The sequence below is a fragment of the Bos mutus genome, chromosome 9 (assembly GCF_027580195.1).
Source record: "Bos mutus isolate GX-2022 chromosome 9, NWIPB_WYAK_1.1, whole genome shotgun sequence".
Classification (NCBI taxonomy): domain Eukaryota; kingdom Metazoa; phylum Chordata; class Mammalia; order Artiodactyla; family Bovidae; genus Bos; species Bos mutus.
In genome coordinates, this window is record NC_091625.1 from 41,989,406 (window position 1) to 42,233,198 (window position 243,793).

General features: G+C 40.8%; 3 protein-coding genes, 2 non-coding genes and 2 pseudogenes across 7 annotated transcripts; 3 read left to right on the top strand and 4 right to left on the bottom strand.

Moving 5' to 3' along the window:
• The first annotated feature begins 421 nt into the window (after nt 1-421).
• SNX3 (sorting nexin 3) lies at nt 422-48,906 on the top strand. The gene is made up of 4 exons (XM_005898188.3): nt 422-757; nt 37,848-37,943; nt 46,560-46,684; nt 48,144-48,906. The coding sequence occupies exons 1-4, from the start codon at nt 596-598 to the stop codon at nt 48,247-48,249; spliced, it is 489 nt and encodes a 162-aa protein (XP_005898250.1). The 5' UTR covers nt 422-595; the 3' UTR covers nt 48,250-48,906.
• A 13,338-nt stretch (nt 48,907-62,244) lies between these two features.
• On the bottom strand, nt 62,245-62,316 carry TRNAE-UUC (transfer RNA glutamic acid (anticodon UUC)). Its single transcript has one exon. It is a non-coding gene; the product is annotated as a tRNA-Glu (tRNA).
• A 4,306-nt stretch (nt 62,317-66,622) lies between these two features.
• Nucleotides 66,623-182,840, bottom strand: NR2E1 (nuclear receptor subfamily 2 group E member 1). Of its 3 annotated transcripts, XM_070376508.1 has the most exons (9): nt 182,580-182,839; nt 82,336-82,481; nt 79,034-79,121; nt 77,060-77,295; nt 75,660-75,806; nt 73,500-73,596; nt 72,963-73,112; nt 71,670-71,775; nt 66,623-67,608 (listed from the first exon to the last, which is right to left on the bottom strand). In XM_070376508.1, the coding sequence occupies exons 3-9, from the start codon at nt 79,044-79,046 to the stop codon at nt 67,446-67,448; spliced, it is 912 nt and encodes a 303-aa protein (XP_070232609.1). In that variant the 5' UTR covers nt 79,047-79,121; nt 82,336-82,481; nt 182,580-182,839; the 3' UTR covers nt 66,623-67,445. The 3 variants fall into 3 exon arrangements, with proteins under 3 accessions (XP_070232609.1, XP_070232611.1, XP_070232610.1); XM_070376510.1 differs by lacking the exons at nt 66,623-67,608; nt 71,670-71,775; nt 72,963-73,112; ... (3 more) ...; nt 79,034-79,121; nt 82,336-82,481 and adding an exon at nt 177,372-182,384 and having other exon boundaries at nt 182,580-182,840; XM_070376509.1 differs by lacking the exons at nt 66,623-67,608; nt 71,670-71,775; nt 72,963-73,112; ... (3 more) ...; nt 79,034-79,121; nt 82,336-82,481 and adding an exon at nt 177,372-182,397 and having other exon boundaries at nt 182,580-182,840.
• Nucleotides 122,791-124,537, bottom strand: LOC102278337 (protein Mis18-beta pseudogene; annotated as a pseudogene).
• Nucleotides 171,201-171,282, top strand: TRNAL-CAA (transfer RNA leucine (anticodon CAA)). Its single transcript has one exon. It is a non-coding gene; the product is annotated as a tRNA-Leu (tRNA).
• Nucleotides 182,841-182,972: 132 nt separating the features above from the next.
• On the top strand, nt 182,973-223,998 carry OSTM1 (osteoclastogenesis associated transmembrane protein 1). The gene is made up of 6 exons (XM_005898192.3): nt 182,973-183,457; nt 190,267-190,381; nt 203,969-204,066; nt 210,855-211,019; nt 213,949-214,114; nt 223,793-223,998. The coding sequence occupies exons 1-6, from the start codon at nt 183,053-183,055 to the stop codon at nt 223,846-223,848; spliced, it is 1,005 nt and encodes a 334-aa protein (XP_005898254.2). The 5' UTR covers nt 182,973-183,052; the 3' UTR covers nt 223,849-223,998.
• Nucleotides 200,047-200,595, bottom strand: LOC102278898 (small ribosomal subunit protein eS19 pseudogene; annotated as a pseudogene).
• Nucleotides 223,999-243,793: the final 19,795 nt, after the last annotated feature.

Consider the following 243,793-nt stretch of genomic DNA (forward strand, 5'->3'; position numbering starts at 1 on the left):
ACAGCGAGACGGTGGATAGGTTGGCATTGAATTAGCGTAGGCAATTTTGCTCGGACTGTGGGCAAACCTCCCCTAGCTCGCCATTTAACTTTTGTCCCCGCGTCTTCCAAGGCCGCGAAGATCTCGTATAGTGCTCTTTCCACTGCTCCAGGCCGAGGCCGACACGGAAACTGAGCCCGAAGCAGCTCTGCCTCGGCCCGGCGGGGGCGCGCTCGCCCGGTGCATTGTGGGCTCTGTAGTCCGGCCGGAACCTGTCCGCACCTACAAGTTCCAAGCCTGCTCTTCCCCTCCTCTGCCTAGACCCAGTCCCCTTCCGCGGCTTCCGCTGGGTCTCCCGGGTCTCGGGCGCGAAGTTCCGACAGGTCAGCTGTTTCCCTCCAGGGCACAGGAGGCGGAAGCCGGAGGGACGCGGGGAGGAGCTACGCGCGTGGGGGTGAACGCCCGCTCTACGTGCTCGTTCGCCTTGCGACCGCTGCGCGCGAGCCCGGTGTCCCCGCGGCGGGCAGCAGCAGCAGCGGCGGCGGAGGTGTCGGTAGAACGCGGAGGGGGCGGAGGGAGTCCGCGGCGCGGCGGCGGCGGCGGCTGCAGCAGCGAAATGGCGGAGACCGTGGCGGACACCCGGCGGCTGATCACCAAGCCGCAGAACCTGAATGACGCCTACGGGCCTCCCAGCAACTTCCTCGAGATAGATGTGAGCAACCCGCAGACAGTGGGGGTCGGCCGGGGCCGCTTCACCACCTACGAGATCAGGGTCAAGGTGAGGCCGTCTTTTCCCACTACGGAGAGACTCCTGTGGTCCTGGCTGTCCGCCGCGGACCCTGGAGCGCAGACCCTCAAACGGCCACGGCCGCCCAGGCGGGGCCCCCTGCTGTGATGGTGGGGCAGACTTTTCCACGGGCGGGGTCCGGGCCAGGGCCAGTCTTCGTGTAGGGCTTTCGTGCAGGGCTTGGATGGGAGCTTGTAGGGTGAGCTGAGGCCAGCTCTGGCACTTGAAGAAGGTACTCGGAGAAGAGGGCGTGGGTTGAGCGCCGCTGGCCCCTCAAGCAGCTGATCTGGGAATGACATTTGAGTTGGAAAGGGGTAGATCTTTCGAGAACACAGCCCTTCATCGGGAATGGAGCTATCTGTGACTGAGAAAGAGGGTTTGCGCAAAGTTGAAGCCAATCCGGTTTTCTTTTCCTGGAGACTATTCCCCCCCCCCCAACCCCCGAGTTGGCCGAGCCAAGCTGATTCCTCTCAGGCCCTTCCGTGCTACCAAACTCACCTAGATTGCACGCTTTTCTGAACAGAACCTTAAGAAAGTTTACAAAAGCCTGTCAAATTTGGTAGGGCTGAGCCAGGTGAGAAAACGGTGATGGAAAATGATTGACCTTAGTATTTTGGGCCACAACTGTGCTAAAGGCTGAGGAGTGGGAAGTGTTGCCTGCCTCACAATCAAGACTACCACTGCTTTAAGAAAAGCCTGTTCATTTAGGGATCTTGCTCTCCTAATTTCGAAATTTGCACTTCACTGAATGAAAGAATCAGCTGAAGTAGAACCACATTTATAATTTCATAACCAGTATTTGTTGGCAGTAAGTAATTCAGATGATTTGAAAGATGCTAATTGAGTATAGTGCTTTCACTCACACACTACTTTAAAATTAAAAAATTTCCTCATGTATGGAAGTATCTTTAAAAAGTAGTTACAGTGAAACGAATCCAGCTGCTAATGACAGTAACAAATTACTAAAAATTAAGCCTAAGAATTTGGTTTATGAGTAATCAAATTTTATGTAACAAATTACTATTAACATTTAAGTGGAATAATTTCTGATTAACGTTCTCATTTTTTGTGTGGTAAGATATAACAGAATATACCATCTTAACCATTTTTAACTGTACAGTTTAGTAATGTTCAGTTTATTCACTGTTGTGAAACTTAGACACTTAAAAATAATTTACTTATGTGTTGCTATAAAAAATGTAATAATCATCCAACTTAAAATAGAAACTAACCTGTTAAATGTTACAAGTCACCCTTGTCTCTCTAAGGATGTGTAAAACATGAGTCACAAGCAGTCTTGTTACAGCGAAACTGCAGAATCTGAATTCCAGTGTACCTAAGGAAGCACATTGTCACCTAAGCCTAGTGGAAAAAAACGAGGCATTTTTTTCCCCTTAACTTTTGGAATGGTTTTGGGTTGCCTTTAATATATCGCAGGTTGTAACTGAAAAGAACTTCTTTTACTCTCATTCATCAGCATATTTTCCTTTATTTCTTGTGCTACAGCAGAGCTTGGTATTCCTGTTTCTAAACTTCCAGAGCTAGTACTTCCTGTCACACAACTGAAGTGGAATCTCCTGCCTCCATTTCCTCATTTAATAACTTTGTGTTTGTCATGCTGAGTTCTTACATAGTAAATGGACTTTAAGTATAATAACAGTTTTTAAAAAAAATTCATCTGATTTTTATTACCAAATAGCATATGTGACACTTTAAATTGTGCTTATGGTATTGTCATTTGTATTTTGAAGAAAGCAATCCTTTTTAAGAGTGATTAATAAGTTAAGGAATTAACAGAGTATACACACCTACACTGGTTTGTTAGATTATGTACACCAGATTGTTGTGTGTTAGTAACTGTTAAGTCATAAGTGCTTGTGCCTTCTAAGAAAATATAATTGAGTTTCTAGTCCTTATGAAATGTCATTGGGGATTCTCTTAATAATGTAATGTGTTAACTTAAAATGCAGGACACCGTATAGTAAGATATTAGAACTTATTTTAGCAGCATGTGATTTTTGAGAGTAATTAAGGTACAGCTGCCAGTGAGATGAATAGGTAAGTCATTTTGTCATTTATTACTACTTTTCTAAACTGTTCCTTCTCTCCCTAGCCCCTGCTGCTTGCCTTCTGCTGTTGAATTTGACACGTGTCAGACCATTTTATGTTCCAAAGTTTGGGCCCTTAAACTATCCTATGGTTACACTCTAATTTTAGTCTTGAGAAAAATGTTCCATTTTATAGAATCTGATTGAAATTACTCTAATTCACAGAGTAATTTTATCTGGATGATGGCACTTTAGAATGCAAGTTTCCCAATCTCCATTTATCTTTTGGTTTGAGGATAGTGTTTAAGACTATTAGGATCTCTTGATTATCTCTGTGCTTTTAAAAATAATTGATACAGTATTAATGTTTTTTAAAATCATTCTAATGGTAGGCATAGCAGAGAGCACCATAAATGATTAAAGGATTTGGAAAGCTCAGGTTCTAGAATTATTTTGGCATATTAAAGAGAAAACTGAAGGGGAAATTCAGTCACTGTTTATGAAGTTTGTGCTATAATGTGGCTTTAATTTTCTGAAGATTCTAAGTTAATTAAGGTGTATTGTACCTAGAGAAAACTGCTTTGAACCAGAGTTAATTTAAGGATTTTTCTTGAGCTCTGAGTTCAAAGAATAACTGAGTAAGGTACAAAATCTAAGGTCCACTTCCCTTCTGTAAAATAGGTGTGCTAATAATAGTACAGTTGGTTCTTTGTATTTGAGGATGCCGGTTCTGCATATGAGTATTCAACCAACCACAGACCTAAAGTAGTAGGAAAAAAATCCAGAAAGTCCCAAGAAGCAAAACTTGAATTTGCTGCATACCCGCAGCTATATATATATAACATATGCATTGTGTGTTAGGTATTATAAGTAACCTAGAGATAGTTTAAAGTGAAAGAGAGGATGTGCGTAGGTTGTATGCAAATACTAAACCATTTTATATAAGGAACTTGAGCATCTGCAGATTTTAATATGGGGGTGTGTGCGTCCTGGAACCAGATCCCCCATGGATACTGAGAGATGACTGTACCTACCTCAGAGGACTAAATGACATAATACACATAATTCTCTTTAGCACAGTGATTGGTATATAATAGGCACTCAAAAGTTGCTTCTTTCTAAATACAGCTACTTCTAAATTAAAAGTCATTGATCAGCTGACTACATTCTCTACATTAATGTGCAGGGGTGAGTTACTAAAATAATTTGATTTCCTTATCAAGAACTCTATTTGTGTCATTCCATGTGGGAAGCTGTGATGCCATTCAGAATGTAGTAAAATTTCACACTTAAGACCAAAAATATTTAATAGAAGTCTCCATATTTTAAGGTGGGGGCTTCCCACATGGTTCTAGTGGTAAAGAATCTGCCTGCCAGTGTGGGAGACCCAAGAGACTCAGGTTCAATTCCTGGGCCCGGAAGATCCCTTGGAGTAGGAAATGGCACCCCACTCCAGTATTCTTCCCTAGAAATTCCATGAGCAGAGGAGTCTGGTGGGCTATAGTCCATGGGATCACAAAGAGTGAGACACAACTGAGCAACTAAGCACCTAAGCACACACAGACATATTTTTAACATTATCACCTGACATGCTTCTAAAAGTAGCTTTTTTAAGTTGAGGCATATTGAAACATAAAACTGAATAGTAAAGTTTTCTAATAAACCTTGTACCAGGAAAGATAATGAAAATAGCATCTTGACAATATTTGCCATTCTAATCTTGTATTGGTAATTCTTCTCTGGATGAGTCCTCTCATTTTAAATTGAGTCATTAATATTCTCTTCAGAAATAAATTAATTTTTAGACTTGTTTTTAGGGTTTATGTGAATTAATTCTTAAAGGGCTAAAATAGTATTTAAAAGAATCAAAGCATTTTGGAGCCGAAGGACATCTGCAGAATCTAGGTAGCTTTATCAATTGACCATGAAAAGTCTGATATACATCTTTGCTGCCAGCTATGGCTGACCTCCAGGATCTCTATCAGGGAAAGATAGCTTTAAGAGTCTGTTCTTACCTAACCCATCCCTTAATGTGGGGGGAGTGAGGCAGTGGCAGTTAAAAAGTAGCACTGTTATATTGTGTTAAGGGATCCTGTTTTATATTGTTCGTTTTGGCACATAAGGGAACCAAGACACAGAAAGATGTCTCTTACCCAACGTAAATCATTAATATCTAACTCAAGTCAAAGTCAGGGCCCCTGATGGCTCAGACAGTAAAGAATTTGCGTGCAATGAAGGAGACCTGGATTTGATCCCTGGGTCTGAAAGATCCCCTGGAAAAGAAAATGGCTACTGACTCCAGTATTCTTGCCTGGAGAATCCCATGGACAGAGGAGCCTGGCGGGCTGCAGTCCATGGGGTTGTAAAGAGTCAGACACCACTGAGTGACTAAGCACGAAGCTCGTGTGAGTATCAGAGTCAGGGTTGGATTTGAAGTATTGTGGTCCACATTCTGTATTGCTTCACAGCTTCAGTTCATTTAAACAATATATTAAAACCTTTTTTATCTACAGCCTGGTGTTGGAGAACCCTCAAGTGTCTGAACCTTTAGAAGGAAGTCTCAATGTTAGTGTCCTTGAGACCTAGGAGTTGACTGTTCATTAATCCACAGTAGATAAGATGCACCCCAGAAAAACAAAATAGCTGAAAAGAACTTACTGTTGAATTCTGTGCTATGATGAAATCATCTGAAGAAAAAGTGTGTTGTTGATTGGCTCAAAAGAAAAAGTGTGTTGTTGATTGGAAATGCTTATAAAAGGCAAGCTTCTTCTCATGTGAAAGGTGGGGGAATTTATCACCTGCGTACCTGTTGTGTTCAAGACAGTTTGCTATATATGTAATTTGATCTTTGAGTAACCAAGCAGAGCAAATAATATCTTTGTTTTGCAAATGTGGAAGCTGAAGTCATTGTTGATCCTCATCTCTTGTTCCTCCCTCATTCTTATTTTAGTTTTGCTGAACTACTTATATCTCCCAAATAAGCTGACTACTATCCAGGCCTTTGCATACACTTCCTCCTCTATCTTGCTTTAGCAGCCTTATCTGGCTATCATTACTTGTCCTGCAGAACTCAGCCTTGCTTTTACCTTTTTAGAGATTTTGCTGATCCCTGGAATCTAGACTGGATTTCCTCCTTGTGTGTCTTTGTAGCCCTTTTAGGATTACATTTGTTTGCTTGTATGGGCTTCCCTGATGGCTCAGATGGTAATCCTGCAATGCAGGAGACTCAGGTTCAATCCCTGGGTCTGGAAGATGCCCTGCGGAAGGGAATGGCTACCCACTCCAGTATTCTTGCTTGGAGAATTCCATGGACAAAGGAGCGTGGTGAGCTTCAGCCCATGGGGGTTGCAAAGAATTGGACATGACTGAGCGACTTTCACTTTTTTTCCCTTTAATTCCTGTTTCTTCTGTAACCTTCTAGAGGACAGGGACTGTCATGATCACCCTAACTCAACATCTGACATTGTGCTTGACATGTAGTGGATACTTTAGGAATAAATGGAGTTTAGGAAGGTTGAGTAACTTGTCCAAAATCACAGCTATTAAATGGCAAAACTGGGATTTGAATATAGATTTTCTGATCTTCAGAGGCCATATTTTTTCTTTCACCCTCACTGAACATTCATTATCACCTGGGGAGCTTTTGAAATCCTTTAGATTCTTTTTTAATTGGGTTAGGGTGGGATTTGGGAAGTGGTAAATTAAAAAGCACCCCAGCAAGGGCACCTTACTGATGTGCAGCAAGGATTATACCTGGTGGCACCAGGCTCTCTGTCTTTTGAGTTATGACAGGCAACAGAGAAGAAAAAAAAAAAAAATGGAGCTGCAGTGGTTAGTAGCCTCAATGGGATTTTTAAAAAGGCCAATTCTAGGGTGGTAGGGGGAGGGAAGGGAGAAAAAGAAGCAGATCCTTACATGTAGCAGAGAGGAAAACCAGTGATATTGGCCAAAGATGAAAACTATTTTTAAAGGGGAGACAATTTAGATACTATCAAAGCATGCCAACAACTTAGCTTTGGGGGAAGGAGAAGCATTTACTACATTCAGCCAAGCCTGATCTTTTCACCCCTGTCTTATGCCATCCATGTCTGTATCCCTGTGTAATAATCATGAAAGTAAGCCAGAAATCAGGAAGAGACAAATTTATATACATTTAAGAAATCTTTGTATTTTAGTAGTATTGCCACCCTATACCTTTAAAGTGTAAAATCTACTAGTGCCTAATTTTCAGGTATTTTGGTGATTCCATGAGATTTTTCATCTCACTTTCACAATCATACTTATCAAAAAAAAGGAGTGAAATGTTATTTTTAGATACTTTTATGTTTGTATTATAATATGGTGCTACTTTGCCAACAAAGGTTCGTCTAGTGAAGGCTATGGTTTTTCCCGTGGTCATGTATGGATGTGAGAGTTGGACTGTGAAGAAGGCTGAGCACCGAAGAATTAATGCTTTTGAACTGTGGTGTCGGAGAAGACTCTTCAGAGTCCCTTGGACTGCAAGGAGATCCAACCAGTCCATTCTTCAGGAGATCAGCCCTGGGATTTCTTTGGAAGGAATGATGCTAAAGCTGAAACTCCAGTACTTTGGCCACCTCATGTGAAGAGTTGCCTCATTGGAAAAGACTCTGATGCTGGGAGGGATTGGGGGCAGGAGGAGAAGGGGACGACAGAGGATGAGATGGCTGGATGGCATCACTGACTCTATGGACGTGAGTCTCCGTGAACTCCGGGAGGCCTGGCGTGCTTCGATTCATGAGGTCGCAAAGAGTCGGACACGACTGAGCGACTGATCTGATCTGATCTGATCTGATGCTGCTTCCATGTAAGCAGAGCCAGCAGTTTTTTGACTATCATATAAGAAAGATGGTATCTGAGAAAATCAATACTGTAATCCTGGTACTGCTGTTTATGGATTGCTTAGTTAAATGATTTAAAGCTTTCAGCCAAATAAGGTGTTCTTTTAAAGAAATATTTAACTTAGAACCTATTAGGACAGCATAGTAAAATATGACATATGGTCAGTTAAGGTATAGTTTGGACTGTTCTCACAGAGACCTCAAAAACTGAGTTTATTTTTTCATGTGAAGAAGTCTTGAGCAGTCCAGGGCTGGCATTGTGACCTGACTGTGAGCTTCCTGGTATCACATCCACATTCTAGGCAAGGTGAAGGCACATTTCTGGCCCATTGCCACATTTGGCTATAAAGGAAGCTGCGGAATTTAATCTAGCTGGGCAGCCATGTGAAGAAAGGAGGAACAGACACTGTTCTCTGCTTCCACACAGTGGTAAAGAAGTAATCGGGTCTGTCTTCTAGGCTGTGGCACTGGCAACATTCTCATCTTGTCTTTTTTTTCCTTTGTTTGCTGATGACTGAGATTTCAAAGTTTAGAGAAAGTTTATTTGATTTGTAAGAAATAAAATTTGAGCTCCTTTTAGTTTTGACATCCTTGAATGTAAGTTGGGTTTTGTTTGTTTGTTTTGATGTAAATAAATTTGATCCCTTCCAGAGAAAATTTTGGTGAGTAGAAAAAGGAGGCAGACATGAAGACATGGCATGTTCGATAGAAGTATGTCATGGGGTCGAGTTTGGGTTAGAAGTATGGAAAATACATGATTAACTTTTTTTTTTTGCCTTCAGTGACTGTTTAAAGCTATGTAGGAGGTTTTACTTGGGACCAGCGTTTTAGTTGATGACAGTGAGTAATGGAGTATATTGTTTGAGCCATCTAACTGAGTGAGGTCAGTGTCTCTTACCAGGGAATCCTAGGAAGACAAGATCACTTTAATAAAATTACTTAGTGCCTAACAATACTGGAATGATCACTTTCTAATTCTTTGCTCTCTAGACTTTTATAAATGATGTAGCATCTCTGTTTCCTTGGCTTTCCTAAAATTATTCCACACCTGCCACCTATAGCTTGTTTACTTTCCGTTTTTCCCCTTCCTGTCCTTACGGGATGAGCTTCTCTGTTCTATAGTAAGTTTGGAAATTCTAATTCATTTAGAGGAACAAAGGAGCCTCAAAGTTCGTTTTTTTATGTCTAGTTCTCAATATCTCCTCTTTGCCATGATATTACGGATCATTTTCATGTGGAAACAAAGATAAAAGTCTTGTTGGCTAGGCATACTTCTGTGTATCACCAGACCTTTGTTTAAATTTACACTCAAAGATTTCCACCATGTTATATAACAGAAAACAGTCTTAAAACACTGATCACTATAGAACAGGGATCAGCAGCTATGGGCTTACCTATTTAATGTTTTATTAGAACACAGCATATCTTTTAATATTTTGTTTACATAGTATTTACAACCACTTTTGCACTGAAAGGACAGAGTTGAGTAGTTTCAAATAACTGTCTTGCCATTTGGGAAAAAGTTGGCCAGTCACTGGTCTATATTTTATGTAGCTTTGGAATAGTGGAAAACAAAGCACTTGGAGAATCTTATTTGATTGTAAAGCGTGGTCCTATTCTTGGGTACTGAATGAAATAGTAGGCGCCATTTTTTCCTTCTAAAGGTCGAGTTTTTGCAAAGACACAATCTAACCTTGTGAGTCATTACATCTACTATTCATATTAAGGCCAACCACAAAGAGTTTCAGTTTGTAAAACTAGTTTTCTCGCTTGAAGCCTTTTGTAAACTCCTTTGAATATCTAGAGAGAGAGAGTTGGGGCTGATAGAAACTGTTAGGTAGCTAGTTCATGGTGGTTTAGTTTCAGTTGATAAACCAGTGACAAAACTGAAGGTGGTGCCTGACAAAACTAGAGTCTGTTCTAGCCAGGATTGGGGTTTAGATATTTTCTAGCTCAGAATTAGTTGTTTAATACCATATCATCATTTAATGTTTTGTGTTCTTACATGGTAATTGTTTACATGTTATAGCAGTATGCCATTATTAAATGATTAAATTGGTATTAGTTGGACTACTGATGTGGGTAAGTTTAATGTGTGAATTGTAGAAAGGGGTTAAGTTGAAAATTGAGGAACTGTGATATTCTCAAAATGGAACAATATAGTAAATTGATAGAATTTTTCTCTTAGTTTAAAAGGGCAGATGATGTTGATATACTTAAGCTGAAATAAATTGTAGACATTTTCACTTAGATGTTAGATATGGTTCTTATCTGTAATCTGTGTATTTGCCCAGTTTTATTTTCTTAAGACTCTAATCAGTTTTTTCCTAACTACATTTCTTTTTAGATTCAACTTAACATTTGAGTGGCTCCTGTGGGCCAGTTGTTTTATTGAGCACTTGGAATGCTATGGTTGGATGGTATCACCAACTCAATGGACATGGGTTTGGGTGGACTTGGGGAGTTGGTGATGGACAGGGAGGCCTGGTGTGCTGCGGTTCATGGGGTTGCAAAGAGTCGGACCCGACTGAGCGACTGAACTGAACTGGAATGCCAAGTTTAAAAAAATGTGGTTGCTGCATTTAGAAGTTCACACCAACCTGAAACAGGACTGGATGTTTTCTTTGATCAGTTTTCCCTAAAACTGTCCAATAAATGAACATTTATGAACCACCTAGTACATGCCAGTCACTGTGTTAATGTATGGCTTGCTCTTAAAGGCAGGAAGCTTATAGACTGGAACGTAGGGAGGTAGGTCAGTTTGATTCTATTCAGTTCAATTTAATGATACTACTTGGTGAAAACAGTCATAATGTTCAGTAGGAACCCAAGCCTGCATGCAGGACCAGGGGTGTAAGGGCAGAGAGAATAGCTGTCTTTTCCATTGTCAATGACCTGCCAAAGTCACACAGTATTAATACTGGATTTTGACCACTTTATGCCCTGGGACCTGTTGTTACTGTCTGGCTCAAATGTCTTTCCCTACCTCTTTATTTATGGTTTGTTTTATTTTAAGCATGTTTTGGGCAGTTGCTGTGTCTCAAGCTGGTATGGTAGGCACTTTATGTTTTCTTTGATATAGTTTTAGTTATCTGCCTCTTCTTAGAAACTGTAATGGCTTTTATTTCCACTTAGAACAGATCATAAAAATAGCCAGGGTCATTCTTATTTAACAGTCATTTCCTGTATCAGCCTGATCATGCTTTGTGATACAGCCATGAAAGTCTACCTGCTGTTCTCCTCTCCCATCTAACCCAAATGACCTTCTTTATTCCTCCTGCCAAAAGCTCATCCAGATACGTACACATTGTAGACTGGTTTTTCCCAGTAACCAATATTATGTCAGTTGCATAACTAACCACCCCAACTTAATGACATGCAACAGTGATTTATTTCCTACCATTCTGTGGTCTGGCTGGGCAGTTTCTGTGTGCTCATTTGTGCAACTGTTTTGAGCTGGAGAGCTGGCATGTCTGGCTGTCTGTCTCCTGGGGTGCCTCATTCTCTTCCAGATGGCCTCTCATTCTCCAGTAGGCTCTACTGATTTTTTTATTTGGCAGTCTTAGAATAGCATTCCCAGAGAATGAAGATAGAAAGTTGCAAGACCTCTGAGTTTTAGGCTTAGAAAACTGCTTGTCACTTCTACCACATTCTCTTGCTCAAAGCAAGTCATAGGCTAGTCTAGATTCAGAGGTGGGGAAATAAACTCCACCTCTCAGATGAAAGTAGCTTCAAAGAATTTGTGGCAACATTATCTACCATACGTTACTTGTTAGGAATCTTCAAATGTCATAATTGGTGGCACCTGTGGCTTGGGTTATTGTGGGTGCAGAAATAACTCCCCAAAGATTTCTGCTTCCTAATAACTAGAATCTGAATGTGTTAACATATGAGAATGTTACCTTTGGAGATATAATCAAATTAAGGATCATGAGATGGAGAGGTTGTCCCGGATTATCTGGGTGGGTCTAGTATAATCACAAGGGCCCTTATAAGTGAAACAGGTGGGAGAGTTAGTCATAAAAGACGTGACAGTGGACGTAGAGGTTGGAGTGATCTAATCGCTGACTTTGAAGATGGAAGAAAGGACCATGGGCTGAAGAATGCGAGTAGCCTCCAGAGGCTAGGTAAGACAAGGAAGCATATCCCCTAGACCCTCCAGAAGGAATGCAGCCCTAGTGACATCTTGATTTGTCCCAGTGAGACTCATTTCAAGCTTCTGACCTCCAAAACCATAAGATAATAAATATGTGTTGTTTTAAGCTACTAAACTAGTGGTAATTTGTTAAAGCAGCAATAGGAAACGAATAATAGTGACATGGCCCTGTCTTAAAGATAATTTCCAACAGAAGGAAACACAATAGACTCACTCCAAGAGAATGAGAGTCAGTGGGGACTGGGCTCAGCCTGATTCTGAGCCTTGGTTATAGGCCACACAGCCTTATCTTTCTTATCTCCATCAGAATCTAGCACCATCAGCTCTCATTATCCCTTGCCTTCTAGTCTGCCAAGATGTTTTACCAAAGGCATAGAAAAACACTTTTTCTCATGGAAAAAATTGAATGTGTTACTTTAATCACCTGTAGAGGATTATTTTTCCAAACTATAGAGAAAATTACTAAAAGACTGTTGCTTTGGCTGTTCATGTGTAAGTCAAAATTAACAATGCTGCATGACTAGTGTATTTTTTAAAAAGATTGCGTATAAGAGAAAGAACCGCATAATCTTTGATTCAGTCGATTTGCCCTTGCTGTTGTGATCTAGTGCCTTTGTGTAAGAGAGTGCTAACTTCTGAGACTAGACAAGTAATGTTCTGGGTGATGAATATCTTAGCTTATTAGCTCTTGATTAAAATTTAACTTAGAAAAAATTTCCTACTCTATTGTAAGGTCTTTGACCCTCCATAATTTCAAGCCTAGTCTTAAAAACACTAGTATCTTCCGTTCACTGCACACCTTAAGAGAAAAGTATTTTGACCTTTGCAACTTGTGATTCTAGGCCTCAAAGTCTAAAATATATTTAAGGATTTCAAGCAGTGAATGTATAACTATACAATTTCTTCAAATGTCACATATTTTTTTTGTTGTTTTTGTTTTGAGAAGAAACCTGAATCTTGATAAGGCATTCATTCAAAATGAACAAAAACAATCTTTTGAAAACTCCTACGTTGATTTGTGACAGAATAAATTTTTAAATATCCAATTATGAAGCCCATAAAAATATGTATCAAACATATGGTACCCAGAGTTTCAAGAATGTCAAAGCTAACAGTATTTTAGAAGGATTGTAATTATATAGAATCTGATCAAACAAATAAAATTAAGAAAAATTTTATAGGTTGAAGTAGGACATCAGTTACGAATATACTTCAATATATTAGAATGAGTATGTTCTTCAATTTACTTTTCTCTAGAACTTCTGATATTTTTGTCTAAAACAACTTTAATACAATAGCCATTCACTATATTGGGGTATTTAAAGTTTAAGATTCAAATTATCAGACATCTCTTTGTCCAGTTTTCTTGGCATTGACATTGACTTGTATGATTTGTCTAGTTGACTATAGTTGATACTGGCCTCAGATATACAGGATGGCTCGTATATGAAGGGGCCAGTGCACTCAGCGCTTTTTAACCTGTGATTTTGTTTTGCTTTTTAACCTGAGATTTTGTTTTGCTTTTTTACCTTTTTGTCCTATCTCACTGTTTCTGGTTAGTGGTCACTCACAATCTGGTCACTGTTAGCCCTGTGCCAAACTCTAGGTGTAACTGACTTCATACACATCCCATTCTTCATTAAGAATAGATAGATTTTCTTAATCCAACCAAACAAAGGTTAGAGACTTACTTTCTTGATAGGACCTTTTTATTAACTATCATCTGGTTTCAGAGATATCTTAGCAGTTTTTTGATATCAGTATTGCTAGAAAATTAGAAATTTTGATATCAGTATTCTCTGCCGGAGTCCGCAGAGACATTTTGTTGTTTAGTTCATAGTTGCTGTTATTTACTATTGTTATCTCCTACTCTTGCCCTGACATTACATTTGTTTCTCTCTCTCCATCAGTCTCTGTATCGGGCTCACTACTGCTAATCCACCATCTCATTTTCTTTTTGAGCTTTAACTAATAGGTCTGGCATAGTGTTTTAAGTATGCTTCTCAAGGAAGCTAGATTTCTCTCCCATTTGATCTAAACATCTGGGACAGTCTTTCCCAGCCTAGTGTTGGTAGAAGGGAACAGGAGGCAGACTGGAGCAGAGGACGTTGTGGCAGAAGAACAAAACAACCTACTACTGAGGCGCTACTTATGTAGCACCTTATGTACATTTTTCTAGAGCTTCTACTAATTTTGGGGGAGATACTGTTTAATGTATTCTGAGAGCACTTGAACTATGAACACGAATTCATGCCTGGTTTTACACTACCTACTAATTGAGTGTCCTTGGGCAGTTAACCTCTCTGAACCTTTTGTCCATCCTAAGATGAAAGTGTTAGGATCTTCCTAAAATTAAATGATGTGTGTTACGGACTTTTAAGTACTGTCTTGTTTATTTAATACTAGCTGCTGCTGTCATTATCTGAGAATTGGCTCTAGGTTTTTATTGCACTGTCAGAAAAAAGAAGAGTGCTGATTTCAGTAAAAGATTAGTTTTGTAACAAATATATTACCGGATCTGCATTTTTTTCCCCCCAAGCACTCTGATTTACCCTTGGAGTTGCTTAATGAAAGGTCAAAACTCTTAAGAATCCAGTTACTCATTATTATTTTTTTGAGATTTATTTACTTTTTTTCCCCCTGCTGTGCTGGGTCTTTGTTGCTGCACCAGGCTTTCTCTAGTTGGAATGCGCGGGGGCTGCTCTTTGTTGCGGTGCCTGGGCTTCTTACTGCAGTGGCCACACTTGATGTGGAGCGTGGGCTCTAACCACATGGGCTTCAGTAGTTGCGGCATGTGGGCTCAGTAGTTACAGCTCCAGGGCTTTGTTGCTCCACGTCATGTGGGATCTTCCCCGACCAGGGATTGAACCTGTGTCCCCTGCACTGGCAGGTTTATTTTTAACACTAGACCACCAGAGAAGGCCAGGTACTCATATTCTTATAGAATGTATTCTTTTAAACATGGGAGTTTTGTCAGCGGATGGTAGTGAGGGTTGCACAACAATGAATGTACTTAACGGTGCAGAACTCCATACACATAAAATGGTAATTTTTATGTTATGTACATTTTACCACAATAAAAAAAGCATAGAAATGGATAATAGAGGAGATGGTTGTTGTTTAGTTGCTAAGTCATGTCTGACCTTTTTGTGACTCCATACACAGTAGTAGCCTGTCAGGCTCCTCTGTCCATGGGATTTCCCAGCTAAGAAAACAGGAGTGGGTTGCCATTTCCTTCTCCTGTGGGGGAGGGACAGTTATTAAATGTGTATCTTCTTTCCTTTCAAGTTACCAAAGCCAAGGAGGAAAACATTTCTTTAAAACTTTTTGCCAAGAATCTCAGTTCTTTGGTCTTAAAATCAGTTTTATCTGATACTTACACAGTTACTCCAGCTTTCTTATGGTTAGTTGTAAGCTGTATATCATTTCCCATCCTTCCACTTTTAACCTGTTTTTGTTTTTGAATCTTAAGTGCGTCTCTTGTAGAGAGGATATAAGTTTTTTATTCAGTTTGATAATCTGAATAATCTGCCTTTTGATTGGTGTATATAATCCATTTTGTTTTACAATTGTTAAAATTTTTTAATTGAGGTACAGTTCATGTATATTATATAAGTTTGAAGAGTACAGCATAGTGATTTACAATTTTTAAGGGCCATACTCCATTTATAGTTATTAAAAAGTACTGGCTGCACTCCATGTGTTGTACAGTATACCCTTGTAGCTTATTTATTTTATGCACGGTAGTTTGTACCTCTTAATCCCCATCCCTATTTTGCCCTTCCTTTCTTTTCTCTTCCTACTGGTAACTGCTAGTTTGTTCTCTATCTGTGAGTCTGTTCATTAGTTTTATTTTTTAGATTCTACATATAAATGGTATCATACAGTATTTGTCTTTGTGTGTCTGACTTAACATAATACACTCCGAGTCCATTGTTGTCGAAACTGGCAAACTTTCATTATTTTTAAATGGCTGAGTAGTATTCCACTGTAATAAACACTTACACACGCATACATGTATACTAAAAACCGTATCTTCTTTATCCATTCATCTCTTGATGGACACTTACGTTGCTTCCATAATATGGGAATTGAAAATAACGCTGCTATGAACATTGGAGAGCTTACCAGGTGGCTCAGAGTAAAGAATCAATCTACCAATGCAAGAGACTCCAGAAATGCAGGTTTGTTCCTTGGGTTGGGAAGATCCCCAGAGTAGGAAATGGCAGCCCGCTCCAGTATTCTTGCCTGGTAAATTCCATGGACAGAGGAGCCTGGCAGGCTACAGTCCACAGGGTCTCAATGAATCAGATACAATTGAGCCCACTCACCCACATGAACATTGGGGTTGCACACATCTTTTCAAATTAGTGTGTTCTTTTTTATCTGATATTTACCCAGGAGTGGAATTGCTGGGTCTTACTGTTTTCCACAGCGGCTGCACCAATGTATATCCTCACCAACAGTGTACAAGGGTTCCCTTTTCTTCACATCTTTCCCACCATTTGTTATTTGTGGTCTTTTTGACAATAGCCATTCTGACAGGTGTAGGTGATATCTCATTGTGGTTTTAATTTGTGTTACTCTGATAATTAATAGTGTTGGGCATCTTTTCCTGTGCCTTTTGGCCTCCTGTGTGTGTCTTTGGGAAAATGTCTGATCAGTTCTTGTTTTTTAATCAGCTTGTTTGCTTTTTTGCTGTCAAGTTGTGTGAGCTTTTTATGTGTTTTTGAGATTAACCCCTTATTGGTCATTTCATTTGAAAATATTTTCTCCCTAAATCCGTTTATTAAAAAAAAAAAATTATTTATTTGGTTGTGCCAGGTCTTAGTTGCAGTATGTGGGATCTTCTGTCTTCCTTGCAGTACATGAGTACTTTTAGTTTAGCAACTCTTAGTTGTTGCATATGGGATCTAGTTCCCTCATCAGGGATCAAACCTGGGGCTCCTGCCTTAGGATTGTTGAGTCTTAGCCACTAGACCAGTAGGGAAGTCCCTGCATTTATTGTTAATGAAATCACCAGTATGATGGGTTTATTTCTGCCATTTTGATACTTGTTTTCTATGTCTCATGTTTTTCTCTGTTCCTCCTTTACTGCTTTCTGTGTTAGATATTTTCTGTTTTACTGTTTAAATGCCCGAGATTCTTTTTACTTCTTAAAAATTATTGTTAGTGTTTGATATTGAAATTACAGTATGCCTCAGCTTTTCTCAATGTACTTCAGATTAATACCAACTTAATTCCAGTGAAATAGGAACCTTGGTCCAATACACTTTCTCCTTCCTTTGTGCATTATTGTTGTATATGTTACATTTGTATATGTTAGAATAGTACAGTTTTATAATTGTTTTAGGCAGTTGTTTTTTTAATCAGCTAAGAGAAAATTTTATTTTTTATTGTCTTACATGTTTACATATGTAGTTGCCTTTATTTGTTGTTGTTTCGTCGCTAAGTCATGTCCAACTCTTTGTGACCCCATGGACTGCAGCACAACAGGCTTCCCTGTCCTTCACCATCTCCTGGAGTTTGCTCAAATTCACGTCCATTGAGTCAGTGATACTATCTAATAACCATCTCATCCTCTGCCGCCCTCTCCTTTTGCCTTCAATCTTTCCCAGCATCAGGGTCTTTTCCACTGAGTTGGCTCTTTGCCTGAGGTAGCCAAAGTATTAGAGCTTTAGCTTGAGCATCAGTCCTTCCAATGAAGATTCAGGATTGATTTTCTTTAGGATTGACTGGTTTGATCTTGCTGTCCAGGGGACTCTCAAGAGTCTTCTCCAACACCACAGTTCAAAATCATCAATTCTTCGGTGCTCTGCTTTCTTTATGGTCCAACTCTTACATCCGTATATGACTACTGGAAAAACCATAGCTTTGACTATATGGACCTTTGTTGGCAAAGTGATGTCTCTGCTTTTTAATATGCTTTCTAGGTTTGTCATAGGTTTCCTTCCAAGGAGCAAGTGTCCTTTAATTTCATGGCTGCAGTTACCATCCACAGTGATTTTGGAACCCAAGAAAATAAAGTCTGTTACTGCTTCCACTTTTTCTTCTTCTAATTGCCATTAAGTGATAGGACTGATACCATGATCTCATTTTTTGAATGTTGAGTTTTAACGCAGGTTTTTCACTCTCCTGTTTCATCTTGATCAAGAGGATCTTTAGTTCCCCTTCACTTTGTGCCATCAGGGTGGTGTCATCTGCATATATGAGGTTATTGGTACTTCTGGCAATCTTGATTCCAACTTGTGATTCATCCAGCCTGGCATTTTGCATGATGTACTCTGCATGTAAGTTAACAAGATGACAATACATAGCCTTGATGTACTCCTTTCCCAATTTTGAACCAGTCTGTTGTTCCATGTAAGGTTCTACCTGTTGCTTCTTATCCTGCATACAGATTTCTCAGGAGACAAGTGGTCTGTTATTCCCATCTCTTTAAGAATTTTCCACAGTTTGTTGTGATGACTTTAGCATTTTCAGTGAAGTAAATGTTTTTCTGAAATTCCCTTGTTTGCTCTGTGGTCCAACAAATGTTGGTGGTTTGATCTCTGGTTCCTCTGCCTTTTCTAAATCCATCTTGTACATCTGGAAGTTCTCAGTTCATGTATTGGTGAAGCCTAGCTTTAAAGATTTTGAGCATAACCTTCAGATCAGATCAGTTCAGATCAGTCGCTCAGCCGTGTCCGACTCTTTGCGACCCCATGAATCGCAGCACGCCAGGCCTCCCTGTCCATCACCAACTCCCGGAGTTCACTGAGACTCATGTCCATAGAGTCAGTGATGCCATCCAGCCATCTCATCCTCTGTCGTCCCCTTCTCCTCCTGCCCCCAATCCCTCCCAGCATCAGAGTCTTTTCCAATGAGGCAACTCTTCACATGAGGTGGCCAAAGTACTGGAGTTTCAGTTTTAGCATCATTCCTTCCAAAGAAATCCCAGGGCTGATCTCCTTCAGAATGGACTGGTTGGATCTCCTTGCAGTCCAAGGGACTCTCAAGAGTCTTCTCCAACACCACACAGTCAAAAGCATTAATTCGTCGGCGCTCGGCCTTCTTCACAGTCCAACTCTCACATCCATACATGACCACAGGAAGTAGCCTTGACTAGACGAACCTTTGTTGGCAAAGTAATGTCTCTGCTTTTGAATATGCTATCTAGGTTGGTCATAACTTTCCTTCCAAGGAGTAAGCGTCTTTTAATTTCATGGCTGCAGTCACCACCTGCAGTGACTTTGGAGCCCAGAAAAATAAAAGTCTGACGCTGTTTCCACTGTTTCCCCATCTATTTCCCATGAAGTGATGGGACCGGATGCCATGATCTTCGTTTTCTGAATGTTGAGCTTTAAGCCAACTTTTTCACTCTCCACTTTCACTTTCATCAAGAGGCTTTTGAGTTCCTCTTCACTTTCTGCCGTAAGGGTGGTGTCATCTGCATATCTGAGGTTATTGATATTTCTCCCGGCAATCTTGATTCCGGCTTGTGCTTCTTCCAGTCCAGCGTTTCTCATGATGTACTCTGCATAGAAGTTAAATAAGCAGGGTGACAATATACAGCCTTGACGTACTCCTTTTCCTATTTGGACCCAGTCTGTTGTTCCATATCCAGTTCTAACTGTTGCTTCCTGACCTGCATACAGGTTTCTCAAGAGGCAGGTCAGGTGGTCTGGTATTCCCATCTCTTGCAGAATTTTCCACAGTTTATTGTGATCCACCCAGTCAAAGGCTTTGGCATAGTCAAGAAAGCAGAAATAGATGTTTTTCTGGAACTCTCTTGCTTTTTCCATGATCCAGCGGATGTTGGCAATTTGATCTCTGGTTCCTCTGCCTTTTCTAAAACCAGCTTGAACTCTCTTGCTTTTTCCATGATCCAGCGGATGTTGGCAATTTGATCTCTGGTTCCTCTGCCTTTTCTAAAACCAGCTTGAACATCAGGAAGTTCACAGTTTACATACTGCTGAAGCCTGGCTTGGAGAATTTTGAGCATTACTTTACTAGTGTGTGAGATGAGTGCAATTGTGCGGTAGTTTGAGCATTCTTTGGCATTGCCTTTCTTTGGGATTGGAATGAAAACTGACCTTTTCCAGTCCTGTGGCCACTGCTGAGTTTTCCAAATTTGCTGGCATATTGAGTGCAGCACTTTCACAGCATCATCTTTCAGGATTTGGAATAGCTCCACTGGAATTCCATCACCTCCACTAGCTTTGTTCATAGTGATGCTTTCTAAGGCCCACTTGACTTCACATTCCAGGATGTCTGGCTCTAGGTCAGTGACCACACCATCGTGATTATCTGGGTCATTTTGTACAGTTCTTCTGTGTATTCTTGCCATCTCTTCTTAATATCTTCTGCTTCTGTTAGGTCCATACCATTTCAGTCCTTTATCTAGTCCATCTTTGCATGAAATGTTCCTTTGGTATCTCTGATTTTCTTCAAGAGGTCTCTAGTCTTTCCCATTCTGTTGTTTTCCTCTATTTCTTTGCATTGATCGCTGAAGAAGGCTTTCTTATCTCTTCTTGCTACTTGCATGCTAAATGAGCGTGACCATACTGTAGTTTGAACATTCTTTGGCATTGCCCTTCTTTGGTATTAAAATGAAAACTGATCTTTTCCAGTCCTGTGGCCACTGCTGAATTTTCAAAATTGGCTGACATATTCAGTACAGCGCTTTAATTCTTTCCACCACACTAAGTACAGAATTATTTGTTCTTGTGTTTGCTTTTAGCATTCTGAATATTCCACTGCTTCCTGGTCCTCATTGTTTCAGGGGAAAGTCAGCTGTTAATCTTTATTAGGGGAGGTTGGAGGGATATGATGAGTCATTTTTCTTTTGTTACTTTCCAAATTTTCTGCTCATTTTTGTCTTTCAATATGTTATTTATTTATTTAGAACTGTGCTGGGTCTTTGCTGCACTCAGGCTTTTTCTAGTTGCAGAGAGTGGGGGCTACTCTCTGGTTGTGGTTTTCAGGCTTCTCATTGCAGTGGCTTTTCTTGTTGTAGTGCATGGGCTCTAGCCTTGTGGGCTTCAGTAATTGTTGCACATGGGCTCAGTAGTTGTGGCACAAAGGCTTAGTTGCTCCTCCGAGGTTTGTGGGATCTTCCTGAACCAGGGTTCGAACCCATGGCCCCTGCATTGGCAGGTGGATTCTTAACCACTAGACTACTAGGCAGTCTTGTCTTTCAACATTTTTGCCAGTATGTCTGTAAGGTCTCTTTATGTTTCTGCTACTTGGAATTCATTGAGCTTCTTGAATGTCAGATTAAAGATTTTAGTCCAGTTTGGGGAGCCGTCAGCCATTATTTTGGAGAAGGCAATGGCACCCCACTCCAGTACTCTTGCCTGGAGAATCCCATGGACAGAGAAGCCTGGTAGGCTGCAGTCCATGGGGTCTCAAAGAGTCGGACACAACTGAGCGACATCACTTTCACTTTTCACTTTCCTGCATTGGAGAAGGAAATGGCAACCCACTCCAGTGTTCTTGCCTGGAGAATCCCAGGGACGGCGGAACCTGGTGGGCTGCCATCTATGGGGTCACATAGAGTCGGACACGACTGAAGCGACTTAGCAGCAGCAGCCATTATTTATTCTTTCTTTTTTTTTTTTGTGAGATTCCTATTTTACCTGTGTTGGTATGCTTTATGGAGTCTCACAATAGAAAATCTGGTTGATCTGTCTTCACATTTGTTATTCTTTTGTCTGCCGGCTCAGATCTGCTGTTGAGCCCCGTCAGTGAAATTTTCGTTTCAGTTATTGTACTTTTCAGTTCCAGAATTCCAATTTGATTTTTCTTTATAATCTCTTTTTGTTGAGATTCTCTATTTCATTGAGTCATTGTCATCATACTTTGAATTCTGTAAGTATGATTTCCTTTGGTTCTTTAAACGTGTTTGTGATAGCTGCTTTGAAATCCTTGTCAGCCTAGTCCAAGAACTGAATTCCCTCAGAAACAGTTTCTGTTGACTGTTTTTAACCCCATGTGAGTTATACTTTCTTATTTCTTTGCATGTTTTATCATTTTTTGTTAAACCAAGCATTTTAGATAATGTATTTTCAAGACTATCGAGTTAGATCACCTCTTGTCTTTCTTCCCAGGGGAGCTTTGTTGCAGTATCTTTTTTTTTTTTTTTAAAGGACTCGCATGCACTAAGTCTGTAGTCTTTGCTGTTGCTGATATTTTTCTTGTATGTGCTTTTTTTTTTTAAGCCTGGTTTCCTAGGGGGTCACCCTTGGATCAGGACAGCTTTAGTGGTCAGCCAGTGACTGGTCAGAGGTTCTGCATAAACACTTAGAGCTAGTAAGGCTTCTGCCCTTTGATAGTGGATTTGTATGTAGGTTGGGGAATGAATTGAATGTTTAGGCAAGTAACAGGTTTGTTTCAGCTTTTACTTTGTGCCAAGTCTTCTCATGTCCATATCGCTCCTATATCTCTGAAAGATCTCATATTGGGTCACAGATACATAGATAACTATGGATCCTCACCAGTTTTTTCTGAGCCTGCATACAGCTTTGTGCAAGCACACAGCCTTTCAGACCTCCAGGGATAAGAGAACTATTAAGGCCTGTCGTTACTGTGCCATTCTCAGGATATCCCTCCTAAATTTCTGGCAAGTCTGCTGATTTGTTTCTTGCCCCAGTCAGTATTGCAACCTTGGGCTGCTGCAGTATTGTTCTTCACCAGAATCACTGTTGTTTGCAACATCACTCCTGTATATGGAACTTATATGCTTTTTACATTCTACTTTTAGTCAGTGATCTTCCTTTAGCAGCAGTGGTGCTGGTTCGCACAGCTTGCCTCACAGCGGTAGAACTACCATTATGGAGCTAGTGGCCTAAAACACCACCGATTTCCACTGTTCTTACTTGACTTTCAGTAGTTTTTCTTCAGTAAATGCTTTTTGATTTGTTGCATGTCTTCAGCCAATTTCCAGAGTTCTGATAGGCATGTTTGTTTGTTTGTTTTCCTGAGACGGTTATTTTGACATGTTTGTCTAATTTTATATTTGATTTTGGGGGTAAAGGGTTTACCAAGCTCATCACCCTAGCATTTCAGCAGTTCCACCCTTATCTTTTTACATTTTTTGACTGAAAAATAAAAAGCACAGCCTGAAAAAGTTGAGAATCATGTTTCATTCAGCAGACCTGCTGAAGACATAAGCCTGGGAGGCAAATTCTCGGATAGCTTTGAGAGACTGTTCTAAAGAGGCAAGGGAAATACATAGGAGTTTCTGCAACAAATAACCGGGTGCTGGGAATATCAAAATATTACTGTTAATTAAAGAAAAACAGACATCAAATTAATTAATTTAGTACTTTCTATTATGGGAAGTTGTAAGAGTCTGGGCTCAATGAAATCGTATCTTTGATATGTACCTTAACTATCTAGGATCAGTAAGTATCCTGCTGTTCTCTGTCCTGAATACCCTCAGGGTGCACAGTGGGGAGGGGGCAGCTTCTGTGACTAATGGCTTGATGGACTCGGTGTCCTTTATTTCTGATACGGCAGGAGACATTTATAGTCCCCACTCATTATTACAGGTTCTTTTCCCTTTAGTTTGGCATTTTAATTTTTATTTTATATTGTAATATGCACCCCACTCCAGTACTGTTGCCCGGAAAATCCCATGGATGGAGGAGCCTGGTAGGCTGCAGTCCATGGGGTCGCTAAGAGTCAGACACGACTGAGCGACTTCACTTTCATTTTCCACTTTCATGCATTGGAGAAGGAAATGGCAACCCACTCCAGTGTTCTTGCCTGGAGAATCCCAGGGACAGGGGAGCCTGGTGGGCTGCAGTCCATGGGGTTGCACAGAGTCGGACACGACTAAAGCGACTTAACAGCAGCAGCAGCATAGTTGATTTACAATGTTGTATTAGTTCATATTATGTTTTAATGTTAATTTATGGGTGCTCAGAAGCACTTTTTGTTGCTGTTCAGTCAGTCATGTCCAACTCTTTGCAACCCCATGGACTGTAGCACAACAGGCTTCCCTGTCCTTCAGCATCTTCTGGAGCTTGTTCAACTCATGTCCAGTGAGTTGGTGATGCCATCCAACCATCTCATCCTCTGTTGTCCCCTTATCGTCCTGCTGTCAATCTTTCCCAGTACCAGGGTCTTGTCTTGTCTTTCCTAAATTTATTTTTTAATTGAAGGATAATTACTTTACAGAATTTTGTTGTTTTCTGTCAAACCTCAGCATGAGTCAGCCATAGGTATACATATATCCCCTCCCTCTTGAACCTCCCTCCCATCTCCCTCCCCATCCCACCCCTCTAGGATGATACAGAGTCCCTGTTTGAGTTTCCTGAGGCATTCAGCAAGTTCCCATTGTCTATCTGTTTTACATACGGTAATGTAAGTTTCGATGTTACTCTCTCCATACATCTCACCCTCTCCTCCCCTCTCCCCATGTCCATAAGTCTGTTCTCTATGTCTGTTTGTCCACTGCTGCCCTGCAAATTCTTTGGTACCATCTTTCTAGGTGCCATATGTATGCGTTAGTATACGATATAAATTTATCTTTCTCTGAGTTACTTCACTCTATATAATAGGCTCTAGGTTCATCTACCTCATTAGAACTGACTCAAATGTGTTCCTTTTTATGGCTGAGTAATAGTCCATTGTGTATATGTACCACAATTTCTTTATCCTTTCATCTGTTGAACTATGAACCATTGTAAATAGTTCAGCATTAGGGTCTTTTCTAATGAGTCAGTTCTTCACATCAGGTAGCCTAAGTATTGGAGCTTCAGCCTCAGTGTCAGTCCTTCTAGTGAATATTCAGGATTGATTTCCCTTTGGGTTGACTGGTTTGATCCCATTATAGTCCAAGGCACTCTCAAGAGTCTTCTAACACCACAGTTCAAAAGCATCAATTCAATGCTCAGCCTTCTTTATAGTCCAGTTCTCCCATCCATACATGACTGCGAAGCATCATAGCTTTGACTAGACAGACCTTTGTCAGCCAAGTAATGTTTCTGCTTTTTAATATGCTGTCTAGGTTGGTCATAGCTTTTCTTCCAAGGACCAAGCATCTTTTAATTTCATGGCTGCAGTCACCATCTACAGTGATTTTGGAGCCCAAGGAAATAAAGTCTGTCACTATTTTCCACGAAGTGATGGGTTCAGATGCTGTGATCTTTGTTTTTTGAATGTTGAATTTTAAGCCAGCTTTCACTCTCCTCTTTCACCTTCATCAGGAGGCTCTTTAGTTCCTCTTCGCTTTCTGGCATAAGGGTCATGTTATCTGCATATCTGAGGTTATTGGTATTTCTCCCAGCAATCTTGATTCCAGCTTGTGCTTCTTTCAGCCCAGCATTTCACGTGATGTACTCTGCATAGAAGTTAAATAAGCAGGGTGACAATATAGCAGTCCGTTGTTCCGTGTCCAGTTCTAACTGTTGCTTCTTGACCTGCATACAGGTTTCACAGGAGGCAGGTAAGGTGGTCTGGCATTCCCATCTCTTGAAGAACTTTCCACAGTTTGTTGTCATCCACACAATCATAGGCTTTAGCACAGTCAATGAAGCAGAAGTAGATGTTTTTCTGGAGTTCTCTTGTTTTTTCTGTGATCTAGCAGATGTTGGCAATTTGATCTCTGGTTCCTTTGCCTTTTCTAAATCCAGCCTGAACATCTGGAAGTTCTCAGTTCACATACTGTTGAAGCCTAGCTTGGAGAATTTTGAGCATTACTTTGCTAGCATGTGAAATGAAGCACTTTTTATGCAATGCTTAAATATTTTTAAAAGCCTCTTAACCAGGTATTACTTAGCTCCTTGCACAGTACTTGTTGAAATATTTATCTCTTTGCCTACTAATAGACATGTGACCCTGAACAAGTTTCATAACTCCTCTTTTTAAGTTTATTCAGCCGTGAAGTGAAACACCAAAGGATTAAATGTGACATGTGAAATAGTATTTGCACTACACTAAGTAGTGATGATATGTGTGAAGTAGTAATAGTTTCTGTTTAACTGAGCTAAGTGGCAGTATCTTTTTTTTAAAGATGCTGCTGCTGCTGCTGCTAAGTCACTTCAGTCGTGTCTGACTCTGTGTGACCCCATGGACTGCAGCCTACCAGGCTCCTCCATCCATAGGATTTTCCAGGCAAGAGTACTGGAGTGGGTTGCCATTGCCTTCTCTGAAGGCACCTCTGCTGCACCTCAGATTTATAGGAGGAAAGTAACTTAACATGGTCACATGGTCATACTGTTGAGTTTCAGAGGCGGGCTTGAGCCCGGGTCTGCTTGATTAATTTATCTGGTTTTGGGTGTGGTGTTTTGTTTTGTTTTTTTTGGCTGCTTCCGAGAATCAGAAATTGTGTTACAAATTTGTGATTAGCTTCTATTAAGTCTACAGTCATACAACGGAAATAACGATTGCATGTATATTCATATATATGTGCTTCCTTCCATTTGGTTCCCCCAGCATGTATCATGTCAGGAACTTCCACAACAAAAAGTATCACAACAGTTATTTAGACTTTAAGTCTTTGAGATAACAACCTTAATGACTCTAGCCTTGAATACCTTAAGTGAATGGGAAAAACCGGGGACCTTACACTTTTCATCCACATCTAAACTTGAAAACTTCTGTCATGTAATAATATAAGCAGTCATGAAAGTATAGATAGAAAAAGTTTCTATTAGCTTTAAGGCCTTTAAGCCTAACAGGGTGTACATACATGTCTTTAGCGTAATAGTGTACTCCCCAGATTGAATACTGTTTTATAGAAACTCCCCCATGGTATCTACTCTTTTTTTTTTTTTTTTTTTAATTTTATTTTATTTTTAAACTTTACATAATTGTTACTCTTCTTAATGTCTACCTCTTAACCCTGACTTATCTTTCTCTGTATAAAATCTGCTAAGTCAGGGACCATGTCCATATATGTAGTCAACATTCATAATTCTCAGTAAATGCTTTGTATTCTTTGTACTTATTAGCATTCAAGGTAACATCAGTTTAATGATTTATGAGACTTCATAGTCATAATTAATATTTATAAATGTCATGACTTAAAATATATTTGCCATACTTTCAAGTAGGGTTTGGAGGTTAAAGATGAAAGATCTGGAATGATTTCCTTTTTTTGGAAACTTTACAACACAGCTTGGAGGAGAGGTCAAGGAATGGAAACTGTATGAAAAAAAGGGTACTCTGAAATGAACCTAAATTATAAGGAAAAGAACCAGAATGCCCTGCTCTCCAGTGCTACCTGAGAAACACTGATTACACCTAACAGTTAACGAGGACCTGTTGGCCAGAAATTTTTTTAAATTATACCAATGTAATTATTAATGTATTGAAACTTTTGATAACAGGTTACAAATTCTTTTGTGACTGTGCCCTTAGCTGTGGTTTATTATGAGGATTCTTCAGTTCAGTTCAGTTGCTCAGAATCTCAGCACGCCAGGCCTCCCTGTCCATCACCAACTCCCAGAGTTCACTCCAACTCATGTCCATCGAGTCCGTGATACCATCCAGCCATCTCATCCTCTGTTGTTCCCTTCTCCTCCTGCCCCCAATCCCTCCCAGCATCAGGGTCTTTTCCAGTGAGTCAGCTCTTCGCATGAGGTGGCCAAAGTATTGGAGTTTCAGCTTTAGCGTCAGTCCTTCCAAAGAACACCCAGGACTGATCTCCTTTAGGATAGACTGGGACTCTCAAGAGTCTTCTCCAACACCACAGTTCAAAAGCATCAATTCTTTGGTGCTCAGCTTTCTTCACAGTCCAACTCTCCCATCCATACATGACCACTGGAAAAACCATAGCCTTGACTAGACGAACCTTTGTTGGCAAAGTCATGTCTCTGCTTTTGAATATGCTATCTAGGTTGGTCATAACTTTCCTTCCAAGGAGTAAGCGTCTTTTAATTTCATGGCTGCAGTCACCATCTGCAGTGATTATTCTTAGTTATTTACTATTTCTAATAAAAAGATCTTGCATTGATGATTTGAGTACTTTCAGGTTATTAGAACAATAATCATTCTTTGGGGCCTTATGAAAGGAATAAAATATTGTAACGGCACTGCTGTCAGTTTGTAAATGTAAAACACGTGTGTATAGTGTTTAGTATCATTGTCTAGCTGCTCTTATTACAACTAATTACTCTCCTCTGAATAGAGGAGAAAGGAGTCTATTACTATGGGGATCAGTCATGTCATAAAGAATTAGGACTCATTAAATACCCTTTTACATTTTTTTAAATAGTTTTCCAGGTAATTTTTTGAAGAAACACCTCAGCTTCATTTTTTATAAGTGGCAGACTCTTTTGTACTATCTGTTCCTAGAAGTTTATCAAATTACTGTAGAGAAAGCAACTCAATCTTAAATTACAACTGTTATTTTAGAATATTGCCTTGGGAAATCTTTAGGTTCAGCTCATTGGATCAGCTTAAGTTATGGAGGAACACTTCCTTTGTTGAATAATCCACAATCAGTGGATTTTCTGGAAACTTCAGCTACTCAGAAAATAGTCAAGAACTGATAAGGAAGTAAAAAAGTATAAACAGCAAAGAGTTTTTTAAAAATTAAAGTCTATTCACTTTTTAGGTATCACATGTTTTTGTATGTGAAATACTATGCTCTCAATCTCTTCATGTTTAGCATGATTCTGCCAAAGTCAGGTTACTGAATCAGTTATCTGTTGCTTTGTAATAAAAACTGTGAACAGTTGATGTCTTAAAACAACATTCATTTTATCACAGTTCTACAATTTTGTCAGACCTTAGAAGGAATAGCTCCTCTCTGTTCTTGATATCCGCTGGAACAGCTTGATTGGGGCTGGAGGATTTATTTCTAAGATGACTCAAGTCATTTGACTAGCCGGCACATTGTTGCTGGCTACCATTTGAGAGATAAGCTGAGGCTATTGGTCAAGTCCTGAGTTTTCTTCCATGTGGATAGTTAGATTTCTAATAGAAAAATGGTGGCTGGGTTCCAAGAGATAGTATCTTTATGAAGAAGTATTCCAAGAGGATGAGTCTTACTGTAATTAATAAATATTTGCTAATATACCATTGACCGGAGGCAGTCACATGGCTAAGGTGATATGGGAAGGAAATGGCAATTCACTCCAGTATTCTTGCCTGGAAAACCCCATGGACAGAGGGGCCTGGCGGGCTACCGTCCATGGGTTCACAAGAGTCAGACATGACTTAGCTACTTCACCACCACCATAGGAAGATATGGAGGATGCAGAAAGAAAGATACCGAGAGGCATTGTTTATTGTAAGCCACCAAAGTAATAGCTTACTCCTGTTGTATACCTTCTTTGTCTATAGCAAAGTAGCCTCTCTGAAGGACATTTGGAAACCTTAACATTCATAGCTTTTGACCCAGTAATTTTACCGTTTGGGGTTTGTTCTAAGGAAAGTGTCAGTTCTATCGATCTATACTAAAGCTTCATCTAGCTTTCACCCAGTACATTTTACCCCGGGTCAGATAACTGGTTGATGCCGGAGTTGGGATTTAAAACCAGGTTGTCTGGTTCCAGAGCTGTGTGCTTTAACCATGTCCTATATCTCTCAGGTAGATGATATCTGTATACAATCATGTTAATAATATCAAATGAGAAGCTAGTATTTTTAATAAGAATAAAATCTGTATATATAAAATCTGAAAGGATATTCAGTTGTCCCTTAAACAACATGGGTTTGAACTGCATGGGTCCTCTTATTTATGGATTTTTTTCAATAGTAAATACTACAGGACTACACAATCCATGGTCAGTTGAATCTGTGGATGCAGAACTGCAAATATGGAGGAACCATGTATACAGAGGACCAGCTATAAATTATACTTGGATTTTCAACTCTCAGAAGGGTCGGTGTCCCTAACCTCCAGCATTGTTCAAGGGTCAATCATGTATCAGAATGACATATCTGCAAATGAGCATGTACCACTGTTCTTCTTCTTTTATTGGTATGGATACTTCCTATGAGCCTGCCATGCAAACTTAACCTAATACATTCATCTGTATATGCTTTATGTCTGTTTCATTTCTACCCTGATTACTTTAGTGTGGGTTTCCACCCTTTCATCTAAACAGTAATAAGTCTACAATGAATTATAACTGATAAAGGTTTTAAGTCTTGGAAGATTACTTTGCTCTCCTCTATCCAGCCCCCCAGTTTTATGCTGTAAATATCTCTTGAGGAGGATTTTTTTTTTAGATCTTTGTAATCCATATGTGCCTGGTAATGCATACATAGAAGTTTAGAATAGACTTACTGAAAAGGACTTATTTTGTTTTTATTTATTATATTTACTTTTGGCTATGCTAGGTCTTCATAGTTGTGCAGGCTTCTGTAGGTGTGGTGAGCAGGGGCTTTGTTTTGGTGTGTGGGCTCCTCACTGCTGTGGCTTCTCACTGTGGAGCACCGGCTCCAGGGTACCCAGGCTTCAGTAGTTGTGGTGCAAGGGCTTGCTTGCCTTGTGGCATGTGGAATCTTCCTGGATCAAACCCTGTCCCTTGCATTGCCAGGTGGATTCTCGACCACCAGACCACCAGGGAAGTCCAGAGCTTCTTAACTAGTATTCTTTCACTGATTTCTACATTATAGTTTTATTTTTGGTGACTTTGCATCCCATTTCCATTGTTCTCATAGTGTCAGTTCCAAATCCTTGAGGATGTAAAGTATTGCCCGTATCTGTCCTGGCTGAACTAGAATCTCTGGGAATCATACAGATTTCCTAAGCACTCAGTATTCTGTTTCACTTTTAATAAGTCTAGGGCAGTGGTTCTTGACCATGGTTGTATCTTAGAATCACCTAAAAATACTGATGTTTGGAGTCCAACCTATACTAATTTGAATGAGAGTTTCTAGATGAGGGCATTTAAGAGTGTGGGGTTGGGAGTGTGTTTAAAACCTCTTGAAGTGATTCTTACAATTAGGCAAGTCGGAAAGAGATGGAAAATAATTTTGCACTTTAAAAATTGTTCAAAATAGGTCTTATGCTATTAATAGGCAGTTTTCTTTCAGCAGAAGCTTGTAGGATTATGTAAGTGTTCAAGAACAAATTTTCCTTTACAGTAGAATTATTACTGCACAGTTTCATTAAAGGTTGCTCATTGAAGATCTTGCTTGAGCTCACAAATAAATCTTGTCATTCACAAATGAATATGGACAAAGTAGAAAACATATATGAAATTACTTGGTTTATACATTAAACTAGTCTCAGTAATGTCTTCTCTACTATTTCAGAAATTACACCATAAAGGATACTTCTTTTGAAATAACAGGAAATTGTATCACTGGAAGGCCACGTCCTTATTTAAAAAAAAGAAACTAAACACAATACCTTGGCTTAATGACAATCTACATTTCAAAGGTTCTCCAGACTAAAAGCTTATTCTTTGCTTAAATGACTTCTCCCAAGCCATATTTAGAGTTCATCTAGGTTATAAACCATATCTCCAGTTATTCATGCTGTTCCAGATTGGGTAAAACAAGTATCAAAAGTACTGAAGGGCGAGGTAATAGCTTAAGCACTTCTCAGCTTATCCTTTATCTCTAGATGTAGATATTTGAAGAAATACAGCCTTTTAATGAGAACTGAAGTGAGGCATCCATTTACATCTCTTAGGATTGGTTGAATAGAGTATGGCCTATTGAGTATACTTTTGATGTCGTTGCCAGTCTCTTTTTTCAAATGTACACAAGACACTATCTGAAGAAATGCTAGAAACACCTCGTAAACGTTTTTCGAATATCTATTGTTAAGCTATATTCAGGTGACCACATTTTGAGGCTTGGTTTTCTGCTTGGCTATCAGTGATAATCAGGTTACATATTGGGTATCTGTGAGCTGCTGACTTTGATAGGTCAGCCTCTGTAAGTGTGTAAGAGCTAGCTTTTTGGAGACCAGTAATGTGGCCATTTCCTGTGTTTGAACGTGAAGGGAGCACTTGTTTTAGAGCTCTGTACCATGGTTTCGAAATCTGTTCTGTAGTGTATAATGTCCATTTGAATTCCTGATGGTTTTACCCTATGTGGTTAGTAACACCTTGTGGAAAATGACTAGTAGTTTCTCTTTTATGTAAATAGCAGTTTAAGAGTATCAGGCATAGAGGCATCTCTCATAACATTTTACCCCTTTGGAGTTTTGTTTTTGGTATGTTATCAGGAAAAGTAAAGAGCAACAGAATAATTTTGAACAGCGTTATGTGCGTTAGTATGTGTTAGTCACTCAGTGGGGCTGACTCTGTGCCTGCATGGACTATAGCCCGCCAGGCTCCTCTGTCTGTGGAGTTCTCCAGAAAGAATACCGGAGTGGGTAATCATTCCCTTCTCCAGGGGATCTTCCTGACTGAGGGATCGAACCCAGGTCTCCTGCATTGCAGGTGGATTCTTTACCTTCTGAGCCACCAGGGAAGCCCTGAATAGGGTTACTCTTGTTCTTTCCTAGTTTTCTGAATATCCCAGGTTTCTTATATAATGATTAGTCCATCACCTTTTCATAAGCTACACAGAAGCTTGAGAATTGCCCTGAATTTTGCATAGGGTAAGTAACAAATATCTATGGCTTCATTCTAGCCAAGTAGACTATAAGTGTTAATTTTTCTGAGTCAACAAATTGCAAACATAATGTACTTACACATCTGTGTGTTCACACTGTATCTGGCAGAATGAGGTTTTCCTGCAGTAAGCCAGTCTCTGTCCTGATGGTTAAAGTCAAGCAGATAACTTCCCCTAAAAGTGAATCTCTAAGAATTCATTCTGTGCTTTGCCCATTCCATAGGTTTTAAATTTAACTGGGTAAATTCCAAATGGCACTAAATTATTTTATGAAAAGTAAGTGCAAGGGGAAAAAAACCTCAGCATAAGAGGGAAAAAACCTCAATGTAAGACGAAAAAAAGTAACTTTACATGGGAGAAATCTCACTGACCTCACCTTCACCAAGTGATCAAACAGCAGGACAAGCTGACACTGTGTTCTTTCTGATGTGGGGTACTGAGGAGGCTTCAAATTCCTGCCAATAGGAACATTGCTGACAAAGATGAACGACATGGAACTCATCATGAGGAAAAGGACAAACTCAGGGGTATAATATCTCTCAAATATCTGGCCTGCACTCTTTAAAATTGTCACTGTCTTAAATGGCGAAAGGGCAGGAGGATTGCTCTAGATTGAAGAAGACTTAAAGAGATAACAAGGCATATATAATATACGTAAGCTACAGGGATATATTGTATAGCACAAGGAATATAGCCAGTATTTTATAATGACTTTAAAGGGGGTATAATACCTAAAAAATCTTGCATCACTATGTTGTACATAGTTATAATTAAAACTGTGTTATAGTTAGGGCTTTCCAGGTGGCTCAGTGATAAAGAATCCACCTGCAGTGCAGGAGACATAGGAGATGTAGGTTGGATCCCTGGGTTGGGAAGATCGCTTGGAGAAGGAAATGGCAACCCTGTTTAGTATTCTTGCCTGGGGAATCCCATGGACAGAGCAGCCTGGTGGGCTATATTTCCTGGGGTCTCAAATGAGTTGGACACGACTTAGTGATTGAGCACACATACCTAGTTAAAACCTAGTTAAGACTGTGTTACAGTTTTCCCCAAAAATGTTATTAAGTAGTGGTGACATTTAACTAGGATTTGGCTTATAATGATTAACAGAAGAATATTTTTAATGTAGAATAAAATAGTTTTTATAGACTTTATGGATTCCAAGCAGCGAATTTAACTTTTTGGGGGGCAAATGATTATAATTCTCTGCTTTTTAAATGTTAGTTTGGGCCACAGCCCTGACATAACTTTAAATTATTGTTAATTTGCAGTTTCTTATATATATGACAGTGGTTAATGTAAATATTTATAGGTACCTCTGTCTTTGCTTTGCCAGACAGTCATAACTCCATGAATGGAATTGAGAAGTCTAAAATGGACCAAGGTTACTCAAACTCACTTTCAGCATTCACTAATATCACATACCTACACAAATAGCTGCCAGGTGTTTTTGGTTTTTGCCTAATGATTGGCTTTAGTTTTGCCTGTCTTAGGTCCTGTTCCTCATATGCTGTTATTTCATACAAATGGCTGAGTTCGACACTTTTACCTCTTAGTTAAAATGACCTATAGATGGAGGAACATAGTAGTTTCTAGTTTATGCTCAGCTTGAGAAACTAGAGCAGCTTTTCTTAAAATTCGAATGTAAGGATGAGAAAATACTAAATCTTGCCTTTTAAGTTTCAAAAGTTTTAGTCATCTTAACATCTTTAAGTCTGATTTACGTTTAATTTCAGAATTCAGCACTTATTTCTCTCTGGATAAACCAGAAGCATTTTAAATGATATCCAAAAGAAAAACTTTAAAGAATTTTTGCTATAATTTGCCTCAGTCTATCTCTCTCCCATACTCTTCAAGCAGATAAAACTAGCTAGAACGAGCCCTTTTTCTTTCTAAGGAATAATTGACATATTAGTTTCAGGTGTACACCATAATGATTTGATATTTGTATACATTGTAAAAATAAGTCAAGTTAATATCTAGCATTATACATAGTTACTAAAAAAAATAAATAATGCTTTTGTGTGTAATAAGAATGAGCCAACTTTTCATGCTGCCCTTTAGTGTATATGTAGCTAACCTGTTGAATTTGTAGTAACTTCTCTGTAATTTTTTTTTTAAGATATATTCCTGTTCAGAGATGTTTATTAACTCCTGGTGCTCACAGGGAGATACCTTAGCCAGATATTCAGGCTTTCAGTTTTATTTCCCACCATCTCCTATGGTTTAGAATGTACAAGAATTACTTCCTGAATACGCTGTTTTCTTCTCTGCATGTAGTTCATGGTATTTTCATCACTCTCAACTGTCTTCTTGTAGTATGCCTGACTCCAGATGTTAAAAGAATACTGACCAGATCAATTATCAGTTCCTTTATGCTTTTTAAAAAAATTGTACAAATGGTATCATACTATAGATGCTCTTCTGAAACTTCCTATACTTAACACATCTCAAGGAAGCTTCCTGATCAGTCTTTGGCTGAGTTACATTTTGTAAAAGCTGTATAATATTTCATTTTATATTTGTAGCAGTTTAATAAGATTTTCAGTTTCTGGGCTTTTTTTTTTTTTTGCTCTTATATAAATGATGTTCAAGTGAATTTCTATGCACTGATACCTTTTTGCATATGTGGAAATATTCATAGGATAATTCTTGATGGAATCGTTGGCTCAAAAGATAATATGCCTTTAAAAGAGTGATAGATGTCACCAAAACGCCCTTCTTTAAGGTTGTTTTCTCTATTAGCAGTAAGCTTTTTAGATGCCTATCTATCTTCACCATCATTGGGTATTAAAATTGAATACCTGCCTGTCTGATAAATGAAAATGGGATGTTACTGTTTTGACTGTCATTTCTTGTGTGAGTGAAGTTGAACGTTATTGACATAGTTTTTCTAAAATCTGTCAGTTTATTCATCTTTATCTTTCACTAGTTTTTAAGTTCTTTACATTTTAATGAAATTATCTCTTTGTTTTATATTGCAGATAGTTGTCTACAGTTTATGGTCTTTCAACTTTGTTTTTGTTTATGGTGTATAGTATTTTTATACTATTTGCTTTTAACCAAATTATTATAAGCTTCATAAGGGCCAAGACTGCATCTTACTCATCATTGTGTTCCCCGTCTTATCTAGCACTATGCCCTTTTGTGGATGTTCTTAGACTTTAATAATAGTTGAATCCTTCCAAAACTGTAGTCTCTAGAAAACTAAAATACAATATTTTATACGGGTTAAATAAGTTGAAAGTTACCAATCATGAGCGTTTGTAATTAAAAGTGATAGTTCAATGGCTTAAACAAAAAATCCTCAGCATCTTTTATTTGTATGCTGATCAATTTGAATTGAAAGTCCTTGTGATGATCAAGGTGAAGTTAACAGGCACACTTACCACTCTAAATGTAATGGACATATAATAAAATTACTTGATATGACTTTATCAAAACTCTAAAGCAGTCTTCATATAAAGAGAAATAGCCAGCTGAGAAAACTAAAGTTAACAGGCACACTTACCACTCTAAATGTAATGGACAAATAATAAAATTACTTGATATGACTTTATCAAAACTCTAAAGCAGTCTTCATATAAAGAGAAATAGCCAGCTGAGAAAACTATAGAATTTTCTTAAACTAAGCATGATCCTTTTTTAATGTATAATCTTTAATCTATTACCTAGTCTTAGAAAGGAGTGGACTTTTTCTCCCTCCCACTACCCATCTATTAAAGTGAATCAGATATAATCATGATTGTGTCAAAAGTTCAAAAGGGAAAATGGAGGTAAAATGAGCTGAATTGGCATTCTTCCCTCAACATTGTACCTGTAAGCTTGATATGTTGTTTCAGAGATTAACTTTATAGACTTCCGTACCCAGAAGTATGAAAATTCTTAGGGAACTCTTTTCACAAGCTTGATCTTAACATACTGAATAAAGAGAGCAGCTAATCCCTTTTGTAAGGTAATTTGAGAGGAGGGAATTCAAAATGTAAAATCTCACCTGCAGAAAACACTCTATTCTGTAAAGGCCTTTCTATCTTTAGACACTTACAAAGACTTCATATTTTAGTGTGGAAGGGTGAACTTGGTTAAAAAGCCAGTGGGTGAAATTAGAGAGAAATAATCCAGTGCTTTCTTTCTGGGAATTACCATCTTGCTCTCCAGGGGACCTAATTTTATTCCCTGTGGGTAATGAGAATACCCTTCTTGTACAGCAAGCCAGCATCTCTAAATATAAGCTTGACTTTTAGTATAATAAGAGTCTTGTTAGGTGCAATTTTGCTCTTAGTCATTAATACAATGAACAAATGTTGTGGTTACCTGGGAAAGAAAATTCAAGTGCTTTTAAACCTCTTGTGAGATTGGGTTTCATGCTTGAAATCTATACAGTGTTATGCCCAATAGCATCTGTAGAAGATTCCAAGCTATAAGGTGTACAACATAGAGAAGTTAATATATGTTGGAAAAAATTGAAACCACTACAAAACGGGTTTAAGGTCCTGAATAAAAAGCTTTTCTTTTACTAAATGACACTTACTAAGGCATTAAGTTTAACAAGTGATTGGAATTTTCTTAAGGGGAATTTTACGTGATGATGATGATGTCTCTGTTAAGAAGTCAGTCTTTGCTTCCAGTGGCACTTTTTCTTTGCAGCTTTAATACAGTTTGCGGTTCTATGAGTGCAAAGACCAGATAAAGAACAAAATATAATCTGACAGTATATAGTATTAAATAGCATTTTCAGTATATTATGGCATTAATTATGTTAGGTCATTTGCACCAACTTTGTGATATGTGCAATTAAAATCTGTTCTTGATTCTTTAAGTTTAGAATTTGACAGAAGTGGTCTTTCTTGTAAAGAACAGTATTCCATTCCGATGCAACCTTAAAGTACTGGGCCTTATGTTTTCAGTTCCTAAAGTTGCCCTCAGTCTGAAAGCTCTGGACCTTATGTGTATGACTCCTGATTTCCTGTTGATAGTAAGAGCACACTGCACTTTTTCTCTCCTGTTTTTTGGCTTTTTTAAGAAGACCATTAAAAATAATCGTCCTTTATTCTTTTCTTTCATTATGAAACTTCTAGTCATAATAACAAAATATTTTGTATTTCATTTCAAACTAGTAAAGCTCTGTTTCCCCTGTAAGCATTGTATACTAAACTGTATAGCAATCAGAGCTGGCTTCATCTCACTCCTGACATTTTTACCACTTACTGAAAATAGAAAAAATGACCTGTATTTATGTAACTGACCTCAGGAAGAATGACATCCAAAAGCATATGTACAAATGTGCATTTAAAAAATTGTATTCTGGTATATGTAACATACTTTTTAACAGCTAAGCTTTATTAAAGGTAAAATGTCATCTTAATAACTTTTATGATTTTCTTAAGGTAACTGAGTTTGTCATTTTATCAGTTTGACAACAGACTCCCCCCTTCCCCCAGCTTGTTTGAAATCCCTGTATCATGCTTCAATTTAGGAGTGATTTTTTTTATTTGTTTCAGACAAATCTGCCTATTTTCAAGCTAAAGGAATCTACCGTTAGAAGAAGATACAGCGACTTTGAATGGCTGCGAAGTGAACTAGAAAGAGAGAGCAAGGTAAGAATTATTTGTAGTGTTACCTTAAAGCAAAACATTCCAAATTTTAATGTTTAAGACCTCTCAGGAAAATAATCTTGAATAAAATGAGTAAAAGCAATTTTCCCCCCAAATAGTTTAATTTCATTTTATTTCCTAGGAGATGGGGAAGTGTGTAGTTTTTCCTTAGAACTCTTCCTTCTCGTGCCTACTTCAGTGGCCCACAGAGGCCTTTGCTGACTCACACTTACACGACACTTCTTAGAACTTTCTTGCTATTGCTTCCTTCCTTTTTCTCGTCTTCCTGTTCATTTTCTCTTCCCACCCTTGGTAAGTTTCTCTTCTCAGTACATCTGCTATTGCATTGTATTTGCAGCTTTGTTTTTTTTTTTAACTGACTCTACATTTTTTTTTTATCATCATACATTTATATATAACAGAAATATCATAAACCAGCACTTATCTTAATCTGTATGATAGGTGCTGATAATCCTCAGATTCACTTTTTAAATGACGGCCATGATCTACCTTTAGGTTGCTACCTGCAGTTTTAGAACACTGTTACATATCCTGGTAAGAACTGTCTTCTCTTAGAAGAAAATTTGGTGGCTTTGGCTGCAAAATAGAGAAAACAAAGTCTCATTCTAATGTCTCTTACTTCAGCCCTATGTCAGAATGACATACATAGCGTGGAGTCTTGCAAAGTACCCTCAGAATGATGAAAAGTACACTCAAAAGACTAGCTTGTGCTTCCTTCTGAAGCATACTAAGATAGAAAAAGAAGGAAATCTTTCCTAACCAGATAAATGTGGCTGGATACAAGAGCAACATATACAAGTCATAGCATTCCATCAAAAATGGAAAAATAGTTTTACTCTAAAGAATATCCAAGTATAAAATGTTTCCAAGTAAAACTGAAAGTATAAGGCCCATGTAAAGAAAACCTTAAAACTTCATTGAAAGGCAAAAAGAAGACCTTATAAACAGAAATACTACATTCCTGGTTTGGAATATTCACTTCAGAAGATTCATGTACTCTATAAATATTTGTGAGTTCATTCTATATGTTATGTGAGTTGCAGATAGAGCTGTGAACAAATGAAGGTCCTCACTTTTTTGGCACTTTATTGGGTAAGTCGGGGTGGTGGTGAAAAGGAAACCAGAAAAAAAATAGAAAGATTATATGTCAGGTGGTAATATGCTCTAAAAAAAATCTAAGGAAAATAGAGAGTGCCAGTCTCATATAGGATGGTCAAGGGAAGGCCTCACTTAGAGCTGGCATTTTAGCAGTAGACCCAACAGAAATAAAGCAGTATCTCCTAACTTATTTATAAACTTGTGAAATTCTAATAGGAATCTTAATGGAGTTCTTTATAAGCTTGAAGATAAGACTTTTAGTATCAGAGAAAGTGCAAGAATAGCCAAAAATTATTTTTACCAGTGATTTAGCACCTGCAGACATCAGCATATGTTAAGGCTGTAGTAATTAAAACAGTATAGTATTGCTTTGTTGTTGTTGTTTAGTCACCGAGTCATGTCTGACTCTGCAACCCCACAAAATGCAGCACGCCAGGCTTCCCTGTCCTTCACTATCTCCCTAAGTTTGCTCAAACTTCTGTCCATTGAGTCAGTGATGCCATCCAGCCATCTCATCCTCTGTCACCTTCTTCTTCTCTTGCCCTGTCTTTCCCAGCATCAGGGTCTTTTCCAGTGAGTTGGCTCTTCTCCAGTGAGTTGGCTCTTCACATCAGGTAGCCAAAGTATTGGAGCTTAAGCTTTGGTATCAGTCCTTCCAGTGAATATTCAGGGTTGATTTCCTTTAGAATTGACTGGTTGGATCTCCTTGTTGTGCAGGGGACTCTCAAGAGTCTTCTTCCAGCACCACAATTTGAAAGCATCAGTTCTTCAGCATTCAGCCTTCTTTATGGTCCACTCTCACATCCATACATGACTACTGGAAAAAGCATAGTTTTGACTATATGGACCTTTGTTGGCAAAGTATTGCTTTAGGGATGAGCAAATAGATTAGCAGAATGTCAGAGAATTGAGAAGCTAACCATGTGTTTATTGGAAATTTAGTTCATAACAAAAATAACTTTGTCAATTAGTATAGAATAGGAATTTATATTCAGCAAATAGGGTTGAAACATGTGGCTGTTTGGGAATAAAGCTGTATAATTTGCTGTATATAAATTACAGATGGTTTGAATATCTAAATGTACAAAACAAGTTAAGGAAGTTTTAAGTTACAAAGAAGAAATGTTTTATGACCATAGGGAGAAGTGTCTTTTTTCCCCCCACCTTTATTGGAGATATAATTGACAGATAACATTGTATAAGTTTAAGTTGTATAACACAATGATTTGATACATGTATATCTTATAAAATGATTACCATAATAAGGTTAGTTAATACATCTATCACGTCATTGTTTTGTTGGTGGTGGTGGTAACATTCAAACTCTGTTTCTGTTAGCGGATTTTAAGACTATAATACAATCTTGTTAACTGTAGTTACAATGCTATAATAGATCTCTAGAAGACCCCTTGAAGAAGGGCATGGCAGCCCACTCCAGTATTCTTGCCTGGAGAATCCCATGGAGAGAGGAGCCTTCTGGGCTATAGTCCATGGGGTCACAGAGTTGGACGTGACTGAAACAACTTACGACAGCACAGCACACAGATCTCCAGAACTTACTCATTCTTTAACTGAAAGTTTGTACCATTCGACCAATATCTCCCTATTTCCCCTACCCTCCAACCCGTGAAAACAACTAATTTATTAATACTACTCTCTGTTTCTATGAGTTCAACTCTTCTAGATTCCACACAAAAGTGGGATCATATAATATTTGTCTTTTTCTGTCTGATTTATGATAAGAAGTATCTTGATAGGCTTTTGACTTTGCTTAACATAGTACCTGGCCTACTGGAGTGTTTAATAAGCATTCCATAAATGTATATGTCACTTTTTTTCATGACAGCTTTATTGACATAACTTACATGCCATACAATTCACCAGTTTTTACATTCATTTATTTTTGGCCCTGGGTCTTCATTGCAGCGCATGGGTTTCTCTAATTGCAGCGAACGGGGGCTGCTCTTTGTTGCCACGTGTGGGCTTCTCATTGAGGTGGCTTCTCTTGTTGTGGAGCACAGGCTTTAGGCTCTCAGGCTGTAGAGGATGGGTTTAGTTATTGTGGTGCACAGCCTTAGTGCTCTGTGGCATGTGAAATCTTCCCCAGACTAGGGATTGAACCCGTGTTCCCCACACCAGCAGACAGGTTCCTGTCCACTGTGCCACAAAGGAAGTCCACAACTCACCAGTTTAAAGTGTATTAATTCTTAATTCTTACCATTAAGTATAATGGTTCTTAGTATATTCAGAGTTGTGCAACCATTACTACAGTCAGTTTTAGGACATTGTAATCTCTCTCTAAGAGAAACACCATACCCATTAGTGATCATTACTGATTTCTCCTCACCCAGCCTTTCACAACCACTAATTTTCTTTCATTATGGATTTTCCTGTTCTGGGCATTTTGTATAAATAGAAGCATAGAATATGTAGTCTTTTCTGTCTGGCTTTTTTCACTGAGTGTGTTTTCAGGGTTCATCCTGTTGTATTGTTAATCACTACTTCATTTATTTATTCTTTTGTATGGATATATCATTTTTTATTTACACATTTATCATTGGCAGACATTTGAGTTTTTCCTGCTTTCTGACTATTGTGAATAATGCTGCTGTGAACATTCATGGACAGGTTTTTGCATGGACATGTGTTTGTATATCTTAGCTATATAACTCTTATATCTCTTGGGTATGCTCAAAATTCTCCAAGCCAGGCTTCAGCAGTATGTGAACCGTGAACTTCCAGATGTTCAAGCTAGATTTAGAAAAGGCAGAGGAACCAGAGATCAAATTGCCAACATCCGCTAGATCATTGAAAAAGCAAAAGAGTTCCAGAAAAACATCTACTTCTGTTTTATTGACTACGCCAAAGCCTTTGACTGTGTGGATCACAACAAACTGTGGAAGATTCTTCCAGAGATGGGAATACCAGACCATGTGACCTGCCTCCTGAGAAATCTGTAGGCAGGTCAAGAAGCAACAGTTAGAACTGGACATGGAACAACAGACTGGTTCCAAATCGGGAAAGGAGTACATCAAGGCTGTATATTGTCACCCTGCTTATTTAACTTCTATGCAGAGTACATCATGAGAAATGCTGGGCTGGATGAAGCACAAGCTGGAATCAGGATTGCTGGGAGAAATATCAATAACCTTAGATATGCAGATGACACCACCCTTATGGCAGAAACCAAAGAATTAAAGAGCCTCTTGATAAAAGTGAAAGAGAAGAGTGAAAAAGCTGGCTTAAAACACAACATTCAGAAAACTAAGATCATGGCATCTGGTCCCATTACTTCATGGCAAATAGATGAGGAAACAATGGAAACAGTGAGAGACTATTTTCTTGGGCTCCAAAATCACTGCAGATGGTGACTGCAGCCATAAAATGAAAAGATGCTTGCTCTTTGGAAGAAAAGCTATGACCAGCCTAGACAGCATATTAAAAAGCAGAGACATTACTTTACCAACAAAGGTCTAGTCAAAGCTATGGTTTCTCCAGTAGTCATGTATGGATGTGAGACTTGGATTATAAAGAAAGCTGAGCGCCAAAGAATTGATGCTTTTGAACTGTGGTGTTTGAGAAGACTCTTGGACTGCAAGGAAATCCAGCCTGTCAATCCTAAAAGAAATCAGTCCTGAATATTCATTGGAAGGACTGATGCTGAAGCTGAAACTCCAATACTTTGGCCACCTGATGTGAAAAACTGACTCATTACAAAAGACCCTGATGCTGGGAAAGGTTGAAGGTGGAGAAGAAGGGGTCGACAGAGGATGAGATGGTTGGATAGCATCACCGACTCAATGGACATGAGTTTGAGTGAGCTCCGGGAGTTGGTGATGGACAGGGAAACCTGGTGTGCTGCAGTCCATGGGGTCGCAAAGAGTCGGACATGCCTGAGCGACTGAACTGATATACCTAGGAGTGGATTTATGGCCATATGATAACTGTTTAACTTTTTGAGGCATTCCCAGACTGTTTTCCAAAGTAGCTACATTTTCCCCAACAGTGTCTTAAGGTTCCACTTTTCTCCATGTCCTCACTAACACTTAGTGTTAGTAATTTCTTTATTATAGCTTTCTTAGCATGTATGAAATGGTGTCTCCTTGTGGTTTTCATTTTCCTGATGCCTAATGATGATCATCTTTTCAGGTACTTATGGTATCAGCCATTATTTTGGTGGAGAAATTTTTTTTTCAGATCCTTTGCCCATTTAATTGAGTTTCTTTTATTATTGAGTTGTATATAGAATATATTAAAAAGAAGCTCTTAGAAGTCTCCTATTATATTTACAATTTGCAAAAATCTTATCCCATCCTGTGGATTGTTTTCACTTGATGATGTCCTTTGAAGCATAGTACTTCACTTTTAACATTAAATCAGTTTTTTATTTTGGGCATTTAACCTGTGTGAAAGTTGTATTTTCATTAGCATATTCTTGAAAGTCCCTTGGACTGCAAGGAGATCAATCCAGTCAATCTTAAGGGAAATCAACCCTGAATATTCATTAGGACTGATGCCGAAGCTGAAGCTCCAATACTTTGGCCACCTGATGCGAAGAGCTGACTCATTACAAAAGACCCTGATGCTGGGAAAGATTGAAGGCAGGAGGAAAAGGGGATGACAGAGGATGAGATGGTTGAATCGCATCACCAACTCAGTGGACTCATTGAGTCCATTGGACTCAATAGGTTTGAGCAAGCTCCAGGAGATAGTGAAGGACAGGGAGGCCTGGCGTGCTGCAGTCCATGGTGTCACAAAGAGTTGGACACAACTGAGCAACTGAACAACAAAATTGCTAAGAACAGTTAATCAAGTTGTTTTGTTTATATATTACTACTTCTACTTAAGATCTGTTATACTAGATGAGAAAGTTGGTGACATTTATTGTGTTTATTAGTCATTATGGTTTAATTTTTCAGCTTTTATTTCAGTATGTTTTCACTATATTATGCTGGCCAGATATCCTCCTGTCCTCATCTTGACCACATATACATACATATCATCAGACTCCTGACTTTTTAAATTGGTGTGAGAATTCTAAGTAGATCTTTTCAGACTGCTTAAGCAAAAATAGTTTGGTGTTGAAGATCTTTGTTAACAAACCACTTATGATTTTTGTAGGTGATTAATCCTGTTGCCTACAACATCACCATCCAATTCAATGAGTATTTTGAGTATTAGTAAAAGTATGTCTCTGTTGATGATAATACACAGTAATCTTTAAATTCCATGCTAAATTCTTCCCTGAATTAACGGTGGTCATTTCTTTAATGCACTAGTTCTAGATTCCTTTTTTTAATAATAGCTTTATAGATATAGATGTTTTTCCCTGCCCATCATATAGCTATTCTGTTGGAGCACAGCTAGTGGTCATAATCCGGTTTTCAGTTGTAGTTACCTGCAGGTTTCAAATCTTCAACTTGACAAATGCTTTTATAATATAAGGGGGAGACTTAAGATTGCTAAAGCAAACTTATGATGACAAATCTTTAGATGTCTTAATCACTGGCACCTGGGAAGAGTAGATCTAGGAAGGAATTACAAAGTTTATGTAGGGCATTGGTTTTGTGTTTCTTTTTTACTCTTTGTTTTTTGTGCATGTGTAAGAAGTTGTGTAATCTTTCCCTTTTTTACCTTGTTGAATTATTGTTTTAGGATAGAAACTCTCCATCAAGGGTTTTAGATTTTACCTCTTGAATATGTATAATTTTATTACTGGTGTTTACTGTTTATATTTTTTCTTGTGTGAATTGTTTGCCTACACCTTTTCTCTGTTTTAATGTAAGATAAGGATTCACCTAAGTGGTTAGTCATTTAACAGATATTTGAACTTCTCTGTATGCCCAGCTTTCCTTAAAATAACCATAAGAAGCCTGAGACAAGGGTCCGTGGTTTGAAGGCATTAATAGGATAGATTGGTGGCTCTCCAGGAGGGGTAGTTTTCTCCCCCAGGAAGACATTTGACAGTGTCTGGAGACCACTGTGATAGTCACACCTATCTGTGTCGAGTGCCTACTGGTGACAATCTAGTGGGTAGAGGTCCGGGATGCTGTTGAATAGGTATTCTACAGTGTACAAGAAACCCTTCCCCCCAGTACATTATGTAGTTCAACATGTTAATAGTGCCATGGTTGAGAAATTCTGGGATAGAGAACCTGACAAACCTGTGAAATAAATAGCTAGGTACTATTTAATTCAGGGGCATCCCAGGTGACTCAGTGATAAAGAATCCGCCTGCCAAGCAGGACACACAGGTTCAATCCTTGCGTTGGGAAGATCCCCCAGAGAAGGAAATGGCAACCCAGTCCAGTATTCTTACCTGGGAAATCCCACAGACAGAGGAGGGTTACCATCCATGGAGTTGCAAAGTGTCAGACATAACTTAGTGACTAAAGAAACAGCAGCAGCATTTAAACAAATATTTGAGGTCCAGATAATTCCTAGAAGAGGGAGATCAGTCATAAGTTGTCCCTCAAGGAAAGCTAGACTTTGACAGGGAAAATTTGGGATGTTCCTTTATTGTAGAAGAAGAAATGACAGGTCTTTGGGGAAAGGTAGGATAATGGGTTTGTGAGAAAGTTGATTGTTTCTTAGCCTAGTAATGCTGCTGCTAAGTCGCTTCAGTCGTGTCTGACTCTGTGCCACCCCATAGACGGCAGCCTACCAGGCTCCTCCATCCCTGGGATTCTCCAGGTAAGAACCTGGAGTAGGTTGCCATCTCCTTTTCCAATGCATGAAAGTGAAAAGTGAAGTCGCTCCGTCGTGTCAGACTCTTAGCGACCCCATGGACTGCAGCCTACCAGGTTCCTCCGTCCATGGGATTTTCCAGGCAAGAGTACTGGAGTGGGGTGCCATTGCCTTCTCCGTAGAAGAGTGGCAACAAGTAGTAATTATTGGTTATTTTGTCATTACCTCAAACACAGGCAGGAAAGATTATATGCAGATAGTGTGAAGTGGAAGAAATTGACCACAGAATTCTTATCTGCCCATGCCAGAAAGAACATTGTTAATATTTTACTTCCTCATTTAATTGGGAGTTCAGATCGATCTCTACAATTACCATTGTAATAAAGCAGTGTTCTCGCCAAGCAACATCAAAACTGTTTGAGGGGCATGGTAGCCTTTATTTCAGTGTTGCTTATTCCCTTTGTATACTTGTGCTTTGGTAAGTCCAGGAAAAATGAAAATTAAGCCATTGAGGAGCTTTGGTCTGATGGACTATTCTGGCATTTTGTTTATCTTGCCTCCAAAACACTAAATCATTTTTCAGTGTATTTTTATTGAGTCCCTTTTATATTATTAATTAATTATAAATTATTTATAATTTACATTATAATTATAATATAAATACATTATATATATTTATATTATGTATATTTAAACTAGTTTGACAGTAGGATAGCTCTCATAGTGAAGATATACTTTGTCTTCGTGTTGTGCTCTACAAATTTTCCCATTTCAGCCATCATGTTGTTCAAGAACTTTCTTACCATGTTTTAGGTTGTAGTCCCCCCACTCCCTGGGAAGGCATTTTTGCGTCAACTTCCTTTTAGAGGGGATGATGGCATATTTGATGACAATTTCATTGAAGAAAGGAAGCAAGGGTTGGAGCAGTTTATAAACAAGTAAGTGCTTTCTGTTCCTCAAGGTCTAAGAATGAATAGTGTTCTGAGATTCTTTAGGTGACTGCTAGTAATTTTTTTTTTTTTTGCTAGTAATCTACTTTTTCCTTTTGGTCATCTTCTAACTTTTTTGTATCATTTAAACAAAGTAAAAATATATAACAAATTGAATATTATGTGCTAAATATTAAACTTAGGAGTGATATGAGTATCTTTTTGTTGATCTGAGTTTTGTATGTTTTTCTTGGTTAATTTATGCCAATTACATATAAAATTACAGCATTTAAAAAATAGTTTTACTTATGATTCTTTTTGATTTAAGGTATGTTCTAGCATGAACAATACACTTGCAGTCATTTTGTTTGCAGATGGAAGGTATTATCAGCATGTCTTGTGTAAAAGCTGCACATTTTACATTTTCATGGCAAAATATATACTTTTGAAAATGTAAAAGATTGTATCATTTATCTTTTACTTTAGAAACTTCTAATAAAATCAACCTCTAGCTTTTTTTGTTCCTATTTAAGATACAGTGTTTTGTTTTGTTTTGTTTTGACTGCACTTCTCAACTTGCTCAATCTTAGTTCCCCAGCGAGGGATTGAACTATTAGTTTCCCCAGCAGTGAAAGCACAGAGTCCTAACCACTGGACCACCAGAGAGTTCTCTAAATATAGCCGTTTTTTAAAAGCCAAAATTATAGGAAGAGTTATGCCTGCAAAGGGCTCACTGTAATTGTGCATTTGGCCTTAAGTTTGGCCACATAAAGTCAAATCCTAGAGAATACTGTTGTGTGAGCTTATTTATTAGCAGTACTTTTTTATCTAGTAATTTGAAGATCTGTGAGTGGTAAACAGGGAAAGTTACACAAAGCCCTTAACTTTTAGTTATCTGATATAGCACACAACCTTCATTGTCTACTTTCTTTTTGGAAAAGGCAGTGCTAGCTTGGAAGTTTTTAAATTCTGAAATAAAGTCTGGTTGCCCAGTCTGGTTTTATATTTGTTCTGATAGAAACCTTGAAAAGCAAGCAAAAAAAAAAAAAACCCTAAAATTGCACATTTGTGCTTGTTTCTTAGTATATGGGGATTTTATTGAACTTGTGATCCTATATCTTTTTCTTCTTTAAAATGTATTCTTTGAATCAATGACATTGTTTCACTTTTAACATTAAAATTCATTTAGGTTTCTTACGAATTCACCAACTAATATATAAAGAAGCTATCTGGGTACATATTGCCAGAGACAGTGTAAAGCTAGTGATTAAATGTTTTCTAAATTACCCTTACAGACAGAAGGAAAGCAAATATATAGTTACTCACTAGATAGACCATAGCTCTATGGGCTGTCCAGAGTAACACTGTTACTAAATTGTTCATGTTTCCTAATCTTAAAATGTGTATGTTTGGTCCCCCTGCCCTGCTTTTATAAAAATTGGACTGAACTTGTATTTTTTATTTCTAGGGTCGCTGGTCACCCTCTGGCACAGAATGAACGTTGTCTTCACATGTTTTTACAGGATGAAATTATAGATAAAAGCTATACTCCATCTAAAATAAGACATGCCTGAAATTTCACAAGAAGGGGCGGGAAAAAAAAAAAAACTTTCCATGACTTAATGATTCATATGCACCAGTGAAGAAGTTCTAACTAACTTTAGCATGCTGCACAAAAAACTGGTATAATATGCCTTCAGTATACTAACACTCATACGCTCAATTTTGTTTTGTTTTGTTTTGGCAGTTGACAAGAAGTTAATTTGCTTTAGTGAAAAATCCCTCATTCCAACCTTTCTATATAAATAGCTCTTTCTTGCTGTTTTAATGTGGTATATACTCTAGCTTCACAAACCTGTTGCTCCAGTATAACCTGCAGTGTCCTAACTAAACTTACTCACTTGGTCTTACCTGCAGTTTTTTGTGTCTTGTTTGCTTCTTGAATCCAATTAATAGAATATTTCTCTTACCCCTTTTTAATATGTGGTGTCATTTGACCTAATTTATGTGTGGAAGCACTACACATTGGTTTCCAGTACCCTACACGTAAGATACATGCTTGTATGCAGAGAGTATCTCCCTTCAGGCTTGTAATACCCTTCACATGGAAGATCAATGAGGGAAATCTTTATATTCTGTATAAAAACAAAATCAAATTTATATACTAAAATCATTTGTCTAAAAATTTAAGTTGTTTTCAAATAAAAATAAAAATGCATTTCTGATATGCACTGATTGTGTTGCCTCTGGTTTTTCTTTTCTCTCTTCAGAAGGCTTTCCTACTTAACTCACTTGCTGAGAGGGATTATTTACTAATTATATACTTCTCATTCCTGTAACTCCATTCCTCTTTAAACAGTGGTGATATCAAATATTCTACTACCCTTTGAATGGAGGTATTTTATTTTACACAACAACAACAAAAATGTGATGTACTAGAAAAAGCATTCCTTAAAGCTTATTGAGTCATTATGAAGCACTTTGTGTATTTGGAAAATGCTCTTATAATCTGAAGTCATTCTATTCAGAAATCCTTTTAAGATAAGTCAGTAGCATGCCTCCTATTTTTCAGAAGAATTTTCTTCCTAGCTCATCTGAGTGACTTATTTAAACAAACTTAGCAAGAGTGTAATAACATTTTCTTAGCAGATCCATGCTTTCTAATTTGGTTTAGGAAGTGGCACATTTTCTCCTCTTCTCCTCTAACCAAGGGAGAGGGCCTCAAACAGTGTTCTAGCCTGACTTGTATAACCAGAAAATGCAGGAAGGATTCCTTGCTGCCTAACTTGTGTTGCAGCCAGAATGTGGTCTCTAATTTGAATCTGTACTATATCTGGTGGTTTGGAGACCCATTGTGACCTAGAGTTAAACTCCAAGGTAAGGAAGGTTTTCCCTCACACTCCAGATGTGTCTCCTATAGAGACAGATCAGTCCATTTCAGAGAAAACCAGCTTAGGCCTTGACCTAATACCCAGGATGTCCCCCAAAGCAGATCGCTGTCATAGGAAGAAGTCAGAGCTGCCCTAGTATGTTTTATTGCTTATATATGTCACAGTTGCATAATACTGGACATTTCAATTACTGTAAATTAAGGTACAGAATAAATAGCATGTGAATTGTGTTTCACTGAGAGCAGTAAAAGGTGGTCAGTAACATCAAAAGTTTTCGGTATATAGTAAAATTGAAAGTTTTTGGCATGCAGAACAGAGTTAACAGTAGCTTTGCTAAACTCAGTAATTCCTCCAAAGTATGGGTGATTTTGCCTCCTGGGGAACATTTGGCAATATAGCAAGACTTTTTTGGCTGTCACAACCGGGAAATGCTACTGGAATCTAGCAGGCAGAAGGTTAAAGATGCTACTCAACTCCATACAATGTACACAGGACTGCTTCCCACAACAGAAAAATGTCAACAGTGCTAACGTTTCTACTCAGTGTGGAATTCTTTTTATTTTAATCATTTATAGACAAGAGAACAGTGTGATTTAGGATTGGTTGTACTGGCCTTGCTTACTTTCATTTATTTATTTATTGGCCTTGCTTACTTTTAATCTCTACAATTTCCTTAGGGCAGGCATGCTTTTAGAAAGTTGAAGGTTTAAAGTCAGATGAAAGGTGATTTATTCTAGGTAACGTGTTTTTACCTAATGTAGGAGGATATATCTCACTGTTGTTTCTTAAAGAACTGAAACCATGGTCTGCATTAAAACAATATCTTTGGACTTCTATAGTGGTACAGTGGTAAGAATCTACCTGCCAATGCAGAAGACACGGGTTCAATCCCTGTTCCCAGAAGATCCCACATGTCGCAGAGCAGCTAAGCCTGTGAACCACAACTGTTGAAGCTTGTGTGCCTAGAGACTGTGATCCACAACAAGAGAAGCCACCACCACCACAAGCCCACACACTGCAACCAAGAGTAGCCCCCACTCACCACAACTAGAGAAAGCCCACTCAACAGCAATTAAGACCCAGCACAGCCAAAAATAAAAATTTTTTAAAAGCTCCAAAAAAACTACACCACCTTTAACCCTATGAACTAAAAGTGCAGGTGCTGTCAACTCAGGTAACAGACGTTTCTAGAAGCCCGTAAAGAGTCTTCCTAAAAGAAGGTGAATTGGCAGTGAGTTATGCAGCAAGAGTCTCCAGCTCTGTCCTCTCAGTAAATTATCACCTTGTCCCAATTTCTGCCAGATGTAAAATTTCAACAGCAGTGGTACTATTGGTAACTTAACAATTGTTGAAGACCAAATGTAAAATCCACAGAACAGCAGTTCCTGAGACATATAAAGGCTTAATGATAGTTAGCTAATGGCAGTGGGAATCACAGATGAAGCATTAGCCACAGCAAATGATACCACTAAGCCCCTGGCAGTTCCTGAATAGGTTTATCTGGTATTTGGTTTCCTGCTGGGCGGTTCTGCTGTGGTGACCCTCAGTAGTGAAGATGACCTCTGGGCTGGATACCGGAGAGCATCTTCTTTTTATTACATCCTTTTTTTTTAACTCAGCCCTCTCATTAAGGGCCATTCCTGTGCTTCAGCTTGCTTTGCCCGTTTTGGATGAATATAGCCAATGAAAGGAGAAGGCTCCTCGCCCGTAAGTCTTTACAGATAAAATTTGTTTAAGGTGTGGATGGACAGAGAGCTTAGCACACTGCCTGGTTTATAGGTTAACTGCTCTGAGTGCTCAGTTCAGTCGCTCAGTCATGTCCGACTCTTTGTGACCCCATGAATCACAGCACGCCAGGCCTCCCTGTCCATCACCAACTCCCGGAGTTTACCCAAACTCCTGTGCATCAAGTTGGTGATGCCATCCAGCCATCCCATTCTCTGTCGTCCCCTTCTCCTGCCCCCAATCCCTCCCAGCATCAGGGTCTTTTCCAGTGAGTGAACTCTTCACATGAGGTGGCCAAAGTATTGGAGTTTCAGCTTCTGCATCAGTCCTTCCAGTGAACACCCAGGACTGATCTCCTTTAGGATGGACTGGTTGGATCTTATTTACAGTCTTCTCCAACACCACAGTTCAAAAGCATCAGTTCTTCGGCATTCAGCTTTCTTCACAGTCCAACTCTCACATCCATACATGACTACTGGAAAAACCATAGCCTTGACTAGACGGACCTTTGTTGGCAAAGTAATGTCTCTGCTTTTGAACATGCTATGTAGGTTGGTCATAACTTTCCTTCCAAGGAGCAAGCAAGCATCTTTTAATTTCATTGCTGCAATCACCATCTGCAGTGACTTTGGAGCCCCCCAAAATAAAGTCTGACACTGTTTCCACTGTTTCCCCACCTATTTCCCATAAAGTGATGGGACTAGATGCCATGATCTTAGTTTTCTGAATGTTGAGCTTTAAGCCAACTTTTTCACTCTCCTCATTCACTTTCATCAAGAGGCTTTTTAGTTCCCCTTCACTTTCTGCCATAAGGTGGTGTCATCTGCATATCTGAGGTTATTGATATTTCTCCCAGCAATCTTGATTCAGTTTGTGCTTCTTCCAGTCCAGCGTTTCTCATGATGTACTCTGCATGTAAGTTAAATAAGCAGGGTGACAATATACAGCCTTGATGTACTCCTTTTCCTATTTGGACCCAGTCTGTTGTTCCATGTCCAGTTCTAACTGTTGCTTCCTGACCTGCATATAGGTTTCTCAAGAGGCAGGTCAGGTGGTCTGTATTCCCATCTCTTTCAGAATTTTCCACAGTTTATTGTGATTCACACAGTCAAAGGCTTTGGCATAGTCAGTAAAACAGAAATAGATGTTTTTCTGGAACTCTCTTGCTTTTTCGATGATCCAGCAGATGTTGGCAATTTGATTTCTGGTTCCTCTGCCTTTTCTAAAACCAGCTTGAACATCTGGAAGTTCTAGCTGTGATTATTAGAATATACAAGTGTTTGGACTGGGAAACAAGTTAGAAACTATTTTAGGAGGATAGAGTATGTCTTCCTTGATAGTTCCTTTATGATCTCTGTCATACAATTCCTTATAAAGTAAATAATATTCTCCTTTACAGATGAGAAGACTGATGCTCTGCAAGCTTAAGTGATATGCCCAAAGTTACCCAGGATGTTATGGCTCTAGATTAACACTAGAAAGATGTCTGCCTCTAAAAGCCATGCCTTGGTGCACTTCTTAGGACCAGGCCTGTGACTTGGTACCTACCCAGCCTTTATTTAATGCTCAATAGATGTACTGATTGAGTGACAGGGTGAATTTCCAGTAACATTTCCAGGGTCCTCTAGGATAAGCATGAGTGAATGTGAATTGATTTTGTTTTTTAGTGTGATTGTAATTGTAAGTATAAAAAGTGCTTTGGGGCATGCAGAGGTAACTGATCAGAAGTATCTTACACTCCTAAACTTAGCTGTGTACCACAATTACTGTTTAAGACTATCCAGGTTTTTGTTTTGTTTTTTTTTAAAGCTTCGCAGGTAATTCTGAAATAGCCATGTTTGGGCACTTAGCTAGAAGGCCCTTTGATTTCCTGGAATTTGGTTCGATTTGATCTTAACCTGACTAGATCATTATGAAAAGAAATCAGGAAATTAAGAAAAAGTCAGGACTTATTTTGAGAAATTACTTTTGTAAATCTTGATTTATAGTAAATGAAGTTTGCCTTATTCTGACCTTGCTAAGAAAATAAGACCTTGATTTTGGAGACCAGGACAATTTGTTTAAAAGCCCAAAAGGAAGTTTTCAGGGTGCTGGGTACCACCTCACCACAGATGCCTTTTAGAATGAGTGACATAAATGGAAGTGACTCAGCAAAATCAAACAGCAACACTAAGCATTTTACATGAGCAAAGTGTAAACATACACAAGAGGTTAACAAAGGCCCTTTCTCAAGAAACTCAGTCTTGCTAGGACACTGTCATGAAAAGACTCACAAGGTACAGACAGAAGACATGGCAAATGTGAGGAGGGAAGGGACACATGAGTTCAAGTGGAGGGAGGGAAATGGTCATTTAAAATAAATGCCACTTGAGTTTCAGCCCCAAAGTGTAAAAAGCTTGAAAGTTGGCATCCTTGGCTTCACAACAAGGAAAAGCTCGACAAAGTGAAAAAATCAGTGACCCACCTTATCTTAGGCCCCCCCATCAGAGAATGGAGGTTGCAAAGCAAACCTCCACCCTCAAATCTGGAATGACATGCTCATCTAGACAGACATGGTCAAAATCTGTTTACCTCTGAGCAGGAACTGCTAGTCACAAACTGGTAGGATCACACATACTGTGATACCGAATTTGTGGAGGTTGAGTGTGACCTTCCCAGGTGGCACTGGTGGTAAAGAACCCACCTACCAATGCAGGAGGCATAGAGACATGGATTTGATCCCTGGGTTGGAAAGATCCCCTAGAGAATTAAATGGCAACCAACTCCTGTATTCTTGCCTGGAGAATCCCATGGACAGAGGAGCTTGGCGGGCTACAGTCCATAGGGTCGAAAAGAGTTGGACACAACTGAAGCGACTGAACGTGCACACACAAGTATGGTCTAGCATGAGAGTAACTCCTGGAGACCACAGTCTTAGAGGGGCCCCCACATGTACCTAGGCTGTACCTCCAGGAACCCCACCAGATTTCCACAGGGAAGATCAAGACAGATCCCTTATGTCTCTGACAGGAAGAGGAGATGAATAATCAGTGTGAAATACCAGAATCTGCTTTGTTACAAAGGCCCGTGCGTGTGTGTGCTCAGTCGCTTCAGTTGTGTCCAACTCTTCGGAGCCCGCCAGGCTCCTCTGTCCATGAGATTCTCCAGGCAAGAATACTGGAGTGGGTTGCCATGCCTTCCTCCAAGGATCTTCCTGACCCAGGGATTGAACCTGTGTCTCCTGCATTGCAGGCATTACCGCTGACCAACCAGGAAAGCCCGTTACAAAGGCCTATCCTCCAGGATAAGCCTTTGCCAGAGCCTTATCCCTCCCTGATGAGGGAAGGGCATTCCTCCCACACCTCTAGCCTTCCTATCTTACCTAAAGGAAAAATAAAACATGGTCAACAGAGGTCAAGACTTTAAGGAAATGCTGCAGCCAGAGAAGGGAGGAAACGGGGAAGGGGGAAGCTGTGCCACTGGAGACACCTGTGAAGGCCACAGGCCCACTGGACCCTGGACATCTAGGAACTATAGAATGTGCTCTTGCCTCCCACTGTAGCACCACACCACACCAGGGCTCCAGTATAACAGTGGATTATAGCTGAAAGCTGCCAGACAGACTCTGAGGAGGAAGGAAACCTAGAGTTAAGAAAGAGAAAAGCATAGAAACGAGTAATTTGAAGCCTCTGGTACCTAAAATCAGAGCAAACATTAAACAAGTCCACTCCCTAGCCAGATAATCATAAATCTTAAACAGAGAAGGCCCATTTATTTTAGTTTCTATTATCTAGTGCAACATATGTGGCTTTCAACAAAAAATTCCAAGGTATGCCAAAAAACAAGAAAAAACATTCAGAAGAAAGAAAGCAATCATCAGAACCAAAGTCATATATGCTACCAGAGTCAAATACGACATTGGAATTATCAAACAAAGAATTTAAAATAACTGATTAATATGTTAAAAGTTTTAATGGGGGGGGAAACATTCAAGAACAGAAGGGTAATGTAATTAGAGAAGTAGAAACTTTAAGACTCAAGGAAATACTAGAGATCAAAATCACTGTCATAAAAATGAAGAATGCCTTTTAATGGGCTCATCAGTAGACTCAACATAAAATAAGTGCATCTTAAGATATGGCTCAGATGGTAAAGCGTCTGCCTACAATGCGGAGACTGGGGTTCAATCCCTCGGTCGGGAAGATCCCCTGGAGAAGGAAATGGCAACCCACTCCAGTATTCTTGCCTGGAAAATCCCATGGACGGAAGAGCCTGGTAGGCTACAGTCCATGGGATCGCAAAGAGTCGGACACGACTGAGCGACTTTCTTTCTTTCTTTCTTTAAGATATATCAGTAGAAACTGCCCAAACTGAAACACAAAAAGTAAACAACAGATAAACAACAAAACTTCCAAAAACTGTGAGATCATTGCAAAAGGTATAACACATGTGTAACTGGAATACCAGAAAGGACAGAGCAAAATAAATATTTTAAGTTCTAAATGGCTGAGAACTTACCAAACTTAAAGACAACAAACCACAGATCCAAAAAGCTGAGAAAATACCAAGATAAATTCAAAACAAAACAGCACAGGCATATCATACTCTAACTGCAAAAAGTCAGTATGAAAGTGAAAGTCAGACATGTCTGACACTTTGGGACCCTGTAGACTGTATAGTACTGGAATGGGTAGCTGGTCCCTTCTCCAGGGGATCTTCCCAACCCAGGAATCAAGCCCAGGTCTCCTGCATTGCAGGTGGATTCTTTACCAGCTAAGCCACAAGGGAAGCCCAAAAACACTGGAGTAGGTAGCCTATCCCTTCTCCAGGGGATCTTCCTGACCCAGGAATTGAACCTGGATCTCTCGCATCACAGGTGGATTCTTTACCAAATGAGCTATCAGGGAAGCCTGCAGAAAACCAAAGACCAAAAGAAAATCTTGAATGAAGCCAGAGGGAAAGATTAAGATAAAGGAGCGCTGGTTTGACAGCTTTTGATTGACAAAATTATCGAGGCCAGAGGTGGTGATATTTGATCAAAGCTGAGTTCTTAACCTGATGTCTGAATTTGGATAGGAAGAAAAGTTGCATCTTTATATTTAGTTTTCTCTAACTGAAACGTAGCATTTTTTCATTATGAAAATAGGAGCAAACCAGAGTAGCAGTTAAGCATAACTTGTGATTGTCACCAATTTAAAAATGCAGATAGGTTATATCACATACAATGCTGCAGATCTTGAAATATTCTGTTTGAAAACTACTGTAGTGATTAGACCCATACCGAGATCTTATTTAATGTGTTAAAGAAAGGCACATATTTTTCACAGGTTAAAAAAAATACTTGAATAAATGTATTTCAACAAGTGGGTTTCTTTTTGTATTCCTATGTGTTTTATGCTTTTATCAACATCTGAGTAGGGATCTTTGGCACAAAAAGGTTAGGAACCCTCGGTATAAAAAATTTGGAACCCTCCTGTCACAGAACATGATTTCGATGTGCTTAAGACTGCATGGCATGGGATGGGTTCACCTGGTGGTCATACATGAGAGGGAGACTGGGAAACAACCAACCATTGATTGAGAGCTTAGGTTTCAGCCTGGGCTTTTCACATCTATCACCTCACTTAAACCTCAAAATGTTATCCTCGTTTTACCAAAAGAAGAGCTGAGACAGTATAAGTAATTTGTCCAAGGTCACAGAGCCAGAAAAAAGTAACACTGGGATACATATCCAGGTCTTTCTGATTTTAAAGCTTGTGCCTGTGCAATGCTGTCTCCCATATAGATTGCACAGACTGTTGGCAGTCAGGCCAGGGCCCAGACCAGAACATCCTCCCCGACAGCTGGAGCCTCCGGCCTCCTGGGCAGCATTGTCCCTTGTGCTCACACGGTTGCCTTGATGCCAGTGTTGTTATCAAAGAGGCCAGTGCAGGCAGAGACTCATTACTGTGATCTAAAAGAAAGCTAAACATTTTAAGAAAATTTGGTTATAAAACTGGAATGGTCATCCCTTCTTGGCACACGTAGACACTGCTGCTTTGTCATTACTTAGCTTTCTCGGTACATTTCCTTTCCTTTCTGGCTAGATTATACTTTAATCCAGTTGTTTTCATGTTCAGTAAATCCAAACCATGTTTAACCGGTTTATTCATGTGAAGAGTCTCTGAGGTGAAGAAAGTTTTGTCTTTTCAACCACACTGGGGATTTGCTGTCTTCTTTCTGCAAAGGGATTTTCCTGGACCTGTAATCTGAACGCTTTGACCTGCTGGGGTTTTTTTTTTCCCCCCACTATGAGCAAATTTGTTAGGCTTGACCCTTTGTGTGCTGGGGAGCAGAAACAATGGCCTTCTGTGAATATCCTCTCCTGAGGACAGTAGTGACTGAAGTTAGGAATGTTATTCATTTGCTATCACTTCTTCAGGGCCTTGCTGCTTCTGCCCATAGCAGCCACCCCATGTGCCTTGGCTGTACCCTTCAGAATGGACCCACATTCTGTTGGCAGCATTCTAGAGAAGTTTGTTCATGAATATTTTGGAAGTTGACAGTCTGACTTAAACTGAAGTAAACCGGTCTCTCAGACAACAGTCTGTGTTGGTGAAATGACAGGCCCTCATACGCAGTGTCTGGCAGGAGGCTAAATTGGCACACCCTTCACGGAAGGCAATTTGGCAATAAGTATCAAAACTATATGCCCAGGAATTTCACTTCCAGGAATTTATCTCACAGACATACTTTGTGTTTTGAGAAATGATATTTATACAATATAGATATTTTCTCTGTTTATTAATTAAATATCTCAAAACAAGCAACATTAGTTGCCTGGTTGGGTGGACTGGGTGGATGCCCCAAGGATGAGGAGGTGAGAGGAAAAGCTTTTCTATTTTGGAATAATTTCAGATCTACAGAAAAGCTGCAAAGGTAATACAAAGAGTTCCTATGTACCCCATCACTCAGTTTCCCCTTATCTTATATGACCAAAATGTTTTGTCAAAATTAAGAAGCCAACCTTGGTACATTACTATTAACTAAACTCCAAACTGCCTTCCACCAGCTTTTCTACTAACATGCTTTCTGCCCCAGTATCCCACCCAGAACACCCAGTACATTTATTTGTCATGTCTCTCTAATCTCTTGTGCTCTGTGACATGTATACATACCCTTTAGAACTTTTTGGATCTGTATCATATGACTATTAACTATTCAAGAATAAGTAAAATTTTTAAATGAACTAGACTCATAAACTCATATGACATTAGAATTATAAGGAATCTTAGAAGCAATTCCATCCAAGCCTCTCATTTCTCAGATGCAGGAAGGGACTTGGCCAAGGCCTCCCCTAACAGCAGACCCAGAGCCCAGGCTAAAAACCAAGAGGTGAGCTGAGGACTAGTAGAAAGGGGATAAGCTTTAAAGTCACTCAGACTTGGCTTCAAATCCCAGCTCTGTATCCTTGGGCCAGCGCTCTCTTTTGTCTGGATTCTTTTGTTCAACATAACATTTTAAAATTCAATCATGTTGTGCATGTGTCAGTAATTTGCTTAAAAGACCAAACAAAGGAAAAAACAGTTCTTTAAGGGAGCAGTCATGATTTCTAAGAATTTGTTGAGAAAATGTGTTGGGACTTCCCTGATGGTAAGAGTCCACCTTCCAATGGGATGCAGGTTCAATCCCTGTTCAGGGAGCTAGGTTCCCACGTGTTTTGGGCCAACCCAGGTGCCGCAGCTAAGACTCAATGCAGCCAAATCAATAACTTTTTTTTTTAAAGAAAATGTGTTTTCCATCCTTGATCTCTGTTTTGCTGTTTGTTTTGTTTTGACCACACTATGCAGCTTACAGGATGTCAGTTCCCTAATCAGGCTCTGAATCTGGGCCATGGCAGTGACAGCCCAGAATCCGAACCACTAGGCAACCACCAAACTAGAGCTCTAGTTCTTATGCAGAAATATGACACCACTGGCAAGACTTTCTTCCCTTCCTGGGAGCATGCAAGCACATTGAGCCTTGGGGTCCCAGTACTGCCAAGAGGGCAGCACTTGGAAGGAGCCCTGGGAGATGAGTGAGAAGAAAAGTATCCTGATAAACACACTAACTCAGTAGACACATTCCAAAGCAGGGGACTGGTCTTTTATGTGGACTGCAAAACTCAGTTGTAGAATCTGGGGAACTTCTGGGTTCAGAGCAGCGGTGTGATCTGACTATTTTAGGCAGATGCAGCACCTGCCTAAGCCTATGGTGCTGGGACCACCTGCGTCAGGATTGTCAAAATGCAGATGCCCAGGCCCCACCTCACACTTGCTGAATCCCAATCTCAAGAAGTGGGAACCAGGAAACTACATTTTAACATTTTCCATGGGTAATGTTAAACATTTTAACAATATTTCCATGTCATTCCATATAATATAAATTTATTTTATTAAACATTTGGGTTAATAATTATCCAAAACAGTGAAAGAGGAAAACTATGGCATACTCCAAGTATCAGAATTATTATGCAAGCACCAAAAGGAATTCTGAAGTTTCACAGATACTCTAAGAATGCAATTGATAGAATGTTAAGAGTAGTGTCAGAATGGAAAATATGTTCACTGATTATGTTAAAATATATAGGTGTATATGTAAGAACTAGAAAAAAAAGGTAAAAATAAAAATGGTATAAGGGAGGTGGAATTATAGATAATTTTCCCCTCCAAATTTCTTGTATTACTATCAAATGAAAGTTACTTTTAATGTTATATTTAATTCAAAAATTACTACTCCTTCACCTCTGGCCCACCTACATGTATGTATGAGATATTCCACTAGACACTGTGTGTAGCAGAAACTGAATCAGCCCCCTAATCCTCCCAAGAGGGAAAAGAGTCTCAGGGCCACCCTGATCACCAGCTTCCAGTATGCAGGAGGAAGCCTGGAGGCAATCTGGGTGGGGTGATGGGGCACAGAGTATGACTGCTCCATGCTCAGCTGCTACTTATGGGGTTCCAAGTTATCTCTAAGGCTTCCCAGGTGGCACAGTGGTAAAGAATCCACCTTTACCCAGAGGCCCGGGTAAGCAGGAGACGTGGGTTCAATCCCTGGATTGGGAAGATCCCTGGAGGCAACCTACTTTAGTATTCTTGCTTGGAGAATCCCATGGACAGAGGAGCTTGGTGGGCTACAGTCCATAGGGTTGCAAAGAGTCAGATACGACTGAGTGACCAAGCACACACAAAAGGTATCTCTAAGCAAGGGTTTTACAGAGGAGGAATGTGTCAGTCCCTCAGGCTTGACAGCCTTAACCTCACTTCTGAACTACAGATAATCCTGACCGACTGCTCCTCCCCGACAAGACTCAAGTTGCCCAGTGTATAAAGAATCCACTGATCTTTCCTATTCCTCTCTTCAGAACCTGAAGACACCTTCCTTTCAACTGCAGAGAGCCTAGGGTAGGCAAGGGGTAGCCTGAAGCACTGCTAGCAAAGAACTGGTTTCCTCCCTTTGATATTCAGGGCAGATGACGCTGGGAGATTACTGACCCCTGGGGAGCTGGTCACAAAGAGCTGAAGGAGTCAGTTCAAGGAGGCATAGCCCTTCCCTGAACACCAGCTCTCCCCTCCTCCAGCCTGCTCACCGCCCCTGGATGCCCTGCTCCGAATCACAGGCTGCTGCCAATTACAAAAGCACTCTTAACTCTGTTTCACAGCCCCTTGATTGATAGCACTGGTGAGTGAAATTATAAGCCTTAATGATCACGTTAATTTCTGGGGAAAGGGAAGCGGTCAGAAGAGGTTCTCAATCATAAGCACCACAATCAGCTGGGTGAGTTCAATGACAGGCCAGAGCAGGGATAAAGGGGAAAGAATTAACTTTTTTAAAGGTCACCAGTGTGTAGGGGGAGCGCAACCAGGCATGAGGAACGAGGGACACAGATGATCCGGGAGCCTGAACGTGACTCCAGCCTCAGGTCTCCCAACCAAAGACCACATCAGGGCTTTTCATCCTTAGCTCCACACGGGAATCATTGGGGAGTTTTCAAATACCTGGACCTCGCCTCAGAGATTCCAGTGTACTTGCTCTGGTGTGGATGCAGCCTAGGCCCTGGGCATTTAAAAGCTACCAAAGTGATTCTATGTGCAGCCAAGATTGAAAACTACTTGTCCAAATGAAAGGATTTGGTGAGCAAGTAGTCAAGGTTGAGCACCTTTGGAAATCCAATCAATCTCATTAGTTGGTGCCCCCAAAGAGGAAGGGAAATTAGGTATCATTAAGTCTAGTGCTCCTTTGCACAGATGAAAACACTGATGTGCAGAGAGGTTAACTGACTTGCCCGAGATCACATTGGTCATAACTAGAACCCAAGTCTCCTCACCCTGGCCAGCCCTGCTTCCACCAGGCTCATGGCTGGGTCAGTGTGAAGATACCCTGGATAACACCTGTGGGACAAGAGCTGGGAGTTGTTCTCCAGCCTTCACAGTGGAGGACCCCAGGCCTCCACTGCCACTTGCTCAGCATCCTGGGACATAACCACTGAAGGACTTTAGAGATACTAGGGCCACAGACAAAGCCTGACTCCTTGAGGATCAAACCTATGACTTTGGCTTCCTCAATACTTGACCCTACTCACAGTTTCCCAGCAGAACATTGCAACACTTCGGTACATCAGAAAGATGCCCAGGCTATGTGACAACATCCTGGTTTCTCCATTGGAGAGAAGGCCCTCTGCACATTGCTGACAAGCCCAGCTCAGCAGTGGCAGAAAACTCTAACCACCCTCCCTAATGGTTTATATGCAAGTCAGAAGTATTCAGAAAAAAAAAAAACACTTCATGTTCCAAAATGAGCTTCAAAAATCTAAAATCGTGATTTAAAAAACAGACTACATTAAAAAAAATAATAAGCCATTGTCATAAAGGTACTGAAACTACTCACAGAGAGTTATTATTATTCTTCAGTTTCCATAAATGATCTTTTTTTTCTTTTTTTTTTACACAATCTCAGTTCCCTGACCAGGGATTGAACCTAGGCCACTGTAGTGAAAACCCAGAATCCTAACCACTAGACCATCAGGGATCTCCCTCCATAAGCGATTATAAAAAGTTATTGTAAAATGAATGATTTGAAAGTCTTAGAGCAGCTTCTTCGCAGCACAAAGTGTCTGCCAAGTTCTTTCTATATTTTCATTTATCCAATGTCTCTCAGCCTTCATCATGATATGGGTACTGTCAAAAGTTCATATAAGTGGCCTGGACTGCAAAATTTAGGGAACCAAACTCTAACCATGGGTGCAAAGTGAAACCTACTTCATCAGTCCAGTAGCAGAGGCATATTCATAATTGAAACATATGCATTCTCTGTATTTTTCTAACAGCTTCTGAAGTGTTCATCAAGCCTGTCTGATTAAGCACTTTTAAATTCTGAGCAATGCAATGGGCTCTCTCACACCCTCTTGGCAGGAGTGCAAATTGATGCAACGCTTTTGGAGAGCCATTTGGTTGTATGTATCAAAATTAAAAATGCATACAATCTTTTTGACCCAGAAATACCACTTCTAAGAATTTATCCTACAGAAAAACCCCAAAAGTTCACAGAAGTGTACATAGAAGGATGGCACTTTGTAGTTTAATTTGTAGTTTAATTGCAGTAAAAAAACTGCAAGCAACCTAAGTCTACCAATAAGGAATTTGTTGGGTAAACTATAGTGCATACAATGAAGTACTAGGCAGATGGTAACACGAATGAGGTAGAACCGTATGTACCATCGGGAGAGAGAGCCACACATACACAAGTAACTTGCAGAAAAGTAGACAGTTTCCTTTTTTTTTCCTGCTCTCTACCTTGTTTGTTTTTCCCCCAGTTATATTTAGAAATAATTGACATACATCACTGTATAAGTTTAAGTTGCACAGCATGATGGTTTGATTTACATATACTATGAAATGATTACCACAATAGGTTTAGTTTAGTTAATATCTATCATCTCATAAATAAAAGAAAAAAGCAATTTTTTAATTTATAAATATTATGAGATGAAGACTTAGTACCTCCACCACTCCTCCTTCTTTTCCCCAAAATTTTATCATACTTTTAATTAGACCAATAATTAGCTTTTGTATCATTATAACAATGTGAATATTGTTCCTTGTACAACCTATTAGAATACTGTGATTTTATGTCCTTTCTTTTTATAAAACTGAGATATAATTGAGATATAAACAACACTATGTTAGATACAAGTGCAGAACACAGTGATTTGATATTTCCTTACATTACTAAACAATCTCCACAGAAGCTTTCTATTTTTATATAAATGATTAAAGACAGCAACCCCCATGCTGTTCTCTAGCCAGTGGGTTCAGTTCTTGTGCCCCTAAATTGTACTGAAACCTTGAACTGTAAGTGGTAAACTGGGAATCTCAATTCAGTTTCTAAACATCCTCCATTCTCTCTCTTTTCCAGAGTCAAAGAACAACTAAAAGTAATTCAAACACAAATGTGAGACTCCATGTGTAATTGTCATTGTATGCAAACACTACTTTAAGATGCTGCTGCTGCTGCTGCTAAGTCGCTTCAGTCGAGTCCGACTCTGTGCGACCCCATAGACAGCAGCCCACCAGGCTCTGCCATCCCTGGGATTCTCCAGGCAAGAACACTGGAGTGGGTTGCCATTTCCTCCTCCAATGCATGAAAATGAAAAGTGAAAGTGAAGTCGCTCAGTCGTGTCCGACTCTTAGTGACCCCGTGGACTGCAGCCTACCAGGCTCCTCCGTCCATGGGATTTTCCAGGCAAGATGACCCTCCTAGATTTAGAAAAAAAAGTTGTCAAAGGAGAAGCACTGAAGACTATTCTTTGACTGCTGTCATCACTTGACTGGGTTCATCTTCTCTTGCTTGTATATTCAAATTGCATATATTGAAATTGCATATCTGGAATTTGTATATTCCAAGACAACTGTGGCACCTCCCCCACAATACCAACCCTAGAGAATGTCTGCCTTAAAATCCAAGCAAGCAGTTCTTAAAGTATCCAGGCTGTATACAGCAGAGATTCCAAAATCCCAAAAGACATTGCTACTGGATTTTTAATTCTGGGCTTTGTCAAATATTGAAAGCGAGGGTTTTGTTCTGTTTTTAAACTATAGTTGATTTATGACAGCCAGGTTTGATTCTTCTTTGTAATGGCAGAGATGCCCCCAAACAAAGGCAATTCCATTGGGAAATCAGTATTTTGTGGCATGTCACAGGAAACTTACTCCCTTTTAACTTTGCTGAGAATATTTCAAACAGATTAAAGCAGATTAGGACTGTAATAGCTTTTATTACAGGTCAGTGATTCCCTCCTCTTCCATGAGAAGCATACACTCCCGGCCCTCATGAGGTTGGGTTTGGCCACGTGTTTGTGTTTGGCTTTGACCTGTGGAAAGTGAATACATGTGATGGGAGCAGCAGCTTTAAATGTTTGCATGGTTTGGCTCAGCCCCTTGCACTTTCACACTCTGCCACACAAATAAGTTGCTCTAGAGAAGATGCTAGTCCAGAATGAAGAAACACTGGATCCCATTTGCACCCAAACTGTAGCCAGGTGCCCAGCCCAGCAGTCCCATGAACAAGAAATACAGGTTTGTTGTTGGAAGTAATTCAGCATTATTGAAGTAAAAATTGACTATTACATGGATAAACAGCCTTGAATCCATTGCTATTCTTTATCAAATCCTGTCATTGATCTTATATTTGTTCCCAAGTCTCTTTTGTCTTACGAAATAGACCATTTCAGAAACATTTGAGGGAGGGTCATCTTGGTACCCTTCACCAATCCCACCCATTCCCAAAGGACACCACTATCATACCATCCTCATGTTTGTTTTTAACATATGCTATACATTTGTATATCTATAAACATGGTGGAGTATTGTTCTATAGGTTGCAAAACTTTATATAAAAACCAATCTGCATGTATCCTCTGGGATTCACATACCACCACTCCCAACATCATATTCCAGATTTACCCATGTTATACATCAGCTCTAGTCCATTCACTTTAACTATTGTAACACCATCTGTATTTACTGCAATGTGTCTATTCTCTACAATGTTGAAAAGAACATTCTTAAAAAAAAAATTTTTTTAAAAAGAAAAGAACATTCTTGTACACATTTTTTAGTATCTTGCTTTCCTTTAAGAGGAACTTCTCTTTCTCAGTGGAATCAGTGGACTAGGAATTGATGGCTGACTGAACTTCCACACATGCTATCTACCAGGTCAGTTTAATCAAGAGATGCAAGTATCTCTGCTCCAGACTCTTGCTGGAGATGCTGCCCAGGAGGAGCCCACAGTGCCCATGGTCTTCAGCACCTCAGATTTCCATCACTGGCTTCTGGCTGTGGGACCAGTGCCCTGAGATTTGCTGAGAACATCTCAATTCACTTTCTACTGCTCCTTGCACGTCTTACTCACCAATATGGTTCTTCACACTTTATCTTTTTTATCATTAAATAATTCTTAAGTTCCTGGTCAGGACTGAAATGTTGGCAAGAGAGTTAGAAACAGAGGAGCAAGTGAATGAAGACTCTGTTAATCGGCCTCTTTCTTCCTCACACAGCAATTTTTCTAACAGATGCAATTACATTTGAAAGCGGCAGAGAATGGAATCTTATGTTTTATTTCTTTATTCATCGTTTTACAAATGGGATTCACTGTAACAAGGAAATTGCCTTTGTGGTTCAGTTCTTCAGGCTGCAGTGCTCTGAGCTTCAGTTTTTACACCAGCTGCCACTGCTACCTTGTCTCTAGTGAATGAGGACCAGCCAGGGATGGAGAGTAAGAAACCAGGCAGAGTTCATTTAAATTCAATATATTTTTTATTCTTTGTAAATACAATGAGTACAACCTTTTAACTTCACAAATCAGTTAATTCCACTTTGTACAAGGAAAGTTTTACTCATCCTATAATAGTCCAAGTGCTGAATATTTTCCCTCAGTGCTAGTACCTAATAAATCAAAATGTGAAAAGTACAGCAGCTATTTTTAAATGTTTGTTTCTACACTTCCATAAGTAGAGATTCATACCAAAGGAGCAGCTTACAGTGTAGGACGAAGTGTGTGTGTGTGCATGTGCAGGCATTCAAAGCTTTACTAGAAACCAGTTTTCTGAAAGGCATTGAAGAGTCTCAGGCTGTTAGCAATGGATCAAGAAGACTTTTAGCATCCATCTCCTTGAAATTCCTTCTGGTCTCATGTCTCTGTTCATTTACTATCTGGTGTGACTCACTGAAACATGAGTTTGGAACCCCACTGCCTTTGGTTTCAGCACTATGTTAATGGGACAGCGGTCTGCCTCACTCTATCACTCATCTCCACTTTATTTGGTTTTGCTGTTTTTATTCATCCTCCCGCGACTTGGGTTCTTTTAGTAAAGCTCTTCTAGTTTTGAGATGTTATCCAACCTGAAGTCGTGGTGAGAATCTCATTTTCGTCCACCAATTCCTTTGACAAGGTTGCCTGGCCTATGGTACTGAGAAGAAGGAGGAGGAGGAGAGTGGGGGAAGGGGAGAAGGAACGGGAGAGAGAAGGGAAGGGGGAGGAGGAGGAAGCAAGAAAGAGAAAGGAAAAAGATAGAGAAAAAGCAAATCTCACAGCATAAGCTACCCTTCACATATTAATTCAGTTCTGAAGGCCACTTTATGATGCAGTACAATAGAAGGGAAACTTTTGATAAAACTTTTGATTTAAAACCTAAGCATTATTTTTAAAATAAATTCTTCAACATAAAATAGTTCTGAAGGCTGCTGTATGATGTTATACACAGAGCTATATTTGGTTACCCAACTTTATATGCTAAAAGGGAAAAGAAAGTTCTACTTATGTTTCAGCTATTGGTAGTTCAGCCTGATCTTCCAGGTAAGAGGCAGAATGGCACGGCCTGTGGCAACCCCAAATTCGGCCCCTTCCCAGGGCATGGCAGCAGTGAGTCCTCTCTGCTCAGGCGGTCCTTCTATACCCTTTTCCTTCCAGGCCGCCCTACCCTGGGTGAGGCAGCAGGTCAGAGCTACTGAAATCGTTTCGTGTCAGTTGACATTTCTTTTCTGAAGGCTACATATTCCCAGATTTATTCTTCCTGAAGGGTTTGTTAGTTGAGGTTTGTTCTCCATGGGTAGAAGTTCATCAGATACTGTCCCATCCTGAAAAGTGGGGACTTGGAGAGCTTAGATATCACTGGATTTGTACATATCTGAAAGCAGTCTTGTAATTGGCACATTGCCGATGGTTTTTTTGAAAAACACTTCCTCTATGGTTGATGGGCTAATAGAACGTAAAGCTGGCAAAAGTAACAGGAGTTTTCCAAAGCGACAAGGTTGAGTGGGGTATCTGGAATAGGAGAAGCCATGAAAGCAAGGTAAGATCCATCACGAACAGGCTTAATATCTGTCCTTGAACACACATCATCTTCAGCATAACTTCCTGACTGAGCCTCTTTAATAACATACTACAGGGTCCTATCCAGGCAGTACTGTCCCTATTCGGCAGGTGGAATAACAGGCACAGAGAACATAATGACGCTGCCAAAAGCACATGGTGACAGTCTCATCATTAGCACAGGGGTTGCATTTTATTTGGGAAAAAAAATTTTTTTAAGAAATACGGTACTCAATTTAGACCAAATAATAAACTTAAGGTTGCTAGTATAGACACCAACCACTAGTACTGATGTAAAAACTAGTGATAACATCCACATTTTCTGATTCTCAAGACTCCTTCACCAGGCTATTTCCCTCAAATGAAATGGATTCTTTTTCCGAGCAATTATCCAAATTATTATTCAGGCACTATACTTAGTCACTCTCAGGAATAATTCCATCTTTATTACACTGCAAATTAAAGACTAAGCTCTGTTGCATGGCAGTGCCACCCAACTTTCATGTCAATGAAATTGGCATATAATTAAAGATGTGAGAAATTGCTGAACAATTTCCTCTCTTGATGTCCAACATATATCTGTACTCAGATGTACAAGTTCAATCTTCTGCTGCTTTTAGATGCCTGTAAGCCACCTCCTCACTGCAGCTCAGATGCTTCTTCAGTCTATAGCTTGGAATCAGGTTATCAATTCAGGAGGGCTCCATGCACTGACACAAACCACCCAAAAGACTGACTCAGCCAGGTTCAACTCATGGCTGGCCACAAGTGCTAGAAACTGACAGATATCATATCCTACACAGGAGTTAGGTAACCGAACATTGAGTTTAAATGCCCAATAACCCCACTGTGCAAACAGAGACCAGGGGAACAACTTTCATGCTTGTCTCTAAGTTTTGAGCACAAGAGAGTCCCTCTCTTGAACCTGATTCTAGGCTGACAATTCATTCTGGGCCTCTGAGGATCTCGTTTGGCTCTTTCACTGCCCAGCCAGACTACATTTAATGATCTGGAATGGACATGGTGGAGCCTCCCCACAGGAGAAAAACAACAACAACAACAACACATAAATCGCATTTGCTCTCCTTGCTGAAAGCATCTCCTATGTTTTCTGGAAAGTAGAGGAAGACCCATGTTTCCCTTTCACCTTGGCCACTTACTCTCTTCAACAACTCTGTTTCCTTTCCCAGGCAGGCAGAGGAGAGAAGCCCCCTGCAGTGGGTGGGAAGCAGTGATGGCCTAGACAAGCCCCCATCTTGTCTGCAGCAACCACTCCATGTGCTGACGTTTCCCCCAGTGAGAAAACACTGGGAAATAATGACAGAAAGGATGGCTTTTGGAGACTTCATAGACAATTAACTCTTGATTTTCTGTGAGTAGATTATCCACTCACCTACTCACCCACTTCTTTTATCTTCTAATTAGGAAGGGGCTGGTTAGTCAGTCAACACAAATTAAGTGTTTATTATATGTGGAGTACTGTACTACCCAGAAACAACAACCATGTGTATGTGTGTGTGAGACAGAGACAGAGAGAGAAAGAAAGAGGCTCTCTGACTGCTCAAAATTATTTTGTAGAATATCTAGGCCCCTGACTCCATCCATCAGCATACATAACTGGAAGTTTTCTTGTTTCAAGTGTAACTGTTCTGTGTCTGTCACAGATCCATGTATTTGATTGTCAGCTATATAGTTTATTATATATAACTAAATTGTTCATTATTATATATGGTTATTACACATAGTTATGTATAGTTTGTGTGAAATGCCAATTTCTAGCCCTCTCCTTATGTCCTAGATTATTAGAGAAATCACTTACAGAGCTGTAACAATTAGGTCAGTTTGCAGGTTTAACAATTAATGCACAATTAGCTCAGTTTGCAACACTAACTTTTCATTTAGATTTCAGATTCTTCTAAACAGAAAAGTGCTAGAGGAGAATGTTCACTGACTTGAAGGAGCTAAGAAGTAAGGTATAGTTAGTTTTGTCACATTTATGACTCTAGACATTAATATTAAATTATAGCTCTAGCTGATATCATGAAATACAAAGCTCATGTCAAAGTAGATGTGTTCCTTCCCTTAATAATTTCTTTGTTTTGAGGGTAAGGGAGAAGTAGTATACTCATCATTTTTCCAAAATAGACTTCTGTTAATTTGTGGTTTAATGCTCTCGTGCGTGCTAAGTCACTTCAGTCATGTCTGACTCTGTGCGACTCTATAGACTGACTATAGCCCCCCAGGCTCCTCTGTAATGGGATTCTCTAGGCAAGTATACTGGAGCAGATTGCCATGCCCTCCATGAGGGGGTCTTCCCGACATAGGGATAGAACCTACTTCTGTTATATCTCCTGAATTGGCAGGCAGGTTCTTTACCACTAGTACCACCTGGAAAGCCCTTAACTCTCTCAAGTCATCCTAAAAGCAGCTCTCGAAATGTCAGGTTCTCTCAGACTCTCCTTACTCCCTCTCTGGCACCTCCCCTGGCACCTCTACCAGCCCTTTCTCTGGCTCCTGTTGGTCACCTTCTCCCCTGCTGGAATCCAAGGACCAGCTCACCTGTCTTCTCCACCCACCAGACTTTCCAGATTTTTTTCCTACTCCATCCAACTAGAATTCATCTCTCAGTCCCCACTTTGCTTTTTCTCTTCCCTGGTCTGATGAACACTTCTGCTTACTTCCTGCAATGATAATGGATAGTCCTTTCTCGTGTCCCACAGTGTTCATGAGCCACCCTACAAAAAGCAAGGGCTCAGCAAGGGCTGAATCAATACCTAGTGTCATATTCTTCCGGGGTGATGTTCTTTATGCCTTAAAGACTCTAAGTCAGAGGTCAGTTAGGTTATACAAGTGAGTTTTTTTTTTTTACAAGTTAGTTTTTAATGGGGAAAAAAGTGCCCAAATTATGTACTGCTCCATTTTATAATTCTGAACAAGTCTTAGGTGCTTACTATATACATTCTAAAATTTAATGTGGATTTTAAATTTAAAAGCCATGGGACTTTAGTTTGGAAAAACATATACATGCACTATCACACATCACAGTTTCAGTGATATTCCATGGACAGGGAACAGTTGTTGTTGTTTTTAAACTCACATTTTACAAATTTATTTGTTTATATACTCCCTCTACTTTCAGGGAAAATCACAACATGCTGGGTTGTAAGGTACATGGTAAGCGCTCAATAGATACTGGTTGCTGTCAGCTACTAAAGATCTGCTATGAACCCTAAAGCTTTCAGGAATAGGAGTTCTGAATGTGACCTTCAACGACTCTGGGACAGGGAACAGTTTTACTTATTAGTATTCAAAAGGGGATTTATAAAGAAATAAGGTGATCTTTCCAGAAGTGGTATCATCCCAAATGAATACAGGTGACTCAGGGTTTAGTAACGAAAGTATTAGTGCCCTCTACCCATTTGATATAGTTACTCCCAGCAGAGTGTCTGTGGGTGATGCTGAGATGATAGAGACAGGTTCCCATGGGCTTCCCTTCAAGATCAATCTAGAGAATAAAAAAGAATAGCAACTGTATTCTAACCTCAGATCTACTGCAGTCCTAACTTAGTAAACTAGCAAGGTTCCATTGCTCTTTTAAAAGCCTTGCTTTTTTCATATGAAAATGGAAACAGAAGGTCTACAGACCTTGTGGTGGATTTGCTTGTTTGGTGGGCCAGGAGGAGCACTGCCGAACCCCAGTGACTGAGAGTTTCTACAGACAGCCGATGGGTGATACACATTCACTTAGATGTGTTCAGCTATATTGATGGATCAACTTGTTCATCTGGGACAAGAGTAAGGTGTCTGGCAGTGCTTTCACTTTGATAACCTAATTTGATTTGCTTCTCTCCCCTACCCTTAGATATAGATGAGGGTGTAGATTCTAACTAAATTAACTAGCTTGGCAACAGGATAATTAGTCGCAGTGTTTGAACTGGCTTTCTACTGCCTGCTCACGCATTCACAATGGAAACAATTTTCTTAAGTACATGTTCAAGGCAAACAAGGGTCACCTGGTATGGATGTAGCTGTTGAGAGTTAGCTGAGCCTCGTCTTGAAGAGCGGCGATGGCGGCAGCATTCCGGAAACTTCTCAGTTCAGAACCACTGTGTGTAGGAACTAGAAATGAAGACCATGAAATTGTGAGAAGCAGCACAGGAATGCAGATGGGAAAAACACTCTCTGGAAGTGGATAGTCAACAAGCAGAAAAACATGCAGGTCCAATGGAGTCAGACTAAGAGTATCAGCTCTCTTGAAAGCCATCACCTCTCTTTTGGACTTGGAGATGGATGAGAGTCAGTACATCATGAAAAGCACTGGACTGGATGAAACACAAGCTGGAATCAAGATTGCCAGGAGAAATATCAATAGCCTCAGATATGCAGATGACACCACCCTTATGGCAGAAAGTGAAGAAGAACTAAAGAGCTTCATGATGAAAGTGAAAGAGGAGAGTGAAAAAGCTGGCTTAAAACTCAACATTCAGGCCTGGCCCGGTGCAGTGGCTGGCGGGCGGGCGGGCGGGGGGAGGTGGGGTGGCGCGAAAAAAAAAAAAACAAAACTCAACATTCAGAAAACTAAGATCATGGCATTTGGCCCCATCACTTCATGGCAAATAGATGGGGAAGCAGTGGAAACAGTGAGAGACTTTATTTTGGGGGGCTCCAAAATCACTGGAGATGGTGACTGCAGCCATGAAATTAAAAGATGTTTACAACTTGGAAGAAAAGTTATGATCAACCTAGACAGCATATTAAAAAGCAGAGACATTACTTTGCCAACAAAGGTCCATCTAGTCAAAGCTATGGTTTTTCCAGTAGTCATGTATAGATGTGAGAGTTGGACTATGAAGAAAGCTGAGCGCCAAAGAATTGATGCTTTTGAACTGTATAGAGAAGACTCTTGAGAATCTCATGGACTGCAAGAAGATCCAGCTAGATCCAGCTAGACTGATTTCCAAAGAAATCAGTCCTGAATATTCATTGGAAGGACTGATGCTAAAGCTGAAACTCTAATACTTTGGCCACCTGATGTGAAGAACTGACTCATTTGAAAAGACCCTGATGCTGGGAAAGATTGAAGGTGGGAGGAGAAGGGGACGACAGGGGATGAGATGGTTGGATGGCATCACTGACTCAATGGACATGAGTTTGAGTGAGCTCTGGGAGTTGGTGATAGACAGGGAGACCTGGTGTACTGCAGTCCATGGGGTCACAAGGGTTCGGACACAACTGAGCAACTGAACTGAATTGAGTTAGTGAGATGGCAAAACTGGAAGAAGAGACAGCAGTTTGTGTCTGCTTACCAGCTTTGAAAGTGACGATGCATTTTAGACAGGCAAATTCGGTAGCATCTAACCGGAGTTGTCTAAACCGCGCCACCACCTCTTGTAAAGCCTGTATTTCAGATATGATCTTGTTCAGCTTCTGGGAATCTGTGTTGTCACCATTCATGCCTAGAATAAAAATATGCAATAAATGCTCTAACATGAAGGCATTTTCATGATTTAATATTGATTTTTGACAAAATCCTGCATATCAATATCTATTCAATTGTCACTCTAAGATATCTGATTCTATGTAAACTGGCTATATTGTATGAAAGTTAATATAAAATCTTCTCTTGGATAATAACAAACACAGTAATTTGCATTTAAATAACAATGCAAGCAGTCATGAATACAACAAAACAACATTATTTGCATTTAAATATAGATTTATAAATGACAGGTATACTCTATTGTTCAGCAGGAATTTGTTATTCTTTACATGTTGTTCTTTTTTCAGTAATGTATTTTTATGGTAATTTCTACAACAAAGTCATTAAATTGTGCAATTCTTACCAGATACAGCCAGTAGAGTGTTAGCATCAACCGGAATGGCCCATTGTGCTATTCCTAGAACAAACAGTTCTCTCCAAGCATCTTCCAAAAGCATCAGCTGTCATACAATAGATGTATAATATAATATAGTGTGTAATTTATAAATTTATAAACAATTTCAATATGTAAATTTCTATCATTTTAAAAAGTGTTTTAAATGCCTGGTAGTTTTTCCTCTGAATATTTTAGCTTTCCCTTATTTTCTCATATTTTCCTTTTTAAAAGGTGTCTATACTTGCACATGCACTCGAGAGTCAGTCACTCCAATTTCCCCAATTTTGCTTCCCTTGGAAAAGGGTTTACCCTTCTTGTCCTTGCATCCATTTGTTCCTGACTACCTAGAAACTTCATGGGTGACCCAGGCCCTATGAAATGCCAACAACAGGTCAGCAGGCAGATTCCTCGCATAGAAAATGTTGATATTATCAGGGTTGAGGATTCCAGACTAAGCATGCTGATGTGGGCCCCCATCTCCCTGGAGGGTTGAGGGGGCTGGGCTGGGAGAGCGATCACTAATTCCCAAGAGGCATGCAGGGAAATCAGGGTGTAATTATGTTAATTGGGTTTTGCTGAGTTTACCTCATCTCACTGCCTGATTTTTCTGAGACTCATAAGTGGACAGCATCAAGGTGCTTGTCATTTTCATTCTATTGAAATGTGCTACTGAATATTTAAAATGAAAATCTGGCTCCTTTTCCAAATTAATATACTGGATTCCACTTCACTGCAGTTTGCTTGTTGAAGGGTTTCCACTGAAGGGCTAAGTGGCAGATAGTAAGTAAATTTTGTTTGGATTAAGGAGTCTACAAATACTTGTTTTGAGGAAAAATAGCCAACTTACAGACAGACAGACACACACACACAGAGCAAATGGTCAGAGTCTACAAGTAAATCTGGTCAAAGATAAAAACTAACCATCTTGAAAAATCTGTTTTTGAAAAATCTCTCCAAAACCAGTAATCCTGGATGATTTATGTGAGAGGATTTCCTTCTGAATGCTAAGAGCTGAATTGTGAAGGCTTGTAACCAAAATCACAATTAGACCGAAGGGTTTAATTTTCAAAATGCTTTATTTTCAGCTTTATTGCATTAAGTACAGAAAATAATACTTTCAAAATGCAAGGTAAACAATGTCTAATTCTAACCATGTCTGAAAGTCCAGGCCACAAAAGAAAGCATATCCCATGCTAGAAGATTAAATGTTTTGAGCACATTGCCAGGTCTCTCTGTAGGAAACATACTTCATATTAAGGGGCACTATTATGCTTTAATTAGGTATAAAATGAATTAAAGAAACAAATCCTTTGCTTTTGGAACTACTTATTAGCCTTTTGGGAAATTTGTCATTAATTTCCATGAATGTACTGGTAACAGCCAATTTTTGTGAATACTTCATTTTCTTTCTTTCCCTTAAGGATAGAAAATTATGGCAGAGGCCATTTATGATATTTCTAACAATAAAACTTCTGAGTTTTGGTATGACACAATTTTAACAGCACATAATTTTTTTCTCCCTCTTACTGTCATTTACAATCACAGGATTATGCACCAGACCTATTTGTTCACAAAATCTCTAAAAGCATTTAAAGAATCAAGGGAGCTGTGCAACACACCCTTTAATCCTTCATGCTGATACATCAGTGGCCAAAACTATGAGCATCATAATGAAAAATAAAAGCTGCAAATATAAAATGAGACTAGTTCTCAAAATCTAACCAGGGAATACTCTCATCACCTTCTATTTCTCTCAGTTCCAGTGTTCTTAAGAAAACACTGCTTTATTAACAATTTAAAAAATCATTAAGATTTATGATTTTTAAAATTTGTGATTAAATTTGATGTTCCAATTAAACTAAAAAAGAAAATGATCTTGTATATTTGTTTCTTGCAGATCGTATCCAACTTTCCTGAAATAACACAATTACACTTCTTAGTAAGGATTCCATAGCTAGATATTTTGAAGCCATAGCAAGAAGCTAAGAAAAATCACTTTCTCACTGCTGTTAAGAATGGATGCCTGGCTCTGATTTATCCAAGTAGCATTTAGTTTCATAAGCCTAACAACTGTTGCTTCTTTCCCAACCCTCTTCCCCCAAGAGCTCAGTGCCCTTTTGGTCCTACCTGGTCTTGCAAAGATAGCGTGGAGAAAGCTGGCACACTCTTAGCCCACTTGATGCTCATAAATAGAAGCCTGGCAGCTGATTCACACACTGATTCTGTGGCCACTTCATAGAGATACATTGGGGTCCCATTCACTTCATGGGGATACTGGGTAGGGAAGAAAGAGAAAAATCAGGGAGTAAGGAAACAACAGCTCTGCAAGAAGAGCCACTGTTAAAGTTTTCTAATTAGACCAAGGAAGGAGACAGGAACACCTATAGAGTCTGGGAAATAATAATTATTGGGAGAGGCTCATTCCACTCTTTGGCGGCCTTTTCCATAAAGAGGGGCATGTGGCTTTTCTATCCTCTTCAGCAAATTTTCCTCAGGCTGAGCCTAGTGCCAGGCCTGTCTCCCAGTTTAGAGAAGAGCTTCTTGCATTTGAGTAAATAAAAATAGATGTGGAAAAAAGTATAAATTAATAGGCATCCCAAACACAAATATGCATATGAGTATTTTTAGAAAAGATTAGTATATTATGGAAATATTTCAATTAGACATCTTAATCATTCACAGAGCATTCCCATTCATAACTGACAACATATTCATAACACTACTTTCCCAAGCTTATTATACACATCAAGGGTAAGAAAGCAATATTAAATATTGTGCATGCGCCCAGGTGTTTGGCTTCCCTGCAGTGTGGGGCTGCAGCTGGCCTTTGTCTGGGGGAGATCTGGAGGCCTCTTGGCCTGGAGTGGGGAATCTGTGTAGGTAAGAGCTGGAAGTCTGGAAGGTAGTCCCTAGGGGTACCTTTTGAGGTGGTTCTGGCTGTGGCCCTGCTAGGAGAGGCTCAGTCCTTGTATAAATTCATGTGACTCAGAAGTGGAGTGGGAAATGAAGCCAGGTTCTTCATACTGTCCTAACAGGGTGAGCTCCACATTTCTCTCTTGCATTAAGGACCTTGTCCAAGAGATTAGATCCCTGCAGTTGCAATTCAAGGTGCTCTTCTGCCAGCTGCAGGCAACTTCTTTCTTCTAAAAACAACTCAGCTCTTCTGTCCTTCAGGAACACTTTAGGCTGCTCTTTTAGTTCAGACAGGCTTTGACACTAGAGGTGTTTTCTAAAGGTGGAGGTTCCTGGGATCCACCTCAAATTTGCTCTAAGGGGGAATGGCCCTAGAAGTCCCCAGTTGTAGTCAGCTCAGAGAGTGACTTTACTACACACTGAAGCTTGAGCACCCCAGCTCAACAGGGGAGAGCGGGAGGTCGAGTGCTCCCCGCAGAGCTCGGCCAAGCATTGAGGACCCCTTCAGGTCTCTCTCCCTAAGTGTTGCTTGAGCTATCCCAGCTGAGAAAGAATGGGCGTGCCCCTCTCCGCCCTCCACTCAGAACGGCCTCGGGCCCAGCAAGGCCACTGACCTTGGGCGTGGGCTGAGCCAGGCTCACAAGTGTCTGGCGCTCCGGGGTGGCTGACACGGCGGCTAGCTCCAGGCCGTGGGGATCCAGCTGCGTGACCGCGGTGAAGAACGCCGGCGCGGGCAGTGCGGCGGAGGGGAAGTGCGCGGCTGCTCCGTTCTCTTCCTTGTGTCCACGGAAGTAGAGGGCCACCTGCTTGCGGATGGTGGACGTCCGAGGGCCCCGCTCGTGCTGCACGGCTGCAGAGACACAAAGACCGGCGCGCGCCCGAGATCAGAGACGTGGTCATCACACAGACGCTGCCGCGCTCTCCGGCCAACCGGGGCGTCTAGGCAGGCAAGGGCACCCGGGAGGTGAAGAGAAGCAGGGAGAAGGAACGTGAGGGTGGAGGGCGCTCTGAGACCGTCTAACCCGTACACTGTTTGCATAAGGAAGCTGAAGCCGAGAAAAGCATCCCGGCCCAAAGTGTCACACTAATGGCCAAGCCTCAGGCAAGACTACGTGTGTTCTATCTGTTCAGGGCTCCTCCGCGCCCAGGCAGGTTGCAGGGAGACCAGCGATCCTCTGGGCAGGAGTGGCTAGGTCTCGACCTCAATAGAGTGTAGAGGAAGCATTGCAGGAGACTAGCGTTAGATCCCTGGGTCGGGAACCCACTCCAGTATTCTTGCCTGGGAGATCCCATGGATAGAGGAGCCTGGCAGGACTACAGTCAATCCATGGCGTCGCAAAGAGTAAGATAGGATTGAGCCACTGGGCGCGCGTCTGTGCGCGCACACACACACACACATGCGCGCACACACAGCGTCTCTGCACAGACTTTCCTCAATCAGTCCGACGACCACTCCGCCCACCTCCATCCCCCTCCCTACTTGGAAATACCACTTGGTCTTGGAGGGCCCGGGAGAAAAGAACCCGACCCCGGGCCCGCCGGGGGATGGGATGAGGGAAAGCCCTCTCAGAATGTGCTGGAGGAAGGCAAGGGAGATGTGACAATTACCACCAACAGTTTAAACAAACAAATTAATTCGGGGCAATCTTCCGCTCCACGAGCTTGACAACTTGTCAATACACAAGTTCAACAGGTTGGACGCTCCCTCCTGCTTCCTGCGCCGCGGAGGAAGTAACTTCCCCAGTGGGAGCTGTATGTACCTCAGGGGGATGCCACCCCACCCAGGCCTCCTTCACGGCAAAGCCCACTCCGCACCCAGTCCTGAGGCCCCGTTCCTCCCTCCTGGCCATGAGTCCCGCCTCCTTCCGGCTCCCTTCCCGGCCTGGGGCGCCCTGGCCAGGCCACCGCCGGCCACGCCCTTGGATTGCACTCTAAGCCCAAGAAGCACCCTGACTACCTAGTTCTTGCTGAGACTTCTGGGAGCTGAAGTCTAGCCTGGGACACCCACTAGTGTTACCTTTTCACTACAGCCCCTTTCTTTAGAACTGAGAGAAGCCCAGATCACCACAACATCCGTCCTGATTTTGTGATCTTGGTGAGTCTACAAACAAGGGCTAGACATTCTGCCTGTTCATGTCTCTGCCCTTCCTCCTTCAACCAGTCTCCTAGTCCATAGGATATTCTCTTCCAGAGACATCCAGACAGCAAGACCCTGTGGGAGGCTAACAGGCTTAAAACTGGCCACAAAAGGGCTGCCAGGAGACGTGAGAAGAGAAATCTGGATGGGAGATCAGAAACGTCACAAGTGTGTCCCCAGCAGAGTGGGGGCCTCAGGAACGCTAGCTTCGTGGGGATGGTTGTGAGGTGCAAGGGCCCCATGAAGGCATTGGCCTTACCCTGGGGAGTTCAGTGGGGTGGGGCTGGGACTCAAGCCGGGAGATGACTAAAGATGACTAAGGCCAATTCCCAGAGTCTGGAAAGAAACGCTCAGGAGATGATTTACATGCATAGGAGTGCCATTATTTTCTGTATACATAATTTACTTACTACTCAACCAACATAAGATGAACTAAGAATAAGTAGATTACCATCTTTGTTCATGTTGACTTCCAAACACTTCTTCAGCCGACACGCCCTGCACTGGTTTCTGTGAGTCTTGTCCACCGGGCAGCCTCCCTGAAACAAAGCGCAGGTGGTCAGCGGCCCCAAGGGCCTTTAGAGTGGGGACTAGAAGCCGGCGCTGGGCGGAGGAAAACGCGTGGAAGCCGAGTACGGACCCGGCCAAAGACCGCGAAGCGGCAAGCCTGGGTCCGCAAATCGCGAGGGCCTTGGGCACCCGCAGGGCCAGGGGGAGAAAGGGCTAGGATTCTCAGAGCTACTTCAACAAAACCAGTCCCTGACCCTATGAAGGAAAGTCCTGCTCCAAGCAGGTGAAGAGTCAGAGCGACTAGACTGCCAGACCCCGCTGTGCGGGGAGGAGCTCACGAGGGGGAACTTCCGCCAGGCGCAGTGGTGGTGGAGCAGGGGCGAGACTTTTCAGGACCGAAGACAGCGACCTGCCCGGGTGGAGTGAGGCTTCAGAGCTGTGTACCGAGCCGGCTTGCCTGCCCGGATCCCTGCCACATCCCTCTCCCGCGAACTATTCTTTCCGCTTTCAGCTCTTGAGTCTACCTCTTTCTGTCACTCTCTGGGTGAGCCCATTTATCTGTCAGATAAATATTTCATTATTCTCCACTCTCCTGTTTCCTCTCTTGTCTACGTGTTCGAAGCCATCCTTATAACCAGCAGGTTGAGAGTTGTTTTATAGACTACCTTCATCCCAGATTCATAGAAACACAGCCAATCCTGGAAGGTGAGGCAGAAGCCAGAGTGGTTAGGAGTGTAAGGCTTACAGATGTGAGGGTGGGAAGGGAAGAGCCCAAGGCCTGGACAAATTCTAGAAATGTCCACAATGTAAATATGGCCTGGAAGATACTGTGATGGACTGTCTGAAAAAATGATAATATGGACTGAGAATATTAGCATGATATCTGAAAAAATAGAGGTAACTGCTGCCTTAGAAATATTTATCTGAGACACATGAGAAAATAAATGTTTTATCCAGTGAAATTTTCTGGGAAAATATTGGCCATTAAAAGAGGAAAGTACAGAGAAAATTTCTAATGAAATTTATTCAATGTTAGGTGTTATTACTTAGGGAACATATATATAGATACATAAAGAGTCATATCTACACAGTAAATACATAAGAAGTTTTGGTGCTCTCCTCTGTTTTTATTACATGCTACTGTTACATTTACAGTGGGAAGAAAGATAATAAAATAAATGTATTTTTATTTTGTTCCATAACCTTAAAATTCATATACTCTGAATTTGGAGTAAGCATATTTTTCTGAAATACCCCTTAGGAAAAAATTACACACTCAAACCACAGTTTTATGAGATCATACCCCTCTGATTTGAAATATGTTGATTTATTCAAAATAAAGGTAGAGCAGAAGTTCATAACAATTTCTAAACATTCTCATTACTGTTAATGATGAATTGGAATGCTCTTTACCTAATCTTAGAATAAAAGAGAAAACGGAAATAATTTTTTTTCCTAACTGAATTCTTCTGGGCATCTTTGCTGGCTAGTAGCTCAATGTAAAGAAGTTTAAATAGGTCAGTGTAATTAAATGCAATCATATGTCTATCCTCAAATGTTATCCTTCTAGTATTCTGATAAACATACTAATGCAAAATAGAAGCTTACGTTAGTTCTTACGAGTGCCTTCAAATCAGATCAACTGTATATAAATATCTGGAGCCTGAGAGAAAGATGCATACCTCAGTTTGGGCCATTTAATTTCTGTGCAAGAAGAGGACCACTATGCCTGATGAGTCTATTATCACTCCTTTACAAGCACTTGGACTGACATCAATATGTTTGAGTTGACAGCCAACCCCTTTGAAAATATCAAGCATAACATCTGAGATTTTGATTCCCCAATTCTGTGCGTTGCATAAAAGATAAAGTAGAGGCCTGCTCAAATCTGATGACCCACAGTAATCCCATATTCCTGTGGAGCTACTGGTATACAGTCCTGGGTATATATAACATGATGTTCAAATGGTGACATGAGAAACTGATACAGAATTATGGACTTAATTAAACAGGTAATAGGGCTGGAGAGTTCAAAATAACTTATACAAATGCAGTATCTGCTTGTTCTTGTTTCTGTTGATAATCCAAATCTATCAGAACTTGGCATGAGCAGACTTAGCTTTCAGAAAAAGATAAACAATTCACTAGCAGCAAGCAATATATGTGTAAGTATATCATAGACATTAATACATATACTAATTAGTGAAAATGTTTTTACCATTTTGGTAACCAAAGGATGACTTCTGACCACTGTACTCTCCAGGATCTTCTTGGGAGTGGAGATGGTCATTCTATACTTAGGATCTGTATGCCTGGCCAAGGAGAAGGCCAAGAAAGTGTGGGACCAAAAGGCTGATCTTCTGAGCTGGAAACTGACTCAGGGGGAGGGGTCTGCTCACTCTTTCTGGGAGTTTTAGCTCACACTTAGCCCATGCCCCTACTCCTATGTCTCTTTGAGACAGTTCCTGCTCAAGACCAAAACAGAATCAACCAGGCACCCCTTCTAAGCAGAGAAGGAGAAGATATGGGAACCATGGAAAGGCCGCCAGTTACTCCTTCCTTGGGCACCTTCTCTTCTTGCTCACTCTGTCCTTTTCTGACAAGGCTCAACTAACTTTACAAGGGTGCTGAAGGCCCACTGCCCACTGCCAAGCAGCCCTGCTTCTTTGAGACTGAAAGGGCACAGTTCTTCATTCAGCACATCCTGTCTGTCCCAACTGGCCAATACTCACTTTGCATCTCAACCTTGACTGAGATGCCCTGTGCGATTCACTTCTGCCCTGAGACCCAGGTCACAGCATTGAGCTTGAGTGCTGCTAAAAATGGCGGTGGGGTGGTAGGCAACATAAAACAGCCCTTTCACCTGCCTGCACTTGTGGTTTAGATTCTAAATTTCCTTAGATCCCCTGGGCTGGCTTTATAGTCAGAGTATGGGCCTTATCCAGTGTAGGAATGTGTCAGAGGATTTAGAAAAAAAGGGCGGGGTAGGGGATTGACAGAGGACAGAAAGAGGCCCTGGGATTTCAGCTTCCTCCTTCAAACTCAGCTCTCTTCCCTTACCTCTTCCCACCTTTCCCAAGCAGAAGCACCACTGAGAGTTGAGGCAGGAAGGAGGGGAGAGGGCAGGAGTGGTCAGGGCCTGGTCTCTCCCTAGCAGTTTGGAAACTCAGAGGAGGCCTTGGCACAAACAAAGGAAGGGGAGGTGGCAGAGGGGAGCCGGGCAGCTCAGCCCTGCTAAGGTACCTGGTTTCCAGATTTGCAGACATACGTCCTATTCCTTCGGATACTTCGTTTGAAAAACCCCGAGCAGCCGTCGCAGGCGTAGACCCCGTAGTGTTTCCCCGAGCTTCGGTCGCCACACACTTTACAAGGAATATCTAAAATACGGCCTGAAATCGCAGGAAAGACAAGGAAGGGGTGGGGGTGTGTGTGGAAGGGGTGAGAGAGAGAGGAGGGCGGAGAAGAAGGAGGAAAGGGGAGAGGGAGAGAGAGATGCTAAGCAATCTGACCTCCGAAGGGATTAGCACCGAAGCTGCGGTAAAAGCAAATAATGAAGTGATTTTATAGCCAAACTTTTTTTCCTTGAGCAAGTGTCAGTTTCCTACAATGAGCATTATTCATGCACCGCTACATGTATTTGGGTCTCCTCTAATCGCCGAGACCCATTTTGGAATAAAAGATTACAGCAGGCCGGGGCGGCAGCGCGGCCCGCTGCTGCCTTTCTGCTCCGCGGAAAGTTTGGCCGCCTCCCTCCCTTGCTCTTGCATTTAACAGAGAAAGTTGTTAGTGAGCGCGCGAGGAGACAAACTTGAAATGTAAAAGGGAAAAGAAGAAAAACAAACACGGCTGGAACCAGGGATGGCAGCTGGAAGGCAATCGAGGTTTCGCTGAGCTGCCGGGCGGTGGTTATTATTAGGATTATTATTGTAATGCTAATACTAGGATTATTAATGATAATAAGGGTAGTGGTAATTGCCCAACTTTCACTTTACCTATTTAAAATAATGCTTGATGGATCGCTATTGACAATTTCTTTCAGGAAAAAAAAAAATTTTTTTTTTCTCCTCAAAGTAACTAGTACCGAGCTAGGCAAGTAGGGGGAGAGTGTTGTAAGTATGTTGATTTCCTGGCAAGTTAGGGTGGGACAGCACCCCCTCCACTCCCCAGGGTCTTCCTACTTGAAGTCCTATCTCCTCACATTAGATCCTGCATGGGGTCCCTTACTCCTGCTTTTTCACCGCTGTCTGAGGCTGATTTTTAAAAGCCATCTGACTGGTTTCTCTTGACTGCCCTCCAGCCCCAATGGCCTTGACAGTCGCTTGACTCAAGGGAAATCTTCTTGGAATCCCCTCAAGTCTAGGATGACCGCGGAGCCCCGAGGACTGTTCTGGAGACGGTAAAATTCAAAAACTCAGAAGGAAAGAGACTATATTTCCATAGGGCTCAAGGGTCCAGCAAGACTGAAGCGGTTCATAGAGACTTAGAAATCCTTCCTCCCACAAACAAAAGGAGTAAATAAAAGGTTAACTTAATTAATACTCTGATAATGATGATGGTGATAGTCAACAATACTACTTAATAATTAACTTCTTTACATTTAATTTTTCCTTTGCTACCGCTTTGAAGGCCTCTAGTCTGGGCCCGGGCGGCCTCCGGCTTGGTCTGGGTGAAGCTGGCAGCTGGTACCGGGAGCACTCGGGTTGGGGACCACTGGGGTGATGGGAGGCGAGGGCGAGGACAACTGGGCCAGGGGAGTAAAGGAAGCGTGGGCGCAGTGCGGGGAAGACACGAGGCCTCAGGGTGGAAACTTGCTAGTGGATTCCAAGGCGTCCAGTGGGCGAGCACCTCGGAGCGCGGCCTTGGAGGAGCTGCAGGGGGTGGGGGCGGGGAGAACGCGGGCGGCAGGGTTGGGGAGGGGGGTTTGGTAACCACCAGGCTCGGCCCGGGCAATTACAACCCCGCCATAGCACCTGCCTATAGAGCCACCAGTGACCCGTCAAAAAGAGTAGCATGGGAATTCGGATGGCGACAAAGGCCGGCGGGGGAGGCGCGCGGCGCGGTGACCACCGCCTCGGCGCCCCCTCTCCCACAGGGTGGGAGGAGAGGTTGTCCTGGGGGGGAGGAAGGAGTTGGAGAGAGCCAGGGGAGGTCACCTCGGGTCTTGTCCCTCACCCCTTCGGGCCTGTCACTGCGCCCAAGGGAACTCAACAGCCGCCCAGCAGCCGCCCTCACTCTGGAAAGCAGTAAACTTGGTCTCCATGTTTTGCAGCCATACTCCTCTGCACAACACACTGCCTCTGGCTAAGCTGGGGTCCGTATTTGGGGGTCCAGTCATCTTGTCACCCTCTCTACCCTCCTCTTCCCGGCGGCACTTTTGATGATGCCAAGATAAGCGCGAGGGAGGAGCCGCGGTGAGGGTTCTCTTTCCCGCTTCCCATCCAGAAAGGAGGCCAGGGACAGGCATCTCTGGAGAACCCTGATGCGGTGGAGGAAGGACCAGAGGTGCGGGCCACACCTTCGGCCTCTGGGGGCGGGGCTCCTCGCTCCTCTGCCCCCGGGGCCAGCCGGCGCGCCAGGTCGGCCCTGTCCCTGCGCAGACCTCCAGGCCGCGGCTCCCGGGGCACAGCAGAAGCCGGCCCACCAGTCTGGGGCGGAGCACAGGAGGGAGGACGAGAAAATTCCGAGGCAGAGCGGGTGTGCGCCTCAGACTCCGCCACCCAGCCACGTTAAGGTGACTTGGGTCACGAGACAAGCTGGTTAACCCCGTTGCAAAGCTCCTCTCATTTAGCAAGTCGAGCGAGCTCCGACGTGAGGCAGGCGGGAGTTTCCTGAGGCTGGAAAACCGTTCTTAACTTCCCTCGCCAGGGGGTCCCCTCGGGGCTTTTTGTGTGTCATAATTGCCTAAAGATATATGGCAGCTTCGATTACTGTAATTACCATCAGAGGCTGTTGAAAGAAGTTAGTCTGGGCTGCAGGGGTGACTGGCCGGGGTCTTGTTACCACCCAGGCGGGGCTCCCGGGTGACATCGCTCTGCTCTCCAGCTGTGAGAATCCGAGCGAGGCTGGGGTTGCAGACCTCGCAGCCTGGCTCGGGTCTGACCTCGCCCGCTGCGAGCCGACCTCCTCGCTCCCGGGGCTCGAGGGCTGCAAGCCTTGGTCTGGCTGCCGCCACCGGTCTGGAGAAGGCCTGCATGCCGCGGCGCCGCGGGCGGGGGCTGCTGTCCTGCGGCCCTGAGAAACCTCTGCGGAGACGTCCGGACCAGTGTCGGCCTCGAGGTTTAGGAGGCCCAGCTTAGGCTCTTGGGAAGCTGGAAAACTCCAAAGTTTCCCCAGTGGCCCTCTGCCTTTTCCCCTAAAAGTCCGAAGGGTCCGCCTGCATCCTAGGCCATCTGCTGCCATGCGGGCGCGGTCCCCAGCGAACCCAGTTCGCGCCCGCCCCTTCTCTCACTTTCGAGGCCTCACTTTTCAAGGCCCCTCAACCCCGGCGACCCTGCACCCTAAGTGGGCAAGGCGCCTTACTTCCAGGGAAAGAGCCAAGGGCCTGTCACAGGGCCAAGCAAGCACACCGAGGGGCCTGTCACAGGGCAAGCAAGCACACCGAGGCCTGCCTAGGACTGTCGGCTTCGGTTTTTGCAATGGAGGCTCGGAATGCACCAGGAAAGCTTTCCTCCTGAGCCTCCTGGGAAGGACAGTCATACGCCAGAACATGGGCCACACAAAAAATATGCGAGTTCGCCTCCTTTCTCAGAAGAGTCGGACAGCCAGGGTCAGGTAGGCCCGAGGCAAACTGGAAACGTCAGTCCTCCACCAGGGTCGGCTCTGATTCCGGCGGCATCTAAGATTCCTTCTCTCCTCTCTCTGCCTTAGTTCCAAACATTTCTCATTTTTTTCTTTTAGTTCACGTTCATTTTAATCTTTAAAATGGCAGCGCCCAAAACCAAAACAAACGGACAAAGTGAAAACACAACTCACTTCTTGGGAGGGCGGGGAAGAATTGCATCCCACTCAAGTGGGACTTCATTATCAGTCCTCAGAAGTATCTCGGACTCTCCCAACTTTCAAAGACTCGGGACAATAAGGGAGAGTGAGGGGAGGGAGTGTTTGAGGAAATCACAAGCGCCATAAATGCTATAAGCGAAAACCAATGCTATAGGCGAGAGCACTTCGGGATGTGGGGACTTCGGCAGCGGCCACCTCCAGCCGTGGGGCCCTGAAAACCGCAGCGCCAGGCAACCGGATGGCGGGAACTGAAACGCCCCCACAGAGATCCAGCATTTCGGCCGCGCCGGCCCAGCGCCTGCTCTGCCCTGCGCATTCTCGGGTTCCGCAAACACGGTGGACGCAAAAACCCTTGTACATACACTCAGCCCTGCACTTGAGCGTCTAGGGGCGATTAGAGATCGGCGGCGACTTGGTATCCCAAGGGAGAGCCTCCAGCTAAGCAAGTTTAAGGAAGGAGAGAAGCGCGCGAAGGGAACAGGCCGCACTCTCCTGCCTCTGCCGAACTCCCGCTCGAAAAGTCCTTGGGATTAGGGATTTGGTCCTCGCCTTGCTAGAGCGGTTCGCCATACTTTAAATTCCCCAGTTATGACCTACGCGGATTTAGGATTAAGGAAAATGTGACTTTTAAATTGTTTCTGCTTCCCAATTTACAGGATTATTTGAAATAGCTAGAAACGGGGTGCAAAGCATTCCATTCAAAATCCGCTTTGCGCAGAGTTGCTTTTGCGCCCTGGAGCTCGGAGTTTGGAGTGAGCGTGTTATTGTGCTGCCGCCTGGGGCTGCGGCCTAGTTCCCGCCCCCGCCGACTCCCCCTACACCCCCACTTCCCACCTGGCGGCTAAGTGGAGGCAACTCGAGAGGGACTGGTGGGCTGCCTGGGTCGCAACCTTCCCACCATACCAGAGAGAAGTGGGGGGTGGGGGTGGGGGGGTCAAGCAATGCAGAGGTAACGAAATTGTTCATCCCTCCCCACGAAAGGCACTGACTCATAGTATACAGGGAGCTGGGCCAAAGCGCACACACCTCTGGAATCCCTCTCCCGGGCTCGGAGCCTCGGAGAGCCGGGCTGGACCTCCCTGGCCACCCCGCGCGCCCGCCCCAGCCTGCGCGCCGGAGCCCCGCTGCGGCCCGATAGGTACCCACTTGTTGATCCGGCCGGCTTGCTCATGCTGGCGGTGCCGGGGCGGAGCGGTTGGTGGGCGCTGCCCGAGTCCCGGCCGGCAACGCCCGCTTCGCCGCCGGGCGCCGCCGCTCTCCAGCCGCCCTCCAGCCTGGGAGGCTCCGGGGCCGGACAGGTGGGTGTCGGTTGCGCGCTGCGCTGCTCTCTGGGCGCTCAGAATTCGTTCCACAGTGGAAATTTAAGCATCCTTAAGTTTCTTCCCGTCTCTTGCAAAACCGCAGCCGCTGGGAATGTTGCTTGGTATGAACACGCGCATGTACGGACAAATGGATAGACGGACAGGCAGACCGAGGGAGAAGGGAGGACAGGCAAGAGAGGGCTATTGAAGAACAGAGATGGAGACACGAAAATGGTCTTTCTACGGAGCAAAAAAAGGGCAAACCCCTCTCTTTCACCGTTCCTGTCTCTCAGTCTTCAATTTCTCCCTCTATATTAGGCATATGCAGAGTGTGGGCAGATCGCTACAGACCGCTGCTCTTTTACAGAAAGAAGGGAAACGCACAACCGTAGTCTCAGGCAGATGGGCTCCGCGCTCCCCAAATCCGAGCGCGGAGTGGGAAAACTAGATTGCTGGGAAGTCTTCCGAGGGAAAAGGCGGCCAGCTCCCGTTATCAGGGGAGAGCCGAGCACGCAGCGTCAGAGGGTCCCCGAAGTTCATTACCCCGTGACTTTGTGCCTGTCGCTGCGGACTGGGTCCCCTGTAATATCTCCAGAAGCGCTCTGACAGGCAGCCGCGGGGAGGGGAATAGGGCGTCCCTGGCCCACTTAGCTTTTCCCCCAACTCCTGGCGGGGTCTGACGTCAGCCATGTGCGGGGAGGGGATGGAAAGAGGGAGGGGGTTAAATGCTAATGATATTAATGAACCTCCAAGCGGCTCCCAAAGAAAATGCAGGCGCTCTCGGAGCTGAGGAGTTAAGTGTGAATACGGAAGTGTGGCTCTATGCGGGTGCTTCGGTGAAGATGGTGCTGCTCTTGTAGTAAAAAATGAATTATTATTATATTCATGGTAAGGGGGAAGGGGAGGGGAGCCGGAGCTTTCTCAAAACGCTTTCCTCCTTCTCTCCAGAGGGCCAGACAGATTCGTGGAAGAACTGGGTGGCTGTGTGTTTGTGTGTGATTATGCACGCCGGATATGGCCATGTGAGTTGGTTCATTCTTGGTCCCGTGCCCCTTCTGTTGGGTAAAACTTGGATCTGGTCCGAGGTGAGTAATTATTCATTTTGCAACTATCTACGAAAAGTTATCTGCGAGGACGCTGTGTGCGGACTTGGGGCCTGGGATGGGGTTTGCTGGAGGCTCCGAGTTCCCGTGGCCTTCGCATTGTCTATTTGGGCACCAGCCGCCGGGAGGGTGCTGCCGGCTTGCAGAAGTAAAGCCCATCCCGAGCAGGGCGAAGCTATTTCGCCCCCATTATTTCTGCATTTGCACGGCGGGAGGGTAGAGCTGCTTCCCTCCCTCAGCTAGTCCCCAGCGGACTTCGCTGGCCGGCCCCTCCCCTCAGGGTTCGGGGATTCTGGAGAGCTCCCTCCCCCGCCTTAGTCCCCCACTCCTCCTGCCTGCCTTCCCGCGATTCTTGTGCTCTCTCGTGCCCTGGTTCCTGTTCTGCGCCGGGAGAGCGCACGCCTAGAGAGTGATCCCCGAGCTCTAAGAGATTAATTCTTATTTAAGCTCTCCCAGCAGCTTGAACTTGTCGAACAAGAGTTTGCCAGCCTCACCTCCTGGCGTGGGCTTGGCCGAAGGTCAAGGGTCACACCTTCTGTTCTCTGGCCCTCAGCGCACGCTCTGGGGGAGATGAACAGATACTAGCACTCCGCAATTCTATCCGCCCGCTCCGGATCCCACTTTCTCCAGGCTTTCGATCTGAGTATGTGTGTGCAAGTGTTTGCGTCCCGTCCTCTCCTCCCTTCCCCGCCCCGCCCCCGGCCTCTGGAGGGAGCAGCAGTTCCTCGGCCCCGGAGGCTCAGGGGCGCTGGCTGTGCGCCCCTGTTTGCTGCCACAGCACGTGACCGCAACTTTCCGCAGAGGCCTGGGCTGGGCCTGGAGCCCCCGCCCGTGTACGCCTCGCGGTGCTAGTGCTGCGCAGCAAGCAGGACCCGGGTCTGGGGATCCCCAGAAAGAGCAAGAATTATACCTCCTCTGTTTTTCGAAGTGGAAGATCAGGGAAATGAGATACAAAACCATAATCCTGAGGGTGGTTTAGGAGACAGGACAGTAAGTCAACATTTTTGACAATCAAGTTGGGCAGACTTGTGCTCAGCTGGCCCTGCCCGAGTAGTACAAACTCAAACTCCGCGCCTAGAAAAAGAAATGATTTCCCGGCGGCGTTTCAGAAACGCAGTTACTATCCCAGGCTCTATTTTGGACACTGGGATTATGACTTTCAGAAATACACTTGCCACCATCGCTACCACAAGCGCCATCACCACCAAAACACCTGCCATGTGGATGCAAAGAGGGGAACTTAGTTAAAGCTAAAGAACTTTAAAGAGTCCAAACTATTTCGGGCAAAGATGAAGGCCTGCGTGGAAGATTCGGCCCTGCCTGTCTTCAAGGTAGAAGTTTAGTAGTCTGTGACCGGGAGACCTGAACGTCGCTTTGCAGGTGTAGAGGCTTGGAGGTAGGAGGACTGTGGTAGAGGGTCTAAAGACTGATTTCCCTACTCCAGACACTCGCCCTACCGGCTCAGCTGTAGGCAACTAAACTTGTGGAAAATACTCACCAATTGTCTCAAAGTCAAAACGGGAATGTCCCGTCTGTCTCATGCCCCTGGTTTCGATTCACAGGGTGTAAAGAATTCCACTAAATAGAAACACACACACACCATCCAGCTCTGGCAAAAGACACAACGCTCGCACACACCCACAGCATGTTCGTCCTGTGTTCTGTGCGCCTGGCTGTAATTATCTGCGCGCTTTGCATAAATCACAATGCAGTTCTGAAATCATCATGATGACTTTCTGGCATGACTGGTTCGGTGGCAACGGCAGCTACAAGATCCAGGGTAGGCAGGAGGGGCTAGGGCCCCATTGCCCACTAGGTCCAGGAGGAGCCTGGCACCCAAGTGTTCTCTGGCTTCTGCTTACTGGAAGCTGCTGCAGGACACAGGGACCTCGGATCTAAGGTGCAGAAACTTGGAACTCTTGAGGTCGGACCTCAGAGAAGAAAGACTCTGCAAGGTAGGGACTGTTACTTTTCATCTTCGTGTCCATGGGCTCAGGTACGCTGCCTGATTCCTATTATGTGCTGGGGAAACATTGGGCACATGAATGAAGGTGGAAGTTGACTGCAGACTTCCCAAGAAGTAGCTGGAGACACAGCAAGGCTAATCACTGGGAGCCCGGAGAGGGTGGCCGATGGGGGTTGGGGTGGGAGGGGAGGTTGAGGGGGTGTTCAGGCTCTGTCCCAACAAGCTGTGTAAACTTGGGCAAGTGACTAGACCTCTCTGGGCTCCAGGTAATTATTTGTAAAATGATTAAGTCCTGTTCAACATTAACTTTCAAAGATTTTTTTCTGTGAGTCTACAATGAGAAGTGATTGATAAAGGGCAAATGCCATGTATCAGAAATACCTTTTAACACAGACAAGATATTAACTGTAAGGACGGGTTTATAAAGTTGGCTTGGAAAGGGGTGGTCATACCCCAGAGGTTCTGAAGCATTTCTGACCAGGTCCAAACATAGTCTCTAACTTCCTCTATCCTTTTGTGAGAATGGGGTTCTCAACAAAAGGGAAGCAAAAAACACAGGGAAGACATCTTTTATTACAGGGTTACATTTTTGTCCAGGAGATAAGAAATAAGACCGACCGTGAGAAGGATGATGGAATCTAGGGGTCTCTCTCACCATCCAGCAATCTACCCCATTCATCAAACACTGAGCACCCACTATGTGCCAGAGATTAATGACATGACCTCTTTTTCAAGGAGTCACAGGGAGAGAAGACTCATAAAAGGTGATAAGTGCTTTCGACTGGAGGAAAATACAGGACATTCTGGAAAAATATCCAAGGGACCCTAAATCAGTGTGGAGTTGGGTAGGCTGTCAATGCCCCTTGGAAAACTGGTTATGAGTCAGGGGAATCTGCTGCTGCTGCTGCTGCTGCTAAGTCGCTTCAGTCGTGTCTGACTCTGTGCGACCCCGTAGACGGCAGCCCACCAGGCTCTGCCATCCCTGGGATTCTCCAGGCGAGAACACTGGAGTGGGTTGCCATTTCCTTCTCCAATGCATGAAGGTGAAAAATGAAAGTGAAGTCGCTCAGTCGTGTCCGACTCTTAGCGACCCCATGGACTGAAGCCTACCAGGCTCCTCCGTCCATGGGATTTTCCAGGCAAGAGTGCTGGAGTGGGGTGCCACTGCCTTCTCCTCAGGGGAACCTACTGCCTCTGAAAAATGTCTTCTACCAAAGCTCACTCTCCTACTAATCCTCCTTCTCACCATTTAAACAGGGAAGCAGAAAAACAGACTCACAGACATAGGAAACAAACTTAGGGAGAGGGATAAATTAGGAATTTGGGATTAATAGATACATGCTACTATATATAAAATAGATAATCAACAAGGACCTACTGTATAGCACGGGGAATTGTATTCAATAATCTTATAGTAATCTGTAATGGAAACGAATCTGAAAAAATGTTACATATACAGCTGAATCACTTTGCTATACACCTGAAATATTGTAAATCAACTATAATTAGTTTTAAAAACGTTTTAGAACAACAAAAGAAGGGGAGAAGTAGAGTCCTGTGAACTAGATTGCATGAGAGGTGCAGGGGTGCGGGACACCCCTCTAGCATCAGATTATCTGGGCCTGACCCCTAGATCTCCATTCCCTTAGCTTCCCCCCAAAACGGTACCATTTTCTCCATTAACTGTCTCTTCCAATATGCTAAAACAGTAAAGAAGAAAGGAAAAGCTTTCCCATCAGCAAGCAGACCTAAAGTTGGTGTGGAACAGACTCCCCTCCCCAATCAGTGATCAGCCCCCCTCTCAGAGGTTATCCTACCTCTAGAGATCCAGTCCTTTAAAATTCCCCTCACCTCATGGACAAGCAGAGTTGAGAAATACCCAGACCCAGAAAACATCTGGCAAAAATCTACCAGTTAAGGTTGACTGAGGTTTGATGTTCAGTTTCTAAAAGACACTCTGACACAAGTTTTATTTGTTTACATGAAAGGGAGAGTTGATTTCATTTGTTTCCAGGTCATAATTCAACCTACAGTTGGTTATTGCTTCCTAAGTGGATGGGGAGTTGGAGAAAAGGTGGGTCATGGAGCAGAGTGTCCAGTACAAAGCAGGTACTCAGTGAGGGCTCAGTAAGTGAATCTTGTCAGGCTTGCTCCTGAGTCTGTTGTGGATCTCTCTACAAGTTGTTTGGCTCCTATTAGGTAACTCTACTCATAAACACTGAGAATAATCCAGAAAAGACATCCAGGTGCTCTAGACTCAACTGGTGCTGAGTTGTAGAGTTTTTCCTTGACATTTTCTAGAACTCTGTTAGTTAACTGTCTGTTACTTCTCACTAACAGCACCCCTGCACCCATGCCTCTCTCACACAATCTAGTATTGGTGCTAACAGCAGCAACAGTGAGACAATGCCCTGTGTGATGCACTCATTTTTTTTCTTAACAAATAACAAATTGTGTCTCTACATTTATTCACACATTCTCTTAGGGTCACATCAGCAGAAGAAATTCAAGTTTAGGGGCAGGCTGAGGATTAGAAGCTTCTAGAGTCTCACTGCACTTTTATATTCATTTTGCCCCAAGAAAAAGCAAATGGAAACTTCTCCCATATTTTACTTTTATTTCCTACATATAATATTTTAGTTGTTTGTACCTGCCTTGTTGCAGGAAAAATTTATTATGGCTCTCATGTCAAATTGCTTTAAGACCTAGTATCCCTCCCTATAAGATGACACACCTGAAATGTATTTAAAACAGAAACAACCAGAGATGTGACTAGGAACAAAAGAAAAAGAAAATGGTGTTCCCCAGATAGATCAACAGAGAAAAAGCTGCCTCTTTTTTATGTCTGTTTCTTTGCTCCTAGTCGCCAGAGCAAAAAGTTCAGAGGACACGTAAGAGATACCCAGCTTTCCAACTAGACAGGGAGCTCCATGAAGCCAACTGTCTGAGTCATTTTCAGTTGCCAGCCCTACCACTCTGGCACATACCACTGCTTGATAAATGTGGACTGTAATAGTGATCCTGACTGATGGTACTCACAAAGAAAGCTGAGACTGGGTGAGGGACTTGCTTTTGCTTTGCCCCAGCAATGGGGAGGATAGAGAGTAGGGACAGGTCCTCTAGACTCCAAACCTTGGAAAGAGGTAATTTTTTATCTTCTAAAACAAAATCATGACTAGAGAAACAAGAAGGAAGACTACATCCAGGGAAGGACTGGCCACCAAGCCTCCTTCAACCTCTTAATTTCCTGTGAATTGCACAGTTCAACTTGGCTTCCATTTAGCCCAGAATTACAGAGCATACAAGTTAAAGGCAACCTTGGAGATCAGTACTCATCCAATTTCATCATTTTACAGATGAGAAAACTGAGACCCTTAGAGACAAAGCTTGTCCTAAGTCACTCTTCTAGAGACAAAGGCCAATCACAGAACCCAGATTTCTTCTTGCTGAGTCTAATGCTCTTTGAAATATTAATTCCATTGCACTGAGCCACCTCTCATTTCCTAGGAGGGCTTCTAGAAGCTCCAATTAAGGCAATTTTACTCACAAGAGAAGTAATCAGAATTAAGAAAAGTGTTTTGTGCATCTTGAAGCAATAGTTCAGTATTTCTGGAACTTCAGACTCTTCCACTTAACAGATTTTTCTTCAAACTCTCCCTCTGTAAGTACTTAAAATTTACTTGTCCAAATGGATAGAAGACATATGAGGTCTCTTTTTATTCTGCAGAGGGGATGATGTAGGCTACAAGAGGAACTACGTAGAGACACTAATTGTAGATGCAGAGAAAAAGGTCAATGATTAGACTGAACAATTAATCACTGAATTTGATCAGTGTGGACTGTCAATCTGGGCCTTTCAAATTTTAAAAACACCTCTCTACTCCCTCCACAGCAGGTTGAGAACCTGCTTTATCCAGATTACACTAGTAGAAACAATTGTTATGTAAAATGGGATAGCCTGGGTTAAATGTCCCTAATGTATTTGAGAATAAACTAGAGATTCGATTCTTTATTCAGTCAATAAGTGTATCAGGACCACATATCCATCTCTGCCAATGCAGTGAAAAGCTTACATTCTAGTAGGCTTTGTTTCTAAATGATCTAGTTCACACAGTACTCTGTTGTCCCCCTATTCTAGTAAGTAATTTCAGAATTCACATCACTTACAAAGATGCCGAGTGGCTATTTAGGGAAGTCTGAATCAAAAAAAAAAAAAAAATCCTCCAAAACAAAACAAACCTCCCCCTCTCGTCTCCCTCCCCCCAACCCCACGTGTTTTGTGCAAGACGGAGTCAACCAGTGGGATTCACAGGAGGTCCCCAAGTCAAATGCTGCAGCTGCGTTTTTAAAAGGGGTTGGATAAACTACAGCCGTTAATAACATCTGTATCTATGCAAGCTAAGATGATGATAGGGGTAATCAGATCTCATGCTTCAGGGCATAAGATGATTGCCTGCTGAGAGGAGGAGGATTTGGCCTTTCAGGTATAGCACTGCACAACCCAGGAGGTAGGCTGCAGACATTTCTCCCAGGCTCTAAAATTTCAGGTGTAATTGACATGATTTTGGAATAGATGAAACATTTGAAATCTACTGTTTTTTTTCAGATGAGGATATTGAATAATGAGATATTTGAAATGCCCACATGTACCATATTAAACATATATTTCTCTCTCTAAAGATAAGATATAACTATTTAGATGCCTTTTTTGAAGGCTATTTTGACCACCTTTTAGTACAAGGAGATGCTTAATAAAGGCTAAACGACAATGAGAACAGTGCAGGTAATTCAACTTTAATCCATACATTTATGATTAGCTAAAATAATGTATAATTACTCAAGTATTCATAATAGCACATATTTGGATCCCTAAATATGTTTTCTAGTTGGATTAGCAACTATGTTTGGAGTTGCATGTTGGGGGTATACAAGGAATGTATTAATTTTAATGTCCTGATCACTAAAGTAATTTTTAAAACTTAGTATTTGTCTGGAAGTGAGAAAGGAATTACACAAAATAATCTTACCTTTTTTTTTTTTTTGCCAACTGGATTACCTTTTCTTTTGATTTCTATAATATTTTCAAACCCTAGGAGGGTGTACACTTCAGGATAGTTGTACAATTTAATCACTTTTGAAAACACTGTGCAAATGTTGAGTAGGGTTAAAGAGCTTTATTTATTTAGACATGTAAACCCATGTTCCAGAACATACAGCATCAGACACTGGTCCACATTTCAAGAGATGTAAAATCTTTTGAAGGAGTTGATTCCTGTTAGAGTCCTTTTAGCATGAAAGACATTCTTGCTACTGGCTTTGTCACTATTACTAAACCATTCCCTGTTTGAAGGATATGGTTGTTAAATGCAATTTTTAAAATGATGCACATAAACAGTTTTAAGGAGGGGGGTGTTTGTGGAAATCCTGCAGCTGTTTGGCTGCAGACAGGCAGGGGAAATTAGTCAGAAGCCCAAAGCATCATAGTTAATAATCATTATTCTGTTGTCTGGGATGTTTGTTTAAATACTATTGACACTGTGTATGTATTGTCATCTTCTCTAAATTGTAGCTCTTAACCACTGAAATCTTGTTAAAGACCACCTAGGGTTTCCTCTGTATGATGCTGAAGTGTGTATTCACCTGATGGATAAACAAAAAACAGATTTTAAAATTTTCTCTCTCATGTGCAACTAGCAGGAAATTTTCTAAAGAAAGAGACTGCCTGAGTACAGTAAAAATAGAAGCTGTAGAGTCCCAACCTTTGTATTTCTCCTCTAGTGATAGAAAATGAACAAACCATCAACTGATTAATACAATTCAGTTCTGCTTAAAATTCACAGAACTGTTTGGTATTTTAAAAGATTCATACTTGCCATTAAGTGTGAAGAAATCAGTAACTATTCTTTTCATCAACAGCATGTTGGGTTCCCCCCACCTTTAGATTTTGCTTATTAAGTGAGGTCATTTGGGGGAAGAGCGGCTCTGGTGGGTGGGAAAAAAAATCTAACAGCCTGACTCCCAAGTTGAGAGCTCCAGATCACGGCCCATTCAGTACAAAGCGTTTTATATCTTGACTTATGAGGGGACAATAGTCGGTCTTACAAAGGCACCACCTGTGATTTAGCACGGTTGACATCTTTGTTAAGGAGGAGCAGGAGGGCAGAAGAGAAACAACACGTGCGCAATCCGGAACTTGTTACCAAGACCCACCTTCAAGGCTGTTTCAAGTCGTCCCTTAAGTCGAAAGGTTTTATTTTCTTACAGTTTTTGATTTTTTTTTAAAGGTGGTGAGAAGGGAGAGAGGAAATGAATGCTGTACGCGATAATTGACCCAAAGCGCTGGACTTACGGCTTGCAAGCGCCAAGCTGTTCCATTTTACAGATGGGTAAATGGAGATCAGTCCTCGAAGTGTCTTGCTCAGCCGGTGCCGGGGATCAGGGACCCCCGAGGGGCTTCGGGCCGCCGGGCTAGGGGCGCCGAGGGCGGCGTGACCGCGGGTGGGACGTCGAGTCTTCGGCCCAACCTTCAGGCCGGTGGCTTTTTGCTTCCTTCCCGAAGGTCGCTTCTGACAAATCTATCTATTTGGGGCAAATTGTCAGTGAGAAACTTCCGCTCGAACTGCCGTGGACAAAACCGGCTGTTTGAAAAGGGTAAATCCCGCGGCCCGGCGAGGCCGAACAATGGGCCGCTGGTGCTGCTGCGGCGGGGGCGGCCGGGCGGGCCGCACAAAGGGCGGATTAATTGGGGCCGCGGCTGAGCGATTCGCGCTAGCTCCACTCAGCCCGCACCGCGGGGCGCCCCATTGACTGGGCCCCGAGCCCCACTTTTCACAAACTCCAAACAAAAGTCAATTTCTTTTTTATAAGGCGGGGGAGGGGGCCGCGGCCAAGATTCTCCTCTTGCTCCTTTGCCTCAGTCTTGCTGCAAGGGTGGGGGGAATGGGTGGGGGGAGACTGGAAGGAGAGGGGCTTGGGGGAGTCGCGGAGTGGGAAGGGACGTGGGTGTGGCTGCCGCGTCCCTGTCCCCGCCTCCGCTGCCACCTCCTGGCCGAACCCACCTTCCAGGCAGGACGCTAGATTCCTGCTCAAGGCCTACCAGCTTCAGAAAATGCGGATGAGGTGACGGCAAGGACCCTGTGAGGGTTGAATGCACCAGGTTGGGGGAAATATTGGCAAGTGGTTTAGGAGGAAGGAAAAGAAACGTCCCCTTGGTACCTCGCGTGACCATTCATCCGATTGAACAACTACTGTGGTCCTGATAGAAGGGAGACAAAAATCAGTTTGCCCTCTGTTTACACACAAGTTGGGAAGGCAGATTCCTAAATCAATGAGCAGATGAGGGAGACAGGATACCAGGATGGGGTCCCCAAAGGAAGACTTCATCATCCCTATGTAGTTATGAGGTGGACTTGCCCATGTAATATATGGGAAAAGATATCTAATTACTTTATAGGTACACAGTAGTGCGAGAAGTGGCAGTAATTTAAGAAAACCAAATTGTAGGATTAATATTGTCACTCGTCTGAAAAGCACTTATGGAGGAACTAGGAGTTCATCTCTTCTTGTTTCCTTTCAAAATAGGAGTGCAGAAGCCTCTCTGACAGTCCTAAGCTTGGTTGGCAGTGGTTGCCTACAAGTGATTGGTGCATTCTTCTTCGAGGACCAGGTACCCAAGTGAATCAACAGGAAGGAAGGACTAAGTGCTGGTGTAAGGGAAGCCATTTATTGGGTGAAGGGCTGGCATGTGCTAACAGATGATATCCCAATGTTTTTATTTTATGGGGGAGCGCTTCTTGTCTTGAACCTGCAGGCATTTTTGTGCTCTGAGTCTGGCTAACTGAAATCTTAAATGGCTAAGCTTTAGTACAGAAACCCTCCAAAGACATCAGGCTAGGGTACTGGCACAGTGAGAGGGGAGCTCTGAGAATCAGAGGCTGTGAAAATTAAGGGCAAATATTTATCTAAAGATGTCACAACTCTGAATTTCAGTAGTACCTTATGTGCTAATCTCTGGTGGAAATCTAGAATAGCTGTTACTCCACTGTATATTTTGAATTCCCATTTGGAAATCAACATTTTTCCCCACCAGTTCTCAGTATGATTTTAGTTTATTGATGCCTTTGCAAATTCCAATCAAATAAATGACAGGATCTTTTGCTTTTTCCATGTCAGCAAAAGTTGAGTGAGTGTGTAAAGACTGTGATAACACATTATTAGGATGAAAAATGAAAATACAAGTGGGAGTCAGTGATAAAACTTCCACATTGAAAGGAATCATTTAACAGCAATGTGTAGGTTTAGACAGAACTGATGACAGGCTCTACTGTCTATTAATAGAGAGCTTATGACCACAGCTTCTAAGAATACCCAGCACAACTGCTTATCATTTTTATTTTACCAATGAAGGTCTTCTGAGAGGGGGACACTAAATGATTTTAATAAGGTCCACTCCTGAAAGGGGTGACATACTGACATCAAGTCTTTCCATCACTTACTCTGATTAGCTTTCAAGGCCTACATTACTCTCTTGAATTATTTTGGAGTCACTGTATGTGAACATCATTAGAGGAAAGAATCTCCTGGAAATTTGATTATAATTAAACTCTTTTTTTCTCCTCTTGCATTTACTGGCTGAGCAAACACTGCTGGAAAGGATGATGATCTTGGTACCCCCAGGCTTAGGTTGCCAGAAAAGGACAGAAACCTGACTTCTGATAATGGTAGAGCAGGTACAAGGTCAGCTTCAGATTTAGAATATGATAGTCATAAGTCAAAGTGAAGGAGCACTTCACCCAAGGATGGACTAGATTTAAATCAATAAGAGAATGAAGCTAAGATCCTAACATATATCTAATATTTGACTGTGACTGTATCATACATATAAAATACTGTATGAATATATCTATACTCAGATGGTAAAGAATCCACCTGCAGTGCAGGAGACCCAGGTTCTACCCCTGCATTGGGAAGATCCCCTGAAGAAGGGAATGCCAATCCATTCCAGTATTCTTGCCTGGAGAATTCCACAGACAGAGGACTCTGCTGGGCTACAGTCCATGGAGTCACAAAGAGTTGGACATGACTGAGCGACTTCCACCAAAGAATGAAATAAAATGACTGCTCTATCCTAGCAGCACATTAGAAAAAACAATCTCAGTAGTATCTGAAAGGAGACTCCTTTGTGTTTCTTGGATTGCATCTCTTCTCCCTACCAGCACACCAGAAATAATCACCACCTTGAATTGTGTTTTACTCAGTTGCTTGCTTTCTTCATAATTTTACTACTTATATATGTATCTCTAAATAATGTATGTATATTATATAATAACATATAACATAGTCTTCAGTGATTTTTCTCCCAATACTGTGTTTAGTTTTGGTATTAAATGAATTGTACACTCACACAGTATGGTTTCTTCATTCTCATTGTTATGTAATAATCCACTGTGTGAGCATGCCACAGGTACTTGCTCCTCACTACTAGGAATGGACATTTGGCTTCTTCCCTTCCCCTTTCTCTGTCTCTTATCGTAGAAGTGCTTTCTTATTCAGCCTTATTACCTACTCAAACTGTTTCCCTTAAATGATTCTATTAATTTATATTCCCAGAAGGAGGTGATAAGAGTCACTGTTGCTCCCTGTCCTTTTTACAATCAGTTATGTGTTTATGGCTGTACTGTGTCCTCACAGCTGCTCTCAGGCTTCCTCTAGCTGTGGGGAGCAGGGGCTACTCTTTGTTGCAGTGTGTGGGCTTCTTGCTGCAGTGGCTTCTCTTGTTGTGGAGCATGGGCTCTAGGCATGCGGGCATCAGTAGCTGTGATGCACTGGCTTAGTTGCCCTGTGGCATGTGGAATCTTCCTGGACCAGGAATCCAACCCATGTCCCCTGCACGGGCAGGTGAATTCAAAACCACTGGACCACCAGGGAAGATCCTGCTTCCCATCCTCGTCAAGTTATTATTGGCTTATTTAAAATTTTTGTTATTCATATCAGATAATTATCTCTAGTTTTAATTTGTATTTTTCTGACTATTAATAAGGCTGAACATTTTTCAGGTGTCTGTGGGCCATCTATTTTTTAAAAATTGAAGTACAGTTGATTTACAATATTGTTAATTTCAAGTGTACAACAAAGTGATTTAACATATATGTATATATTTCTGATTCTTTTCTATTGCAAGTTATTACAAGATATTTAATATAGTTCCCTGTGCCATACAGTAGGTCCTTGTGCTATTAGCCACTTTTATTTTCTTTTGTGAAATACCTGTTTATGATGTTTCTGATTTTCCCATTGAGTTGTTTTTCATTTGAGTCACAGGAGCCTTAAAGTGTATATATATATTTTAAGTTAATTAATTAATTTTAATTGGAGGCTAATTACTTTACATTATTGTAGTGGTTTTTGCCGTACATTGACATGAATCAGCCATGGGAGTACATGTGTTCCCCATCCTGAACCCCCCTCCCACCTCCTTCCCCATCCCATCCCTCAGGGTTATCCCAGTGCACCACCCCTGAGCATCCTGTCTCATGCACCGAACCTGGGCTGGCGATCTGTTTCACATATGATAATATACATGTTTCAGTGCTATTCTCTCAAATCATCCCACCCTCGCCTTCTCCCACAGAGTCCAAAAGACTGTTCTTTATATCTGTGTCTCTTTTGATGTCTTGCATATAGGGTCATCATTACCATCTTTCTAATTTCCATATATATGCATTAGTATACTATACTGGTGTTTTTCTTTCTGACTTACTTCACTCTGTATAATAGGCTCCAGTTTCATCCACCTCATTAGAACTAATTCAAATGCATTCTTTTTAATGGCTGAGTAATATTCTATTGTGTACATGTACCACAGCTTTCTTATCCATTCGTCTGCTGATGGACATCTAGTTGCTTCCATGTCCTGGCTATTATAAACAGTGCTGCGATGAACATTGGGGTACACATGTCTCTTTCAATTCTGGTTTCCTTGGTGTGTATGCCCAGCAGTGGGATTGCTGGTTCATATGGCAGTTCTATTTCCAGTTTTTAAAGGAATCTTCATGCTGTTCTCCATAGTGGCTGTACTAGTTTGCATTCCCACCAACAGTGTAAGAGGGTTCTCTTTTCTCCGCACCCTCTCCAGTATTTATTGTTTGTAGACTTTTTGATAGTAGCCATTCTGACCAGCATGAGATGGTACCTCATTGTGGTTTTGATTTGCATTTCTCTGATAATGAGTATTGTTGAGCATATTCTCAGGTGTTTGTTAGCCATCTGTATGTCTTCTTTGGAGAAATGTCTGTTTAGTTCTTTGGCCCATTTTTTGATTGGGTCATTTATTTTTCTGGAATTGAGCTGCAGGAGCTGCTTGTATATTTTTGAGATTAATTTTTTGTCAGTTGCTTTGTTTGCTATTATTTTCTCCCATTCTGAAGGCTGCCTTTTCACCTTGCTTATAGTTTCCTTCGTTGTGCAAAAGCTTTTAAGTTTAATTAGGTCCCATTTGTTTATTTTTGCTTTTATTTCCATTACTCTGGGAGGTGGATCATAGAGGATCCTGCTGTGATTTATGTCAGAGAGTGTTTTGCCTATGTTTTCCTCTAGGAGTTTTACAGTTTCTGGTCTTATGTTTAGATCTTTAATTCATTTTATCTTTGTGTATGGTGTTAGAAAGTGTTCTAGTTTCATTCTTTTACAAGTGGTTGAGCAGTTTTCCTAGCACCATTTGTTAAAGATACTGTCTTTTCCCCATTGTATATTCTTGCCTCCTTTGTCAAAGATAAGGTATCCATAGCTGCATGGATTTATCTCTGGGCTTTCTATTTTGTTCCATTGATCTATATTTCTGTCTTTGTGCCAGTACCATACTGTCTTGATGACTGTAGCTTTGTAGTATAATCTGAAGTCAGGCAGATTGATTCCTCCAGTTCCATTCTTCTTTCTCAAGATTGCTTTGGCTATTAGAAGTTTTTTGTATTTCCATACAAATTGTGAAATTATTTGTTCCAGTTCTCTGAAAAATACTGTTGGTAGCTTGATAGGGATTGCATTGAATCTATATCAGGCAGATTGATTCCTCCAGTTCCATTCTTCTTTCTCAAGATTGCTTTGGCTATTAGAAGTTTTTTGTATTTCCATACAAATTGTGAAATTATTTGTTCCAGTTCTCTGAAAAATACTGTTGGTAGCTTGATAGGGATTGCATTGAATCTATAGATTGCTTTGGGTAGTATACTCATTTTCACTATATTGATTCTTCTGATCCATGAACATGGTATATTTCTCCATCTATTTGTGTCATCTTTGATTTCTTTCATCAGTGTTTTATAGTTTTCTATATAGAGGTCTTTTGTTTTTTTAGGTAGATTTATTCTTAAGTATTTTATTCTTTTCGTTGCAATGGTGAATGGAATTGTTTCCTTAATTTCTCTGTTTTCTCATTGTTAGTGTATAGGAATGCAAGTGATTTCTGCGTGTTAATTTTATATCCTGCAACTTTACTATATTCATTGATTAGCTCTAGTAATTTTCTGGTGGAGTCTTTAGGGTTTTCTATGTAGAGGATCATGTCATCTGCAAACAGTAAGAGTTTTATTTCTTCTTTTCCAATCTGGATTCCTTTTATTTCATTTTCTTCTCTGATTGCTGTGGCTAAAACTTCCAAAACTACGTTGAATAGTAGTGGTGAGAATGGGCACTCTTGTCTTGTTCCTGATTTAAGGGGAAATGCTTTCAATTTTTCACCATTGAGGATAATGTTTGCTGTGGGTTTATTATATATGGCTTTTGTTATGTTGAGGAATGTTCCTTCTATGCCTGCTTTCTGGAGGGTTTTTATCATAAATGGGTGTTGAATTTTGTCAAAGGCTTTCTCTGCATCTATTGATATAATCATATGGTTTTTATCTTTCAACTTGTTAATGTGGTGTATTACATTGATTGATTTGCGAATATTGAAGAATCCTTGCATCCCTGGGATAAAGCCCACTTGGTCATGATGTATGATCTTTTTAATATGTTGTTGGATTCTGTTTGCTAGAATTTTGTTAAGAATTTTTGTATCTATGTTCATCAGTGATATTGGCCTGTAGTTTTCTTTTTTGTGTGGCATCTTTGTCTGGTTTTGGTATTAGGGTGATGGCGGTTTCATAGAATGAGTTTGGAAGTTTACCTTCCTCTGCAATTTTCTGGAAGAGTTTGAGTAGGATAGGTGTTAGCTCTTCTCTAAATTTTTCGTAGAATTCAGCTGTGAAGCTGTCTGGTCCTGGACTTTTATTTGCTGGAAATTTCTGAATATATTTTGGATACTAATCCATTGTCTGAATTATAGGAATGGCAAATCTTTTCTCCCCTTTAGTGACTGTCTTTCCATTTGTCTTCTAATGTCTTTTGATGAACCAAAGTTTTAATTTTATGGTGGAATTTATCAATATTTCCCTTCATTGGTTGATGTTTTTGTGTCTTATTTTAGAAAGCCTTCACTACTGCAAGATTGTAATGTGCTTCTGAATTGTTTCCCAAAACTTGTATAGCTTCACCTTTCCATATTTAAGTTTTTAATCCAACTGGAGTGAATTTTTGTGTACAGTGTGAGGTAAGGGTTCCAGAAAACATCTATTTCTGCTTTATTGATTATGCCTTTGACTGTGTGGATCACCACAAACTGTGGAAAATTCTTTAAGAGATGGGAATACCAGACCACCTGACCTGCTTCTTGAGAAATCTGTATGCAGGTCAGGAAGCAACAGTTAGAACTGGACATGGAAAAATGACTGGTTCCAAATAGGAAAAGGAGTACATCAGGGCTGTATGTTGTCACCCTGCTTATTTAACTTATATGTAGAGTAAGTACATCATGAGAAATGCTGGACTGGATGAAGCACAAGCTGGAATCAGATATGCAGATGACACCACCCTTATAGCAGAAAGTGAAGAGGAACTAAAGAGCCTCTTGATGAAAGTGAAAGAGGAGAGTGAAAAAGTTGGCTTAATGCTCAACATTCAGAAAACTAAGATCATGGCATCCTGTCCCATCACTTCCTGGCAAATAGATGGGGAAACAGTGGAAACAGTGGCAGACTTTATTTTTGGGGGCTCCAAAATCACTGAAGATTGTGACTTGGAAGAAAAGTTATGACCAACCTAGACAGCAGAGACATCACTTTGCCAACAAAGGTCCATCTAGTCAAAGCTATGGTTTTTCCAGTAGTCATGTATGGATGTGAGATTTGGACTATAAGGAAAGTTGAGCACGGAAGAATTGATGCTTTTGAACTGTGGTGTTGGAGAAGACTCTTGAGAGTCCCCTGAAGTGCAAGGAGATCAAACCAGTCCATCCTAAAGGAAATCAGTCCTGAATATTGATTGGAAGGACTGATGTTGAAGCTGAAACTCCAATACTTTGGCTACCTGGTGTGAAGAACTGACCCATTTGAGAAGACCCTGATGCTGGGAAAGATTGAAGGCAGGAGGAGAGGGGACAACAGAGGATGAGATGGTTGGATGGCATCACCGACTCAATGGACATGAGTTTGAGTTGGTGATGCACAGGGAGACCTGGCGTGCTGCAGTCCATGGGGTGGCAAAGAGTTGGACATGACTGAGCAACTGAACTGAACTGCACTGAAGGGTTCAATTTAGGTTTTTCTTTTCTTTTTTTTAACAGTTGTTTAATAAATTTTCTTAGTACTATTAGCTTAATCTTTTCTCTGTTTATCTCTAGTGCCAACTCTATTATAAAAGCAGGTCTGTATATATGCCTTGATTTATTTCAGGCTTCCCTATCATAATTCCTTTACCCCCCTTATTTAGCCCTTTGCCAGCATCCTATTTTCTTACTTACTATAGCTTGTATGCTAAGTCTTAATAATCAGGAGGGCAATTCTCCTTACCTTGTACTTTTTCTTAGGGATACTTGGCTACATTTGACCCTTTGTTCTTCCGTTTTAATTTCAGAATTAGTTTGTCAAGTTCCAGAAAAAAATATTTCTGGGATTTTCATCAGAATTGGATTTAATCAATATGGGGAGAATTGACATTTTCATGTGTTGAAGCTTCCTACTAATAACCTGGTATTTATTTAAGTCTTCTTTAATGTTTCTTTCAATAAGGTATAATTTTTCTCTATAAATGAGGTGCATAACTTCTATTAGGTTGTATCCAGATTTATTATATTTTTGCTATATAATGGCATTCTTTCACAATTATCTTTTCTTATTGATAGTTTTGCTGTACGGAAGTATATACTGACTGAAAAATTCTTATCAATTCTAATAATTCACCTATAATTTCTTTTGAGTTTTCTGTGACTAATAATATTATGTGTAAATAATAGCCTTTTAATCTTTTTTTTAAATCCCTAAACCTTTAACTTAGAAATTTTCTGTTTTTGTCATACTTACACAGGTTAGGATTTTGAATACAATATTGAATAGCAGTGGTAATGGCAGTAACTTTGTATTTTTGCTGAACTAAAAGGAAGTATATGATTGTGGGTGCACCCAGGTATAGACTTGACATATCTTTTTTTTCTTGGCTGTGTGGCAAGTAGGATATTAGTTCTCTGATCAGGAAATGGAGTCTTAACCATTGGACTTCCAGGGTCTCTTGACATCTTCTTGGTGAACTAGGTGGCAACTGTTTTCATTTCTAGTAATGCTTTGGTCATAGTTTATTTTCTCTGATATTAATTTTGCCACACTAGCTTTCTTCTGCTAATATTTGGTTTTCCATCCTTTGACATTCAACCTTTCTATAACTTTATGTTTTAAGAATCTCTTTTAAACAAGTTTATAATTTTTTAATTCATTCTGATAATCTTTATCTTTAAACTGTACATTTACTTATTCATACATTTACAGTATTATAAATATTGATATGTGTACTTGGATTTATTACTGTGATCTTTTTGTTGCTTTATATTTGTTTCTTCTTTTTTTGCTTACTTTGCATTGATTGAGAATTTTTTGTTTGGAAGTTATATTCTTCGTGTGTCTATTCTTTTTGTTTTTTTTTTTTCAATTTATTTTTAATTGAGGGAAATTGCTTTATAGTATTGTATTGGTTTCTACCATAAAACATGAATCAGTCATAACTGTGTGTGTGTGTGTGTGTGTGTGTGTCTTCCTTCCCTCCTGAGCCTCCCTCCAACTCCCTCCCCATCTTGCCCCTTTAGGTCATCACAGAGTGCCAGGCTGGGCTCCCTGTGTTATATAGCAACTTCTCATCAGATATCTGTTTTATACATGGTAATGTATATATGTCGATGCTACTTTCTCCATTCGTCCCACTCTCTCCTTCCCCTACTGGGTCCACTAGTCCATTCTCTTTATCTGAGTCTCCATTCCTTCCCTGCAAATAGGTTCATAAGTACCATTCTAGATTCCATATATATGTGTTAATATATGATATTTCTTCTCTGACTGCTGTGGCTAGGACTTCCAATACTATGTTGAATAATAATGGCAAGAGTGGGCACACTTGTCTTGTTCCTGATCTTAGAGGAAATGCTTTCAGTTTCTCACTGTTGAGAATAAAGTTTGCTGTGGGTTTGTCATATATGGACTTTATTATGTTGAGATATGTTCCTTCTGAGGAACATAACTCTGAGGGCGTCAGAGAATGAGATGGCATCATGATGCAATGGACCTGAACTTGGGCAAGTTTTGGGAGATGGTGAGAGACAGGGAGGCCGGGCGTGCTGTAGACCATCGGGTCACAAAGAGTTGGACACAACTGGGCAACTGCACAACAGCAATGTTCCTTCCATGCCTACTTTCTGGAGAGTTTTCATTATAAATGGGTGTTGAATTTTGTTGAAAGCTTTCTCTGCATCTATTGAGATGATCATATGGTTTTTAATCTTTCAATTTGTTAATATGGTATACCACATTGATTGATTTGCATATACTGAAGAATCCTTGCATTTCTGGTGATCCTTTTAATGCGTTGTTGGATTCTGTTTGCTAGAATTTGAGGATTTTTGCACCTATGTTCATCAGTGATATTGGCCTGTAATTTTCTATTTTTGTGATATCTTTGTCTGGTTTTGGTATTAGGGTGATGATGGTCTCTGGGTGTCTGTTCTTTTAGTGGTTGCCTAGATATTTTAATGTTTTCACTTAAAAAGGTTAATCAGTATCTTTCTTCCTCCTTAACAATATGAGGACCTTAGAGATCTTTTCACTGTATCCTTTTGTAGTTTTGGAATCCAGTTCTAGTTAATTCCTTTCCCCTCACAGATTAGAAATTATTAATAAAATCAAATTTATTTAGATTTACCCACATATTTGGCTGTATCTTTTCTGATTATTAATATTTCCTTCTTTCTGGATTACACTCCTTAAACTTCTCCTTGGTGAGGGTCTACCAGGTGTTAAAGTCTCTCAATTTTTGGCTGACTGAAAATATATTTTACACTCATTCTTAGAAGATATTTCACTGGGAATATAATACTTGTTGTTAAGTCGCTCAGTCACGTCTGACTCTTTGTGACCCCATGGACTGCAGCATACCAGGCTTTCCTGTCTTTCACTATCTCTTGGGAGTTCACTCAAACTCATGTCCATTAAGTCAGTGATGTCATCCAACCATCACATCCTCTGTTACCCTCTTCTCTTGCCCTCAATCTTTCCCAGCATTAGGGTCTTTTTCAGTGAGTCGGCTCTTTGCATCATGTGGCCAAAGTACTGGTGCTTCAGCGTCAGTCCTTCCAATGAATATTCAGGGTTGCTTTTCTTTAGGATAGACTGGTTTGATCTCTTTGCTGTCCAAGGGACTCTCAAGAGTCTTCTTCTGCAACACAGTTCAAAAGCATCAATTCTTCGGCACTCAGCCTTCCTTTTGGTTCAACTTTCACATCTGTACATGACTACTGGAAAAACCATAGCTTTGACTATATGGACCTTTGTCAGCAAAATGATGTCTCTGCTTTTTAATATGCTGTCTAGGTTTATTCATAGTTATTTTCTCTCAGCACACTAATGATGATTCTGCTATTGTGTGTGTGTGTGTGTGTGTGTGTGTGTGTGTCTGTGCATGCTCATGCTCCTATTGCTTTTTGTTAAAAAGTCAGTATTGGGTCTAACTAAGGCTGCACATTTACAGATGATCTTTCCTTTCTGACTGCTTTTAAAGTTTTCCCTTCCCTTTGGAGTTCTACATTTTTACAGTCATGGAAGCCCTTTGGAATTCTCCATATAGATTTTATTTATCATGCTTGGGATGCACTTGGCTTCCTGAATCTGATCACTGTTGCCTTTAACAATATTGGGAAATTCTCCTCTATTATTATCTCTTTATTTCTTTGGAAATTACTTTCTCCCTACTCTGTTAGATCCTGAATTCTGATAAGGAGTTATAAAACTCTTAATACATCTTTTATAGTTTTTGTCTCTTTGTCTCCTGGACTGTGTTCTGGAAAATGTTTAAATATATTTTCTAGTTCACTGATTCTCTTTTTCATGGGGTCTAAACAGCTGTTTAAAAGTCCCTTTCCTCCATTTAAAAAATTATTTTTCATTTCCTGAAGTACTATTTGGCTCCATATCAGATATGCTTGGATGTTTTTCTACAATGTCTTATTCCTTTCTAATATTTTCAAGCTCCTCTTTTATTTCATTAATCATATAAAATTTGTATTTGGTCACTAATGTCAATATTTGATGTCTTTGCAGGACCACTTTTGATGTCTGCTTCTGCTGCTTGCTTCTGGTCGTTACCTCATAGTACCACATTTCTTCCTGGGTTTTATGAAGTTTTTCTTCTGTGAGCTTCTCATTTGTCTTAACAGTTTATCTATGGGGATTCTTAAAAGCCAAAGTTGGAGATAGACTGGTGTGGGGGCAATCTGCACTTGCTTTTTCTGGCTGAGTTTCTTGGTTGTCCTACCAATGTGGAACCCTTTTATATTGAAATACTCAAAATTTTATAGTTCCAAACTTTGGGAGGTTATATAGGTGGTATGGATTAGGTAGAAAGGTCTCCTGTGATGGATCTTATTGTGCTTCCAAATTCTTAGGGAAGTTTTTTCTTTCTTTCTGTCCTCCCAGTGTCAACATTAAGATAGGCAAATGTCCTTGCAATAGCATCCCTCTTTGGAACAGGGTTTATTTTTTTTAATTTATCTTTACACTGAGGATGTAGTTCTTCGTATTTTCAACTTTATGTAAGGATTCTCCTAACAGGTCCCCCACTTTAGGCAATCCCTGACCATCATCTCAGAGTTGAGATTCAGAGTCTCCAGAGTCTGATGGAAAGTTTCAGGGTGAAAGCTGGCTTTGGAACTTGTTTATCTATCAGGATTCCTGCTTTAATTCACTTTTTGGGATCTGAAAAAGCCTTCTGATTTGCGCAGGCTCAGTGATGTATATAAAAAGCCATTTAAAAAATATTTTAACAAACATTTTAGTTATCTTAGCTGAGATTATCATTCAGGGTATCTGTATAAGTCACGGTCCTCCAAAGAAAGAGATTATATTTTATCACAATATAGAATATGTGTATATCTATTGGGTTGCCCAAAATGTTTGTTCAGGTTTTTCTGTCAGATGTTACGGAAAAACCCAAATGAACTTTTTGGCCAACACGATATATCTATAGAGAGAATCTAAGGAATTGACCCATGAGACTGTGAGGACTGGCAAATCCAAAATTCACAGGGCAGACTGGTAGGCTGGAAATTCCAGCAAGAGTTGATATTACAGTTTTGAGTCCAAAGGCAGGTCTGGATGCAGAATTCCTTCATCTTCAGGGGACCTGTCTTTTCTCATAGGCCATCAACTGAGTGGATGAGGCTTACCCACATCGTAGAGAGTAATCTGCTTTACTCAAAAATTTACTTTAACCACATCTAAGAAATACCTTTATAGCAATATGTAGACTAGTGTTTGACCAAACATTGTGCACCGTAGCCTAGCCAAGTTGCCATTAAAACTAACTTTTGCAGCATCAAATCCACCAAAGTGCTGGAAAGAGAAGCCAGTGCTATAATTTCTGGTGGTGAAATGATAGCACAATCATGGAGCACAATACAATAATGTCATTCTTGAAGGCTTCAATGAAAACAGGTCTAAGGAGACATTGAGCATCCTCTTAGGAGGTTGACACACTACTCTGTTTTCACAGTCTAGTGCTTACTATAAGCCTACAGTGCTTACTGTGAGTACTATGAAAGTGAAAGTGTTAGTCATATCTGACTCTTTGTGACCCCATGGCCTACAGCCCTCCAGGCTCCTCTGTCCACGAATTCTCCAGGCAAGAATACTGGAAGTGGTAGCCATTCCCTTCTCCAGGGGTTCTTGTGGTAAATGTGCTTTTCATATAAAACTACAGGAAAAGGAAGAAACAATTGTTTTAAGTTCTAGGTCATAATGATGCAGGCTATTCTGGAAAGCTATGATATTTACTCAACCTTGTCAAAATTCAGTAAGTATCTTAAGCTAAAAATAGAAAGTGCGCTAGTCTGAGGAGAGTTAACTACTGTTGATACACTGCAGGGGGATAAGAATAATGGGCATACCCATTTTAGATTCTAAAGGGTGTTTTCAGGTAATTAAAAATACACTGTCTATTCTTTTTTAAAGAAGATATTCATGATTTCTTAGAAGCCTAGAAATAGATGAATATAGAAATGCAAAAATCCACAAATTACCTGTGTGCTTAGTTGCTCAGTTGTGTTCGACTCTTTGAGACCCCATGGACTGTAGCCTGCCATGCTCCTCTGTCCATGGGGATTCTCCAGGCAAGAATACAGGAGTGGGTTGCCATTCCCTTCTCCAGGGGCTCTTTCCAACCCAGGGATCAAACCTAGGTCTCCCTCATTGCAGGTGGATTACTCACCATCTGAGCTACCAGGAAAGCCCAGCTAACCACATAAAGAATGCTGATGTTTTCTTCACAGTGATTATCAGTGGGTTCACAATGTTTTTCAGGTTTGGAAAAGTTTTCTTTTGTGTATGTGTGTTCCATTTGAGGATTAGGGGAGTACCTCTAGAAGGTGTGGGAGAGTAGTGTCAACAGTCAGTAGGAAGGAAGGCAAGAGAATCCTGTGCCCTCAATGCTTCTCTTCCTTGATCTTTCTCTTTTTTTTTCTCCCTCCCTGTCACTAAAAATCAAGTCTTGCCTCAGCATGAAGTTTTATTGCTTAAAACAGAACAGTGAAAGTCTAAATAAGGAATTTCAAAATATATGCATAGGCAAAAGACTGAAAGAAAATATGAATAGTGGTTATTTGGATGGTGGAATTATCAATTATTTTCTTCTTTATATTCTTCCACATAAACAAAAACAACTTTATACTCAGAATGTAATTTATCTTTAAATACATAGCACACAGCAAGAACCTAAAATATCTTGAGGAATTTTTATTTTAAACACAAATGGGTTTTCCTTATGCACAGTATATAAGACTAAGCTTTTACACTGTATAAAACCATATTCAAATAAGATATTCCAGTGTCAGAAAACTTGTTTTCATGCTAGAAAAATTAAAACTCCCCAAATAGTTATACATTTAGATCATCTGATGCATTTATGTGGGAAGTATCAATATTTTAGATTAATTCCTCCAGAATTTATGAATTTTTTATTAGCAGATTTAAAAAACCTGCTTTGCTAAAACTAAAATATTTTTCCACCTTCTAATTTAAGTTTGAATTTTGTTTATGAAATATATAGCTTGAAAAGCTGCAGTCTCTAACATTTGTTACCTCTTTCAAATCCCTATAGTTTATATACAGGTTAATTATAGTTGGAGCTCTTAGAATTCCAAATCAGGAGGGAGGTTATTTGTAAAAGCTGTGATTCTTTGAACTGCATAATCATGGGGAGGCCAGAAAGATTGGTTTAGGCAGAGGCTCAAGGTAGTCTCTTCTGGGGAGTAATCACATAAAACAGGAAATGTATAAATCTGTGAACACAGATACATTCATAATTTTCTCTGCAGAGGGTAAATACTGACTGAATTAGAGAGAAAGCAGTATTGGTGGCAAGACCTCCTAGGACTTGACTGAATTTTCTTGAAAAGAAAAAGAAGAATACTAAAAGGTTGGGTAATAAAAAAAAGTTCTGCATTCCATTGTTCTTCTCTAGAGGGTTATAAGGATGGTGCTCAGTGACCTCTCTGAAATGTCACAAAGAGCAGTGGCATCTGGATTAGGAGAGAAATTAACATGCAGAAGAAACTTCAAAGGCCCTTACACAGATCCAGAAGATTCTTTAAGGTACATGTATACATAAATTGCATGTATACTGAATTATGTTATACATCCCTAGATAAATATATGGCCTCTTTATTTGGTGGATGGATGGATATAAAAAGGGATGCTTGGGCCACCTGTAGTTCTTAATGTTAAACCTATCTTGTTTAGAAAAACAAATTCAGAATCAAGACCTTAGAATTTCAGAATCAAGACTTTATCACTTTGGTGAGTAACATTAATATACTACTGAAGACTGATGTGATAAAAGAGAAGGGAAGGAAAGTTGAGATGGAGGCACAAAATAAGAAGAGAGAAGAGAAAGGAAGAGAGGAATCAGAAAGGGGGAATTGAACGAAGGGGTTAAATTTGGGGGAATTGAGGAATAATCCATCTCCACAGGGCCCCTCTCCCCATGGACTTTTAAGAACCATAGAGAACCCTGTCCATAAACAAGATATAACCTTTCAGCAGAGAAAACATCCAACTTATGTGAGTTTCTTCACACTGAGAGGAAATCTTCTCCCTTGTAGGTGGGTCTTACTGGTAATGAGAAGAAAGGGAAAGGAACTGATACTAGGAATGGTGTGCAAGGGTGAGGTTGCCATCCATTATTTCTGGCCCAGTTTGGTGACAACTGACTCTATTACTGCCTGGTATTAGAAGATTCTCCTATTTCTTTGCTACTGTCTGTTCTATTTTTGTGGGGTGAAGAGAAGGTAGTTAAGAGTTGGTGTGAATACACAGAATTGATTCTGACAGATTTTCTAACCTCTCCAGCAAATCACTTATTTGCTCATCTTTTTCCCATTTTCCCCTGGCCATTGTATTTTTCTCACAAGGGCACATAAGATTAATGAAGCATATTGACCTAATGGAAACTTGTGAACATATAAATGATCAAAATCTGGGTTGAAACCTGGAAGAATGCGCTTAAAAACTATGCACTTTTCATTTTCCCTATGCTTGTCCTCATAATATTTGATGTCACAGCTAGGGAAATGTTTTGCTGCTTGTCTATTGTTTGCCCATGTGTTGTATGATGGAGAGGGTTTGTGTGCTGTAGCAGCAGAAAAGAAGAGTACCTTTGTCCTGAATTTCCTTTCAAAATCCCATTAGCAGGTTATGTGACACTAGATAAATCACTTACCTAAATTTTTTCCTTGAGATGGGAGGAGAAGTTTGGCCTCCAGCACACCCCTGCCTACCCCCAAACAGTTGTTGACTCAATCTGTATCCTATGAGTATATGTTAAATTTCACATATGGTGAAAAATATTTCATTCAAATAAGATACATGTTATAAACTGGTAAGTGGGAAGGGTGGGGGATGAGGGAGACAATTTAAAAACTTGTAACAGAGGCTGAAAAATGACCTAAAGTTAACTTAAGGACTCTGGTATTTTAAGTTTAGTGGAGTATATGAAAAATAGTTAAGAAAATAATGTTTCAGACCGGATCATTTATAGAAATTCAACAAAACACAACATTCAGAAAACTAAGATCATGGCATCTGGTCCCATTACTTCATGGCAAATAGATGGGGGGGAAATGGGAACAGTGCCAGACTTTATTTTCTCGGGCTCCAAAATCACTGTGGACTGTGACTGCAGCCATGAAATTAAAAGACGCCTGCTCCTTGGAAGGAAAGCTATGACAAACCTAGACAGCATATTAAAAAGCAGAGATATCACTTTGCCGAAAAAGGTCTGTATAGACAAAGTACGCTTTTTCCAGGCTTCCCTGGTAGCTCAGTCAGTAGAGAATCCACCTGCAGTGCGGGAGACATGGGTTCGATCCCTGGGTTGGGAAGATCCCCTGGAGGAGGGCATGGCAACCCATTCCAGTGTTCTTGCCTGGAGAAGTGCCCATGGACAAAGGAGCTTGGCGGGCTACAGTCCATGGGGTCACAAAGAGTCGGACACGACTGAGCGACTGAGCACATGTAGTTTTTTCCAGTAGTCATGTATGGATGCGAGAACTGAACCACAAAGAAGGCTGAGCATTGAAGAATTGATGCTTTTGAATTGTGGTGCTGGAGAAGACTCTTGACAGTGCCTTGGACAGCAAGGACATCAAACCAGTCAACTCTAAAGGAAATCAACCCTAAATATTCATTAGAAGGACTGATGCTGAAGCTACAATACTTTGGCCACCTGATGCAAAGAGCTGACTCACTGGAAAAGACCCTGATGCTGGGAAAGACAGAAGGCAGGAGGAGAAAGGGATGACAGAGGATGAGATGGTTGGATGGCATCACTGACTCAATGGACATGAGTTTGAGCAAACTCCGGGAGATAGTGAAGGACAGGGAAGCCTAGCTTGGTGCAGTCCATGGGGTTGCAAAGAGTTGGACAAGACTGAACAACTGAACAATAGCAAATCTATTATACTTTTGTAAATTTTTTTCATGTACTAATATGCTGTTATAAAATCCTATGACTGTTGAATCTGAATTTCCAACACTTTTTTGTTGGAAATTACTAATCCTTTCTTCTTCAATTTCTAAGAACGAATATATACTTAAACAATATCACTCAAGAATTGCTCATGCCAGCTGATAAAAAATGTCTACATCTTGTGATGAGTGGGCATAAGGTTCCAAAATACAATAACAGTACTAATACTTAAAACAACAATAAAACAAAACAGCAATGACTATCTCTTATTAATGCTTATTATGTCCCAGGAACTCTGCAAAGTTTAAATGAGCTCTCGTATCTCATTTAATCCTCACATTCATCCTCTAAAGTAGTTACTGCTCTAGCCCCATTTTGCAGATAAGTGAACAGAGGCCTATTTTAGGAACTAAGCCCAGAATTGTTCAGAAAATGCACCAAGATCCATTCACTTACGTATTCTGCAGTGTGTGTGGTCCAGTTGGATGTGCTGGCACCAAGACACAGGAGGGGGACAATGCTTTCATGAAGTTTACAGTTTTCTGGAGGATAGAATCTTCACTCATTTTTGCTTAAATGACTGCAAAAATGCAGCTTTGATTACATAAAAAATAGTCTTAAAAAATTGGTCATATGTATTTTGAAACTTTCTGTTTCTATGAATTTGCCTATTCTGGACATTTCATATAAGTGAAATCATATACTGTGTGGTATTTTATGTTTGGCTTCTTTCATTTAGCATAATGTTTTCAAGACTCATCTTGTAGTATGCATCAGTATTTCATTTCTTTTTATAACCAAATATTCTGTAGATGAATATGCTACATTTTATTTATCCATTCATCAGTTGATAGACATTTGTGCTTTCTTTCCCTTTTGGTTTTTATGAATAATGCTGTTATGAACATTCCTGTGTATGTTTTTGTGTAAATGTTATATTTTTAATATTCTTGAACATATATCTAGGAGTAGAATTACCTGGTTATACAATAACTCTATGTTTAACTTTTCGGGGGAATTGCCAAACTATTTTCCAAAGTGGCTGCATCATTTTATTTTCATCAGCAATGTACAACATTTGTTATTGTCCATCTTTTTGCTTATAGCCATTCTAGTGGGTGTGAAGCAGTATCTTGTTATGGTGTTAATTTGCATTTCACTAATGACTAAAGATGTTGAGGGGGCATTTTTATGATTTAAGAGAATTTTTACTAGAGGACTACAAAACAGAACTACTAAAGGAGGTTTCTTTTCTTGAGGAGCTTTTACAGGATACTACCTGGGCTTCACACCACTTAAAGTGGTAAAAATATTTACCACGATGGTCTATTATTGGAATGTAACAGAAAACCAATTCAAAATGGCTTAAACTGTGCAGAAAATTATCATGTCATTTAACAAGAAGCACAAGGTCAGAGGATTACAGAGTTGTTTAATACAACCACTCAGTACTATTATGGAGATCCAACTTCCTTTCTCCTATTGTGTCATCCTAGCATGCCCATGATGTCTGCACATTTTGTATTAACAGTAGTAAAATGACTGCAGGAACTCTGGGCAATCCATCTGGACCTAAAAATGTCTGGTGGAAGAGAAATCTGTCTCAGAAACTTTTAGTTGTCTTTTCTTATATCTCATTGGCCTAGAACTGTATCACATGCCCAAATCTAAACCAATCACAGACAAAAGAAATGAGAATCCCATGTATATAGTTGAATTGAGATTTATTGCCTTACTAAATGGGAATTAAATGGGAATTCTGCTAACAAGGAAGAAAGAAATGGATGGTGGACAGACAGCTATAACAATATCTCTGTTATATAGCTATAGGCAACAACATTATGATGATGAAAATTATTAGGCTGAAACTTGAAACTGCTGCTATTGTACCACTGACACACACTAATTTCATATGTTCAGCCTAATCATTTCCAATGCCATTTGACAGAATGGGCTGAGGAATGAGGAGAGGGTAACATTGGTTCTAGGTTTTAGTTTAATCACTAAAAATAGTATAGCTCATAAACCATGAATAACTTAAACTGATTGATACAAGTAAATCAGACTATTGTGAGCAAAAAGAATTTGTGTAATACAGGATTTTATTTGGAAACTCCCTGGCAGTCCAGTGGTTGGGACTATGCTTTCACTGCCTTGAGCCAGGGTTCAGTCCTTGGTCGGGGAACTAATATCCTAAAAGCCATGTTGTGCAGCCAAAATAAACAACAGAATAATACCAAAATATTTGACTTCTTTATATGTTTCTTGGCACATCTCAAAGTATTTCCATTACTCTGAGGCCCAAAGCATTTGTCCCAATGTACGTGCTGATGAAGCCCGTGAATGTTTCATTTATACAGACTTACAGTTTGTTGAACTTTAAATTTGAACAATTAAATCACAGAATGCATTATTCTGTTTTCATTAAGAAACATTTAAAGATTTCAAAGAGAGAGTGACTGTGTACCTTCCATTTTAGGGATCTTTTAATCTAGGCAGACTTTGAGAAATCTAAAATAAGCTATTTAGTATATGGAAATAAATAGGACATCTCATGACTGGGCTACCCTTGAATTGTATAGAGCTATGCACAGAGCAGATTAGAAAATGGCAACCTTTCTCTTTTTGACATTTTAAAATTATGTTTTAATTTTTTGAATAGGCAATATATTCACACAGTACAAATTCAAATGATACAAAAGTTATACAGCATTCTCCCTCCCACAGCTGTTCCTCAGCCACTCAGGTCTCTTCTCCCAAGATAACTGCTACTAGAAGAAAATGTTTATGAATATTTAAACCTCGCCTTTCCCTACAAACAGCATAATTTACATCACTGTTCTGCTGTATTTTGTTGTTGCTGTTTTTTACTCAACAGGCTGTTATGAAGACCATTCCAAATTGGCATATAATGAGCATACTCATCTCTTTTTTATAGCTGCATAATATTCCACTTGATGGATATACTGTATTTCTTTAACCAGTCCCCTATTAGTGGACATTTAGATAGCTTTCAATATATTATGAACACTGCTGCAAAGAGTAACTTCTACATATGCCATTTTGTACTTACGGTAGTTATATCTCTAGGGAAGCTTCCTAAAGAGACATTACTACCTCAAAGAAGGTATGTTTTTGTAATATTATAAATAAAGCCAAATTTCTCTCTATTCCAGAGAGGTTACAGCAATTTAAATTCCCACAGCAATGCATGAGAGCACTGTTTTCTCCACAAGTGGCAGCTTTTCAGAAAAGAGATTTCTTAAAGTTACCCGCTACACCTTCAATCTGGGTGTGTGGGCAGGACAGGATCTTGTTCTCACTTGTAATACAGAAAAAAATGTTATGGTATTACAGGAACTAAAAAAAGAATATAACAATGAAATGGGTAAAAATTTGAGGATGCATAGGAGAATGAATGGAAAGGCATGATTAAAATATTGACAGTATTTAAAATCTTTATACTGTTCTACAATTAACTCTGGTTCTGTTTGTAATCAGAAAACAATAGTAAAGTCACACTACTGTTTTCCTTGGGTTAGGAATCTCATTCCCTTTAGGCAAAGCCCGCCTTTAAAGGAGCCTTCATTTCAGTTCCACTTTAGGCTGAGCACCTGCTCTTCCCTCAGTGTCTCCTCTGCTGGGCCAGAGATGCCAAGGAACTGGGGCAGAAACCACAATACATCTGCATAGTCTGAAAAAGCTACCAAAATGAAAATTCCAACAAGAACCCCTCTTATATTTTTAAAATTTGTTTTATCAATTCCAATGATCATGGTGAAGTTTCACTTGCTTTCTGGCTTTTCTACGATGGTGGTTTCTGTTTTTCACCAAGACCATTAAACATTTTGAACTTCCAAAGACAATGCTATCCAAAAAAAAGACCTGCTCACTTGCGAACAGTCTTTGGGTCCCCCTGGCAGTCCACACCCAGCCTGGGCAAAGGCAGTAAATTAGAAGCATTTCTTCCAGGAGGTGACTCAGATATCCCAGCCTGGCCCAATGTTGCACTCACTCTGCATACAGACTGAGAGCTGTTGCAGTTGCAATATTCTCTCTAAACTCCTGCTCCTTTGTTGACTTGTAGAGGCTTACATTCCAAAAAAGGTAATTTGAAAGTGCTGCTGAATTTAGATGCATTTTGCTAATTTGTTTTTATTATGCATAGAAATATTGGTATAAAAGGTGTTTCAATTATTTTCTAAGGGAGGGACCTATGCATTCTCTGCAGCCACAAAGCTTTTAAATGGAGTTATTTTTCTCAGCCTATAATCGTTCTCCTTTTAAGTACCCCAGCAGAAAAAGTAAGTTTACTGCTCCTCACACAATGGGCCTCTTCACTTTTTAGGTTTGGGAGACCTGGGTGACCTACGAAAGTTAATTAGAAGGTTAACAAAGACGAAGACAGAGTCGAATCCATCGCCTCTCCTTCAGCCAAAGATGTCATCCATTAATTAGGGAAATTGTTAAGGTGGCCTTTATAGAATCCATAGAAAGTCTGCTGTTGGCGGTCGACAGTTTTGATCAGATTTTCCTCTCCCCAATAATGCTATCCTTAATAGTACGAAAAGCAGAGGTCTGGGGTGGGGGAGGGGAGAAAGGAGGGGGTGGGAAGGATGTGTTTCAGCAACAGTACAGTTAACCAGCCGCTGATTGTGACGGCTTTGAGTCTCAGGCTGCCCCGCATTCTTGTTCCATGATGTAATCCTTATTGAACCTGGAAGGCGAGGGAGCACGAGGGAGGGGGGAGAAGCTTCTGCTCCCGCCTGGAAGCCACAGGAGGCCCTGGGAGTTAGGAGCTCTCCCCCGGGGTGGGCCGCGGTGCCAGACGCTCTGCGGCAGCACCGCGGCTCCAGCAGTGCCGAGGACTAGGGCAGCTCGGGCTGGGCGCGGCTGTCCAGGTCTGGTGGGCTCCCGGACTCTTTTGGTTGCTTTGAGGAGGAAGACTTCTCCCTGTCTCTCTCCCTTCCTGTTGATTCTCTGCAACCAAAACACCAGCTCAACTAAGGAAAAACTTTTGAGTCTCTTTGCCATCTTGAGAACCACAAGGGAAATAGAAGTCTGCGTATTTGGTGGTGGTTGCATAGTCACGACCTCTCTGCCATCCCGTTTCTTGTCTCCTCTCCTGCTTACTTGAACCCAGAATTTGTAATTTAGACAGTAGAGCCTTCAGGGCTTCTGTTTTGGTATTATGTATTTAAGGTGGTGTTAATTCTGAATATGAAATGCCTTTATTTTTTAATATAGAACTTTTTTTTTCTCTACATCATTTAAACTATTTTTAAGTGTACAATTCAGTGGCATTCAGTACATTCACTTTATTGTGTACCTATCACCACCATCCATCTTCCCCAACTGTCTACACTGTGATACTTATTTTTTAAACTACATTACAGGGTTGGTTCTATGGTTTTCCAAGTTATCAGTAAGTTCTTAAGGTATCGGCATCTTTTAGTCTTGGGAGTTTTTGCATAATTCTTCAATGGCAAAAGTTGGAACAAAACAATGTGGCCCTTGTTTACCACGCAAAACATTTCTATGTACCTCTGTGTCTCTCTGGACTGATATTGAGCAAATACCGTACAAAACCTCACCTAGACAGTACATCGCCATTTTGGTTTGCCTTACTTATGCCACCCCAGAGTGGGTAAGGGTTGCTCAGACAAGGGAGTGTCACTCTCAGTTCTTAGCATCACCATGGAAAGGACCAAAACTACTATTCTACACATACAAAGTTACTCACACCGAGGCCCTTGTCTTTCTCAGCCAAGGAGAGTTCCTTTCCTCTGTCATCCTCCCAGCTCCTCCCCACACAGGAGGCTAAACTTCATGGCTCAGACCAGGGCCTGGAACAGCACCTGCCACCAAGGTCCTGTGAGCAGCCCCTTTAGTTATCCCTCCCTTCCTGGCTGAAGGCACAGGGCTGAGGAAAAAGAGGGAGGGCAAGTGTCCCCAGCTTTACAGAGGAAATAGTAGTAACTGTCAAACAGCTAAATGATTAAAAGCGCACGGAATAAAAAAACATAAATTATGAAACACAAGCTTTACATGTCTTAGCTCTCTCTGTGTGCTCAGTTGCTTCAGTCGTGCCCAACTCTTTTCAACCCTATGGACTTTAGCCCACCAGGCTCCTCTGTCCATGGGATTCTCCAGGCAAAAATACTAGAGTGGGTTGCCATGCCCTCCTCCAGGGGATCTTCTCAACCCAGGGATCGAACTCCTATCTCCTGTATCTCCTGAATTGGCAGGAGGATTCTTTATCACTGAGCCACTGGGGAAGCCCATGTCATAGCTCTATATGTTATCAACATGAAAATTTAACATAATACCCCAACACTGAAGCTGCTGTATAGCACAGGCAGCTCAGCTTGGTACTCTGTGATGACCTAGCGGGTGGGATGGGGATGGGTGGGAGAGAGGCTCAAGAGGGAGGGGATATATGTATACTTACAGCTGATTCACACTGTTGTACAATAGAAACTAACACAACATTGTAAAGCAATTACCTTCCCCATCCAAAGGATCTCTATTCCCAGCCCCCAAAGCTTTGTACCTTTGATTTCAGTTTTATTGTAATGTGTACTTAGCATGTTGTTAAATTGCTTCATATTTCTTTGCTGCTATGGTTAGCAATGTATAAAGGACCCTCAACTAATTGAATTAACAGTCTCTTAGTGGCTAGTTGGTGGTGGCTGAGCCACACACATAAATTGCTCCCGTGTGACTTCCCTGCTTCAAAGATTGCTTGCTGAAGCACTTTATCTGTCCACCTTAACTGCATTTTAAGAGACATCAGAGGAGCTTTGAAAATTTCTAAGATGCACCTCAGACCAATTACCTAAGGATTTCTGAGGGTAGGACTATAGAATGGTATGTTTTTAAAGCTCCAACTTAAAGTGGGATTCCAATGTGCACTTATGTATCTAAGGTTGTATGTATATGAGGTTGAGAACTGTGATGTTTAATTTTATGTATCAACTTGAATGAGCCAAGGGATACCCAGATATTTGGTCAGACATTATTCTGGATGTGTCTGTGGGGGTGTTTTAGACTGAAGTAAACATTCAAATCAGTAGCTGAGTAAAGCAGATTGGCCTTCCTAATGTGGATGGGGCTTATGCATCAGTTGAGGACTTGAATAAACAAAAAGAGTAAGAGGAACACCTCCTACTTGACAGCCTTTGAGCTGGGATATCAGTTTTTTCCTGCCTTTGGACTTGAGATGAAACATCGGTTCTTCTTGGATCTTGAGACCACCAGTTCTTGGACTGGAGCTACAGCTGATTTTTTTTCTTTTTTATAATTTTATTTATTTATTGGCTGTGTTGGGTCTTCATTGCTGTGCAGGCTTTTCTCTAGTTGTGGTGAGCAGGGGCTACTCTCTTAGTTGTGGTGCGTGGGCTTCTCATTGCAGTGGCTTCTCGTTGCACAGCATGGGCCGTTTTGTGCGTGAGCTTTAGTAGCTGTGGCATGTGGATTCAGTAGCTGCGGCTTCTGGACTCTAGAGCGCAGGCTCATAGCTGTGGTCACAGGCTTAGTTGCTCCACAACATGTAGGATCTTCCTGGACCAGCGATAAAACCCACATCTCCTGCATTGGCAGGCAGACTCTTTACCACTGAGCCACCAGGGAAGCCCCTCCCATCTATTCTTGAAGTTGATCTTTCTTGAGAAGTGATCAAATAGCACCAGTTGTTGAAGACAGCAATAAGGCCTGACCCTGATACTCCAGCTTTGATTCTGGATCAGTCTTTTGCCTTGAACTGATCAAGAATCACTTCCTTTAGAATCTTCAAGAGCAAATTTAAATGAGTATGCACTAACATCATCTTCTCTTTCAGATCTGCAACCATTTCTGGTAGAGATGTGTTGTGAATATCCATCTCGGGTGCATCTACTATGGCTTTTGCTTTTAAGAAGAAACACACCATTTTGTCACTGGAAAGGCAGAAGTGACCTCTCAAGGCAGCCAGGGCAGCATAGGTAGAATACAGATGGAAACCAATGGAAATATCACAGGAACTACAGAGTAAAAGGTTTTAAGTGTTGCCTTTGAGGGAACTTTCAAGGCCAACGAAGAAGGGAGCCTCCTAAACTACATTATTGTGACTCTGGAGAAGCTCCTGGCCCCAGGGGCTCTCAACAGGTCCCAGGGGAGGTGCACAGAGTCAGTGAGCACAGCACGGTGCTGTGCATACTGGAACATGGAGCACCTCTCTGGTTGCAACCACCACAGCAGTCATGGGCTGGATGGCATCTCCTCCAGCTCCAGCCCTGCAGGGCTGAGCAGAGAAGACCCTTTCACCACTTGCATGTCTCACTCCATGGAAGTTGTAAAAGAAGGTTCATCAATCGCCTTCTTATCCCCATCACAAAAGTCACCCCACAGCTGCTTTGCAAAGTGAGAGCAATGCCTCTGAGGCTGAGCTGCCATCCTCCTGCCTATACTTGGTTCTTGAACAATGCCACTGTTGGGGTGCCGACCCTCAACTGTACAAAGTTATGTACAGTTAGCCCTTCATCTGCAAAGCTGCATCTGCAGAATCAACCAACCTTGGATGGTGTAGTAAGTATTTAGTGAAAAAATTTGCATATAAATGGACTTTTAAAGTTCAAACTGATGTTGTTTAAGGGTTAACTGTACATTATTGGCTCTCCTAGTTCTCAGGCCTTTGAACTTGGACTGCAACTACACCATTAACTCTTGTGGGTCCAGGTTGCTGACTGCAGATTCTGGGACCTGTCAACCTCCATAAATGTGTGAGACAATTCCTTACAACAAATCTATTTCTATATAGATATTCATCCTATTGGTTCTGATTCTCCAGAGAACCCTGACAAATACAGATTTTGGTACCATGAAGTAGAATGCTGCTGTAACAAATACCTAAAAATGTGGAAGCTGCTTTGGAACTGGAAAATAGGTGGAGGCCAGAGGAGCTTTGAGGTGCATGCTAATAAAAAGTCTATATTGCCATTAAGGGACTAGTGGTAGAAACATGGATGTTAAAGGTGATTCTGGTGAGAGCTCAGAAAGAAAAAAGAGAGCTAGAGAGAAAGCCTGCATCTTCTTAGAAAATACTTAGCAGAATGTTTGCAGAAATGTGAATGTTAAAGACTATTCTCATGAAATTTCAAGTAGAAGTGAGGAATAGGTTATTGGAAACTGGAGGAAAGGTGCTCTTTATTATATAGTGGATAAGAACTTGGCTGAATTGTGCTATAGTGTTTTGTGAAAGATTAAACTTGCCAGCAATGAAACTGGGTATTTAGCAAAGGTGATTTCTAAAGCAAAGTATTGAAGATGTAGCTTGAGTCATCCTTACTGCTTTTAATAAAATACAAGAGGAAAGAGATGAGTTGAAGAAAGAATCTTCAAGCAAAAAGGAACTGGAACTTAAAGACTGGAAAATTCTCAAAGTATCCATCACAAAAAAAATGAGGTAGATGTTCTGAAGAGAACTCTAAGGGTGTGGGTGGCTGAACAGCCTTTTAATGAGATTAAGATGAGTGTGAACCATAGATCCAATCAGTCATCTCAGCAGATGCCAGAAATAGAGATTATACCACCAGAAATGCTGCTAGCTTCAAGAAAATGGGATAGAATGAAGGAAGGTTGCTAACATGGGCTATCCTTCAAGAAAAGAGAATGATATGAAGGTGAGCTGCCTAACATAGGCCCAGGGGGCAAGGCTGTTTCCTTCCTGGTTTCAGAACCTGGGGCCCTTGAAAAAAGCCATGGTGAGGGCTCTCAGCAGAGAGCTGGAGGAGTAGGGCTGCCCACAGAGCCTTGAGGGTGATACTGCCACCTCAGTGGCCCCGAGGGCAATGCATCAAACCAAAGAGGATTATACTCAAGCCTTTAAGATCTAATGGAATTTCTCTTGCTAGGTTTTAGACTTGCCTCGGACCTGTCACTCTTTCCTTCTTTCCTGTCTCTTCCTTTTGGAACAACAATGTCTATACTATGCTTGCCTCCCCACTGTATTTTCAACATTTAACTTGTCTGGTTAGGAAAGGAGTTTTTCTTTAGGATGAGTCTCACCCATTTCTGATTTAGATGCTATTTAGATTAGACTCTGGACTTTAGACTTTAGAGTTGATGCCAGAATAAATTAAAACCTTAGGGGTTGTAAGGATGGAGTACGTGTATTTGCTGCAGTCCATGGGGTCACTAAGAGTTGGATACGACTGAGCGACTTCACTTTCACTTTTCACTTCCATGCTTTGGAGAAGGAAATGGCAGCCCACTCCAGTGTTCTTGCCTGGAGAATCCCAGGGACAGGGGAGCCTGGTGGGCTGCCATCTATGGGGTCGCACAGAATCGGACATGACTGAAGTGACTTAGCAGCAGCAGCAGGGGTCAGAATGTTATGGACTGAATATGCCCCCTCAATTCATATGCTTAAGTCCTAACCCCCCAGTGTGACTATATTTGGAGATAGGGTTTATTGGGGGGTGACATGGGTTTAATGAGGCCATAAAAGTGGGGCCTTAAATCAATAGGGCTGGCATCCTTATAAGAAGAGGAAGAGACACTGGAGTCCTCTCTTCCTCACGTGAGGATGCACATCTGTACGCTAGGAAGAGAGCTCTCACCAGAAACCAGATTGACCAGTACTTTGATCCTGGGCTTTCCAGCTTCCAAAGCTATAAGAAAATAAATTTCTGTTGTCTGAGTTACACAATCTATAGAATTTTGTTATGGTAGCCTGAGTAGACAAATATAAGGACCATCTAAAGGAGATAGCAATCACTGCCCCCACACATATCCCCTTCTAAAATAATCTACCCTCACCTGCCTCATGGGGTACATGCTCCTGTGTCCTCAGCTTATTGGTCAGGGTGAGCACCTGACCCAGAGACTCTATGCATGGGCCCCTGAAACATTTCACACATAAACCCCACAGATCAGAGTTTCATTTACGCTCATAAGATCTTCTGTTGCATTGTGATTTCTCTAGGCATAACTCACTTTAGGGTAAGTTACTTGGTCAGATCTTAGCACCTACCTGAAAAGCTCATTGTAACTGATTTTGAAACTTGAGGCACTTTGCAAAAAGGACAGGTTTAAAAGGACAGCAGTTAGGATCTTTCAGATGCAAAGGTCAGAATGTGAGTGTGGGACACCTATAGGAGAGTGGCTAAGAAGTAGGTGAGGGTGGGGAGATTGAAGGACACAAGGCACTGCAGTTTTCTCTGGGATGATTCTTTACACCTCACCTCCATTTCGTCTTGAGGGTGGCCTTTGTCATAACTGTCCTAATCAAAGCAAATTTGACTGTAAGGGTTAAAGACCCATTCAAACTTACTTATGTATTGGGGGAGGGGTCGTTATTAAATGGATACAGTGGAAGTCTAGCGGGACTTCTTGGGAAACTACAGTTATTTCTTCCTCTTTCCCCCACCTTGCTCCTTACCACCAGGCCCTGTGGCTTCTCATGTTAGTTCACCTGGGCAGGTCTACCCATCCTCTCTTACAAAGGCTCTCTCAGCCACCTCAAGGTGGGATGGGCCTGGCCGGGGTTGTCAATCATAAAACATCCACTGAGGAAATTCATGCTGAAAATTTCTGTTCAGATTGTTAGAAATGTCCAAAGATACCTTATTTTGTCTATTTTAAGTCCTAAATAATTAAATTTAAGTTTGGATAATAGGCATACTGAGTGAAGTATTATGACTCATTTTCTGATAAAAATTTTGTGTTAACCACAAATTTCTTTTATTTAAAAAAACTCTATTGTAAAGTATTTCTAAAATGTTTACTTTCCTCTCTTTTTAAGATAGTGACAATATTTGCTCCCTTTTGGTGATACGTGAATCGTAAGTTTTAATAGCAATTCCCATGGAAGAGATCTCAGGGAAAAGTAGAAACAGTACTGAGTTTAGAGAGTCAGAACACTACATTCATCCCAGCTGTATCAGCCAAGGAACCTCTGGCATGTCACTGAGCCTCTCTGAGCCCTGCTTTCCTCATATGAGAAAGAGGAAATGACGGTCGAAATACTTTTCTTTTTATCTGGGGGTAATCACTCTCAATTTATATGTAAAATTAACTTGAAAGTTGAAAGCTTCAGCTTTTATCTCTGGTATATAGGACTTGTACTATAAATGTTTGTTGAATGACTTTTACAGTGTGAATGATCTCCATATACAAGGACAGGAAATTGGGCTGAATTTGTGCATGCTGCTGCTGCTAAGTCACTTCAGTCATGTCCGATTCTGTGCGACCCCATAGACAGCAGCCCACCAGGCTCCCCCGTCCCTGGGATTCTCCAGGCAAGAACACTGGAGTGGGTTGCCATTTCCTTCTCCAATGCAGGAAAGTGAAAAGTGAAAGTGAAGTCGTTCAGTCGTGTCCAACCGTCAGCGACCCCATGGCCTGCAGCCTTCCAGGCTCCTCCATCCATGGGATTTTCCAGGCAAGAGTACTGGAGTGGGGTGCCATTGCCTTCTCCGGAATTTGTGCATATTCTAGATCATATTAGGGTTTTTTTTTTTTTTTTTTATACCAAATTCCTCATAGGAACTAGTTCTTTTGGCTTTTTTTTTTTTTTCACAAAGTGAAAGTAGTAAAGTAGGAAAACAAATATATAAGTTGAGGGCTCATTCACTGAGTATATGTTTAACTAAGTTGCTACTGTACAAGAAAGTCATTAATAGTGTATTCGTTTCTTTTAAGCTTATTCAACAAATACTCACCAAGGATACTGGGAACATGTTGAATAGACATGATCCTTGTCCTCATGGAGCTGATAAGTCTCGTACTTGAAACACTCACACATCAAAAACGCACTAAGGATATACTCTCTATCTCCCCTGGCCTATTTTCGGAGTTCCTGCAAATGTTTCTTTTGACCAGGGCCTAGAACGAGTTGGGGGAAGCAGGACAAACACCAAGGTCCAGCAACTGAGAAGAGGGCTTGGGCCTGAATATAAATCCCACATAATAATTTTTAGATCACTGTCCTTGGCTGAGGTGGGGGAGAAGATTTTTTTCACCAAAGCTGGAACATTGACTATATATAACAGTATACAAATGTCATGTCTTGTCTCTACTCCAGTGTACTAACACTATTTCAATAGCTACTCCAATAGCTAACACTATTTGAGAGTCTGTCCAGGGTCAGGCACTGTACTGAACACTTTCCATGTTTTGTCTTTAATCTTCACACCAGCCTTGCAAGATAGATACTTTCATCATCCTCAGTTTGCTTATGAGGAGACTGCAGCTATAGAGGACATAGCCAAGGTCACAATAGATGGTTATAACAGAACTAAACCTGTTCTGTCCTACTTGAGTATATACCTTCTTCCTGCCAAACCATGTAGGGCCTTTACTGTTTTCTAAACAGAACAGTGGGCTTCCCAGGTGGCACTAGTGGTAAAGAACCTGCCTGCCAATGCAGGAAACGTAAGAGATGTGGGTTCAATCCCTGGGTGGGGAAGATCCCCTGGAGGAGGGCATGGCAAACCACTCCAGTATTCTTGCTTGGAGAATCCCATGGACAGAACAGCCTGGTGGGCTACAGTCCATAGCGTCGCAAAGAGTCGGACACAACTGAAGCAACTTAGCACGCGTGCAAACAGAACAGTAAGAAAGCTGTGTTTCTATCCCTTGTCACAAAATACATGTCTTTCAATATAATACATGATAACAATAGCTAATATTAATTGAGCAATTACTATGTGCTAGATACTATCCTATCTATTTATATGTATGAATTTATTCAATCCTCAAAAACCTATGAACCAGTTACTCTTTTTATTAAACTTTATCTATTATTTTATAGATGAGGAATTGAAACACAGAGATATGAAGCAACTTGTCCATGATAACTCAGCTGATATATGCCAGAGACAGAGTCAGACCCAAGTTGCCTGGGGCCAGAGATTAAAATCTGTCATTTCATCCAAATGAAATATATTATTTTCAATGTCTATTACAGTTTCATTAATTGGTGAAATAAAGATCACTAGCATGTGAGGGACCCTTCTTCCTTACCTCCCACCCCCATGAGCAGAAGACCCAATTCCATTCATAGTCTGATGGAACATTTTCCTCTGTCATTGTGCAGTGTGAAACTTACACAACTGAATGTAACATCTCTGAATTTCATCTGCTGTGGAATGGCACATGATAAAAAATGCACCACATATTCTAAGTCTGTGTTTTCTCACTAATTTAGTCTTTTTTCTCAAATGCACAGCATTTCCCATAGACATGAGAGTTCTCTCAAAAAGTTAACAGCACTCTCTGAGAAGAGGAATTGGAGAAACCCAGGAACGTTTTCTTTAGCAGCTCAGGCAAGTGACTGAAAAGTAAAAAATTAATTTTTTTTATAATATCAGATTTTAGATCTTCCCTCTGACTGACTGACTATTTGGGTAAATTGGGCAGTGGCATAACTGACCAGGCAGCAACCTCAGTGGCTCAGCTAGGAGCGAGGCATAGGCAGAAGGCAGCAGAAAAGTGTTGGGGCATCAGACCGGTGAATTCTAACTTCAGTCTACTAAAAACAATCTCCCTCTTTCTGTATCACAGAGACACACATGAGAGATTTCTGAAGCAGGCTGATGCCCTCAGATATAAACCTAGTTTGTGGCTATGAACCATTAAGGATGCTTGATAACTACTAATTAAGTGAATTAGAAACACAATATATAATTACTGATGTTCTACTTTCCCCCCTGTCTTTGCTGCACCACAGGAAAAAGTTTCCACGGCAATTGGTTTGTATAAGCAAAGACCAAAATTAAATTAAGAGGTCACATGCCAGTAGCAAAGACAAAATCAGGGAAACATTTTCTAATCAGAAACTGCAAAGAAGTTTGGGCCTTTATATAATAGAGAAATTAGGATTGGATAGTGGTATTCTTTCAACCAACTTTTCACAAATATTTCCTGGAACAGCCCCAAGCACTGAATCCTCATTTAGCCTATTCTTTTTTCAGATATAATTGAATTTACTTGTTTCGGTTTCTGCCTCCCCACCTTCCACCCGGGGCTAAGGGCAGTGCTGCTCTGCTTTCATATGGCACAAGCGCAGTCATAAACCACGTTTGAATATCTCTTCTCCAGGTATCAGAGGCTCTATCTAGGTCTTTTCTTCCAAAGCTCCTGTCTTCTCACACCCCAGGGAAATTCCTCTATACCCTCCACTCCCCCAGTGATGCTCAGCAACCCGCCCCCTTCACTACCTTGCACTCCCCAGCCCCAAAAGTTATCCTATGAAAATGAACAACTCCATTAGCTGTGGAGAAGATTATCTGAAAAATATCCTCTGAGAGGATTTTGGTGCAGGAAAATACAAAGAAATGTCTAGAATCTTTGACTGAAATCACTGACCGTTGTGAGAGGTGACACTAAGCTGAAGGAATATACATTCCTTGGGGCAGAGGGATGTTTGCATCAGTAGGAGAAGGAAAGATAGCTCTTGTTGTTGTCTGGGGTCTATGGGAGAGGATTTAACAACACACACATCAGGATGGAGTGAAAAGTCTCTAAAGACATATTCATTCCCACAGCAGGCCTCTGGTTTGGCATCTACTTAGCTCCTCAGACTCACCAGCCATCTCCATGGGAGGGGGAGGACGTGACTAGTCAAACGATTCCCACCACCCCCCTGGATGCCTCTGCAGGCTCCTGGAGTTCTCCCTGGCAGGGTGGCTGGCTGACTTGGCTTCACAGTTTTATAAATATGAGCTTTTACTCTTGCTCCTTGAAATTAAAAAAAAAAAAAAAAGTTCAGATGAAGGCACAACAGGGAAAGGTAAGAAACCTATGTCTCTCTCCTCTCTGTTCTTAAATGGTAGTTAAGAGGTAGTTTTTTAAAAAATATTTCATTTGGATATAGAAACTTAAACAAAAAATTCCCTTTCCTCTTTGAGGATTCTTTTCCACTATTGTTTGTCAGAGGCTAAAACTAAGGTGCTTTTGGAACATGAACACACACACACACAAGCATGCTCACCCCAACACACCACAGTCTCTGCTCTTTTACTCACATTTCATCCTTGAGGACGTGCAAGCCTCCAGGACAAGAACCACAGTCACTGGGCAGTAGAGTCTGGTGAGCAGCCAGGGGCTGGTAGGCTCCGTCTGCTCTTGCCATGAGTGGTTCTTTGGCCTGGTTTAGCAGGGTTGAGAATCTGTGTGATTTCGGCATGGTGTCCCAGCAGCTAGTTGTCCTGTCTCCAAGTGCAGCCTTCTACATGCAACAAGGGAATTCGGGCTTTTCTGAAACAGGCTTCTGAGAGCAAGAGCAGAGGGAGCCAAGCGTGAAGGGTGTCAGCAGTGGTGACACGCCCTGGGGGAAGATGTGGGACCAGCTGGGCTCTGAGCCAACAGTAAGAGAAGGGAAGGCTACTCTGAGTCAGAGTAGTTCTTCCAGGATCCCTACTGCTCCTGGACCATCTTTTGTCATTTTAAAGTGGTCTTAAAAGTGGTCTTCACCACTGGTCTTGCCTTGACCCAGGAAAGTGCACTAATTTTTATTCATTAACATATTACTTTGCAATGAAGTTATTATCATACAAATGGTACTTAGTCCTCATAATCCATGAATAAAGTAGCATTGTCCCCATTTTATTAATGAAGAAACCAAGGCTTCAGAGTGGTTTAAGCCACACACTCCCCAAGTTAAGGCTGTAAGTACTGCGAAAGATAAGAAGTCTCCATCTTCTTATTCTTGGTTCTTTCGCTTACATACCTTTAGTCAATAGATAAGTGTATACTTTATTTCTAGCACGGAACGAGTTCAATTAGGTTCTGTTAAGAATTCAAAGACATCGTCACTTGGTTCCTACCACCCTGGCATTTACAACCTGGTTAGCCAGAATTAAGGGATAGGAAGGGCTGGGTGATGTGCATTTAATGAGTTATTGGTTCACTTATATACTAAGGAAATGGTTTTTGAGCCTTAAATACCAGACACTGGGACAGCAGAAGAAGGACACAAAGATGGAAGGAACCCAGTCTCTGTTCTCAAGAAATTCAATCTAGACAAGGGACTTTCACTGCTCAAAGCTGTTCAATGGCTTCCCATTGCTTCCAAAGTAAAATCCCAAATCCTTAATGTGACCCACAAGCTAGGAGATCTGACCTTTGCCCCTCTCTCCACTTACACTGGACTTCATTAAGTTCCTCAGTCAGGTTAAACCTCCTTCCTTCCTCAAGGGGCTCTGCCTATGAGAGGGCTTCACAGATGTATCTTTTGAGGAGGGTTTTGAAGAATAGATAGGAGATTTCCAGGCAGAAACTGATGGGGTGTTTTCCAGCTAGAGGAATTTGAGTGGGGAGTGGACTTAGTGGATAAGAGTAGCTGGAGAAAGTTTCATAGAAAAGGCAAAATGTTCTTTGTATGTAACTGATATTCAATAACTATCTGTTGAACAGAATTGGTTTGAGAAGGCTAGGGATGGGCAGAGTGTGGTAGGATGGGGGAGCAGAAGAGTGAGAACAAGACCAAATAAGCAAAGCTTCAGGAGCTGGGAGTACCTGAGCATGATACAAGGCAAAGGAACCATCTAAGAGGCAGGTTGGGAAGGCAGGGCAGTGAGGTGTGGGAGCGTGCTTGATGGGATGGGAGATCTGAACTCCAGTCACAGCTCAGCTACTTGCTTTGTGACCTTGGACAAGTCATTTCTCTTTTCTTGGCCACAGAACTTGTGATGAAGATGGAGTGAGTAGGTGATTTCTTAACATCTCCTTTCCAGGTAAAATGCGCTCTTGCAGAAGCTAGCTAAGATCCAACACACTGGAAAAGAGAACAAATCTTAGGAGGACAGAGACAGCAAGGCAGAGTGCTGGCGTTAGAGACCTTTATAGCATGCAAGGCTGAGGAGAAGGACTGGAGGCTGGAGGGGAAGCCAGGGTTGCGTGACCTGCCAGGGGAAGCTGCAGCCTGTGACTCACTGATGTCCCACCAGGACCAGATCAATGAAATCAACGGAATTTTCTATAGCAATCAATTTCTAATTCTTACCTTGATCCAGTGTCTAATGACGGGGGACCAAGCTCACCATCAGGGGAGAAGGCTGCTGTGGCCAGTAAAACTGATGTCCAGGTTCAAAGAGTAGGGAAGAGAGGAAAGAACTGAAGGAGTTTTCCAGACAGTCCAAATGAAAGGACAAGTCCCTCATCCAGGTTTTTTTCTCTAGTGACCCCGATTTTGCGCCATAGATGTCGCTTGTTTCTCTCTCTTTTTTTCTTTGGTACTTTTGGGGAGGAGGAGCAAGGCAAGGGAGAGGGGAAGAGACTTTTTTTCACAGGAGTCCTCAGAATTACAGTTCACAAACTATTCAGTAAACTGACCGGCCTCAACCTCCCCTTCAACGGCCTAATCTAAGGGGTGGATCTATGTGTTTTGTTGCTTGTCAGAAACAATTGCTGCGCGGCCCATTACATTTACAGCACGTCGCCCTTTAATTGGTGTAACACGCTGAGGCCTGAAAGGAGGAGAGGCCCACAAAAGCGCCCGTGAATGAGCCTTGACTCACACAAAAACACTCTGCAGAAGTTCAGAGCTGGCCACTAACAAGGAGGTAGGGAGTTAGTTTGAAAAGGGGGTGAAGTTCAGAAATGTGTCACCTTGAGGAGCCTCCCATCAAAGCAATGGTCGCATTGACAAGCTGCAAAGAAAAAAAGTTAAACCTTCAGGGCTACGGACTTGCCTGCTGCATTTATTCTTTTTAAACTTGAGAAGGGGGGTGAGTGGGAGAGGGGAGAGTCTTTTTCTTCTCTTCCCCACCCTTGTCTCTCTATTCCCCTTATTTACTTCAGAGAACCTTAGAGAAGTCGATGTGAAAAAACATATCTCCCACACCCCTGCTAAGATACACTATTTTTTTTTTTAATATGTAAAAAAGTCAGAATGAATGTGAGCAGCCTTAGGTTGCTGCTGCTGATTTCAACCTCTGTGGGAACAGTGTTTGCTCTCTGCGTTCCCCCTCCCCCCATTTTCTAAGGCAACTCTCCCAGTCCTGGGGTTTGGAGCCCCTCCGCTTGGGCCTGCCTGCCTGCAGGTCTGGAGACTGCACACCAGGATTCTATGAGGGTGAGGGCATGCATTCCGGTTCCTCAGTGGCAAAGAGGACTGGTGTGAGCCATATCAAAGTATATGGAAGCATCATTCGCACTGGTATGAGTCCAGCTGATCAGGGTACTGCAGTCGGGGGTTCCGCCCCCTCCTTGGAGAAGGAGGAGACCCAGCTTTCCCTCCTCCTGCCCATAACACCTAGGTAAGATCCTCCCAGACCCAGCCACGCTTTGGTTCCAGTTTGCAAAATAACATGTCCCCAAAAGAAGAACTAGCATTCATAGGTCCGAGGTGGAGGTGGGGGACGAGGAGGCACCTTCTGTTCCTCTGCCTTCTGTGGTCACCTGCTCTTCTAGTGCACCTTCCTGGTTCCAGATGCCTGGAATTTACTCAGTGGCGTAATCCCACTCAGTGGTGGGATTGATCTCTCTTGGCACTTCCCCAGCACCCTGCCCCTCGTCTTCCTCCGGGGATCCCCGCCACACAAGTGCCACCAAGGTGGAAGACCCTTCGTCCAGTTACTGGGTGTGCTCGCTCGAGCACCCCAGAGGCACCCTCCTCCGCTCGCCTGTTCCCGCCTTTGTCTGGCGACTGGACCCCCACCCTAGCACTGCTCCTGTGAACCGGCTGCCCTGTGCGAAGGCGGGGGGAACTTTTCAATGCAGCGCCACAGCTCCCTCCAGATTTGTAATCCGCCAAAAAGCTGCTGATTGCTGCAATCGTTACTTTTCATTAAAAAAACTTAGAAGCAATTTGGGAGAACCCTTCTCAATGAATACATTTACCCCCGAACGGTCTTTATTCTCTGCCTCCACTTGATGAGTTTCTCTGGCACGAATCCGTTCTTACAGGCACAGAATGGGCAATCCCTTGATCCCCGTCAATTGTCATCCCAAGTCGGGGCCACTTTGACCGCCAATAGTGGGGAAGTCAGAGCTAATCCTCAGAAGGAATCACGGGAAAAGAAAAGCAACAATAACCAAGTCAAGCGTAAAAAATGAAAGAGAAATCTCTATTATCACTCACTACATTTCCCAGCTATGTACTGAAAAAATCAGCTCGCTTGTCATTCGAGTCAGACACCCACACAAGAATATGGGGTCGTGGTGGGTTGGTAGACTCACACGACGTAAGGAGCGATATTTGAGAGCCAAAGGCCTCTCTTCTGCCTCTGCCAAATCCCTCTCACATCCGCCATAACCATTAAATACAGACTGACTTTATTCTGTATGGGGAGGCCCAGGGGTGGGGGGTGAGGGAGCCCCCAGCTGTGCATGGATACAAAAAGGTCCCAGGAGAGAGGAATGGGGGGGGCGTTGTGGAGTGACGATGCTAAAGGAATGCACTCCTCTTGGGCACCTCCTGCTTGGGCGGTTGGGCCTCTCCTGCCTGGGTCCAGCCGCCGCCTGGGACACCCGCTCAACCCTCTCTCCACAGCCCCTGCAGCTCCGTGGGTGCGCAGACTTGGAGGCTGGGTCCTGGCGCAGCTGCATGACACACGCGTGCACTGGGTCCACGGGCCATGGGCTCCACGCAGCCTCCAGTCTTCCACAGTAGCTGGGACCCACAGCACTGTGGGCTGGGGGTGGGGTGAGAGTCCCGGGAATCGCTGGAGCAGACACAGAAAGACCTGTGAGAGTGTGCATACACAGCCACTTTCCACGCTGACACCTACAATTATATGACATAGGCCTTGATTCCTTTATGCCGAAGCCAAGTGAGGGGTAAAGTAAAGCGGGGATGCAGGGCAGGATTCCTGGCGCTACTGCAGCGTCTGGGGAGGGGTGGCCCTGCAGCCTCCCGCTGCTCTCTCCCTCACTGCTGCTCCCTTGCTCACAGATGCAGGGTTGATGGCCAGCACAGGGTTTGGAGGACCTGAATTCCAAAAGAAAGGGCCAGAACATACAGTCCAGCGACCTCTCCAAGCCCACTTCTCTCATGAGGCTGCAAAGCCAGTCCAAGGTGCCTTTTGGCTACTTTCATTTTCCCTTGCCAGGCCCTCCTGGGGGCCAGGTCCTCAGGGACCTCCCGTGATCAAGTGGTGAGGCTGCTTCTGGTTGCTCAGGGCAATGAGGAAGGGCCACATGGGGGATGAAGGTGTTTTTTTCATCATCTCCTTCCTCAGGCCTTAGAGGTGTAGCCTGCCAGCAGCTCCTGTTCCTCCCAGCCACCCACTTCACCCTCAACCCCTTCACCCCACTCCACACCCTGGTCCCCAACACCTAGGCACCCACCCCATGAAGCCTGTTGTAGTTATCTCTCTGAGGAACCTCTCCAGACTTCATTCCCCACAGCACACCACATGCACATCACACACTACATGTGTACACATGACACGCTGCATACCATTAACACATACATTATCACACACATGTACACACGCAGAGAGTAACATTCAGGGAGCAACAAGCTTTGAAAACAATCATATTTACACAAGACCTGCACTCATCCACATACAGAGTCACACAGACATGCACACATTTCTGCACACCCAGGCACACATGGATCATGCACACTCTTGAAATACCCTTGAGCATCCAGATACTGGCTCTGTCAGAAATGCCAGGTCAGGCAGAGGGTACTATCCAGGTGCGGGTCATGGTCTTTGGCTCTGAGACCCAGGCCTCCTTCAGGATGCTCGCCAGGGCAGATGCCCCAGTCTTCTCACTGGGCCTGTGTGGCGCTCACACCCTTCACCCGGTGTGGGCTGCACCAGAGCTGGGACAGTCCCAGGTGGCCCCACCAATCAGGCCAGAGTCCGAGGTGAACACTGGACAGGGAGACTCACCCCAGCAGGGCACCAGACACATGCCCATGAGCCTCCTTAAGGGAGTGGCTGAACTAGCCTCCGTTGTGGTCCTGCAGTCAGGAAGTGGGAAGGATACTGAAGGAGGCTGTCCAACCTGTCTGACCTGCACCCACCCAGGTGAGACATCCCACCCAGAGAGGATGGCTATGAGGTGGTGGCAGGTAGTGATAATCACCATCTATAAAGCCAATGAGAGTGAGATGGTTCTGCCCAGCCCCAGATTTACATAAACGTGGAATCCCTGCTTCCACCGATATCTGGAAAGGGTGCTTGCAGAGAGGGCGACCGACATTCTGCAATCCTAATTAGTGATTTTTGTCCCCTTGTTACTGGGCTCAGAATCTCATGCAAATGAACTCTTCATTTCAGCCACATTACCCCAGTTCCAGAATTAACTGACTCTTATCTTTAATGATATGCCGCTGAAGTTCTCCGAGCTGGCTAGCTTTTTATCTTGATTACTCTAATCAATAAGAAATGATAGAGTAGAATTATAAACTCTATTGGCTTTTAAATGTTGCCGACAAGCCCTCTAGATGCCATTCCCGTTCATTGTTATTTATTAAAATGATCCTCAGCCCTACAGCGGATGCAAATAGAGAAGCGAACAAGAATTAGCCTTGGGAAGAGTCCCAGTCGTTTCTGAAAACTTCACCTCCTACTCCCCAGGGAAGAGTCTTTGCTGTTTAGGCTTGAGAAGATGGAAGCATATTAAAAAAATTTTTTAAAGAAAATTGCTCTTTTGGAGGTAGAAAAGAAACAGAAAACAAGAAACACCAAATTCCCTACCTCATCCAGACCGATAGTTTTAAAGGTAGAAGCTTTGAAAATGGCGCTTTGAAATACAGAAACTCATGCTTTACGAATGAATCATATCTTTTCTCTCTTGTTTCTCTTCCTACTCCCCACCTTGCTGACTCCTCCCCCCACAGACTTCTGCATACCATTATCTACAGGCTTATCTTTAAGGATGTATGATTTCAGACAGAACTCAAGAAAGGCAATTTCCTCCACTTTTTCTCTTGGGAGAAAAATAGGGCTTGGATCTTTCTGTCTGCAGACAATATCTTTAACTCCAGCTAGATGGCAGGTGGTGGCTGGTCAAGGTGTCAAAAGCACCTCTAATGGGAAGTTTTAAGGTTCCTATATGTCCAGCATCAGGTGGACTGAGATGTCTCTCCCACTTCAGGCAGCCCATTGCCCATACCCCTCTAAGGTCCAGGACACCACAACTCTCCCAGTCACACCTCCCTCACAGGCCGAATTTGTGCAACACTCTTTCCCAAGAAGCCAAAAAAAGAGTGTAGGGCATTTATTTTCTCCCTCCACTCGTTAAGAGTGAAAAAAGGAGAAAGTTTATGTTATACGTGACAAATATCCCTCTTCACCCTCGACCAGTGATTAACCCTCCTCTTACTCCGAATCTTGGCTCTAAATTTGGTCCAGGATGGGGTGTCCTAGGAGGGTCAGGGGCTGCTGAAAGCACCAGCTGTCATCACTTATCAGATCATGTACTAATTTACTAGCTTTCATTTAAATCCCCACCTCCTAAACACATTAAGAACCTATTCTACCCTAGGCACTTTGTCAGGAGCAAGATTCAGCTTCTGAGGCACACGGAACCTTTCCCTAGTTGGCTTGACCCTCTGCCCACTCTTTGCTTTGTATGGGTTCTAAGAACAGTGACATCCAAAGCTCCAAAAACGCTAGAGCGGTAGGCACACACATTAATTCACACACGCCACAAACTCGGCCTGCCCCTGCCCAGCAACCCCACAGGGCGCACCACCGCTATCTCGACGCGTTTACGCACAGTCCTACTCGCCCGCTGCAGATAGACCGGTCCCCAAGCAGCCGTCCGGCCCCTCCAGCCCGCGTAGCTGTGAAATCTGTCCTCGCCCTCTATCCCCATTCCCCGCACACAGCCCCAGGCGCTGCGCCACGCCCCGGCCGGGTCAGTCGGGGAAACTGCGCGCTCAGTCTCGCAAAGGCACATCTAGCAATCACAGACGCTCCGAGGAGGGACGGCGCGCGGGAAACGAAAGCGGCTGGAACACAAACTCAAGTCCCCCAAGGCCGCGGTCGATCCCCAAGAAGTTGGAAATCCTCGGGTAGGCTAAGCGGTTTTTTTTTTTTCCTTTCTTTTTTTAAATGACACGTTGGGGGAAGGGCTGAATGTATCAAAATCATGTAAAATTTCTGTTCTTAGCAACATCCTTGTTATTAGGAATGATGACTAAACCGCCAGGATTATTCTGGACTGTAAGTTATCAAGAGCCCACTAATTTCACATTAAAGCCCATTGACTGCAACGGCGTGATTGAAGGGTTTTTAACAATTAACATAATCAGAAAATGAGCTGAGATAATTTTTATTCAACTCATTACTTTTTAATCATGTATTTCTTTTAATTAATATCTTCTCCGTGAACATAACACAAAGCGGAGCCCCAATGCTGGCCCAAGCCAGCCTGTGGGACTGAATTTGACACAACCAAACATTGCACCAGCCGCATTCATCGTATCTCTATTGTGGTATTCGCAAAACAGAAAAATCTTGTCCAAAAGTCACCATGTTGTTTTGCAACACAATATAAAGGGGGAGGGGCTGAAGCTGCACAAGCCATACGATTTTTAAAATTCTACTTGACTTTTATATTTGGGTGCCTTTTTTGGTTTGCAGCCAGACAGACAGATACAAATGAGAAGGAACAAACAGGAGGAAGAACAAGAAGAGGAAAAGGCTTTTGGAAATGAATGTCCCATAGTGGGTTTTGGCTGCTCCTGCATGCCACCAGGGCCAGCTGGAGGAACCTTAGAAGGCACAGAATTGACATCAGCGTGCCCACCTCTGGCCTCACCTAGTGTCAGCTGGGCACCTGGGCCTGGCCCATGCTGTCTGGGCTGAGGTGTTCAGCTTCAGTTCCCCCACCCTAATCAACCTCCTTGGGCTCAGATCCAATGGGATTAAATCCCTCTGCTCCCCAGCCCCAATGGCAAGTGGGCAGAACCTGCAGGCCCTTTCTTTTCAGTTAGGATATTGGACTGCTCAAGTATTTGCATTGTAGTGTTGGTGTCTTGACCCCAATGGCCCACAACACTTCCTGGTAAGCACAACCTGGAAGACGTGATCCAACTCAAATGCTCAAATGGCTCAAATGGGGCAGAAAGTTGGCATTTTGATGGCAAATTGGATTCCAGCTCCCCCCACCACCCCCCGCCCCGGTGGGCACATCTTGCCTGTGGCCTGACCACTGGATCTCCCAAGCCTACCAAAAAAAGGCTGTTTCTGGACTAAGATCTCTCACCCTGTGGGAGCTTCGTCAGCCTCAGAAAAAAGAAACAAAGCCGACCCCTGGTGGAAGAAAATGAAAGTTAAGAATATAAGGAAGGCTTGTGAGGGCCTCCTGCCCAAACATCTGTATATTGGAGAAGGAAGGGAGAAGGAAGAGAGAGTGGGAAAGGGTAAATAATAAAAAGGAAAATTGGAGAAGGCAGAAAACAGCAGAGATCACATGACAGCAGGTGGAATTCAGGTCGAGAGAACTGGGAAGAAGGAGAGACCAAGCCCTTTGGGCTCCTTGGGTCAAGTGTGCATCCTCAGTGCTTGTGGCCTGACTGGTGTCACTGATCAGGCAGGGACCTCTAATTTCTTCCGTTTCTCTCCAGTGAATGTCAGAAGTTCTATGATTACAGAGGGAAGATGGAGGTCTCTGTTAGACACTGGCAGCATCTGCCTGCCTGTCTCAGAGAGCACGCAAGTTCCAGAAACTTCCTTTACTCTAGACAAAGCACTGCCTCCCACCATCCTAACCTGTCAGTCTTAGCTAAGTGATAGTAACTAAGGCAAAAATTCAACGTACCAAGTTCTATCCACTCTGGCAACTGAGAACAACCACTGCTGAGGGGTGTGATGAAGACGCTGTCAGTGGCTGTGTTTCAGTGCATTATAGGAAGACAAATCTACATGGTATGCTTATGTCTCTCCAATGCAAGTGCTAAATGTGGGGGAGAGGGACATGAGGGCAGGCAGACACACAGAGGGCACAGTTGTTCTGAAATCTGCTTTGATTAAAGCAGGTCAGGAGATCAGTTTGGTGCCCTGGACAGAGGGCAAATTGCCTCTCTTGACAAACCTTGATGAAATAGTTGTAGCACATTTTTGCCAAAGAAATAGACTGCAGAAAACATAATAAGAGGTAAGTACATGTTCCCATGAGAACAGACAGCACTATGTCCCACAGAGTTTTCTCAGTGACAACATATGCTGCTTTTACAGTTTCTCCACTTCGCCTCCCTGGTATAGCCATCATTGCCTTGGGCCAAATCAGACCCAATGACCTAGGCTTGAGATAAGGGACACCAAGTCAACAAAGAGCCCTGGCAAATGAATTATAATTCCTATGGGCACCCCTGGAACAAGAGGCAGAGCTGTGGTGACCCCACTTTGGAACAGGGCACTCTCCTCAGACCACTGTATCTTCTCTTTAAAGCTTTCACGAACTCTTGACACATGCATCCTGTTCAGTTTTTCCTGTTCATCAGAGCATCACGACACACTCAGTACGTCCTAGTATTGTAGCCATTGTTCTGAAAACAGCCAGAATGTTTCGTAGCTTCTCTGGCTAACTTCAAAGGTGATTTTTTTTTACTACTTGGACTGAGTCTGAACACTGTGAAGCAAAGAGAAGAATGTACAGTCATTCAGTTCAGTTCAGTTCAGTCACTCAGTCATGTCTGACTCTTTGTGACCCCACGGACTGCAGCACACCAGGATTCCCTGTCCATCATCAGCTCCTGGAACTTGCTCAACTTGGACAACTTGGACAAGCTTGGACAACTCATGTCCATTGAGTTGGTTATGCCATCCAACTATCTCATCCTCTGTCATTCAATCCTCTCTCCTCCTGCCTTCAATCCTTCCCAGAATCAGGGTCTTTTCCAAGGAGTCAGTTCTTCACATCAGGTGGCCAAAGTATTGGAGTTTCAGCTTCAGCATCAGTCCTTCCAATGAATAGTCAGGACTGATTTCCTTTAGGACTGACTGGTTTGATCTCCCTGAAGTCCAAGGGACTCTCATGAGTCTTCTCCAACACCACAGTTCAAAAGCATCAATTCTTCGGTGCTCAGCTTTCTTAATAGTCCAACTCTCACTTCCATACATGGCCACTTGAAAAACTATAGCTTTGATCAGACGGACCTTCATTGGCAGAGTAATGTCTCTGCTTTTTAATAATGCTGTCTAGGTTTGTCATAGCTTTTCTTCCAAGGAGCAATCGTCTTTTAATTTCATGGCTGCAGTCACCATCTGCAGTGATTTTGGAGCCCAAGAAAATAAAGTCTCTCACTGTTTCCATTGTTTCCCCACCTATTTGCCATGAAGTGATGGGACTGGATGCCATGATCTTCGTTTTTTGAATGCTGAGTGTTAAGCCAGTACTTTCACTCTCCTCTTTCATCAAGAGGCTCTTTAGTTCCTCTTTGCTTTTTGCCATAAGGGTGGTGTCACCTGCCAATCTGAGGTTATTGATATTTGTCCCAGCAATCTTGATTCCAGCTTGTGCTTCATCCAGCCCAGAATTTTGCATGATGTACTCAGCATATAAGTTAAATAAGCATTAAAACAATTCAAGTTTTGAATGTGTCAGTGTCATGTGTCAGTGAAGCAGAAGTTCAACTTGATTTTCTATCTTCCGCATTTTCTGAAGATTAGAAATAAGATCTAAAAATGAATAAATTCAGGTTCTTTTTTTTCTTCCATTGTTTGGGCAACTATATATTAGAGGTGAATTTCACATTGCACAGAATCAGGAGGCCTACAATGTCTTGTTCTGGTTTGAGTGAAGCTCAGGTTGATCAGTGGAGAAGGCACTGGTGACCCACTCCAGTACTCCTGCCTGGAAAATCCCATGGATGGAGGAGCCTGGTAGGCTGCAATCCATGGGGTCTCTAAGAGTTGGACATGACTGAGCGACTTCACTTTCACTTTTCACTTTCATGCACTGGAGAAGGAAATGGCAACCCACTCCAGTGTTCTTGCCTGGAAAATCCCAGGGACGGAGGAGCCTGGTGGGCTGCCACCTATGGGGTCGCACAGAGTCAGACACGACTGAAGCGACTTAGCAGCAGCAGCAGCAGGTTGATCAGTGTGTTCAGGTGATATCACTCCCTCATTATAAAGTTCCCATTACTCTATAACTTTGAATCAGGCATTTCACTAGGAGAAGCACATCATCCTTTTCAAAGCATATTTCAAGTAAATTATTTCTTTTTACCAGTGATACATATCAATTTTCTTATTGTATAGAGGAGTGACAGAGAAGTCACTTTGGGGGCAACATAGTGCCTTTGGGGCACACACAAATCCAAAATTCAAATCTTCTGATGTCTGACTCCAAATCCTTTTCTATGACAAGAAACATGACAGGCAATAATGCTTCCTGGTGTCCTGCAACTTGAAATCAAAGGAGTATTTAAAAACTGGACTTAAAGAGTTAGTCTTTGACTTAAAAATCTTAATTGGGAATTAATCAGCTTGGATCACTCTGGTCTGGAACACCAGATACAAGAAATTTGATTTGCTTAGTAATGAACATCTGAAAGCCCAAATCCCATCTTCATTGTTTGAGTCAACTTTTTGTTTGCATAGTTTTTGACAGATAAACCAAAGGGGATACTCTTCTCACTCAGAAATATTCTGGTCCCCAGAACTGGCTGTTTATAATAAAGGCTGTTTGTGTTTAGCTAAAAGTATCAGAAACACAAATTCCAGGGTCTTGAACAAACAGGATTTTATTTTCCTTACACAATGAGAAGGCCAGAGGTCAGCAGCTGCTTTGCTTTAGTGACTTAATGATTATAGGATAGCTGTTGTCTCTCAGTCTTTTCCGCAGGGTCTCAAGGTGGCTGTTGCATGTCCAGTCATTATTTCTGCATTCAAGACAGAAGACGGGAGCTCAAGAAAAGGCCATGCCAGCCACATCTATTCCTGTCAATTAGGGAAACATATGCTTCACCAGAACCCCCCTAGCAGTATTCTTTTGGGTCAGAACTGGGTCATATGGCATCCTAAACTGCTAGAGAGCTGGGAAAGCTGTATCTGGCATTCAAATCTCTATTGTAGAGGCAGCAAGAGAGAGATGGTGGTTGGGCATAAATGAAATGCTGATCCACCTACATCAAGCCCAACCCTCTTTGTTCTCTGACACATATTATCTCCTACATTTTCATGAAACCAAGTCATTCATTCTGCAGAATGGTAAGCAATAAGAATACCCTTATTCCTGACTTCTTTGACCACAAGGGATGGTAGTCAGACAAAGATTGGCTCCACATATGGAATGAAATTAAGTCAAAGAAAAACAAAGACAGTATATTAAAGCATATATATGGAATCTAGAAAAAAATGGTACTGATGAACCTATGTGCAGGGAAGGAATGGAGATATAGATGTAGAGAATGGACTTATGGATACAGGGAAGGAAGGAAAAAGTGGGACAAATTGAGAAGGTGGCATTGACATATATACACTACCATATGTAAAACAGATAGCTAGTGGGAAACTGCTGTATAACACAGGGAGCCTAGCCTGGTGCTCTGTGACGACCTAGATGGGTAAGATGGGGTGGGAGTGGGAAGGAAAGAATAGTTATGACTGATTCATGTTGTAGGACAGAAACCAACACAACATTGTAAAACAATTATCCTCCAATTGAAAATTTTTTTAAAAAGATTGGTTCCAACCTCTAGGAGGCAATGAGTACCTTGAGTGCTGAGGTAGATGAAGTTGAATTTTACTAGTCTTTGAATTCATGGTTTGTTTAAGGCTATTAGAGAATTTTAAAGATATCAGACTGGGTTGGAGTGAGAGTGAGAAATACTGGAAGAGCTGCAGAGCACAAAATGTAAGACAGGCTATCAACAAAAAGTCTACAAACAACAAATGCTGGAGAGGATGTGGAGAAAAGGGAAACTTTGAACACTGTTGGTGGCAATGTAAATTGGTACAGCAACTATGGAAAACAGTATGGTATGTCCTCAAAAAACTAAAAATGGAACTAACATATGATCCAGCAATTCCACTCCTGGATATATATCTGGAAAAATGAAAACACTAATATGAAAGGATACACACACCCTAGTGTTCACAGCAGCTATTGTGTGAACTATTTATAATAGCCAAGACATGGAGCAACCCAAGTGTCCATCAATAGATGACTGAGGGACATCCCTGGTGGCCCAGCAATTAAGACTCTGTGCATCCAAGGCAGGTGACGTGGGTTCAATCCCTGGTCATGGAAATAAGATCCCACATGCTGTACAGTGCAGCCAAAAAATTTAAAAAATAATAATAATTAAAACATAGACAACTGAATTGAGAAGATAGTCTATGACTCAGTTATAGAAAATGAAATACTGCCATTTGCGGCAATGTGGATGGGCCTAGAGAATATTATGCTTTAGTGGGATAAGTCAGACAGATAAAGACAAATACTATATGATATCACTTATATGTGGAATCTAAAAAGGTAATACAAATGAATGTATGTGCATAACAGAAACAGACTCACAGATATGGGAAGTAAACTGTGGTTACCAAAGGGGAGAGGTTATAATGTGTGTAATCCCTATACTACACAGTATATCCTTGTTGCCTATTTATTTTATATAGAGTAATTTGTATCTGGATGAAGCATAAGCTGGAATCAAGACTGCTGGGAGAAATATCAATAACCTCAGATACACAGATGACACGACCCTTATGGCAGAAACCAAAGACCTAAAGAGCCCTCTTGATGAAAGTGAAATAGGAGAGGGAAAAAGTAGGCTTAAAACTTTACATTCAGAAAACTAAGATTATGGCATCCAGTCCCATCACTTCATGGCAAATAGATGGAGAAACAATAGAAACAGTGACAGACTTTATTTTGGGGGGCTCCAAAATCACTGCAGATGGTGATTGCAGCCGTGAAATTAAAAGAAAGATGCTTGCTCCTTAGAAGAAAAGCTATGACCAACCTAGACAGCATATTAAAAAGCAGAGACATTACATTGCCAACCAAGGTCCATCCAGTTAAGGCTATGGTTTTTCCAGTTGTCATGTATGGATGGGAGAATTGGACCTCAAAGAAAGCTGAGCACCGAAGAATTAATGCTTTTGAACTGTGGTGTTGGAGAAGACTCATGAGAGTCCCTTGGACTTCAAGGAGACCAAACCAATCAATCCTAAAGGAAATCAGTACTGAATATTCATTGGAAAGACTGATGTTGAAGCTGAAACTCCAATACTGATGCAAAGAATTGACTCCTTGGAAAAGACCCTGATGCTGGGAAAAACTGAAGGCAGGAGAAGGGGACAACGGGATGAGATGGTTGGATGCCAACACTGACTCAATGGATATGAGTTTGAGCAAGCTCCGGGAGTTGGTGATGAACAGCCTGGTGTGCTGCAATCCATGGGGTTGAAAAGGGTCAGACATGACTGAATGACTGAACTGAACTGAACTGAAGTAATACCTTATAATGGAGCATAACCTGCAGAAATACTGAATCACTGTGCTGCACACTTGAAACTAACATAATAAAATCAACTATACTTCCATTAAAAAAAAAGCCAGGGTAGTATGAGTCAGAAAGCAGTCCTGACAACAGGAGATTTCCACTATAGAAGGATTTCTAGTTACTTCTGTCCAAAAATGTCTGCTACATGTGATTTCTAAATGTTTGAAAATTCCTTCAACAGTGGGAAAAACCTGTAACAATGTTAAAACTCAAAAAGTTCTGGAAGGGTAACATTAACTTACATTAAAAAAAAAACTTAAAAGCCTCCAGTAAAATGTCATTCTTATTTAAATAAAGTTCAGATTCTTCACCCCAGAAGCCAAAAGTGGACAGTCAGCCCTCTTGTTTCCTCGTAGTACAGCAGAGATATGGTTAGAACATTAAGAAAAGATTCTACTCAAGGCTAACTAGAAAAAGGGATGATAAATGGAAATAAACACAGTTTGTAAGACAGCATGACCCATGATTAAAGACTCACACCATCAGTCAGAGAATGCAGAGAGAGAAATCTTTAGGTTCTCCTTTCTCTACCTAGTAGATGCCACTTTGACCTCAATCAGTCAAGCATGAACTTAGTGCTATTTAAACTCCCAGGAATCTAACTTGAGAGAGGCTGTCTCCCTCCTTAGATTCTGACCAGTGTTCTAGTTTTGTGTCTGAGCTTTCCAAACTTAGTCAGATGACTGACGTCTCCCCAACCCCCACCCCGCAAATGACCTCCCTCTTCAGATGAGAAGTGTATTCATAAGACTGAGTTCTGATCTTGACCCTGGCAAGCCCCAGTGGAATATTCTTCACATTAGAATAGAAGTAAGTTCCAAAATTTATACACAAATGGGGTATAGAAAATCATGGCTGGTGGAGGTGGGGGCATATAACGGGAATGTAATGTCCATACAAGGGCTAGTATTAGCTTCTCTTGAGTGGAGAAGGACTATCTGAAGGAGAAATGAGGGGAAACTACCAAACATGGAAATGAGCAAAAGGGTAACTGTAGGGTCAAAAAATATCTTATGTTTTCCAAACAGGTAGTAAAGAAGTGCATTAGTATTTCTTTGTGGGAACTCCAGACGCTTTGTTTCTGAGAACTCCCTGGGAGTCTTACATGCTGTCCCTAGAACTAGTCCTGTGGCCATCCTGGGACATCAGCCCTTTTCCTCTGATGTGCTCTAGTAATGTGTCCTATTTTGTCCCAACAAAGTCTCCATTCTGGGCACCGCTCATCTCTGCACCAGCCTGAACGTGCAAGTGCCCTGAAATACTATCAGGACATACTCCTGGCTCTTCTCCCCTCACAGATAAGTCCCTGATCCTTCCTGAAGAGTCACTAATGTTGATGCCTCTGAAGACTCAAGATCTTAACTTTTTATAGACAGCATAATTTAAAAAACTATATCTTTTAGTTCTTGCTGGTTTAGTTCTTTCAGATCCTTTGCTTAGAAGAAGAGGATTTTAAGGGGCTGAACTTGAGAAGCCAGTATAAGCCAAATTTCTTATTATGCTCAAAATCACTTCTCTACCTATCCCTTTGTCCCTGAACCAAATGTCAAGCCCCTGGCCTCAGGAATCCATTATTTCTCAGCAAGCCCTTGGGTTTCTCAAGCTCCAGACTTTAGCAGCTGCCTTCCCACACCCTCACACCTCCAACCCCACTGATGTGCTCAGATGTGTGAATCCCAGAGCTCATCTCCATTAGGCTTATGCTGGGACCTCTGCTATATGTGTTTTCCGCCTCACTACTTTTCTATTTTTCTGCTGCCAGGTAGGTCTCCAGCACCAGTGTCCATATGGTAGAAGAAGCACCCCGAAATGGCTGCTGCCAGTGTCTACATTCCCAGGGTGAGCCGCAGTTGCTTCCTGCCTCTCCAGAAGACTCTTCAAGGTTAGTAAGGAAGTCTGACCCAGGCTCCTCTCAAATCACTGCTTCTGCTCTGGGTCCCAGAGTATGCGAGAGTTAGTGTGTGCCCTTAAGAGTGAAGTCTCTATTTGCCCCAGCACTCTAGGACTCCTGAAAGTAAAGCCCACTGGCCTTCAAAGCCAAACGTCTAGGGGCTTGTCTTCCTCATGCAGTACTCCCAGGCTGGGGAGCCCAATGTGGGGCTCAGACTTCTCACTCCTTTGGGAGAATCTTCAAAGTAATTATTCTCAAGTTTGTTGGTCACCCACCTGGGAGTATTGGACTTGACTGAACTGTGAGTCCAGCCCTCCAAACTGTCTTGTTGTGGTTCCTTCTTTAGTTGTAGATCTTTCTTGGTAGGTTTCAGTGGTTTGCACTGATAGTTGTTCTGTGGATAGTTGTGTGTGTGTGGATAGTTTTTGGTGTGTCTATGAACTCCTCAGGTGGCCTCAGGGTCTTTCTACTCTGCTATTGTATCTTCTTCATCTTTTTAAAAAAATCTCTGAATAATATGTGACCATATGGATATACCACAAGTTTATCCATTCACTTTTTCGTTGCTTCAAGTATTTTGCAAATTATGAAAATACTAGTAACATTTGTTGAAATACTGACACAGTGGTATAAAAACATATAAATTTGGAATAGGCTGGATATAGATAATTATATAAAATAATGTAGGATAAGGAGGTATAGCAAAAAAATTAAGAGGGAAGGTTTATTCAACAAATGTCATAGAGATAACTAGTTGACAATTTGAAAATAGCAAACTGTTTAGGATTTCATCTTACATATTTGGGCTACTTAACAGTTCTCTCACTGTCCATAAGCTGTTTCATAAAAGGATTCTTTCATTCACCAAAATAAAAGGTAAATAGAGGGTAGTGAGTAGTATTAATCCCTTTCCCTGGAAGGGCTGCTGTTTCGTGGACAGTGTGGTACTCAAGTAGACAGAACCTGACCAGCATGTTGCTACTGTAAACTAGGTAGGTCCATCTGTAAATGGGAGTGCGTGCATGTGTGACAAGTTGCTTCAGTCATGTCCAACTCTCTGAGCCCCATGGACTTAGCCTGCCAGGCCCCTCTGTCTATGAGATTCTCCAGGCAAGAATACTGGAGTGTGTTGTGTGCCCTCCTCCAGGGGATCTTTCTGACCCAGGGATAGAATCTGAGTCTCTTATGTCTCCTGCATCAGCAAGTAGGTTATCACTAATGCTACCTGGGAAGCCCAAACAGGGGTTCAGCACAAGTCAATTTTGCAGCTTTCTCATGTATTTATAGAGGTCCCTAGAGCAGTAACATGTAGGGATGAAGAAACTTATTTTTCTTGTTTCAGTTAGGAGAGTTTAGGTTATGTTTTAGTAACAACCTCAAATCTTAGTGGTTTATAAGAACAAAGATTTATTTATTGCTCATGAATAGCTCAGTTGGTAAAGAATCTGCCTGCAATGCAGGAGACCCAGGTTCGGTTCCTGGGTTGGGAAGATCCCCTGGAGAAGGAAATGGCAACCCACTCCAGTATTCTTGCCTGGAAAATCCCATGGGCAGAGGAGCCTGGCAGGCTACAGTCCATGGGATCGCAAGAGTCAGACATGACTTAGCAACTAAACCGCCAACCATGCTACATAGCCACTGCAGTGAGGCTAGAGGCTTCTGCTCCTTGCTTTTCCACTCTGAGACCCAGGCTAATGGAACAAATTACCTTCTCCAATACTGCCAGTTGCCACGACCAATAGAAAGAGGATTTTGAAAGGTCTTGTATAAACAGTCAAATGTTCTAGCCCAAAAGAGATCTGCTCAAAATTCATTAGCCAGAATTAGTCACATGGTTCTTTTCAACCACATGCTTTACTAAGCCCACCCCAGCTTTGAGAAGAAAGAAGGGGAACTATATATGTGATAGGTGGTAATTTTAAGAATTTAGTACCAGGAAAGTTTCATCTTCTATAAAGGATAATTATGTTTGTCATTTTCTGATAATGAGAATTTTGTAACTACCAATAACAGGTGCCAGGAATTCTACACATTTTTCTTTTATTCCTTATTATAAAAGTACAGTTGCTACTAGATGGGAACGCTGTGGCTTCATGTGGTTAAATAGGTAAATTAGAGGTAAATAGTAAGTGCCAGACCAGGAGTTGAACCTCATGTTGATAGACTAAGTATAGGGCTAAATTTCACAATAGGTCATTTGCTAGCTCCTGCAGTCCATGGGGTCTCGAAGAGTCAGACACGACTGAGCGACTTCACTTTCGCTTCTCACTTTCATGCATTGGAGAAGGAAATGGCAACCCACTCCAGTGTTCTTGCCTGGAGAATCCCAGGGATGGGGGAGCCTGGAGGCCTGCCGTCTCTGGGGTTGCACAGAGTCGGATATGACTGAAGCGACTTAGCAGCAGTAGCAGCAGTATGATTAGCATAAGAGATTCCTTTTTTTTTTCCCCAGCTTTAAAAAAATCCTTATATTAATTTTAAGCTTATGTATATCTTTTTGTGTGTTATCTCAAATATTTTTAAGTACCAGGGAAAATTTATAGCAAGTATCTCAAAAGTATTCATATCTTATATAAATAACTCATACACACTGAAAAAGGAAACATTAAAACTTCAAAAAATCAGTAGGAAAAATCACAGATATTCCCAAAAAAAAGAGAGGGAAATCTGGTTTTATAGAAAGCAAAATATGTTCAAATGTACTAGTTAATAACAAAAAACCCACCTATATTAAATTTTTTTAAATTATCCAATTTTGGCAAGGTTTTGGTATAACTGAGGTACTTGTGCATTACATAAATTATTATAAACTAACAGTTATTTGGGATATAACTGGAACCCACATGAAGATTCACAAAAATGATCATTTTATTTAATTCAACAACTATAAATATTAATCCCAAGGAAAAATTTAAAAGATAGGAAATATAAAATATGTGAAAATGTTTATTACAGTGTTAAAATTGAAAGTGATATGGTGTGGTTACATTATGAAATGTCTACTCAATGAAATATGCTGTCACTGAAAATTATAAGTATGAAGACATTCTGCTGCTGCTGCTGCTAAGTCGCTTCAGTCGTGTCCGACTCTGTGCGACCCCATAGACAGCAGCCCACCAGGCTCCCCCGTCAGATTCTCCAGGCAAGAACACTGGAGTGGGTTGCCATTTCCTTCTCCAATGCATCAAAGTGAAAAGTGAAAGTGAAGTCGCTCAGTCGTGTCAGACTCTTAGCGACACCATGGACTGCAGCCTACCAGGATCCTCCATCCATGGGATTTTCCAGACAAGAGTACTAGACATGAAAAATATATATGCTAGATATGTTACATGATTACAAGTACGAAAATATATATATATCATGGCAAAAGAATATATAAAGAATAGTGATAATGGCTGCTCTATAATGTTGAATCATTGTTAGCCACTCCCCCCCCACTATTCCAATATTCATTTAATACCTTTATATGATTTTCACAGTAACTATAACTTGGAAGAATATTAAGTATACTTCATTGACATGGCCTCTACAATTTACAAACCCTAAGGAATATGCTTTTATTCTGTAAGACACACAGGAAGGTAAGAAAGATGGCAATCTTAAGGGACTAGGTTGCTTTCATGGAGAAACAGTAGCAAACCAGGTGGGAACACAGGTCCAGAACCGGGAGTTTATACACAAGAACACTAGGTGTGGACAGGCTCCCTCACACTGGATCCGGTCGAGATGAGATATCATGGGATAGCAGAGGAGAGCTCATGGTCTTTGCTGGTCATTAACTTTCAAAAAGAAGGGAGAAGAGTTAAGCTAAATGTCCTTAGTTCTTAGAAGAATTTAGAACTCTTCTAAAATTCACCAATCAAATAAGTCTCTTTACTTGCTCTGCAGTGAAGTAAGTAAAGGGATGGAGAGGCCAGGAGTATTACACTAATTGAGTTCTTTGAACATGGGGAGTTCTTTAAAACTGGGGAGTGGAGAATGTATTTGAAAATAAGAACAACTAAAAATAAATGGGATTAGGCATTCAACACCAGAAGCTACAAAAAAAAAAAAAAATCCATAGAAAGTAGAGTAAAAGAAAAAATAAAGATAAAATTAGAAATTAAAATGAAAACAAACAGAAAAATAAATATATGATTAGCAAAACCAAGTGCAGTTTGTTTGAAAAGACCAAAAAGATAGACATACCTTTTATAACATAATCAAGAAAATAAGATAGTGGCATTAAGTGAACATTACTAGAAATTTTAAAGGGCAACACAACTACAGAAGTTGTAAATAATTTAAAAATCAGGAACATTTTATTAATTTTGCCGGTGTGTTTGGAAAAGGATATAATAGTCAATTTTCTAGAAAAATAAAAATCACTAACAGTCAAGAAGGAACAGAAAAACTGAATAGAGCAATAACTGTTAAGAAAATTTTACTGGTATAGAAAACTATTCCTCTGAAAAGTATAAGGCTGTTTTAAAATATACTCAGGATTTATTTTAATCAGGTATTAAGACCTTAAGCCACAAAAGTTATTGTCATGAAGGAAGAAGTTTTTATACTTTCAGATCTCTAGAAATAGAAGGCACAACATGCCAAGCAGAAGGGCCACAAATGAAAGCAGGGATGATCAAGAGGCAGAAGGAGCAAGGAGGAAGGTATAACCAGCTCCTTGATTGTGGTTTTTAGTGGGAAGGAATGGATGGGGCATGGTAGGCAAACTGAGCACATTTAGAACTGGATAGGCTGGCAGTTCTGGCAGGCTCTGGGCTATAAGGGGGTAGTTCCTAGTTGTCCAGTTTACTGGCCCTAGGATGATTTACCACTGGGGGATAAAAGTCCCAGACTACAGCACTCGGATAAAAGGAGGGAGATCTAGACTAGGGTTGTTTGGTTTGCACAACAAAGACGTTGTTGTTCAGTCACTAAGTTGTGTTTGACTCTTTGTGATCCCATGGACTGCAGCATGCCAGGCTTCCCTGTCCTTCACTATACCCCAAAGCTTGCTCAAACTCCTGTCCATTGAGTTGGTGATGCTATCCAACCATCTCCTCCTCTGTTGCCCCTTTCTCCTCCTGCCCTCAACCTTCCCCAGCATCAGGTTTTTTTTCCAATGAGTTGGCTGTTTGAATCAGGCGGCCAAAGTACTGGAGCTTCATCATCAGTCCTTCCAATGAATATACAGGGTTGTTTCCTTTAGGATTAACTAGTTTGATCTCCTTGCTGTCCAAGGGTCTCTCAAGCAGTCACTAAGTCATGTCTGACTCTTATGAACCCACAGACTAGAGCCCACCAGGCTCCTCCGTCCATGAGATTTCCCAGGCAAGAATACTGGAGTGGGTTGCCATTTCCTTCTCTAGGGGATCTTCCCGACCCAGGGATCGAACCCAGATCTCTTGCACTGCAGCCAGTCTCCTACATTACAGGCAGATTGTTTAACAACTGAGCCACCAGGCAAGCCATCAAGAGTCTTCTCCAGCACCACAATTTGAAAGCATCAATTCTTCAGTTCTCAGCTGTCTTTATGGTTCATCTCTCACCTCTCTACATGACTACTGGAAAAACCATAGCTTTAACTATATGGACCTTTGTCAATAAAGTGATGTTTCTTCTTTTTAACATGCTGTCTAGGTTGGTCATAGCTTTCCTTCCAAGGAGCAAACATTTTTTTTTAATATATTTATTTTAATTGGAGGTTAATTACTTTACAATATTGTATTGGTTTTGCCATACATCAACATGAATCTGCCACGGGTATACACGTGTTCCCCATCCTGAACCCCCCTCCCACCTCCCTCCCTGTACCATCCCTCTGGGTCATCCCAGTGCACCAGCCCCAAGCATCCTGTATCATGCATCGAACCTGGACTGACGATTCATTTTATATATGATATTATACATGTTTCAATGCCATTCTCCCAAATCAACCCACCCTGTCCCTCTCCCACAGAGTCCAAAAGAATGTTCTTGAAAGAGGAGCAAGCATCTTTAAATTTCATGGTTGCAGTCACCGTCTGCAGTGATTCTGGAGCCCAAGAAAATAAAATCTGTCACTGTTTTCATTGTTCCATCTATTTGCCATGAAGTGATGGAACCAGATCCCATGTTCTTAGTTTTTTGAATGCTGAGTTTTAAGCCAGATTTTTCTCTCTCACCTTCATCAAGAGGCTCTTTAGTTCCTCTTCGCTTTCTGCCATTAGAGTGGTATCAACTGCATATCTGAGGTTGCTGATATTTCTTCCGGCAGTCTTAATTCCAGCTTGGGATTCATCCAGCCCAGGATTTCATCTGATGTACTCTGCAGAAAAGTTCAATAAGCAGGGTGACAATATAGTCTTTTTGTACTCCTTTCCCAGTTTTGAACCAGTCAGTTGCTCTATGTCCAGTTCTAACAGTTGCTTCTTGACCTGCATACAGGTTTCTCAGGAGACAGGTAAGGTGGTCTGGCATTCTCATCTCTAAGAATTTTCTACAGTTTGTTGCGATCCATATAGTCAAAGGCTTTAGTGCAGTCAGTAAAGCAGAAGTAGATGTTTTTCCTGAACTCCGTTGCTTTCTCTATGATCCAAGAAAGGTTGACAATTTGACCTCTGGTTCTTCTGCCTTTTCTAAATCCAGTTTGTACATCTGGAAATTCAGGAACAAAGACATGCTCAAAGGCAAAATTGTTTGTTATGTCTCTGAATAGTCTAGTCCAGGAAGGAGCAGTCCCTCCTCAAGTCTATAAGGCCCCAAGATGTCAAGGCATCATAAAATATCAAACATTAAAAAAACATGATTAATATACAGGCATAGGTGAGTTATACCAGTCCATGAAGAAAGAAAAATTGTATCTTTGCAAACTGTCCTAGAAAAAAGGAGAGGGAAAGCTACCAAATTCATTTTATGAAGCTGGAATAACCTTGAAACCCAAAGTGAAGTAGAAGAAAATAAAACTTTAATCTCATGAGCACAAATGCAAAATAAATTGAGTGCAAAAATGATAACTTTAGGTAACTATTAATTTAATTGACCATATTAACATACCAAAGAATAAATATTATATGATTATCTCAAAAGATACATTTAAAATCATTTGATAAAATGCAATCCCCACTCATGACTTTAAATAACCTCTCAGTAAAATATTAATAGAAGAGAATTTCCCTAACCTGATTATTTGGTATCTACTAAAAACATACACAAACAGTATGCTAAGTATTTTAAAACTTCAGAAAAATTCCCTTTTAAAGTTGGAAACAAGATAATACTATATACTATCACTCCTATTATTCAACATTATACAGAGATCCTTGGAAATCCACTGAGATTTAGAGGTTTAAAGATCTAAAATATATGCTTTACTGTTCTTAGTTATGAGCAATAGATACTGTTGACTCTGGCTGATTAAGCAGAAAGAGCTTACTACGAGAATATCTGTCAGTTCACAGAATCATTGGGAGAGTTGAAACACCAGGCTTATGGCTGCATTTCCACAAGAGCCCATAACATGTGGTAGAAACAGTCTGAGAAGAAATCCTCTGCTGCCACCATTGAGCCTCAGACATTACTGTTGGACCACTGTCACGTCTACTCCTGCAAGCTGACTGCAGCTGCTACTCCTGCTGACACCAACGCTACCTCTGCTCCATCACTGTTGTTACTGTCACTGCTATCACTACCAGAGTCATTAAATGCCTATTCCTCAACTGCAAAGAAGGCTGGGAGAGAAGTCTGAAATATTTTAAGCTCCTAACGAGGAAGAAGTCTTTGTCTTACAACCAGACTCATAATGCAGGAAATTCCTTAAACACAGAAAGGAGCTGAGATGCTGGATGCGCAAAATAAATGACAAATATACACCCCGAAAGAAAAAGTAAAAATGGCTCTTATTTGAAGATGCTACAATAATCTACATGGAAAATTTAAGGTAAATTATAGGCAATCTTGTAAAATTAATGGTGAAATTTATAACATACAAATCAACAGCATTTCTATAAATCAGCAATAAAAAATTAAAAATCTAACAGGAAAGAAAGATAACATTCACTATATTAAACATACTATAAGGTATCTGGGACTAAATCTAACAAAAGATGTATACTTTTTTACAGAAGAAAACTACAGCATATTATGAAGGATATAAGGAAGGCTTGTTAAAAATGGAGGTAATACTATGTTCTTGTTTGGGAAGACTCAGTTTCAGGATATGTGTAAATTTAAAATAATTCCAATAAAAATCCCACCTGGATTTTTATGCAACTTGAGAATCTGATTAAAATGCAAATGGAAGAACAAATATCTACAAATATTCCAAACAATTCTGAAAAAAAATGAACAAGGAAGTGGGACCTGTTCTTTAAAGTATTTAGTAATTATAAAGTTTTGGCAATTAAGATAGTTTGGTATTGGTTCAGGCATGTTCAAAGAGATCAGCTGAGTGAAACAGAAATTCCAGAAACAGAACTCATGCCTTTAAGGGATACTAATCTATGACAGAATTGATATTTAAAATCAGGGGTGAGAGGACAGATGAGTTAATAAATGAAGTTGGAACTCACTTTCCATACAGAAAATTAAGATCCCTACTTCACACAAAACAGAAAAGCAAATTTAAAATAGATTAAAGCTCTAAGTGTAAAAACCCAAAGCTTGTAAACTGCTTGAAGAAAATATAGACAGTGTCTTTAGCATTTTGGATCACAGAAGATTTCTTGAACTAGAAACAAAAACCATAAATCATAAAGGCCAAGAACTAATATTTGGCTATATTAAAACTGTTTTTTATAAAACAAAAGGCATATAATCAAAGTGTAATGAAAAGCACAAACAATCCAGTAGGAAGATGGTCATAGTATGTGAACACCAGAGACTAAAGAGACTAAAAAATCCAAATGATTTATCAACATGTGATAAGATGATCAGCTTTATAGGTAATCAGGAAAAAGAAAAAAAGTAAAATAACAATGAGATAGCATGTATTACCAGCTAAGGGTTGGCATGCAAGCTGGGTAAAGGTAAATCTCTTAAACTACTGGCATAAGTATAAACAGGTATAATCACTTTAGAAGAACAATTTGCAAATATATAATAATATTTCAATAACTTCTAGGTTTTTAGAAACTCTTGCTTATGTACTCAAAGAGACATAACCAGAGATGTTAATTGTCACTTCATTTGTAACACCAAAAATAAAAAAGGAAATAAATGTCCATTAATAGGAAAATGAATGAGTAGAATTTTCAGTAAAATGTGTTAATCCATAGACTGAACACTGAAGAGTGGATACAAGGTACTTACTAGATCTAAATTGATCAATGAATAGATGTCAAAAATATAATATTGAGATGAAAGAGCAAGATGCATAATAATTCACACATTACGTAACCATTTCTGTAAATGAAAACATGTAACATTTACATACTTATATATACAAAATGTTCACTGATAGGTATTTATACAAAAGTATATAGTGAAAAAGTTGGCTTAAAACTCAACATTCAGAAAACGAAGATCATGGCATCTGGTCCCATCACTTCATGGGAAATAGATGGGGAAACAGTGGAAACAGTGTCAGACTTTATTTTTGGGGCTCCAAAATCATTGCAGATGGTGACTGCAGCCATGAAATTAAAAGATGCTTACAACTTGGAAGAAAAGTTATGACCAACCTAGACAGCATATTCAAAAGCAGAGACATCACTTTGCCAACAAAGGTCTGTCTAATCAAGGCTAGGGTTTTTCCTGTGGTCATGTATGGATGTGAGAGTTGGACTGTGAAGAAAGCTGAGCACTGAAGAATAGATGCTTTTGAACTCTGGTGTTGGAGAAGACTCTTGAGAGTCCCTTGGACTGCAAGGAGATCCAACCAGTCCATTCTAAAGGAGACCAGCCCCGGGATTTCTTTGGAAGGAATGATGCTAAAGCTGAAACTCCAGTACTTTGGCTACCTCATGCGAAGAGTTGACTCATTGGAAAAGACTCTGATGCTGGGAGGGATTGGGGGCAGGAGGAGAAGGGGACGACAGAGGATGAGATGGCTGGATGGCATCACTGACTCGATGGATGTGAGTCTGAGTGAACTCTGGGAGTTGGTGATGGACAGGGAGGCCTGGCGTGCTGCGATTCATAGGGTCGCAAGGAGTTGGACACGACTGAGCGACTGAACTGAACTGAACTGATATAATGATTAGCTATTTTAAAGATATACATTCAGTTCAGTTCAGTTCAGTTCAGTCGCTCAGTTGTGTCCGACTCTTTGTGACCCCATGAACCGCAGCACGCCAGGCCTCCCTGTCCATCACCAACTCTGGAGTCCACCCAAACCCATGTTCATTGTGTCAGTGATGCCATCCAACCATCTCATCCTCTGTCGTCCCCTTCTCCTCCTGCCCTCAATCTTTACCAGCATCAGGGTCTTTTCAAATGAGTCAGCTCTTCGCATCAGGTGGCCAAAGTACTGGAGTTTCAGCTTCAACATCAGTCCTTCCAATGAACACCCAGGACTGATCTCCTTTAGGATGGACTGGTTGGATCTCCTTGCAGTTCAAGGGACTCTTAAGAGTCTTCTCCAACGCAACAGTTCAAAAACATCAATTCTTTGGCACTCAGCTTTCTTTGTAGTCCAACTCTCACATCTATACATGACCACTGGAAAAACCCTAGCCTTGACTAGATGGACCTTTGTTGACAAAGTAATGTCTCCACTTTATAATATGCTGTCTAGGTTAGTCATAACTTTCCTTCCAAGAAATAAGCATATTTTAATTTCATGGCTGCAGTCACCATCTGCAGTGATTTTGGAGCCCAGAAAAATAAAGTCAGCCACTGTTTCCATTGTTTCTCCATCTATTTGCCATGAAGTGATATACATTAGCCAGCCCCCAAGATGGCTTTCAATGAATCCTGCCTCCTAGACTTCATGCTCTGGTATAATTTCCTCCCCTTAAGTTTGGCCTAGGCTTAGTGACTTGCTTGTAATGAACAGAGTCACTTTCAAGATGAAGTATAAAAAACTGTGACTTCTCCTTTGTTGGCTCTGGCTCTTCTAGCTTTGATGAAGTAAGTTTCATGTTGTGAGCTGCTCTTGTGGCAAAGAATTGAAGGCAGCCTCTAGCCAAGAGCCAGGAAGGAACTGTAGTCCTCAGTACAACAATTCTCAAGGAACTGAATCCTGCCAACAACCAGTGAGTGAACCTGGAAGTGGATTCTGCCCCAGTTGAACCTAGGCATGACTGCAGTTCCAGCTGACACTCTATTGGAGGCCTTGTGAAAGATCCTGAGCCTGACGATCCAGCTACACCACACATATTCCTGATATACAGAAACTATGAGGTAATACATGGTGGTGTTTTAAGCCATCAAGTTTTGGGGTAATTTGTTATGAAGCAGTAGATACTAATGGGCTTCCCTGGTGGCTCAGACAATATAGAATCTGCCTGCAATGCAGGAGACCTGAGTTCATGAACTGGGTTCATGAACCCAGTTCAATCCCTGGGTTGGGAAGATCCCCCGGAGAAGGGAATAGCTACCCACTCCAGTATTCTTGCCTAGAGAATTCCATGAACAGAGTTGCCTGGCAGGCTACAGTCCATGGGGTTGCAAAGAGTTGGACACAACTGAGCAACTAACACTATCATAGATACTAATACTCACACCAAATTAGGAGGGTTATAGCCTGGATTGGGGAGAAAGGAATAGGAGGGAATGGGATTAGAGGAAAAATGAAGGAGAATTTTAAAAATTACTTTTATAAAGATGACTTTAAACAACACAACAGACTGTTAATTGTTAAGATCTGGTTTGTGAATACACGGGTGTTTGGTACATTATTATGTATTTTCTTTATATCTAAAAAAGAATAAATGGTCAGTTCCAGACAATCAAAAAACCTAGGGCTGAGATGCTATCTTCCAGCTCTCTGGATATCAGAAATACACCTTTTGTTTTCAACTTCAGTTCCACAAGGTTCATGGAAACTTTCTTAGGATATTTTTTTAAAGTTATTGTTTCATTTATTCTCTATAGAGTTGTTTACAAGAGAACGAGCTCATTTAAATTTTAAATTCAAAGTCACCAGATTTCAGGAATGATGACTATAAACAGGAGGAATTAAAAATGGAAGGGGCATTGATTTATTTTTGAAAATTATTTCATGCTATGTTGAAAACTCAGATTCCAAGCACATGCCAAAGAGGTATAATGAGACAAATGTAGTTATCCTACAATTCAGAAAAACTCCTGTCCCATGAGAAAGAAGCACTGGCCTCACTTACAGTTTTGGTCCTTTCTTCTTCTGACCTTAAGATAAACCAACTAAAAATGTTTATTTCACAAGGATATATTAAACTGATACACGATAAAGTAGCAACTTAAATGATAGGATGGGTCATTTTCATTACATTTGCTATCTACTCACTCACTGTTCCTCATGCATTCTGGTGATATACTGTAACTAATCATATATATTTATATCATTTGGGTCTATAAAAAAGATTATTTGTGATAATTTAATAATCATGCAACTTCAAATGTTAGGTTTTAATTTTGAGGATCATTTCTACATTTTACTCCTTTTCTTTGGATTAGCCAGCTATTTTATGAGGGCCATCTTGTGTTCCTCTTGTAGAAAATCCAGTATATCAGTGTTTCTTTCAATTCATAATGAATGGTACAATTAAGATTTAATTAGAAGCACACTAGTATGGGAATTGAAAGCTACTCTGAACCTGTAAATGAAACGTTACACTTTTAAATTGCTCACATGTTGCAACCCAGCCTCTCTAAAAAGCTGCCATATGTAAACTTAATTTGAGATGGAGATTTTTAAAATAACATGATTGCTTGTTACACTGAACCTCTTCCTTGTCATGTGCTCACCAAAAAAGCTCATTTTATCTAAAGAAAGACTCACAGATGCTTCAAGGAAGAAAAGGGGAATTTTCACTACATTTGTTTTAAAAAGAATATCCTGTACAAGCATTTAAGGTTGAGAAGACCTTACACTCAATAATGTATGGCCTACCTACTTCTCCTTGCTTTTCATAGCTTTACAAAGAAGCACATTTGGGAAGTGATTTGTCCATCACATATGAATCAATTTTCAATAAATATGTAGCTGTATATTTATTTTTTGTAGCTTTATATTTAAAACAATGCTTTAAAAAAAAAAAAAACTGTTTCCTGTTAGAATTTGTCTTCAATACTGCTTCTAATCCCATCGACTTCTTTTCAAACTTAGATGTATCATTTCTAAGACTGAAGTAGAGGGTATATTTAAAGATGATGTTGCAATTATGGGTTTTCTAATCTGAATTAAGATTAATTACTATTCTGAAGGGTAGACTGGAACAGCAACTTAGTGTAGAAGTTTGAATCTTGGTGAGGTGAGAGAGCTGAATTCAAAGCTGCTGAAAGTGACCTACTGACATGTCTTGGCTTTAAGAAGAGGAATAGCTTTGTTCCAAAGTAAATTTCAGGCAATTATACTAGGGCTAGACATCCTGGAATGTGAAGTCAAGTGGGCCTTAGAAAGCATCACTACAAACAAAGCTAGTGGAGATGATGGAATTCCAGTTGAGCTATTTCAAATCCTGGAAGATGATGCTGTGAAAGTGATGCACTCAATATGCCAGCAAATTTGGAAAACTCAGCAGTGGCCACAGGACTAGAAAAGATCAGTTTTCATTCCAATCCCAAAGAAAGGCAATACCAAAGAATGCTCAAACCACTGCACAATTGCACTTATCTCACACGCTAGTAAAGTAATGTTCAAAATTCTCTAAGCCAGGCTTCAGCAATACGTGAACTGTGAACTTCCAGATGTTCAAGCTGCTTTTAGAAAAGGCCAAGGAACCAGAGTCAAATTGCCAACATCCGCTGGATCATGGAAAAAGCAAGAGAGTTCCAGAAAAACATCTATTTCTGCTTTCTTGACTATGCCAAAGCCTTTGACTGTGTGGATCACAATAAACTGTGGAAAATTCTGAAAGAGATGGGAGTACCTCCCTCTTGAGAAATTTGTATGCAGGTCAGGAAGCAACAGTTAGAACTGGACATGGAACAACAGACTGGTTCCAAATTGGAAAAGGAGTACGTCAAGGCTGTATATTGTCACCCTGCTTATTTAACTTCTATGCAGAGTACATCATGAGAAATGCTGGGCTGGAAGAAGCACAAGCTGGAATCAAGATTGCAGGGAGAAATATCAATAACCTCAGATATGCAGATGACACCACCCTTATGGCAGAAAGTGAAGAGGAACTCAAAAGCCTCTTGATGAAAGTGAAAGAGGACAGTGAAAAAGTTGGCTTAAAACTCAACATTCAGAAAACTAAGATCATGGCATCTGGTCCCATCAACTTCATGGGAAATAGATGGAGAAACAGTGGAAACAGTGTCAGACTTTATTTTGGGGGCTCCAAAATCACTGCAGATGGTGATTGCAGCTATGAAATTAAAAGACGCTTACTCCTTGGAAGGAAAGTTATGACCAACCTAGACAGCATATTCAAAAGTAGAGATATTACTTTGCCAACAAGGTCCATCTAGTCAAGGCTATGGTTTTTCCAGTGGTCATGTATGGATGTGAGAGTTGGACTGTGAAGAAGGCTGAGTGCCGAAGAATTGATGCTTTTGAACTGTGGTGTTGAAGAAGACTGTTGAGAGTCCCTTGGACTGCAAGGAGATCCAACCAGTCCATTCTAAAGGAGATCAGTCCTGGATGTTCTTTGGAAGGACTGATGCTAAAGCTGAAACTCCAATACTTTGGCCACCTCATGCGAAGAGTTGACTCATAGGAAAAGACTCTGATGCTAGGAGGAATTAGGGGCAGGAGGAGAAGGGGATGACAGAAGATGAGATGGCTGGATGGCATCACTGACTCGATGGACATGAGTTTGAATAAACTCCGGGAGTTGGTGACGGACAGGGAGGCCTGGCGTGCTGTGATTCATGGGGTCACAAAGAGTCGGACACAACTGAGTGACTGAACTGAACTCAACTGAATGTACAACTGCCTAGGGCTTAAAAGATTTCTGAAAACTTGGACTATAAATAGAGAGTTAATATCTTAGCAATTCTTCTTGTCCATTTTGTCCTTACATATGGATCCAGAAGGCCTAATCATGGATAAAGCAGAGAAATAACCAAGTGCTTACTATCATTATGGAGATGAGGACTTGCTGAAAATCCTCAACATCAAGGTCTTGTCATTCACAGGATGACCATGTTGTAAAGGCAGATCATTTCTGGAAAAAATTTATTACCCACAGGTCTCTGTCATTAAGGCATTATATTCACCTAATCAATATATTTTCTAATAATGGGGTAGATGATATTTTAATATATTTTAAGAGGAAAGTAAAAGGATTTCCAAGAGATCATTATTTTAGAGAGCTGGCTAATTATCTCATGTTTATAGATCTCCAGGAAAAATGACTTTAGTAATCTTGAGCTTTAAATTTCTCTTTCAACAGTCTTTAGAATATAAATAGAATGTTGTTGTTTAGTCACTCAGTTGTGTCCAACTCTTTTGCAATCTCTTGGACTGCAGCTTGCCAGGTTCCTCTGTCCATGGGATTTGCAGGCAAGAATACTGGAGAGGGCTGCCATTTCCTTCTCCAGGGGATTTTCCCAACTCAGGGATGGAACTGGAGCCTCCTGCTTTGACAGGCGAATGCTTTACCACTGAGCCACCAAGGAAGCCCCCTATAAACAGAATGTGTGTGTGTGTGTTAGTCACTCAGTAGTGTCTGACTCTTTGTGACCCCAAGGACTGCAGCCCACCAGGCTCCTCTGTCCATGAAATTCTCCAGGTAAGAATCCTGGAGTGGGTTGCCATTTCCTTCTCCAGGGGGTCGTCCTGAACCAGGGATTGAACCCAGGCAGATGCTTTACTGTTTGAGCTACTAGGGAAGCCCGTATAAACAGAATAATAGCAGCCATATAAACATGTATTAAAATCACATCTCTCCAATTATCATAGTGCCTGAAGTGACCATAATGGACAAGCAGTGACTCAGTTGTTTTTATCCTATAAATAGGTGGGTTCCAGCCTGAAATCCCTGGACATCTAGGAGCCCATAAGGGAAGAACTGAAGATCCACAAGCTTTTTGCAGCTCATAAAGTTGAAAGGAAATCATATACTTACCTGACTCAAATTTCTGGGACTTCCCTGATAGTCCATGGGAAGTGGACCCAGAATTTATTTAACCAGTCACTGTATGTGTATATATCAATATGGATGTCAGTATCTGTGCATTAAACCAGAGCTTCAGATCAGCACTGTAAAACAGACTTGCTGCCCTGACTTGATATAATTCCATTATAAAACAGAGAAATTTGACTTTTTTTTCTACCCCACTGGGTCTTCATTGTGTTGTGCAGGCTTCTGTAGTTGTGGCATTCCGGCTCAGTAGTTGTGGTGCGTGGGCTTAGTTGCCCCTGGCATGTAGACTATTAGTTCCCCTGCCAGCGATCAAACTCACGTCCCCTGCACTGGAAAATGGATTCTTTACCACTGGACCCTCAGTGACTTCCTTTCAACTATATGAAATACTGCAAAAAGCTTATGGACCTTCAATTCTTCCCTTATGGACTCCTAGATGTCCAGGGATCTTAGACTGGAACCCACTGGTTCACGGGATACAAACAGTTGAGTCACTGCTTGTACATTATGGTCATTTCAGGCTCTATGACAATTGAGTTGAACCCCTGAAAAGCTGACCTGGATAATTAACATACATTTGAATTTGAATATGGCTCAAGATCCAGGAACAAATTTGCTACAGTTAATTAAATCTCTTTGTATAAGAATTGTTCAAATAATGAGCTATATATTTTTAAAAACATACTTATGATAAATATTAAAGTGATCCCCAAAAGCCCAGTTGCCTCAAAATTCATTTTACCTAACCTATCTTAATTCTATCCACTTCCTTTTCCACAACATGGACTCCAGTAGGCTACTGTTTAAGATCAGTTTTCTATGAGGGAGGGCCTTGCAGTAGATACCTGTTAAGTCTGTCATCCAGCCTCCCTTCTCTGCAGACTTTTAGGGAAGTTGCTCTCATCTACATGGTAACAGGATAGCCTCCAGGCAGCCATGGGTATGAATTATGACCCCCAATTTTTGTCCTGGCTGTAAGTTTGGGCTGAACAGATTCATCCTTAGAAAACTTGAAATTGGGTGTAAAAGATCTGGTCTTTGTCTAGGTTGAAATCTTTAATGTATGAGATATAAAAACTGGAGTTTGTTCAGCCATTTTTTCTACCATGAACACTGGGGTAAAGAGACACAAAGTAGAACAAAGAGAGTGTCTGGTGCACAGTTTCAGTCCCATCCTGAGACATGGCCTTGGTTTCATCCTTATATTTTCTACTTTTTGCTTAAGTTGATTGTGTTGGTTTTTGTTTGTTGAAATCAAGAGATCCAACAGACAGGCTATCTTGATGGAAGCCTACTGGCAAGTCCCACGTCACATTATTGCCTCTATCATATCAGCCAGTAGTTATTCTCAAATGCACAGAGAATCTCTGTCTCTGAAGACCTAGGAATACAATCTAGGTATCCAGGAAAGTCAAAATGAGATCTTAGTTCACATGTGACAAGTCCAAGATTGATTGATTGATTGACTGATTGATTTGCTGTAAAACCAAGTAATTGTTTTAAATAATTGTTATACTCTTTAAAATGTTACTAGACTAACAAAAGGGAACAGATAGGCCACTATCTCCTTTATGGTACTCAGAAAAAATGGGACAGTTTTTCTTGGTGGATAATTTCTTTCTCTAATTTTTGGGAGGAAAAAAAATGACCTAGTCCCTAGTTTTATTACTCAAATACAGAAAGCATAGCTCCCTGTTCTTCAAACAAAGTTGAGGTGGACGCAGCTGGAAATAACTGAATAATTAAAATATCAATCAGAACAGGGGAGATTAAAGGACTTCACTTCAATAGAGCAATTGGGCAGAATTAGAATTGGAAGGAAAATAAAACAGTTTACAAAAGAGGGAAAGCAAACCATTTAACATTGGCCAGGTCTTCAAGTAAGGGATAATAACAAGTGGTACTAGCTTCAAATGAGGCCATAGGTAAACTGAACAACATCCACTTCTCTGAGACACACATATTCATAATTTTACCTTGTTTGTAACATTTGCTTCCTCCTGCTTCTATTGTCACATACATGGTGAATATGACTTAACTTACAAAGAATATTTAAATTTTTATATTTAAAAAGGCATATTGTTTAGAAATATATCTTATTGATTTCTCTAGCAATCTACTTATCCCAGGAAACTTAATGGATAGTAAACAATAAATAATAAAATATACTTTGAAACTGTTAAGAGATACATAAAATCTATAGTATATGGTTATTAATAAGAATTGAATAATTAACAAGATTTTTTAAATGGTACAATCATCTTTCTATTTATAATTAAGGTATCTATATTAGTTGCTGCTGCTGCTGCTGCTAAGTCGCTTCAGTCACGTATGACTCTGTGCGACCCCATAGATGGCAGCCCACCAGGCTCCCCCATCCCTGGGATTCTCCAGGCAAGAACATTGGAGTGTGCTGCCATTTCCCTCTCCAATGCATGAAAGTGAAAAGTGAAAGTGAAGTCGCTCAGTCGTGTCCGACCCTTAGCGACCCCATGGACTGCAGCCTTCCAGGCTCCTCTGTCCATGGGATTTTCCAGGCAAGAGTACTGGAGTAGGGTGCCATTGCCTTCTCCATCTATATGAGTTAGGATTCTCCAAAGGAATGGAACCAATAGGAGATACAATATAGATATGTAGATACAGATATACATGGGGAGGGAGGGGTATTTATTATGAGGAATTACCTCACATGATTTTGGAGGCTGAGAGTTTCTAAGATCTGCAGTGGGAAAGCTGGAGATCTAGAACTGATATATAGGTATAGTCTGAGTCTGAAGGCCTAAGAACCAGGAGAGCCAATGGTATAAGTTTCAGTTTAAAAGCTGACAGACTCAAGACCCAAAAAGTGCTAATGTTTCAGTTCAAGTCCAAAGACAGGGAAAAAAGTCAATGTCTTGGCTCAAAGCAGTCAGGTAGGATGAGTTCCCTCTTACTCAACCTTTTTATTCTATTTAGGTCTCTGCTTGATTGGATAAGGTTACTCACATTAGGCAGAGCAATCTGCTTTACTCAGGGTACTCATTCAAATGTTGGCTTACCTCAATACATCCTCACAGACCACCCTGAATAATTTGACTAAATGCTGAACACCCAATGGCCCAGTTAAGCTGACACATAAAATTAACCATCACACATCCACCCCTTGTAAACTTGGCACCCATGTGCCTCTCCTTAAAACAAGTTTAATATCTAAATAAAGACAATAATGTCATAATTCTACCTATGATGATACAACTATCCTGTATATGGACAGAAACATACTAACCACATCTGCAGAAGAGAAGGTAATATCCTGGAATGGTGTTTATTCTGTTCTTTGATTTCACATAACTTAAACTGTATGATGTAAAATTAATAATAAATTCTATGATATAAAACCAAATATTTTATATGATAAAGGAATAAGAGAGGGAAGAAAACAAAGATATTTAAGATACATAAACACATACTTGTAACAAAATAAGGAAGAATACTCATGACAATTACATCCTCATTTCTATAACTAGCTTTTTGATCATAGCTGGTATTTATAACTGCCTACTTCCACTGCCAATTCTGTATTCCTTTTGTCTTCAGCAAGCACTTCAGCTGATTATGGTTCTTTACCTGGTGGAGTGACCCAAATCTTTATTCCTGAAGGGCCTGGGGTATTAGTAGTCCTGAATGGATTGGGTTGTTTTAGTTTTCCACTGGCCTTAATCACAGGGTATGGTGATACTAAGGGACCTCCTGTATTTCAGACATACTCTTCCTTACCTTCATGTGAAGCAATAGTGCAGTTTTCCCCTGGTAGTCAGGATCAATCACCCCAGTCAACACAGAAATTTCCTTCTGTGCTTACTGATTAAGATGCATCGCGGAGCCTAATTTGGCCAGGCAGCAGCCTTAACTTCCAGTTAAATGGAATTATTGTGCTGTCACCTGTTGTGTCGCCTGGTGGAAACATTCTACCTTTTGGAACTAACACCTCTAGGCTAGCAAAGCACAGAGTTTCGTGGACAGGAAGGAAAAATTTTGCTAGTAAGTCACTACTGCACAGGTTTAGTTGCCCTGTAGCATGTGGAATCTTCTGAGACAAAGGATCTACCTGTGTCTTTTGCATTTGCAGGCAGACTGTTTACCACTGAACACCAGGGAAGTCCCCCCATCCCCCTTTTTTAAAGACACATAAAGACATAGAGAACAGGAGGGAAGAAAACAAAGTAAGAATCCTGGAAGCTGGAAAGCAGATGGACTAATGACAACTGACAGCAGAACCAGGAAAACTGAATCCTAAGCCTGCAGTAGGGGAGAAAAAGCAAGAATATTACATTTTAGAACTCTCAAACAACCCAAGAAATGGGGGACCTCAGGTACCTCTGAAAATGTAGGTGGAGGAGCTAAAAAGATGATTACCTGAAAGTTTGTTTACAATGCTGCTGTTGTTCAGTTGCTAAGTTGTGTCCAACTGTTTGTGACCCCATGCACTATATGTAGTACACCAGGCTCCTCTGTCCTTCACTATCTCCCGAAGTTTGCTCAAATTCATGTCCACTGAGTCAGTGATGCTATCTAATTATCTCATCCTCTGCTGCCCCTTTCTCTTTTTGCCTTCCATCTTTCCTAGGATCAAGGTGTTTTCCAATGAGTCAGCTCTTTGCATCAGGTGGCCAAAGGACTGGAGCTTCACTTCGGCATCAGTCTTTCCAATGAATATTCAGGGTTGATTTCCTTTAGGATTGACTGGTTTGATCTTCCTGCTATCCAAGGGACTCTCAAGAGTCTTCTCCAGTACAGAATTTGAAAGCATCAATTCTTTGGTGCTCAGTCTTCGTTATTGTAACACTCACCTCTGGACAAGACTACTGGAAAAACCACAGCTTTGACTATTTGGAGCTTTGTCAGCAAAGTGATGTCTCTGCTTTTTAATACGCTGTCTAGATTTGTTATGGTTTTCCTTCCAAGGAGTGAGTCTTTTTTTAAAATTTCATGGCTGCAGTCACTGGTCCACAGTGATCTTGGAGCCTAGGAAAATAAAATCTGTCATTGTTTCCACTTTTCCCTCATCTATTTTCTATGAAGTGATGGGACCAGATGCCATGAACTTAGTTTTTTGACCTTTGAGTTTCAAGCCAGCTTTTTCACTCTCCTCTTTCACCTTCATCAAGACGCTCTTTAATTCCTCTTCACTTTCCACCATTAGAGTGGTACCATTTGCATATCTGAGGTTGTTGATATTTCTCCTGGCAATCTTGATTCCAGCTTGGGATTCATCCAGCCTAGCATTTCACATGATGTACTCTGCATAGAAGTTAAATAAGCAGGATGACAACATACAGCCTTGATGTACTGCTTTCCCAATTTTGAACCAATCTATTGTTCCATACCCGGTTTTAACTGTTGCTTCTTGACCTGCATATAAGTTTCTCAGGAGACAGGTAAGGTGGTCTGGTATTTCCATCTCTTCAGGAATTTTCCAGTTTGTTGTTATCCACACAGTCAAAGGTTTTAGCATTGTCAGTGAAGCAGAAATAGATGTTTTTCTGGAACTCCCTTGCTTTCTTCATGATCCAAAATAGGTTGGCAATTTGATCTCTGGTTCCTCTGCCTCTTTAAAATCCAGCTTGAATGTCTGGAAGTTTTTGGTTCACATACTGCTAAAGCTTAGCTTGAAGGATTTTGAGCATAACCCTGCTAGCACGTGAAATGAGTGCAAATGTATGGTAGTCTGAACATTCTTTGGCATTGCCTTTTTTGGGAATGAAATAAAAATTAACTGTTTCCAGTCCTATGGCCATAGCTGAGTTTTCCAAATTTGCTGACATATTGAGTGCAGCACTTTAACGGGATCATCTTTTAGAATTTTAAATAGCTCAGCTGGAATTCCACCACCTCTACTAGCTTTGTTTATAGTAATGCTTCCTAAGGCCCACTTGACCTCACACTTCAGTTGTCTGGCTCTAGCTGAGTGACCACACCATCGTGACTATCCCAGTCATTATGATCTTTTTTGTATAGTTCTGTATATTCTTGCCACCTCTTCCTAATCTCCTCTGCTTCTGTTAGGTCCTTACTTATGAACCTTTTTTGTGCACCTCCTTGCATGAAATGTTCCTTTGATATCTCCAGTTTTCTTGAAGAGATCTCTAGTCTTTCCCGTTATATTGTTTTCCTCTATTTCTTTGAACTGTTCAAAGAAGGGCTTCTCTTCTTGCTATTTTCTGGAACTTTGCATTCAGTTGGGATACCTTTCCCTTTCTCCCTTGCCTTTCTCTTCTCTTCTTTCCACCCTCCCTACAACTCTGTCTCACCCTGATTTCAGCAGAATACCCCTGAAGTTCTGATCTCTGGAAAAAGTGAAACAGAGGAAGGCACAAGAAGCACAAGCATATTTGAGGGAAGGAGAATTTTGCTAAAAATAGGGTAATTAAATAAAGGTTTACTAACAGAATGCAAAGGCTGACAATCTTTTTCCACTGTTGGAATCTCAGAATACTGGCAGCCAGATAGTATATTGGCAGAGTCTTTTTGAATAGTATGATCTGCCCAAGATAAAAGATCTAAAATATTTATGTTTTCGGTTCTTTGTTTTGGGTGACCATTTGCACATTACGTTTAGTAGCATTCCTGGTCTCTACACACTAGAGACCAGCAGCATTTCTACCACTGTTGTGCAACCAAAAATGTCTCTAGACATTGCCAATTTCCCCAGTAGAGGAAGATAAACTACCACTGGAGCTGTGATGACTGAGTGGTTAAGATGTTAGACTCAAAATCCAATGGGGTATCCCCATGCAGGTTCAAATCCTGCTCACAGCATCTCTGTTCATATAGTGATAGCCACAGTTACACAGCTCTATCCATGAACTTTCATTTAGCTTTGTAGTGCCTTTCTCTTACATATAAGCAGAGAGAGCCAGAGTTCACCAGAAATCCAAAGAAAAATGAAGAAACTAGCAGCTTGGAGGAAATAGGCTACGAGAAAGAAGAAAACTTTAAAAAGCGCATATAGCATCTACAAAAAAAGAACTACTGGAAATTAAAAATGTAGTAGCATAAATTAACGGAGAAGGCAATGGCACCCCACTCCAGTACTCTTGCCTGGAAAACCCCATGGATGGAGGAGCCTGGTAGGCTGCAGTCCATGGGATTGCTGAGGGTCGGACAAGACTGAGCGACTTCACTTTCACTTTTCACATTCATGCATTGGAGAAGGAAATGGCAACCCACTCCAGTGTTCTTGCCTGGAGAATCCCAGGGACGGGGGAGCCTTGTGGGCTGCCGTCTATGGGGTCACACAGAGTCGGACATGATTGAAGTGACTTAGCAGCAGCAGCATAAATTAAAAACTTAGTAGAAGCACTGGAAAACAAAGTTAGTGAAATCTCTGGAAATAGGGTAAAAAGACACAGAAATTAAAAAATAGGAGAGGACATAGAAGATAAGAAAATGTAAGTAAAAGCCTAAGGGGACTATATTAGGAAGCAGCTTAAGTTGCTACAACAAAGAGACTCCAAAATTTAGTGGCTTAAATAGCAGTTTATTTCTCTGTAGCCTAGGGTAGGTAGATGTCTCTGCTTTATGAATCAGCTGGCTCTGTCATACTAAACATGTTGCATCCATATCCATCCCTATATCCAGGCCTGCTGTTTCAGTTAACATTCTCTAACCAGCAGGAAGGAGGTCAATGAAGGTCACAAATTAAATATATAACTCGTAATGTACATGTATCACTTTTGTTCACATCTAGTTATGAGATAGGCTGGGGGAATGTAGTTCTGCCTCTGCAGTCAGGAGAGAGTTATTAAGAGGAAGAAGAGAATGGATATTGAAGGAAGTTGAGCAATTTCCATGATAAGGTCTAACATCCAAACAAAAGGACATCCAAAGAGACAGAACCAAAGAAAATAGCAGGGAGGAAATCAGCAAATAAATATGTATTAAAGTGACCAGGTTTTGCTGGGGTAACAAACAATCCTTAAATCTTAGTAGCTTATAAAAAAGGTTTATTTCTTGTTTAAGCTGCATGTCCATCACAAGTCAGTCAGCTAGGGTTTCTGTTCCATGCTTTCTTACTCAGATCAACAGAATTTTCCATCATTTAGGAAAGTGTTAGTCATTGTGATGGCAGGCGGGTGGGGCCCCTGGTAAATCATATACTCGTCTCTAAAGCTTCCACTTGTCATTCTTGCTCTCACTTTAATGGCTAAATTCAGTCAAATAGCTAACCTAACTTCAGGTCAGGGCAAACTTCAAGGGCACAGCAAAGTTCAATCTTATGTGCACAGGGAAAAAACTGAAAATATTTAGTGAAGGATATTAATGACTACCACAGCTCACGTAAATAACTGGTTGACTCTCCTTGCAGGCAAAACACACTCATTCCCCCCACAAGGGAAACAACTCAAGAGGCCCATCTTGTCATTGTATAAAGCTCAAAGTCTAGACTCTTTGTTTGAGTCTAGACTCATTTCTTTGGGTGATAATGTGGTAGTCTCTAAAGGAGGTTTAAATGTGGCTCTTCTGTGTCCAGGGATGTATGAACTAAAAAGCTAACTTATCTTCCTTCATCTACCAATACATGGTGGTGGAATAGGACAAGTATAAATTTAGAAAGAGGAAGGATGGAGAAACATAGCAGACAGTAGGCCACTGCAAAAAATGTAATAAAATAGTAGTTTCCAAACTATTTTTTCCTCTAGTAGAACATTTTTTTAAAATGTTATGTGGAATTCAGATGTATAAAGTAGATCAAAGTAAAATGCTCTGCTTGGAGATTGGAATGCTGCCTGACCTTCACTTATCCTCAACGTAGGGCTACTCTTGAGGAAGCATCATGAAACCTTTGAGGTCATGAAACATAGTGGAAATGAAGTCATCAAAGGATAGCCAGGATTTTTTAGGGCAAAGAGGAAGAAAAAATATCAAGGGAAAGGGAGATTATGCACAATAGACTGCAACTTCCAGATAACCCAGTGGAATGATCTGGGAAGGTGCAACTGGGAAAAGGTGCAACCAATGGGAAACTGGGTCAGGTGAGGGGATGTATAAGGTGGTATGTTCTCTCCTTTCATCATACTGGTTTAAGCAATGCTCCAGCATAAACTCAACCTTTATGCTACTCTATGCTTTCACCTGAACAGCTGACCATTGCTGAAGAGAACATATAATTAAGCCAACTGTTCAGACCTTAAAATTGTGTCCACACATCTCAAATTGGCATTCAATATTGCCTGGTAATTTTGTCACACTTACTTAATATGTTCACTTTCTCACTATCTAAAGCAATTATTTCACCTTCTTTTTAAGCCTTGAGCTTTTGATACTCCACCGTCTCCAAACAAAATCATCTTTCAATAAATATTTATTGAACATCTATTAACTGTCAAGCATTCTTCTAAGTACTAGAGAGAGAGTAGTGGAACAACAAAAATCCTGTGGATCAAGGAGCCCACCCAAGTGCTCTATGATGACTTAGTGGGGAGGGATGGGGGTGGGAGGGAGGCTCAAGAGGGAGGGAATATATATATATACACACACACACACATGCACACACATACATACATGCATACATATTTATGGCTTCCCAGGTGGCTCAGTGGGAAGAATCTACCTGCAGTGCAGGAGACTCAGGAGATGCAGGCTCAACTCCTGGGTCAGGAAGATCCCCTGGAGGAGGGCATGGCAATGCACTTCAGTATTCTTGCCTGGATAATCCCATGGACAGAGGAGCTTTGCAGGCTATGCTCATAGGTACAGCTGTACTACAGCTCAGCACATGGCTGATTTGCACTGTTGTACAGCAGAAACCAACCCAATTTTGTAAAGTAATTATTCTCCAATTAAAAAAATTCCAATGAAAGGAGATAGGAAATAAACAAATATATAGGATTTTTGTATAGTATTAAGTGCTATGGAAAAGAATAAAGCCAGTTGGGGAAAGAGTATGCTATTGGGAGTGGCAGATCATGTAGATTTTCTTTAACACTGAATGAAATGTGTAGCCACTGGTGGGATCAAAGTATAAAGGATGACATAACCCAACATAAACTTTCAAAGGATCACTTTGCCTGTTATGGTGAGAGACCATAAGGAAGAAAGAGTGTTAGCAGGGAGACTGGTTATTTGAATATCTTCTTGGTTTATATCTTTAGTTCCTCGCCCCCGGCACTTCCCCCCATTCCACATGTTTTGAAGGAAAGAACTGTCAAAATACAATTTTCAAAAACAGAAAAACATCTCTCATGCAAATATAGAATAATGTGTCAAACCTTTATTAGCTCATTAATGTTTCTTAAAATGAATAAAACCAATAATAAAAAGAAGGAATATTAGAATTATGTTGCCAGGTTAGATGCACAACATGCTAATGTCCCTCGGAGTAATCATATCATAATCTTTGGGATTATCTTTTCTAGCAGAGAGAAATCTACACATTAATGTGTAACTTAAGTGTCTGAGCTTTAATTAAATAGTAAAGAGTCAAAGACAGGTTCATTCTCCTAGACTTGAAAATTAAGTAATCCTTGCTTGGGCCTGTTGAACAGTGCCCCAGCATACTGACTATTTTGCTTTACTTCCAAACTTTGGGTAAATTTTCTTAAAAAATTTCCATGAAAACAATTTTTTGAAACGTCTCAGATAGTTTTGATTCACATTTTTAACTTACTAGAGGAAACTGGGATGGTGCTAAAGTCAATTTCTCTTCTTCTCTGGGTTTCTTGCCTTTTTTATTTGGTCTCTGTCCTTCGCCATTGCACTAATGTAGGTGAAAGATGCAAAGGGCCTATATTTAGGGCATAGCATTGCTTCAGTCTTTAGGTTTACACTCAGAACCAAGACCTTTTCTTGATATTATTCTGATATTCAAGTGCTACTATGTATATAATCTATGAAAATAATCTTCTTCAACAATCATTAATTAATCAGTATCTCAATCTCTGATTGACTTATTTTATTCCCAGGGACTCAACTACCACAATGATTCCCAATTCTAAATCTCTAAACCTGGCCACTCTACTATACACCAGATCTGTTATTTAAAATGCTCCCGGGTATCTCTAAGGGCTTCCCCAAAGGCTCAGTAGTAGGTAAAGAATCCACCTGCAATGCAGGAGACACAGGAGATACAGGTTCAATCCCTGGGTCAGGAAGATCTCCTGGAGAAGGAAATGGCAACCCAGTCAAGTATTCTTGCCTGAAAATCCCATGGACTGAGGAGCCTGGCAGGCTACAGTCCAAAGGGTTACAAAGAGTCAGACACAGCTAAGTGGCTAAGCACACACGCACACTGGGTATCTCTATCAGAGGCATCCTGAGCTGGCAATTCCAGTTGATTTCATTGTTTCTATTCCAGTCCAAATGTATTCCACTTGTCCAATATTTCTATTCCATTCCTGTCCACAGTACCACCATTTGCCCAATTAACTAAATTTGTAACCTGAGAGTCATCACTGTTTCACATGCCATATCTATCTACATAACCATCAATTCTTGTTCTTCTCTATCATAACTATCTCTTTAATCTAACCCCTCTTCTTTTCCACTTCCACCTCAACCTCCTTTAGGTCTTTACTGTAGTTACTTTAATTATGCTTTAGACTTGGTACTGCAAAAAAAAAAAAAAATCCACTTCTGTGAGTGTTCTTTTCATAAAATGCCTATATGATTGTCTTGATTAAATCTTTTAAAGGTTCCCCATTGCCTACAAGGATAAAACTTGAGCTTTTTAGCAAGTAGGCAGATTGCTTTTAGCACTATCCTCATAATCTTCATCAGTAACCCTAATAAACATGAGTTCTAAATAAAAATAGTGTGCTTGCCATGCAAATACAACTTTAAGACAAATTCTCCAATTTTTCCTTCTGTCTAGATGGCTGCCACTCACTCCTCCAACAGAGACATTCTAGAGCTGCCACTGGGTGAATTCCTACTTATTCTATAAAGCCCCACTCAAAAACTGCCTCCTCTTTGAAAAGGTTTCTGACTCTTCTCCAGATCCCTAGGCACAGTTAGTTCAGTACTTAATGCTCCTAAAACATCTCCACATTACCTCCTTTAATATTTAACTTTACTATACACAATTTGGTTTTATGTTCTATTTTTTGAGAGCACAGTAGTGTTCTAGTGATCTTTGTTTATTCTAGCACCTACCACAATAAACTACTTTTTTTGTTTTGCTTTATTGTCTGTGTCACATATTCTAAGATATGTGAGATAAAAGCAAAATTAATTTAATTCTTAAACTTGCAGGAAGGAATTTCATTTGCATTTATTTATTTATTTTTAAGACAAAGATTCTGTATTTAAATCAGCAAACTCAAGATTCTTCAAGCCCCAGCCCATGGAGAGCAGCGTTCCCTCCCAGGCCCCCTCATCCTCACCCCTTAGCCACAGAAAGGAATGGAAAATGAGAAGCCTGGGGGCCTCTGCCAGGGCAGGCTGCCTCCAAAGGGTGGTGAGTGCAGTCCATCTGGGGCTGGGGTGGTGGCTGCCACAGGCCCCTCCCTATAAATTAATTCCCTGCAGCCACAGCTGTGGGTAAGGCATACTTGGAGGAGAAGGCCATCAGGCAGCATCCTTGATTTCCAGCTAAGGAATGGATTAGGGCATAGGGCTCAGAGGGAAGAGGCCAGAGAAAAGAGAAGAGGTATGGTGGCTTGAGACCCCCCCCTACAATTTTGGTCCCAGGGAAAAAGAGGCCAGTTGGTCCAGTTTTGTGGGTTTGGAGAAGGGAATGTATTAGTCAGCACAAAGGGGAGGCCACCATCGGGCACCCCTGGAGGAGACAAACCAGGCCCCCACCCTGGCAGAAGGGAGTGTGAGAGCTCCCAGGGGCTCTCAGGAAATGTCAGTGCTAAAAAACAAACTAACATATATATTAACCATTCATGGAAGGCAGGGGCAGGGCTGCAGAGCAGATCAGAGGATCTGGCGTGGCATCGCATAGTCGGTCAAGCCTGCCTGAGAAGCCCCGTGGTTGGTCCCCATCTGTAAGCCAATCAAATTCTTGCCCTCCTGCAGTTGGTTGTCCGGGAAGTACCGAGGGTTCTCCTTGGATTTCTTGGTAAACCAGTTAGGATCCCCAGAGAAGAGCCCATCGTCCCATGCTACCACTAGCCTGCCCAGATTCATCAGTGTCCGCTGCACACAGGCCATATTCTTTCCTTCCCAGAGGTCCACAGTCTGGGAGATGTCATTGGTGTTGATGCCGTAGCGCTCGGCTGCTTGCAGGAACTGGGAGATCTGCCCCATCTGCTTGAAGGCTGTGGTGGAGGCCTGGATCTTCTTCACTGGGGCCTGCCCCTCGGGGTACAGTCCATTAATGAGCTCACACAGCACCGTGCCATCCTTGAGCCAGTTCTGGAAGTTCGTGCACCCAGGCTGAGGCCGGCTCACATGCTTGCGGCACTGGGTGGTGATCCACTGGATCAGGATTTGCTCCAGGTCTGCATCGTATTGTTTATCAATCTTCTGCTGTACCTCCTGGCTCAGGCCATACGCAGGTCCCCTGTTGGCCATTCTGAAGGGTGGCAGCAGTGGTTGGAGGGGAGGTTCACGTGGGTTGGAGAGTTGCGCACTGGAGGCGGGGGCTGCAGCGCGAGTCTGAATTTATTTTCTTTTTAATATTTATGTTTGGCTGTGCTGGATCTTAGTTGTGGTGCACTGGCTCTTTGTTGTGGCATGTGAGCTTCTCTCTAGTTGTAGCACTTGGGCTCAGTAGTTGTGGGATATGGGCTTACTTACCCTGTGGCATTTGAGATCTTAGTTCCTCGACCAGGGGTTGAACCCACATCCCCTGCATTGGAAAGTGGATTTTTGACCACTGGATCACCAGGTAAGTCCCTTGGGTTTATTTCAAATCTATGGTTATTAATCTTTTGGATCACAGACCCCTATTCAAAAAAAACTATGATGAAAGTTGTAACATTCTACTCGGAAAGATATACACACATGGTAGGATTCACAAATGCCCTGAACCCATTGATACCCGACAAATTAAGAAACTATCTTTTCATTTTTATTAATTTTTTGAGTAAGAATATTTACATGGAACAAAAATTTTAAAGTAATAAACTTTACAATGAATAGCCTGTTCTAGCCTCTTCCCAAAATATTCAATTCAATTCCTATTCTATCAAAGTGACCACATTTTATGTATTCTTCTGGAGACAGTCTCTGTATATGAATACAGGAGCATTAAAAATTCTTTTTCCTGACATTTTTTTTCCATTTATATTGGCAATTATTCCACATTGGGTACCTAAGGTTTCAAATGCACAGAATTTTATTGCATTGCTGTACCCTAATTTTTTTACAATGTATTTTTAGATTTTGAAACAATTTCAAGCTTACAAAAATGTTGGAAGCACAGTACAAATCATTTCTTTCCAGAACCAACTGAAAGTAAGTTGCTGAATCAAAATGACAATGAGATATCACCTCACACCAGTCAGAATGGCTATCATAAAAAAAATCTACAAATGACAAATACTGGAGAGGGTGTAGAGAAAAGAGAATTCTCCTACACTGTTGGTGGGAATTTAAATTGGCACAGCCATTATGAAAAACAGTCTGGAAGTTCCTTATAAAAACTGAAAACAGAGCTACTATATGATCCAGCAATCTCACTCCTGGGCATATATCTGGAAAAGATGAAAAACTCTAATTTGAAAAGGTATACTCATCCCAATGTTCACAGCAGCACTAATTACAATAGTGACTACTTACAACAGCCAAAGACATGGAAGCAACCTAAGTGTCCATTGACAGATGAATGGCTAAAGAAGATATATACAATGGAATTCTACTCAGCCATAAAAAGAATGAAATATTGCCATCTGCAGCAATATGGATAGACCTAGAGAACATCATACTATGTGAAGTAAGTCAGAGAGAAGAAGACAAATATTATATGATATCACTTATATGTGGAATCTAAAAAATAATACAAATGAATGTATATACAAAGCATAAACAGATTCACAGGCATAGAAAACAAACTTATGGTTACCAATGCATAGAAAACAAACTTATGGTTACCAATGGGGAAAGGGAGGGGGGAGAGGGATAAATTAGAAGTATGGGATTAACAGATACACACTACTTTATATAAAATAGGTAAGCAACAAGGATTTACTATATAACACAGGAACAATATTTAATAGTTTATAATAACCTATAATGGAAAATAATCTGAAAATATAAATATATGACTGAATCACTTTGTTGTATATTTGAAACTAACACAGTATTTAAAATCAGCTATAACCTCAAAAAAAAAAGTAAGTTGCTGACTTGATGTTCTATCACCCCTGAATGCTTTTCTGTGTATTTTATACAAACAAAAACATTTTCTTGCATAATCACAATACAACTATCAAAATCAGGAAATTAACATTGTACATTACTACCATCTAATTTTCAGATCACATTCAAATTTCACTAGTTGTCCAGACAATGTCTTTCATGTCAGGTGCAATTCCTCAATCTTTTCTTGACTCATAACACTAGAGATTACAGGCTAGATATTTTGCAGAATGGACCTTAACTTGATTCATATGATATTTTCTCACGATTAGAATAAGTTTATGCATCTTTGGTAGGAGTATAATAGAACTGGTGCTGTGTTCTGCTAACTGCATTCTATCAGGTGGCATTACAGTTTCTATTTGTTCCATTATGATGATGTTCATGTTGATCATTTGATTAATGTGGAAACTGACAGACTTCGCCACTGTAAAGTTACTCATATTTTCCCATTTATAATCAATATGTGTTAAGCAGGTGATTTTGAAAATATGTAAATACTTTAATCCCCATGAAACATTCACCTTATTCATTTATTTAAATATATCACTATAGGCTCATGGTTTCCTGCTTTATTCAATGGTTTACGACCCATTAACCATCATTATTTTGATCCTCAAATTGTCCCAGATATAAACTGGTTTCCATGTGTTCTTTTTTAAAAAAGTATTTATTTATTTGGTTGTGTTGGGTATTAGTTGTGGCACGTGGGGTTTTTGCTTTCGTACATGGATTCTCTCTAGTTGTAGCATGCAGGCTTGGTTGCCCTATGGCATGTGGGATCTTAGTTCCCTGACCAGGGATGGAACCCATGTCTCCTATATTGTAAGTCAGATCCTTAGCTACTGGACCACGAGGGGAGTCCTCTGTGTGTTCTTGACATGTTCCCATCATTCTTCCAGCACTTCCTTACTTTCTAGTACAAAAAGATGATCCAGGCTAAACTTATGCTCTTCCTGCCCCAGTGGTAGAATCAGCTATTTCTGTAAGAATTCTTGATTCCTTTTTGTAGAGAATGACATTTAGAAGCCACAATCTATTTCTATATCTCTATGAATTGCAACCACTGATATTGCTAATTCTATTCCAACACTGGAGAAGGAAATGGCAACCCATTCTAGTATTCTTGCTCGGAGAATCCCATGGGCCGTGGAGCCTCATGTGGAGTCCATGGGGTTGCAAAGAGTCAGACACGACTAAGCTACTGACCCATTCCAACAGTACAGAGTTCATTCTCCCTTCCTATTTGTTTTCTCCCTTTTCCTGTTTGTAACTCCCTTCTTGGACAATAAGAAACCAGACTCCCATTATCCTTAATATATTTACCTATTTGATCAATCCTTCTGAGGGTAAGCAAAATCCCAGTCACTGCTGTACCTTCCCTTACATGGAAGCCTTTCTTACCCAACTCAGGATCCAATACCCTGCATCAGGATTCCCCCACCCTCACCATGTCTTCCTCTTCTTACCTGTGCTCCAATATCCCTCTCTGGATTTCTGACATCCCCACCGGACAAACCATAGATGTCTACTTTACTCTACTTGATCTAATGGCTTTAGGATGACATTGTTCCAGGAACGGAAGTTTGAGATTGAATGGTTTGTCCAGGATTTTCCAGGTGTTTGCGTTGAATGCAGGTTTGTGCTGCATTCCCAGGAACCCCTTCAGCCCTAAGGAAGCCTGGACATTAGCCACGCCAGGAAAATAAGCTGTCCTAATGTTCTCAAAGGTCATCATATAACTTTTAGGTCTTTCTATATATTAGAATTACCACTCAAGAGCTCTTTAGGAATCCTTGTGAATAAATTATTAAACCTCCATGGAAAGAAATATAGCACAATCAACAACATCGTAAATGCACATACTCTCTGGCCCAGCAAGTCTACTGCTAGAAATTTATCTTAAATGTATATCAACCTTGTATAGATATGATTACCTGCAATATTGTTTTTATTAGTAAAAGGATAAATTAAAGGGGCATTAAAAAAATTATAGACCCTTTCCCATTAGGAACACAGAACAATAATCAGATTGGCTAAAAAGTTTAACAACTCTCAGAAACAGAAAATAACACCATAAAATGAAGGAGCTCCGCAATTCTCAAGGCAAAAACAAAAGCAGGATGACACAAAACAGCCAGGAAATAATTTTTCTACCACATTTATTAGATACTTGTCAGAAAACCGTTTCCTAGGTCATTAGCTAAATTCTTTACGCAGCCCAGTAGTGGTATCCGGACACTTTTCAGAGTGTCCCCAAAGATTGCCTCGGGCTTGCCAGAAACTGGAGAGGAACTTGAGCGGTTTGGTCAGGATTTTCCAACTTTTTGTACTGGATACAGGTTTGTGCTGCACCCCAGGGACCCCTTCAGTCGCAAGGAAACATGGACAGTAGCCATCCCAGGACCAGGCTACATAGTGAGAAAACGTAGACGGGCGCTGTCCAACATGGCACCGCTCGCCAGACAGGGCTATTCACATTCAAATTCAGTACGGTTAAAAATTCAGTTCCCGGGTCGCGGTCGCTACAGTACGAGTGCTCAACAGTCACAAGCAGGCTAGTGGCTACCGTATTAGCGCAGATGTAGAATCTTTCCATCACTTCGGGAAGTCTATCGGACAGAGCTGACACAGTTTAGAGTTAAAAACAAGAACAAGTTTGTAAGCCACTAGGCTCCACAATCAAAAACAACCAAGAGACGTTATTACTCTTTCCAAATATCTTGAGGGGAAAAATTATACTAAGAAACACCCAATTAAAAGAAACCTGCAAAGGCACCTGCCAGCAGGCTCCGTCAGCAACTCACTCGTTAATTCCCACGGCGGAGGCCGTCCGTCTTTCTGTGGTACATAATTCCTCAAACTTGTAGAACTCAGCAAACTCCCAAGGCGGTGGGCAACTGAGGGCAAGACTCCTAAAATTTAACTGTTCAAAGCGGCCGACGCCTGTATTCACAGCGCGGGCGAGCCTCGGCTCGGTGTTCCACAGCTGGACGCCGCCCGGGTCTCGCGCGACCCTCAGTCAGGCGCTTGTCACCGGCTGGGAGCGCGACGCCGCCCGTGTGTGCGCGCTCCCGCACGCGCGCCAGCCTGCGGCGCGAGCTGCTCTCGGCGGCCAATGGGGCGGGGAGCCGCGCGCCGGGGGCGGGGACGTGACGCGCGCACCTCGTGACCGTGGTAGCGGCCTGCGCCTGAGGAAGCCGGAAGCGGCTGCTATCCGCAGCCCCGACTGGAAGTGATCAGGAGGCAGTTTGCGCCTTGGGGGTTGTGGAACCCCGCGATGGACCGGAACCGGACCATCGAGCGGCGGAGGTCATCATTGCTGCTGCTGCGGCTGCTGTTGGTGGTGCTGCTGTGGTCGGGACTGGCTCTGGGCACCTTCTCCGTGGGCAGCAGCCCCCACAGGGTCCTCCACGACCTCCTGTCGGAGGAGCAGTTGCTGGAGGTGGAAGACTTGTCCCTGGCTCTGCTGCAGGGCGGAAGGATGGGGCCACTGTCACTCCCCCCAGATTTGCCGGATCTGGATCCAGAGTGCCGGGAGCTGCTGCTGGACTTCGCCAACAGCAGTGCTGAGCTGACCGGGTGTCTAGTGCGCGGCGCCCGACCGGTGCGCCTCTGTCAGACCTGCTACCCACTCTTCCAACAGGTCGCCAACAAGATGGACAACATCAGCCGAGCCGTGGGGGTGGGTAGAAGAGCACATCCGGGACCTCTGGTGTGGATTGTTGGGAAGTGAGGAGGATGTAATGATAGTTAACTCGGGGTGGGGCGGGGGTGGGGAGGGGCTCCTCATTTTCCCCATCTGTGAGAAAACGAGGTTGGATTGGGGCAGTGGAGTTAGGGGCATCAGAAAAGTGGGTGGTGGTATAGGGAGGGCTTGAGGTTTGGATTTTTGCCTCCATGGCTGCTGTTGGGCCTCTTTCGGTACATACTTGCAGATAGGTATAACTAGTTTTCTTGGGGCTTCTGCACCCCAACCCTGCCTTTTCTTCCTTTCCTTCACCCCTTTGCCCCAACTCTGCCACAGCTTCTTCCTTTCCCCACTTGCAGTTCCCAGGAAGGACTCTTTCCTGAAACCCCAGGTGAAGTGGAGAAACTGCAGTGTGGTGGTGATGAGAAACTTGAACTTTGTAGCCAAACCGTTTCAGATTCACCACTTTCTAGAAGTTTGACCTCAGATTAATTATCTTGGAGTCTTAGTTTCCTCCTCTGTAAAATGGAGGAAAACTGCTGCCAGAGGTGACTGTTAAAATAATAAAAAAAGAGATAATGTATGAAAGGCCATTTTAGTCATTAATACAGTCTGGAGACATTTGGCTAGGACACCATTTCTTCTCTCTTATTAGAGGTGTACTCTGAGCAAGTTATATTCTCTGGGCCTGTTTTCTCATGTGTAAGATGGAGATAAAACGAACTCTTAGAAAACAGGCACAGGGACTTCCCTGGTGGTCCAGTGGCTAAGCCTTAAAGCTTCCAATGCAGAGGTCCCAAGTTTGATCACTGCTTAGGAAATAGGATCCCACATGCTGCAATTAAAAGATCCTGCATGCTACAACTAAGACCCGGCACAGCCTAGTAAGGAAATAAATATTTTATAAAAGAAAAAAAAAAACTGGCACATAGCAATAGTTTTCAGTAAATGGGAACTAAAATTTTACAAAATAGTAAAGCTGCTCTCATGTCTTGGTACTCAGAGCTCTTCTGGTCATGTGGTACACGCTATGAGGCACTTAATTAAAAGAAAGACACAGAGACATGTCCCTGTTCCTAAGTACCTTATAGGGCTTGGCTTAGGAAAGGATTAGTGTCAAGGCTGGTGGGAGTCATGAGGTATGGGCTGGATATCCCTTTTAAAGGAACAACATGAGGAATGACATTGGGATTATGGAATGGAAAGTTCCTCTTGTACTGAGAAAAAAAGTCTCATGAAAATGTGATTGGAATTATTTCATAAATCATGGTTGATTTGATAGAATTTAGACGTATTTAGACATTGCATCCCCTACTTTGTCAGCCTGATATTACTTGACATAAGTATGCATTTTTATATAAATAGGGAATTTATTTGCATTAAATAAATTCTGTGCTCAGTCTTTCTGTAAAGAGTAAGTTTTCAAGGAAGTTTAGGCTTACATGCAATATTTTCGTGCATCCTTCTATTGGGTATGCTGCTGCTAAGTCGCTTCAGTCGTGTCCGACTCTGTGCAACCCCATGGACGGCAGCCCACCAGGTTCCCCTGTCCCTGGGATTCTCCAGGCAAGAACACTGGAGTGGGTTGCCATTTCGTTCTCCAATGCATGAAAGTGAAAAGTGAAAGTGAAGTTGCTCAGTCGTGTCTGACTCTTAGCGACCCCATGGACTATAGCCTACCAGGCTCTTCCGTCCAAGGGATTTTCCAGGCAAGAGTACTGGAGTGGGGTGCCATTGCCTTCTCTATAGCCAGGGATATATATGTGTGTGTGTGTGTATACCCCATTATTTTAAAGCACCCAAGACTTGTCCCTTGCTGTCATACTATAGCAGGTATGTACGGCATCATAACTGATTTAAGCAGTGAGTTAGTTGTTCTGTGGTCAGAATGACTGAATTGTGTTGCACTACTTGGCTCTTGAGGCAGCAAATACTTTTCTCATTTGTGTAGTTTCTGTGGAATTAAGATGAAGTTAAAAAATTACCCCAAACTCTGGTGGTACAGTGCTATGGGCTTCTGTGGACCAATTAAGGGCCAATTTGTGTATGGATTTCCACATGAGTTCCCCACTGCCCGTGGCAATGTAAGGGTGGCATGAACTGTGTCCTCTTCTTTGTGTCTCACATTCTACCAGTGACCTGCATACCTGGCTTGCCTCACTGTTGTGTGAAAGGATCAGAGGAGAGATAACAAGAGGCAGAAAGACCCTTTCCCCAATTTATATTTCCTCTCCCAACTCATCCACCCCTTTCCTCAGTAGAGCTGGATGCCATAGCTCAAAAGCATGATTTCTGAACTTCTGGGGGTATTTCATGGGTTTAGTAGGCTTTTTCAGATAGGTGTGGGAATTGAGCCATTATGTGTAGTAATGAACATATGGAAAAATATGTATGAATTTCTTAGGAGTGAATTTAAATTATCAGTTGTCCTTTGTGTGTGTGTGGCAGGGAGTTGTTTCTGGAGAGTAATGTATTTTCTTTGACTCAAGTCTTTGATTTAAATCAGTTTAATTAGCAAGTACATGCTCTTCTTAAATATTGAACAGGTAAAAGGGTACTGAAGGAAAAGGAGGGGATAGTCCAGGCTTCAAACTTAAAATTATCAGTGTAGTTAGGGAAATAAAATTAATCTATATTGAGAAAAATTTAAAAAGGAAAAAAAATCCATGTGAATATTACAAATTGTACAATAGGATTTTAGAACAAAAGAGTGAAGATGCTGAATTAAAGGAGGGAAGAGAGCAAGAGCGGGGGTGCTTATTAGAGAAAACCTACAAGCAGAATTTTATCAAGACATTCTTTCTCAACTCTTTAGTGTGAATCCATGTCCGTGGATTGATTGAGAGAGGAGGAGAGTGTAAAGAGAAAAAGAATCAATGGTAGAAATTAGCATGCTATTTCTGTGGTGCAGCAAACTGATTGATTTATCTGTAATAGTTATCTGAAAAGAATTCTATTTTCTAGTCACTTTCTCTTGGAATTAATGGGTCAAGGACTCCATATAGTTTTATTATCTCAAGATAAAGAATACAGTGATTTGTGAAACCTGAATAATGGAATTAATGGATTCCTTCTTACTTGAATCATACTTTCTTCTTTTAGTTTAAAGTGATAGGAATATAGTTTCATTGAGCTGTTCACCATCATCAGAGTGGTTGCCAAGATGCTTTGCCTCTCCTCCCCCTATTCTGAATTGCTAATCTCTATTTTATTCTACTTGGTTCATTTAAAATTTATATAGGCAGATAGATAGACATATGTTTGCGTGCTAAGTCACTTCAGTTGTATCCGACTCTTTGCGACCCTATAGACTATAGTCTGTCAGGCTCCTCTTTCCATGGGGTTCTCCAGACAAGAATACTGGAGTGGGTTGTCATTTCCTCTTCGAGGGAATCTACTTGACCCAGGGATCAAACCCACATCTCCTGTGTCAACTGCATTGGCAGGCAGGTTCTTTACCACTAGTGCCACCTGGGAAGCCCAGATAGACATATAGATATGTGTATATATTTATGAAGGTACTAGTAATTGAGGATATGTATCTGGAAGTGTTCAACATAATTTTAGTGTAGATTTACAAATTCTTAGGAATAGAAGGAGGAGATTGGAACACAACATGACATAATATGTCTGTCTTTCATTAGAGATTAGAATGCACTGTTTCTTTGTGGTTTAGTTGCTAAGTCATGTCTGACTGTTGGGACCCCATAGACTGTGGCCCACCAGGCTCCTCTGTCCATGGGATTTCCCAGGCAAGATTACTGGAGTGGGTTGCCATTTCCTTCTCCAGCACTGGTTCTTATTCATTCAGAAAAATTCTTGAATACTTATGATGTGCAGGGTAGTTGTACTTACTAGGGATATATCTGTGAATGAGAAGAGCTTATAGTCTGATAGAGGAAACAGACATTAAACATCATTGTAATTATTTAGTTCAGGTGTGATGTAAGTGTTGCAAAGAAAAAAATCCCAAATGCCACCAAAGCATGTAACAAGAGTGCTGATTAGGACTCAGGCTGGGAATAGATAGAAGTGGTGAATAGTTAAAGACACCTAAAATTTGAGAGGGTGGGAGAATGGGGAGAATATATACATTGTAAAGAAGTAGCAGGTGTGAAGACTCCGAGAGTCTGGTGTGTTTAAGGACTAGAAAGAACTCAAAGCACTGTGAGCCAGGAGGAGACTAGTTATTTGAGTCTGATAAAGTGGGCAGGTGCCATGTCATGAGTCCCATACAGTGAAAGTGGCTGGGTTTAATCCAGAAGGATGATCTGTCTATTTCATAGAGTTTTTACAAGGATTTAATGAGCTATACATTTAGGGCATTTAGAACCACTAGGTATTCAAAAGTACATCATCATCATTGGGGTTATTCATCATTTCCCTTCCATTCTCATGGTTGCCACCATCTTCTCATCCTGGACACTCCCTGAATACCACATAGTCATTCCTTCTTTCACCCCTTGATCATTTTATTTACTCCATTTAAAACCTTTTCCCCTTTCTTCCCTTTTCCCTGGGCTTCCCAGGTGCCACTAGTGGTAAAGAACCCGCCTGCCAGTGCAGGAACATAAGAGATGTGGGTTCGATTCCTGGGTTGGGAAGATCCCCAGGGAAGGGCATGGCAACCCACTCCAGTATTCTTGCCTGGAGAATCCCACAGACAGAGTAGCCTGGTGAGCTACAGTCCATGGGTCGCACAGAGTAGGACACAGCAAGCGACTTAGCACACATGCGTCATGTGGGATGTTAGTTCCCCAACCGGGATTGAATCTGGGTTTGAGTATGGAGCCCTAACCACTATATTGCCCCTTTCTTAGTATTGGGCTTAGTTCAAATCCTGCTTCCTCCATGAACTCTCCTCATTTCTCCCAACTACACTGATGTCTTCCTCAACTGAACTATTCCACACACTGACCACTCATACAGGTTATTCTGTATTGACTTTTAAAATAGCCAATCATCCCCTTACATCCAGTTCCTTCTTAAGTAACAGGTTACACTTAGCCAGCTACACCCACCTAGAGCACTTTTGTTGGCAACAGGTAGCTAGGTGAAATAGCAAATATCAGTTACTTACTGGGTGCCAGCCAGTGTGCTAAGTGATTCATCTATGCTATTTCGTTTAATACGGTACCTGTAGGACTCAATGATTATGAAACTGGGCCTCACAGAGTTTACCTCAGCTTTCCGAGATTGCCAGCTAGTAATTCAGGTTTGTCTGACTCTTTAGGCCACATTCCATTTTAATCTGATGGGTAAATTATCACAAAATATTGTTTCATTTTCTTTCCTGAAATTTTCTTCTATAGCTGATATTGCTCTGAAAGCAATTCCAGGAAAGGGGCTTTTAACATATTTTATTCGAGGTTGCATCTTTTAATGAGTTAACAAAACTAAGCCACAGAATGGGTAATCATCCCAAAATGATCTTCAGAGATATTTTAAAGCAAGATTTCTGCTCTTAAGCCCAACTTCCCTCTTTTCTAACCCCACATGGCTGATCAGTTCTTTTTTAGAGCTAGCACACTCTCTCATTTATTGCTCATCACACTAATTCCTTATCTGTATGTCTCTGGGGAGGTTCTTGAAGGCCCAGTGTTGATGGCATGCCTTGTCACTCTTTGTACCCTCAATACACCAGGATTCTCTTTTTAAGAAAATATTTTATTTATTTATTTGGCTATATTGTGTCTTAGTTGCAGCATGTAAGATCTTTTGTTGCAGTAAATGGAATCTCTAGTTGTATCTTGTAGGCTCCAGAGCATACAGGCTTCAGTAGCAGCCCACAGGCATGTAGGGTCTAGTTCCCGATTAGGGATTGAACTGCATTGCAAAACAGATTCTTAACCTCTGCACCATCAGGGAAAACTTACCCCAAAATTCCAGGATACTTATAATGCCTGGTAAATAATAGAAGTTAAATAACTTTGAAAGGGTGAAGGGTCAGCAAGACTTAACTTTGCTTGTGGCAAAAAGGAAAGGAAATAGATAAGGATCCAGTAATTCAGGAACTTGAATTTATCATTTACATAGTGTAAATCCATTCTTGTGGATTTTAAGATTTTGAGCCAAAACTGTCCAGAAGATGAAACAATGTTTTGTCATCATTTACCCACCAGATTTTTAAAAATGCATGAATAATATATGTTCATTGTAGAAAAGTTTGGACAGTGTAAAAGAGGCAAAAAAGAAAATGAAAACCCCTCTATTTCCATTATTTAGAGATAGCTACTGATACATTTTGGTGAACAGCTTTCCAGAATATTTTCCTGTTCATAAGAAGTATATTAATATTATATGTGGGCCTAAGTATTTGAAATGGTACCATAGAAGCAAATACTTATTTAAGAAGCAAAGATTTTCTTCCTTTGTAAGTGAACCTGGTACCAATAAATGTTAGCTGCTATTGTTTTATTACAGTTATTATTAATGATGTCATTATTTGATTATAACAAAATATTAAATGCTTATAATGCATATGTGCTCCATTGCTCAGTTGTGTCAGACTCTTTGTGACCCCATGGACTATAGGCTGCCAGGCTCCTCTGTCCATGGAATTTTCCAAGCAAGAATACTGGAGTGGGTTGCCATTTCCTCCTCCAGGATATCTTCCTGACCCAGGGATCAAACCTGCGTCTCCTGCTTTGACAGGGAGATTCTTTACCACTGAGCCACCTGGGAAGCCCCCAAAAGCTTATAATAAATATGAATTATTTTTATAAGGTTTTTTGGGCCTCAGGTTGTTGTTTGGGAAGTCTAAGAATACTCAGATTGTATTTTTTTCTTTTGTTTGGTTACAGAATTCTTCAGAGAGTCATAGTTGTGCCAGAAGCCTTTTAATGGCAGATAGAATGCAAATAGTTGTGATTCTGTCTGAGTTTTTTAATTCCACATGGCAGAAGGCAAATTGTGCAAGTAAGTAACTCTTTCACTTTCATTTTTGAAGTTGTATTTCAATAGTATAGATGTCAGATTTTACTTTAGTGAATTTTGAACTCTGAAAATTTTAAAATACTCTTTATTACTAAATTTAAATGAATTTTGATTAGCATCATGGTTTATTAGTGAGAACATCTTGGGCAAATACTGAAAGCCAGCAAAGAGTAGCAGTTAACAGTGAGCTTTGCAATCAGATCTGAATCTTGTTCTAAGCTCTGTGACTTATTCTATCTTAACCTACTACTGTCAGACCTTGGGCATATAATTTTGCCTCTTGGAGCTTCAGTTTCCTCACCTGTAAATTCATGGTAATATTGGAACCTACTTTACCTGATAGTTTTGAAGATTAAATGAAATAAATTGCGTATAGCTCTTAGCTCAGTACCAGGCATATAGTTACTGTTCACGGAATGTTAACTGCTTAATAATTATGATGTTTATAATAATCTGTCAAATGGTGGTAGGGGGAGGTGGTAACATCAGTTCCAGCAGGTTTGTGGGCTTGTATGTATTTGTATAATGAAATGAGATTTATTTTCAGGCATTCTTTGGAAAAATTAAAGTTATTATTTCAATTCATAAGTGTTTTTAAAACCAACTATGTATTAGGAAATTCTTGTTTTCCATATCTTATAATTTAGTGAAGAAGAAAGTTAGAGTTACAATATAACCTAAGGTGACAATAAATGCTACAAAAACATCATAGAGTTCTTGGGAAAATTGAAAAAAATCAGATTGACAAGAATTTGAAGTGACTTCCAGGAGGAGGTACCTTTTGATCCTACACCTTTATGACTGGACATGATTTCAGTAAGTAGAGACAAGAGAAAGGACACTGCAGATAGAGAGGCATCCTGAACAAAGGCACAGAGATACAAAACAGTAATAGACATTACAGGATGCTGGAAGCACAGTGGGAGGTGAACTTGGAAAGGGAAAGTAGGACTTTGACCTATATAGTAGTTTATCACTTATGCCAACATTTTTCATACTGCTTAGAGCATCAGCATAGTACTATGAAGTGGTTATATACTGTAGTATCTTGGGAACTTACAATACACATGGAATATTAAAGTCAGTGAGGACTATAGGTTAAAATTTTTCAAATATCACTTAACCTAGCACTTTCTGAATGTTTTTAAACTGTAAAAATCCTTTTTTTTCCTGTGGAACCCCAATGGAAGGGAGAGACCAGTGAGGAAATTTTTACAATGGTTTAGGCAAGAGGCAAAGAAAATGTGAAGTAGGGCATGGGCTGTAAAAATAAAAAGGACAGAATGAATTAAAAATCTGTGTACCTGTAAGTCATTAAGGAGTTTAACTTTTCTAAGGACTTTGTCTTTTTGTTTAGTTCATATGACGATGGAAAAAAGACTCCCTGCTAAGGTTCTTTCCTTTGTAGTATACCATGGATATTGGATATTAACTCTTTTCATTTTGTTTCTATTAATTCAGATTTTCTAGTAATTTGAACAGAGGCTTGGCTGACAGCTAACTTTTTTTTTTTTAAGGCAAAATCTTTACTTTTTGGAGTAAAACTTTTTAGTATAAATATGATTGAACAGTTTGTTTAACATAAACAGAAGAGCTGTTTTTAAGTATTATTAAGCCCTTCACAAAAATCCATTGATAGATGAAGTGAGTGAAGTGAAAGTCTCTCAGTCATGTCCAGCTCTTTGCAACCCCATGGACTATATTGTCCATGGAATTCTCTAGGCCAGAATACTGGAATGGGTAGGCTTTTAATTCTTCAGGGAATCTTCCCAACCCAGGGATCAAACCCAGGTCTCCTGCATTGCAGGTAGATTCTTTACCAGCTGAGCCACAAGGGAAGCTCAAGAACACTGGAGTGGGTAGCCTATCCCTTCTCCAACAGATCTTCCTGACACAGGAATCAAATTGGGGTCTCCTGCATTGCAGGTAGATTCTTTACCAACTGAACTGAAAAATATGTTAATTGCAAATAATTTAAAATCAGTTCATTAGAATAAATGGGGTATATGTTGGGGTTCACTTCTTTTGACTGATGTTGTTGTTCAGTTGCTAAGTCATCTCTGACTCTTTGTGACCCTATGAACTGCAGCATGCCAGACTTCCCTGTTCTTTACCATTTCCTGGAGTTTGCTCAACTCATGTTCATTGAGTCAGTGATGCCATCCAACCATCTCATCCTCTGTCACCCTCTTCTCCTCTTGCCCTCAATCTTTCCCAGCATCAAGGTCTTTTCCAATGAGTTGGCTCTTTGTGTCAGGTGGCCAAAGTATTGGAACTTCAGCATCAGTCCTTCCAATGAATATTCAGAGTTGATTTCCTTTAAGATTAACTGGTTTGATCTCCTTGCTGTCCAAGACACTCACAAGAGTCTTCTCCAGCACCACAGTTCAAAAGTATCAATTTTTTGGCACTCAGCCTTCTTTCTGGTCCAGCTCTCACATTTGTACGTGAGTACTAGAAAAACCAATGCTTTGACTATACGGACCTTTGTCGGCAGTGATGTCTCTGCTTTTTAATAATGCTGTCTAGGTTTGTCATAGCTCTCGTTCCAAGGAGCAAGTGTCTTTTAATCTCATGGCTGCAGCCACTGTCCGTAATGATTTTGGAGCCCAGGAAAATAAAATCTGTTACTGTTTCCACTTTTCCCTATTTGTTATGAAGTGATAGGACTGGATGCCATGATCTTAGTTTTTTGAATGTTGAGTTTTAAGCCAACTTTTTCACTCTTTTCTTTCACCTTCATCAAGAGACTCTTTAGTTCCTTTTCACTTTCTGCAATTAAAGTGGTATCATCTGCATATCTAAGATTGCTAATATTTCTCCCAGACATCTTGATTCCAGCTTGTGAGTCATCCCAGCATTTTGCATGATGTACTCTGCATACAAGTTAAATAAGCAGTGTAACAATATATAGCCTTGATGCACTCCTTTCCCAATTTTGAAGCCATCCATTGTTCCATGTCCATTTCTAACTGTTGCTTCTTGTCCTGCATACAGGCTTCTCAGGAGACAGGTAAGGTGGTCTAATATTCCCATTTCTTTAAGAATTTGACCTGATGTTACTTTATATATGTGAGAGGTAAAGCATCTTTTCTTTAAAAGGTATTTTGTAATGAATTTACCAATTGAAAGAAGCTTTCTTCTCTAGTTATTTTCTAAAAAAGGAAAAAAACATTTTGCTGCATACTTACTCAGTATGGCAGGTATAAAACTCTTTAGAATAAATTCTTAGGGTGCTTTGTTTGCCTTTGTTTTTCTATGAGGCATCCTATCTTGAAAATATTCCTTGATTGGACTTCTGAAGAAAAAATGAAATGTTTACTCCCTAATTAAAATTAATTTGCCCAAAATGTATGGCCAAGCAGGGTGCAGAGAAGTATGACATCTTTTGGAGAATTATATAGCTAGGTGGGCAGAAAAGAAAGAAAGACTTAATTTTCATTCTACTTACATTTGTATCCTTTGGATTATATACCATGTGCATTTAATACCTAGTCAAAAATACATAAAATTTAAAAAAACTTGACAAATGGTCCAAATCTGCTGTGATTATTTGTATGTTAGATGTAATTAGAAAGATTGGCTATTTTCTTTTCCCAGATTATGCATCCATAAAAATTGTCTTCCATTCATTGTTTCACATTTTAAAATGTATCACAGTTTATATTCTGTATTTTATATGGAAATAAAATAGTTTTATAAATTTGTACTCCTCAGCAGTTCTCCCTTGGGCATTCATTCTAAAATAATTATCTTACCTAGAAATGAATAATCTATACCAAATTACCTGGAAACACTTCTAATTATGTTCTCTGAAATCTGCTCAATAAAGATATTATGAACATTTTCTGAAAATTTTAAAGAATTGTTCAAAAAACTTTGAATTTTCACCAAAATTTAACAAGACATTGTTACTTGAGCAACATAGTGTTTTCTTACAAAGTAGTGAGAAAAGAAATTTGAAGAAAGGGAAAAATGAGCTAAAGAAGGTGAGTAATAAGTCAGCAGTTAAATAATATTTCTCAATTTCATAACACTTGGCTCATTTGAACTTCACAATAAGCCCTGTGAAGTAGAATGAAGGCTCAGAAAGTGTAAAGGAATTACAGATCAAGAGTGTGGAACTAAAATCAAAAGGCTTTAAGAAAAGACTGTATTCATGAGTTAAGGCCTAATTTTGTTTTTTAAGTTCTATTTGATAAATTAATTGCACAGTCTCCATTTTAAGAAATATAGATACATTTTAGCCCTACAAAGTTTAATGTTTATGCTATGTACATGTTTGATATTATAGAAAACCTAGTCTTTTACTAAAAATAGAAATGTAAAATATTCTTTTTTTTCTATCATGCTACATAAAATTAAAAGTAGATAATGCGAAAAAAATGTCTTTAGTAAAGCCGCACATTTTCTAATGTTAATCCTCAGCAATGATCAGGAATCCGGCATCGGGTTCTGAGACAATCACATCTTTAGCAACCAGGTCTATTAAACCACTGATTTCGTGAGATCCTCACTCTATTTTCTTTATAAATGATGCTATAGGCTTCTCTGTGTTTGTGTGTGTGTGTGCGTGTGTATGTGTGTGCGCGCGCACACGCGCATACTAAGTCACTCAGTCATATCTGACTCTTTGTGACCCCATGGACAATAGCCCACCAGGCTCCTCTCTCTGTCCATGGGATTCTCCAGGCAAGAATACCGGATCAGGGTGCCATTCCCTTCTCCAGGCGATCTTGTGGACTTAGGGATCAAATCTGTGTTTCTTGTGTCTCCTGTATTGGCAGGCAGATTCTTACCACTAGTGCCACCTGGGAAGCCCCAGGCTTCTGTTTACCTTGTACTTAGCAATCTGTTTGTTACCTATTCAGTCATTGTTTGTTTTAAATATTTGGCCTTTTATGCTATGCTATGCTAAGTCACTTCAGCCATGTCCGACTCTGTGTGACCCCATAGACGGCAGCCTACCAGGCTCCCCTGTCCCTGGGATTCTCCAGGCAAGAACACTGGAGGGGGTTGCCATTTCCTTCTCCAATGCATGAAAGTGAAAAGTGAAAGTGAAGTTGCTCAGTCGTGTCCAACTCTTAGCGACCCCATGGACTGCAGCCCACCAGGCTCCTCCGTCCATGGGATTTTCCAGGCAAGAGTACTGGAGTGGGGTGCCATTGCCTTCTCCGATTTGGCCTTTGGAAACAGGTAAAAGAATGAATACAAAGAATATTTACTCTTTTAATAAAATGGAAGAAAGCAATCATGTCACACTATAATTTTAAATGAATTTGTGTCTGATCAGACAGAAGTTTGCCTAGGATGTTGTCATTTTGTACTGTAGGAGACCAAATGTGCTATCCCAAAATATGCCTCTTTGGCGTGAGGGTTATTTCAAGCTTATTATTTTGAGAAACAGTAGACACTGTTTCTCAGGAGAAGCTCTGAAAACAGAGTAGAAATAACCATTTTGTTTAGAAATTTATATTTATAAAGGAAATCTCTGTTTATAAGAGTGTCTCCGTCTCTACACCAGGAAGAAAATGATGACTTTAAATCACAAGAAAATCTTGTAAATGGAGAAAGCAGGGACATAAACCTGCATAACCTTGTACTTGCTTATGTTACTTTTCCTAGTCACTTCACCACTGACCTCCTCTACACCCATCTTTCTTTGTTTTTACCTGAATATTATATTCAAGCCTAAATTCTAAACTACCTCTTTGAGTTACTCAATTTCCTTTTGTATCTTCCATGTATATGTGACATATACAAGTTAACAAACTTCTGTTAGTTTTTCTCCTACTGATCTGACTTTTGTCACAGGGGTCCCAGCTGAGAACTTAGAAGGGTAGAGGGAAAATTACTTTTCCTCCCCTATAGTATATACATAAAAACTGCAATATAAATATTCAAAAATATAGATTATTTGCCTTTTTATTTAAACACAAAACACTGGTCAGTTTTCTCAGAGTTTGTATAAAATTGTTAAATACAAGCCATGATCCCTTTTATCTCAGTTAACTTTATGTGGTGATCTAGTTATTAAATTTACAAATATAGAGCTGATAAGGGATGCCAGCAATAGAGACCTTTCAGTTCAGTTCAGTTCAGTTCAGTTACTCAGTCGTGTCCAACTCTTCACGACCCCATGAATCGCAGCACACCAGGCCTCCCTGTCCATCACCAACTCCTGGAGTTGACTCAGACTCACGTCCATCGAGTCAGTGATGCCATCTAGCCATCTCATCCTCTGTCGTCCCCTTCTCCTCCTGCCCCCAATCCCTCCCAGCATCAGAGTCTTTTCCAATGAGTCAACTCTTCGCATGAGGTGGCCAAAGTACTGGAGTTTCAGCTTTAGCATCATTCCTTCCAAAGAAATCCCAGGGCTGATCTCCTTCAGAATGGACTGGTTGGATCTCCTTGCAGTCCAAGGGATTCTCAAGAGTCTTCTCCAACACCACAGTTCAAAAGCATCAACCTTTAGTGGTAACTAATCTGGAGTCTATTCCATCTGGCATCTAAAAGATAAAATGGGAAGGAAAAAAATTACAAAGGAAGAACAAAACTTACTGATGTGTTTTTCAAACTTGCTTTTAACTGAAACTTAAACCAATATGTGATCCATTTTGTAGGCATGTATCTTCTGATATAAAATGACTATTCCTTTTTCATCTTCTATGCTAAGAAAATGTAAAACTATAATTACATAGTTTAAAACCTTTTAAAGTTAATTTAAGGGGGTGTTAGGGTTTTTAAAAATAACTATTAAAAATATAAACATTTAAAAGTGTAAAAGCTAAAATATTGTTTAAAAAATCACCTTTCCTTCTATTAGACCTAGCTGTGGGTTAGTACCTAGTCTTTGCCATTATTACTTGATGAAAGGAAGGCTAGAAACTCAATAAAAGAGAGTGCCATTCTAAAACAACATTGTTAATCTACCATTGTTGTTGTTGTTCAGTCATTAAGTCATGTCCGTCTCTTTGCGACCCCATGAACCCCAAAGCAGCATGCTTTGCTTCCCTGTCCTTCACTGTCTCCCAGAGTTTGCTCAAACTCATGTCTGTTGAGTCAGTGACGCTATCTAACCATCTCTATTCTCCAATATAAAAAAAAAATTTTTAAAAGAGTGCCGTGCATTACCACTACCGTCTATTTTATATTTAGAATTTCTGTGTCTTTGAATGATATTGGTCTTTGTTAGAAATGAGTTTTGGGAAATTAAAATTCAAAAGAAATGTTAATACAACTCTTCCAATTCACATTACAAATAACATGAAAATTAATTTTTGTAGAGAGTGACTGCTAAGAGGTAAAGAAAATATATCAAGGATTTCTCTTCACAATTTTAAAGCTGTGTATTGTTGACATAAGGATAGCCTGGTTATTGAGATCCTTCTTAGTTATCTTATGCATATGACAATTGGATAATTAGTAGAGTGACCAGATTTGATGGGACCATAACTTGCTTTAAGGTAGTGTTTTGGTACTTTGTTTTTTATTTTTTTCTTTTTCAACTTTTTTGAGATGTAATTGACATGTAACATTGTTTACATTTAAGTTGTACAATGTGTTGATTTGATACAATTATATACAGAATGATTACCACCATAGTGTTGGATAACAAACATCTCCATCATGTCACAGGATTACCATTGTGTGTGTGTGTGTGATAAGAACACTTAAAATTTATTCTCTTAGCAGCTTTCAAGTATACAATACAGTATTGCTAACTAAATCACCATTCTGTACATTAGATCCCCAGAACTTGTCTCATCGTACAACTGGAGGTTTGCGCCCTTTGACCAACCACCCCCTTTACCCCCACCCACCACCCTTTGATAATCACCATTCCACTGTTTCTATGCTTTCAGCTTATGCAAGAATACTGGAGTGGGATGCCACTTCCTTCTCCAGGGGATCTTCTCAACCCAGGATCAAACCCCAGTCTCTGCACTGCAGGGGTCTCCCACATTGCAGACAGATTCTTTACTGCTGAGGCACCTTCAACTCTGAGCTACCAGGGAAGCCCATAGTTGACTATATATGTAGGAATTTATTTCTGGACTCGCCATTCTGTTCAATTGGTCACCTTTCCCCTGATAGGAGAAAATCTTCCCTAGTTGATGAAACTGCTGGAGAAGAGATTTATGACAATTGAGTTTCTTTTGGAAGCTCTGTCTTTAGGCAGGTAAGGGGGAATTCATAGAAAGCTTATCACTACATTGGCTGTTTTCCAGGTGCCTGCAGCTCAAAATAATCCTTATGGCAGATAAGCCTATGTTAGAAAGGCATATTCTGCCACTCTTCACTTTTTGTCTTGATTCTTTAAAAATCAATAATAAAACTTAATAGTTAACCAGGGTTCCATGCCTGGTCCAGGAAGATGCCACATGCCTCGGAGCAACTAAGCCTGAGCACCGCAACTCCTGAAGCCTGCGTGCCCTAGAGGCCATGCTGCAAAATGAAGACTGAGCAGAGCCAAAAATAAATAAATTAATCTTAAAAAAAAAAAGTGAACAAGAAAGTCAATTAATTGGAACCCATCTGTCCCATATTTTAGCCAAATGGTAGCATACTAAGCATTAGACACACATTTATGTCTTATAACTTTAGATATCCTATGTTCATACTTACTAAGCTTAATTATGTTGTTTAGGTAAAAAGTTGCCATACTTTAATGCTATATTTTCTGAAGCTTACCCTATTTTTCAGAAATTGGTGATTGTCCCTGTTTTTCTCTATAAAACTAGTTATGAAAAACAGCAGAGATTCTTATACAAACTCCTAACAGATGTCAAATTCTTTTATCTAAAGATGGATACATAATTCCTGTTATGATATTTAGTAGGTTTCTATGTAAGGTCTTAACTTGAACCCTTAACACCTTTAAGAATGCCTCTTGAGCTGATGCCTGAGCCCTTACTGAGCTAGAAACTGTGCTAATCTGTCCTTGATGAGGCTTCATTGGTTATCTGAGATGAGGAAAATTCATAATGACCATTTCACTTATAGTGCTTATAGGAAGCTTTATTATTACTAATATTTCTTATTAATTTCTAAACTATATAGCTTCTCACTGCTTGTAACCATATGTTCCCAATTCTTACAAAAGGATAAAAGGAATTTCACTGGAGTTCCTTTGTTTTAGATCAGAAAGTCAGAGCTCTTTAATAATGAAGACATTTTTAATCTCATTATGTAAGTAAATTCCTTTGTGCTTTATAATATCACTAATGATCACTGAAAGATTTTTGATAGTGCTGCATTAATGCAGTACTTAATAAGATGACCGGTCTATATTAGCTTTTAGTTTAATTTTCAAATTATTTCAAATGAAAAGGAATGGCTGTTAGTAAAATAAGAGGAATTAAGTTCTTTGTTGTTCAGAGAAGCTTCTTTTTTTTAAATTATTTTTTCTTTTGTTTTTATTTTTCATTATTCTATAAATTACCTTTTTATAAAGAAATTACTTCAGTTACATATTTTGTATAGAAGAAATTGCCATTGCTCTCTCTTTTATACGGCAATACAGGGGTATACACCCACCCCCTGTGCCATGACATGGCTCATTATATACAGATGTATAATTGTTGTAGGTGAAATTTTATTCCCTCTACCTCCCTACAAAATGTCAACTACAAAACCTGTAAACCACTTCAATCTTTTTTTTTTTTTTTTTTTTTTAACGAGGCAATTTATTAACCCAGCATCATTTGTTCTAATGCTTCTTGTTGGCAGCTGCCACCTGTCCAGCGATTCTGTCCAGATCTCTCTGTCCCTGAGGCGTCAGTTTGCGGCCCCCATCTTGGTCCTTTTCCACCATTTTCAGCCCCTCCAGGGCTTGGAGGACCCGCCGGGCCACGCTCTTGGAGCCTCTGCTGAAGTGGCTGGGCATGACGCTGTTCCTCTGGCGCCCCATAGATCTTGGTCATGGAGCCAACCCCAGCGCCACCCCGGAGGTACAGGTGCCGTGCCGTGGAAGCAGCTCGTGTGTAGAACCAGTTCTCATCATAGGGAGCAAGTTCTTTATGCTTGGCCAGCTTGACGGTGTCCACCCATTCAGGGACTTTCAGCTTCCCGGACTTTTTGAGGAAGGCTGCCAGAGCTCTGACGAACTCCTGCTGGTTGACATCTTTTACAGTAACTCCAGGCATCGTGCGGCCTCCGCGCTGCCAGCCAGGGGAAAGGCCACTTCAATCTTATTAGCCCATATACTAATATTATGCACGTTTGTAACTGTTTTTATTTACATATACTCTACCTCATGTGTAAAAAGATTCAAGGCTACTTTGTGATGATATTAAACCAAGATTAAGAGAGGCTTATGTTGTTATTTTTTTTAAAGAATTTAGTGTATAAACTTTTTGAAAGCCAATAGAATAACATTTTTAAATAGTAAAGAAAAAATGGTATAATTGAGATAAACTTAATTAAGAACCTGACAAGTAATTTTATATTTTAATAACTTACTAACTTGATGTATGATCCTCAGTATATCATCTTATTTCTCTGGCTGTTTCCTAATTTGTGAAGTGATCCTCAGATTTTCAAATGATAAGGTGAACGATCAGAACAGGACTTACATGTTTGAGAAGATAAAGCTGCAGAGAATGTAGAGTGCATCAGCAGGGCCCCAGGTACAGACCAGGTCCTACACTATTGGCCTATGTGAGCAGGTGAATGGAGCGGGATTCCAACTCAGCTTCTGGAGGCAGAAGCACTCTTGTAAACTACCCAAAGGCAATGTCTTTTTCCAGCTTGCATAAAGGAGTCTTAATGTACTAGTTGCCCTGTTCACCAGTTTTAGGCTTCGTCTCAGTTGCCAGCACTGAGCAGTTGATAGCAACTACCTGAATCCCTGCATGGTGTAAAATCTATGGGGAAATCTATGGGTGGTGGATGGAGGAGTGGAGGTGTGTATTTATTAATTACCCATATTAAACTTTAATTTTTTAGAGGGTAGATGTGAATATTTTGTGTTTGTGGTATTTGAAAGTGCAGGCTTAGGAATCAGACTGAGTAACAATTCCTGGTTTTTACTTATCGGTCGTGACCTTGGCAACTTCCTTAATTCCTGTCAGCCTCTGTTCCTTATTTAAAAAGTGTTCCTTATATTAAAAAGTTCTTGCCTCATGGCTTCCCTGGTGGCTCAATGATAAAGAATCCACCTGAAATGCAGGAGACTGCCTGCAACGATGTGAGTTTGATCCCTGGCTTGGGAACATTCCCTGAAAAAGGAAATGGCAACCCACTGCGGTATTCTCGCCTGAGAAATCCCATGGACAGAGGAGCCTGGCAGGCTATAGTCTATGGAGTTGAAAGATTTGGACATGACTTGGCAACCAAACCACCACCACCACCTTTCCTTATAAGATTGTTGTAAGAATTGAGTGAATGTGTTTAAAGTACAGGCATGGCACTTGGAACATAGCAACTACTCAGTTAATGTTAGCTTTCATTGTAGTGATTGTTGTTTGTAATAGTGAATACATTGCATAGTGTGTCTTATCCTAATGTTTGCTCAAGGGGAGGGAAAAAATTTTTTTTTCCTTCACCCATTTTTGGTTCTTTGATTGGAACTCTTTAATTAGACTGGCCAAAGATGGAGTAACAAGAAAAAGCAAGCAGAAGCTTATTAACATGTGCATTGCACATGCACATGTGGGAGCACCCAATGATGAGGAACTCAAAGAAATGGTTAGAATTTGGGTTTATATAACATCTTAGGCTAATCAGAGGAAAGGGATTTTGGCCTTCTGGATGTAGGAGGCAAGTTATGGGGAAGTGACCAGTAAAGTATGGTAAACAGGATTGCTTAGTAAGATTTGTTATGTAGATTTAAGTTAGAGCCTTCTCCATTGGGAAGAGTTAGTTGTTATGAGTTCTCCTTTCTCTGGAGAGGAAGACATCTTTACAAATGGAAATTTCCTTTACAAGTGTAAATTTTATTTACAAAATAAAAACTTGAACCCTGTTTTTAGTTTTTCCTGAATCTATTGGTTCTGAAAGTCCTTTAGCTCAGAATAATCCATATCCCAAAAAGGCATATTTTGAGTTGGCATATTCTGGTACTCTTCACTACTTATTCAATCTGTCTCTTATCCATTGATTTCTTTTTGTTTGCATTACCTCTTTTCTCCTGGATAGTTGCAACAGCCTTCTATCTGCTCCCAGTTGAAAGATAGTAATAGATGGCCCTGAGTGGGTATAATGTACAACTGTCAGTTGAACTGAAGAGGAACAAGAGTATGGTTGAGTACTAGAGAATAGAAAATATTTTAATATCTCTTGTGGAATAATTGGCAGGGCATCTACAAGGATTGTTTTGTGAATCTGACATTAGTTTGAATTGAGTCCCCTCATTATAACTTAAGAATTTTCTGTAGTAGCGTTCTATAACTACAGTTGGGAATAGCGAAAAGTTGTGTGCGTGCTCAGTCACTCAGTTGTGTCTGACTCTTTGTGACCCCATGGACTGTAGCCCACTGGCTCCTCTGTCCATGGAATTTTCCAGGGAAGAATACTGCGGTGGGTTGTCATTTCCTACTCTGGGGTATCTTCCCAACCCAGGCTTCTGTATTGGCAGGCAGATTCTTTACCACTGCGCCACCTGGGAAGATAATGAAGGCTTAAAATATTAATATTTGTGGTTACGTGGAACGTAAAGAGGACAAGGATTCTAGGAGCGTGAGATTGAAATGGCTGACCGTGAGTTTTAGGATGTGATGTCAGGCACTTGAACCTAGATCCCAGAGAGTAATCTGAGGGAGTACAGGGAGAGGATAAGGAATAAGAGCACAAACTGAGGATAAGGAATAGGTTCATCCAAGGAGGGGCAATAGATAGATACATTGTGCTATGTTCATGCATATAAAATAATTCAAAGGATTTAATTTGAGCTAATACTAAGTGAGAGTAGCAAGTTGCAGAGGAATATCACTTATGTGAGATTTTTAGAAAGATATGAAACAATTGTATGTATTTCCAGATGTTACTTGTAAGTCCCTGTATGAGTATTTTATGCAAAATTATCACCAGCTTGTTTCTCTGGTCTCCCAACTCACAATAGATTAGAAAGAGCAGATTTTTTAAAATTACCCTCTTTGATGCAATAACTGACCTACTATTGGAGATGGAAGAGACCCAGAACTACTAAATTTAACACAGAAAAGGATCAAAAAGCATATACATTTAGCTGAAATCAATGCAGATAAATGGTCTTATGCCTGAAATACTCCTATTAAGGCAGCGTTTGATAACTGATATTCATGATTAAGACTTTGCACTGTCAAAAAATCAGTTTCAATTTTATTTGATATATTGTTTTTACAAAGAGAGGAGAGTATGTGATTAAGATTTTCATGAAAATGGTTATGATGTTACCAAAATATTTCGGAAACTGAAAGGGGTTAAGTTTCATGTATTTGGAAAATTCTCTTAACGTGTAAAGAAACTTCATGCTTATTTGAACAGAGGTTTACAATAGTGCAAAACGGAAGGTAACAGCTTAAGAGATAAATGACTATATAATTATTGCTTGAGTTATATCAATATGCTTTTTTGGTTTCTTGACAGATTGTTTAACGAACAAAAGTGAAGAATTATCAAATAGCACAGTATACTTCCTCAACCAATTTAATCACACCTTGACCTGCTTTGAGAATAACCTTCAGGTATTTTTATATATGATACTTGAAATTAAAATGCTGTTTTGTCCAAATGAGTAATAAATAATTCCGGTTTTTATAGCACTGCTTGTTGATATTCATATACACATAGAGTGTAGAGGTAGACCTGGATTTCTACTAAATCTATTACTAGCTCTTGGGCAAATCAACAAAACTTCAGTTTTTTAATTTGTAAGGTGGGAATAGTAAGACCTACCCTGACTACCTACCTTCCACTATTTTGTAGTCAGGATCCAATGAGTTAATGAGTATGAACATATTAACTGAAGCATGTGATTGTTTAATTGAAACACAATGTTGTTCTGTCTGACAGTAATTTACTTTGACTTTGTTTATGCAATAATGTATTTTGCAGTTCAGTATGATTGTCTATAAGAAGCTTATTCTCTGCCTCAGTGTTTGCTTAAATATATTTTACCTACTTTAAAAGACTCTGTTTAGTAACATAACTTTGAGTTTTGAATTATAATATAAAAGGTAGCCTTTAAGAAACCAAGTTATTGGGTTTTGTTTTCTCCACCTCTGACCTTTGAATGTTAGTATTAGAGCTTTCCTGGTGGTGGTGAAGGGTGAAACTGGAGTTCTGGTAAAGTCCTAGTTTTGAAACTTGCTTTTAATCAAGTAAGTAATCCACAAAAATAGTTATAAACATGTTTAAGATATAGGTATGTATGATTTTCTCTTTAATAAATGTGATAACAGAATTATGGATTTCCCTGAGTATAGTAAAAAACATTTATTAGATGAACATATAGTAGATAAATATTTCCCAAAATATGTTCTGCAAGCATTTAATAGATAGTCCATAAAAAAAGGTTTAGTGTTAATAAAGGTGAGAAATGCTTTACTACAGGACTGCAGAACTTCAGTGGACAAATGTACATTATGTAAAACTTCAAATAGTAATTACTGTACACAGCATTTACCAAACCTATCTGGGAGCTCTTTGGTTTTAGAAACCAAACAACACTAGTTCTGATACATATACTTGAGGGAAGCTAGCATTTTTCCTGGGATGTTGGTTGCAAATATTTTTATCCTGGTTTGTTGTTTGTCTTTTTATCATGCTTCTCTCTTTGTTGTGAAGAATTTAAATTTTCATGTCATTTTTTTTTTTGCTAAGTCACTTCAGTCGTGTCCGACTCTGTGTGACCCCATAGACGGCAGCCTACCAGGCTTCCCCATCCCTGGGATTCTCCAGGCAAGAACACTAGAGTGGGTTGCCATTTCCTGCTCCAATGCATGAAAGTGAAAAGTGAAAGTGAAGTCGCTCAGTCGTGTCTGACTCTAGCGACCCCATGGACTGCAGCCTACCAGGCTCCTCCGTCCATGGGACTTTCTAGGCGAAAGTACTGGAGTGGGGTGCCATTGCCTTCTCCGTTCATGTCATTAGATTTATCAAAATTAATGAGTTAAGGATTTTGCGTCACACTAGAAGGCCTTTTCCCACTTTGAGGTTATTTAAAAATTTTCTCCTATGATTTCTTCTAGGACCTTCAGGATTTTGTTTTATATATTTAAGCGTCATTTATCTATTTGAAATTTATTTTGGTGTAAGATGTGAGGCTTAGAGGCTTCCCTGGTGGCTCAAAGGTAGAGAATCCACCTGCCAACGCAGGAGATGAGGGTTCGATCCCTGGATCGGGAAGATGCCCTGGAGAAGGAAATGGCAACCCACTTCAGTATTCTTGCCTAGGAAATTCCATGGACAGAGGAGCCTAGTGGGCTACATCCATGAGGTCATACAGAGCTGGACACAACTTAGTGATTGAGCACACACACATGTGAGCCTTAGCTCCAACTTTTTATTCTGATGGCTTCTTGACTGTCAAAACAGGATTTACTAAATAAATCCAAGAAATGAATTTTAGAACCAGGTTTTAAAAAATCAATCATTTTGATATTTTATTATAATTGCATTACATTTTAGATTTATAATTTGGGAAAAATTGACATGATATTGAGCTCTTCTATCTAGGAGTACAGTATATTCACTATTTTTTTATTGAAATAAAATAGGCAATACCGAATTTACCACATTACAGTTTTTAAGTGTAAAGTTAATTGGCATTAAAGTACACTCACATTGTTGTACAACTCCACCACCATCCATCTCAAGAATGTTTCATCTTCTCAAACTGAAACTCAGTACATATTAAGCAATAACTCCCCATCTCCTCCTTCTCTAGCCCCTGGCAGCCACCACTATTCTTTATTTTTTAATGTTCTCTAGCACAGTTTTATTTATTTATTTAAATTTCATATAGGCCTTATAATGGTTCTTTATTTCAAGGTTGTTTTTAAGAAATACTTACTTGGCTGTGGCGTGTCTTAGTTGTGTCATGCCGATCTTTGGTTGTGGCACACGGACTCTCTAGTTGTGGCGTACAAGCTCCAGAGCACGCAGACTCAGTGGTTATGGTGCACAGGCTTAGTTGTTCTGTGGCATGTGGCATCCTGGTTCCCTGATCAGGGGTCAAACCCACATCCCCAGCATTGCAAGGCAGACTCCCAACCACTGGACCACTGGAAAAGTCCCTATTTCAAGGTATTATTACATAGTGTTTGGTGCCTTTGGGAGTTGTATCTTTTCTTCCCCCACTACAGATTTTAACTGGCTATTTTAAAATGTTTTATTTTGGAATGATTTTAGATTTTTATAAAAGTTACAAAGGTAATACAGAGAATTCCTGTATACCTTGACCCAGTTTCTTCTCATGTTCACCTTATATTACCATAGTACATTAGTCATAAATAAGAAATGAACATTGGTACATAACTCTTAACTAAATGCCAGACTTCATTCTGATTTCACCAGTTTTCCTACTAATATCCTTTTTCTGTGTCAGGATTCATTCCAGGATAATGCATTGCATTTAGTAATTGGTTACTCCTTAAAATTTCTATTATATATGTAGCTACATTTCCTTTCTTACTTTAAATGCTGTACTTATGAGACCTTTTTTCCCTTGAATTTTATTTAGGCTTGTTGAAGGTATGTTTGTATTTGTCTTTTTGAAAATCCACAATTGTCTTTATCAGTTTCTATTTTATTTTTCTTAATGTGTTAATTTATGCTTTTGCACTGATTATCCTCCTATATTCCTTTGGTTTTGTCATTTTTCTTGTTCCTTGAATTGAATGGTTGATTGGTTTATTTATTATCGGGAAGAGGTATGAGCTGGAGCTGTAGATTTAAGTCATCAGGTACAGATAGTATCAAGCCTGGAGACTTGGATGTGAGTGTAGGTAGAAGTGATAAAGAGGCCTGAGTTCTGGGCAATGCTAGTGTTTTATAGGATGTGTGGGGGAGGGCAACGCCAGTGTTATATGGGTGTGTCTTTGCGTGTGCGTGTGCGTGTGTGTGTGTGTGTGTTACAGAAGGGAGGGGAACTAGCTAAAGAGATAGGTGGTAGCAGTGAAATTGATGGTATTGGCTGTGGCAGTGGCTTCTGGCTCAACGATGAGGCAGGGATGTGGGTTTAAGTTCCAGACCAAATCCATCTTATGTCAGTATGTATTTACAGGTAGCTTTTCTGGAGGCTGGACTGTCTTGGTGGGTGTGGAGACTGCTTTTTGTGGATGGCCTTGCAGGCAGGGTGGAGCTATTTTGCCAGCCCCTCGCATCTCTAGAGGACAGTGGGTGGTTGCAGGGGCTAGAGGGTCACAAGAGACTGTGTTGCCAGCTAGTTTCCCTGGGAATGGTGTGATAGCTGTCGTAGAGCCTTCCCATGAGATGTGCGTGGCATGCCTTTGTAATTTGCAGTGCTCTTCAGGGGCCTGGGTTTATGGTCTGTTCTTGAGTCTCTTCAGAAAAGAAATCAGGAGACAGGCACATGCTGATGTCATCATCTTCCGAGAATCCTACTTCCTCATTTGTTTCAGACATCACAGGGCTTTTTTATTGTTTGACTATGCCACCATTTGGGTTGGGAAGATCCCCTGAAAGAGGGCATGCAACCCACTCCAGTATTCTTGGCTGGAGAATCCCATGGACGGAGAAGCCTGGCAGACAACAGTCCATGGGGTCACAAAGAATTAGACATGACTGAGCGACTAAACACAGCAGCACACACATGCCACCAATTAGTCAGTCAGTCTTTATATTGATGGAGATTTTTGTTTGGTTCAGTATTTTACTGTTACAAACAAGGACAGTCCTTTTGGGGTATCAGTTCAGTTCAGTTCAGTCATTCAGTCGTGTCTGACTCTTTGTGACCCCATGGACTGCAGCATACCAGGCTTCCCTGTCCATCACCAGCTCCTGGAGTTTGCTCAGACTCATGTCCATTGAGACAGTGATGCCATCCAACCATCTCATCCTCTGTTGTCCCCTTCTCCTCCTGCCCTCAGTCTTTCCCAGCATCAGGTCTTTTCCAATGAATTGCTTCTTCCCATCAGGTGGCTAGAGTATTGGAGTTTCAGCTTCAGCATCAGCCCTTCCAATGAATATTCAGGACTGATTTCCTTTAGGATGGACTGGTTGGATCTCCTTGCAGTCCAAGGGACTCTCAAGAGTCTTCTCCAACACCACAGTTCAAAAGCATTAATTCTTTGGTGCTCAGCTTTCTTTATAGGCCAACTGTCACATCCATACATGACTACTGGAAAAAACATAGCTTTGATCAGACAGACCTTTGTCAGCAAAATAATGTCTCTGCTTTTTAATATGCTGTCTAGGTTTGTCATAGCTTTCCTTCCAAGGAGTAAGCGTCTTTTAATTTCATGGCTGCAGTCCCTATCTGCAGTGATTTTGGAGCCCCCAAAAATAAAGTCTTGTACTGTTTCCACTGTTTCCCCATCTATTTGCCATGAAATAATGGGACTAGATGCCATGGTCTTCGTTTTTTGAATGTTGAGTTTTAAGCCAGGTTTTTCACTTTCATCAAGAGGCTCTTTAGTTCCTAGTCACTTTCTGCCATAAGGTCATCTGTGTATTGAGGTTCTTGATATTTCTCCTGGCAGTCTTGATTCCAGCTTTGTGCTTCATCCAGCCCGGCATTTCACATGATGTATTCTGCATATAGGTTAAGTAAGCAGGTGACAATATACAGCCTTGACGTACTCCTTTCCCAATTTGGAACCAGTGTGTTGTTCCATGTCCAGTTCTAACTGTTGCTTCTTGACCTGCATTCAGATTTCACCCTTGACCCCCAGACTGGCTGGAGCCAGAGGTCTCCAACTGTCTGCTCTCCTGGCCCCATGTGTTCTTCCGAGGGTTCAAGCTATCCTCTTCCCTTGCTTCTTTGGAGGACTGCCTGTCTGGTTTGTGGTCAGCTGCCTCTGCCCAGCACTCGAGCTCAGATAAACTGCAGCTCCCCTTTTGGAGTTACTCAGAGCAAAGAAAGACCCATGGACAGATGGACATGATAGCCACAAGGTCCTCAGAGGAGGGCATGCTGGCTTTGGGGTCAGTCATGGTTCTACTTGCCCTTGGCAGGGCTGGTGGTATTATCCATGTTTATCTGTCTGGTAAATTCCTAGAAGTGAAATTGCAATGTCAAAAGATATGTACATTTTAAGTTTTAATATAAATGACAAAATTATACTCCTCTATCAAGGCATTAAGCTCAATTTTTGATTGAACATATTTAGGTAAGTGTACATTTGTTCTATGAAAAACAGGCAATGGGCTATTTCTTGTGGTAGAACTGAACAGAGACTGAGTTTCTCTGTCGGATAGTGAGGGTAATGTTGTAGAGGCTCCATCAGCTTGATTTCTGTAACTTTTTTCTTTTTTCTTTCATTCCAGCAGTCAGTTAATGTTATTTCTTCAGGCTCCAAGGTAAAGAATAAATGGAATAGAAAACAAAAGTGTGAACTGTTTAGCAAACTTGTTCTTGAAATAATAAATGTTAGTACTAGAAGTGGAAAAGGTTAAGATCCACTAACATTGTGTCTTATACCCATTACCTTCATTTCAGGTTATACAGTTCATTGGTATTAGTCCCTTTTTGTTGACCAGAAAGGCCTGGATTGTAAGCCTTGGGGTAAAGAGGGTTGAGGAAGGAATGTAATTTAGGTGCCTTTTCCTTATTCATCAATAAAGTCCTCTGTCTCAATAAGGTAGACTTCAGTGTTCACGTTCAGTACAGGCAGGAGCATACTTTAGGCAATGGCACCCCACTCCAGTACTTTCGCCTAGAAAATCCCATGGAGGGAGGGGCCTGGTGGGCTGCAGTCCATGGGGTCGCTAGAGTCAGACACGACTGAGCGACTTCACTTTCACTTTTCACTTTCACGTATTGGAGAAGGAAATGGCAACCCACTCCAGTGTTCTTGCCTGGAGAATCCCGGGGACGGGGAAGCCTAGTGGGCTGTCTATGGGGTCGCACAGAGTCGGACACAACTGAAGCGATGCAGCAGCAGCAGCAGCAGCAGGATAGATAAGGGCAGATATATAAATGACAAGATAACTTAGGAAATTTTTGGTGTGTAGGTATCATTAATTTGGTGTATGAGCTAGTTTTGTTATCAGTTAACAGTGGTTAGTGCTGTCGTTCTCAAAATTCAGGGGCAACTAGAAAGTGCCAAACATTTTGCTATGTGTTATACATCAGTCTTTATTCCTTGGGACCTGTAATACAGGTAAGGGTATCCCTACTTTATAGGTGATAAAACCAAGGCTCACAGTGGTTTAGCAACCTTCCCCACATCACAGCTCGGCACTTTAATGCACTCTATTATTTCTTCTAGGAAATTTAATTAAAATTCAATGTTTAGTGTGTGTATTACAGGCGTAACGTGTATCACATGTGCCTTTGACGTTTTAGGGGAGCACACACAGTCTTCAGTTAAGAAATTATTCGGAAGTATGCAAAAACTGTCGTGAAGCATATACAACTCTGAGTAGTCTGTATGGTGAAATGCAAAAAATAAATGAACGTGAAAGCAAGGCTGAATTTGGAACACATTTATGCATTGACGTGGAGGATGCAGTAAGTACTTTGCTTGTGAAACAATATATGTTTTGCAGTGTTGAATATGCCTTCTGTTATTATTAGAATCTGCATATGCTGTCTTCAACCAGAAATAACTAGTTGCTAAGTAGTATGTTTTAGAATATCCTGATATGTAAGGCTAAAATGGAAATTAATCAGATACTTCATCAGCAAGTTGATAATTTAGTATATTTGGTACTTTTTATTAAAGTATAGTTGACTTACAATATTATATTAGTTTCAAGTATACAACATAGTGATTTAATATTTTTATTGATTATACTCCATTTATACATCTTGTTTTTTAAATTTGATGATGAGTGTCATTTTCAGAGGTATGGGTATTGTTAGATGTTTGCATTTTAGTTTCTTGTGCACTTGTTACTAATTCAGGAAGTCTCTAGGTTTTGTTATTACGTGTTTCTGAAGCCATTCCTCAATTACTTCCTATCCTCTTGCTTTATTTCTTTGTATCTATTACCATCTGAAAAAGTTTTGTTTCCTTATTTGCAGTCTTTCTCTCCTTACTAAAAAATATAAGCCTCAGGAGGACAAGGACTTCATGTCCTTTTTTGTTCACTGTTCAGTTTTCTAGGATAGCACCTGGCAAATAGCAGGCCCTTAGTAACATGTATATAGGTTGAATGCTGCTGCTGCTAAGTCACTTCAGTCGTGTCCGACTCTATGCGACCCCATAGACGGCAGCCCACCAGGCTCCCCCGTCCCTGGGATTCTCCAGGCAAAAACACTGGAGTGGGTTGCCATTTCCTTCTCCAATGCATGAAAGTGAAAAGTGAAAGTGAAGTCTCGCAGTCGTGTCCTACCCTCAGCGACCCCATGGACTGCAGCCTTCCAGGCTCCTCCATCCATGGGATTTTCCAGGCAGGAGTACTGGAGTGGGGTGCCATTGCCTTCTCCATAGGGTGAATGAATGGTCAGCAAAAACTCTTCTCCATTGAATAGCCTGCCTTTACATGGGGTACCACTAGATGGCGATCATGCCTCTTTATGGGAATGTGATACCTGATTATTGAAGTGTTAGAAGAAATTGAAAAATTATTGGCAAAAAGCAGATAATTTGTGGTCAAAATTGGTAAACCTAATGTTTGAGAATGATGAGTGTGAATTACAGCAGCTTGAGATGAACATAGTGTATCAGTAATATTTAGAATGGTAAAAAGCACTTAATATGGATGTCCCGGGGATTTTTGTTTGTTACTGCTGTTCCTTGGAGAAGGCACTGGCACCCCACTCCAGTACTCCTGCCTGGCAAATCCCATGGATGGAGGAGCCTGGTGGGCTGCAGTCCATGGGGTCGCCAAGAGTCAGACACGACTGAGCGACTTCCCTTTCACTTTTCGCTTTCCTGCATTGGAGAAGGAAATGGCAAGCCACTCCAGTGTTCTTGCCTGGAGAATCCTAGGGACAGGGGAGCCTGGTGGGCTGCTGTCTATGGGGTCACACAGAGTCAGACACGACTGAAGCGACTTAGCAGCAGCAGCAGCTGTTCCTGATGTTTAGAATAGTCAATACTTGGCTTTCTAGTAGGTTCCAAGTAAATAATAAATATCTTTTAAAAAGAATATAAAAGAATTTGTATATTTTAAAAGAATTTTTATATTCTCTTTAAAAGAATTTAAAGAAAACTTATCCTCCAATAAAAGAGAATAATAGTCTTTAATTATTTTAATAAAGAAGAAAAATGAATATTGGCTCCATGACATAAGTTGAATTACAGAAGAAATCAACATGACCAACCTATTCTAGAACATTCATCTTGCAATAAGCAAAAATTACAACAAACTTACAAGGCACCATTTGTAAATTCAATTAAAATTGAGGCAGGAACAGTTTTCTACATTAAATTTGGCAGTTTCCTTATATCATTTAGCCTGTTTGACAGAAATCATGAGCTCAACAAATGCGAGGTACAGCAGCCCCTAAGTGTATTTAAAGCATGCTGCTTGTTAACAGTGTCTAATAAGGACTTCGCAGGTGGCACTAGTGGTAGAGAACCCAGCTCCCAGTGAAGGGGATAGATACCGGTTCAATCCTGGGTTGAGAAGATCCCTGGAGGAGGGCCTGGCAACCCACTCCAGTGTTCTTGCCTGGAGAATCCCCATGGACAAGAGGAGCCCGGCGGGCTACAGTTCATAGGGTCACAAAGAGTCCGACATGACTGAAGGGACTTAGCGCACATGCACACATTGTCTTAATAAAGGGTCTGTGACTCATTAGATACTACCTACTTAAAAAATTACTTGCTGTGAGTATGAATCTTTCATAATATATTAAATAAGAGATTAAGCATTGCATAGATATCATGTCTTGAAGAGAAGCCTTACGAAAAAAGAGACGCCTTATAAAGTTGATATTTTTATTTCCATTCTAACAATATTGCAACAAGCTCAGTGAAATTACATAGATAACATATGAAAAAAAATTTTTGTTTTTGTGACACTTCCCCCCCAGTTTTATTGAGGTATATTTGACAAATAATATTGTTATATATTTAAAGTATACAACATGATGATTTGATCTACACTGTGAAAGAATTCCCAGAGTCAAGTTAACATTTATCACCTCACATAGCTACCCTTTTAAATATTTTTTAATGAACGAAGCACAGTCTAACTATATTTCTATTGATGCAAGTTCTGTGTTCGAAGTCTGTGAAAGGTTGAAATTCTTTGGACAGTATTATGAATTTTGAATATGAGATTTTTGTATGGGTATAAATGTATACAGTGACTAATTGTGAACCAGCTTATTTCCCTACAAAAAGAAATTGTCCTCAACTGTTAGTAATTTTTTAGGGATGTATATTTAGTCTAAATTCTGGGGTCTTGTTATTAACAAAATAATTATATGAATTTGAAGACAAATTAAATGAAAAACAGAGTAACAGTATTTGTTATTGTTTCAGATGAATATTACTCGGAAACTTTGGAGTCGAACTTTCAACTGTTCAGTCCTTTGCAGGGACACAGTGCCTGTAATCGCTGTTTCTGTGTTCATTCTCTTTCTACCTGTTGTCTTCTACCTTAGTAGTTTTCTTCACTCAGAGCAAAAGAAACGCAAACTCATCCTACGTAAGTTTCTTTTTACGATTATTCTTTTATTTAGATAAAAACCTATATTTAAAAAAAAATCTAAGCCTGCTTTAGGAACAGTATATACTCTGAGAGCTCAAGGTATATTAGCTTGAAACAGCTGTCTTCTTCAAATTTTACGACTCTGTTCACTAATGGAAGAGATGTGTAAGTTTATAAGTGAGTTTATAATCAAACTTTAGTATACAGTATCTTTCAGAAGCTTTAGTTGAGAAAGCTAGATTCCCCGGAATAAAGTTGACAACAACAGAGCAATAGCAACAAAGGCTTTGCAAACCTGAGACAGCTGTAATAGGTAAATAAATAGTAGACCACTTTTAGGCCCGTTTGCAGAACTACCCATGGCAGAACCACCAGACAAGCAGCAGGTGGTAGGGAGAAACTGTAGCTTGCACAGAGACTGTTTATGAACAAATTGGAATTGTAGTTGTAAGAAAGTTATTTGACATATGGCATATACTCGGTATGTATTAATTCCTTTCCTTTCTCCCTATCAAATAGGGCAGAGCAGAAAAAGCACTAACTAGAAGGTTTCAACTAGCCAAGAAAAGTGACTTCCAAGTCTCATATGTTTCTTCTGTATTATCAGAGTGAAAATATGGGCTTATCCTTGAGTAGTTTTAGTATTTCTAAAAGAGGGTATTTTCTAGAGAAAAACATCAGGCTTTTTTTCTTTGAAATATTATTCCTAGTCTAGGAACCTAGGATATAAAATTTTTTTCCCTGTAAATCTTTTTCTGGCATTTCTTCATGATTTATCTAACTTCACTTCTAATATATCTGACTTAAAAAAAGATTACTTGTAGATCAGTTTGCACAATGCAGAGAGTCTTTATCATGGGTGTATTTAGTAAAGTATTTTGAAGATGTCAGAATTCTGTAAATATGTCATAAGTCAGTCTTAAAAGCATTTATTTAGAATAATAACAAAACATTGCAGAGACCTCACTGTTGAGAAACTATTTTTCAGGGCTTCGTGTACCTTTAAAGTTTAGCATTGTATTTGCTTTGCAAATCTATTTAACGCTGCAGGAGACACATACTACTTCTGACCAGTGTCTTTGTTTGATTGGATTAAAGATTTACTGAGCATGGCCCCTATGAGAACAAGACACAGTTTCCCTCTCTGTCAGTCTTTCCCATCAGGAAGCTTCCATAAGCCTCTTATCCTTATCCATCAGAGGGTAGACAGAATGAAAATCACAATCAGAGAACTCTAATCAAACTGATCACAGGGACTACAGCCTTGTCTAACTCAATGAAACTGAGCCATGCCGTGTAGGGCCACACAAGATGGACGGGTCATGGTGGAGAGTTCTGACAAAACATGGTCCACTGGAGAAGAGAATGGCAAACCACTTCAGTATTCTTGCCTTGAGAACCCCATGAACAGAATGAAAAGGCAAAAAGATAGTACACTGAAGGATGAACTCCCCAGGTCAGTAGGTGCCCAGTATGCTACTAGAGAACAATGGAAAAATAACTCCAGAAAGAGTGAAGAGACAGAGCCAAAGCAAAAACAACACCCAGTTGTGGATGTGACTGGTGATAGAAGTAAAGTCCAGTGCCATAAAGAACAATATTGCATAGGAACCTGAATGTTAGGCCCATGAATCAAGGCAAATTGGAAGTAGTCATACAGGAGATGGCAAGAATGAACATCTACATTTTAGGAATCAGTGAACCAAAATGGATTGGAATAGGTGAATTTAACTCAGATGACCATTACATTTACTACTGTGGGCAAGAATACCTTAGAAGAAATGGAGTAGCCCTCATTGTCAACAAAAGAGTCCAAAATACAGTACTTGGATGCACTCTCAAAAACGACAGAATGATCTCTGTTCATTTCCAAGGGAAGCCATTCAGTATCACAGTAATCCAAACCTATGCCCCAATTAGTGATGCTGAAGAAGCTTAACTTGAACAATTCTATGAAGACCTTCAAGACCTTCTAGAACTAACACCCAAAGAAGATGTCCTTTTCATTATAGGGGACTGGAATGCAAAAGTAGGAAGTCAAGAGATACTTGGAGTAACAGGCAAATTTGGCCTTGGAGTACGGAATGAAGCAGGGCAAAGGCTAACAGAGTTTTGCCAAGAGAACTCACTGGTCGTGGCAAACATCCTCTTCCAACAACAAAAGAGAAGACTGTACACATGGACATCACTAGATGGTCAAAACCAAAATCAGATTGATTATATTCTTTGCAGCCAAAGATGGAGAAGCTCTATACAGTCAGCAAAAACAAGACAGGGAGCTGACTGTGGCTCACATCATGAACTCCTTATTACCAAATTCAGACTGAAATTGAAGAAAGTAGGGAAAACCACTAGACCATTCAGGTATGACCTAAATCAAATCCCTTACAATTATGCAGTGGAAGTGATAAATAGACTCAAGCGATTAGATCTGATAGACAGAATGCCTGAAGAACTATGGTCGGAGTTTCATGACATTGTACAGGAGGCAGTGATTAAGACCATCCCTAAGAAAAAGAAATGCAAAAAGGCAAAATGGCTGTCTGAGGAGGGCTTACAAATAACTGAGGAAAGAAGAGAAGCTAAAGGCAAAGGAGAAAAGGAAAGATATATCCATTTGAATGCAGAGTTCCAAAGAATAGCAAGGAGAGATAAGAAAGCTTTGCTCAGTGGTCAGTGCAAAGAAATAGAGGAAAACAATAGAATGAGAAAGACTAGAGATCTCTTCAAGAAAATTAGAGATACCATGGGAACATTTCATGTAAAGATGGGCTCAATAAAGGACAGAAATGGTATAGACCTAACAGAAGCAGAAGATATTATGAAGAGGTGGCAAGAATATACAGAAGAACTATACAAAAAAGATCTTCATGACCCAGATAACCACAATGGTGTGATCACTGACCTAGAGCCAGACATCCTGGAATGTGAAGTCAAGTGGGCCTTAGGAAACATCACTATGAACAAAGCTAGTGGAAGTGATGGAATTCCAGTTGAGCTATTTCAAATCCTGGGAGATGATGCTGTGAAAGTGTTGCACTCAATATGCCACCAAATTTGGAAAATTCAGCAGTGGCCACAGGACTGGAGAAGGTCAGTTTTCATTCCAATTCCGAAGAAAGGCAATGCCAAAGAATGCTCAAACTACCGCACAATTGCACTCATCTCACATGCTAGCAAAGTAATGATCAAAATTCTTCAAGCCAGGTCAACAGTACGTGAACCATGAACTTCCAGGTGTTCAATCTAGATTTAGAAAAGGCAGAGGAACCAGAGATCAGTCAAATTGCCAACATCCGCTGGATCATCGAAAAATCAAGAGTTCCAGAAAAACATCTATTTCTGCTTTATTGACTATGCCAATGCCTTTGACTGTGTGGATCACAACAAACTGGAAAATTCTGAAAGAGATGGGGATACCTGACCACCTTACCTGGCTCCTGAGAAATTGTAGGCAGGTCAAGAAACAACAGTTAGAACTGGACATGGAACAACAGACTGGTTCCAAATTGGGAAAGAAGTATATCCAGGCTGTCTGTTGTCATCCTGCTTATTTAACTTACATGCATAGTACATCATAAGAAATGCCAGGCTAAATGAAGCACTGGAATCAGGATTGCTGGGAGAAATATCAGTAACCTCAGATACGCAGATGACACCACCCTTATGGCAGAAAGTGAAGAGGAACTAAAGAGCCTCTTGGTGACAGTGAAAGAGAAGAGTGGAAAAGTTGGCTTAAAACTCAACATTTAGAAAACAAAGATCGTGGCCTCTGGTCCCATCACTTCATGGCAGATAGATGGGGATACAATGGAAACAGTGAGAGACTTTATTTTGGGGGGCTCCAAAATCACTGCAGATGGTGACTGTAGCCATGAAATTAAAAGACGCTTGCTCCTTTGAAGAAAAGCTATGACCAACCTAGACAGCATATTAAAAAGCAGAGACATTACTTTGCCAACAAAGGTCCATCTGATCAAAGCTATGGTTTTTCCAATAGTCTGTATGGATGTGAGAGTTAGACTATAAAGAAAGTTGAGCACCGAAGAATTAATGCTTTTCAACTGTGGTCTTAGAGAAGACTCTTGAGAGTCCCTTGGACTGCAAGGAGATCCAACCAGTCCATCCTAAAGGAAATCAGTCCTGACTATTCATTGGAAGGCCTGATGCTGAAGCTGATACTCCAATACTTTGGCCACCTGATGTGAAGAACTAACTCATTGGAAAAGACCCTGATGCTGGGAAATATTGAAGGCGGGAGGAGAAAGGGATGACAGTGTCTGAGATGGTTGGATGGCATCACTGACTCAATGGACGTGAGTTTGAGTAGGCTCCAGGAGTTGGGGATGGACAGGGAAGCCTGGCATGCTGCAGTCCATGGCATCACAAAGATTTGGACATGACTGAGCTACTGAACTGAACTGAACAGTAAGAGTTCACCTGGTTGTACAAGTCACAAATCTTGTCTCTTAATTTCTTTTCATGTCTTTCTATTTTCTTAATTCCTTTTCTTTTATTTCCCCATTCCCATATTCACTTCCCCACTCCTTTAAATTCATCAGCAAATACTGCCAGCCCTATTTCCAAAAATACATCTTAAATATATTGTCCCTTGTCAGCACTAATTCAGGAGTCCCTTGACTGATATCTGTACATTAATTTCTTGACCCCCTACAATCCATTTTCCATATACCAGCTAGAGTGAATTTTTAAACATAAATTTTACCATGCTCCTCTCCCATTTGAAACCCTTCCTATGTACCTGTTGCACCTAGAATAAAATACAAACTTATTCTAGGGTCTGTTCTCCAAGCTGCATGTGATCTGACTCCCATCTGCCTTCCTAAACTACTTGCATCCACCCTTCTCCGTACTCATGATGCTGTGTGTAGGTTTCTTCTCCTCTCAGACACCAATTCATTCACACTGCCCTCCTTCCAAGGCTCTTACATTTGCCCTCCCCACTTGCCTTGACTGGCTTCTTGTCATCCAGGTCTTAAGTCAAAGACCTAAGAGACCTTTTATGACCAAAAAAGACCTTCTATGACCATCTCCCCAACCTAAGAATACACCTTTTGTTTAGTTCTTATATATCATCTTTCTTTAATAGCATTTAATTGCTGTTTAAATTAACTTTTCCACTTATTTTCTACCTTATTTGTTTGTCTACCCTGACTCAACTGTAAGTTCCATCAGAAAATGGATTTAGTTTATCTTGCTCACCACTATATCACCAGCATCTAGAAAGTACATCAGTTCAGTTCAGTTTAGTTCAGTCAGTCAGCTGTGTTGGACTCTTTGCGACCCCATGAATCGCAGCACACCAGGCCTCCCTTCTACTGCTGCTGCTAAGTCACTTCAGTCGTGTCCGACTCTGCGTGACCCCATAGATGGCAGCCCACCAGGCTCCCTTGTCCCTGGGATTCTCCAGGCAAAAACACTGGAGTGGGTTGCCATTTCCCTCTCCAATGCATGAAAGTGAAAAGTGAAAGCGAAGCCACTCAGTCATGTCAGTCTCTTAGCGACCACATGGACTGCAGCCTACCAGGCTCCTCCGTCTATGGGGTTCTCCAGGCAAGAGTACTGGAGTGGGGTGCCATTGCCTTCTCCCCAGGCTTCCCTGTCCATCACCAACTCCCGGAGTTCACTCACACTCACGTCCATAGAGTCAGTGATGCCATCCAGCCATCTCATCCTCTGTCGTCCCCTTCTCCTCCTGCCCCCAATCCCTCCCAGCATCAGAGTCTTTTCCAGTGAGTCAACTCTTCGCATGAGGTGGCCAAAGTACTGGAGTTTCAGCTTTAGCATCATTCCCTCCAAAGAACACCCAGGGCTGATCTCCTTCAGAATGGACTGGTTGGATCTCCTTGCAGTCCAAGGGACTCTCAAGAGTCTTCTCCAACACCACAGTTCAAAAGCATCAATTCTTCGGCGCTCAGCTTTCTTCACAGTCCAACTCTCACATCCATACGTGACCACTGGAAAAACCATAGCCTTGACTAGACGGACCTTTTTTGGCAAAGTAATGTCTCTGTTTTTGAATATGCTATCTAGGTTTGTCATAGCTTTCCTTCCAAGGAGTAAGCGTCTTTTAATTTCATGGCTGCAGTCACCATCTGCAGTGATTTTGGAGCTCAAAAAAATAAAGTCTGACACTGTTTCCACTGTTTCTCCATGTATTTCCCATGAAGTGATGGGACCGGATGCCATGATCTTCGTTTTCTGAATGTTGAGCTTTAAGCCAACTTTTTCACTCTCCTCTTTCACTTTCATCAAGAGGCTTTTTAGTTCCTCTTCACTTTCTGCCATAAGGGTGGTGTCATCTGCCTATCTGAGGTTATTGATATTTCTCCCGGAAATCTTGATTCCAGCTTGTGCTTCTTCCAGCCCAGCATTTCTCATGATGTACTCTGCATATAAGTTAAATAAGCAGGGTGACAATATATAGCCTTGATGTACTCCTTTTCCTATTTGGAACGAGTCTGTTGTTCCATGTCCAGTTCTAACTGTTGCTTCCTGACCTGCATACAAATTTCTCAAGAGGCAGGTCAGGTGGTCTGGTATTCCCATCTCTTTCAGAATTTTCCACAGTTTATTGTGATCCACACAGTCAAAGGCTTTGGCATAGTCAAGAAATCAGAAATAGATGTTTTTCTGGAACTCTCTTGCTTTTTCCATGATCCAGCAGATGTTTGCAATTTAATCTGGTTCCTCTGCCTTTTCTAAAACCAGCTTGAACAACTGGAAGTTCACAGTTCACGTAATCCTGAAGCCTGGCTTGGAGAATTTTGAGCATTACTTTGCTAGCGTGTGAGATGAGTGCAATTTTACGGTAGTTTGAGCATTCTTTGGCATTGCCTTTCTTCGAGATTGGAATGAAAACTGACCTTTTCCAGTCCTGTGGCCACTGCTGAGTTTTCCAAATTTGCTGGTATATTGAGTGCAACACTTTCACAGCATCATCTTTCAGGATTTGAAATAGCTCAACTGGAATTCTATCACCTCCACTAGCTTTGTTTGTGGTGATGCTTTCTAAGGCCCACTTGACTTCACATTCCAGGATGTCTGGCTCTAGGTTAGTGATCACACCATCGTGATTATCTGGGTCGTGAAAATCTTTTTTGTACAGTTCTTCTGTGTATTCTTGCCACCTCTTCTTAATATCTTCTGCTTCTGTTAGGTCCATACCATTTCTGTCCTTTATCGAGCCCATCTTTGCATGAAATGTTCCCTTGGTATCTCTAATTTTCTTGAAGAATCTCTAGTCTTTCCCATTCTGTTGTTTTCCTCTAATTCTTTGCACTGACCACTGAGCAAAGCTTTCTTATCTCTCCTTGCTATTCTTTGGAACTCTGCATTCAGATGATTGTATCTTTCCTTTTCTCCTTTGCTTTTCACTTCTCTTCTTTTCACAGCTATTTGTAAGGCCTCCCCAGACAGCCATTTTGCTTTTTTGCATTTCTTTTCCATGGGGATGGTCTTGATCCCCGTCTCCTGTACAATGTCACAAACCTCCATCCATAGTTCATCAGGCACTCTGTCTATCAGATCTAGTCCCTTAAATCTATTTCTCACTTCCACTGTATAATCATAAGGGATTTGATTTAGGTCATATCTGAATGGTCTAGTGGTTTTCCCTACTTTCTTCAATTTCAGTCTGAATTTGGCAATAAGGAGTTCATGATCTGAGCCACAGTCAGCTCCTGGTCTTGTTTTTGTTGACTGTATAGAGCTTCTCTACATGGCCCATAGTAAATGCTCAAAAATATTTGTGTAATAAAAGAACATTATACTTAAAGTTAGCAGTTCCTAGAGTGTGTTCCTCATAATACTAGTCCTGTAAAATTCCTTTACATGACCTTCATAAGGTACCTGAACGTTAATTATATCCCCCAAACTTGACAATAGGACCTTTGCATAATACCTATTAATGTTTTTCAGAGGCATTGTTTATGAATTAAATGATGAATTTAAGGAAATGTTAGCATAAGCAAATAATTCTTGTGCTATTACTTCATGGAAATTTTAATTTGCTTTTCTTTATGCTACCATTTTATACATTCCCATTCATCAAGTCCTATGGGAATTAGGGATTTAAAAAGGAGCAAGGCACAATAGATGCCCTCAAAAAATATACTGACCATAATCCAATCATCACAACAAATGTAGTAGAAGTGCATAAAGTGTGGTTGGACTGCAGAGAAAGAGAAGATGCACTTGGCATTAGGGATATTGGAATTTACCATTAAATGATCCCTGGGGTAGAATTTTGGATGATGTGGAGATTTATCAGATAGAGAATAAGGAAGCAAAGAAGTTACAGTTATATGTGGGTGTGTGCCTGCTAAATCGATTCAGTCCTGTCCTACTCTGCACCGCTATGGACTGTAGCCTGCCATGCTCCTGTCCATGGCATTCTCTGGGCAAGAATACTGGAGTGGGTTGCCTTGCTCTCCTCCAGGGGATCTTCCCAACCCAGGGATCAAATGTGCATCTCCTGTGGCTCCTGCATTGTATGCAGATTCTTTATCACTGAGCCACAGGGTAATGGTTATATGTACTCACTGGTATTGCTACCTGATTGGTGTAATGAATTTGATAATTAGAAACTATATTATATTTAATAATTTAAATTTTTAATTTCAAATTAAAATAATTTTAAAATTATCAAACAACATAATTTAAAAAAATTTTTTATTTAGTTTGCTCCCCAAATCTACTGAAGGCTTAAGAAGGCTTTATCTTAGGTTGTTTTTTAGTTTAAGTTCCTTTTAAGTTTACTCTGAAGCCATACACTGGTCTGAGGAAGTCATGTAGTCATCTTGCACTTTAGAGTGGTCGGGGGAGACCCTGATAGAAACTAGAATAGTCATTCTCATCCATGGCCATACATCAAAGTTGTCTGCAAAGCTTTCAAAAAACAAAAAGAAAAAGCACAACCAGATGCCTGAATACCACTGGAAACCTAAATCATAACCTCTGTTCTAGTGTTGAGAACCTCTGAAGTAGAGAGATTCTTTAGTTATCCAGCGTAAGTTACCTTCACTATGGCATGGTTGTTTTTAATTTCTGAAACATGAGAAACATGTTTAAGAACAAAACATATTACCTAGCCAATAACCATGATTTTCTCTATTAACTCTAATGACTCAGTCCTATCAACACCATAATCAAAATTGGTTGCATATATTTTACTAGCAGCCATTTATGTTTGTGCAGTGTGTGTAATGTCCAACTCACTTTGCTTTGTAAACTGTTTAAAATTTTTTTTAACATTGCAGAATTCTTTCATTGAATTCTTTCAAGGAAACTTAGATTTGGATTTCTAGATTAGACTTCCAAATATATAATTTTATTATTATACTTTATAGCACTTCCATTTTTTAACTAGAGTATTTTCACTTATATAACATATTTAAGATTGTAAGGTTCAGAATGACATAAGTTATCTGTTTTATTTGGTACTGCTTCCAACAAAGTCATGAGCTTCTAGCAAAGTTATGTTTTTGAGTTTAGTAGAAAAAAATAGATGTAGATTTAATTCTTGTAAGATTGAATAGATTCAGATTCAAACATAGAATTAATAGATGAACACTATAGTTTACATAAAATAATGAACTATCATGTTTGGAGAATGAAATTTAAGTTAAAATATAATACTTTTGATTTATGTAGCGAAACGTCTCAAGTCCAGTACAAGCTTTGCAAACATTCAAGAAAATTCCAATTGAAACCTACAGAATGGAGAATCAGCATCTTATCCCATGGATGAATGGTGGAAGACACAGCTTGGTCCAAAAGAAGATGAACTGTGATTTGACAAGTCAAGTTCTTAAGAAATGCAAGGACTTCAGATTTATTTTTAAATAAGAATTTTCAGTTTTTCTTTCCTTTTCCACCCCATTTTTAACGGTTTGGGTATTTTTAATTTCCAGGCATAGCAATGTTGTCTATTTTAAAGTGTATTTGTTAAAATAATGAAAGATACAAGAACAATCTTTGTTTTGTTTTGTAGACATATTGTTACTGAGACTTCCTGTATTTCCTTGGTTAACATAGTATCTCAAATAGCAAAGTTTTTGAAAACTAACAATTTAAAAATTAATCAGTTATAGCAAAGACTTTGAAAAAAATGTACTTGCCGAAAAGTAGCAGGTCCAAAGATTAAATTTCTCATCATTGCAGTGTTATTATCACATATATTTAATATGTCATATATTACAATTAATATGTAATTCCATCTCTAGTTTCCTTAAAGTCATTTTTGAAACCACTAATTATAAACCTCCCAAACAATTTTTAGAATTGGGAAGGCACATTACATTTATCTTTGTAAAAAGATTTATGATAACTGGTTTCTTACTTGACTTTTATAAATAGTATTTTACACCTTATTTTTGCCTTTATTTCATAAGTAATTTGAAATCACTGGACTGCTTTATTATATTCAGGGCAAGATGGATTCTTTTTTATACCAGGGATTTGCATTGTGAAATATTAAATTATTTGGCAATTTATAATTTATTACTATTTTAAATCAAATGTAGCATTGTCACACTGTATTTAAATTGTGTTTTTTTTTTAATAGGGATTTTTCTCTTGGAAGATATGGGGAGTTTTGGAAGAGAGGAAAAGGAGGCGTAAAAAAACCCTTTAAGATTCAGAAAATAGGGACCTGAGGGGATGCTCACTCTAAGACTATTGAATGGTTTATACTGCAGGCATGAGTCAGTAGAGTCTGATACAGAATGCAGTTCAGCTAAGATGATGCTTATTTTTTTTCTAAATTATTAATATCAAATGAAGGTGATATATGATTAAAATGAAGTCAGATATTTCACAGTTGAAAATGAATTCCTTTTTGGAATGTTTATATAAACCTTTAAAAAAAAATTCAAAATTGTTCATGTTTTCTTCCCTCAGGTGTTTTAGTGTTTGGTGTTTCATTTGTTAATTCCTTCTTGCCATCTTGGTGGAAATAGGTTTTCTTTCTTTCCTCTTTTCTTTTTTTTAGGCTTTGTTTTAAATTTTGAAAAAATAAAGGCTGCTCTATATAGAAACGAGAATTTGCTTAATTGGTACAAGAATCTGAATCCCTTCATATAGAGACAAGATAATGTTTTTTATTATTTTTTTAAATGTTTACCATGTTTACAGAGTGAAAGAGAAGGCCCACTCTTGGATGTGTAACATATCCAAAAGCTGTTACAGTTTTCCTAGTCTGCTGTGATCTATTTAAAATGTGCTGCTGTTTGTTCTGCTGTTACTGTTCACGCTGCTAATGCTAATAGCACTATCTTGATTTGAAGTATATAGTTGAGGGCCATTGAAAGCAATCCTTCATTAATGCAGATAAAATCAGTTTACATGTGCAAAGTTACAAAATGGCATTTTCGATTCTGTAAGAAGTGACTCTTTGAGCACCTTTTAATATTATGTATTTCTGAAAACCCTGGCTTTTGGATATGGCTGCTAATAAGCACTTTACAAAAGAAAAGGCATCCCTTTAATATTTTTCTAAAGAGTCATTGCTCTTTAGAAGTAGCATCAGCAATAGAATTCAAAAATAAGTATTAAGCACTATGCTAAAGTATGTAAATATTTCATTTGTAAAGTCATATTGAAAAATTCTTTGCATAGTTCTGAATTCTTAGATTCATAGTATATGTGTGTGTACCGGAATATCTTTAGTTTTTTGACACTTTGAAATAAAGGAAATAGCTTAAAGAAATTGAAGTGCTGTGTTTGATTTTTAAATACTTTTTTTTTTTAACTTCAGATGTAATTGAACATCACATTTCAATTTTCAGGTACTGAGTTTCAATATGTACTTTTGAAAGTACATATTGGGACTTCCCTGGTGGTCCAGTGGTTAAGACTCTGTGCTTCCAGTGCAGGGGACACAGTTCAATCCCTGGTCAGGAAACTAAGATTGAACATACTCTATGGCCAAATTAATTAATTTAAAAAGTACTATCTATCTTATAACTTTGCTGCAAATAAAAATGTACTTTTGGATGAAGACAATGATTTAGATTTGATAGGTAGAAATAACATCAGCTCTCCCACAGTGTAACTCTAAATCAATGAATAACAGAGTTTAGTTGGTAAATGTTACTTCTGTGGGACACTATTTTCTAATGTTTCACAGATGGGATCTATTTTCTAGTGCAGTGTACTCCCTATAAAGTGAAATGTTTTCCCAGAACGTAGGGGTTAGGGGAGCTGGCTTTCCTCATACAGTTGAAAATCCACATATAATTCCCCAAACCCAACTTCTAATAGCTCACTGTTGACCAGAAACCTTACTAATAACATAGTCAATTAACACATATTTTGTATGTTATATGCATTATATACTGTATTCCTACAATAAAGTAAGCTGCAGAAAAGAAAATGTTATTAAGAAAATCATAAGGAAGGAAAATACATATATAGTACTGTCAATATAAGTTTATGTCACCTGTTTACAAGATGAATTGTCTGTCAATAATTACATCAATATTGTCTCATATGGTACAAGACACTATAGATGTTATTTGTATTAGTAAAGATCCTGCATGCTACAACTAAAGATCCCACGTGCCATAACTAAAGACCCATATAGCCAAGAGAGTAAATAATGATAAAGAATAAATTATAGTGTTTCCAGAAGAAAACATGGAGATAAAAAATTTTGAAACTACAAATGGGAAGATAGGAGATACAGAGGAAACGGTGAGAAGATTTAATTTAATTAAAGTTCCTGAAGCAAAGGAGAGAGAAAAATGGAACAGAAACAATTTTTGAAAAGATAATAGCTGAGAATATTCCAAAACTGGTGAAAAACATTGTCACACATTAAGAAGTCCAAATAGAATTTAAAACAAACCCCCAAACCTAGTCACATTCATAGTAAATGAAAACTAAGGAGAAAATCATACAAACAGAGAAAAAAAGGCTTACCTTCAAGAGAGCAGTAATTAAACTCATTGTTGGTTTCTCATGAGAAATAATGAAAGCCAGAAGGCAAACTGAATATTTTCAAAGTGCTAAAAGAAAGTAACTGACAGTCTAGAATTCTATGCCCAGCAAAAAGTGCTCTTCAAAATTAAAAGGGGAATAAGGCATATCTGGGCATAAAGGCTGAGAGAATTATTACAAGCAGGCCTGCATTAAGAAATACTAAAGCTAGGTCTTCAGACAGAAGCAAAATGAACTTAGATGGAAACCCAGTGATGTAAGAAAAAAAGATTGATGAAAAGGATAAAATAGGTAAGTCTAAATAATAATTGACTGTATACAACAGTAATGCCCTGTGGGATTAAAATATACATAATGAAAACATAACAATGGTATAAAAGTCAAGGTCAGATTCTTGGAGTTAAATGTTTTAAGGTAATTGTATTATCTGGAAATTTTCAAGTGGGTACTGGTAAATAATTTTGTTTTCTTTAAATTGGACTTAAGGTACATTCTGACTCAGATCCAATTTCACTCCTTTCATGACATCTTTTATGATTTTCTTCTGCTCTTGACTCTTCATATTTAAGAAAGCAGCTTGTCATAAAGGAAAAAATAAGGACTTTAGAATCAGATCAGATCAGATCAGTCGCTCAGTCGTGTCTGACTCTGCAACCCCATGAATCACAGCATGCCAGCCTCCCTGTCCATCACCAACTCCTGGAGTTCACTCAGACTCACATCCATCGAGTCAGTGATGCCATCCAGCCATCTCATCCTCTGTCGTCCCCTTCTCCTCTTGACCCCAATCCCTACCAGCATCAGAGTCTTTTCCAGTGAGTCAACTCTTCGCATGAGGTGGCCAAAGTACTGGAGTTTCAGCTTTAGCATCATTCCTTCCAAAGAACACCCAGGGCTGATCTCCTTCAGAATGGACTGGTTGGATCTCCTTGCAGTCTAAGGGACTCTGAAGAGTCTTCTCCAACACCACAGTTCAAAAGCATCAATTCTTCGGCGCTCAGCTTTCTTCACAGTCCAACTCTCACATCCATACATGACCACTGGAAAAACCATAGCCTTGACTAGATGGACCTTTGTTGGCAAAGTAATGTCTCTGCTTTTGAATATGCTATCTAGGTTGGTCATAACTTTCCTTCCAAGGAATAAACGTCTTTTAATTTCATGGCTGCAGTCACCATCTGTAGTGATTTTGGAGCCCAGAAAAATAAAGTCTGACACTGTTTCCCCATCTATTTCCCATGAAGTGATGGGACTGGATGCCATAATCTTCATTTTCTGAACATTAGAATCAGACCTGGGATTAAACTCCTGCTTTTCCCCTTTCTTGGACAATTTACTTCCCTGTCCTTGAACAAGTGTGGGGTACTGATACTGGCCCCACAAGATTATTGTGCAAATTACATGAGATTAAGTATATGAATAGCCTACAGTGCAGTGTGCAATACCCCACTGTGGTATTAAGTACTAAGTAGTACTTCATACTGCTTAGTAAGTACTAGTCTTTTTCTTTTTGACAGTAGTACTCACAAATTGTGGTACACAATTTGGCACTTGATTAGACATCTTCTCACATTGTTTCCTAGGTTTCTTATGTTTGGGATTATTATCCCTCCTCTCCTGACTAGACTAATCTTTTCCAGTTCAAGGACTATATCTCAATTTCCTCTTGTACCTGGTCAGTGAATGATTTTTGGAGTCAGGGTAACACTTTTTTGAAGAAAGTAAGTGGAAAAACACTGTGTTTCCCTGAACTACACACTGTTTTGTAGCAGATCCACTCAGAAGGATGTTTGAGACCTTGAAGAAAAGTCCTTCAGCTGCCCTTGAAAAATATAAATGGTGAAAACACAACTAAATTAATGGAAAGAGAAAAGTGCTATCTTGCCATTCAGGAACCCTCCAGTTTAAGCACTGAAGATTCCAGGCTGGAACCAGTGCCAAGGATCACGGATTGCTGCCCTTAAATCTAGCATCTTAAGTTCCATACAATACCTTTTCTGGGCAAGAGTTCCATCTGCTTAATCTCTACTAAATGCGTGTATATTAGATCTGACTCTTGAAAAATACCAAGTTAAATCGGACAGTTAAAATAAAACCAACATCATGCCCATAACTGGTTTAATTTATCTTTCCTTTCAGTAATCCCACACATTACCTACTTATTTGCTGTAATGAACATGCCATTCAGCTAAAATAAGATTAACTGCTTAAACCGCAGCATTACAGGCAGAGAACATTAATGCCGCTTTGTGTTTCATTGTAAGGTTCAGCAGTTAAACGATATGGTGTTGTCGTTTCTTCCTTTGTAATCAAGATGGTTTCACTTAGGATTAGTGCTCCCCAGCCAATTCTCCTGATGGAACATTTGAAGCAGCACATTTCTATGTCTAGGTTACAGCCTGGCAGCAATAGCAACCTTCAGAATCAAACCTGTTGGCCTCATCAGCACTCAAATTGCATCGCTCTTTGTGAAGCCCCCCTCTGCTCTCACAGTGATGAAAATCTTGCCTGCCATGCAGACTGTGGAAGGAAAATTGGAAGGGGGCTTGACCATACTTCTGGAAAATAGCACTGTGATGACTCAGGTGTGATCAGAGTTGAGAAAATTAACCCAAGCGTCCCACAAGTAAATGTACATTTGGCTGTTCTCTGCATCAAGGTCAAATCCCATTTCAACAGATTTTTCTAGACAATTCCAGCCCCACTTATCTCTCTTTTCTTTGAACTCTAATTGTAATCATAGTTCTCCCTACATAACTTAAGGCTGATTATTTACTGATTTATATAATTCTTATCATTGTTCTATAGGGGCTAAGATTATCACTTCAGTTAGACTGCAGGCTCTCAGAAGTCAGGGACTAACATTTGTATGGTCCTGACCCCCAAAGAAGGGCCCAGTAATTGCTCCTTGACTGAAGGAAATAACCTGTGTGATGTGACTCATTATGACTCTACCTGGATAGTTCAGAGTGGGGACCATCAGCCTCAACTGAGCCTGCAGGGCACCTCATTCTCATCATGCCTTCTCCTCTAGGGAGCATGTTCCGTTTTCATGGTTCATCAAAAACAAAGGGAGGCAACATGGTGACCAACAGATTTTCCCATTCACTCATTGATTTATTCCTTCAGTAAAAGCTTATTAAGCACCTATTGTGTGCTAGTGGGTTTCCCTGATATAAAGCATAAAGTGTAGTCGGTAAAGAATCTATCCACAAGGCAGGAGATGCAGGTTTGATCCCTGGTAGGGAAGATCCCCTGGAGAAGGAAATAGCAACCCACTCTAGTATTCTTGCCTGGGAAATCCCATGGACAGAGAAGTCTGGCAGGCTACAGTCCGTGGAATCACAAGAGTTGGACACGACTGTGCGATGAAACCACTATCACCATCGTGTGCTAAGTCTCACTTCTCAGCACTCTAAGAACTGAGAAACTTCTTGCTAACTATTTTGAATGAAATGGGGGAAAACAGTTTAAAAGAACTAGAAGAAAACTTCTTTCTTCTCAGACACTTCCCTTCAACCCCAACTTTTGAGCAGGAGCTCACTTCAGTAGAGCTTCCTTTCCCCATGTTTATTCACCACTGCTTCCCATTCTTGTCTCTCCTCCTACTTAAATTGCTGTGGTGGTTGGGAGGGTTCCTACGCTGCCTCCCTGGCTGTGACAATAGCCAGCTATTGAATTTTCTTGTGTGAAACTGGTTTGCTCAGGTCTCTGTTGTGCAGGCTGCACTTGCTATGTTGGATGGGTTCCAGCATGCTCCTCTGGCTAGGATTTAACATGAATCAGGATTCCTCAGTGGGCAGGAAGAAGGTGGGGAGGGAAGAGGAAGATTAGGTGGCTTATGCCCTCTCTGCCCATGGCATCTGATGAAGTCTTAATCTGTCTTGGATATACCTCCACCCTCAGCCTAATAATTGTTGACCAGGTTTTGACCCTTCCAGGGAAAAACCAGAGCCTCAGTTGCCTGGGAATCATCTGAAGCTGGTTGGGGAGTATCAACAGCCGCCATCTGAGCTGGACTTCTCAGGAAACCTGAGGTCATGCCCTTGACAGTTGTGAGACCAATAGTGATCCACCCTACTTCCTTGCTTCCTTCATTTTCCTACTAGAAATATGGTTATACTAGAAGGATTGATTTAGAATCAGGAGGGATCTTAATCACCTCTATTCCTTATTTCTCAGGTGTAGAAATTACAACTAGTCAAAATGGTTCACACAGGCAGACAGAGCCATAGTGGCAGGGCCAGAGCAGTGACCCAGGTCCCCTGACTCCTGGGGAGGAGCTCTGATAAGCCGTACCATATCTCACCATTCCCTTCTCCATCACTCTGTTCCCACACCTCCTTTAAGTGTCACTCAGCTATTCCTTCTCTTGACTGACTCACTGTTTTTCTTCTTACAATTTCAAAAGCAAAAACTACCAGTATAAGAAGAAAAACAAAAATAAGCAAAATTGGCTCCCTCAGCATCCTCCTAAACACCTTTGATTTGTCCATAGTTTGCTAACAAATATTTCTTAGATACCAACCTGCTTAAGCACTCATTTCTTTGAATTTACAGTGGACTCATAGAAGTTAAGTGTATTTCTAATAGAAAGAGCATGTTGTTAACTTTTTTTCCTTCTTTTTTTTTTTTCAGTTCAGGCTTGTACAAGTGACAGAAATCCAACTCAGACTAGTTTAAGCATTAAAGGAGATTTATTGGATTACATAACTGGGAAGTTCAGGAATTGATCTAGCTTCTGGTTTGATTGGACTGAGGAACTGAAGGCAGATTGCCACCTTCACCCTCTACTCATTTGTCTATATTGTCTTCATTTTTTCCTACTGCAGACAGGTGTTCTTCATGTACACCTTCATGAAAAAAGTATGGCTGCAGGCAGTCCCCATTCACATAGTACTTCCAAAAAGAAAGACCCCATTCTCCTCTGCTGCTGCTGCTGCTAAGTTGCTTCAGTCGTGTCCGACTGTGTGCGACCCCAGAGACGGCAGCCCACCAGGTTCCCCTGTCCCTGGGATTCTCCAGGCAAGAACACTGGAGTGGGTTGCCATTTCCTTCTCCAGTGCATGAAAGTGAAAAGTGAAAGTGAAGTCGCTCAGTCCAACTCATAGTGACCTCATGGACTGCAGCCTACCAGGCTCCTCTGTCCATGGGATTTTCCAGGCAAGAGTACTGGAGTGGGGAGCCATTGCCTTCTCCGCCTTCTCCTCTAGCTCCAAATTAATCTCAGAAAAGGGCTCTAATTGGCCCAGGCTGGGGCATATTCCTTTCCCTGGACCAATCACTGTGCCCAGAATGAGGTGGGGTGACTGGCTGGGCCTAAGGGTCTATGACTGGCTGCTTCTCCCACTACTTCCCCGCCCTCTTCCATCTGCCTCCCCACCAGTGTATTCAAAGGGCAGAGTCCTACAATTTGGCAGCTTAGCCAGTATCACATGGAACGATAGGGGAGCAACACCCTACAAAAAGAAACTCTTTTGAGAAGACAAAATTGGTAGCTTCCTATTTTAAACACCTTCTCCCTGTAAACAATCTACTTCTGAGTCCTTCAGAGCAGATCTCTCTCTGTAACCTTTCTGGTCCCATTGGATACCTCACTTTTCAGTACCACTGACAAGGTCCATTGCAGTATCTGCTTACTGAGGTTCAATTCCATTTTCTCTCTTTCCTGACCACTTAACACCTCACCAGGGTTAATATCTTCCTATTGCAATTCTGATCTTACCTCCTCATCTACTCAAAAATCTTTGACACTCCAGTCCTATGAATTATGGATGGCCACAGGGTAACAGAATAAACTTGTCAGGCAATTTTCGTGGCTGTTAGCTGAATCCATACCTCAGTAGTCAAAGATAAACCTCAGACCATTATACCAGCCTGTCTCCATCTCCCAGATATGACATGTATTCTGTAATTCTAGTTACAGTCAATGTTATTTTAATCTGGATCTGTGCTCTGAATGTTGGGTGTGTTTGTGCAAGGGCAACAGTCTAAGACAAGGTCTACTGATGGCTCGTGTTTGGAAACCACACTCTGAGCAGAGTTTAAGGTGGGGCAAAATGAGACAGTACAGTTTTCTTTTTAAAGAAAAGAAACACTACCTGGAGATAGCCTCAGATGCCAACCTCACTTTTGAAGTCAATCACAAGTTCCAGGTTGTTATTTGTGCTTCTGATTGACTGGCTATAATTGAGTCCCCATGACTCTCATAAATGGCCCAAAAAACTCAGGGAAACACATTGACCAGTTTATTATATAATTAATGATATGGTGGAGGATGTGAATGAATAGCCAGATGAAGAGATACCTAGGAGAGGTCCAGAAGGGCCTGAGTGCAGGAGCGTCTGTCCCTGTGGAGTTGGGGTATGTCACCGTCTGAACTTGGAAATTCTTCAACACTCCCACCCCCCACATTCTGGGGATTTTAAGGAAGGCTTAGTTACATCAATTATTAACTTGATCTCCAGACCCTTTCCAGACTTTCCCAGAGGATTCGGTTGGGATTGAAGCTCCAATCTTTCTAATTATAGATCAGTCTTTATGGTTACCAGGCCAATTCCAAAGCTATTCAAGGGCCTACCAAGAGTTTCCTCATTAGAACAACAAAATTCCTATCACTCAAAATTCCAAGGGCCTTAGGAGCTCTGTGTCAGGAAGTGGGGTCACTGACCAAATATTAGAACAAAAGATGCTCCTAGTGCTCTTATCTGGAGAAGGCACAGCACCCCACTCCAGTACTCTTGCCTGGAAACTCCCATGGGCGCAGGAGCCTGGTGGGCTGCAGTCCATGGGGTTGCGAAGAGTCAGACACAACTGATCGACTTCACTTTCACTTTTCACTTTCATGCATTGGAGAAGGAAAGGGCAACCCACTCCAGCGTTCTTGCCTGGAGAATCCCAGGGATGGGGGAGCCTGGTAGGCTGCCGTCTCTGGGGTCGCACAGAGTCAGACACGACTGAAGCGACTTAGCAGCAGCAGCAGTGCTCTTATCACTTAGGAAATTCCAAGGCTTTTAGGAGCTCTGTGCCAGGAACTGGGAGGCAGAGACTCAAACATATTTTCTATTACTTTACAAGGCCGTTTATCTTTCTCCCCTTCCTCCATCCTGCTGCTTGGAATATGGCTGTGATGGCTAGGATTCCATTTTGAAAGAAAAGGCAAGGGCCATACACAGCAGAGCCACAAGGCTGAGTCCTTGACACCATGGAACCCCCTACCAACTCAGGCCTGACCACTCAGATTTTATGTGAAGAAGGAACAAACTTCCATGCTGCTTAAGCTACTCTTGTCTTGAGGTTTTGGTCATTCACAATTAAGCCAATACCAATTGATTTAGTATATTTCAGGTGGAGCAGATGAGCAGAAGAATTCTATTTTGTACTAAAGGACAAAGGAATGTGTCATGTCACTCAGGAAGGGGTGAGTGTGTGATAGCTGGGGTGAAAAGGTTGAAAAGTAGACAATCTTTTTGATGGGGTTTGTAGGAGCAATGCTACTTCCTAAAAGAAACAGAGGCCAAGGATTTTGAACTCTCTTTTTTCTCTAATAGTCCTTAATCTTAAGCCAGTGCAAATCCTGTGAGCAATCAATGTCCATATTAAAGTAATAATAGTGTTTTATAACATGTTTGACTATTAGTTTCACAAATATGAAACACTGAACAATTACTAGAGAGAGAAACATGCATTATCACATAGTTTGAAAATTGAAATATAAAGATAGATGATAATAAAAAAAGAAGTGCTCCAACTTATTGACAGTCTTCTCTTTTTAGCACTGTGCTATGCTATTTTACAAACATTATCTTGCTTAATCCTAATAATAATTTTATTTAAGTGAATTAAATACTCTTTAGCTCCATTTTCTGGATGAGATACTTAGAGATATTTAACTGATACTTGGAGAGAAAGGTTAAACATACCCAGAATCCTGCAATCAAAAAGAACAGATTCCAACACCCATACTCCTAAGCAATACTCTGACTGAAGTTGTGAAGAAATGTATTCTACCAAATCGAGATCTCTTTTAATAGTTTCATGTTGAAAATGAGTTTCAGTTGGTGTTTCAGTCAGGTTCCCCACAGATAGTTCAATGGAGAGACTGTAATAACGGGGCTACCTCCAGGGGAGTGGGCGAGGTTAAGGAAATGAATGAAGGATATTGAGGCACTCAGAGTCCGGCACCAGCAGGAAGCCATTATTTCTCTTATGGCTAAAGGGGAAGAAAAAGTGGCCTTGGAGTCTGGCCAGATTTGGAGCTCCCTGAGGGGAGCCATAGGTGTGCAACATCACAGCGATCAAGAGAGACACAGCTACTCAGGAGGGAGGGCAGAGAATAAAGCCTGATACCTCTCTGCTCCCGCTCTCTCATTGGAAAGGGTCGTCTCCTTGAGCACAGAGCAGAGCTGGGAAGGACTTTGAATAGGTCTAGAAGGCAAGCAGAGGAATTAAAGCCAGCACAGTCCATTTATGAGCTACAAGAGTTCTGTAATCAAGCCATCGTTCAGACTTTTCTAGAAAACGGACTCTTTGGGCAGTTCATTGAGGGAAAATTTCCTTAAGACTGAGAGCAGCTCTCAGAGCTCAATATCCACTCACTTCCCTACTCTGCTTTCAAAAATGACCCTGCTTCAGAAGTCTACAGGGCAGTGCAAGCAGTTCAGTCCTGCAGTCCCTGGGTTCTTTTCATCCCCGTGGCCTCTCTAATGATTCTTTAGAACAGTGTCAACCTGTACTGCTGTATTCCTTCATGCCACAGGAGGAGAAGCAGGTGGCAGAGTAAAGAGGTGAGTAGATGATGGCCAGACAAAAAAGCTGTTTCAATGATTAAGATGTTTCTTAGTTGGGCCCAATCTAGTTACTTATTTTCTGAAAATCCATGGGAACCAAAAACTTGTTTTAAACTGCAGTAGGAGAAGGCAATGGCAACCCACTCCAGTACTCTTGCCTGGGAACTCCCATGGGTGGAGGAGCCAGGTAGGCAGCAGTCTGTTCGGTCACTAACAGTTGGACATGACTGAGCGACTTCACTTTCACTTTTCACTTTTATGCATTGGAGAAGGAAATGGCAACCCACTCCAGCATTCTTGCCTGGAGAATCCCAGGGACAGGGGAGCCTGGTGGGCTGCCATCTATGGGGTCACACAGAGTCGGACACGACTGAAGCGACTTAGCAGCAGCAGTAGCAGACACCTCTTAAATGATAAGCAATGATGGGCTAAGGCCCATACCATTATCAGTTGTGTGTATCTCATATTATTCACAAATTTTTTGTTAAAAGAAAGTAAGAGAGGTGCAGGGAATCTGCAAGAAAATATTTTGTGTGAAATGCAGGATTCATGAATCTTTTGACTTCTGAAGAAGGAAAAATTCTAAACTTTGTAGCTTCTTAGAGGATATTTTGCAGGCATTAGCCAGGAAGAAAAAGTGGTGTATAAAGAAAAGGAAAAGGCAAATTCTGGTCACTTAAGTCTCTGGAAAGCATGAGTGAGTGAGTGACACTGCCAGCCTACCATGCAATCTTGTTTTAATGAGGAACGGTTTGAAAAAACTTCAGCAGCCCACAAAGTCCAAACCAGGACTTTTACAAGCAGATATTGCCACTTTCCCCTGGAGAAGGGAATGGCAACGCACTCTAGTATTCTTTCCTGGTGAATTCCATCAACAGAGGAGCCTGGCAGGCTACAGTCCATGGGGTCACAAAAGTCGGACACGACTAAGAAACTTCACTTTCACTTTCATTGCCACTTTGGGGCCACTAGGGAAAAAAACCTTTAGGCGAATTATAAAATGGTACCCTTAGGAATTGTGAAAATTATGTCATTCTACTTTTCAAATACATGGTGATAAATCCACATTGTATATCTGTTTTTGTGGTTAAGTTTAATTTTTAAAGTATTTTTAAAATTATATTTTGGTAAATTGTTTTTCTAATGTTGTGTCCTTTCACAAAGCAATTTTGTCCTATTTTTCTGTTTGTGATGATCACTTAAGGACTTTTATATTTATATAAAGTAATAATTCCAGTTCTGGCTTCAGTAGGCAAAAACCCCAAATTAAGGAGAGAATATTTCTTTCTTGCTGAAAAAACATATATTTCTGGTCCTTATATTTTCACTTGGGCTTTTGCCATGCCACCAAAAAAAAGAAAATGAAGCCCTCTGAAAAATGGTGATGTAGATGGGGAATTTCTTATAGTAAAGAGTGCTTAAGAGGAAAGTAGAATTACTCATCCCCCTAAAAAAGGGTCTGCAGAATTATATTCTTCAGAGATGCTATTCCTTCTCTTTCTGGGATTTAATTTAATATGTACTTTAACATATTAAAGGCTCTGAGAATTTCTGCAAGAAAGTTACTGCTTAACATTTGTTTTACTCCTCATTATTTTTCCTTCTACAAAGCTCTATAATTTCTATAACCATTGAAGTTATTAAGAAAAACCAAAAAGGATACTTTGGGGAATGCTATCTTGAGCTGAGGTTTCCCTAACCAGAGTGTCTGTGTGTATGAGTGTTAATCACTTAATCATGTCTGACTCTTTGCAACCCCATGGAGGGTAACTCACCAGACTCCTCTGTCCACGGAATTTTCCAGGCAAGGATACTGGAGTGGGTTGCCATTCTCTTCTCCAGGGGATCTGCCCGACCCAGGGATTGAACCCCAGTCGCCTGAGTTGTAGGCAGACTCTTTACTGCCAGGGAAGCCCCTAACTACAGTATAGCTCACTGTAAAGATTTTTTTGTCAAATTGTTTTGAAATTTTTAAGCTATGGCAGCAAGAGTCTGGTTTCAAAAAAGTTTCTATGGGGACCAAATCTCGACTTTAAGAGGAAGAACTGGCCTGTGTAGCGTGTGCCCAGCACCACCAAGAACAACAACATCTGAGACCCTTGCTCTGTTATTTACCCTCTTCACCTGATTTCCTGAGAAGTTTCTGATGTCCTCTGCCTGAACTTTCCTCTTATCTCTTATTTTTGGCCTATTAAAAATCCCCCGGGAAGGGGTAGGGGTGGTGAGATGACATGAAACAAAAAACACTTGATACGCCTCTGGTGTTGGCTCCCGTCCCCCACTCTCATTCACATCTACCCCTTAAATTCTATCTGCTTCCCCTCCAGCCAGATTCAGTTTACCCTCAAACCCTGGCACTGGATTGTGTCCATTCACTCAGTCATTGAAGACATATTTCTGTCCCCCTAAGTAAGGTGAGGCAGGTGGTGTGCCAGGCCCTGGGGCTCCTGCAGGGACCCAGACAGACAGGGGCCTGAGCTCACAGAGCTCTTGATCTAATGACAAAGCTAATGAGGTGGGCTAGTGCCCAGGTCGGAGAAGGCAATGGCACCCCACCCAGCACTCTTGCCTGGAAAATCCCATGGACGGAGGAGCCTGGTGGGCTGAAGTCCATGGGGTCGCTAAGAGTCGGACATGACTGAGCGACTTCACGTTCACTTTTCACTTTCATGCATTGGAGAAGGAAATGGCAACCCACTCCAGTGTTCTTGCCTGGAGAATCCCAGGGATGGGGGAGCCTGGTGGGCTGCTGTCTATGGGGTCGCACAGAGTCGGACACAACTGAAGCGACTTTGCAGCAGCAGCAGTGCCCAGGTCAGGAACCAGGCAGGTCCTGGGTGAGAAAACCAGGTGTTATGAACTGTTAAACAGCAGGGGGACTGGAACTTAGTCTTAGCAATTATATTTTATTTAAAATTGTAAATCTTTTTAAAATAAAATGGTTTTTGTCTCTTTGGCTGTTTTAATTTTACATGAAAAACTAAGTTGGCTAAAAAAGCATGGTGATTTCTCTCTAAATTAAGCTGTCTTATAGGTAATATAACCATAACCAAGTTTACTTTGTGGCTGCATATTCTAATTTCAGTAAAACAAGTAGAGACCAGTTAAAAGCTTCTTCAGGATTGGTTTAACTTAAAACTTTTAAATGCTAAGTGAATGGTAGGTACTCACCTATTTGAGACAAATTTTTTTTTTATGAAGACCATTTTTAGGCACAAATTCTTTTGAACTGATGACTGTGATTTTTTTTTTAAACGTGCTTCTCAGGATGGGTTTGGAGCAAACCCCTGGCCTTGGATATTTGGAGAAGAATGAGGTTTCTGGGAATCAGATCAGGAAACCTGGCTTCAGGCAGACAATGGTCTCTTTCTTTTCCTTGCTCTCTGTGATTATGAAATTCTACCTATCCCCACTTCTCCTTTTCCAGACACACAGGGACTGGCAGCTCTTTGGAAGCTTCAGCTGTTTCCCGAGCCACCGCCCTGCCCGCCATGGGTGTTGGCCTGAGGGACAGGAGATGAGTGCTGCTCTGGGAGGGGAATAGTGGTCACTTTCACACACCACTTCAGGTGAGAGATTTTATCCAGCTTTCTAGGTCAAGATGTAGTCAGGAGCAACTCAGGGGAAATTCACCACCAAACTCCAGAGTCCTGGGGGTGTAATGTACAGCATAGTGACTATAGTTAATAATACTGCATTGCATATTTGAAACTTGCTAAGAAAATAGATCTCAAAAGTGCTTATCACAAGAAAAAAGCATAACTACATATGGTGACAGATGTTAAATAGATGTGTGGTGATCATTTTGCAATAGATATAAATTTCAAATAATTCTATCATACACCTAAAAGATAATATAATGTTATATGTCAATAATATCTGAATTAAAAAAAAATCCCCCACATAAAACCAAACCAAACAACAAACAATGCAACTGCCCCCCACTCCCATTTACCCTACTAGCTTCACTCTTTTTGATTCTTGAGAGATTTCTTTTTTAAAATCATATATCTCTTGGAGGAGTTATAGCTTAATTTAGGAGTTATGGCTTATCAGATAACACGTACCAATGCCCACGCAGTGGCTTAAATTAAAACCACACCCTTTCCTTATTTTCCTTATGCAGTCCATTGCCGTTTCTTGTCTGTTTTTCCTCCAATGTATCTTAAGTCTACCTACTTCACGCCCTTTCTCCTGCACCATCTCCTGCCCATGCCTCCCTCACAGCTGGTTGGCAATACCCTCCTTTGAGCCCCTCAGCACCCTGTACCACCCCTGGCCTTGAGCTGTAATTGCTGTTTACTCACCTGCCAACTCGGAGAAGGCAATGGCAACCCACTCCAGTACTCTTACCTGGAAAATCCCATGGATGGAGGAGCCTGGTAGGCTGCAGTCCATGGGGTCGCTAAGAGCTGGACACGACTGAGCGACTTCAGTTCACTTTTCACTTTCATGCATTGGAGAAGGAAATGGCAACCCACTCCAGTGTTCTTGCCTGGAGAATCCCAGGGACGGGGGAGCCTGGTGGGCTGCCGTCTCTGGGGTCGCACAGAGTCTGACACGACTGAAGTGACTTAGCAGCAGTAGCAGCAGCACCTGCCAACTCTCAAATGAGCTCAGGGCCTGGTATATTGAATAAAGGAGTGAATCTGAGTGACAGTATTTTCTAAGTCACTGCTGAAGACAGGAGGTTTGGAATTCTATCTGGCATACTCAATGAGAAAATTCTTTCTCTAGGTTTGACCTCTGGACACTAAAGAAAAGGCCAACAGATATTTTTCAAAGGAGAACTTGACCTGAACTGAATCATGATGAGTTTAGATAGTAAAATATGTTGAGCTAGAACCGAGAAACTTTTCTAAGGCTCACCTATCAAAGTATTGTCAGGGCTTTTTCCTCATGTTGTTGAAATCCTTGATGCAGTGCATTGCAAAGGGCTGAAGAGACCATTCTGGATAAATTAAGAAAGGGGGAAACTTTTGAATTAAGGTTATTGGAGAAGCCCAGGCAAAATAGCGATCCCTTTTAACCTTTTGGACTTCAGGGTCAATTTGTCAAGTGAGGAAGGAAAACTACCTTTATTTTTCTTACATTCTGTTTCTTCTTGCTTCCCTCATCTTTCATTATATTTTCTTCATCCTTCCTCAGAAACATCTCCTTGTTTTCTAGGATCACAGCTCTTAGAACTGGGGGGAACTCAAGAGATTCTCTAGTGTCTGGTTTAATAATCCCTTAGGGGAAAACTGAGGCTCAGCAAGTTGAAATGATTTGCCCACAGCAGTTGGAGACCAATTTTTGATTGATAACCCCTAATTCTTTCTACTGTGTCCTGTTGCCTTGCTTCTTTCTCTAAGAGAATAGTAAGAAGGCTCCCATGTTGGCAGGAAAAAGTTTATTTTTTTTAAGAAAAATAATACAACATGCATTTGTGCTTTCAAAATTTCCTGAGTTAAGAGCTAAACTTATGTAGTAAAATAAAAGAGAATTCCAATTAAATTAGAAAATAAAAATATTTTCTTTAAGTAGAAGTTTATCATGAGAGCTCTGATTTGTTCCTCCAGTTCACTAATTAGTTGCCAGTGGTGCTTAAGTTCAAAATTCTGATAATGTCCTTCTAATCACACTCTATGGAGCCATGGGGACCTTTGGCCTTAGACTAATGCAAGAGGCTTAGAACTCTCTTTGTTGACTACTTCCCTACTTGTAGATTCTCAGCTGTTTGAAAGGTACTCATTCAAGTGTCTCTTTATTCAAGTGTACCATAAAAAACTAAAGTTGAAACAAAAATGAAATATCAGATAGATTACCCTTAATAAAAATGTTCCAAGGGAGGGCTGGTCCCAATTCACTAGGATCCATGGCTCATAGGGGTAGACAAAGAATGACTTAAAAGGCTCATAGTATAATGGGGTTTGTAGAGATCCAGACTGCCGCCATTGTACCCTGCAGAAGAGCCAGTGTGCACGAATGGAACAAGTTCACCAAAATCTATGAGAGAAGCTTGCAGTTAGCCCAGACCCCTCACTTTGTTTAGCCTGCATTATCATCGTGAACTGACCCCTCCTGTTTCACCCAGGCTCATTGCTGACCACTCTCCCCTTGTTCACCATGCTCCAGCCCAGCTGTTTTTCACTCTATTCCTCAAATTACAGGCGCTGTTCCCCGCTTCCAGGCCCAGCCCGTCCTCACGTGTTACCTTGACCGAGATTGCTCTCCCTTTCTAGAGTGGCTCCTCATCCCCAGGGAAGGCTTTCTGAGGCACTTTACCTGAAGCAGGCACCATCTGTATTCACTCAGTCTCCAGCCTATCATCTTATCCATTTCCCTCATAGAAAATGAAAGTGTTAGTCACTCAGTGTGTCTGACTCCTTGTCACCCCATGGTCTGTAACCCGCCAGGCTCCTCTGTCCATGGAATTCTCCAGGCAAGAATACTGGGGTTGGTAGCCATTTCCTTCTCCAGGGGATCTTCCCGACCCAGGGATCAAACCTGGGTCTTCTGCATTGCAGGTGGATTCTCTACCATCTAAGTCATAAGAGAAGCCCTTTCGCTCATAGACCTGTGGGAAATCATTAAGTTTTTTTTAACTGTCTGTGCCTCTCCTCTCCCCCCAGAAGGTAAGTTATGTAAGAATTTACTTGTCTTATTCACCTCCGTATTCCCAGCATTTCAGATATCACCTGGCACAGTGTAGATGCTTGATAAACATTTGTTGAATATATGAACTATCAAATAAAACAAGATGGAGGATTGTGTGTTATTGTTCAAGTAGTGGTGAGCTGTGCAACTATGATGTTAACTGGCTTGAGAATTGCCTGCCAGGAATGAAGTCTCCACGAACATCGATGTGGGCAGGGAAACACAAAGACTCATTGGCCCAAGGCAATTGCTTCTCATTGGAACTTCTCCTAAACTTGGGCTGCACTCTGTCTCTTGTAATGTTTCCCATCACATATCAGTTTAAATTTCTCGATAAGAGAATGTCCAAACAGTATTGTGAGGTTCCACATAGGTAAGGAAGTCTCCCTCCCTTTCCTGCAGCATCTTGTACTCTAATGGGTTGAAGACATACGGAGTTTTATCTTTTGTAAGTTGCCTAGACCACACGATTTTCATTGGTACATGAAGTAGTCTCAGGAGTGTTGTTCTACCATATGAGATTTTGAAATATTTCCTGAATCCTTCACCTTTGAAGCCTAAGATTCTTTGGACTCCACGAAATTGCCCAGTGTTTCAAAACCAATTTTGAATTAAAAAAAAAAAAAAGAACTGCCCATTACTGAGGTCTTGTTATGTGCTAGATCCTGGGCCTTTTTTACATTGTTTTTCCTTCAAGGTAGTTTCAATTATATTAAACTCATTTTTACATATGATGATGCTGAGACTTGGGAAAATTCAGCAACTAGTTCAAGGTTACACGTCTAGTAAGTGACAGCCATGAATCAAATCCAGGTGTTTCTAGTGCCAGAGCCCATGTTCCTTGCACTACACCACAGGCTCTTGTTTCAAATATTCCAGGACTCAGTTTCTAACTTCCTTTCTCTACATATGTTAGAGAACATCTTACAGATACCAGGTAAAAGCCTTGTAGACCCAGGCAGTCTCCTCTATGAAGAAGGCACAGTCCAGTGGCACACTGTACTAATAGAACCGTTAAATAATGCAAGAGCTCTAAGGATACCTGGACCACACAGGGCAGAAAGAACACTAAACTCTCAATTACAGATATGACTGATGGAAGAGCCTTAATTGGCTCAGCTTCTGCTCCCACTTTTGTAACTGCCAGAGCCCTTCTGGGTGACATCATTTATCCCCTAGGTCTGTTCAGGTTTCCCTCAGTCAACTTAGCAAAGGCATTTTCAGTTCCTAACAGTCACCAAAAAAGTATTCATTGATGGCAAGAGGCTGAGTCTTCCAAGGGGTG

What these genes read in the sequence shown, in the direction of transcription:
- SNX3 (XM_005898188.3), top strand. Translation starts at nt 596, where the DNA reads ATGGCGGAGACCGTGGCGGACACCCGGCGGCTGATCACCAAGCCGCAG. An exon ending in CCTACGAGATCAGGGTCAAG is followed by an intron (nt 758 to 37,847) that starts GTGAGGCCGTCT and finishes TATTTGTTTCAG; the next exon opens with ACAAATCTGCCTATTTTCAA. An exon ending in TTGGAGCAGTTTATAAACAA is followed by an intron (nt 46,685 to 48,143) that starts GTAAGTGCTTTC and finishes TTTTATTTCTAG; the next exon opens with GGTCGCTGGTCACCCTCTGG.
- NR2E1 (XM_070376508.1), bottom strand. An exon ending in TGGCTCAGCCCACGCCCAAG is followed by an intron (nt 75,807 to 77,059) that starts GTCAGTGGCCTT and finishes TTCCCTACCCAG; the next exon opens with TATCCCCATGAAGTGAATGG. An exon ending in AACAGCTACATCCATACCAG is followed by an intron (nt 67,609 to 71,669) that starts GTGACCCTTGTT and finishes CTCCTATTCCAG; the next exon opens with ATACCCCACTCAACCTTGTC.
- OSTM1 (XM_005898192.3), top strand. Translation starts at nt 183,053, where the DNA reads ATGGACCGGAACCGGACCATCGAGCGGCGGAGGTCATCATTGCTGCTG. An exon ending in GCAGAAGGCAAATTGTGCAA is followed by an intron (nt 190,382 to 203,968) that starts GTAAGTAACTCT and finishes GTTTCTTGACAG; the next exon opens with ATTGTTTAACGAACAAAAGT. An exon ending in GAAACGCAAACTCATCCTAC is followed by an intron (nt 214,115 to 223,792) that starts GTAAGTTTCTTT and finishes TGATTTATGTAG; the next exon opens with CGAAACGTCTCAAGTCCAGT.